At 38.3% G+C, this 222,175-nt stretch overlaps 2 protein-coding genes and 1 pseudogene across 4 annotated transcripts; 1 reads left to right on the forward strand and 2 right to left on the reverse strand.

The window, feature by feature from the left end:
* Positions 1-47,373: 47,373 nt before the first annotated feature.
* Positions 47,374-47,794, reverse strand: LOC140712097 (NADH dehydrogenase [ubiquinone] iron-sulfur protein 5-like; annotated as a pseudogene).
* A 19,268-nt stretch (positions 47,795-67,062) lies between these two features.
* On the forward strand, positions 67,063-93,439 carry METTL14 (methyltransferase 14, N6-adenosine-methyltransferase non-catalytic subunit). Its single transcript, XM_007999653.3, has 11 exons — positions 67,063-67,289; positions 69,554-69,642; positions 71,024-71,111; positions 73,162-73,242; positions 73,602-73,689; positions 76,295-76,385; positions 78,939-79,080; positions 82,295-82,387; positions 85,675-85,791; positions 87,335-87,545; positions 91,745-93,439. The coding sequence occupies exons 1-11, from the start codon at positions 67,224-67,226 to the stop codon at positions 92,047-92,049; spliced, it is 1,371 nt and encodes a 456-aa protein (XP_007997844.1). The 5' UTR covers positions 67,063-67,223; the 3' UTR covers positions 92,050-93,439.
* An 11,854-nt stretch (positions 93,440-105,293) lies between these two features.
* On the reverse strand, positions 105,294-215,560 carry SEC24D (SEC24 homolog D, COPII coat complex component). 3 transcript variants are annotated; one of them, XM_007999656.3, is made up of 23 exons: positions 215,436-215,560; positions 212,957-213,115; positions 204,663-204,792; positions 197,428-197,576; positions 195,611-195,886; positions 195,189-195,319; positions 185,554-185,665; positions 177,322-177,449; positions 151,061-151,199; positions 147,704-147,819; positions 140,629-140,753; positions 135,605-135,796; positions 134,930-135,023; positions 127,679-127,795; positions 126,386-126,556; positions 123,363-123,459; positions 123,088-123,233; positions 121,568-121,706; positions 120,683-120,801; positions 115,064-115,243; positions 113,635-113,826; positions 110,875-110,964; positions 105,294-106,130 (listed from the first exon to the last, which is right to left on the reverse strand). In XM_007999656.3, exons 2-23 carry the CDS (start codon positions 213,072-213,074, stop codon positions 105,990-105,992), a joined length of 3,102 nt encoding a protein of 1,033 aa, XP_007997847.3. In that variant the 5' UTR covers positions 213,075-213,115; positions 215,436-215,560; the 3' UTR covers positions 105,294-105,989. The 3 variants fall into 3 exon arrangements, with proteins under 3 accessions (XP_007997847.3, XP_007997845.3, XP_007997848.3); XM_007999654.3 differs by having other exon boundaries at positions 215,321-215,556; XM_007999657.3 differs by having other exon boundaries at positions 195,189-195,316; positions 215,321-215,555.
* Positions 215,561-222,175: the final 6,615 nt, after the last annotated feature.

Consider the following 222,175-nt stretch of genomic DNA (forward strand, 5'->3'; position numbering starts at 1 on the left):
AGCCCGGCGTTGGCGGCTCCCAAGTCTGGCACCGGCCCCTGCCGTCATCTCTCCTCCAACCTCGTCGCCCCGTATCTTGTTTCCTCTGTTGTGAAATCTTTACCAAAGTGTGGATGGATTTAGATGCAGCTCTCCCCTGACGACTCCCAGCATAAAAGTTATCAAAGCCCACGAGGAATGTTAAAGCCGTGTCACTGAACTATAAGCTCTTCAAGGACGAGAACACGTTTTATTCAGCTTGATATCCCCGTGCCTAACACTGTGCCCCAGTAAACATTGGCTGAAATTAAATTCCTGAACCGACTCAGGGAAAGGAGCTTGAGCCTTTCTGCTTCCTGCCTCCCACTTTCCAGCCGGCGCCCTGGACAACACCAGTTGTTTGGTTATTATTGGGATTCAGTGAGGCTCTCTTAATACCAAATTTCCTCTCTAACCAGGGAAGACTTCATCCGTCCCGGTTTCCATCCTATCCAAAAATCCATCCCCCTAGCACCTGCCTCTTTTTTTTTTTTTTTTTTTTTTTTTGCAGGGCAAAGGACTTCAGTTAAGCCTATTCATTTGCTTCTCCAGAATAGACTCTGCCTGCTGACAATTTTGAGGCTTCACTGTTGGCTCGACCTCAACTAAGTAGGGCCCTTTCAACACTCCCCGCCTCCCTCCCGCAGGCTCCAAAAAACTGTTGGCTTACAGTTAAAAAAAAAAAATTCACTGGACCTGGATGTTTTAGTATTTTGCCTTTCAGTTGTTTCTGACTATGCCATCAAAGTTTAACAAGGAAAAGGAAGCCCGTAAAGAAGGCAACATTTTATTTTCTGGCATGGTCATGTTTCATTGTGAGAGAGCAATGCTGTCTCATGATACAATATACCCTGAAGAAAACTTGAACAAAATGCAAATGTTTATTGTTAAAACCTAGGGTTCAATTAGGAACTGAATTAATTCACTACTAGCTTTAAATAAGCCATCTTTAGCCAGGCGAGGTGGCTCACACCTATAATCCCAGCAGTTTGGGAGGCCGAGGCAGGCGGATCACATGAGACCAGGAGTTCGAGAACAGCGTCGCCAACACGGTGAAACCCTGCCTTTACTAAAAATACCGAATGCGGGGGGAGTGTTAGCGCGCGCCTGTCATTCCAGCTACTTGGAAGGCTGAACCAGGAGAAAAGCTTGAACCTGGGAGAGGTTGCAGTGAGAGGAGATCATGCCACTGCACTCCAGCCTGGGCGACAGAGGGGAGACCTTGTCTCAAAAAAAAAAAAAAAAAAAAAAAATTGTGAGTCATTTTATTGTTTTTTGTTTCACTCTTATTAATGAAATATTTGATTTTGCTTCAGAGCGAACTGGGTAAAAGAAATGATATTAAGAGTCCAGGGATGTATTTGTCAAATCTTTATTCAAGATGTTTTCATTCCAGTTGTTTTTACCCATTATTTTTTTACTAATACTTTTCTAGCTCCAAAAGCATAGTTAAAACTATACTTGTGGAAGACAATGAACGATAAAAGATATATCTGGAGTAGTCTATTTGTTGATTTTAGTGAGGGTTGGCAGAGCTCACCAATCACAGATTTTTGAAATAATAGGCAACAGTTCTATCAGGGGTCAGCCCTCTTTCTTTCTGACTGTCTCTTCTTCCTCAGGCTACACACCTGATGGCCCAGGGAAGGCTCATTTTAGGACTGTGGGGAGACTGCTTGAATCCTGCTCCCGTCCCTTCCCACATGACCCCTGCAATCATTGCTTCCATGCTTCCTGGGGGTCCAGAAGCAGACCCAATTTCCATGCATCTACATACCTTGCAGACAGGAAAATAATGAGAGAGAAGTGAATAAAACAGAAGACTGTTAGATCTGAGCTCCAGAGAGGAGCATAGCCTCGGGCAGTCTGGCCTCGCCTCCACTTCCCTGTACTCTGAGGCCTCTTAACATTTAACAGACTATAAAGTTGACATACACAAAATGGAGTTACCTACAGAAAATTCCACATCCAGATTTCATCATTTAAGTTTTAAAACATACTTTTCTTAGAAAATATAAGGGTATTTATGTAATTATGATTTGAGGGCCTCAGCTTGGGTTTTGCCTTCTATTTGACAGGAAAAGTGTGTCTTAATAGCTCTCTTCTTGACATATTAGTCCCCTCCTCTGCTAATATTTTCTCTTCCTCTCTTCTTTCATTTCTCCTTGCTGCTACCAACATACAGATGTTTAAAATTTCCAATTCCCAATTCAGTCCCTGAAATGCATTTCTCCCTCTTCTACCTGTCACAACACAGCATGTCTGGAGTTTGGGGGAATTAAGAGTACAGGGGTTTGCAGGAAGAAATTCTTTCCTTCTACCTCTATTAAGGCACTACTTAGTCAAAGTTCCCTCCCAGGATTCTCATCACCCTCTATTATGGATAACAATGCCAAAGGAGAGGGGAGGTAATTCCATCTTGCTACAACTGTAAGAATCCTTGTCATGTGCAGTGACTTAAGCCTATAATCCCAGCACCTTGGGAGACTGAGGTGGGAGGACTGCTTGAGCCCAGTAGTTCAGTACCAACACGGGAAACATAGCGGGACTCCGTCTCTCCAAAAATTTTTTTTTTAACTACAAGGAGGTTGAGGCAGAAGAATTGCTTGAGCTCAGGAGATTGAGGTTGCACTGAGATGTGACCACGCCACCGCACTCCAGCTTGGATAACAGAGTGAGAGACTCTTCCAAAAAAAAAAAAGAAAGAAAGAAAAAACTCCTGCAGCTGATCCTCTGCTTTCCCTTCCTTTCAGCAGCAACAAAGCAGCAAGGAAAAGGACAAAAAGAAACAAATGACATCTTGCTGGCTCTCCTCATCGCAACACTTGGAAGTCCCAGGGAGGCCCCCATAATGGGACTCTGTCACCTCTGATTTCATCAATCCTCTGTCATTGATTTGGGACCCAAGAATTCAACTCTCCTTTGCCACACAGCCTATTCTGGTAGGGCTTAGATCCGGAACCACAGCTGGAAACCTAGGGAAGTGAAGGGAAGAGTCTCCCTGCACACACAACGGCAGGGAGGGTGGGCAGTCTTGGGGGTGAGGGTGCGGTACACATACGTCTGCACATCTGTACTTTCCCACAGCAACTATGTTACACATGAACATTTGGTTTCGTGGTAGTTTAGGGGATCATCTTACTTCACATAAGTGATGGGCTGAACAGCTCTTGTGTAGTTTGATTTGGAAACATAGCCGAAATGTATATTGTTTTTACAGAGTTCCAAAAACCAATATACGAAATAACTTTTGGAAAAGGCCCATTTACAATTTAGATAATGCCTGTATTTGGAAAAGCTAAGAACTTTTAAACAGATGGCATAAGAACAGTATTTACTTTGACAATTCCGATGGCAAAAAAAATTGTCAAAAGAACACTAAGCATTGCTCTTTCACATCAAAGGAAAAAAAAGCCAAATAATATGAGGGACTGTCGAGGGACTCTAGGAGACTCAAAATTATAGAACATTGTCCAGCCTATAGAGGGGTGAAAAGACAATTAGATGACAATATAATATTTTATGTAAAATTCAAAAAAATAAGAGAAACATCCAGAAAATAAATGATGAATTGCCAAATGAATGGCACAATGCTTTGGGGTCAGAAGTCCCTGTTAGCAGGTGGTCTCTAGCAATACAGGGAAAGTCTCTACCTATGCCTTGTATTAGTCACACTCTTCTCTGCCTGCCCCAAACCGTGAAGACATCTGAGGGCCAATGATTGCAACAGTAGTACCATAGGAGTCATTTGATCTTGATTTTTCTCATGGTTTAAGGTCAAATTTCATAAATGGAACAAAATGTTTTTGAAGTTTGGATTGATTTTTAAAATTCACCTAAACTTGATATAATTCTTGTACAGATATTAGTTCTACAGACTTATTTTCGGGGTTACCCAAAATATATATACTAATAGGTAAGGAGTGTGTGTGTGTGTGTGTGTGTGTGTGTGTGTGTGTATGCCTCACACTCTAGATATATAGTTCCTAAACTTGGTTACTTTGGCCTTGGCATCAAACCTGTGCTTGATCTGCACACTAATCAGTAGGGAAATTCAGACGCGTTTCCTTACCTCCTAAGCCCAAGGCTCCTCATCTGCAAAAAGGGGAGAGGGACAGTACTTGCATGCTAGATCTCTGTGAGGGGTAATTGAGATAATGCATGTTGAACAGAGTACTCCATATTGTACAGTGGAATAGCATCAGTAACTGCCATTGAATTCTTAACCCCTCAAACTAAGTCACCCAGTGAAAATCTACATCAGTGATGCAGGAAATTTGTTCAGATTTTTCCTCCCCATCATGCTCTGCCTGTTACTGCACCTCAGCAATTTCCGCTTTAAGATTGATGGCAGTCATGAGGCTGCTGTAGTTCTGCTCACTTGAGCACTTGTTCTCTTTGTGTGTTCTCTCTCTTCCTCTCCACAAGTTTTGTCCCTGAAAGCCAATGAAATACTAAGTATCTCAAGTTAAAACACTTTTCCAGAGTTTGCCTAAGTATAATGAGTGGTTTTCAAATCCCTCAGCCTTCTAGTTGTAAGTGGGCTGTGATCACATAGGAAAAGAGTAAACAGATTGAAGGAAACACAGCACCAGAACTGCTTGCCAATGATCTGGGAATCACAGAATCTTAGTGTAGAAAAGGGCTTAAAGCTCCAACTTTCTGTCAAATGCGGGAATCCTTCCAAAACTTTCTGACAAATGGACGTCCATCTATTTCTTTCTTTCTTTTTTCTTTCTTTTTGAAATGGAGTCTTACTCTGTCACCCAGGCTAGAGTGCAGTGACACAATCTCAGCTCACTGCAACCTCTGCCTCCCAGGTTCAAGTGATTCTCCTGCCTCAGCCCCTGAGTAGCTGAGATTACAGGCATGCACCACCATGCCTGGCTAATTTTTTGTATTTTTAGTAGAGACAGGGTTTCACCATGTTGGCCAGACTGGTCTCAAACTCCTGACCTCAACTAATTCGCCTGTCTTGGCCTCCCAAAGTGCTAGGAGTACAGCCATAAGCCACCATGCTGGGCCCCATCTATTTCTTTAAAACTAATCATTGGAGAAATTCCTAGTTGGGAGCCAGCATACTCCATCTCTAGAAAATCCAAATTGTTCAGAAAATCTTCCCTTCAACAAAGCCAGAAGTTCCCTACAGGTAGAAACCTACTTTATCTAGCTGTAAATCTGTTTCTATCCTCCTCCTGATTTGGGGCAATAGAGGTTATTTGAGTGGGCAGTAACAGTTGTGGAATCCACCCCACCTGGGTTCAAATCCCTGTTAAATTATGTATTAGCTTCTTGGCCTCCAGGGGATCCTAAAGACTCTTTTCTTCCCCATTTCTCTCTATCCTCAAGAAAGAGGAGATGTGTTGACTTGGAGGGTGCAGATCCAAGACCAGTAATTAGTCCACATTACTAGGGTCCATTAGTAGTATTATCATGTGAGGTATAAATAAGTCTGTATATGACTGGGAGCAGTAGCTCATTCCTATAATCCCAGTATTTTGGGAGGCCAAGGTAGGGGGATTGCTTGTGCCCAGGAATTCAAGACCAGCCTGGGCAACATAACAAGACCCTGTCTCTATAAAAAATAAAAATAAATAAGTCTGCATAAGCATAAGTAATCCATTTCCTATTTTCTCTCCTTTTGCTTATTGTATTTTTCTTTACTTCATCATTGGAATCGTAAGAACCATAAAGCTGAGGTTTGGGTAACAGTTGTAGCAAAAGGTAGGGAAAGGCGCCGTTTAGCTATTTGGTGTAGCTACTAGTAAACTACTTTGGGGGTTGGGGGCAAAACTCCAGTTAATTTTAAAAGCTTGCATTTGCCTGAGCTTGTCCTCTACATATAAATGTCTCCTGGGGAATTCACTGGCAGTGGGGAGGCATGAAGATCATGTCAGAAGTGTTCAAACCAGAGCAACTCCACCTTGAATAGGGGCTGGTTTCTTGGAGAAGGAGTGTATTCCCTAGAGGTTAGGCATTCTTAGTCACAGGATGAGATAGGAGGTCAGCAGGACTGGCTCCACAAGATATAGGTCACACAGACCCAGCTGATGAAACAAGATGTGGTAAAGAAGTCATTGACAATCCACCAAAAGCAAGATGGCAATGAAAGCAACCTCTGGTCATCCTGGCTGCTCATTATACGCCAATTATAATGCATTAGCATGCTAAAAGATACTCCCACCAGTGCCATGATAGTTTGCAAATGTTATGGCAACGTCCAAAAGTTACCCTATGTAGTTTAAAAAGGGGAGAAATGCTCAGTTTCAGGAACTCCCACCCCCTTTCCCAGAAAACATGTGAATAACTCACCTTTTGTTTAGCATATAATCAAGGAATACCCATAAGTATACTTAAGCAGCCCATGCTGCTACTCTACCTGTGGAATAGCCATCCTGTTATTCCTTTACTTTTCTTAATAAACTTGCTTTTACTTTACTCTGTTGGCTCACTCTTGAATTCCTTCCTACATGAAGCAAAGAACTCACATGGCCTCCCAATTTCGGGGTTCACCCTGTGACAACATGATTTCAGGATCCTAGCTTCCCAGTAATCCATCCATTACTGATAACCTCTCAAAATGTATTTTGCCTGTCCATAACATGGAGGTAACAATTCTACTCTACAGGATTAAAAATATTATGTTGGACACTAGGCAAATGACTATCATTTAAGTATGTGAAAACAATTATCAGGGCTTTTCTGCTTTTTCTAGACTAAATGTACTATTTTTCCTTCTCCCACTTCTTATTTTGATTCTTTATGCTGGAACCCCTTCTCTGGTTAAACCCAATTACAGCAATATCCTCATTAAACTGTAGCTCATAAGATTAAAAAAATACTTTAGATATTATTTGACCAGTGCAGATTTCAATGGAATAAAAATGTTGCCCTTGTTTCAAATATCATACTATGATTACATTAACTTGTTTACAGCCACATAACATTTGGTTCTTATACAATAAGCCCAAAGTTACTTAAATTCTTGTCAGCCTGAAAATTGTCAACAGCCCTGTTCAAACTGTGAAATCTTCCCTAACCAAATTCTGCTCTCAAAATATGTGTTAGCCTGGCATGCTGTACACACACAATTTCACAATCATAGTAACATTAATCCAGAGCTGTCTTCATTGTAAGCTCTTTAACGTAAAGAATTATGCACTCCACAGTGATTGGTCCTTAACTGGCGGCCAATGAACAGTCATTGAACAAATGAGGTTTTTAAGTAAAGTGCAAATGAGCCTTTTCCTTTCTTTCTTTTTTTTTTTTTTTTTAATAATATCGTAGTGTAGTGTCTACAAAAGACATCACAAACCAGAAGCCAGCAAAATGCATATGCCATCCAGATATGTTTTATGTGCTAACAACTCATTTTTTTTTATTATTATTTTTATTTTTTGAGACCAAGTTTCACTCTTGTTGTCCAGGCACAAGTACAATGGCATATCTTGGCTCCCTGCAACCTTCGCCTCCTGGCTTCAAGCGATTCTCCTGCCTCAGCCTCCCGAGTAGCTGGGATTACAGGTGCCTGCCACCACGCCTGGCTAATTTTGTATTTTTAGTAGTGATGGGTTTCACCATGTTGGCCAGGCTTGTCTTGAGCTCCTAACCTCAGATGATCCACCCACCTCAACCTCCCAAAGTGCTGGGATTACAGACGTAAGCCACAGTGCCCAGCCCCAACTCATTTTAAAAATTAAATTTCATTAATAATTTTAAGATCAGTAGCTCACACATAAAATTATTGATTTCCAGCTTCTCTTATGTAACTGTTAGAACACTTTTGGCTACAAGTAAAATAAACCTCAAGTTGCCTTACAATAAGGTTTTTAAAGGACCATATAGGTCTCATAAAATAGGAAGCATCAAGCTCCCCAGGGTTAATTCCTTCAATGTCTAACTAACTATGCTCTTGAGGTCCTAGGCTCCTTGTCTTTTTCTGCCTGCCCATCTTACTGTTAGCTTCACCTCCATAGTTCCAGCAAATGGCAAGACACCATATTCAGATAGAGCCTGTGTTCAGGGGAAGAAGAGAGACTTGTTATTTCTGTACCTCTTTTTTAGGAGCAAAGCAATCTTCCCCAGAAGCCTTCTTGGAGATTTTTCCTCTAATGTTGTTGACCAGAATTGGGTCACATACTTGTTCAATAAACATTCTCTGGCAGAGAGGATAAACTTCCTAGGATCAGCTTGGACTAATTATCTGGGGTATAATGGATGCTTGGGAAGACACCAATCCAACCTATGTGTACTACCTTGAAAAAATCAAAAGATCTGGCAACATTGCAATCCAAATCCCCACATAGCAACGAACGTCTAGAGCTATTTCCATCCTTACAGAGACCTAGAAAATGGTCCTCAGTTCCCTACGGTCCCCACTTGCCTAGCCTTTGTAACCATTTGGGTTTTACCACACCTAGTTTATACTTCTTTAGTTGGCAGGAATTTCATGCTAAGTTTTAATGGTTCATGGGTATTTCAGCCTATGGATTTTTCACAGTAAATGACGTGTAGGTAATTGTGTGAGTTATCTATAGCATAAAGTAAATCGTTCCACAACTTAGTGTCTTAAAACAACAAGCATTTATTATCTCACAGAGTCCTGAGGATCAGAGATCTGGGAGTGGCTAATCTGCGGCTCAAGGTCATGAAGTTGCAGTAAAAATGTTATTGGGACTGCAGTCATCTGAAGGCTTGATTGAGGTAGAGGAACTGTTTCCCAGATCAGTTATGTGGCTGTTGGCTGGAGGCCTCAGTTCCTTACCGCATGGACTTCTCCATGGTGGAGCTTAAAACATAACATTGGCTTCCCCATTGCAAATGATCCAAAAGAACAAGCAAGACAGAAGACACAAATACTTTTATAACTTAATCTCAGAAATGGCATATCATCACTTCTGTCATATTCTATTACTCACACAGTAAATTAGCCCCGGTACAGGGCAGGAGAAGACTATGCAATGATGTGAATTCTAGGAGATAGGGATTGTTGGGGGCCATCTTTGAGGCTGGTTAACAGTTATATTCTGCAAAATTGCTCTAAAACAGAATTTAAAAATACTGTGTTTATAATGTGGCCATATGTATTTTCTAAATGCTAAATAAGTAAGTCCATTTTCAATTAGACAAGCATTTTAATCAAAACATAGGGTCAGTTCCAAGCAAAAGTGTTTTAACTTCCCTACAATTGCATCTCCCACCATACTTTATGAACAGGCTCATTCTTGGTCTGTTATTTTTCTGGTTACAAGAAAGCAAAAGATTTTATCCATGAATTTAGGTATCCAGACTCATAGTAGGACTCCAGAGTATACCAGATGCCCGATAAGACTTAAAATGTCAACCAACCTTGAGTTGTTAATATTTTAATAGGGACAAAAGAATGCAAGAAATTGACAAGGGAACTATAGGATTTCAGGCACCCTCTGAACTGAGTCCCGAGGAGCAGAAATTTGGGTAAGAAGGATGCTTCCTGAAAAGTTATCACTTGTAAGGCCTCCCATATTAGAATGCTTTTGCTAAAGACAAAGAATTGTAAAACAAAACCAAAACGGCCATGGTTTAATTTGACAAAAAGATTACCAAAGTTTTTCAGTTAAATTATATTAGCTATCTGCAAAACAAACAACTCTAAGTATTTTGTAATGCATCAGAATTTCCTGTCCAATAAATTAAGCTACACACATTTCTATTGCCTCCCAATATACTCAGCCAAACAAAAAACCCCAAAGCATCAAAAAGCTTATATACATAATGCAGCTATAACAACTAGAAACAAAGTTTGCTGGTACAGCTAAATCAGAAAGAATTTCTTTTTAACCCCCTTTCATAAAACAGCTACATTGTGAAGGACGTATGCCCTCATTTTGGTGCTGAAAGATTGACACAGTTTTGAAACAGAGACTCATTGGCAGTATTAACAGCTGAGCTGTGTAATAAAACCAACTCAGGGCATTAAAAATATGACGCTACCCTAGACTAGTCTTTTTTTAGAAGGCTTAGAAATCTCTACCCAGTGTAGAAAGGCTTTTGCATATGACTTAATGTTCTTTGCTATCGAATGGTCATTTAAAAGATGAAATATGGTCAGTAAACAAGACAGTACTTGGCACATAGCATTAGTTATGTTGCAGCCCACAGCTGAGGCTGAGCAGACAACTTTATATAAGTTGCTAGGTTCCATCAGGATTCTAAAATAAGAAATGGTAACTGGTTAAGCTTTGTTCTGTGAAACAATGGCTATGAATGCAATGCATATGTCTTATGGAATGTTTGTCTTCAGAAATATTTTAAGTAAGTTATTTCAGAGAATCAACAATAACTTTGGATAACATTAACCTTTGGACCTTAATTAGCTCAAGGCATATAATGATTAAAGCAGAAGGAGACAACCTGTTAAAAAATAGGTCTCTAGAAGGGAGGAATTTAAAATGCTTAAACATTGAAAACACACAAAAACCAGATAAAGAACATGAGTTTAAGAAGACAAATAACGTCATGATTTTCATTTTTGATTGTGATACACAGTGTCTTTGGAAGCTATGATTTTAGACTTTATAATTTTCTATATTGTTTTATTTTGTAAATATGTTTGATAAAGATCTTTAAAGAGAGAGTACAAACAGAGTAAAAATATCTTTAATGTACACCCATCTAGTAGCATCCATTTGATTACTTAAAGATATACTGACTTATTCATAATGAAGAAGAATTTTTCTCAAGTGGTTGGATGAATTTGTGTTGACTGTAAGTAAGCTTTTGAGGGAGATATCGGATCTTATTCATTTCTGGATCTTCATTTAGTGAAAATTGCTCAAAAAATATTTTTCACGGATTCTATCTCCAGTCTCTTACTTAGTTATCTTTATGGTCAGTGGATTAGATTACCTTTGTGAGATGGTTGGCTGGAGGTAAATGCGTAAAATACAGTGAATACAGGGTTACAGAGCTGTTGTTATTGTTTCCTGCAAATTTAACCTATTTTATGGGAAATGTTAATAAAATCTTGCTTTGTTTAGAATATTTTGCTAAAAATATACATTTTTCACTACATTTTCTTTCTAATTCTCTCAGAAAATGGACTGGATTATCCATTCTAGAGGCTTTGAACTAGATGGATTGTAACCCACACAATTTGTAAAAGCATCTGGATATGAATTTGAAGCAACAATAATTTGAAAAGTGCTTTAAGTGTCAGACAAATGCTAAATCAATCAGGGAACACACAACCACCTACATTTCTCTTTTGCAAATACAGAACACTGGGATTTTAGTGTTTTTCATATAGCTTCACTCTAGCCCATGGGGCTCATGAAGGTGCAGTATATTAAACAGTCTAAAAACATTTCTGCATGCAATATAAATTACTGTATTTAAATTGGCAAAAAATAAAGCATACGCTAGAATCAGGAAATATAAATGAAGAGATCAGGTATTTTGGAAAGTTAAAAAACTGATAGAAGAGATGTAATTAATCATACTGTTTTATTTCAAACAGAAATTCTCATTATCTACACTTGATTATTCATAAGCCTAACTTACTCTGAGGGGGTTGAGAATATTTACCTTTGCTTGCTTTTTATTTGCAAGGATTAAAGCCAGATTATTTTCTCTTTTTGTACACCTAAGTATCTAGCATGGTTTGTTCCAAACTACACTAGGTTGTTAATGCCAAATCAAATTTTAGGTGAAATAAAAAGGGACAAACTATAAAGAAGAATTATAAACAGTAAATCTAATAAATAAACATTAAATTTTATTTTATTTTTTTAATTTTTTGAGATGGAGTTTTGCTCTTGTTGCCCAGGCTAGAGTGCAATGGTGCAATCTTGGCTCAAGCGATTCTCCTGCCTCAGCCTCCCAAGTAGCTGGGATTACAGGCATGCACCACCATGCCCAGCTAATTTTGTATCTTTAGTAGAGACAGGGTTTCTCCATGTTGGTTAGGTTGGTCTCAAACTCCTGACCTCAGGTGATCCGTCTGCCTCGGCCTCCCAAAGTTCTGGGATTACAGGCCTAAGCCACCACGCCCGGCCATAAACATTAAATTTTAAAATCTGTCATTATTCTTTTTTTTTTTTTTTTTTTGAGACGGAGTCTCGCTCTGTCACCCAGGCTGGAGTGCAGTGGCCGGATCTCAGCTCACTGCAAGCTCCGCCTCCCGGGTTCACGCCATTCTCCTGCCTCAGCCTCCCGAGTAGCTGGGACTACAGGCGCCCACCACCTCGCCCAGCTAGTTTTTTGTATTTTTTAGTAGAGACGGGGTTTCACCATGTTAACCAGGATGGTCTCGATCTCCTGACCTCGTGATCCGCCCGTCTCGGCCTCCCAAAGTGCTGGGATTACAGGTCATTATTCTTTCAGATTTGTCTGCTTGTTGAACTCTAGCTCATGTTCAAAGCTTGCTTTAACAGCATATGAACTATAGACAGGGGAAGAGTCAAAGTGAATGTCTTGACAATTTAGGTAAAATAGTAAGAGTTGGCATTAATTGAACACTTACTCTGTTCAAGACCCCACAATAAGCATATCGTCAATCATATCAATCATTCATTTTATGTATGTTCATTAATTCTTCCCAAAGCCTATAATATAGGCAGACAGGCATTATCCAATGGGAATAAAATAATAATAAAAGAAAAGAAAACTGAAGCTCAGAGAGTTTAATCAACTTGCCTAAATCTATACAGGTAGTAAGTAATTAAGATGAGATACGCAGGCAGGACCATAACCACTTCATTGTAGAACAGAAAATAAGCTTTTTTTTTCTTTTTTTCTTTTTTTTGAAACAGAGTTTTGGTCTATTGCCCAGGCTGGAGTACAGTGGCATGATCTTGGCTCACTGCAACCTCCGCCTCCTGGGTTCAAGTGATTCTCCTGCCTCAGCCTCCCGAGTAGCTGGGACTACAGGTGCCCACCACCACACCCAGCTAATTTTTGTATTTTTAGTAGAAACGGGGTTTCACCATGTTGACCAGGCTGATCTCGAACTCCTGACCTCAGGTGATCCACCTGCCTCGGCCTCCCAAAGTTCTGGGATTACAGGTAAGCCACTGTGCCTGGCCAATAAGCTTTATTTGCAACTAAATTATCCTAATTGTTATCTTCGACTGTAAAATTCAGTACAGATGCTCAATTCATCATTTCTCAAAAGCAAAGATGAAGATCCTAGTAGACTTCATTAATCTACAAAGTTATATTAGACTGAAGTCTTACATCGGGTTTTAGGAATTGTAGCCATGCAGCCATCCAATTTAGAAAAGCAGATTTAAAGAACTTAAAATCTTCAGGTCTCTGGTGACTGAGTTTACTAGGCAAGTTTTTACACTTGAGCACTAGCTGAATATAAAGATGGACTTTGAAAAGCTGAAAAACCAAATGGGAATATTTAGCTAATGAGGGGCCACCACTTGCCACTGAGCTGAATGCCTGACCTGGTTATGATTTTGTCACATAGGTGAGTTTCTGTGGCATAATTTGGCTGTTACCAACCCAAGTTATGGGTTCACATAGTTTGGGTTGAAATTCCTCTCAGCTGCTTATTATCAATTTGAGCATTTTGGCAAGTTACATAACCTCATTAAGCCTTTTAAAATGGTTATAAGAATTAAGTGGGATAATTTGTGTATATTTTGGTAAAGGACTTATTTTAGGTCTGACTTTTTTTGTTTGTTTGTTTTTTAAGATGAAGTTTTGCTCTTGTTGCCCAGGCTGGAGTGCAGTAGTGCCATCTCAGCTCACTGCAACCTCCGCCTCCTGGGTTCAAGCGATTCTCCTGTCTCAGCCTCCTGAGAAGCTGGGATTACAGGTGTGTGCCACCACACCTGGCTACATTTTTGCATTTTTAGTAGAGACAGGGTTTCACCATGTTGGTCAGGCTGGTCTCGAACTGCTAACCTCAAGTGATCCACCCACCTCGGCCTCCCAAAGTGCTGGGATTACAGGTGTGAGCCACCATGCCTGGCCAGGTCTGACTTTTCAAACAAAAAAAATATATACAAAAGTACTAATTTAAGGAGAAAGTGAGAAGTATTTAGTTTATAAACTGCTGTTATTGAAAATAATAGGTTGGACATAGTGGCTTACGTCTGTAATCCCAGCACTTCGGGAGGCTGAGGCAGAATGATCATTTGAGGCCAGGAGTTGGAGACCATCCTGGGCAACAAAAGCAAGATCTCATCCCTACAAAAAAAATTTTTTTTAATTAGCTGGGGTTGATGCCCACGCCTGTAGTCCCAACTACTCAGGATACTAAGGCAGAAAGATTTCTTGCACGCAGGAGTTCAAGACTGCAGTGAGCTGTGATTGTGCCACTGTACTCCAGCCTGGATGACAGAATGAGACCATATCTCTTGAAAGAAAGAAAGAAAATAACAAAAGTAGTTATTTGAAAACTACTGGCCACTAACACACAATTTCAAAGAAATTTTGTACCTGTTATGTTATATTATGTAATGTAGCAAGTAAGGACTGGAGTTCAAGAGGAATCAGAAAATGTTTGTGTTCAAAATTTAACTCTGCTTCTTACTTAACTCGGATGACATCAGGCAAGTTGCTTAACTTCCTTTAGCTCGGTTTACTTGTCTATAAAATAAGGATAAGTCTAATACTTCAGCAGTAATTTTTTTAAAATTTTAGGTTTTTTGTACAGACAAGGTCTCCCTGTGTTGCCCAGGCTGGTCTCAAACTCCTGGTCTCAAATGATTCTCCCACCTTGGCCTCTCAACGTGCTGGGATTACAGGTGTGAGCAGCTGTACCCAGCTGATAATAATTATTTGATGAATAAATAATGCAACAACAGCATGGTACCTGGCATATAATACACTTTAGGTAAATGTCTGTTAATAATGTTAATAAAATTATTATTGTTAAAGTGTAAGTACAAAATAAGAAATCTAAAGCTCAAGTAAAGGGAAGTGGAAAGAACTTTGGCTTTTTCTCCCTATTGCTTGCAATTCAATTTGGCCACACACTGGGCCACTAGACTGTCTTCCGAGAAAACAGGTAGGAGAGGGAAATGTTAGACATGGTTTAATGAAGTCACATGTTCAATGACAGTTAAGACTCAGCCTGCCCAGGAGCTGGGTAAACATTAGTCTCTCTGGCCTCAAGTGGTTGGTGCTTAAGAGCAGGCATAACAATCTTCTGCCAAGGGAAAATATTGATCAATAAACATAAACGTTACCTGAAAGAGTTCTTAACATTTCAGTGATTATTTTGTTAAGAAAGAAAAAACAAAGATTGTTTGTTTCAGAAATTTTTAAAGTGCCCAGCCTAGGCTTCTGTGTGAATTCCTGAATAATAACAGGCCAAAAGAATTCAATCCAGGCTGGGTGTGATGGCTCATACCTGTAATCCCAACACCTTGGGAAGCCAGGGTGGGAGGATGGCTCGAGGCCAGCTGTTGGAGACCATCCTGGGCAACATGGTGAGATTCCTCATCTACAAAAATTTTTTAAAAATTAGCCAGGTGTGGTGGTGCACCTCTGTAGTCCTAGCTAGTTGGGAGGCTGAGGTAGGAGGATTACTTGAGCCCAGGAAGCCAAGGCTGCAGTTAGCTATCATCATGCCACTGTACTCCAGCCTGGACAACAGAATGAAACCCTGTCTCTTAAAAAAAAAAAAAAAAAAAAAAAAATTAGAATTAAAAAAAAAAATTCAAGAAAATTCCTCTTCCTCAATCACAGATGGATAATGCTTCTAGGGCTTCCATGCAGGCCATAGTTAGCCGCAAATGATTTTGTTTTTCCTTCTTTCCCCAGGCCTCCAACATCACAAACTCTCTTTGAAATATAACCTTGATCTTTGGCAGGTTTCTAACCATTAACTTTCTATCAGAAGAAGGGAATATTACAATAAAGGTGATCATTCAAAACATGGATTTACTTATTTTTTCTTAACATTAAATTATTCTTTATATTCATTGTTATATTTAAATAAAGAGACACTATGTTGCCTAGTGGAGAGCACATAGATTGGCCACCAATGGACGTTACGTCAAATTCTACTTGGCTATTTTATACCTCAGACTTGCTATTTTTGATTGAGTTGCATCTGTAGATGACAATGTCATCTCATAGTAATGTTTTGCAGAATGTTGTAAAAAAATGCTGTTTGTTGGTTCATATGCACTCAACAGATGGTATGTTTTTTGTTCCTTTTTTTTTTTTGTATAAGAGGCAGGAGAATCGCTTGAAGCCGGGAGGCAGAGGCTGCGGTGAGCTGAGTTTTTGCCACTGCACTCCAGCCTGGGCAACGGAGCGAGATTCCGTCTTGAAAAAAAGAAAAAAAGATCAACGTTCATTCAATATTATCAGAGGATTAAATGTTTGTTCCTTTCCAAAGCATGTGTCAAGAAGCAGTTTCACAATCCAGACTGAAATGGAACTAGTCAGGAAAAGTTGTTATAAACCCTTGAGAACATGCTAACCTTTAGAAAAAAACTCACCCAGTGTTTATTTGGGACCCTGAAGTCCAGTAAATAATGTGTACTTAATTAAAATCTCAGCTTCTTTGGGAAGGAAGTGAATTTCCTTTGTCGTTCAAATTGGTAGGCAAAGGAATTTATACCAAATTAAAGTATCGTTAAGCCTTCAAAATACAAAACAAACAAAATAATACTTCTAAGGACTAAATTATATGCTGATTATTTTTGTCTTCCCACACTGAAGTTTTAACTCTTTTACTGTATTAAAAATATAAACCAGCCAGGCGCAGTGAGTCACGCCTATAATCCCAGCACTTGGTGAAGCCAAGGCAGGCGGATTGCCTGAGCTCAGGAGTTTCGAGACCATGCTGGGCAAGACAGTGAAATCCCATCTCTACTAAAATACAAAAAAATTAGCTAGGTGTGGTTGCATGCGCCTGTAGTCCCAGCTACCCAGGAGGCTGAGGCAGGAGAATTGCTTGAACCCACGAGATGGAGGTTGCAGTGAGCTGAGATTGCGCCACTGCACTCCAGCCTGGGTGACAGAGCGAGACATGTCTCCAGGAAAAAGAAAAAGAAAAAATATAAAGCATTTAGGCCATTGAACTTTATCTGTGATGCAGTTTCATAAATATTTCTTGAAGGAATAAATAAATGAATCAATGATTTTCTTTACTCCGTTCTCCACCTATCTAAATCTTATTAATCAAGGTCCATTTTCTCCCCTATAAATGTCCTTCCAGAGGATTCCAGCCCAAAATGTAGAGTAAAACCAGTGCCCTCATTTCAAAAGTACTAGACTACCTTTTAGAATTCACTACCACTCTGCCCTAAGTTTCAATTGCTAGTCAACTCTGACCCAAATGATCACCTCTGAGTTTAGGTTAGACCCAATCAATTATGTTCTCATAATCAATTCTCAGAGACTATTCAACGAGTATGTAATTTCAGGGCATTAGTCCCAAAATTGAGCTCAGGACTCTTAAGGGTGCCGCCATGCTATTCCAGACAGCCAATTTTAGGAGGAAGAACAGTGTAATCCCTGACTTTTCATGCCAGTCTGCTCAAGACACTGAGGAACCCCATCCAGGCCCATTCCAGTCCTGGATGCCAACAGGCATCAAACCAAAATAAGTCCTATGTAAAACAGATATTTTTAAAAAGTGGCCAGGGGCAGTGGCTCATGCCTGTAATCCCAGCACTTTGGGAGGCTGAGGCGGATGGATCACCTGATGTCAGGAGTTCGAGATCATCCTGACCAACATAGTAAAACCCCACCTCTACTAAAAATACAAAATTAGCTGAGCATGGTGGCGCATGCCTGTAGTCCCAGCTACTTGGGAGGCTGAGGCAGGAGAATCGTTTGAATCTGGGAGGCAGAGGTTGCAGTGAGCTGAGATGGTGCCATTGCACCCCAGCTTGGGCAACAAGAGCAAAACTCCATCTGAAAAAAAAAGAAAACCTGTACTTCTTGCTTTTCCGTAGTCTTCACTTCGGTTACTCTTGCCTTCCCTAAGAGTGTGCTTCCTGAATCAGATCCCAAGGCCTACCTTCCTAGGTGTGGTGCTTTCTAGAGACTCCTACTTAGAAGGCAGCCTTAGGAGTAAAATCATTGAGTTACAATCTTTCCTCTTTCTGTAATTCCCTCAGTGCAAACACTTTGTTGTGGACCATATCAGGCTCTTGGTGTTTTCAAATAGTACCAGTGAATCTGAAAAATTCCATTGTGCTACACTAAAATAAACTTCAGGGTCTCTTCCCTATTTCAAAAAGTCTTAATGATGGTTTTTTAATGATACTTTGGTATGCCACCCAAAGGAATAAGAGAAGAGGTTAAAATTCTAGACCAGGTGAGAGGTGAAGGTGAACGGGTTGAGACAGATACTTTTTATGAATAGCTTGCTGAGGAGCTTAAGATTCTTCTGAATATGTGGTCAACAGCTTTTTCCCTGCTTTCCAGTGCCTGCTAAAGAATGAACTTGGCCCAGTGCGGTGGCTCACACCTGTAATCCCAGCACTTTGGGAAGCCGAGGTGGGCAGATCACGAGGTCAGGAGTTCAAGACCAGCCTGACCAACATGGTGAAACCCTGTCTCTCCTAAAAATACAAAAATTAGCTGGGTGTGGTGGTGTGTGCCTATAATCCTCACTACTCAGGAGGCTGAGGCAGGAGAATCACTTGAACCCGGGAGGCAGAGGTTGCAGTGAGCCGAGATCATGCCATTGCACTCCAGCCTGGGCATCAGACGTCTCAAAAAAAAAAAAACCAGAACGAAGTTGAGCAAGTCATTTGGGGAAAATGAAAGTTTTCTATTCAATGTTTTTTATTTTCTATGGTGATTTCTAAACATCTCCATTCCCTATTGTCTTCCCTCATTTTCTCAGCCATTTTTCCTCCTGAATGCTCTTTGTCTCTTCCCACACCCATTTCAGTGGTATTTTTTCTGCACAGCTTACTAAGTCTGAAGCTCTCCCACTTCCCGTGTTTCTATTTTCCTATTCCACATACATGTTCTATCATTCTTTAAGATTCTTCTCTTTTTTTGAGATGGAGTCTCGTTTTATCGCCCAGGCTGGATGGAGTGTGCAGTGGCACCATCTCAGCTTATTATAAACTCCGCCGCTCGGGTTTGAGCAATTCTCCTACCTCAGCCTTCCGAGTAGCTAGGATTACAGGTGTGCACCACTATGTCTAGCTAATTTTTTGTTGGCCAGGCTGTTCTTGAACTACTGACCTCAAGTGATCCGCTTGCCTCGGCCTCCCAAAGTGCTAGGATTACAGGCATGAGCCACCACACCCTGCTTCAAAATTCTTCTTTTGAAATCTCTTACTTGTATAATGGACATGCCATCTCTGAAATTTTCCTCTTGGGACTGGAATAAAGAGAAAAACAGGAGAAAAAAAGATAAAAGCAGCATTAGATCTGTTTCTCTCATCTTCGTCTGTGGGACTAAAGAGAGACAGAAACTAGGCTTACCCCCTCTATGAAAAACCCACAGACCTTGGAGGTTTCCTCATCTCCCTTGACAGATTGAAGCCTTAAATATCTGTCTAAAGTCATTAGACTGTTAAAATGTTTACTTTTTATTTATGCACTACTCTTTTCATTGCTATGATTGATTGTATTAAGAGAAACAATGCTATTGCCCATTTTCTTTGTTATTTAATCTTCTCAAATCTGGTATAATTTGTTGATATCATTAAAACAGAATGGTGTAAAATGTCAACATGTTAAAAGACTCATAAAATGATTATATATTTCAGTGAGGCATCCAATTGATATTTTAACATCTTAGACATAATAAAAGAGTTCCTATGACAATTATTTATCACAAGATAATTTTTGCCACAAACTCATAAGGAAATTCACAATATCAGCTTCCAGAGTGAAAAAAGTACCTTGAAATTTAAATGATAAAATATGTGAGTTGTGACTGTGAGATTTTATCTCAGTTTTTCTAGATAGCATGCAAAAATGAAGCATTTTTACCACTATGACATTATAGTCACCTGTCTGCTGAAATTACAATGAAGAAGAAGTCTTTTGTCTTAATCTATAATGAGTTCTGTACAACGGCTGTATTTTTCTTCAAGCTGTTGAGGATCAGCTTGTTGCTAAAGAGATTTACATTACTATCTAGTGAGGTTTAGTTAGTGTGATAATGAGGGCACAAGGGAAATTTTCAAAAAATAGTTGAGTTTTAAATAGATAATGTGAATTTAGCTACAAAGAGGCATAGATCACAAATATCAAAAGATAAGAGCCACTACTGTGTCCTAACAGCACAGTGGTAAAAGGTGGTAGGAAATGAATTAACACAAACGTGAAATAATTCAACCTAGAATACCAAAATGGTACTCAAATTTCTCCACTGAAGATATCACATAGAGGGCCAGATGTAGTGGCTCATATCTGTAATTTCAGCACTTTGGGAGGCTGAGGAGGGCAGATCACTTGAGGTCAGAATTTCAGGACCAGCCTGGCTAACATGGTGAAAACCCGTTTCTACTAAAAATACAAAAAATCAGCTGGGCGTGGTGGCACGCACCTGTAATTCCAGCTACTTGGGAGGCTGAGGCAGGAGAATCACTTGAACCCGGGAGGTAGAGGTTGCAGTGAGCTGAGATTGTGCCATTGCACTCCAGTTTGGGCAACAAGAGCCAAACTCTGTCAAAAAAAAAAAAAAAAAAAAAGAAAAAAAGAAAGAAAATCACATAGAAGGTGATATGTTATCACTGAATTAAGGTATCACATAGAATGTTAGGGAATTGCTTATTTTAGAAAAGTACTGACTGACTATAAATACACAAATAAATAATTCTAGTGGAAAAATCATCAAGCATATCCTGAGCAATGGCTTAAAGTCTGCTTTTTGTTTTTGTGCTATTTGGATAGTAACAGTGGCCATTGCTTGATTAATTACTGGCAATGATAAATCAACTTAATATATGCTACCTCATTTAATCAACCCAGCAATCTATACAAGATAGACATTTTCATAGGAGCATCTGAGGTTTAGTGAGATTGAATAATGTGCTGCATCTTAAAAGGTGAAACCAGGACCAAAGCACTTGTCCTTCACCTCCAGGACACCTGTATGCAGGGAAACTTACAGGCAGTGAGATGGTCCCAAAAAACAGATGCATACAGTACTTTGTGAACTCACTAGTGAAAAGCTAATTGAAAGCAAAAACATGAGTGCACTGAGGTTTAAAATAAACCTAAACAAAGCCAATGGATTTCATAGTCTGAGCTTTGTCTAGCTTCCTGATTGGTGATGAAATATAATTGAATTTATGAGCCTCTCAGAAAAATGGAGACATTTGTGGGGGAAAATATGCAAAACATGATAATCCTTTGGACTGTTGTTCTTATAAAATATAGACATCTCTCTCAGACAGCAACAATATTAGCCATGACCTACACATTCTTTTTAAAATACATCACTGAGTCCATTTAAAGTTACAAAATGTGTTACTCAGTGCACAAATAGAATAACAGTTGTCCAAACCAAATTAAGGGCTCCCCTCAGATATCTCTTTTATTGACAGTATATTGGTACACAGGAACTACAGCCTTTAAATAAGTACTGTATTCTCAACCTAGAAGATTTGGTGGGAAATAACTTTGAAATTGATGTTGAACAAAACAAATGACTTTCTAGTTAATGTTTATAGATACTTTGGTTCTTCCTGAATGACTTGTGAATTTTATCACATTCCTGCAATTACTTGTATACATCTTTCTCTTTTACTAAACTGTGAACCACTGGAGTGTGGGCTCTGGGTGTGATTCCTCTTTGTATACCCAGATTATAAAAATAATTCATGAGTTTACAGTGATACTAAAAAAGAAAAAAAGGGAGAAAGTGAAGCCACTCTTCAGAGAAGAATGTCAGATAACAAACATAGAAAAGATGATAGAAATAGTAAATCACCATTTTCCAGACACCACCATGACACCATTCAGAAAAGTATCATTAATAGATGCTAAAACCATTGGGTGGTTAAAATATTGTTGAAGAACAAAATACTCACTGCCAAAGAATCAACCACACATTCATTATAAACTATTCAGGAATAAACATTTCCTTTACAATTGGAAAAAGATAGTAGACACCTAAACAAAGTGACAATAATTAATATTAACAATAACTGGAGAGATTTCTTCTTCCTCTTCTCCTTTGATGCGTTTTGGCTGTCCCTACCCAAATCTCATCTTGAGTTCTAGCTCCCACAATTCCGATGTGTCATGGGAAGGATCCGGTGGGTGTTAATTGAATCATGGTGGTGGGTCTTTCCTGTGCTGTTCTGGTGATAGTGAATAAGCTTCACAAGATCTGATGGTTTTATAAAGGGGAGTTCCCCTGCACAAGCTTTCTCTTGCCTGCCACAATATAAGACATCCCTTGCTCTTCTGCTATGATTGTGAGGCCTCTCCAGCCATGTGGAACTGCAAGTCAATTAGATGTCTTCCATTTTTAAATTACCCAGTTTCAGGTAAGTATTTATTAGCAGCATGAGAACAGACTAATACATCTTTTCTTGACAGAGCTTTCTTCATGTGCCAGGCTTGGTGTGCTTGAAGCCATGCTTTCTAAATGGACCTTTCTGCTGCTTCTTTCCTATGTTGTCCTCCTTTTTTTCTTCTTCTTCCTTCTTCATCAGGCTGAGATATTTCAAATAGGAAGGCCCAGGAATTTGGTTACATACAGAGAAAATTGAAAATAATTGGAGCAAAGGAAAAAGGAGTACTAGTATGGGAAAAGGAAACACTGGAATGAATCCTGTGCCATTGGATTGGAATTGGAGATATCTGTGTAAACTCATTGTTTCAAATAAATTGATAGCTTAAGGTATAGATAGATATGGATATAGAAATAGATACAGCAACAGAAACGAGGTCGGGCACTGTGGCTCACGCCTGTAATCCCAGCACTTCGGAGGCCAAAGCAGGCGGATTGGTTCAGTTCAAGAGTTTAAGACCAGCATGGGCACCATGGCAAGACCTTGTATCTACAAAATATTTGAAAATTAGCAGGGTGTGGTGATGCACACCTACAGTCCCAGCTACTCAGGAGGCTGAGGTGGAAGGATCGTTTGAGTCTGGGAGGATCGTTTAAGGCTGGGAGGTCGAGACTGCAGTGAGCTGTGATCACGCCACTGCACTCCAGCCTGGGTGACAGAGTGAGACCTTATCTTAAAAAACAAAAGCAACAGCAGCAACAAAAACAAAACAAAACAGCCAAAGGAAGCAACCAAAAAAATAGAAACAGGAATAAATGTATATATGTGTGGTTGTACATACTGCTGTATGTCCAAATATGCACACATATATTTCCTAACTCAATACCCTGAGAAGTACAAGAAGTAAAGAAATCACTTTAGCAACAAGCATACCTAGTGCCTAGATCTAGTTTTCTAGAAATAATTCTCCACTAGAAGGAACCTTGGAGATCTTCTCCAAGGGGGTCCTTGGAGAAATGGCTGATCCCAGGGATACAGCAGGCATGCCTTGTTGGGCTAGAGAATAAGGAAAGAGCAAAGAATAATGGGGACATATCAAAAGGACGCAGAAATCAGTTGGAAGGGGCTTCACTGGCCAAGGGTGAGACAATTCGAGCAGCAAAACAAAGGAGGTGAAATCTGACTTCAGTTTCCCTGAGTAGTTGGTGTATGATAGGGTAGGACAGACAACTCTAAAAGGACCATACCACAGCTGTCCTCCTCAAGCAGTTCTGGCAGAGCTTCAGCCTCTTAAGCACAGAGGCCTCATGCTGCTCTCCAACAGCTAAAATAGTGGAGACATACCCAAGACCAGGTAATTTATAAAGGAAAGAGGTTTAATTGACTCACAGTTCCACATGGCTGAGGAGGCCTTACAATCATGATGGAAAGCGAAGGAAGAGCAAAAGCATGTCTTACATGGTGGCAGGCAAAAGGCCACATGCAGGAGAACTCCCCTTTATAAAACCATCAGATCTCATGAGACTTATTCACTATCATGAGAACAGCACAGGAAAAACTGCCCCCATGGTTTAATTACCTCCCACCAGGTCCCTCCTGCAACACACAGGGATTATGGGAACTATAATTCAAGATGAGATTTGGGTGGGGACACAGCCAAACCATATCAGTGAAGTATTATGAGGAACAGGATATTCACATAGCCTCCGAGTGTTTTGTTAATTACTTATTAATTAATAATGACAACATATTTAACCAATTTTCAGGTAGAGAAAACTGGAAGACATCATCTTAACCAAGTTTTCAAAGTTAACATCATCAGATAAAGGACAAATTGATACCTTGTGGCAAAGTTAACATCATCAGATAAAGGACAAATTGATACCTTGTGGGTCTTGATATGATGCACTAAGGAGACCACATCATTTATGTGGCATTTCTGTCAAAAATGCACAAATCATGAGAAATCAGACAAACCAATTTGGGGAACTTTCTACAAAGTAACTCTTCAAAAGTAACAACAGCATGAAAGAGAAAGACAGGAAATGTTTCAGATTGGAGGAATCTAAAAAAGCATGTCAACTAAATGTGTCATGTGATCCTGGATTACATCTCGGACCTATGATGGACATCATTGGACTACTGGTAAAATTTAAATGGGGCCTATGGATTAGATGGTAATTTACAATTCTAATTTCCTGGTCCTAGTGTGATTTTGTAGTAGGGTGTCCTTGTACACATGAAACAAACACTGAAATATTAAGAGATAACATGGTATCACGTCTGCAACTTATTCTCAAATGGCTCAGAAACATTAACAGAGGATCTGGGTGATAAAAACAAAGGGGAAAATTTTGTTCAAGATGTCAAAACAGACATCTATATAATTTATGATTTCAAAAGGTAACCACAATGGAAGCTTATATTTAGGACTGAATGAAAATGAATTTACTTATGCACATTTGTAGAATATAGCTATGATGGTAGTCGGAAGGAATTATAGCACTTGAAATACTTATATTAGAAAAAATATATATGTCATTTGTGATAACATGGATGAACCTGGAGGACATAAGTTAGATGAAATAATTCAGAAAGATAAATGTTATATGATCTCATCTGTGAAATATGAAAAAGTGAAACTTCATTGGAACAAGGTGTAAAATGGTGATTACCAGACTTGGGAATAAGCGAACTGGGGAGATGTTGATCAAAGGACACAAAATTTCAGTTAGACAGGAGGAATAAATTCAAGAGATCTCTAAAAAATAGCATATCATGGTGACTGCAGTTAATAACAATATATTGTATATTTGAAATATGCTGCTGGGAGTGGTGGCTCACACCTGTAATCCCAGCCCTTTGGGAGGCCAAGGTAGGCGGCAGATCATTTGAGGTCAAGAGTTTGAGACCAGCCTGGCCAACATGGTGAAACCCCTCTCTACTAAAAACACAAAAATTAGCTGGGCATGGTGGTGCATGCCTGTAATCCCAGCTGCTTGGGATTACTTGAGGCAGGAGAATTGCTTGAATCCAGGAGGTGGAGGTTGCAGTGAGCTGAGATCGCACCACTGCACTCCAGCCTGGGCAACAGAGCAAGATGCCATCTCAAAAATAAATAAATAAATAAATAAATAAATAAACAAACAAACAATAAATAAATAATGTGCTAAGGGAGTAAATTTTGTGTTCTCACCACAAGAAAATAAGTATGTGAGGTAATTCATATGCTAAATAGCTTGATTTCATCATTTCACAATGTATGCATATACCAAAACATCATGTTGTATACCATAACCACACAATTTTTATTTCTTGAATAAAATAAATAAATAAAGTTTTTAAAAGAAAATAAGAATATAAATAGGTCAAAATGACATTATGTACTTCCCAATGTAATTCATTTGAGAAAGACATTATATCATCATTGTAATATTTTTATCAAAAATATTTCAACTGATTCTAATCATGAGGAAACGATCAGATGAATTGAAACCGTGGGATATCCTACAGAACACCTGGCCCAAATGCTTCAAAAAAATGTCCGTCTCGGCCGGGCGCGGTGGCTCAAGCCTGTAATCCCAGCACTTTGGGAGGCCGAGACGGGCGGATCATGAGGTCAGGAGATCGAGACCATCCTGGCTAACACGGTGAAACCCCGTCTCTACTAAAAAAATACAAAAAACTAGCCGGGCGAGGTGGCAGGCGCCTGTAGTCCCAGCTACTCGGGAGGCTGAGGCAGGAGAATGGTGTAAACCCGGGAGGCGGAGCTTGCAGTGAGCTGAGATCCGGTCACTGTGCTCCAGCCTGGGCGACAGAGCGAGACTCCGTCTCAAAAAAAAAAAAAAAAAAAAAAGTCCGTCTCATGGAAGTCAAAGAAAAATAACAAAAACAAAAACAGAACACTCCTAGAATAAAAGCTAGAGAAATTCATCATCTAAATGCAATGCCTGTCTGGTCCTTGTTTTGCCCTGGATTTTTTTAAAAAGCTATAAATGTTAATGCTGCTATTTAGACAACTGGAGACATTTGAACATAACATAATAGCACTACAAAGTATTAAATGTGTAGCTTGTGATAATATTATATTTATGTAGAACAGTATTTTTGTTCTGGAGAGGTGATGTGTCATGACATCAGCAATGATAGATAGATAATAAATCTGACAAATTGTTAATACTTGGAAAATCTAGGGGATGAGTACTCTGATAGTCGGATGTTCATTGTATTGTGAGGTTATTTTCAATGTTTCTTGAGGTTTTACATTTAAGAAACATTTTTTAAGCACTATGTGCTGGAAATACAAATAAACAAGACTCCCTTCCCCAAGGAAATCCCAGTTTTATGGAAGATGTGCCATGATCAAATTGCTGAAGTATATGCTGATAGGTGCATGAATACAGATGTAAAAAGAAATGCACATTGAATGGAGAGTAAATTTTGTTAATAAAAACATCAGAAATAAAGAAAACTTGGAAAATTAAAATTCTCATATGCCACAGTCCAGGGATAATTATTAACATTTATATATGTTCTTTCCTTCCTCTCCCTTCCTCTCCCTTCTCCTCATTTGTCTCTACCCCTGGGAGATGGGAGTACAAAATGGAAGTCATGTGGAATTTTCAGTTCTGTTCTCTTTTTCACTCATTATATCATTGCGGAGTATTTTCCTTGCCATTAACATTTCTTTGAAACTTCCATTTTGGCTGCACAATATTTAATTATACTGCCTCACTGTTGAAGATTTTGACCATTTCCAAATATTCTGTATTATAAATGATTATAATAAGGAAATTATTCACAAAAAAGGGGTTTGGATAGCAAGAGAAAATGCTGGTGATAGTATGAAAGTAAGTAAAATTTTAACATATTCCTTTTGATATATTCCTTTCACTCATTTTATAACAGGAGATGCTACCCCTTATCTAATTTTCCAGTTAGTTCATACAATTATTTTGCTGAATTAGTTCATAGTGGAATTTTATATTGAAGTAACAATACAACAATATCAGGTTATATGTTAATATTAAATATTTGTAATGTGAAATTGTAATTATTCATTTGATTTTTCTACTTGTGAAAGAAGTTTTAATATAAAATGCAATTTAAAGGAAATACTTTATTATATTAAAAATAATTTTCCTTATTTAATATCCCTCTCCCTTAACCTTATGCCTTAAACTTCTCTGTGGATTTTATTATCTCTTGAAATGAAAATGCCTTTGGGCATTTATATATCTGAAAGATAAAATGCCTAACACACTAACAGTTAAAGATAATTTTTCACCTACCCTGTGGAGGAAAAAAATTCAGTGTTGGGTTTTTTTGTTTTTGTTTTTGAGACAAAGTCTTGTTCTGTTGTCCAGGCTGGAGTGCAGTACGGTGATCATGGTTCACTGCAGCCTCAGCCTCTTGGGCTCAAAGAATCCTCCCACCTCAGCCTCTCAAGCAGCTGGGACCACAAGCACACACCATCACATTCAGCTACTTCTTCTTCTTCTTCTTCTTTTTTTTTTTTTTTTTTTTTTTTTTTTTAATACACTGGTCTTCCTATGTTGCCCAGACTGGTCTGAAACTCCTGGCCTCCCAAAGTGTTGCGACTGCAGGCGCGAGCCATTGCACTGGGCTACAGTATTGTTTGGAGAAGTTTAAAAGGGAAAGGCACTCTCACATACCATTTATGGGAGTGCAGTTTGATATAACTTTTTTGTGGGATAATATATTTAAAATGCTAATATGCACAACCATGTTCTTATCCTTATTTTAAGGTTTTAAAAACATACACAGCTTTTAATTGTCCTTGGGAGAGAGAGACTAATATATAGATTAATATAGCTAACGGAAACATTAAAGTCCACTGACAGTGACTTTACACAGGAAATTCAGTCCCCTTTTTCATCAAAGACTGTATTAAATCCTTTAATAAATAGCAAAATGATGGACAACATGATTCCCTGCTTTCCTCTATCTCCAAACTACTCTTGGCAGATATATTAGTGATTAGTGAAATAGCTAAATAGCCACAGTGAGACAAAGTAAAGGCCAAGTGCTTGTATAATGCCCAAACAGGACAGGTAGCCACTGAGTAATTAAGGTTTGACTATGCAGTAGATATAAATTATGCCTAACAAATCCCTTCTGCTCAGCCCTTTCATTATATAGTACAAAATGGATTGTATAGAGTAAGTTTTTCCACAAATGGTTCATAGCAGAGGATGTGTTGCAGTTTCAATGAAGGTTCTAAATGAGTTAAATGGTCTAAGTATAGAGGGGAGTAAAAGGGTAATTAGAAACATGCTAAATGGTTGGCCAGTACTAAAGTCTCTAATACCTCTTTGGAGACTCCCTTTATGTTATCTCTATTCCTATAAAGCAATGGTAACAAATCAAATAGATTCCATCCACAGAAGGTATTTTACAACCGTACAAGTGTCCCTAAATGGCAACTTAACTGGAAATAAAAACTTTACCTTATACAGTTATAACCCACATTTTTCTTAATGAGAAGAGCTACCTATTGGGTTTTTATAGCTAGTCTTTACCACTTTCAGTCTCTGAAAACATGAAATATTCTTTTCGTTATACCCCAGAAGCTTTTTTTACTCTAAATGTACCAAAAATATTTTTATTTATGTGTGTGTGCACACATGTGTATCTCAACACATATGTGACAGGTCCTCCAATGATGGGTCAGGAAGCTTGGAAAGTAAAGTTGCCTTACCTGCTAAGATCTATTTCTTCCAATGTATGACAGTTGTTTACATTTAAGATCTTAAAAGGCTAAGTGAAGCATCAGTATTGTCCTCTCGATGTTAGTCATTATATTTAGATTAATGTCTTTTATATGGAAATGCAATTGCCACTTATTTTATCAATATCATAGAGTCTGAAAATACTTCTTTTTCTCCTTAACGTATTATTTTATTATTTTAGTTGTTATATGAAAATGCAACTCCTTGATTTAGTGTTATTTATGCACTTTTGTAATGTAATCAATTACATCCAATCTATAAGTAGCAGTAGGATTACTGACAACATTCAGCACAAGCAATGAGGTTGATTTTTAGATTGTAGACACCTGGTGGGCTGCTAAATAAAGCAGTTTTGGCCAGGTGTGGTGGCTCACACCTATAATCCCAGCACTTTGGGAGGCTGAGGTGGGAGTGTGAGACCAGCATGAGGTCAGGAGTTTGAGACCAGCCTGGCCAACATGAAGAAAACCCGTCTCTACTAAATATACAAAAATTAGCCAGGTTGGGTGACATGCGCCTGTAATCCCAGCTACTCCGGAGGCTGAGCAGGAAAATGGCTTGAACCTGGGATGCGGAGGTTGCAGTGAACCTAGATTGTGCCACAGCACTCCAGTCTGGTCTACAAAGTGATATTCTGTCAAAAAATAAATAAAAATTTTTTAAAAATCAGTTTTAAATTACCAAGTTAATGATTTACCCTTTTAATTCATTTCCTTTTATTTCACTAGGTCTAGTTTTTTTATTTTTAAAAAGTAATAAATAAATAAATAAATTTTTTAAAAATAGAGAAAGGGGTCTCATTGCCCAGTCTGGTCTCAAACTCCTAGAGTCAACAGATCCTCCCACCTTGGCCTCTCAAAGTGCTGGGATTACAGGTGTGAGCCACCATGCCTGGCCTAGGTCCAGTTTTATTTATTTATTTTTTCTTAAAAATTGGTCATGCTATATTATCTTTGCTCTCCTGTTGGTTGACTCAAGATAAAAATGCAACAAACATTTAATGAGAGTCAACTACTCATCTTGCCTAGGGTAGGAAAAACTTCATGAAGCTCTGTTCTGGAAATGCCATTATAAAGTGGAAATGTGTGAAGCAGACTGTGTTACAATTGGTAGATACAATACTATAAGTGAATTATTAATGACTCATCAAAGAACTTGGCATTTAAAAATATAGAAATGTATTATGAATAACAATTTAAAAATTTATCTCAAACCCATAAAATTGAGCTGTAAGTTATGAAATTATAGATTAGATTGCTAGAAGGAACTTGTCAACTAATCTAATATCTTCATTTTATAAATGAGGAAACCAAGGTACAGATAAGTTAAATAAATTTTTTTTTTGAGACAGAGTCACACTCTGTCACCCAGACTGGAGTGCAGTGGCATGATCTTAGCTCACTGCAACCACTGCCTCCTGGGTTCAAGCAATTCTCCTGCCTCAGTCTCCCAAGTAGCTGGGATTACAAGTGCGTGCCACCACACCCAGCTAGTTTTTTTGTATTTTTTAGTATAGATAGGGTTTCGCCATGATGGCCAGGCTGGTCTCGAACTTCTGACCTCAAGTGATCCGCCCACCTCAGCCTCCCAAAGTGCTGGGATTATAGGCATGAGCCACTGCGCCTGGCCCAAGTTAAATAATTATAATCAAAATCATACAATTATATTGTAGCAAAGATGAGACTACAAACTAACATATCAAACTCTGTTTGATGCTCATTTTAGTGCGACATACTGACCTCCTTTATATGACTAGAGTATATTTGTAGTCCAAAATCCATTAGCCTCAAAAATGAATGGAAAAATCTATAAATAAGTAGATGCTGACTATAAAGATGCCCTATAACACAGTAATTATTATATTGCTAAAGCATATTAGTAATAATTTTGATTACTAACATCTTACAATTTCTTTTCTCTTTCTTTCTCTCTCCTTTCCTTTCTTCCTTCCCTTCCCCTTCCTTCCTTCCTTCCTTCCTTCCTTCCTTCTTTCTTTCTTTCTTTCTTTCCTTTCTTTCTTTCTTTCTTTCTTTCTTTCTTTCTTTCTTTCTTTCTTTCTTTCTTTCTTTCTTTCTTTCTTTCTTTCTTTCTCTCTCTCTCTCTCTCTCTCTCTTTCTTTCTTTCCTTCTTTCCTTCTTTCCTTTCTTTCCTTCATAACCTTCAACTCCTGGGCTCAATTGATCATCTCGGCTCAGCCTCCCATGTAGCTAGGACTACAGGTACACACCACCACACCAAGCTACATTAAAAAAAAAAAAAAAAAAAATTGTAGAGATAAGATTTCACTATGTTGCCCAGACTGGTCTTCAATTCCTGGCCTCAGGGATCCTCCCACCTCAGCCTCCCAAAGTGCTTGAATCAAAGGCATAAGATACTGCATCTAGCCTCATCTTAAAATCTAAAACTACTTCTTTCTCAGTAATCTCCTTGGAGCAAGGAGTGATACATTTTTCAGCCAATCATTCCTTTTTCACAATAATAGCCTTTGCAACATCTTAGAGGAATCAAAAAATATTTATTGAGCATCTTTTATTTTTGAATCAGGGACTATTCTAGGCAGTTGGGATGCAGTGGTTGAACCAGACAGAGAAGGTTCCTGTTATTACAGAGCTTATATTCTAATATGTGTGCATGCACATGTTTGTGTGTGTGTACATGCATGTAGTAGTCACAGGGAGCAAATGAAATGAAATAAGAAAATATCACTGACATTGTTTCGATGCTTGTCCCACTGACACTGTTTCAATGCTTGTCTCCTCCAAATGTCATGGTGAAATGTGTTCCCCAATGTTGGAGCTGGAGCCTAGTGGAAGGTGTTTGGGTCACAAGGGGGGAGCTCTTATGAATGGCTTGGTGCCCTCCCCATGGGAACTAGTGAGTTCACACTCTATTAGTTCACACAAGAGCTGGTTGTTTAAAAGAGCTGGCATCTCCTCCTCTCTTGCTCCCTCTCCTGCCATGTGATACACTGGCTCCCTGTTTGCCTTCTGCCATGATTGTAAGCTTCCTGAAGCTTCGCCAGAAGCTGAGCACATGCTGGTGCCATGCTTGTACAGCCTGCAGAACTGTGAGCCAAACAAACTTCTTTTTGTAAATTACCCAGTCTAAGGTATTCCTTTATAGCAATGCAAAATGGGCTAATGGAATCACGAAGTAATAAAGGCTCTGAGGAATAAAGTGTGATTAGGCTACTCTAGTGTAGAAAATAAAGGTTTCCTAAGAAATTGAATACTAAAGGAAAGAATGACTATAATCCCAGCACTTTAAGAGGCTGGGGTGAGTGGATCACTTGAGGCCAGGAATTCAAGACCAGCTGGATAATATAGTGAGACCCCTGTCTCTACAAAAAATAAAAAAAATAAAAAATTGGGCTGGACGTGGTGGCTCACACCTGTAATCCCAGCAATTTGGGAGGCCAAGGTGGGCGGATCACCTGAGGTTGGGATTTCAAGACCAGCCTGACCAACACGGAGAAACCCCGTCTCTACTAAAAATACAAAATCAGCTGGGCATGGTGGTGCATGCCTGTAATCCCAGCTACTAGAGAGGCTGAGGCAGGAGAATCACTTGAACCCAGGAGGCAGAGATTGTGGTGAGCTATGATCATGCCATTGCACTCCAGCCTGGGCAACAAGAGTGAAACGCTGTCTCAATAAATAAATAAATAAATAAATAAGCAAGCTGGGCATGGTGGTGCAAACCTGTAGTCCTAGCTACTCGGGAGGCTGAGGTAGGAGGATAACTTGTGCCCAGGAGTTTAAAGTTAAAGTAAGCTATGATCATGCTACTGCACTCCAGTCTGGGTAACAGAGTGAGACATTGTTGAAGAAAGAGAGAGAGAGAGAAAGAGAGAGAGAGAGAGAGAGAGAGAGAGAGAGAGAAAGGAAGGAACAAGCCAACTAGAAAATAGCTTTTAAAGAACACCCCAAGCAAAGGTGAAAGCTAATGTAAAAGATTTAAGAGGGGATAAGGTAGGCTCACTCAAGAAACAGTAAAAGAAAGAAATAATATTGATTAAAACAGAGATAAATAAAATAGAATAGGCCAGGAATGGTGGGTCATGCTTAATCCCAAAACTTTGGGAGGCCAAGGTGGGAGGATTGCTTGAACCCAGGAGTTTGAGACCAGCCTGGGCAACACAGACCCCTGTCTCTATAAAGAAATAAGTAAATAAAAATTAGCTGGGTGTGAGGTGTGGTGGCACATACTTGTCATCCCAGCTACTTGGGAGGCTAAGCTGGGAGGATTGGTTGAACCCAAAAGGTCGAGGCTGCAGTGAGCCATGATCATGCCACTGCACTCTAGCCTGGGTGACAGAGCAAGACCCTGTCTCAAACAAACAAACAAACAAACAAACATAAATAAAATAAGAATATAGAAAGACAATAGAGAAAATAAATAAAACTCAAAGTTGTTTCTTCAAAAAGATTAACAAAATGACAAACCATTAGAGTGACAAAGAAAAAAACAGAGAAGACTCAAATTACTAAAATCAGAAATGAAAATGGAGGCATACCAATTTTACAGAAATAAAGAGATTGTAAGAGAATGAAACATGAAGACTGAAACACAAAGAAACAGAAAATCTGAATAGACTCATCACTAGTAAAAAGATTGAATTAGTAATGAAAAACCTCCCAACAACAAAAAAAAGCCCTGAACCTGAAGTTTGCCACCTCCACTGGCAAGTTCTATCAAACATTTAAAGAAGAACCAACAACAATCCTTCTTCAGCTCTTCCAAAAAAACTAAAGAAACATCTTCTAACTCATTATATGAGGCCAACAATGCCCTAATATCAAAGTCAGACAAAAACTACAAGTAAAGTACAGATCAATATCCCTTATGAACACCAATGCAAAAATTCTCAACAAAATACTAGCAAACAGAATTCAACAGCATAGTAAAAGGATTATACACCATGACCAAGTAGAATTTATTCCTAGAATGCAAGGATGGTTCAACATATGAGAATTAATTAACATAATATACCACATTAACAGAATGAAGGAGAAAACCCACATGATCATCTTAATTGATGAAGAAAAAAACTTTTACAAAAGTTAATACCCTTTCACAATAAAAATGTACAACCAACTAGAAATAGAAAAATAAAACGCCTCTATGTAAAAACTATATATGAAAAACCCACAGCTAACATAATACTCAGTTTGCCTTTTCATGGAAGTAGTCTTGAATGAAGTTTTAAAGCAAGTAAGATTTTTCCCAATATTGTTCTGTTCTGCTTGCATTCTGATGGTCAAAGCTCATCAAACATACAACCCTGATCCAAAGGGAGGGAGCTGAAAATTTACATGGCAAGGGATGTGGATACAGGAGTATAAAAACTTGTGGGGATTTGGCAATATATCACAGCCATCTTCATGTTTGTAATGGGTATTTTTTTTTTTTCAGACTACACACCATATATCCAGCCTATTTTCACCAATTGTATTCCAATTTCTTTTTGGTGAAATATTTCTTCCCCAATGTATGTACTCTTGGTAAATTAAGCTATTTTGTGGTCCTATGTAATATAAGCTAGGGGTGGTAGAGCAGGACCAGAACTAGGTTAAGGCAACTGCTAATTGTGCCAAGCAGGACCAGAACTAGGTTAAGGCAAGTGAAGTTCTTAGGGTGCAAAATTTAAGGTGTACATGCATTTATATAATACTGAGTGTATTAGTCCATTTTCTTTTTTTTCTTTTTGAGACAGAGTCTCACTCTGTCACCCAGGCTGGAGGGCAGTGGCACGATCTTGGCTCAATGCAACCTCCACCTCCTGAGTTCAAGCCATTTTCCTGCCTCAGCCTCCCAAGTAGCTGGGATTACAGGTGTGCGACACCGTGATTGGCTAATTTTTGTATTTTTAGTAGAGATGGGGCTTCACTATGTTGTCCAGGCTGGTCTCAAACTCCTGACCCCAAATGATCTGCCCACCTCAGCCTCCCAAAGTGCTGGGTTAACAGGCGTGAGCCACAGCACCCGGCCAGTATTAGTCTATATTCACACTGCTATAAAGAAATGCCCAAGACTGGGTAATTTATAAAGGAAAGAGATTTAATTGAGTCAGAGTTCTGCATGGCTGGGGAGGCCTCAGGAAACTTACAATCATGGCAGAAGGCGTAAGGAAAGCAAAGCATGTCTTACACGGCAGTAGGAGAGAAGACAGCAGGAGGAAACTGCCAAACACTTTTTAAAACCACCAGATATCATGAGAACTCATTCACTATCACAAGCGCAGCATGGGGTAAACTGCCCCCATAATCCAATCACCTCCCACCAGGTCCCTCCCTTGACACATGGGGATTATAATTCAAGATGAAATTTGGGTGAGGACACAGAAACAAACCTTATCTCTGCGAGTGTCTCCTTAAATTTTGCACCTTACGCAATATACTTGCTACATCCTAGTCTTTGCTCTGGTACCCAGCATTCATCCTCCTCTTCTATTTTTGAGCAGTAGAACATGTCCAAGTTTTAGTTTGGAGACCACATTTCTAACTTTACTTCCAGATCTGTGTATGTGTGTCTAGCATTCAGGTAATGGGAAATGAACAGAAATACTATATTCAACTTCTAGGTGACAGCATCTTTTGAAAGAATTAAGCTGCTTATCCACTAAACTCTATCCCCCTTTCATGTGAGCCATCTATGGTTATCTGGCTAGAGTCGACAGTCCCTAAGGGATGACAGCACAATGAAACAGAAGGAACTATGTGGTCTTTGAATGACATTGTGGGACAGATTATCTGCCTTGAACTATAATCTGGAGTGTTACATGACAGAGAAATAAATTTATATTTATTTTTGATCCACTGTATTTTAGAGTGTTCATTGCTTTAAAACACAAAGCCGATCAGTCTTCTGGGCTTTTTAATCTTAAGCACAGTGAAACCAAGACAGAAAAAGCAGTTGTAGCTAATTCTAGTAGCAGGATATTGACAAGAGATTTTAGGGAGTTCTATATCCTGGACGATCTACACTAGAGCTATATTTTAACTCCTGTTCAATCCTGAACCTGTTTTAGAAATGTTTCATTAATTTTGTGACTTATCTGTTATCTTTTCTACAAATACAATTTGCTGAATTTTGCCAGAATTAATTGTGTTACTTGTAACAATAATCACATTCATACTTTCCCATATTTTGGAATATTTTCTAATGATAGATTTGCTAGCATTAGGATTATTGAGTCAACATTCTTGACAGATTTTCCTAGACTTTGATATAAATACCTGTCTATGTGATTCCAGAGGCCAAACTAAATTAAAAAAATTATTCCTTTTACTTGCAGGAGATGACAAAAGTAATTGCTTTCTTTACAAGGTAGGTATTTTAGAAAAAGAAAAGGGAATAACTTTTTTCCATATGATCTTCTGTGGTAATGTGCGGCTATTGCTGTAATTGTGCTAATGAGATAATTATGCCTAGGTCCTTTAATAAAGACAACATGCTAACATTAAACTTTAGGCATACAAATAGCCTTATACCAAAGACATAGCTTTCTATGTGTATAGTATGTAGCTTGACTGTGTTGTGCGAGGAAGGAAGAGGTCTGAAATGGAAAGGCTAGAGTGAAAAAGACACGTGGAGAAAAGAGATATAATAAAAATGTGCAGGGCATTGGTATATTAACTTGTTCACCTCCTAGTGAATGAGAAAGCAAAGGCTTTGGTTGTAAGGATGACTAATGTTAATGATTCTTTGCCTATCGTTTCCAATCTAACTCGTAGTTCCTTTCATAAATGAAAAAAAAAAAATCTGTTGTATATTCAGTTACGCTGCTTTGGAGATCCAGTTACCAAAAATGAACACAGTTGTGGGTTTTAATAAACATTTGTTTAGAATCCATCCCATTCCTGGCTGGGCATTGTGGCTCATGCCTGTAATCCCAAAGTGCTGGGATTACAGGGGTAAGCCACCGTGCCTGGCCCTCATTATTTCTTTGTAGACTTGCCCCTCTAAAAAAGAAACTGAACAGTTTATCTTTGAAATGTTGAGAATTCTTACTTTTCAAAAATTTAGATTACACATTATTCACTATCCAAGGGTGATTTTTATGATGTGGGAGGTTTAATTTACTTATTAAAAATTTAGCATATGTAGTCTGTGTTAAATGAAAAATAGGTTTCTGACTTTCCATGAAGGTTAGGGCAACCACATTTTGAAATCATTAGCAATGCTACTTGGTTGAGAGGGTTAGTTTATCGCACATTTTTAAGGCAAAACTCTTTAATTTACTTGGAAAGAAAAAAGACATCTTTTCCCTGAGGTTCATATTTCTTTCCTGCACACATTTAGCCAAAGAATTGACACATTAAAATTTTAAAAGGATAATAAAAACATGACAGTTAAAAGTTTTCAAAACTTGACTTATTTACAAATTTTTCAATATTTTGTTATACGTTATTTCTGTTCTATTAAATCTGAAAACAAAGATCCTTCACTGTTTATTCAAATAATATTCACTCATTCAAATAAGACACATTTTTAATTTTTAAAATTTTGTTTGTTTGTTTTTTGAGACGGAGTCTCACTCTGTCACCCAGACTGGAGTTCAGTGTCGCAATCTCAGCTCCCTGCAACCTCTGCCTCCTGGGTTCAAACAATTCTCCTGCCTCAGCATCCCGAGTAGCTGGGACTGCATGTGTGCGGCACCACGCCCGGCTAATTTTTATATTTTTAGTAGAGATGGGGTTTCACCATGTTGGTCAGGCTGGTCTCAAACTCCTGACCTCAGTTGATCTGCCTGCCTCAGCCTCCCAAAATGCTGGGATTGCAGGTGTGAGCTACTGCACCTGGTCAAATAAGACACATTTATTGAGCACCTTCTATGTACCAGGCAGTGAATAAAGCAGAGAATGAAAGAAATGTCCTGCTCTCAGGGAGCTTATATGCATACAATAAATATGAAAACATATAAATATAAGCCAGGTGGTGATAAATGTTATGAAGAAAAATAAAGCAGGGCAAAAGGACAGCAAGCAACAGAGGTGACTGCTATTTTATATAGCTTGTCCTGGATCTTCACTCTTACAATTTATAATCTCATTTTGGAGATCAACATAATTTCAGGGTCATCCTAATAACTCCAATGCCCAGGTCCTACAAAGATTCTACCATATCTAATACATAACACATGCACACACACAAATCTTTTAGAAAAGAAAATATTCATCCAGGTGTGGTGGTATGTGCCTATAATTCCAGCTACACGGGAGGCTGAGGCAGGAGGATCACTTGAGCCCAGGAATTCCACGTTGTAGTGAGCTATGACTACACCATTGTACTCTAGCCTGGATAACAGAGTGAGACCCTATCTCCCTATCTCAAAAAAAGCAAAAAGAGGGTTGGGTACAGTGACTCAATGCCTGTAATCCCAGCACTTTGAGAGGTCAAGGCTAGAGGACTGCTTGAACCCAGTAGTTCAAGACCAGCTTGGGCAACATAGCAAGACCCCATCTGTACAAAAAATAAAAAATAAAAAAAAATAGCTGGGCATGGTAGCACATACATGTGCTTCCAGCTACTTAGAAGGGTAAGGTTGGATGATTGCTTGATCCCAGGAGGTTGAGGCTGCAGTGAGCCATGTTCGCACCACTGCACTCCAGCCTAGGTGACAGAGTTAGACTGTCTCCAAAAAAAAAGCTAAAACAAAAGAAAATATTAATATTTGACCTGATGATTAATTATATATCTAGGCACAGTTTATTTAGCAATATAAGAATTATGAAATATGAGGCTAAGTAAATATGGTTTAATTTTTGAGATACTGAAAATCCTTTATTTATAAACAAATTGTGTCTTTCAAAGTTCATTTGTAAATACGTATTTGAATCTGTGAACACATTTTCCCATAGAAACAATATTAAATATAAGACTGTATCCAAGATTATTATTTACCTGAAATGCAGTTAATTACAATTGAAGAAATAGTAGAAAATAATATTGTTTCCGATTACAGTCTTTAAACAAGTGGAATATCTATACAAAAGAATCAGATTTTTTTCCTAAGGGATAATACTGAAAAAGATTGGGGTCATTTAGAGGAAAACAGAGAGAGAAAAAAAAATAGAGAGACTGTTGAGGGGACTTAGGGACATTTCAAGGTCTTTAGACGTTGCTGGTATTATTTGTTATGTCTAATTGCTTTTTATATTACATATCCCTTTATTTTTGAGAAATCATGCTATTTAACACCACTCATATTAAACCATGATTGAAGCAGATTTTTTCTCTTCTCACAAATCTAATTAAGAAGAGAGGCAAAAAGAGAGTATGCTGTTTTTTGTTTGTTTGTTTTTTGTTTTGGCTTGGAAATAATCAAAAAGGAAAAATAAAGTTATTTATAAAGAATATTACAGGCTGGGGACCAGGCGCGGTATCTCACACCTGTAATCCCAGCACTTTGGGAGGCTGAGGCGGGCAGATCACCTGAGGTCGAGAGTTTGAGCAGCCTGACTAACATGGAGAAACCCTGTCTCTACTAAAAATACAAAATTAGCCAGGCATAGTGGCACATGCCTGTAATCCCGGCTACTCAGGAGGCTGAGACAGGAGAATTGCTTGAACCCAGGAGGTGGAGGTTGCGGTGAGCAGAGGTCGCGCCATTGCACTCCAGTCTGGGCAACAAGAGCAAAACTCCAACTCAAAAAATAAAAATAAAAAAAGAATATTACAGGCTGGGCACAGTGGCTCACACCTGTAGTCCCAGTGAGAGGTGAAGCCAGCTGAACTTTCTGGGTCGAGTGGGTACTTGGAGAACTTTTCTGTCTAGCTAAAGGATTGTAAATGCACCAATCAGCACTCTGTAAAAATGCACGGATCAGCACTCTGTGTCTAGCTAGAGGATTGTAAATGCACCAATCAGCACTCCGTAAAAATGCGCCAATCAGCACTCTGTGTCTAGCTAAAGGATTGTAAACGCACCAATCAGCACTCTGTAAAATGGACCAATGAGCACTCTGTAAAACAGACCAATCAGTGCTCTGTAAAATGGACCAATCAGCAGAACATGGGCAGGCCCAAATAAGGGACTAAAAGCTGGCCACCCCAGCCAGCAGCGGCAACCCACTCGAGTCCCCTCCACGCTGCGGAAGCTTTGTTCTTTCTCACTTCACAATAAATCTTGCTGCTGCTCACTCTTTGGGCCTGCACTACCTTTACGAGCTGCAACACTCACTGCAAAGATCTGTGGCTTCACTCCTGAAGTCAGAGAGACCACGATCCCACCAGAAGGAAGAAACTATGGACACATCTGAACATCTGAAGGAACAAACTCTGGACACATCGTCTTTAAGAGCTGTAACACTCACTGCGAGGGTCCGCGGCTTCATTCTTGAAGTCAGCAAGGCCAAGAACCCACAAGAAGGAATAAATTCTGCACACACCAGCACTTTGGGAGGCTGAACTGGGTGAATCATTTGAGCCTAGGAGTTCAAGATTAGTCTTGCCAACATGGCAAAACCCCGCCTCTACAAAAAATACAAAAATTTAGCTAGGTATGGTGGTGTGCTCCTGTAGTTCCAGCTACTCAGAAGGCTGAGGTGGGAGGTTGAGGCTACAGTGAGCTGTGAGGTTGCTTAAGCCTAGGAGGTCAAGGCTACAGTAAGCTGTGACTGTGTCACAGCACTCCAGCCTAGGTGTAACTCAAATCCTGCTTCAATTGTGCAATACTGAAGCACGATCTGAAATAATGAAGAGTTGAAAAGAAACTTAATGTACACTAGTAGGAAAATAATAAAGAAATTTAGACTTAGAATATATTGAAAAAGCCACTAAAGAGAATGCTTCTGAAGAATATGTAATGAAGAAGGAGGAAAACAAAGTATGTTTACTGCAAAAAGAAAAGGAAGAAAATCTAGTGATAAGAATATCTGATTCCATACAGATTTTTCTAGAAGCTTTTAAACCAAAAAATTTCAAGTGCTATTTCTACGTGATAAAATAACTGGTAGTTCAAAGCTTTTTCTCTATATTTTTTAGATTTCTAAAATGAACATTATTGATTTTATAATTTTAAACATACTTTTCTGAGTAATAATAATAAATGCAACCCATACTTTTCTGAGTATGAGTTGCATAGGAAAAGTAAATAAGAAAAGGATTTAGAGTAACTATTCTAAAACTATATATATAAATACATAAACTACATTTTAATGAATCTATATGAAGTATAAAATTTCTAAGAAGAAAGCAATTGAAAAGAAAATTTTCATTTACCTCATTCTTTTTTAAATGAAAGAAACAGCCTGGGGGTAAAGATACTGTTGACACAAAATCATGCTTGCCCCAGATTTCAGGACCTTTGTAACAGGTCTCTATACTAAATTACCTCTATTGAATTACCTTGTGAGGGCTCTATTTTTCTGACTGGATGCTGATTAACAGTAGTATTTTTCTTCTAAGTAGCACTCCTGAATAACAAAAATTAGATGTGCAAAATCATTCTACATATTGCATACCAAGCACTTTTCTGTCTCTGTCTTCTGTGTGTCTGAGCATAGTCAGCACACTCCTTTGTGCAACGTGTGCCCCTCTCATCTTCCACCAGCTATCCTCACCCAGGAACCAGTGGCTCTGGCCATGAGTAAAATCTGGATTGGGATCAAAAAAGGGGTTTAAATCCTTTTTTGGATTAGCAGAATCCAAAGATTATGGAAGCAGAATCCTTGCTTAAAACATTGTTTTAAAAATTCAAAAAACGAGTAGTATGTTCCAGAACATAGCGCTGTTCCTACATGCTATTTATTGCCAGTGTAATAGATCATCAGGACCATCTAATCTAGGGTCTGTGTTTCCTCCAGGCAGCAAATTTTCTTTACTGGTGTTCTGACCTTAAATGAATCTGACATATTGCAGGAATCATTAGATAATTCTCACGAATGTCCTTGTATTTTAAAGTTTTTAAAAATGAGCCTTAAGAAGCAGCAGGCCAGGCATGGTGGCTCTCTCCTGTAAACCCAGTGTTTTGGGAGGTGGAGGCAGGAGAGTTGCTTGAGCTCAGTAGTTTGAAATCACAATGACCTGTGACTGTGTGTCTGTGCCACTGCACTCCAGTTTAGACAACAGAGTAAGACCCTGTCTATATTTAAAAAAAAAAAAAAAAATGCAGCAAAGCAGCAGCAAACTTTTTTTCCCCTGTGGGTGAGTTTTCTAAAAAATGTCAAAGACTCAGTAATTGTTTTGTTCAAAATATTAAAACTGAAACATAGTTTCCCTGTAACTATTTAACTTATTATCCTTTTAAATTGAAAAGAAAGGCAATACAATAGTAAGAAATTGTTATAGTAAAGATAAAAGTTTTAAGACACCCTCCTTCATTCTGTTCCACAAGTACATAAAGGACTAAATGTTTCACTTCGTGGACCAGTATAAGAGAGCTAGGATTCAAAGCCACTCATGCATCTAAAAAAATTGCTGCTTCGAGGTTATTAGATATTTCCTTTTATGCCTTGGGTGGTAAAATTTCAACAATTACAAGAATGTTAAAGTGATGTAGAACAAGATACAATAATTTCTAAAACTGAAACAAAAAAGAGGCATGCTTAGTGACCTTGCATCTTTGAACTAAAGTGGAACAATAATGGGCCTTGTCTCAGCAAAGGCAAGCAGGGGAACCGCCTCCACCACCATAGAATGTTGATCTATGTAAAACGCAGACAGAGGTTTGAAAGAGGCAGGCTGGAGACTCACTGTCTCATCAGAGCTGCTGTGGATTATTTTAGAATTTTCACATTTTACAGTTTCCCTCCGGGTTTCCCTAATTTTAATGCACTAAAGTTTAAGCTGATTGTATCAGTGGCAAAACATTGCTTTATTTGTATAATTAAGTTACCAAATTGGGAGATTTTCAAAGAGCTATTGTCTTCATGCAGTCACATCTTTAGTTGAGGCTTCCAGAAAACAGTATTTTCCTATTTTAAATTCCTGTGAGGTAGGCATATTACTATTCTAATTTTATGGAAGAGGCTTAGAGTGGGTCAGTGACTTGTCTAAGGTTCCATGGTAGGTGACAGAGACAGGATCTGACCCAGAACTGACTCTAAAACCCTTGGTGTCTTTACACCTAGGACTTGCTGCCTCACTTTGGATGCTTACACTTTTTCGCCACTATAATCCAAGTTACAATCAAAATATTTTTAGTAACATGTTTGATTATTTATCCTTAGAAGATATTCCTAGAAACAGAAGTATCATTCAGAAGGCCCTCACCTCTTACTACACCGAAAGAGATCAGAGCCCGGTTCAAATCTTGGCCTCCAAAGTTAAGCTGCCTGTACTTAGAGCTTCACTAGCTGTACATCCTTGGATTAGTTAATTCATCTGAGTTCCCCATCTATATGATAGAGTTAATATTAATACTTAACTCAGGACTATTGAGAAAATCAAATGAGTCAAGACATTTAAAGTCTGGCACATAGTTGGTTATAACTATGTCACCAAATTACCCTTGAGACAGTTGATACGCATTTGCATTCCCTAATAGCAAGTGTTTTTATTATGTTAAGCCACAAAAATTTTGCATTTGAATTTACTCCTCTGGCTCATATGATCTCAGTTGTGCATGCCCAATTTCTGACCTGTTTCTGGTTCTTAGGTTCCTAACTCTTGTCCCCAAAAGCCTCCTTCTTTTAATGTTCTCAGAGCTAAACTCTCTACCATTCTAAAACTAACACCTTCTGCCCATATCCTTCCATCACAGTTGTACAGATTGTCTGCAATAAGACCTTGAATGATATTCAGGCTTTTGATCAGTTTCTACCCTCTGAAGACCTTAGAGCAGTCTGCAGGATGTCTCTGGTTTTAGCCTTGTCACAGACTTCACTGGTTTCCCCAAATCAGCAATGATTTCCAAAGCTTCCATTTGTAACGAGGTGTACTAGGCTTCATTCTGCATTTATCTGGCATTTATTTAGCATGTGTTTACTGAGTATCTCTTACGTGCTAGCACTGTGCTAAGTGTTGGCAATAGAGAATGAGGTAAGCACAGTTCCAGTCTTCCAGGAGCTTGCAATGTAGTCTAATCATGTCCCCGCCTTTGTCTCTAACATGTCAATTAGCTGTAATTCTAGGGAAGGAAGCAATCTTTGGAGCACACAGACAATGCACCAGGATATAATGTTGCTCCATGAGGCTCCAAAAGGAAACTGAATTCCATAAAGCCATTCCAGGCTAGAGGTGGAATGCTAGGTTCACAATAGCATTCCTCTGTCCTCAACTTGTTTCAAAGCCTCAGACATTTCCTCACATTTCCAGAGGCCTTCTCTTATGTTCTCATGACCTCAGACATCTCACTGATCATATTTTGCCCTCTCCTTCTCCTCTGGGTTAGTGCCCTGAGGAAGCTAGCCCTAAGCCCTTAAAGGAGAAGTCCTACTTTAGTTCTGCTGAAGTTGTAGAAATCACTCTTCCCTCACTTTAGTGATAAACTCTGATATCTGGATTTCAAACAGTAATGAAATTAAGTTTTCATTTGCTGATTGGTTGGTGGGAAGAGTTTTTCATATCCATTCACTGTCCTCTCTTCCCAGAACTCATATGTGGGGCTGTGTGGCTGGCATGAATCCCAACTGGGAGCCCCACCCCACCTCAAAATTCTCTTCCCTGGCAGGCCTCAGCAAGACCTTGAGATATGCCCAGACATGTCTGAGTTCTAGCGTGAGCCTAGTTTATTCTGAAGGTAGGAACTTCGCTCTACATGTTTAAAATGACTGTACATTAAAAACTGTATAGGAATAATTATACCAAACTTCTTAAAGGAATTGTGTTGGGTGTGGTGGTATTACGTGTGAAATTTGTCCTTATTTTCTACATTTTCTAATGTTGTGTCATGTAATTTGGCTTTTATCATGCAAAAAAAAAAAAAGTATAGCCATACTGAAGAAAGGCATTGTGCTTCTGGAAAATCATGCCCTCTCTGGCAAGGCTTCAGCTATTCTGGGCAGACATGAGTCTGTATTCCAGGGCTGGAGCAGTGTCGGTGATCCAGCCCATCTGTTACAGGCTGAGGTTTTGGATAGAACTCCGGTTGTTCTAGTCAGGAAAAGGAGTGCTAGACAGGGAAACAGAGGCAGAAAACCAATTTTACACGTTCTGGGAACATATCTCTGATGAAGGAAACCAAAATATTCTCTCTAAAATACTGGGGATTGTTAAGATAAAATTAAGGTTGCAATGCAGTAGTACACTGTGACCCTCCCCTCTGCCTTTCCCACCTGAAGATGGGCTCCTTTGTTTATCAGCTCAGAAACAGGACTCAGAGGTGCCAGAGGATCTAGGAGCAGACTTTCCTTTCCCCATAAATTTACCTTCCTACATTTTTTTGCCTTATGGAAACCTGAACATACTCTTTTCTATTACATCATGCTTAGCCTAAAGCTGCCTCCTTACATATTTTAAGTTCAGTCTAAAGGTTTCTCTGTACATAGTGAACTATAACTTAAATGGAGGTGTACACAGACTAAAGCCTATGCTTGTGCAGTCACTGAGTTTTAGCCAAAGGGGGCCAACTGTTGAAACCATGTTCAATAAGGTAAATGCCAAGCTGTAACCAACCCAGCTGCTTCCTATTGCACTTCCGTTTTCTGTATGTCACTTTCCTTTTCCGTCTGTAAATCTTCTTCCACCACATGGTTGCACTGGAGTCTCCCTGGCTCAGGAGGCTGCCTGATTTGCGAATGGTTCTTTGATCAATTAAACTCTGTTAAATTTAATTTGGCTAAGATTTTTCTTTTAACCTTTCTTTGTCTTGTCACTACATAGGATTTATGGACCATTGTTAAAATACCATTTCAGCAAGGCCTCTAAAACACTACCTTGAAAGAGAAATATGTTTGCTCTGAGGCCTCTCCCACATAATAGGCACAAATGTTAGCAAAACTCTGCTTATTTTTCTTTTGTTAATCTGACTTCAGGAGAGTATCTCAACCAAGAACCTAAGAAAAAGAAAAGAAATTCTATTTTCTCCCCTACGATAGCATGCTAAAAGAACTAATTCCAACTCTCATCAGTCAGTGGGATGTATTTCTTGACTGGTTAAGAGTGGCTTGGGACTTGCCGGTGGTAACCTTTAGAGACTCTAGCCTGTGGGAAGAGTCTCATTTTCACTCTTGAATAAGAAGCCCTAGTTATTTCCTGATCCCTTTACAACTTAATCTTATACACAGAGATAAAAGCGCTGGGAAGCACAGTGTTTGCTGAGTTTCTCTGTCTTCTGAACATGTTTTAAGCCTTCCTTCAACGGTTTCTTTGTCAGAAAAAGTAATTCTTATTTATTATTTTTTTGAAACAGGATTTTGCTTTGTCACCCAGGCTGGAGTGCAGTGGCACAATCATGGCTCACTGCAGCGTCACTCTCCCAGGTTCAAGCAATCCTCCCACCTCAGCCTCCTGAGTAACTGGGACTACAGGCACGCACCATCATGCCCAACTGATTTTTTTTTTTTCTTTTTGTAGAAATGGTGCCTTGCCATGTTGCCCAGGCTGGTCTCAAACTCCTGGGCTCAAGTGATCCTCCTGCCTCGGCCCCTCAAAGTGCTGGGATCAGGTATGAGCCATTGTGCCCAGCCCAGAAAAAAATTCTTATTTACTACAGTCTAATTTTTTTCATTTTAATGCCCCCTCTATTTAACTGTACTAGAACTTCAGACAAGAAATAAGGATACTATTAGCAGCCTGTGCTAAATGTGGTAGTAGGATGACTTGATAATTTTACTATATTTTAGAATGATCCACAGTTACAGTGTTTTTAATATGTCTATTATCTCATTTATGTTGGAATAGGAATGACTACATAAAACTTCTTAAAGGGACTGTTGGGAGTAGTGGTATTATGTGTGAAATTTATCCTTCTTTTTTAAATTTTCTAATTTTATTAATTATTATCTAATTTATGTATTAAGCCTTTATCATTTATATCAATTTTTTTTCTTTTTATGAAGAGTAGCTGTATATGTTAATTTCATATGAGTCATTTATTTCTTTTCTGTTTGTAACTTTCCCGGTCTATGCAGATTGTTTTGAAATTCTGAAAAATTTATATATTTATTACAAAGCAAAACCTAATTATTGCAGAAAAGTTAATAAATGCAGAACAACATTAACAATTTAAATAATCCACAATTCTACCACAATGGCAAATCATTTATATATGTGTGCATCATTCAGTTTAGTGTTTTTTTTTTTCCTTTAGGATGGAGCAATCCTTTATTTTTACACACTTTGACAAGGAGGTTTTCTGTAAACAACCTTTCCAGTGGAGAACAGAGAACATGAAATCAGCGCCCAGACATCAGCAGCTGCTCTGCTCAGGGCTGAGGCTCCCCCTTGCCCACGTGGTGAGGTGGCGGGGTGCACTTCCCTTCCTTTATCAGCTTATCCTGCTGCTTCCTGATGGGATTCATGTCTCATCGTTTTCTGCAGAAGCATACGCTCTATGAAATCATTATATTCTACCTTGCACTCTTTCTCTGCCCAGATACTACCGATTCCATGTGCACATTCTATCCATTCTTTTTCAAAACCATGACATCGACCAGGAATCTTGTAGGGCTGTTCAGCACTTTGGACTGTCAACCATCGATCTATGTTAAGGCCAAACCTTTTCTGCACATCCAAGAAAGCCATGGCAATCTGATGCTCATGCCCCTATCTCTTCTCTAGTTTAGTGGTTTTTAAAAATCACAATATAATTACTGGATTTACTGGCTAAGCAAGGCTCAGCATGCTCGCCATGCTCATAACATTCTTCTAAGTGATTTCTTTCACCTAAATTACTCTCCTGCTACTGTATGGCCTGCTCGTTAGCTAGATTTTTTTGGTCAGAATAGCCACTGCCCTCAAAAGCAAGGGGGTAGGCATAGTAATGGTCACTTCAAAGATCTCCACATCTGAATCCCTGGAAACTGTTAATATGTTATGTTGCATGCAAAGGGGAATTAAGATTGCAGACAGAATTAAGGTTGCTGATCAGTTGACAGATTATCCTGGCTTATCCAGGTCAATTCAATGTATCCACAAGGTTCCTTAAAAGTGGAAGGGAGAGGTCAAAAATGAGAGTCAGAAAGAGACAGGATGCTGAAAGTAGGGTCAGAGAGATGCTATGTTGCTGGCTTTGGCGTCGGAGAAGGGGAGCCATGAGTCAAGGGACGCAGGTGACCTCTAGCAGTTGAAAAGGCAAAGGAACAGATTTTCTCCTATGGCCTCCAGAAGGGAATGCTGCCCTATTCACACCTCAATTTTAGCAGAGAGAGCCCCCATGTGAGACTTCTGAACTACAGAATTGTGGTTGTTTTAAACCACTAAGTTTGTGGTAATTTGTTACGGCAGTAATAGGAAACTGAATTCCTTCTTTCCTTCTCCTCTCTCAAAAAGTAAGGGCTCCTCAGTGCTGGGCACTGTATTAGATGCTGGGGCATGATGCTAGATGCAAGAAACAGCAGTGAAGGAACTAACAGAAGGAAACAGAGCAGAGAAAAAAAGAATTAATGCCACCCATAATTCCACAGTTTAGCAATCTATTGGAATAGCTGCAGCCTCTCTGCCTCTTGCTTTACTGTAAGGAGAGAGTTCTCTACATAGCTCACATTTCTTTACACCTTTCGAGAAGCACCTGACTGCCTTTGTTCAAGACTATCTTCTCAAGGATGTTTGTAGGGTAGACATCAGAATAAACAGAATAACAAGTAAAATATAGGCCAGAAAAAAATGACGTTGATATAATGGCAAAAAAAATTAATTTCACAATGGAATCGTTCATTTTATATGTATAAAAGCAAGTTAGGTGGGGCGCGGTAATCCTAGGACTTTGGGAGGCCGAGGTGGATGGATCACTTGAGGTCAGGAGCTTGAGACCAGTCTGGTCAACATGGTGAAATCCTGTCATTACTGAAAATACAAAAATTAGCCAGGCATGGTGGCGCATGCTTGTAATCCCAGCTACTTGGGAAGCTGAAGTGTGAGGCTTGCTTAAATCCAGGAAGCGTAGGTTGCAGTGAGCTGAGATTGCGCCACTGCACTCCAGGCAGGGCGACAGAGCAAGACTCCATCTCAAAATAAATAAATAAATAAATAAAATAAACAAATAAAAGCAAGTTAGATGAATTTAAAATCTTGATTATAAAATGTGAGTATAAGTTTAGCAAAGATAAAAATAGGAAAAACTAGAAACGTTAACTAAGCTATTGTATTAGTCTATTCTCATGCTGCTAATAAAAACATACCTGAGACTGGGCAATTTATAAAGGAAAGAGGTTTAATTGACTCACAGTTCAGCATGGCTGGGGAGGCCTCAGGAAATTTACAATCATGGCGGAAGGCCAAGGGAAAGCAAGGCACCTTCTTTACAAGGCAGCAGGAAGGAGAAATCCAAGCAGGGGAAACAGCAGACACTTATAAAACCACCACGTCTGTGAGACTCACTCATTATTATGAGAGCAGCATGGGGAACCTCTCCCATGATTCAGTTACCTCCACCAGGTTCTGCCCTTGACATGTGGGTATTACGGGGATTATAATTCAAGGTGAGATTTGGGTGGAGACACAGAGTCAAATCATATTAGAAAGTCGAGGAATTATCTGGTTTTTGGAGTTTGCTCTGAAAATATTTTCTGGTTGGAAAACCAAGTAGAATGCAAGCTTATATGTTGTGATTATATTTCTATTTAATATTTCTTCAGAGCTGAAACAGTGGCGTTGAAATGGTGGGATCAAAACTGAAGAAGTATGTGCCTTACAACAACAAGAAAAATACCTAACTAAAATACTTGGGTAAAACTTTTGCAATGTCTTACCGAAATTATGACTTCTCATGTATTTGATAAATTACTTTTAAACAAAGTAATTCCTGAAGCACTGAAAGAAGCAATGCCTTTGGTGTTTGACTTATGTTTATTTATCTACTTTCAGATGTAATATCTGTAAGCTTTCAGAAAAATAATCATTGAAAGATATCAAGCAATAAACATCTACCAAATAAAGCAGAAAAGAATTTTAGAGTGCTTTTTGTTTCTTTACATTGATTCCACAAGTGTGACGTTCATCTGATTTCCTTTTAAGTGTTCCTACATCAGTAAGTGAAATAAAACAGAACATTTACTCCGGTTTATTTAAACAAAAGATTTGCAAATATAAAGTTAAGCTTAAAAGGCATTTTTCCTTTTTTATCCAGGAAAGTTATGCATTCTTAAAATTTCCCTCATGATCATCATAGGAAATAAAAGAAATAAAAAACCACATGAAGTTCCACCATCCCAAGATAAACACTGTTATATTTTGCACTATTTCCTTCTAGTTTTTTGGGATCATATATTTTATATGGCATCATATAGCAAAATATAATACACAGCCTGATTTTTCACTGTAAAAGTAGTATATTCTATTGTAGAAAATTTAGAAAAATTATAACATAGATAAAAATTATTAAAATACATAATTGGGTTAATGACAAATCAAATTTACTATCAACTATGAAAAGTTCACCAAGTAAATTAATCAGTTTCACTAATTTATAATTCTCTACATTTTCCTAACTTATTAGAAAAAATATTAAATAAGTAACATTGGAAGGCTATAAAAGCCACATGTAATTTTCCATCAACTTTTTCCAAGAGTGGGAAAAAATCCTAACTACTAGAAAGATTGATTGGATTGTCAAAAATGTACAAAACTCAGCTATATAAACTGAGAAACTTAGTCACAAATAGATTTGTATTAATAGTGTTCATTTTCAAAATATTGAAACAAGATAGAAAATAAGTAAAAGTAAACAAAGAAAAAACACTTCCACTGAACTAGTGTAAGGACAGATTGCTACTACCAAACAGTTTTAGGCTTCAAACTTGGCATATATCTTTCCTAATAGTATACCTTAAGGCAGTAAGGTAGATCTGCTCTTATCTTAGGAAAAACCATTGTATCCTCATAGAAATTAGGTGTTTTGAGAAAAAATAAAGTGTATATGGCCAAACATGTTTAAGAAAAGTTTTCTATTTTTGTTTTCTCCTAGAAACACAAAGAATGATAGCATATTAAAGACTGAAACATTAAGTATCAAGTGTAATTTTATTTCAGAATTTCTCAGATTTATTTGATAAAGGGATTCATTTTTTCCCCCCCTCTAAAGATAATGATCTTACAAAGATAAAGTCCTGGATAATCCAGTTTGGGAAATTCACACAGCCCAATAGATACCTACTCAGGGTCTCATCCTTTAAAGATTGTCTGAGTAGTTTGTGATTCATTGCTCTGGAATAATCTCTTGTTTGATCTCTAATTTAATGTCTTATAGGTGACTCCATAGTTACTTCCAAGTATTCTCTTCTACTTACCTGTCACCTTTCTATGTCTGCCTGACTCCTGGTATGCTTTAAGTACTAATAAATCCAGACAGACATTTCAGAATTCCAAATATAAATCACATTTACTAATAATAACAGTAATGATATAATAATAATAATAATATAATAATAATGTCATAAGAAAATCTCCAGAGATCTTCCCTGAGTCTTCCCTGCTTTTTGAAGAGCCATACCACTTTATCTTCTTTTATTCCTTCTAAATGCTTCATAAAAGAGGAAGCCTCATTATGTTCTAGAACTAATTTCACCTTTAGAGGCTGGAAAAGTTCTTTCTTTTGAAAAATTACAAAGCATTAATTCAGAGTTTTTCAATCATGCTTTTGAGGCACACATAGTTGTTAAGCGTGTTGGAAACAGCATCTTCCTCATCCCTTAGCCGGGTCGTACAAGACCTATAAGCAGGGCACTTGCCTCTGGCTACAGGCAACTTCACTGGATTTTCTCAGGATGCCTCAGAAATATCTTACGATGTTGCCAGGGTATGAGAAATGGTGGAAAGACATACATTAGTATGCTCAAAACATTTGTATACTGACCCACTTTCCCTTAAGCTGGAAAAGGACTAGAATTCATTGAATAAAGAAATCACAAAATTCATAAACAAGAAACATATTATATATATTTAAATAATAGGAACAATTTTTATTGGCTCTCATTTTAATATAGCTATTGAACTATGACTTAAAGGACATTGTTTAAAATATTGGTAATGAAAATCATATTGTTCCTAAAATATAAAAACACCATAGAAGGCCGGGCGCGGTGGCTCAAGCCTATAATCCTAGCACTTTGGGAGGCCGAGACGGGCGGATCACGAGGTCAGGAGATCGAGACTATCCTGGCTAATCCGGTGAAACCCTGTCTCTACTAAAAAATACAAAAAAATACCAAAAAAAACAAAATACAAAAAAACTAGCTGGGCGAGGTGGCGGGCGCCTGTAGTCCCAGCTACTCGGGAAGCTGAGGCAGGAGAATGGCGTAAACCCAGGAGGCGGAGCTTGCAGTGAGCTGAGATCCGGCCACTGCACTCCAGCCTGGGCGACAAAGCGAGACTCCGTCTCAACAACAACAACAAAACAAACAAACAAACAAAAACCATAGAAAAAGGTAGTTATAGAGAATCCTTCTTTTTAAACCAAGAGAAAAATCCATGAAAACTATATGAAACTGGATATAAAATAGTGTCATTTGAATATTGTAGTCCACAGGATTCAACCTTCATTTAATTGTACAGCCAAACTGCTATGATTTATTAAGTACAATATGTCCATATATGACATAATATCTAAAAGACTTATTTTTAAAGAGCCTAAGATTAATACCAAGAACACAAAACAGTCAAATAACGCAGTATGTTAAGCACGGCAGAGCAGCATTTAATAGCTATGCAGTAATTTGTCGTATATCGCTTGCATAACAATTAATCACAGGGAACATTTTATTGATAAATAAAAGGTTTTGTCAGTGAGTACATGGAATGAAATAATACGAAAACAAAAAAACCTGATAGTTTTTAAACTACTGCCTGACAGATTACATGAAACTAAATAAAAAACAAGCTTTTGTCAGGATATTTGTGTTTTCCAGATTTACAGAGCCATTCTCTTTGAATATTAAATAATCATACTTTTAAATCTCTACTCCTCTCCTAGACTGATTACTGGAGGCAAATTAATTTCAGATTAATTTTTAACACTTTTGATGGAGGAAAATACCTAAAGCAAGAATTTGTATTAATCACATATCCATCTATCTTCTACACAAGGCCATTCAAATTCTCCCAGAATCTGTTTTAAAACCAGTACTTCCTTTTGCTGAGAACATTACCTAAACATTCCTCCCCAAATTAGGGCACACATGCATTATCTGTGAGTCATACAGCTCTCAAATACACAGATTTCAGATTCCATCATCATTATGAGTCCGTACAATGCCCCTCGTTTTATTTCATTATTTTTTCCCCTTTGTCCTATTCATTCTCATATACATGCTCTTTCCGGTCAGAGATATTCACATTAACATATCCAATATATTTCCTTAGGCATCTGAAAATATAGCCCTGAGATATAATACATGGTTGTTTTCTGTGCATTTGTATATTTTGAATAGAATTCATTCCATATTTCCAAGATCCATCTACATTCCTATATATAAAAATGGTTAACTACTTCTTCCTGTATTTTATCCCATTGTGTGTACATGCTATGCATTCTGATTAGCCATTTCCCTAGGGATGGACATTAAATTGCCTCTAACTTCTTGCTAACAGAAATAATGCTAGGATACCACGCTCCAAAATATCCCCTTAAAGATTTGTACACAATATAAACCCAGGTGAGGGAATGATATAAATACAGAATTATATGAATAATTAATTTCACTAGGTATTGTGAGTTACACTTCCACCAACAGAGATTTCTGATTTCTCGACATCCAAGCCAGCACTTAGTATTAGCTGACTTTGTAACTTTTAGCAATTCTTTGTTGACTTAATTTGAATTTCTATGATTACAAGTGAAGTTGATTACAAGTGAAGTTGAATATCTCTTCATATACATTTTGGCTATTTAGAATTCCCCTCCCATGAATTGTCTATTTTAGTCCTTGTTCAATTTTTGAGTTTCCTTGTAGATTTTAGTAGTTCCTTAAATGGTCTACATGTTAATCACTTTTTAGTGTTACACTTTAAAAACATCTCCTGCTAATGTGTGTGCAACCAGTCTGTTGAGTTTGTCTATAATATCTTCTTTGTATGGAAATACTCAGTTTAAATATGATCATATCCATCAATTTCCACCACCTACCTTTAAGGTACTTTTTGGGTCTTGTTTAAAAATCCTTTCCCATCCCAAGTTCACAAAGAAAGCTTCAGGTATTTTACTAACTTCATAGTGTTGCCTTTTATAGTTAGGTTTTTAATCCATTCAAAATTTATTTTTGTATTTGGAGTGTGGTAAGATACTCGGGAGGCTGAGGCAGGAGAATGGCGTGAACCCGGGAGGCGGAGCTTGCAGTGAGCCGAGATCCGGTCACTGCACTCCAGCCCGGGCGACAGAGCAAGACTCCGTCTCAAAAAAAAAAAAAAAAAAAAAAGAATCTAAGTTTATTTTTTCCTGTGTTGAGCCACTAAATAATCTGTCTTTCCCCTATGAGTTATGATGCTAATTTCTATTATATTCCACATTCTCATATATAACATAGGCTTGTTTACTGGTTTTCTGTTCTGTTACATCAATTTTTTTGTCCATTCCTATACTGGTAGCATACTATTTTTATTGCTATGGTTTTATAATATGTCTTAATATATTCAACAAGACAAGTTCCCTCTGTTTGCTCTTCTTTTTAAAAAATTCATCTTATTTATTTGTGGTCTACTATTATTCTATGTACATTTTATAAGCTAATTAATTGTCTAGTTTGTCACAAAATCCTGATGAAATTTTCATTAAAATTGCATTGAATTTATAGATTAATTCAGGGAGAATAATATTTTTACAATATTAATTTATCCCATTTGCAAACGTGGTACTTTTCTCTTTTTACCTGTCTCTTGTTTTATGTCCTTTAATAGAGCTTGAAAAACTCTCTGTGAAGGATGGGTTCATTCATTAGTTTATATCCTATGTACTTTGTAGTTGTTATTGCTATCGTGAATGAAATTGCATTTTATACTAATTTCCAGTTGGTCACTGCTGATACAGAAGAATGTCACTGATTTTTACATGGAATTTTATACTAATTTCCAGTTGGTCACTGCTGATACAGAAGAATGTCACTGATTTTTATATGGAATTTAAATGAATTAATATACATAAAATATTTATAAAATTTCTTATATACTAATTAAGTAAATGCTATATGTGTTCACTACTGTTTTGTTGCCTGTCATCAATGTTGCATCTCCACAGCCTTTCTGAGCTCTCCTATTAGTTCTAATAGTTTGTCTATTGATTCAATTGAGTCCTCTGGTATAAGATCTAATAATCTGCAAACAGTGAAAGGGTTGGGTTGTCCATTCTATCCAATCCTTATACTTCCTATTTTTTTTTTGGAAGGAAAAAATACTGTGTTGACTGAGAACCCCTCACCATACTCAATGGAAGCCAAGATAACAAGACTCTTTCTTGTCCCTAAAGATGATATGTCACAATTTTTTTCCCGAAGTTTGCTAATAGATATTTATTAAAAGCTTTTGTTAAGGCCAGGAGCAGTGATCCCAGCACTTTGGGAAGCCGAGGCGGGCAGATCACCTGAGGTCGGGAGTTCGAGACCAGCCTGACCAATGTGGTGAAACCCTGTCTCTACTAAAAATACAAAAATTAGCCAGGTGTGGTGGTGGGCGTCTTTAGTTCCAGCTACTCTGGAGGCTGGTGCAGGAGAATCGCTTGAACTCGGGAGGTGGTGGTTGCAGTGAGCCAAGATCATGCCACTGTGCTCTAGCCTGGGTGACAGAGTGAGACTCCATCTCAAAAAAAAAAAAAAAAAAAAGTTTTTGTCAAATTAAAAAATTATCTTTTATTCATATTTTTCTAACACTTTAAACTATCTCATAATTAGATGTTAAACATTATCAAATGGTCTTTCTGTATATGTTGAGTCATTTTTCCCTCTTTAGTCTACTAATTTGATAAATTATATTATTATCTTTTCTGGTGATGAACCTCCTTACATTTCTGGAATAAATTTTACATTGCCGTATTTTATTAAAACATGGTTGAAATAAGCTAATATTTATTTAGAATTTCACATTTTTGCTCATAAGTGAGCTAATAACTCACTTATGGCTAACAAGTAGCTAATAACTTTCTTTTTTTGTACTGTCCTAATCCAGTGGTTGTCTGAAGATTATAATTAACTTCTTAAAATGAGTTGAGAGTTGAAGATTTAAAACGAGTTGTGCAGCTGTCCTTCATTTTCTTTTTTTCTGGAACACTTTGTATAAACTAGACTTATCTTTTCTGGGAAAGTTTTGAAGAACCCATCTTTAAAACAATCTGATCATGTAGATTATTTTTATAATCTGCTTTATAACATATAGAGGCTGAAAGTAAAATCTACATGCTTTAGATTCTCTAGCAGTTAGGATTCTGAATGTAATTTAGGTTCTGTTAATAATATTCACTTGAGGGAGATTTTGATTCAAGATTGAATTATGAGGAAACAGGGTACAGTACATTTGGTTTTATCGTATAGATTGTGGCAGTGGCAGTGTGATACTAAAACCAGTACTGCTGGTGGCAAATTCCTGATCATAATAGTGGCTGCAGTTCTCTTAGTTGTCCATTTCTGCTGGGTTTTGGAGATCATTCTTGGAAACTCAGTCAGAGTCTGTTACTTAAGTCTTTCTAGTACTTCTGTGATGTATCTACATTTCCTTTCTAAATTTTCTTTATTTATTTTCTTTTGAGACAGGGTCTCACTCTGTCGCCCAGCAGCGTTGATCACAGCTCACTGTCACCTCCACTCCACGGGCTCAAGCCATCCTCCCACCTCACCCCCCCCCACCCCCCCCCCAGCAGCTGGGACTACAGGCACACACCACCCCGCCCACCTAATGTTTTTGTGTGCATTTGTTGTAGAGATGGGGTTTTGCCATGTTGCCCAGGCAGGTTTCAAACTCTTGAGCTCAAATAATCTGCCTTCCTAGGCCTCCCAAAGTGCTGGAATTACAGTTATGAGCCACCACGCTGGGCCTCATATATTTCTTAATGAAATATTTTCAGATTATAATAGCTAGAGTGTATTTGTTTAACTAGAATAAAGAACTTTGACCATAACAAACATTACCTGCACTGGAGGCCTGATGGGTGATTAGAAATCAATTTCATAGCTAACAGGCAATTCAAGGTTTCCACTTCTTCTCAGGCAAATTATTCCTGGAAATTTATTTATTTTTTCATTTACGTTTTTCAATATTATTGCTATATAGTTCATTATTTTTGAAATCACTACTATTTCTATAGGTGATTCTCTTTTGGGGGTTGAATTTTAATTTTTTAGTCCTTTTATTCTTTGTATTAACCAGGATATGAGAGAGAGAGAGAAAGAGAGAGTTTTTTGTTTTATCTAGGCCCCAAGCTGATTGGATGGTGCCTGTCCGCATTGAGGCCAGACCTTTCTCGCTCAGTCCCTGACTCACATGCCAGTATCCTCTGGCAACATCTGTGAGGAGACACACCAGAGGTAATGCTTTACCAGCATTTTAAGTATTCCTTAATTCAGTCAAGCTGACACCTAAAATTAACCATCACAATTTGCTTGATCAACTTTGTCAGATATGTGTACATTTTAAAAATTTCTTCAAAGAAATTAAATTGTTAAATTATCTCTAATTTTTTCTTTACCATTTTATTTATTTTCTCTTACTTGTATAATCTCGTCTCATCTTGTTTCTATATATTTATTCTTTTGTTTCCTTTTCTAGCTCTTTGAGCTTTATAGTTGCTTTATTTTTCTCAATCTTTCTTGTGTTTTGATAAATGTATTCATTCAGACTAAAGATTTTTTGAATTTCCCCTTTTTAATCCAAAGGATATTAATCACTTTCAATTCCTAGAGTTATGAGATTTAAAAAATCCACAGTTTTTGTGTTTATTCTTTTCTTTTTTTGCGACAGAGTTTCGCTCTTGTCGCCCAGGCTGGAGTGCAATGGCACGATATTGGCTCTCTGCAACCTCTGCCTCCTGGGTTCAAGCGATTCTCCTACCTCAACCTCCTGAGTAGCTGGTATTACAGGCATGCAACACCACGCCCGGCTAATTTTTGTATTTTTAGTAGAAACGAGGTTTCACCATGTTGGCCAGGCTGGTCTCAAACTCCTGACCTCAAGTGATCCACTCTCCTCGGCCTCCCAAAGTCCTGGGATTACAGGCATGAGCCACCGTGCCTGGCTTTAGTGTTTATTCTTAATTAAATCATATAATGATGAAAGAACATAATCTCCATTATATGAATTCTTTGAAATATATGAAGTTTTCTTTATGACTTCATTCATGGTGATTTTTGTGGATGTTCCATATGTGTTTTAAAAAATATGTATTCTCTGTTAAGATTCTATATCTTCCTTTATGAATTTTAGTTTATTAATGAGATAATGTTATATAGTTTTGATTATATTTTCTGGTAGGCTTGTTCCTTCAGTATTTAAGAGGGGTGGGTTAAAATCATTAACTTTAATTGACTTGTTGGTTTCTTCCCATAGTTCTGTCCACTACCTCCTATCACTCAGCAGTGGTATACTGAAGGATGGCATAATCTCTATTAGTCTCTTCAAGCCATTCCCAACATATTATCCTTTGATATGGATATTTTTTTCAATCTTAATATAAAAAATTTATTGCTATGTTTCAGATTTCACAAAGCAACTAGGCTTTAAGACATTACTACATGTGAAATTTCCATGTAGTATTAAAAAGAAACCAGGGGCCGGGCGCAGTGTCTCACGCCTGTAATCCTAGCACTTTGGGAAGCCGAGTCAGGTGGATCACCTGACATCAGAAGTTTGAGACCAGTCTGACCAACATGGTAAAAACCCGTCTCTACTAAAAATACAAAATTAACTGGGCGTGGTGGCACATGCCTGTAATTCCAGCTACTCGGTAGGCTGAGGCAGAAGAATTGCTCAGACTTGGGAGGCAGAGGTTGCAGGAGCCAAGATTGCGCCACTGCACTCTAGCCTGGGCAATAAGAGCAAAACTCCACCTTAACAACAACAAAAAAAAAAAAAAAAGAAAAAAAAAGAAAAGAAAGAAAAAAGAAACCAGGCACTCCCTAGACAAGCATTACTGAGCTGAGTAAGACCTCTTATTCTAAAAGCAGCAGCCCAAGATGCTATTAACTACCCTTTTGCCCATCTTCCTTTTGATGATATAAGCATATTAGCAACAAACAATTATCTGAAATGAATATTAAAGTTTTAAAGGTATAAATCCCTTTCCAAATATATATTCTGTTTGAGACCAAATTTTCTTCATATACTTCTACCAAAACAACACGAATAAATGCAAAATGCAAAACAACATAAATAAATGCAAAATGAAAATGCAAAAAAAATCAATAAATGCACAGCAGAATGAATGCAGAAAAAGATATATGAATCCAGCCACCTTTTAATAAGCTAGACATTAAATAGGTTTGAAAAAATGTAAAACAATGTCACTCTTCTTAAAAAAAAAAAAAGTTCTACCTTTGGAAAATATAGTTTTTTATAAAATATACTGCTTATGCTAACATGTAATAGAATATTTATTTTTAAATGAATTAACACAAAAGTATCTCAGTTTTTATCTTAATAATCATTTTAATTTCTAATATGGTAAATAATGATTGCTATAATCCACATAAACATAAATTAAGCTCTTTGAGGTCCTCAGTTTTCAAGAGGGTAAAGTTGTCCTTGACCCAAATGTTTGAGAATTACTGAATTATTTCATTTCCTTTGAATTGCAATTGAGGAATCTCTGATACAGTGTGGTTAGATGACTTGATTTAAGTCAGAAAGCTAATTCATTTTGATGACTTCAGAATTTTAAAAGCCTATTTTATATTTGTAAACAAACATTTTAATTTTATAAATTAAATGATTGATTTTGCTGAATTATTTTGCAGCATTATGGCTACTTATAGTAAAGAAATTACAAGGTTCTTTGGACATTTTAAAATCTTTGAAAAAACTCTACATAATGCATCCTATCAAACTATATTTATTGCAAGTCCCAGTTTCTTTGAGAAAGATGGATAATATCCATTCAGAATCAGAACTGTGTCTTAGATAAGCTAGCAATCCTTTCTCAGCTCTATTGTTTTGTTGAGTTCCACAGGGTCTTAAGTAAATGAATGCTAATATCAGAAAGTTTTTTCATTTCAAAATAAGGAATGTGTCTGCAATGCTCTATTTATATAATACATAAAACACATAAACTTTATAACTTTATAAGCTTGTAAGGCATATTTCCCTGATTTTCTACTAAAGGTTTGAGGCTATCCTGAGATATTTAAGTGTCATATTCTAAAAACACAATTTAAAATGATTTGAGATAATTCTTCAGCCTAAACTCCAAATTGGTCTTTAGATGTAACTGCAGCACAATCTCCAAAATTAATTAGACATATGCACTATAATCCCTCCAGTAGCTCCAAGAATTTGGCATCCTTCGTGGCACAAAATCTTTTGATGCCATCATGTAATGAGTGTGTTGTTCCACACCAATAGACACAAAAATCATACAGTACTTGGAATAAATAGAAACTGTTTTACATAGCATCTTGGTGAGGTAAGCTTGTATTAAATCCCTTTAACAAAACAAGAAACTAAGCTGTAGAGACCTGTTCAGGCTTGCCTAGGGTAAGTCACAGAATTACTGCTGAAGCTGAGGACACAAATTTACATAGTTTTTGCAGTTTGTGACTACACAATAATGGTATCCTCTCTTGCAGTTAGAATCAAGATATACTTGAGATATATTTTACTCTACATTATATTTGTGTAACTCAGGTAACATGAGTAAAGGACGTGACTTAGTAGCAGGGGTTGAATTTATCCAGAAACTAGAATTCTCTTACACTTTTTCCTCTAATTAATTAGTGTGATTACAAATAGTTTATTTTGAGGACATGTTTAATCTACCAGTAGCTGAATATTCAAAAGGAAATTTGCTTTTTGAGAAAGAAAGAAGTGTTCCATATTTAATAAATATTAACTGAGTGACTGCCATGTGCTGGGAGTTTGAGATGTAGGGCTGAACATGACAGGCAAGGTCACTGCTCTGATAGCTTACATTTGAGTAGGGGTATGCAGAGTAAACAAATAACTTCAGCTAATAAACTGCTATATAAAAATAAAAGAATCATAATACAAAAGTGATAAGAGAAAGATAAGCTACTTTACATATGGTGAAGAGTGAAGGCTTCTTGACATTTGACATTTGAACTGAGTCCTGAATGAGGAGAGCTAGTCCTGCAAATATTGGGGAGGGGCCTGCATAGGCAAGGACTGGAAGTGAGAGGGAGCCGGTTGTGTTTGAGTTGGGTGAGAATACAAACAAACAGAAAGGAGTGTAGCTGTAGTTTAGTGCACCACAGTGAGATGGAGGGAGGTGGGAGTTAGTGCACCAGGGTAAGTCCAGATGGGGCTTACAAGTCTACAAGAACCTTGTAGACCAACTGAGTGAGAGATGATGGTGGTTTGAAGCTTGGTTAGAATGGCAATCATTAAAAAGTCAGGAAACAACAGGTGCTGGAGAGGATGTGGAAAAATAGGAACACTTTTACACTGTTGGTGGGACTGTAAACTAGTTCAACCATTGTGGAAGACAGTGTGGGAATTCCTCAAGGATCTAGAACCAGAAATACCATTTGACCCAGCCATCCCATTACTGGGCATATACTCGAAGGATTATAAATCACGCTGCTATAAAGACACATGCACATGTATGTTTATTGTGGCACTATTCACAATAGCAAAGACTTGGAATCAACCCAAATGTCCATCAATGACAGACTGGATTAAGAAAATATGACACATATACACCATGGAATACTATGCAGTCATAAAAAAGGATGAGTTCATGTCCTTTGTAGGGACATGGATACAGCTGGAAACCATCATTCTCAGCAAACCATCGCAAGAACAGAAAACCAAACACCGCATGTTCTCACTCATAGGTGGGAGTTGAACAATGAGAACACTTGGACACAGGAAGGGGAACATCACACACCAGGGCCTTTTGTGGGGTGGGAGGAGCGGGGAGGGAGAGCATTAGGAGATATAACTAATGTAAATGATGAGTTAATGGGTGCAGCACACCAACATGGCACATGTATACATAGGTAACAAACCTGCATGTTGTACACATGTACCCTAGAACTTAAAGTATAATAAAAAATTTATTAAAAAATGGAGAAAGGTACACACATTTAGGTTATATTTTGGAGATGGTACTGACAGGACCTGCCAATGGATTGGACATGGGAGGAGAGGGAATGAGAGAATGTACATATTTCCACACATAAAATGTTAACTATTATGTCATACCAAATGCATGATCCAAAAAGTAAAACCTAAACTTCATCAAAATTAAAACTCATTCTGTGAGGCTGGGCGCGGTGGCTCCTCCGTGTAATCCCAGCACTTCAGGAGGCCGAGATGGGCAGATCTCCTGAGGTCAGGAGTTTGAGACTAGCCTGGCCAACATGGTGAAACCCTGTCTCTACTAAAAATACAAAAATTAGCCAGGCGTGGTGGTGGGTGCCTGTAATCCCAGCTACTCGGGAGGCTGAAGCAGGAGAATCACTTGAACCCGGGAAGCAGAGGTTGCAGGGAGCCAAGATCACACCACTGCACTCTAACTTGGGTGACAGCGTGAGACTCTGTTTCAAAAAAAAAAAAACTCATTCTGTGAAAGACTCTGTTAAGAGGACAAAAAGGCAAGCTACAGAGTGGGAGAAAATACTTGAAAACCACATATCCAACAAAGGACTAGTACATGGAATATATAAAAAAAATGTCAAAACTCAACAGTATGAGAAAATCCAATAAGAACGTGGATAAAAGACACAAAGATATATTTCATGCACACAGTAACACAGATGGCAAATAAACACATGAAATGATGCTCAATATCATTATTCAATGGGGAAATGCAAATTAAAACCACAAGCTATCAGTTTGGTAATGAATTCCTACAATTTTATATTGCTTTGACATCCACTTTAAATATAAGCTGGGCTTTCTCACACCAGAGGCAGGACTCCGTCACCTTGGACACAGTTTTCAGTTTGATGCTCCCTTCCCCCAGTTTCTCAATGCAGTGGATCCAGGTATCTGTCTTATACAACTGCTCTCTGGTGACCACTTCCCTAGGTGGTGGCTAGATGCAGGCTGCTTGACTGGCCTTGCTGATCCTCACACATGGAACGAACTATGCAGACATGCCACAGTGACTACCTCTCATTCACAGCATGACCCCCTGCTTGCTTTAAATCCACCAATTAAGCTCCCTGCTAGAAACCTATTTCGATAACTCTCTGGACCTAATAAGGGTACTGGCCCACAGGTCCCTTCCTCTCCCTGACCTCTGTGTATGGCCGCCAGGAGTATCATGCGCCCTCAACCTGTAAGTAATATAATCTTTATTTCCATCTTGTGTCTCTCCTAATCATTGAAAGTGTGCTCTCTTTCTTAAAAATCCTAAATTGAAACAAACTTACCTCTATTAAAATGAGTAAAATAGGCCAGGCACACGCCTGTAATCTAAGGACTTTGGGAGGCTGAGGCGGCAGGATGACTTGAGCCCAGGAGTTTGAGACTAGCTTCTCCAACACAGTAAAAACCCATCTCTGCAAAAAGAAAAAAAAGAAAAAGAAAAAGAAAAAGAAAAATCAGCCAGGCATGGTGGCAGATGCCTATAGTCCTGCTACTGATGGCTGGTGCCCCACCCTACTTCCAGCACTGAAGTGGGCAGTTTACTTGAGCCGGGAGGTCAGGCTTCAGTGAACCTTGATTATGCTACTGAATTCCAGCCTGGGCAACAAAGAAAGACCCTGTGTCAAAACAAACAAGCAAGCAAACAAACAAAGTAAAATAAAAAAATAAAGACAATTAAGGCTGGAAAGGATGTAGAAAAACTAGGTCATTGATATGTTGCTGGTGAGAATATAAAATGATACAGATGCTCTGAAAAACGGTTTGGCAGTTTCTTTAAAAAAGAAATATGCAACTACCATGTAACCCAGTAATTGAACTTCAGTCATCTATTCCAAAGAAATGAAGACTTGCATTAATACAAAAACCGGTACATGAATGTTTATAGTAGCTTTATTCATAACAGCAAAAACTGGAAACAAACTATTAATATATGTGCTTTATTGAGCAAATAGTTAAACAAACTATGGTACATACATACAATGGAATACAGCTCAGTAGTGAAAAAGGAATGAACTAGTGATACATGCAACAACTTGGATGAATCTCCAGAGAATCATGCCAAGTGTAAAAAGATAAGCCCTAAAGATTACATACTGTATTATTCCATTTCTATAGTATTTTTGAAATGACAAAATTACAAAAAGGAGAACAGATAAGTGGTTGTTATGGGTAAAGGAGAGGGTGGCAGCAGGAGGGAAATGACTGTGGCTATAAAAGGGCAACATGAGGAACACTTGTGGTGATGGAAGTGATGTATCAATGTCAGCATCTTGGTTATGATATTGGACTACAGTTTTGCAAGATGTTGTCACTGGGGAAACTGGATAAAGGCTACATGGGATCTTTCTGTGTTATTTCTTACAAGTGTACGTATGAGAATCTATAATTATATCAAAACAAAAAATTTTCCTTTTTAAAAAAGTTAACCATTTGACATAGTTCTAATATATATCTCTATCTATCTATCTATCTATCTATCTATCTATCTATCTATCTATAAAATAACACCTTTCACTTAAATGCACCATAGAATTTGTTGTGGAAGTTTTAGCTAGGGCATGAGGTGAGTAAATGCAATTTTTGCAAGTGAGGATTGAGACCACCTGGTTGTAGGACTTGTAGAAGAAGTAGAGCATAACTGGCTATAAGGCTTTAAATTACATTACCCACTTTGAAAGTCTACACTGGTTGAGAATTAGAGGCTGGAGGAGAAAATTTTTGCAAATTATTGTTGGGCTGCGATACCACCCCTCTCCTCAAGGAAGTCCCTTTTCACCCTAATTCAAGAGAGGAAGCTTAAAGAGACCACTAGAAGAACTTAAGGTCTTGGGGAGATCGATGTGTTGACCTCTCATTTGGAAAATCCAAAGAGCTAGAGCTGGCTAGTTCCTCAGAGGGCAGAGACACGAAGGGGTAATGTGAATGTTTGGAGGAGCCGTTTGATTTCCTGCCTGTGCCTCCTGTGGGCAGAGTCTCACAGGAAACCATCTAACAAGGAAGGCTGGGAAATGTAGTTTCTGGACTCCCTGCCTAGCCATCATCTCGAAGCAGAGGGTAGGTGAGTATGGGGTTCAAAGATTACAGGCAAGTAACCTGCATAGCACCTTTTCAGGAAAAAAAAAAAAAAAAAAATCCTCCATTAGATAGTAAACTCCATAAAGAAAAACTGACTTCTTTGGTTTTTAATCTTTGATGGACTTTATAGACTCTAGGGCCTATCACAGTGCTTGCCATATAAAATGCTCAATCAATATCAACAGATATTTAAGTGAATAAATGCCTATTCTTACCATTGGTAAAATTTAAATCAGTATTCAACTTAAATGATTGCCAGGTAATACAACCGATTTTTAAAGAAATTAACGCATATGGACATAAATGTTTTACAGTATCCAAATAGTGCTGACATTACTCAAGGAATTGTTTAGGACTACTTGTTCAAAATTGTCTTTCAGACCTAGTTCTTGAGAAATACATTATAATTATTTCTATAAAAGTGGGCATGACTAGTAGAATCTAGTCTTGCCCACTTTTGGCCCAGCCTGACTCAACTGGTTTTGATCTGGATGACTTAATATTATTTCTGAAAATTAAATCCACTCTCAAAGAACAGACTTGTTACTAATTTTAGTAAGTACTTACCACGATTTCCAATTAAACTTGAGGCAACATGATGTCTTAGTCCACTTCTGCCTTTGTAAGTTTGAAATAAGATGGCAAATGTGATGAATAATAATGGTAATAACTCAAATACGACTTTGGCTTTTGCTGCCTTCCTATGACGACAGAATCACCATCCCCCAGCCCTCACCCCTCACCCCAGCAATCCGAGTAATTTCAGGAAGCTATTTGTTTCCTTATCCTTAGGTTATTTTCAGTTAAGACAAATGTACAAGCACAAAAAGGAGTGCCTTAGCTTCTGACTCCTAGGGCATAAACCAAGACACACTTTACTATCACACACTCATTTCTCTAAAGGAAAGAAGCCATAAAATGCCTACTATAGTAAAATAGGAACCATTTCAAGGGACAGTAATGTGTCGGGAAGAATGGGCAGATGTTGTGGCTGTTACCTGCGTGAAGGTAAATAAAATATTAACAATAATAAGCACTTCTACAGCGCTATGTGCCAGGTGCTGTTTATGCTTTCAATCACAGCTCTGTGAGGTAGACACTTATGACTCCCATTTTACGAATGAGAAAAATTGAGGCTCACGAAGGTGTTTAACTAGCCAAGGCCACTTGACTAAGAAGTGAGAGGCCAAGGTTCAATGCTAGGCAATCTGGCTTAAGTTCCTGTTCTGTTAAAAAATAATAATAATAATTAAAGGTATCTGGCAATTTTTTTAAACGTTAGGACTGTCATCTGTGGAATCAACTGAAAAGGGAATCAATACTTCAGAAACTGTGATACACCAACGGAACCTGCTATCCTGGGGAAGAGAGATAAAGGAGAAGTCAGCTGACTACTCCTTCAGACTAGCTCAGACCACCCCAGCCCGCGACGGCCCTGGAGACCCCTGTAACGCAACAGATCCCTTACTGGGTCCCTTCCAAATGGCGTCACATCGCAAGCGTCCAGAAGGAGGCGGGACTTCCGGGCCAAGCAAGCCATATCGGCCGCGCCGGAAGTCCCTACTGAGGAAAGCTCTAAGGATACTCTGTTCATAAGCTTACGGTGAATATAGTGTTCCACAGACTCGGAAGAAAGGTTGGACAAGGGTTCACTGGCGATTGACAAGTACTCGGGGTAGTGAAAAGCAGGAGTTGGAACATGGATAGCCGCTTGCAGGAGATCCGGGAGCGGCAGAAGTTACGGCGACAGCTCCTCGCGCAGCAGGTCCGCGGCCCTGGTGGCCCCTGTGGGAGGGATCGAGAATGCGAGTGCGCGGCCGCCTCCTCCCTCCACACCCCGCCTTTTTCTGTCCCCTCTCTACCTGCCACTGTTAAGGCCTTTCTGGTCCTTCGATCCTGATCCCTGGTTCTCCCTTTGTAGTTCTCAATTTTCGTGGTGCCCCGAATGTTTTTCAAGTTCCTTCCGCGGTCTTTGTGGTGCTAAACCGAATGCCACGATTAGCCTTTAACCTTTGTGGAACGCCCACCGAGTGTCTGGCATGTTCACGCCAGGATGAGTGTCTTGTTATCCCCTACATTTCTCTTCACTATTTAACTGGTCATCTGTTTCTTACTTTTCCTCGTCGTCAGTCCCAAATTCTTGAAATTGTGGTTTCATTATGAAATATTTTTACAGTTTACAGTATTTTCTTTGACATCTTTCTGAAGACTACACTGGAAGTAGTCTGAGTGTAAATTTTATATTCTGCGTCTTATGTACAATATCCTTGCCACATCCACAGTTAATATTTGAAATCTTACTCTGTGTTAGTCACAATAATCTCCTGAAACAGGTAGTATTACCTTCACTTATCAAGTAATGAAATAGGCTCCATAGGTTAAGGAATTTTACTCCTGGTCGCTCACTTCTCGGCTGGGAAATAGAACCTAGGTTGTCTCCCCAAAGCTTATCTTCTAAACCATTGTCCTTCACTTCTTTCTTGTGCATGAGTAAGTTAACATTTGCTGATTAGTAGGGTACACTTGCAGAAAATACAGCTTGTGCACAGTTCTACTTAAAATCGAGGCTGTATTTTCAATTCTATTCATATCAGTAAAAGTGGTAGGAGAAATGCTCATAGTCATCTTGCTGTTATTTTTCAGTAAACTTGGTTTTAGTAAATGGACTTCTGAAATCTGATGAACACATTTGTGGTATACTGCTGAAACTGTGGGAACTTGGAATCAGATTTGTTCCTTATCCCGCTGGCATTACGATCTTGGACAAATCAAGTATCCTTTCTAAGTCTTCTTTTTCCTAACTTCTTTTATCGTATTATCTTCAAAAATGTTCAGTAGCTCTTTGTTGCTACCACAGATGTTTTACTCCTTAATACGGAATTCAGATTTCTATTTCACTCAAGATACATTCATAGGACAATTATTTGTTGAGTGTAAAACAAATTTTACCAGGGGCTCCAGCTTTTAAAGTTTTTTATGAATTGGTTGCACTCTACTTAGCCTTATAAGCATTATTTGTTTGCATTGGTTTGTATTTTGCAAAATTTTCCCAACTGCCAAACAAAATTTATGTTGCCGTTTTAAGGTAGTGAAGTTCAGCATTGTGTCCATAAATAGTAAGACTTAGCTTGAGTAAAACTGGATCAATTTTTATTAGAGCATAGCATAAATAAGTTACATTATATAAGCTGATGCCTACAAAATGTTTAATATGGTACCCACAACCCTGTGCAAACACTGTCTTACCTGCTTTTTTTGGTTATTGCTACTGCAGGTTGAATATCTCTTAATCTGAAATGCTTGGGCCAGAAGTGTTTTGGATTTCAGACTTTTTTCAGGATGTGGAATATTTGCATATTACTGGTTGAACATGCCAAATATCAAAAGTTTTCAAAATATGAATGCTTCAGTGACCATTTGCTTTGAATGTCATGTCAGTACTCAAAAAGTTCCAGATTCTGGAGCATTTTGGATTTTCGATTTTCGGATTTGGAATGCTCAATCTATATTAATTCGTGTATATTACTTTACAGGAATTTGGCTAAAGTGTCTTATTTTCATATACAGATGGTTCCAGACTTACTATGATTTGACTTAACAATCAACTTTATGATGGTTTGAAAGTGATAGGCATCCAGGCTGCTCAATGACTTATGATGGAATTATGTCCTGATAAGCCCATCATAAGTGGAAAATACTATAAGTTGAAAACGCACTTACCACGTTTATTTTGAAACAGATTTACTTTCAGCTTACAATGGGTTTATTAGGACATAACCTCATAAATCAAGGAGCATCTGTATAGCTGAAAGCATAAAATGTTTGCCAGCTGTCAAACTCATTCTTAATTAATGCAATTTTTTTCCAGGGTTTTTCCAGTTTGTCTTGCAGGCTGATTATCATTGTTATTGTGTGTATGTGAATTAAGGTGTTTTTGTTTAAGTATTTAATATATTACATGCTGCTACAAATGTCTAGAAAGGCTGTCCAATGTGTTGTAATCTAATTTCTGATTTTGCCTTTTCTCAGCTGGGAGCTGAAAGTGCCGACAGCATTGGTGCCGTGTTAAATAGCAAAGATGAGCAGAGAGAAATTGCCGAAACAAGAGAGACTTGCAGGTCAGTCAAATAATTCTTTTTTTTTTTTTTTTTGTGAGACAGGGTTTCACTCTGTTACCTAGGCTGGATAGTATGGAGTGCAGTAGCGTGATCATGGCTCTCTGCAGCCTTGACTTCCTGAGCTCAAGTGGTACTCCTGCCTTGGCCTCCCAACGTGCTGAGATTATAGGTGTGAGCCACTGTGCCAAGGCAGGTGGATCATTTGAGCCCAGGAAGTCAGGAGTTCAAGGCCAGTCTGGTTAACATGGTGAAACCCCATCTCTACTAAAAATACAAAAATTAGCCAAACGTGGTGGCGGGCGCCTGTAATCCCAGCTACTCGGGAGGTTGAGGCAGGAGAATTGCTTGAAACCAGCAGGCGGAGGCTATAGTGAGCTAAACCAAGATTGTGCCACTGCACTCCAGCCTGGGAGACAAGAGTGAGACTCCGTCTCAAAAAGAAAAAAAAACTGTGAAAGGATTACTGTTTTAATAAAGAGATACCCCTAGGTAGGTGTGCAGTGTATTGAGAAAAGCATCAAAATAATGATTTTAGACACAATGGTTTTTATTGTCAGTTCATTAATTATGAAATATTTATTTTCTGAGGATAGTAAGTTCCCATTTGTAAAGTACTTAGAAAATGGAATGTTAGACTAAAAATTAGCATATATACTATAAATAAATAAGTATATTTAAAAGTTTTTTTTTTTTTTTTTTTTGGAGATGTAGTCTCTCTCTGTCACCAGGCTTGAGTGCAGTGATGCGATCTTGGCTTACTGCAACCTCTGCCTCCAGGGTTGAAGTGATTCTCTTGCCGCAGCCTCCCAAGTAGCTGGGACTACAGGTGCGCGCCACCACTTCCAGCTAATTTTTGTATTTTTAGTAAACATGGGATTTCATCATGTTGGCTAGGCTGGTCTCGATCTCTTGACTTTGTGATCCGCCTGTCTCGGCCTCCCAAAGTGCTGGGATTGCAGGCATGAGCCACCATGCCCAGCGTAGAAATTTTTATAAAAGGAAATATACTTTACCCTAAAAGTGGTATTTATTTGGTAGTTCAGAAAGCATTTCAAAATTTTTTCGTTATTCTAGTTTTCAATTTGGACATCTGTTTTGCTCAAAACAGATTAAAATAATACATACTATATAAGTTTCTTTTCAATATATCACTTATAGCAGCTTATTTTCTCATTTGGTTGCTTTCTCATGAAAATGAAGCACAGAATTATCAATCAAATTATTTGACTTTTTGGATGACTTATAAACTGGGTAAATAGATACTCTTTAATTAGGAAAACTTTGTCTTGTTCTTTTTTATAATCTGTTTATTATTATTATTAATAGATACTTTTATGCATCTTGTATATGTTTGTGAGTAATATTTCTGTTTATTTTTCAGGGCTTCCTATGATACCTCTGCTCCAAATACGAAACGTAAGTATCTGGATGAAGGAGAGACAGATGAAGACAAAATAGAAGAATATAAGGCAAGTAGAGAGTGAAATAAGTTTATGGTCAAAGAAAACATAAATTCAAATGATAGATTCATACTTAGGAAAACAAATTTGATAGAAAGCCTCATTTTAAGATGTGCTAAAATAATTATCAGTGGCGTATGTTATCACTGGTTACATTAAGACCATTGTATCAGTTTTCTTATCTTTTTCTTTTTCTTTTTTTTTTTTTGAGATGGAGTCTTGCTTTGTCGCCAGGCTGGAGTGCAATGGCACAATCTTGGCTCACTGCAACCTCCGCCTCCTGGGTTCTAAGGGTTTATTCTGCCTCAGCCTCCCAAGTACCTGGGACTACAGGTGTGCACCACCATGCTCAGCTATTTTTTGTATTTTTAGTAGAGACGGGGTTTCACATGTTGACCAGGATGGTCTCAATCTCTTGACCTCATGATCCACCTGCCTTGGCCTCCCAAAGTGCTGGGATTACAGCTGTGAACCACTATGCCCAGCCAATTTTCTTTTCTTAATGCAAGAGTTATGTGGATTAGATTAGATTATGTATATGAAGCACTTAGCATAATATCTGGTAAGAACTAGGTAATTATATATATATATATATTTTTTTTTTTTTTTGAGATGGAGTCTCACTCTTGTCGCCCAGGCTGGAGTGCAGTGGCGTGATCTCAACCCATTGCAACCTCTGCCTCCTGGTTTCAAGCTATTCTTCTGCCTCAGCCTCCCGAGTAACTGGGACTACAGGCACGCACCGCCACGCCTGGCTAATTTTTGTATTTTTAGTAGAGATGGGGTTTTACCATATTGACCAGGCTTGTCTCGAACTCCTGACCTCATGATCCACCTGCCTTGACTTCCCAAAGTGCTGGGATTGTAGGCATGAGCCATCGTGGCTGACCAGCACTAGGCAATAATATTCTTAAAGACGACTGAGGATGTAAGTATATCATAAACTTTGAGCCCGGTGTTGTGCCTCACGCTTGTAATCCAAGCACTTTGGGAGGCCAAGACGTGCAGATCACGTAAGGTTAGGAGTTCAAGACACTCCTGGCTAATGTGATGAAACCCTGTCTCTACTAAAAATACAAAAAATCAGCTGGGCATGGTGGCACATGCCTGTAATCCCAGCTACTCAGGTGGCTGAGGCAGGAGAATTGCTTGAACCTGGGAGGCAGAGGTTGCAGTGAGCCGAGACCATGCCACTGCACTCCAGCCTGGGCAACAGAGTGACTCTGTCTCAAAAAAAAAAAAAAAAAACCACGAAACTTTGAGTAATTGATTGGATCAGATTTTGAGAAGCTGCAGTAGTCTTTTTTGAGGGGTTGTTATTCCATGTTGACAATATTGGATAGTACAATCAAGATATTTTTAGGATTTATGGTCTAGACTACACTGTAGAAATATTTCTGAAAGAGCCTCAAGGAAAACCCAACTTCTGACTTGTAGTTGCGATATTTAGTTGAAATAGTTGAAAGTATTATGGTTCAAAAAACTTGTTTTTTTCAAGTTAATTGTATATAATAGAGATAAGAATGTATAGTTTCAATAAAATCTCTAGAAAGTTCAGTGAAATAATACCTAATCTCGCGAATAATGTCTTATATATTGCAGTTCTGATAATACGTAACTTAAATGCTTGTGATTATTTTAGGTGGAACCTTATACAGTTGCTGATATTCTAACCTTTTTGACCTATAAGCATAGCAGTTTCGTATAGTTTAATCTAATGGAAATAAAATGGCAACATTGGTGGTCATATCTTTCATGACTCAAACTAGACTCTAATATTTATAGTATTGTATATGAGATAAATAGTTTTAGACAAATCAACAAAATAGTAGTTATAGTAATTATTATTTATGATAGGAAATTTTTTTATGAAAGGAATCAACTAGCTAGATCTAATGATGGGAAAGCAAAGACTTCAATGTTTGACTTCAATGCTAATTTAAAACATTTATTAAATCTTAAGGAAATAAAGTATTTATGTTGAGTTTTAATCAAGATGTGATAATTAGAGAAATAGCCCCTATTTGAAAAACATTTACTTAATCTTATGTTTTTCAAGGATGAACTAGAAATGCAACAGGAGGAAGAAAATTTGCCATATGAAGAAGAGATTTACAAAGATTCTAGTACTTTTCTTAAGGTAAAATAAATAATTTTTGTAACTCATCACATTTAAGCTCTATACCTGAAAAGATTTTAAATACCTATTTGTCTTCAAGATATTTTTTGATTATTTAAGGATCATTGTTATGAAATAAAGATTATTTAAAATTGCTCATGAAATAGTCTTCTGATATTTGGCTAGTGTGAGATAAAGGTATATTAATATCAATAGCTACTGAAAAGTAATAATTTTAGTTGTATTTTCAAATATTACTATTTTTTAAATCTATCAATTGACTGCATTTTGTATGACCTTGTAGTAGAAAACAAAGTAGAGATAATTTATCTGCCATTACAGTGCATACTACAGATTTAATTTTGTTTTTTTTAATTTAGGGAACACAGAGCTTAAATCCCCATAATGATTACTGCCAACATTTTGTAGACACTGGACATAGACCTCAGAATTTCATCAGGGATGTAGGTATGTCAGATTTGTTTGGAATACGCTATTGCTGACTCTCAATTACATGCATGTAATTTATCCAATTTGTGGATATTTCTAACAAAATTATCCTTCCCAGTTTGACATCTTTTTTTTGTTCTCAGTGCTCCTGATATACCTTCTTTTTCTTTTCTCTCTCTCTCTCTTTCTTTCTTTCTTTCTTTCTTTCTCTCTTTCTCTCTTTCTCTCTTTCTCTCTTTCTTTCTCTCTCTTTCTCTCTCTCTCTCTCTCTCTCTCTTTCTTTCTCTTTCTCTCTCTCTCTTTCTCTCTCTCTTTCTCTCTTTCTTTCTCTCTTGCTTGCTTGCTTGCTTGCTTGCTTTCTTGCTTTCTTGCTTTCTTTCTTTCTTTCTTTCTCTCTTTCTCTCTTTCTCTCTTTCTCTCTTTCTCTCTTTCTTTCTTTCGACAGAGCCTTGCTCTGTTGCCCAGGCTAGAGTGCAGTCGGGAGATCTTGGCTCACTGTAACCTCTGCCTCCCGGATTCAAGCGATTCTCCTGCCTCAGCCTCTTTAGTAACTGGGATTACAGGCACCTGCCACCGCGCCTGGATAATTTTTATATTTTTAGTAGAGACAAGGTTTCACCATGTTGGCCAGGTTGGTCTCAAACACCTGACCTTAGGTGATCTGCCTGCCTCGGCCTCCCAAAGTGCTGAGATTACAGGCGTAAGCTATTGCGCCGGGCCCGGTATACCTTCTTTTTCTGTCAATCAATATTACTATTTTTTTGTTTGTTTCTTTTTGGCTCCAGTTTGGTACTATGCCTATTCTTGCATTTTAGACAGATTTATTGAGATAATACTTATATACTGTACAATTCACTCAAAGAGTATAATTCAGTGTTTTTCTTTAATGTATCCACAGGGTTGTGCAACTATTACCACAATCTATATTAGAACATTTGCATCTCCCCTAAGGAAGCCCTGTACCCATTAGCAGTCAGTCCCCATTTCCTCTTTCTCATCTACCCCTTCTCAGCCTTAAGTATCTACTGATCTACTTTGTATTTCTATACATTTACCTATTTTGGACATTTCATATAAATGAAATTATACTATGTGTGGTGGTTTGTCATGGCTTCTTTCACTTAGCTTATTTTTAAGGGTCATTGATGTTGAAGCATGTGCCTGTACTTCGTGTTTTTAAATTGCCAAGTAATATGCCATTATATATGTTTACCTTTCTAACAACTAAAGTGTTTTTCCAAGCAGCTGCACCATTTTACATTTTTACTAACAATGTATGATGGTTCCAGTTTCTTCACATCTTGGGCACTTATTATTATCTGTTTTTTATGGTAGCCATCCTAGTAAGTGTGAAGTGGTATTTTATTGTAGTTTTGATTTTCATTTGCGTAGTGGCTAATGATACTGAGCATCTTTTTATATGCTTATTGGCCATTTAAATATCTTTTTTGGAGAGATATCATAATACTTTGTGTATTTTTAAATTGTTTCACTGTCTTTTTACTATTGAATAACAACAGTCTTATATATTCTCTTTGTGTGTGGGTGTGGGTGTGTATTTTTTACATATTCTGAGTACAAGTCTCTTACCTGATGAATAATTTGCAAATATTTTCTTGCATTCTGTGGGTCACTTTCTTGATAGTATATTTTGTAGCACAAACCTTCCATTTTTGATATAATCAAATTTAGTTTTTCCTTTGTTACTTGTAAGCAACATTACTCTTGAAGTAGAGAAACCATTTTTAATGTTTTTGTAAGCAAAATGTAGATGTAGCATAAAAATTTGTGGTTAAATTGTATAACCAGATTTAGGTATAAACTGCGCTGCTCTTAGGATACCTGCCTCCCCAAGGCAAAGAAAACATACTTAGAAAACTGTTACAGATTGAGGAAAAGTTGTACCTTCTGTTTTGTAGATGATTAGAAGCTGACTCTGCTGTCTTGAAACTTGACTGTAATAAAATCTTCAAATTCATTTTATTTGAAATGTGATCTGCAACCACTAATTGAGGAAGCTTGATAAACTCTTTTTCTTTTTTTCTTTGATGTTAAAGTTACTAATATTTGTATTTTTGGTTTTTAAATTAGGAAGTTCATATAATTTATTGTTGTTATAAATATGCTTCCTGTTTGGGAAGAAACACTTATTTTCTTTGCTTTGAATAACTATCCAAGAAATTAAGTACAAATCTTAATCAAGGTCTTTAAGAGAAGGTTTTTTGTTTTTTTTTTTTGTTTGTTTGTTTGTTTGTTTGTTTTTTTAGCTAAGAGGAAGGGGGGAAAAATCACACAAGAAAGGTAGTTTTTTTATTTTTATTTTTTTCCCCTGAATGTTAAACTGGATGCTAGGGGTGATTGTTTAACTTAATAAATATGTGATATTAAGTGGCTTATTGACTTGGACTGGGTTTTAAGAACATCTGGATTTTTACTTGCATGTCATTAGTTATGAAATCTGCATACATATTGTTTAAAATTATTAGAAATTAAGCTTTCTTAAAAGATATGAGTCAAGTGGTGTATGTATTGTTTTGTTTTCTTGAAAGGGCTCATAACTTTTGAATTACTGATATTAACTTCAGTTGAGTTGAATTTAGAATTTACTATTTTTTCTGCTCAGGTTTAGCTGACAGATTTGAAGAATATCCTAAACTGAGGGAGCTCATCAGGCTAAAGGATGAGTTAATAGCTAAATCTAACACTCCTCCTATGTAAGTGTTTTTATTCAGTTACTGTTTATTCCCAACTCAGGCTTAAAATATCAATTTGTTTATCCTGTGACCTTTTTTCTTTTTCCTAAATTCAGCACTCATGTTAACATGCTTTATTATTCTGTTTCTTCTCTCTGCTTTTTTGTTTTTTAAAGACTGGGTCTCATTATGTTGCCCAGGCTTGTGTCCATCTCCTGGGCTCAAGCAATCCTCCCACCTCGGCTGGACTACAGGCATTTCACTCCTGGCTCTATTTTTCTTTTTTGAGATGGATTCTCGCTCTGTTACCCAGACTGCGGCGTGGAGAGCAGTCGCGTGATCTCGGCTCACTGTAACCTCCGCCTCCTGGGTTCAAGCGATTCTCATGCCTCAGCATTCTGAAGAGCTGGGATTACAGGCATGTACAACCATGCCTGGCTAATTTTTGGCACACACCACCATGCCTGGCTAATTTTTGTATTTTTGGTAGAGACGGGGTTTCACCATGTTGCCCAGGCTGGTCTCAAACTCCTGACCTCGGGTGATTTGCCCCCGCTCAGCCTCAAAGTGCTGGGATTACAGGCATGAGCCACCTCACCGAGCCCTATTTCTTCATTATAGCAAAAATGTTGATTTGAAACTCTGGTGCTGACTTCACAGTGGGCTCTCAGTTTTTTTTTCAGCTTTTCAGATAATTTGCTTGAAGTGCCTCTAAATATTTTTTCTTCTTAAAAGTCATCCAAGCTGGGCACGGTGACTCACGCCTCTAATCCCAGCACTTTGGGAGGCTGAGGCAGGTGGATCACCTGAGGTCACGAGTTTGAGACCAGCCTGGCCAACATGCTGAAACCTCATCTCTACTAAAAATGCAAAAATTAGCCGGGCATGGTGGAACGTGCCTGTAATCCCAGCTACTCAGGAGGCTGAGGCAGGAGAATCATTTGAAGCTGGGAGGCAGAGGTTGCAGTGAGCTGAGATCGCTTGATTGCACTTTAGCCTGGGTGACAGAATGAGACTCCATATTCTTGATAACTTACTTAAAATGCCTTTAAATGATATCTTGTCAAGTAATTTGTTTGTTAAAGGAAGCTTAGAAAATGTAGATTCAGGAAAAGAAGAAAACAAATACTAACAGCTTAGCATTCTGAGATACTATTCTTAACAATTTGGAATATGATAATTCTTTTTAACCTTGCTAAACAGAATAATATTTTCCTCAGAAATGTATATGAGATCTTTGAAATTGGAGAATTTAGCTTTAAATGTTTTGTACATTTAACGATATGATGAAATGTGTTTTGGGCTAAGTACGGTGGCTCATACCTGTAATCCCAGCACTTTGGGAGGCCGAGGTGGGCGGATCACGAGAGCAGCAGATCGAGACTGTCCTGGCCAATATAGTGAAACCCTGTCTCTACTAAAAATATGAAAATTAGCTGGGTGTGGTAGCGCATGCCTGTAGGGAGGCAGAGCTTGCAGTGAGCCGAGATTGTGCCACTGCACTCTAGCCTGGTGACAGAGTGAGACACTTTCTCAAAAAAAAAAAAAAAAAAGTATTCTGTAAGTCATTAGAAACACCACAGAATGTCTTAGTATGTGGAGAGGAAGTCTAAGTATACTCTAATATTCATCGTATTTTAAAATACACCTTTACTTGCTTGTTTATTTATTTATTTATTTACATAGAGACAGGGTCTCACTGTGTTGCCCAGGCTGGTCTCAAATTACTGGGGTCAATCAATCCTCCCACCTTGGCCTCCCAAAGTGTTGGTATTATAGGCATGAGCCACCATGCATGGCCTAAAATATACCTTTAATGAGATGTTGAGGTGGGAAGATCACTTGAGCCCAGGAGTTTGAGGTTGTAGTCAGGCCTGTGAATAGCCACTGCATTCATCCTGAGCAATATAGTGAGACCTTGTCCCAAAAAAAAAAAAAAAAAAAAAACACGAAAACCCATTTACATTTAAAGCATTTTAAATTTAAAATATTTTCATGCTATGTGAAAATATCTTTTCAGTAAAGGCCAGTACTAACTTATATTAGGTAGCATGAAAAGACTCTTAATAGAAACATTTTTACTAATGAAAAAACTAATAAAAGAAAATTATATGAAAACTGTGTTTTAGGGGGAAGCATGTAAAGCTTACAGAGAAATGGATTTTCTAACTAACTAAACAATTGAGAATAAAACAATGTGATATTCCTTAGAAAATTCAGATGAGAATGGAAAGGGGTTCAGAGACGCATCTGAGTATGGATTTTTAATATTGAGAGAAGAATATATTCTGGGTGTACATGGGGAATAATAGGACTTTTACTATGTAGTTTAATTATGTTCATGACTTAAGAAAGATCACTGGTAGATGGTTTAAGTCTATACTGAAGAAAAAAAGACTCTCAATAAAAAGGCCTTTAATAATTAACTTACTGATTACTTTGTAAATAGTGTTTAGTAATAATGTTTAGTGATATCTAAGACATTTCTTTCATTACCATCTGTTAAGGTACTTGAAAATCTTATTTAAAAAGCTTTTTTAAAAAAATCTCATTTTTTATGATTTAATCAAATAGGTACTTACAAGCTGATATAGAAGCCTTTGACATCAGAGAACTAACACCCAAATTTGATGTGATTCTTCTGGAACCCCCTTTAGAAGAATATTACAGAGAAACTGGCATCACTGCTAATGAAAAGTGCTGGACTTGGGATGATGTACGATGAAACTTTCTACATTGTAATGAATTATTTATTTTCAAATGAATATGTTTATTTGGTCAGAAAGTGAGATAATAAATATCATCCCTACTTTTGTGGGGATTATAAATATAGATTTATAGTGTAAATTATAGCTGAAGGTCCAAGGTACATTGACCAATATTACATTATCTTTAATTTGATTCTTCTTCTCAAGGCAAAAATTGAACCTTGAGCAGATAATAAGCAGATAGGCTGTAGAAGACTTACAATCTTGGTCTTAGAGTCCTTGGCTATATAGCTATATAGCTAGAAAAGTTTAAAAACAGACGGAATGATTCATAATTCATTCTGCATTTGATTAGTTTCAGTAAACATCAGAGTTTGTTTATATATATAAAAACATGATTTCTACTCTTTAAACCATTTACAGTGTAGTAAAGTATGGATAAATAGCCTTTATGGACACATAGTCACAATTTTGTTGATTAAATGATGGAGTCCTGCATAAGATGACATGAGAACAACAAGCCTGGGTAGATGGGACATATGAACACAGAGTAGGTGACACCTGAACAATATAAATAGATTAGTTGGAATTAGTCAAGAAAGATGTGGGACGGGGCTTACAAGCACAAGGAACAACAAGAACCGAAGGGATGGAGGCAAATGACTTATCTGGTTGTGGGGTGGAGGTCCTGTATGTAGGTTGGTATTGTTGGAACACAGATTGGGACTATCTTGAGGTGATGTGTCGGGAGTTTGGACTTTTATTCTGAAAACATTAGTAAGTCTTTGACGAGTTTTAACCAGTTTCGTAAAAAGGTCAGATTGGTGTTTAGAAGCTGGGGTAGAGTCTGGGAAAGAATTCTGGAAAAATGGCTGGGCATGGTGGCTCATGCCTGTAATCCCAGCACTTTGGGAGGCGAGGCGGGTGGATCACGAGGTCTGGAGTTTGAGAGCAGCCTGATCAACATGGTGAAACCCCATCTCTACTAAAAATATAAAAATTAGCTGGGCGTGGTGGCACGCACCTGTTATCCCAGCTACTTGGGAGGCTGAGGCAGGAGAATCGCTTGAACCCGGGAGGCAGAGGTTGCAGTGAGTTGAGATTGCGCCATTGTACTCCAGCCTGGGCGACAGAGCAAGACTCCGTCTCAAAAAACAAAAGGAATTCTGGAAAAAGGAGAGCAATTAGAAGACTCTTCCTTAGAGTAATGTAATGCTGAGATGAAGGGACCCTCAATTAGGGTAATAGTAGGCATGGAAAGAAGGTGATAACTTCAGTAATGTTTAGGAGGTAGATTTGGTAAGATTGAGTGATTGGGATGAGGGGAAGAGTTAAGGATAACTCATGGTCTCTATCTTGGGATAGGTGGATTGAATTATCACCAACTGAGTGAGTTTCAGAAGACAAGCGGGATTGGAGAGGTTAAATGATATTGAATAAGTTGATTTCTAGGTATATGTGAGACATTCAAATGGAAGAGGTCATAGGAATAGAGTATGAAACTCTAAGGACAGGCAGATCTGGTTTCAAAATACATATTTTAGAGGATTATCACATAAAATCCATGCAAATAGATGAATTTATCCTGGGATTGTGTCTCAGTATAAAAATGTGGACTGACAGTGAAACCTGGGAAAACATTTACAATTAAATACTACGTATAAAATAAATTTAAAAACGAGTCGTTCAGTGATGAATGAAGAGAACCAGGAGAGTATGAATGTAATGGAAACCAAGGGAACAGAGAGTTTCAAGGAGAGTGTAACCAGGAGCATCCTGCGCTTCTAGAAAAGATGTGGGGCAAGGAACGGACTGAAACTGGAAGACATGTTTCTTAGAAAACAGATGGGAATCCTTGCATGTCCCTTTCTGAGTTAATAGTAGTTACTACTCTTAATCATATCTATTTTTCCAAGATTTACCTCTAATTCTTCCTCTTCCTTGAAGCTTTTCCTATTAGCTTTAATACTCCTAGCACTTTTATTTACATTTATATGGCTCCTATAATGTAAAAGTTTTTCCCCTTCCCTGTTTAAAGTGTTATCTGTATTTATTGTTGAAAAATCAGAAAAGTGCACAGAATGTAGTATTTCTAAGATGTAGGATTAAAGACTTAATGCTCTTGATATTTATTGCAGATAAGTTTTCCAGATAGGTATACATTTACATTCCTTTCAGTAGTGTTTAAGAATGTCTAGTTAACCATATCCTCATTAAAGTTGAATATTAATATTAAAAACCATTTTTGTCAGTTTGATCAAAAGAAAAAATTTAAGCAATCTGATTATGTCCTTTATTAATAACTAGGCAGAACTTTGTTTTTTCTAACCAATCCGTGAGGTTTCAGCAGTGAGGTACAAGAGCTTCAATTATATATAATAAACTAATACAGTTTTTAAAATAAATTCTATTTTATATGCAGATTCTTGATTTCAGTTTAATTTCACTGTACTTCGGCTCTGGCTGGCATATTGCAAAATTCTGTCTGGCCCCAGAGCCCTAAGCTCTTTAACTTTTATGAGATCCTAAAGAAAGTGCCAGTAGTTAATGTAATAACAAAATGTAAATAAGAAAAGTGTTTGGGTTTCACAGGTATTCTTTTTCATGGTGGAGAGTCAGTAGTGGTCATTGTGTTTTACTTAAGAACACAAGCATTTAATGAAAATACCGACACTTAACTCTTAGAATTAGTGTCAAAAGAGAATAATTTTTTTTTTTTTTTAGCATTTCAGACTTTAAGTAGTAATTGTAGGAAAATATGTATATTGATTTATTGAGAAGTTCTTCTGTAGATACTGGATATCACAGTCCTCCCAAAATATTTATTGCTATATTTTATTTTTATTTTGTCCCTAACTCTGGTCTCAGTTAAGTGCTTATTCTTTTTCAGTAAATGATAAAACATTGCTGGAGAATCTCTCTCAAGCTCTATCTTAAAAGATTCCATAATCCTATAGCTATTGTTTCCTATAAGCTCTTTCCATATAAAAACAAGTGTATATATGTATATGTGAGCACACATGTGTATGTTGTTTGTATATAAAGTAACAAAACAATAGAACAAGTAATTTTAAGGATAATGTTTATTTTCTATTATAGTTCCTAATGGAAACTAATACACTTAAAGAACACATCTATCCTAATCTTAATTGTTGTTCTTTTGGATTTAGGATGAATGGGAAACAAAATACTTTTATGCAATATTGTTTTGATTTCTTACAGATTATGAAGTTAGAAATTGATGAGATTGCAGCACCTCGATCATTTATTTTTCTCTGGTGTGGTTCTGGGGAGGGGCTGGACCTTGGAAGAGTGGTAAGATGGTGCTTTTATAAAGTGGATTTTTAAATTAATAAGAAAAAAATACAATAGTATGTTGCATAGGATGTTTGAAAGTGGATGTTATTTTGTCCTTTGTTTCTTAAATAATTCTAAAATATTGAGAAAAAAAATTTCTAGAAAAGAACTTAAGAAAGGCAATACTTGTAAGTTAGTTAACCAGCACTAGGGATAAAGTGTAGCTTTTTCAAGACGCTTCATTACAAGTACAGGAAGAGAACAGCTTAAAGATTTGAAACTCCAAATTATACCTCAAAAATGAGCTGCTTGGTGTCATTTACAATTCTTTATGAGTAGCTAAAAAGTATTCTATGAGTAGCTGAAAGTATTCAGGAGCATTGGCTCCTGAAATCCAAATGGAAGTCAAATAAAATTGGAAAAGTAACACAGCATATGGAAGACATGAGTGAATGAGAAAGAAGTTATAATACCTGAACTTATTTTAAGTATCTAATATTTAATTGTATTTCAGAGCTTTTTTTATTTATTTTTTTTTTGTATTGGAGGTTTTTTTTTTTTTTTTGAGACGAGGTACCAACTCTATTGCCCAGGCTACAGTGCAGTGGCACAGTCGTGGCTTACTGCAGCCTCGACCTCCTGGACTCAAGCAGTTTTCCCACCTCAGCCTCCTAATAGCTGGGACCACAGGCACAACGCTACCCCTGGCTAATTTTTTTTAGTATTTGCAGAGATTAGGTCTTTTTATGTTGCCCAGGCTGGCCTCAAACTCCTGGGCTCAAGGGATCCTCCCACCTCAGCCTCCCAAAGTGTTGGGATTACAGGCATGAGCCACCATTCCTGGGCCTGATTGGCCCTGGCCAAAAGGAACAAAATAATGTATATGCTGTTTTAAACAAGAATAACAACAGTATTATGACTAGGTATCAGGAGTTTTAATTTTGCTTTTAATTCGTCTGCTATGCAACAGTAAGACTTTGGGCAAAAAGATACTCTTAAGGGTCTCAGTTTCGTCACATTTTATTGGTTGACACTTTTCATTTTTATGACATATTACTTACTATACACCAAACTATCTTGTTTAATCATTCCAATTTGGGGAGGTATCCATTTGACAGTTGAAAAATTTAAGTAGGATTATATGAGATAACAAGTATGATTATATGGAAATAAGATTGTGCGCAAATTCTGAAATTCTACAATTACTTTATATTCTTTATATAAATAGTAAGGCTGTTGGGTAACATCACTGCTTCTATTATTTATTAACTCCAAGGTAGACTATAACTGTATTTCAGTTGATTATCTCCATTTTTTTGATGGTGGCTCTTCAAGATGCTATAGAAAAGTAAGAGCGAAACATATGTTTTTATAGGTATATTGATATTTACTTTAACTTTAATATCTGACTTTGATCTTTCCTCTCATCTCTCATTCCCCAAGGTAGATTGAAAATGATTAGGAGATTTTTATCTTTTTTTTTTTTTTTCCTTTTGAGACAGAGCCTTGCTTTGTCGCCCATGCTGGAGTGCAGTGGTGCTATTTTGGCTCACTGTAAAGCCCTGCCTCCCAGTTGAAGCGATTCTCCTGCTTCAGCCTCCTGAGTAGCCATCCAGGAGGTTTTTATCTTATTTGCTTATGCAGCAGTTTATCATACTGGTGAGAGTTTGGCGAAAAATGATTTAAGATTTAAAAAAAAAATTCAGCATGAGAAATACTCATGAGCTTTTGATAAATTAGTGGATTAAGGCATGTAGAATTTAGGTCATAGTGATGTTAATGACATCTGGTGCAAAATAAATATTTAGTAACAGGAACAAATATTGATCTTGATTTCAGAGATTTTAAAATAAAACTCTGCTGGGTGCAGTCACTCATATCTGTCATCCCAGCACTTAGAGACAGAGGCGGGCAGATCACTTGAGGCCAGGAGTTCAAGACCAGCCTGGCCAACATGGTGAAACCCCATCTCTACTAAAAATACAAAAATTAGCATGGCATGGTGGCACGTGCTCGTGGTCCCAGCCACTTGGGAAGCTGAGGCATGAGAATCACTTGAACCTGGGAAGCGGAGGTTGCAGCGAGCAAAGATTACACCCCTGAACTCCTGCCTGGGTGAGACTCTGTCTCTAAATAAATAAATTAATTAATAAAATCAAATAAAATTCTAAGTTTCATTTTGAGGTGTTATCTTACATTACCCAATAAGCATTCCTGAAAAGTGTATGTTTTATACTCTACTATATCCCTTTTTTTTTTTTTGGTTCAAGGGGAACTCCCAACAGGATTTCCTGTGATGGAGAGGAAGCTTGTTGGAAAGTTTTTTGTTTTTTTTTTTTAAATTATACTTTAAGTTCTGGGATACATGTGCAGAAGAACATGCAGGTTTGTTACGTAGGTATACACGTGCTATGGTGGTTTGCTGCACCCATCAACCTGTAATCTACATTAGGGATTTCTCCTAATGCTATCCCTCCCCTAGTCCCCAACCCCCCTCTACTATATCTTTATATGTACTTAATCATCATACCAGCAATACTGTACTTATTTATTTATTTTTCCCTCCTTTATTCTTAAGTTAATGGGGATAGGGACTGTGTCTTATTCATGTTTTTATTCCCAGCAGCTACGCAGCACTAGCATATGGTAGACTTTCAGATGTCACTGTGAGCAATCATTTAGCTGGTATTTGTTTTATGTTAATGTATAACAGCTTCTACGTCATTAAGGTTCACATCTCTATTTTCTAGGTTATGTAGAGATGAAAGTACCATTTTACCCAACAAAGAGATACATGTAGCAATTTTAAGTTTGAACATTTTTACAGTTGTATTAAATATAGAAATAAAGTTTTATAAGACTCTCATTTGAAGTTAGCATTTAGAAAATTTTCAACAGTGTATAGCTTTGTGAGAGAATAGAATATTGAGGTGGTGGGAATCAAATTGTGTTTTGGATTATTTTGTGATTACAGAAGGTCTGAGCGCTTACAATTTAAAACCCCGTGTCCATTGATGACACTAGAATGTAGAATTGGGAGATGATGTAATCCTTTCTATGTTTTGATAGTTAATTATATATGTGACGTTGGTATCCAAAAGGTATATATGTATTCCATATTATGGCTATATATTTAAAGACTGGCATTTCTTTTTATATTCTACACTGAAACAAAATTACCTTGAAACCTTGGAATATAGTGTCTGAAGCCTCTAGAAAGTTTTTTTTTAATGCTAGTTGGTTATTGTAAGTATTGTTTATTTCTTTAAGTTAAGGATTTCTGTTTAAAATTCTTTTGTTTCTAGTGTTTACGAAAATGGGGCTACAGAAGATGTGAAGATATTTGTTGGATTAAAACCAATAAAAACAATCCTGGGAAGACTAAAACTTTAGATCCAAAGGCTGTCTTTCAGAGAACAAAGGTATTGCCTTTACTGATTTGTTTTTTTAAATTTTCATGGTTTTCTCTCAAGCTTTTCCAAATCATTATATACTGTTTAATTAACTTTAGTAAAAAGGTCCTTTTCTTAGACTTCTAAAGATAGCATTGAGCATTACAGGAATACATCCAAATTAGTTTTAAAATGTTTTATTCATTATCTTAGATAACCCTACCATGCTAAAAAGGGGAGTATATATTCCTCTATGTCCTAAATGCCATATTTCTATTAGATAAAGGCTTTTGATCACACTGACCCGCAGAATTTTTCTAGGCTCAGAAAGAAGAGAGAGCCGCAAAACTCTAGCTGGCCAGCTTAGAGACGTATTTCCCTCTTCTTTCCTTCTTTTTCCTTTACAAGAACCCCTGAGAACTTCTGTTTCTTATGACTCTACCTTGCTAGTATCAGGTTTTAATAGGTTTTGTTCTTTACTTTTTAGGGAGCCACTGGTGGGAGGGTCTTTCTTATTAAGTCTTTTTTGGACTGGAATCATGCCTAGGTAATGAAGCCTCCGTAAAAATTCCAAGACAGGGGTTGGAGAGCTTCTGGGTTGGTGAACCTGTGGAGTTTCTGGGACTGTGGTCCATTTGGAGAGGGCACAGCAGCTCCATGCCCCATGCCCGATACTTTTCATTATGTATCTCTTCCATCTGGCTGTTTTGAGTTGTATCCTTTTATAATAAATAGATCATAGTAAGTAAAGAGCTTTCCTGAATTCCTTGAGCTGTTCTAGCAAATGATCTAACTCGAGGAAGAGGTAATGGGAACCTCTGACTTATAGCCAGTTGGTCAGAAGCACAGGTGACAATCTGGACTTGTGATTGGTATCTGAAGGTGGGGCAATCATGTGGTTCTCAGCCCTTGACCTGTGGGGTCTGCACTAACTGGGTAGATAGTGTCAGAATTGAATTGAATGTGTTGATGAAGAAATGAAGAATTGCTTGGTATGGGAAAAATCCACACATCTGGGATCAGAAATGAAGTATTCTGAAAATACTGAGTGTTGTAAGTGAGAGTGTAGAAAAGAGTTTTTCTTATTTACATAGCAGTCTTTCCTCATCCAGAGATCCAGGTTTTCCTGTTGTTTTGTTGCCCATAGAGCTGTATCTCACCAGAAATGGTGACTCACTTCTATAATCCCTGCACTTTGGGAGGCCGAGGTAGGTAGATCACCTAAGCCCAGGAATTTGAGACCAGCCTGAGCAACATGGCGAGACCCTGTCTTTACAAAAAATTTAAAAATTAGCCAGGTGTGGTGGCGTGTTCCTGTGGTCCCAGCTACTTGGGAGGCTGAGGCAGGGGGATCACTTGAGCCCAGGAGATCAAGGCTGCAGTGAGCTGAGATCGTGCCACTGTACTCCAACCTGGGTGACAGAGTGAGACCCAGTGTCAAAAAAAGGAGAAATAACTGTATCCCAAAGATTTGGAGAAATGAGGATTGTTTTAGAATTGAGGACATCAATGTAAAAGGTTTTGGAATGACTGTTGATTAAAAGAGATTAATTGGTCTGCTCTTGTTATTTAGGAACACTGCCTCATGGGGATCAAAGGAACTGTGAAGCGTAGCACAGATGGGGACTTCATTCATGCTAATGTTGACATTGACTTAATTATCACAGAAGAACCTGAAATTGGCAATATAGAAAAACCTGTAGAAATTTTTCATATAATTGAGCATTTTTGTCTTGGTAGAAGACGCCTTCATCTGTTTGGAAGAGATAGTACAATTCGACCAGGTAGGACCTCAGTTAAAACAACAACAACTTTATGATTCTTTGGGTTATGCATGTCAAGAAATAGGACACAGTGCTGTGTAAAATAAAGTTCTTATGCATTTGATTCCTTTTCTTGCTGTACTTCAAATATGAACAGTTTCAGGTCCACAGCAAAACTGAGAGGAAGGCACAGAGACTTTCCATATACCTTCTGCCCCCACACATGCATAACCTTCCCAATTATCAGTATCTCCCACCAGAGTGGTACATTTGTTACAAATGATGAACCTACATTGACAAGTCATAATCACTCAAAGTCCACAGTTTACATTAGGATTCACTCTTGGTGTAGTAATTCTGTGAGTTTGGACAAATGTGTAATGACATCTATCCACCATTATAGGATCATACTCAATAGTTTCACTGCCCTAAAAATCCTCCATACTTCACTTATTCATCCCTACCCACAACCCTTGACAACCACTTATCTTTTTATTGTCTCCATAATTTGCCTTTGTCAGAATGTTATATAGTTGGAATTGTATAGTATGTGGCTTTTTTAGATTGGCTTCTTTCATTTGGTAATTGGCATTTAAGATTTCTCCATTCCTTTTCATGGTTTGATAGGTCATTTCTTTTTAGTGCCGAATAATATTCCATTGGATGTACCAAGTTTATGTATCTATTTACCTACTGAAGGACATCTTCCAAGTTTTGGCAGTTATGAATGAGCTACAGTGGAAGTCTGTGTACAGGTTTTTGTGTGGTCATAAGTTTTCAGCTCCTTTGGGTAAATGCCAGGGAGCACAAATGCTGGATTGTATGGTAAGAATGTGTTTAATTTTGTAAGAAACTGCCACGACTGTCTTCTGAAGTGCCTGTACCATTTTCCATTTCCACCAGCAGTGAGAGTTCCTGTTGCTCCGCATCCTCACCAGCATTTGGTGTTGTCAGTGTTCAGGATTTTGGCAATTTTAGTGTGTGTGTAGTGGTATCACATTGTTGTTTTAATTTGCATTTTTCTGATAGCGTATGATGTAGAACATCTTTTCATATGCTTATTTGCTATCTGTATGCTTTTTTGGTGAGATGTCTTTTAAGGTCTTTGGCCCGTTTTTTATTTGGCTGTTTGTTTTCTTATTGTTGACGTTTAAGAGTTCCTTGTATATTTTGGAGAATAGTACTTTATCAGATTTGTTTTTTGCAAATATTTTCTCTTATTCGGTGACTGTCTTCTCATTGCCTTGTTACATGTTTATTTTTATTTAATTAATTTCTGCTTTTTTATTTTCTTTCTACTTTCTTTGGATTTACTTGCTGTCTTTCTATCTGAAGTATTTTTAGATTGATATTCAGGTTAGGGGTAAGGTTTAATTTTGTACTTGTAAACTACTAGTATAAAAAGAAAGAAATTGAATAGGCAAGAGTTTCAAGAAAGAAACGCTTGCAAAAATTTAGTATTAGCTACATTAAAATACGGAAGAGCAATCTGATTGATCGAAGTATAGGTGTTTGGGAGTTAGCCATATAAATAATAGTATGTGCAATTGAGAGTCTGTTCAAGAGACCTTAATTTATGGCCAGGCACTCTGGCTTACGCCTATAATCCCAGCACTTTGGGAGGCTGGGGTGGGCAGATCACTTGAGGTCAGGAGTTTGAGACCAGCCTGGGCAACATGGTAAAATCCTATCTCTACTAAAAATACAAAAATTAGCTGGATGTGGTGGTGTGTGCCTGTAATCCCAGCTACTTGGGAGGCTGAGGCAGAAGAATTGCTTGAGCCTGGGAGGCGGAGGTTGCAGTAAGCCGAGATTGTGCCACTGTACTCCAGCCAGGGTGACAGAGTAAGACTATGTCTCAAAAAAAGAAAAAAAAGACCTTAGTTTATTAAGTTGCTTCTCAAATACACTTCTTCCTCAAGGAAATAGCCTAAGGTATTTCACATATACCTTAGGAATACCATTTACCATTGCGTTAAAATAAAGGTTTACAGATAACTATGTGAGTCAAATACACTCCGAAGCCAGACAATTTTTTTTTTTTTTTTTTTTGATACAAGGTCTCACTCTGTGCTCCAGGCTGGAGTGCAGTGGCACGATCTTGGTTCACTGCAACCCCCGCCTCCTGGGTTCAAGTGATTCAGCCTCCTGAGTAGCTGGGACTACAGGTGTGTGCCACCATGCCTGGCTAATTTTTTGTATTTTTATTAGAGACGAAGTTTCACCATGTTGGCCAAGCTGGTCTCAAACTCCTGACCCCAAGTGATCGCCCGCCTCGGCCTTCCAAGTGCTGGGATTACAAGTGTGAGCCACCACACCCAAGCCAGACTATTTTAAACTTACTCTGTTCTTAGTAATACTTTTCAAATTTCTAGTAAAACACAATGTTGCAGTGCAGAATTTGGAAGAGAGGGGAGTCCCTTGGACTTCTACAGCCAGTTTACTCTGCAAAGATTTCCATGTTTTATGTAAGAGACAATATAGCAAAGGAGACAGTATTAGTTATTTTTGTTATATCTTTAAATTTTCTGTTTCTTATTGTTTGTGGTGTTGTGTTCCACATATACTGAATATCATGTTCCATAATACCACAAACGTGCCAAAAAACAAACTAGAAGGCAGCAAATAAAAATCTCATGGATTTAATAGTCAGTGAGAGCCCACAGGTGTGGAATGTGCTTCTTGATCATGGTATCTGTCAGGTCATACATAAAAGGCACAGTATAATTGACCTTTTTTTCTTCAACTATTATAAATCTTATTGTATTCCTGCACTGTTAGAAACTAAAAATGTTTTGAAAAACAATGAACTAAGTATTGTACAGAAATGGCTACTGTATTTTAGAATGTGATCCTAGTGAAATATTTTTCATTTTATAGCTTTTTATGATGCATCTACTTTTCTAAGAAATAACCTAAGGATGATGGGGCAGATATATTATAACCCTAATTTTGCCGATAAATAACCTAATTCTTAGGGATAATTGAACCTGTCCCAAATAATACTGTGTCTCTTGTAATACTCCAGAGGCATATTTTCAGGGACCCTTGCAAAGGACATGTCTATAAGAGTCACCACACCCAGAGAACCCCAAAGCATGGTGTCTGTATTGGGTATTTATAGTTAATTTTGTAGTTCCTTCTATTCTAGAGATAGTTTAATTAATCAGAAAATATCCTTATTAGAAGCAGAGCTGTCTAGCAATATAATTGACAAAATAGCTTTTTACCTACAGAAGTATAATGTGCAGTGGAGATTCTGAGAAAGAAGAAATAATTTTCATTTTATGTAAGAAATATATTTGAGTTGGATGTTGAAGGGTGGGATTTTTAACAGGTTGACAGGTTAGAAAAGAAAATAATATGGGCACAAAAATAGGGGTTAGTATAGAAGAAGTTACTATAGTAGTTCGTTGTTTTACTTAGAGGTTCATGAAAAGCATTAATGAGAAGTGTTATTGGAAAGTTCATTCAGCCATCATTGTAAAAGATCTTATATTTCATATTTATGAATTTGGGCTTTGTGGAAACAGTTGGAAGGTTTTTGAGCAGAGAAGTGACATGTTTTAAGCTTTGCTTTAGGTTTTCCACTTCTAGAGGGAGGAGAAGCTATAGGTTATGAGATCATTACAGTATATATGTATGTCTGTGACATGTGTTATATGGTAGGGTACTGACTTTGTTAAAAAAAACGGGGGGGGGGGCTTAAATTTGAGTGTAGCAGTAGAAATGGAACGATAGGAATGAGTAGGAGTAACATGATAGTGGTTAAATTTCTCAGACCTATCAACTGAGAATATTTTCTAGTTAGCAAGTGTAGAGCAAAAGTTGGCTCCAAGATTTTAATCAGAAAATGGCACCATTTACATAAATAGGAAGATTATATATAATTTATTACAGTTTCACTAAACCCAAACTCAGTGTAATGTATAGGATTTTTTTTCTCTAAGTTCTATTCTCACAAAAGATGGTACATGGATGGGGACAATGAAGAGGATATATTACAAAAGTTACAGTCTAGAAGGAAAAACAGATATATACCTGTTAAATCTTTAAAACATGACCACAGTTAAGTGCTATTCTGTAAAAGATATCAATATGGGATGAATGATGGGGACATCTTTAAGAATGCATTGGGGATTTGAACTAGCTTCTAAAGAATTAATAATAGAAGAGAGAATTGCAAATAAAAAGTATAATCTTTGTTTCCTCCATTGCAGGCTGGCTCACAGTTGGACCAACACTTACAAATAGCAACTACAATGCGGAAACATATGCATCCTATTTCAGTGCTCCTAATTCCTACTTGACTGGTTGTACAGAAGAAATTGAGAGACTTCGACCAAAATCACCTCCTCCCAAATCTAAATCTGACCGAGGAGGTGGAGCTCCCAGAGGTGGAGGAAGAGGTGGAACTTCTGCTGGCCGTGGACGAGAAAGAAATCGATCTAACTTCCGAGGAGAAAGAGGTGGCTTTAGAGGGGGCCGTGGAGGAGCACACAGAGGTGGCTTTCCACCCCGATAATTGTTGAAGACATTGAACCTATCCATCCTCCTCTAACCTTCTTTATTGTAATTAAATTTCAAGTGGGAGACTTAACTTTAGAACTCACTTCCAGCTTGCACTTTGCTTTAATTTCTCTGAGCTCCAGGAATGTCTTAGCCAGCCTCGCTTGTGGTTGTCACACACACTGTCTCATTTTTTTTCAGGATGAATGAATAATCCTGCCTTTTGTTATGTGCATGAACAGAATGGAACAATTCAAGTAGCTTCATCTTCAGAGACTGAATTTATTCTGATAGACTTCAATTAATTACAAAGGATTTTGCTAATTTTGGGGAATAAATAATGGAAAAAGATCCAGTCTGTGGTATCATGCTAGTGCTGACGGGAGTTGGTAATGCACATCCTGTCACTGCTGCTATAGCAAATGGGGAGCTGTTTGGGGCCTTGATAGAGTAGGGTTGGAACAGATGGTAAGCTTCTGTCAAGGTTTTAACATTTTCTTGATGAAACAATAAAAAGAGGTGAGCTTTTTCATCTTTTTTTTAAGTTTTAAATAAACTCAGATATAATTTGAATACTGAAGAAATTAAGAGACTTTGAACAAAATCACCTCTTCCCAAATCTAAAATCTGATAAGAGAGGTGGAAATTCCAGGGATGGGTGAAAGAAGAGATGGAACTTAGTAGGCAGACTTTAAAAAAAAAAAAAAAAGGTCATCATCGTAATCTCAATTTTGTGGCTATGACTCCTAATCATGCTTCCTAAGAAGCAAAGGAGGATGAATATTCATGTGCTAGATAGCACTCTGGTGTGAACTTGAACTGGGATTGACCTTAAATTTTATATTCCTCAAATAAAAGAGAGGCAACAACAAGGCACCTCATTATCAGATGCTTGGTTTAAACATTTTGGGACTAAAATACTTGGTGATGAAACGACATACACCTTTAAACTTCTTATGGAGATAGTTTAATGTAAAACCAACTATAGAAAACCCTTAACTTCAGGATACAGCTTGGAAATTGGAACTGCTATTGCCTTTTATTAAAACCATATGGTGTGATGTTTGTTTTTAAAATTATATAAGACTTTATGCTGTCACTTCTCTTGCTATACTGTAATTCATGTTTTAAATGAATTTGATAATGAAATTATACTATTATTCTTGATGAATACTTTTCTTATTTTTATGATTTTTCTAATGAAACTTTAAACTTTTGAGATTTGAGTCTGTTTTCTATAAGTAGAATTACTGTTGTTACCAGTTGAAAAAGGACTGACCTAAAATCAATCTCTTTTTTTGTCTGATGGATTTTAATGACCATTCTGTGCTCACATTATACCTAAGATGAGATTATAGTACATCCACCAAAGACTCAGTTTGAAGATAAGGACTGAATGATAGAAGAAATAAGGCTGAGATCCTTAAAAACCTAGTACTATTTAGTACAAGAGAGCATTTTTTTGCTGAAATTATGGTATATTTTCAACTTCACTAATTACAAATTATCTAGATTTAGAACTCTGTATGTCAACATTGATCTGGGAATGAAGTCAGGATGGAGAAATTCCACTTGCCTGTGATGGGTCCTTAGAAGTAGCAGCTAAAAAGTGACCATGTCCTATACACAGGGCTCTCTATTACGTTCCATACCCTGGGCCTACCCAAGGTGACATTCCTGGAGGAGGTAACATTCCTGCTGTTTACATGGCATAGGCACCTGTGAGATCGGTGTCACAATTTCATCTTACAAAGAGGTAGGTATGGCTGCTTTGTCGGTTGAAAGTTAAGGGGAGCCATGATCTACCATATTTAGGGAAAAGTTATTTTAAAAAGAGTATATGGTGGAAAAAGAACGTAAGACCTAGAATTTATCCCTTTGACGATGAATCTGGTCTTTTTAATACCAAGATGGAATTGATTCACTAGGTTTTGCTAACTTTCACTTTCAGTAAAGATTGAGGTATTGTTTTTGCAATAGACTAGGTATTCACTGAGGAAAGGTTTCCAATGAAACTTCATTACTCTGACCTCTTCTAAATTTTGATCTTCTTTTTATTTACATGTCTTACATTCCACAAAATTATGTAGAAATGCTGGGCATGGTGGCTCATGCCTGTAATCCCAGCTCTTTGGGAGGTCGATGCGGGTGGATCACTTGAGGTCAGGAGTTTGAGACCAGCTTGACCAACATGGAGAACATGGAGAAACCCCATCTCTACTAAAAATACAAAATGAGCCGGGCGTGGTGGTGCACACCTATAATCCCAGCTACTTGGGAGGCTGTGGCAGGAGAATTGCCTGACTCCAGGAGGTGGAGGTTGCAGTGAGCCGAGATTGCACCACTACACTCCAGCCTGGACGACAGAGTGAGACTCTGTCTCAAAAAAAAAAAAAAAATTATGTAGAAATAAATTTTTAGTTGCTTTATGCACTAATTCCTTACTGGGGATAGAAGCTAATTATTGTGAAATAACCCAGTTTAGAAGTTAGAAGATCAGCATGTCTGAGTTTTTACAGAATTATAATTCATGGTATTCCAAACCAGCTGTTGGTATTTATTTCCAGTGAGAACCATTTTCCCACTGACCTTCCTCCTTTCATAGGACGGGGATTATGAGGCCCAAAGTACTGATTGAGTAGGAATACTTTTTTACTCTTCTTCACTGTGGAGAAATAAGAGGGCAGGTAGTTGATGATGTCAGGTAGAACAGATTTTATGGTGTGGAATACCATACCCAAACACAACTGAATCAGATTAGACTACAGAATTGTGGTGATGGCAGTCAGAATGTAATATGGTCATCATGAAACAGTACAGTGTGAGAGGTCAAGGTGTCAACCTGGGAAATGAGAATCAAGCAGGAGTGTGGCATGGCAACCAGCTCACAGATCCAGAGTTGAGAGGGATCACTACTGCAGCAGCTCTGCTCTGATACTCTGGTAAGTAGTAGAGCCACTTTATGAGCCCTTATTTCCTATCTCCCTTATTCTGAGGCCAGGTCAATGATATGCTATAGTTTCATTTAAGTTAATAGAGTATAAAGGTGGAATACTTGGGAGCTACATTGTGCATCAGTGTGTCACGGCTGCTACTAGGAGTTACTCCTTTTCATGTCTTTTAAAATACTTTCTACCCATCTTAATTGCTAAATTATCTTTTAGTTACAGCAGCTTATTTTAAAACCTGTACTGTTTTCATCCTGAATTTAGAACATAAGATTTAGCCTTTGAAGTATAGTTTCAGACTTTACTAATTTGTTTAATATAATCCTTATTAACTTGACAAAATGAAAGCCCAGTTGGGGACTTAGTCTAAACAGTAGTCTTTGATCTGAAAGTGTCTCATATTTTGTGATCAATTAAAAACATAAACCTTTGCTTATGCGAAAGGTCTTTCTTAGAACAATCCTGTAATAAGGAATCGGTCTTAGGGTTCATTTGTGACTTTAGCATTATCCTCTCTTTGATGTTTGGTAATAGGGGCTGAACTTTTGCTTGGATCTCATGTATATATAGTCAGTTTTGAGGCTATAAATCTAGGACTTTTCAAAAGATTAGAACATTTATCCAGCAAACTGACTCCATTGAAGACTTCATTTCTGGAAATACCACATTGCTTCCGCTGTCAATAACTCTATCATTTACTCATATAAATATTGTTAGCTATAATGCACAGAGAAAAACTATCTCGTTCAATCTACATAATTGGGACATCCTTTTCCAGTAAACCCTTTTTCTGCTATTGGACAAAATATTAAAATGATCAGTTTGAGTATATGTTAGAGTTCATGTTTCCGTAACTAAAGATGCTAATAAACTGAAATCAGATAAGGTAGGTTTTTCCAAAAATACTTCTAAATAATTGAGAACCTAGAAGTCAACAATGTAAAATGCATATGGGACTCTAGTATATTAATAAATCAGAGAAGCAGGCCAAGAACTTTTTAATGGGATAATTGTCTTTTTAGGCACATTATTTTCATATTAACGACATGGAAATATTTTCACTCATTTACTTTCATCCATTTATCTGTGCTTTTTCTCACTTTGATGAGTTCTCTCAACTTCTAAGAAAAGCAGAGCAGAGCAGCATAGAATGCCTTAGTAAATGGCCACTGACTCTTGGTCTCAGGCCATAGCGACTATAGAGAGAAGAGTGGGGCTGGAGACCTCATATCCTGGGTAAAGTGGACATCACTTGTCATCTCCAGTTAATTGTCACCACAAAGAGAAGAGGGTAAGTCTGAGATGTTCATGTGGCATTTCCCTACATTTTAGAGGTTGACAAAATAGTTTGTGATTTTTGCTTACATTTGCATTCATAGAACTAAAAAAATTCTAAATTAATTTGGCTAGCAAAATACCACATGCATATTTTATTTTATTTTTTTATTTTTTGAGACAGTCTTGCTCTGTTACCCAGGCTGGAGGGCAGAGGTTGGCCTCTGCCTCCAGGGTTGAAGTGATTCTCCTGCCTCAGCCTCCCGAGTAGCTGGAATTACAGGTGCCCGCCACCACACCCAGTTAATTTTAGTATTCTTAGTAGAGACAGGGTTTCACCATGTTGGCCAGGCTGGTCTCAAACTCCCTACCTCAAGTGACCCGCCTACCCTGGCCTCCCAAAGTGTCAGGATTACAGGTGTGAGCCTCTGCGACTGGCCAACATCCATATTTAAATTATGCATGCATTATAGCTTTATACTGTGTGACCACATTTACTAAAAAAAGAGGAAAAAAGATTACTTGCTTGAGACGGGAAACTATCACCTTTGAAAGCATATTAAGTAGTTGGCTTACTTTGGAACACACAGTAGATTTAAAATGTGAACTAATACTTTAAAATTGCCATATAATGATGTCACTGCAAGCCATTCATCTGTCCGAAGGGAGAAAATGTAGAGGTCTAGGCTTATGTTGTCACAAAATACACCTTTTAGATAATCCTATACCTGTACAGATTTTTATAACTGTTGCTATCATAAGAGAATGGCTACATCATTATCCTGCCTTTTCTGTGTATGTGTTTATTTTGTTGTTGCTTTTGAAAGCAATGGACAAAACCTCAAAACACAATTTTGTTCAGATATATCCAGTTTAGTAGTTTATGCTGGTTAAATGATCAAAGTAATTGCTTAAATGTCTTGTGGAATTATCTGTCACTTTATAGGTTTATGTATTTTGGTGGGTGCCTTAATAATAAAAAGATATTTAATGTAATAATATTGCTCATAATTCATGTAAGCTACACAGGTAGTTGAGTTATTGTTTTGTCTAAGAAGCTAGGTTTATAGCATGGTAAATAAAAATCAAGATTATGCTTTCTTTTCTACTATTGAGCTCAATTAAAGGATAATGCATGATTAAAAATATATTTATAAAAATAATTCCAAAGCAAAATTTAGAAAAATGTAAACACAAATGTAAGCCTGTCAGCCAACTAGCTTCTTGAATCTTAACTCCATACTCCTTCCTCAGATGGTGCTGACAAGATGGTGGATCAGGATGGCATCAGTACCTCTTTGGGGACCTTTCCCAGTTCTGATTGCTTTCCTTTATCCTGATTCAAACAGAAAGCTTGCCTTTTCATCTGATACCTGCATTTGTCTACTTACCTAGTCCTGAGCTTTTACTCTGCTGCTTGGGCTCTTATGACTTAATTTTTATCATTTGCTTTATAAGGGCAGTAGTATGCTTTCTCAGTGTATGGCATATAATAAGTGCTCCAAAAATAGTCCCTTACTGCTTGCTTAATAATTGGAAATAACTTCCAGGAGATTTTTCATCACCTTCCCTTGTCAGTTCTTTTCCCTTCTGCTGATGCTTTCTTGCTGTATAACATAAGAGGACTGTGTTTTTCTAACAAAGACTTTTTCTCTGTCTCAAATAAAAGAACATTATCTTTGGGGATAAAGAAAACAAAGCAATTTCCACTGAATTAACATTTATCAGAGGTATTGAACAGAACTAACTTCCCCTGGTCTGACTTTAAAGGAATCTGATTGCTTCCTTAGAATGTAAATTTTTAATTACTTCTCTGCCAAGGGCAACATGTTAAAATAAGGAGAATGATTTAACTACACCCGTGTCACCTTGTTTAATTATAGCCTAAGTGGAAAAAGTAGATTATATTTCTCCTGTGAATAACAGAGACAGTAGATTGCCTGGGAGTGAGGGGGGCGGACAGGATGGTGGAGGATGGGTATGGGGTGGCACCCAGGAGTCTTAGGAAACTGCTGCTGGTCAGCAACAATGGCCCAAGGAGAGAACCTCATGGGGAAAGAGCTCAGTGGCACGGAGCTTCACCGGGAAAGTAGCTCAGCCCAGACCACACATTCATTTTCCCCAAGCATGGTGTGGAAGCAGAGAGCCCTGGACTTCAGGAAGCCATGGGGTGTTTTGACACTAGTCATCAGTGTGGATGAAAGAGAGTAAAGATTCCCTTTCAGTCCTGTGGGATAGAGATTCAGATTCAGTTAGGTTGATTTTAAAAACATGACTTTTGGCCGGGCGCGATGGCTCAAGCCTGTAATCCCAGCACTTTGGGAGGCCGAGACGGGCGGATCACGAGGTCAGGAGATCGAGACCATCCTGGCTAACACGGTGAAACCCCGTCTCTACTAAAAAGTACAAAAAACTAGCCGGGCGAGGTGGCAGGCGCCTGTAGTCCCAGCTACTCCGGAGGCTGAGGCAGGAGAATGGCGTAAACCCGGGAGGAGGAGCTTGCGGTGAGCAGAGATCCGGCCACTGCACTCCAGCCTGGGTGACAGAGCCAGACACCGTCTCAAAAAAAAAAAAAAAAAAAAAAAAAAAAACATGACTTTTTTGCACACCAGAGTTTACAGCTGCAATTCATATCTGCTTGAAACTTCCCTAATTCATAAAGGTAATAACCTTTTTGCCACATAGGCATATGAGGTGGGGTCCCTAAACATTGATTGGGTAACATTAAACCCCATTGGGTATCCTAAAATTGTATTCTTCAAACATGAATCATGTGTATTTAAACAGTTTTTCATGCACCCAAGGAATACCTCAGCTTGAAAAATACCGACTAAAGAACTAGAGTCTCGTTCTTCAGAAGGTCTTTAAACTGCAAATCTCATTGCAAAAGAGTTGTTTTTATAACTGGTAAGAGAATTTTTTCAACTTTTATTTTAAATTCAGGGGATACATGTGCAGATGTGTTACCTGGGCATATTGTGTGATGCTGAGGTTTGGGGTACGAATGATCATCACTCAGGTACTGAACATAGTACCCAAGTTTTTCTTTTCTTTCTTTTTTTTTTTTTTTTGGTGGAGCAATCAGAACACACACAACATTTATTGATTAGGGTTGCCATCTTATATGGGTGCAGTTTGTGGCACCCCCAAAACAATTATGATAGTAGCATCAAAGATCACTGATCACACATCACCATAACAGACATAATAATAAACAGGTTTGAAATATTGTGATAATTACCAAAAGGTGACACAGAAACACAAAGTGAGCACACACTGTTGGGTCAACAGTTTTTGAATCCTTGCCCTACTCCCTTCCTCCCGCCTCAATAGGCCCGTGTCTGTTATTGCCATTTTTATGAGTAGCCAATGTTTAGCTCCCACTTATGAGAACATGTGGTATTTGGTTTTCTGTTCCTTTGTTAATTTGCTTAGGATAATGGCCTCCAGCTGCATCTATGTTGTTGCAAAGAACATGCTTTCATTCTTTCATATGACTGTGAAGTATTCCATGGTGTATATGTACCACATTTTCTTTATCCAGTCCACCATCAATGGGTACTACCCTAGGTTGATTCCATGTCTTTGCTATTGTGAATAGTGCTGCTATGAACATGGGAGTGCATGTGTCTTTTTGGTAGAATGATTTATTTTATTTTTGGCATATACTCAGACATAGGTTGAATGGTAGTTCTGTAATATAATTTTTAAAAAATTATCAAACCCAGGCATGATGGCCTGTAATCCTAGCTATGTGGGAGGCTGAGATGGAAGGATTACTTGAAAGTGGAAGCTGGAGACCAGCCTGGATGACATAGTGAGGCTTCATCTCAAATAATTAAAAAGTGGAAAAATAAAATCTAAAAGCATTCCCTAAAAATTCTTACACAACTCGGCCGGGCGCGGTGGCTCATTCCTATAATCCTAGCACTTTGGGAGGCCAAGGCGGGCAGATTGCCTGAACTCAGGAATTCAAGACCAGCCTGGGCAACAATGGTGAAACCCCGTCTCTACTAAAATACAAAAAATCAGCCGGGCATGGCGGCGTGCGCCTGTTGTCCCAGCTACTTGGGAGGCTGAGGCAGAAGAATCGTTTGAATCTGGGAGGCGGAGGTTGCAGTGAGCCGAGATGGCGCCACTGCACTCCAGACTGGGCAACAGAGCGAGACTCCATCTCCAAAAAATAATAATAATAATTCTTACACAACTCATGTATTCTTGAGACTGCATCTGTAATCCACTTAAAGTTTCCTTAATGAAACACGAGTAATTTGTCTCCCCAATTGACTTTGTTCTTTATGTGATTTAAAACTAAATTGTCATGTATTAAGTTTGGATAACAGTGGCTCTGGAAATGTTTATGAGGGGACATTTTGGAAATTGAGGGAGTTTAACCTACACAAGAAACATTAGGAATATGTCTTTGAACTGTCTGAAAACTGCTGTTCATTGGAGGAGGAATTCACCTTGGGAGGCTGAGGCGGAGGGATTGCTTGAGCCCAGGAGTTTGTGACCACCGTGGGAAACGTGGTGAAACCACATTTCTACAAAAAATTAGCCAGGCACATGCCTATAGTCCCAGATACTCCGGAGGCCAAGGCAGGAGGATCACTTGAACCCAGGAGGTTGAGGCTGCAGTGAGTCATGATCTTGCCACTGCACTCCAGCCTCGCAACAAAGCGAGACCCTGTCTCAAAAAACAACAGAAAAAGTGATGAGAAGATTACTTTCCCAAACAACCATTTATGAACAGTTCTGTTAGAAAATTATATTTGGGGCCGGGCGTGGTGGCTCAAGCCTGTAATCCCAGCACTTTGGAAGGCTGAGACGGGCGGATCACGAGGTCAGGAGATGGAGACCAGCCTGGCTAACACGGTGAAACCCCGTTTCTACTAAAAAAATACAAAAAACTAGCCAGGCGAGGTGGCGGGTGCCTGTAATCCCAGCTACTGGGGAGGCTGAGGCAGGAGAATGGCGTAAAACCTGGGAGGCAGAGCTTGCAGTAAGCTGAGATCCGACCACTGCACTCCAGCCTGGGCGACAGAGTGAGACTCCGTCTCAAAAAAAAAAAAAAAAAAAAGAAAGAAAATTATATTTGGTGGACTTTCCCTAAAACTTCTCATTTTGGTACAAGTACTCTCTTGTCTTTTGAGGCCAAAGGTAGATTAAGATCATATCTGCTTTCATTCCACACTAGTGATTCATAATGGCAAACTCCCTAAGTTCTTTTTCTAACATGTGTTGTTTCCAAGAACGATCTCCTGCATATGCATTTGTTTTTTTGGACACAAGTCTAGATGTTTCTTAATTATTCTCAGTCTACTACCATTATGTTAGACTTTTAAAAGTGAACCTTCTAGGAAAGTTGCCATTTGGTAACCTCAAAGATGTGCCTTCAAAAAGTGAGTGAACTCATTTCTTTTTTAAAATAATGATTCCTTAACATTTGAAATACAAGTTCTTGTCTTTGGTTTATATATTATTGAGGTTTTGGTTTTTAGCATTTAAAGTAGTTGAAGCTGCAAGTTTCTCATATGGCAAATTTATTCTAATCTCTGAAACCATCTGTTAATTGGAATTTCTATAGCATTTAAAGATAGCTTGATTTGGAGGATGTCAATTATGATACCGGTGGCATAGCAGCAAATCCAATTAGGAGTCAGATTAGTCCTAGTTTTTATGATCCTTAGCAAGTTTAGTAAAAAACCTAATAAAACAATAACAGCAATGAACACTTAAATAGCAGCACTATGTGTCCGGTGCTGTTCAAGGCCCTTTATAAACTTTAATTCTTGAAAAAACTGGAGGAAACAGACACAGAAAAGTTTCTAACTTGCCCTGGATCACACAGCTAGTGGTGGAACTAGTATAGAAACCCATGTTGATGGGTCCAGAGCCTGTGCTATGAGCCATTGTGCTCCGCCGCCTCTTCCAGTGTGGGGAGGGGGAGCACCGTTTCAGAGCAGCACTTAGACCATTTTTGGCAAGTGGTCATTCAGGACTCACTGGAGCATTTCCATTACATATTGGGTTTCTTCTACCATGAAAGCCAACCTCACCATTTATATTATATTCCCTCTGTTTTCCAAGGGTCTTGTTCTTTTGAATATTTTTTCTCTGTCTTCAATCTTCAACATTCTTTGTAGTACAGTATTGTTTCTATCTGTATTTTTTCAACGTAATTCAATAAACACAACATAATGCTGGTGGCTTCTTTCCACCAGCATTTAAATGGCAAATCCCTTAAAATTTAAAATTTTAAAAATCTTAAAATTTAAAAAATCCTCCCCTCTTCCTGTTACCCACCCACTCATCCCCTCTTGAGTTGCCTCCATTCTGCCCCCACTTCTTCAACCTGTTCTAATCTAGACTTTAGTCTCACTAATTTAGAGAAACTGCTCTTCACCAAAGTCACCCATGACCTTTTTACTAATCCCAACAAACATTTTCATCTTTGTCTTTTGGAAGCCTGTAACTTGGCTGCCCACACTCTTCATGTACCCCCTTTTTTACCTTGAGCTTTGTGACATCTAGCCAAGTTCACTTCTTACCTCTCTGGCCCTTTCCAGTCTCCTTTAAGGTTTCTGGTGACTGTCTGCCCTAGGGATTTGCTTCCTTCCCACTCTACAAAGTCAGCCTAAGTTTTTTCAGCCACTTGTTTGGCTTCGTTTTCTTGATATACATGTAGATGGATTGCAAATCTTTAGCTCACAGCTTTCTCCTGAGATTCACACCCATATTTTTAGGTGCTATAGTTTATCTCACTTGGATAGTTTGCAAGCTACCTTAAATATGTACAATCTGAACTATACCCTTCACATACACACTGACATACACAGCTGTTTTTATTTCTGTTTCAGAGAATCATCTGTGTACCCAGTTGTTCAAAACAAATCATTTTCTGACACTTTCTCTTTCCTTACATCACCTCTCCCCCAATTCCACCCCCAACTAAAACCATTATTTTATTTCAGGCCACCGTGAACTCAAATTAACTATTCTGATAGCCTCATAAATGGTCTGTCTGCTGCAAGTTACATCACCTTACAACCCCAAAGTGATCTTTCTAGAGTGATCCTGCTGCTCCTGTTTAAATTATTTTGAATGTCTTCACTTTGCCATTAGGATTAAGTCCAAACTCGTCCTTGGCTAAGTCTCACTCTACTTGCTTCTCCAACTTTATCTTTTACAACTTTGTCTCTCCTTGATAGTTCCTGCCAAGTTTAAGTTCTTTAGTTTACTGAAAGGGTGATGTATGCCCTCTCCACTCTGAGCCTTCATGCTTATTTTCTCCTCTGCTGGCATATTTACCAATACTGCCAATTACCTGGCAAGTGATTACAATTTTTTCAGGTCTAATCTTCAATGTAACTTCCTCTGGAAAATTTTTACTGACTACACTTTGCCCCCCAGCTAGACCAGGTCAGATATCCCTGCTAGGTCCTTACTGTAGCATTTCATGGCATTTCTGAAACTTTCCTGTAATTGTAGAGATGGTTGGGACTTTGCTTGTGCTGCTGTTTTCTCCCCTAGTGTTTGGCATCTAGAAAATGTGCAATCAGTATTTGTTAAATGAGAAGATACTACTTCCAATGGCATACTCTTTGAGCACCTAATTATTTAGAAGTTTCTTGTGTTAAGCAGCACTTTGTCACTTTTTTTTTTTGAGTCTCGCTCTGTCTTTCAGGCTGGAGTGCAATGGTGCGATCTCAGCTCACTGCAACCTCTGCTTCCCGGGTTCAAGCAATTCTCCTGCCTCAGCCTCCCAAGTAGCTGGGATTACAGGTGCCTGCCATCAGGCCCAGCTAATTTTTTGTATTTTTAGTAGAGACGGGGTTTCACCATGTTGGCCAGGCTGGTCTGGAACTCCTGACCTCAAGTGATCCACCCACCTCGGCCTCCCAAAGTGCTGGGATTACAGACGTGAGCCACTGCGCCCGGCCTGTCTCTTCTATTTAATGGTTCTGGTTCTATACCCTAAAGAACACAAAGAACAAATCATTAGACAGCCTTCAAATAAATAAAGGAATGTGCTCTGTGCTTCTATTCCACATAGGGTATGGTGCCTAGAATTGAACAATCACCTAGGTGTGGTCTGACCTCAGAGTAGAGTGGGACCATCACTATGCTCATTTGACAGCCTATCCTTGTAACAAGGTAGATTGAGATCATATCTGCTTTCATTCCACTACTGATTCATAATGGCAAACTCCCTAAGTTCTTTTTCTAACGTGTTGTTTCTAAGAACGATCTCCTGCATATGCATTTGTTTTTTGGACACAAGTCTAGGAACTTACGTTTCTTCTTGTTAAACTCATCCAAGTTGATGCTGTTAAACTCATCCAAGTTAATGATGTTAAACTCATCCAAGCTGATGATGTTAAACTCATCCAAGTTGATGCTGAAGCAACATGCCAGTTGACTAACATGGGGGGATTTTAGTCCTGTCACTGTATTTGTTTTTCTACCTACTTCATGACATCTAATTTATAAATAAACCTTACTAGCCATATAATCAGAGACAAGGTACTTAAGTCAAGCCTGTTTCTTCATGTGTAAATGGGGTTGATAACAGGATAAGGGTTGCTGTGAAGAATACATGTGCATATGTTCACAAAAAACAGTGCAGTTCTTGGGACATGATGTGTACTCAATATATTTTATCTATTACTATTCATATAATTGATAACAAAGTTGAATAGGGCAGGTAGAGGCAGATGCCTTTGTGACATCACTCAAAATCGTTCTCCTAGGTTTAGTCATATTCATTAATAATGGTTTCACGTAGCCTATTTCTATTTATTTTGCCCACAAAAACATATTAGAGAACTTTGAAATGCCTTTCTCAAGCACACTATGATGTTCCTTAGATTTATTGCCTAGTACTCATTAACCCTCAACAAAAAAGGAAAATTTTGTTTTCCTGATTTGTTCTTAGTGAGCTACCCAAACAACCTTTTGCCAAGACATTTTGAATACTACCCTTATTTCTTAAGACCTAAAAATACATAATAAATAAATAAATAAAACTACCTACTAAGAGTATATGAAGTGATTTATTGATATTGTTTAGATCCATTATATACAGGTAGAAACTTTCCAAATTGTACAAAGAACCATTAAGCATATTGATAAAGACAGTTTTATAGACAAAACAACTGGAAAATAGTTTTAACATACACAATATATAATTATGAAAAAAAAAAAGTAGAACACATATTGTTCTACCAGATAAATCCCAAGGTTATTAAAAGTCTGTTATGCAAACCTTAAGTTGAAAAATGTGTTCAATGGAGTTACATGGTTTTAAAAAATTAGGTATAATGTAAAAATTAAGCTTTTTTTTTTTTCTCATTGCAATTGGGAGAGGAACTGAGACAACTTTTTACCCCAAATCTATACAGTTTGAGAAATAATTTATATGTCTAGCACAAAGAAAATTGAGAATGTTTATGGTTCTGTAAACTTTGCCTTTTATGAAATGCAAACCACATCAGTTTTAAAAATTAGAAACTGTGCAATCAGAAACAGACTGTTCCCTTTATGGTACCATTGTACCTTAATTGGCTTTATACCTGAGCACCAAAGCTGAAGTTCTAAATGCCATCTCTTCCTGGAAAGTTATTCTGAAAATGAGCAAGAAATCAAAACTAGCCTATTATCATCTAGAAAATTAGGCACCAAGAAGGAGGTTATCTCCTTAGAAATGCAACATCAGTGACAGAAGTTTCAATTAATTAAGCAGCTGACAGATCTCCTTGTGAACACAACAAAGGAAATCCACATAAGAAGAGCCTCCATAAAGTCCTTTGTCTTCTACCAGGAACTGTCGGAAAACCATTTCTGGCTGTTCTCGCTGTTTTACAATTGTGAGCTAGGAAAAAAACCAAACAGTAACAGCACCTGGTTATAAACATTATTTAAAAATGGCTCAATTTTGTCTATTTCAATTTTGGCAAACATTATTGAATGTCTATTATGTGTGAGGCTATGGAGGATTATGGGAAAGTGCCTAATATCTAGAGTGGAAAGAGGCATGGACCCCGAAACCCCAAAACCCAAGACATACAATTTTAAGTGGCAAAAATGAAACCTAAGCAGAGTGTTATGGGAAAGGCTTCACAATGATAGTAACTGTCACCTGAGCTTTAAAGGATAGGGGTAGGGCTAGAGAGTATTCCATACTGGAATACATGTACCATGTACCAGAGATACAATTATGGCTGGCATGTAAATTATCACAGGCTTCTAAAAGGGACAAATTATCCTAATAATGAGTTTGGGCTTCTGTAGGAAATGTGATCCAGTGAAGGTGCAGAAGAATGAAATGAGACAATTAAGTGGCAGCAGTATGTACAATATATTCGTGAGACAGGGACACTAGATAGGAAGTGGTTTGAAGTGTCTGGGTGGGAGATGATCAGGTTCTGAATTAGAGCAGTGGAGGTGGAAAGGGGGTGGATTGGAGAGTTGCTAGAGAGGTTAACATGCAGGGAAAATTGGGAGAACTTGTGTCCTTTACTCATCATGATTCTCTAGACCTGTGCTGTCCAGTACAACAGCCAGCCACACATACTATTGAGCACTTAAAAGTGGCTCATCCAAATTGAGATGTACTGTAAATATAAGACACACAATGGACTTCTAGACTCAGTATGAAAAATAAAATGTAAAAATATCTCAATAATTGACACAGATTACATTAGAAATTATATTTTGGATATACTGGGTTAAATTAATTATTTAAATGAATTTTTTCTTGTTTAAATGTGGTCATCAGAAAACATAGAATTGCATATGCATTTGCATTACTGGAGGGTGCCGCTCTAGAAGAAGCCCACAGGGAAGAAGCCCAGAAGAGAGCCAGTTTTCTCATGAACACTTTGAGCCCTTCTTTCTACACCTGTATTCCTATTTGAGGAAGTCAAGGTAGATGATCTGAATGGTCAGAATTTCATATTTATTGCGCCACAAGTGGGGTTAACTGATCTATACATGCACAACAGTGCCTCTCCACCTGCCTCCTATATAATTAAGAGGAGCCAGGGTACTTCTCACTTCTTCCTCTCAGGAGGTAAACTCACCAGAAAGGCCTGCAATACGGAAGCACATGCAGTTAGCCCCTTCACCAGCTGCAGCTGGGAAGGTATGTGCAATTTTGGCTAGGAGGGCAGGGCCCTCCCTACTTTTGCATTCTATGCTTTTTAGTTATCAAGTAGAATAATTCTGTCACCACCACTTGCTTTTTTCTTTTATAACATTTTGGCCTGGATCCAAGTCTGTTAAGTTTTAAATTGCCCCTGACCTAGTAAAAATAATAATACATAAGAACAACTGCTGCTGCCGCAACTCAGCTAATTCTATGTGGATGCAGATATGTGTGATGCCTTGGCTTTTGGATGTCAGCTCTAGGTACTGGGAGTTGGCACTGGAATAGCTGTGTGCATAGGCAGATTCCACTCCTACACGCTCCAAAGTTTAAGATTTGCCTCCTGATGAACCTGAAGTCAGGATTCTTTTCATTTTATGTTTTATCCACCCTCTCCCACGTGCCACCACAACTTTACTATTGTCCATGATTGGTAGGGGCAGTGTGGGTCTAGCCTCTGACACAACTCGGGCTGAGACTGGGCAGGATAAGACACTGAAGGAGGAAAGACTTGAAGTTCCAATTTCTTTAGAATTTACTTTCTTTATGGAAATTAATAGAAATAAGTTCAGGTTGCTCATCTGAGGTATTTTCTATTGCTGCCATTCACTTGGGTTTGTTTTTGTTTTTGTGTGGTGCTCATTGTACAATTTCCTCTGACAAAGTGTCTGGCTATGAGCTGAGGTGGTAAGTAGAACAGGGACTGGATTTCAGCCTTGGGAGAAACTTAACTTTAAACTACAGTGATTAATATCCTACCCCACCATTTGACTATCTACAGGTGTCTGGATGACACAGAAAGTATAGTGGAAGGTCTCAGGGGAGTGGAGTCATGGAAGTGGTGTTGGCCTGTCTTGACACAGTGATGGTCTCTTCAAGGGGCACACCCACACCAATAAAAGGAAAGCATACTGGTATGGATTGGTAGATCTGTCTTTATGTCCCTGCTTTACATTTCTGAAGGGGGGGAAGGCCCTATAGAGTAGGAGGAGAACATTAAAATAATCACTGCTTGTCACCTCCTTGCTTCTTGTTTGCCCTCTCCAAGGGAAGATTGGCTAACTCTGAATGTGACATTCTCTGGGTCACCTTACCAGAGGTCTTAAAGAATTAATGTGCTTCAAAAGCCAATCTCATCTTTCATTGGCTGACTCACAGGGAATTGCTAAAGCATGGCAGTGATTAGGAAGGCCCAGGTAGAACATGTTCAGCGAGAAAAGAGCCATGGTACAACCTTCGGGGAATACCAACTCTTAAGTGGCAGATGAATGAAGAGAAGCCAATGAAAAAGAGTCACTGAGAAAGAAGAATCAGGAGCAGGAGATGTTTTAAAAGCTGACAGGAGAGCATTTGAGGAAATAGTCAACCTTGTACAAGCTGTAAAAGGATTGAGAATCAATTGTCTTTAGCAAGTTGGCAGTTTACAGAGAACTGGAGAGATGGGAAGGAAAGAGCAGTTAATAGAGACTTTTTCAAGGAGTTTGGTTGTAGAATGTTTGGGATGTTGCCAGTGTTCAATAAATACTTGTAGAATGAATGAGGAAAGGGAAGCAGAATCTCGGAGAAGTGGCAGCTTCTATGAAGGTAGATTTGAACAGCTTGTAAACTGTGGAAAAGGGCTAATGGTAAAGGAATACTCTAGGCAATACAAGTGAAAGGAGAGAGAATAAAAAACATTTGCAGAGAACCGTGCAGGGCAGGACTAGAATTTATCAGGAAGGCACTTGGTTTCGGTCATCTGTAGACATACTGTGGTAGAAATCTTTTTTTTTTTTTTTTTGTTCCCCCACATGTATGAGAATAATCAGACAATAAGGTCTAAGAGGACTGAGTTTTTGGAAAAGTAATTAGCATAATCTGGAAGGTAGCAGTTCCTTCTAGATTTGATTTTATTATTCTTGATCCTTCCATACCAACTCTTTTCTCCTACTTAATCTTAACCCTTTAAAAGTATGTTTTAATTTCCTTTGTTGAGTCAGTTTTCAAGTGTCAGGGAAAAGGTGGAATGCTAAGCGCCCTGGGACCAAGCAGCTAGTACAAGCCCTGTATCTGCTATGATCCAGCTGTGAGACCCTGACCAAGCTAGTCAGCTCCTTTGAGCCTCACTTTCATGTCTGTGATGTGCAGGTAGGTATAGGAAGCCAGGTAATCTCCCAGATTCCTTTCAACTCTGACGTCTGTGGATTGTAAGTATTTCAAATTCTTTATAGAGATAGCACTCTATGAACAGATGGATACATTTGCAGGTAGTACATAAGAAAATCTGATTCTTTAAGTATTCAAGCTAAAATTGTTTTATCACACAGGTGTTTAATATTTTATTCACATGTTAATATTTGAAGCTCACCCCCAGATGGTTTTATAACCAAAGCTCACATAACTTTGGTAAGAGGTTGGAACAGGTGGGAGAAAGCAGAGTAAAGTTTAATGTTTTTCCCTGAAGAAGGAACTACTGAGCACAAGGATGATCTCCATGCTCAGTCCTGCCTCTTCTCTGCAAATGGCCAGTTGGAGGGATGCAGTTGCTACAGCTGGGATGAAGGTGAATCATTATTGCTGTGCATTCTAAATACCAGTGGCTTTCAATTTGCATTTCACTGGACTCAAGATCTGGTTACATGTTTCTAGGCTTAAACTGAACCCACATAGGTGCTGTGTGGTGTGAAAACTGTTCTAGAAAAGTTGTATATTCATCCAGATTTACCTAAGTTCAATTTACCTAAGCTCTACCTAAAGTTGATGTTTGCATCCATGAGTTACTTTCACAGTTACGAATGTTGGTTTAGATTGACATCACATTTACATTTCAGGAGACAATTGGCCCCATAAATACCCTGGCACTTGTAGACATGTGCCTCCAGGTGAGTGTCTTATAGCTCTTCAGTAAGCAGTGTTACACAGCACATCATCATCTATACATTCTAGATCCCAGGAGACTGTAATATTGAGCTTGGGAAGGAAAACAAGTAAGTATCTGGAAGGTGGCAACAAGATATAATTTTCTTGGGTTCTAGACATACTAAATTTTTTTACTCAAACTCAGAAAAGGCTAGAAGGGCTTGGAAGGACAAGAATAACAAAACTTTTCAGAGATCATAAATTAAACATTGTAAGAAATCAAATTTTACAAATGTTCTAAATGATACTTCTATACTTAATTTTAGGCACCAGAAGAAAAGTCATTTCCAAGTCTGTTAAGGATACCAATTGCTATTAAATCATGAAGTTAATACTGACTAAGATACCCCATAGTTAACCCATGGTAAGAGCTGTTTATGTTTGTGACTGATAAGTAGATAGATACACTTAGAGGTTAATGTGAGGGTTTTTTTAACTTTTATTTTAGATTTGTGATGGTGTGAGTTTTTAAAATCAAAGATCACTTCATAAAAACATGAGGTGTGCATTTTACATCTTTAATGAAATTTTTAACACTTGAATAAAGGGAAAAATAAAATCGCTTTCTTACCTTCATTGAATATGGCCTCTTTTGTTGGATAATACCCATTATCATTCTGAGTTGTTGAGAGTATGGGTTTCCCACTTCAGGCAGCAATGTCTTAAATTTAAGAAAATCAAAGTTTTAGTACAGTTTATAACATTTAGATAGAAGTAGCAATATGAGATTATCATGTTACAAACATCCTTCTAAAACCATGTACTTGAATATTGGTGTGGTTCATTACCAGAAAACCAAAACTGTGGGGAAAATGCAGTAAAAATTATTATTGGCACCCATTACCATAAATGACAGAAGACAATTATTTCTGTCTTTTGAAAAAAACTCTTCCTCTGGAATTTGACACATGCACATCACTGAAGTGACACAGCACAGACGTAGTCAGCCCTCTGTATCCATGGGTTCTGTATCCATGGGTTCTGCATCCATGGATTCAACCAACCACAGACAAAAATAGTATTTGTAAAAAATGCATCTGTACTGAAAAGGCATGGATATTGGGTTTTTTTTTGTCATTATGCTGTAAACAATATAGTTCAACAAGTATTTACATAGCATTTTACATTGTATTAGGTGTTACAAGTAATCTTTTTTTTTTTTTAATAGAGGGTCTCACTATGTTGCCTAGGCTGGTCTCGAACGCCTGAGCTCGAGCAATCCTCCCTCATCAGCCTCCCAAAGTGCTGGGATTATAGGCGTGAGCCACTGTGCCCAGCTGGTGTTATAAGTAATGTAGAGATGATTTAAAATATATGGGGGTATATGCACAAGTTATATGCAAATACCATGCCATTTTATATCAGGAACTTCAGCATCTGTGGATTTTGGTATCTATAGAGAGTTCTGGAACCAATTCCCCATGGATACCAAGAGATAATAGTATATGTTTTATGCAAACAACTTCCTGTGAAAGTTTGATCCCTTTTAAAGATTCAAGGCTATGTTGTGAGAGAAAAGAATGTACTTTATTCCTTCAGTGGATGGAAAATTCCATCCAAGTACTACTGTTCCAGCGTTAAAACAAACTACCAAATGTTGATTTCTCAAAGGGAATGCAGCCTCTTAGATATCCCGGAAATCTGGTTAGTGGTCTACAGGCCAATCCAGCTGCACATGGCATCCAGGAGATATGAAGGATTTTGACTTACATTTCTTCCATTAAGACAGAGTAAAATGCTAATGTTTGCTTCTCAGCAAGAAGATGCCAAGAGCCAATGCATCATTGTGAGTTAGCCAGAGAACATGTGAGTTAGAATGTTTCACCATAAACCTCAAGTGTCAGGAAAAGTTTATGGTCAATATTTTTCACAGGAGTAAGGAAAACAAAAAATTCATTATTTATATTCACACTCCCATCCCCTATATGCATTATGTGGCATAGTATGGTAGATCTATTTATTCAACAAACAACATAAGTATTCTTCATGTATATGTTTTAAAGTACCAACTACCTCTAAAAAGAAAGTAGTTTACATTTGGTTTTTAACTTTGTTTCATTTTGTTGATGAAAGTCAAGGAAATACCCGTATGCTGATATAAGCACAGACCTACCAATCTGCTGCCTTGTGATAGAGACACTGGCTATTTCCTGTGGATGTTCAGTTCAGCAACTATGCATTCAGCATTTACTATGTCAATATATTACAAGAGAAAGCTTCCTTAACTTTTATATAAAAATTCTTCATAGTTCTTTGCCTACTGAACTTTTTTAAAATTGCATTTATAATCATTTCTTAATTTCAAATATATGCAGATATCAATTTCCAAATCTTCATCTTAAAACCAATCTCTAACTGGAATATGGATACCCTTGCATTCTCTTAAAAATATACTTTTGACATTCCTAATTTTTAATATGCAGCTCTCTAAAGTGATCACCTGTCATGGCCTTGAATTTTAATCCTGCCTCTTTCTGCAAGATGCTATATGTATTGATAAACCGTACTTCATACAGTCGGGTTCAACAACTAGACTTAAGCCATCTTGCCACAACGTAAGTGAGGCTTCAGGAAACTATCTGCTGAACTCTACTGGAATCCACTATCAGAGTCAGACAACAGCCATCTGGCAGTGATCCTCACGCAACAATGGTCTACAAATAACGTTTGCAATAAATGTTGACTCTTGTACAAATTATAAGCTGGGTTTTCCTAAGATACTTTAAAATGGTCATTTGTATTAATTTAACATCAAACTCACAATTTCTTTTGTTATTGCAACAAAGGGGTGTATAGTCTGTTTTTATGGAATTATTATTTGTTAACTCAGTAATCTGATTTAGTCTGTAGCCAAACACCTATGAAAGATTTCTGCATTCTTTTGAGTATGCAGTTCAGCACCAGGGGTGAGTCCAGAGCATAAGAACGGAATTCAGTTCCCACCTCTGCCATTTTATTACCTGAAGGAACTTGTCTCCATGCCTCAACTGATTCCTCTGTAAAATGCTGAGATCATATCCATCTCACTAATTTGTTACGACAATTAACTGAAATGGTATATTTAAGTATTTAGAGTACAGAGACTGGCACATAGTTAATGATCTGGAAGTATTAGCATTTTCTATTAAAGTCACATATTTTAGTTGCTTGAAAGTATACAAATAACCTTATACAAGCTAATTGATATTGATCTCAAAACATGAAATTCTTTCATATACAGAAATATATGCCTTATTATATTTCTTTCTATAATACTTCACTGCACATAAAAACACTTGTGGTAATACGAAAAATATCCATTTTTCACAAAAGCAATGAAAAAAATACTTACCATATCTGTGTTGATATGTGCAAAAGATGGCACATTAAATATTCCTTGGATCAGTTCTGGTGGGCTGCTTACTCCCAACCATAGGAACATGTGTAGGCCATTAGCCAGTAAGAATATTCCTTCTTCTGAAAGACGGGACTCAGAGCAACGAACAGCAGCAGGTAACACTGTACTCTTGACATCTAACGTGTGCTGGGCAGGCACAGACAAGAGAGTTAGAAACTCCTTTCTTCCCCTTCCTTTCCCTCCTTCCTATCTCTTTTCCTTTCCTTTTTTCTCCCCCCACTCCCTCAGTGCATATTTAGTGAGTACCTATTATGTGCTAGACTTTATTCCAGTCATTAGACAATAATCCCCACCTTGTGCAGCAAATGGTTTTGTGCAGGAAGAGACAACACATAAAATAAGTAAAATATACAGAATATAGATGGTGTTAAGAGTTATGAAGAAAAGATGCAGGAAAGTGGGATGGGGTGCGTCGCTGGTAAAGGTGGGGATAATTTTAACTAGGGTAGTCCAGGGAGCCCAAGAACTTTTAAGAAGGTAACCTGAGGAGGTAAGAGAAGGAGCCATGGGGACAACTAGAGAAGACCATTTCAGATGGAAGGAAAAGCTAGTGCACAGGTCCTAAAGCAAGGGCCCGACTGGAGTGCTTGAGGATCAGCACGAAGCCCAGTGTGGCTGAAGTGGGATGGAGAAAGGGAGAGTAATAGAAGATTTCTAGAAGGGAGGGGAGGGGAGGACACACAGCACTGGGCCAGGATGGTAGGAACTTTGGCTTTTACTGAGATGAGAAATCCTGGAGTGTTTTGAGCAGAGGAGTGATACGAGCTGACAATTTTTTTTTTTTTTTTTTTTTGAGACGGAGTCTTGCTGTGTCGCCCAGGCTGGAGGCACTATCTTAGCTCACTGCAACCTCTACCACCCTGGTTCAAGCAATTCCCCTGCTCAGCCCCCACGAGTAGCTAGGATTACAGGCGCATGGCACCATGCCTGGCTAATTTTTTTGTATTTTTAGTACAGATAGGGTTTCACCATGTTGGCCAGAATGGTCTCAAACTCCTGACCTCAGGCAATCTGCCCGCCTCGGCCTCCCAAAGTGCTGGGATTACAGACGTGAGCCACTGCACCCAACCAGAGCTGATAATTATTTTAACAGGATGCCCTAACTTCTGTGCTGAAAACAGACTGAAGGAGATGCAGAACTCCTCAGATTCCCTCCCCTCACCATAATGAGCACATACTGATGCACATAAGCAACTTGCAGAAAGAGCCCCTGCTCGAAATCCCACACCATGTATTTTGAAGGCATTTGTGACTTTAACTTTCCTCTTAAGAACAACATGTTTCAGATATAACATATGGGAGAGCACAAAATATGATTCCCTTCCAGCCTCCTCTAGGAAATGTACCACCCCAGCATGCTTACTATGGGCAGAAGTTGTGGGTAGAAGAAAAGCTGAGAGTCAGCCACACCCATGGTCATGACCAGCTGTCTCTGGTATGCTCGTTCATCGGTTGAGATCTCTGGTCTGCTGAGTAGCACACAGTTTTTCAACAAGCAATTCATGTACACTGGCAATACTTTCATGGAATCTGGTAGAATAAGCTGAAAAAGACAATTTTTTGTTTCATATGCTTGATCTTTACTGAGAATAATCCCCTGAGCTTCATCTGTAAGACTGAAACATCATTTGCTTTTGAACTTGTAAGGATGTAAGGATTAACTGGTAAACCATGTAAAGCGCCTAGAGCACACAGTAACTGGCAGAGAGTGGGCATTCAAAGAGCAGCAGTTTTTATTTTATCTAGTGCTGCAGCAGCCTGGTGTAGGTGTTATCAGCACTACCTGCTCGCTGCTTAGGATGCAGTCCCAGCTCTGTCTTTTAGCAGGTGTGAGACCCTGGGCAAATTACTTTCCCTGTCTTTTTCTCAGATTTTTTTGTTTTTTTTTTTTTAGCTGAATATGGAATAGTATATCCACTTCATGATAATTGAGTTATGCGAATTAAATGATCTGTAAAGCACAATAGTGCCTAGCACATAGGATGTACCATATATATGTATGTTTAGATGTATACATATGTTTAATAAATTTTTTTAAAAAGTTATTTCCTAACCTATGTTTCCACTTCAAGAATAGCATTTCTAACTGCCCACAGGATATCTCTTCCTTTATGCTTTTCATGCATCTTAAACTCATCAAACAAATATTAAATGCCATTGTGTCACAGGTTCTGTGCAAAACGTCAAGGATATAAAAAGGAATAAGGCATAGTCCATGTTGTAAGATGCTTGAAGTTCGCTGGGGATAGACATATAAATACATAAAACATAATAAAGAGATTGCAGTATTATAGATTAAAAAAGGAAGTGCTTCATGCATTTAGATATGCATTTAGATATGTCACTACCGAATGATAACCTGCAAAATCAAACTCCTACAATTCCACATACATGTTCTTCCTCCCGTGTTTCCTATTCAGTGTAGAACTTCCAGATGAACCCTAATTCATGTATTTCTTTACCCTCAATTAATAAACAAATCCTTTTAATTCCACCTTCATAATCTACCTGTACCTTCTCTCCATCCTCACTTTGGCTCACATGACCTCATTCTAACTGCCCCAAAGTATATGCCCTTGTGAGATACTACAACCTAACACAATGCAGCAATTCTAGGAATACAACCTGATGATTTAAGAAATTATAGATAATGTCCTGATAATGTCCTATATTGTTTAACTTTCTCCTTAATCAATATTGTAAGAATAGCTAATAATCAAGTTTGATCTGAGTGTCACTTCCTTCCACTTAATAGCACAAGTCAGTGAACAAGGACATATCCAAAAGAAAAATACATACGAGATAATAATAACTTGCAAACAGATAAATGAAATATCTGATCTATAACCAAATGGTTTCTTTTTAGCTTTCTCTTTTTTTTTCTATTTTTATTTTTTGAGATGGAGTCTCGCTCTGTCACCCAGGCTGAAGTGCAGCGGCACAATCTTGGCTCACTGCAACCTCGCCTCCTAAGTTCAAGTGATTCTCCTGCCTCAGCCTCCTGAGTAGTTGGGATTACAGGCATGCACCACCACCCCTGGCTAACTTTTGTTTATTTAGTAGAGATGGGGTTTCGCCATGTTAGCCAGGCTGGTCTCAAACTCCTGCTCTCAAGCAATCCGCCCGCCTCAGCCTCCCAAACTGCTGGGATTACAGGCATGAGCCACCATCCCTGGCTTAGCTTTCTATCTTAATGATTAAAATGGATATACAGTTATCAGAATCCACACTGAAAAGAAAATGTCCCTGAGGGCTCTGTGAGAATTTATTCTGCAACTTAAATTTATATCATAAGTCTCTTCTCACGATGTACTAAGTAAGGAATGTGTGGGATAGAACTTTCTAACTGGCTCAGGTAGACATATTTCAGAATGATTCTACTTTGCAGTTTGTTTCCCCTATCGACTTCTAATCTCCTTTCAAAGAACCAAGGACAGTTAAATATATGTTTATTCTTAAAAGTAGAACACTCTCTTCTTCTAATTTTTTCTCTAGCATAATATATCTTCACTTAACAACATTTGGTACTGGATTACTTTCTCAGCCAAGGAAAACTATGATAAAAAGATGTAGGAACCAGATCATGGTCATATTCCAGAGCCATGTGGCCCCGATGCTATTTCTGATCTAGTTACTAGTTAGGCATTTTACATGTTATAAAGATCAAGGATCAAGAATGTTCTTAGATTCCTGTATAAAGCATGTCTGTTTGGTTTTAAAATATCAGATTGAAATGTCACTGGTTGCTTCTAATTAATGAGGTCATATTAAACGAGTTCAGAAATCTGTGATCCTAAATACCACAAAGGGGTGAGGTTGGCCCACAATGACACTATCATGACTAAAAAGTCTAATCAGAGGAGGTTGGACTGTAGGAGGCAGAGGGAAGAAAAACAGGTGGTAAATGAGAAGGAAAATCTAATCATGAAAACAAACAAAAAATGGAGTTAAAGAATGAAAGAAAACAAGAAGACAGTCTTATTCAATGTTTTTGAGGTGAGGAAGAAAATGTGGCCACGGAGTACCACTAAAAAACCTCCCTACCCCTCCAACCCCCTCCATAAATAACTAAATTATTCTTTGGGAGTAAGGTATGAGTGAGGTGGGAGCAGTAATTCATGTAAGTTAAGCTTGCTTGAATTTGGAAAATTCTTTTCAAAGTTCTTTAGGTTTTGAAGTGACAGAAGTGGTAATGAAGTTTTTTGGGTTTTTTTTGTTTGTTTTTTTTTTGTTTTTGAAAAGCTTATTTTGCAGTTAAGGTCATTTGACTTGCCTTTTGAAATCAATGCACTCCCATATGATATTAATATATTTAAGCTCAGAACAGTGAGCTATTAGATTTACTAAAAAGAATCTACATTGCTTATGTAAGCCTTATAAGCCTTAAAGTTTGCTTTTTGTTTGTTTGTTTTTTAAAGATACAGGGTCTCACTTTGTCATCCAGGCTAGAGTATGGTGGCACAATCATACCTTGCTGCATCCTCGAGCTCCTGGGCTCCAGGGATCCTCTTGCCTCAGCCTCCTGAGTGGCTGGGATCATAGGCATGTACCACTACACCTAGATAAGTTTTTATTTTTAGTAGAGGTGGAGGTTTTGATATGTTGCCCAGGCTGGCCTTCAAATGCTGGCCTCACCAATCCTCCTGTCTTGGCCTCCCAAAGTGCTGGGATTACAGGTGTAAGCCACTGCACCCAGCCTAATTTATCTTGTTTCTAGTTTCTAGTTATATGTCTTTTTTTTTTTTTTTTTTTTTTTTTTTTGCCCAGACTGGAGTGGAGTGGCATGATCTCGGCTCACTGCAATGTCCACCTCCTGGGTTCAAGCTGTTCTCCTGCCACAGCCTCCTGAGTAGCTGGGATTAGAGGTCTGTGCCACCATGCCCAGCTAATTTTTTGTAGCTTTAGCAGATGCGGGGTTTCACCATGTTGCCCAGGCGGATCTTGAACTCCTGACCTCAAGTGATCCACCTGCCTTGGCCTCTCAAAGGGTTGGGATTACAGGCATCAGCCACCATGCCCAGCCATATGTCTTAACCCAGCATCTATCATATGATCCTCAGAGTGACAGTTTCCTTAGATTTTGTACCCTAATTGCCTTCTCTTGCTGCAGCCTAGTTTTGGCTCCAGCAAATCAGTAAAAGTAGTTCTACTGAGGTCCAATATCACATAATCCAAATAGCTCCTTGATGGTCTTGCTTGGGTCAAGGAAACTTTGGGCGCTATGGTAAAATACTGGAATTCCTTTAGGAATCTCTCCATCTTCATAGATACTATTTTTCACAAGTGAACTGTAGGAAAGTACCAAGTTTACAGTTAGATTTTCTGAACAGAACATTAAGTCCAACTATTCTATGTTTCCAGACAATACTGTTTTAGAATCTCCACATTTTCTAGACTCCATGATGGTTAATCGTAAGGTACTTAAGTTACATTATTTTTTTAAAACATACCATTGGTTGAAAGGCACACTTGAAAAGTGCTACTGGTAACACCTTATTATAAGAACAGGAATAATCTCTATCAACTTATTCAGAGAAAATTTAACATCATAATATTTTTACTCCAGAAATAATTTAATTTTGCAAACAGGTTATCCAGTGGTAGAGACAATGCTTTTAACTTTTAAACCAGAATAAAATGACAGGTTTTATTTTCTTCCATAAATAGGCAATAAGTTTGTTGTTAACTTAAGGTTGTTGAATCTAGTTGTTTCAAAGTTAACAAATGAATGTCCAGAGAGGACACTAACTGTATCTGCACTGCTTCAACTAATGCTCCTGAAGTGTGAGATACTCCAGAAACAGAATCATGTTTCCGTAGCTCTAAGACAAACAGTAAAATGAGGTCAATGTTTACAGTGCTCATGACTGGACTACCTTCTGGCTAGGCTCCGGGTGTACCTGGTGGGTTTTGTGTAACTTGAACAAGCATGCTATGAAATAGTACTGATATCTGAGTTGACTAAAATGGCAAATCTTCGGAATAATAAAGAAGACTGAATACTCATATAGATTCAGGAGTTGCTTATATGATTATCAACACAGGAGATAAAAGAATGGATGACTAATTTAATCACTTTGGACAGCATGGAAAGGAACTTTTATGAAAAGTCCATCTGGTAAATGTGTTTGTTTTGTTTTCCTTCTTTGCCCAGATTGCACATTTGGGCCCAAAATTTATCTGTATTCTTTTCTGCTGAGGATTTACTTTTAGGTGGGGCTTCCGATGTCCTCTCAGCACTCACTTTTGACAATGAATTAACTAGAAAATTTTCCCATCTGTTGCTGTTTTAGTTGAAAGTCTATATTCACATATTTGATACACAGCTATAAAAATGCCATCTAACTTTTATTGACATAGAGAAGAATGTGAATGAGAGAGCAAATGCAAAAATAAATGTGGACTTGAGGTTCTGCTTTTCCTTTTATAGGAGAGAGACTAAATGAGGTTTATTCAAAGAATCTTCTAAAATTTCAAATTACTAAATGATGGAGTCAATTCTTTGAAAACTCTTCACACCTATTAGTAACTTTCAAATGTAAAGAATTCCAGTATTTATATTTATAAATTATATTTGTTTATAAAATATGTTATTACTGCCATGAGCTCATGTCAACTTTGTCAATATGCCTAAAATACATTTAAGCATACACATTTCATAACAAAATACCCATCTCTGGATACAAAAGAGAATCCTGTTTATATTAGGACACTTCTTACATATAACATTCTTTTGTTTATACATACCGTAGTGACTGTCAACTAAATATGTACATCCATTTTTTCTGTTCAAATTTTTAAATGTTGGCTATAAAAAAAAAAAACCACAGCCCCCCAAATTGCATTCTTAATCTTCTCAGCTACACGGCTTACTATAACAGCATCGAAGTGCCTGCAACATCATAAGCCTTCAACAGCTACGTGCTGAAGAAATGAGTAGTCGTTTGTAACACTTTAACATCTATGTACAATAGGTGCTCACCTGGCTTGCTGCAGAAGGACTCGCACAGTTCTTCCGGTAACATGCCAACATATGGGCAGTCTGATTAACTAGAATTTCCCGGATGACCTTCAAAGGCTGGTGGAGAACTGCTTTAAAAGCTATGTGCACAAAACAATGAAAAGGACACGAGTTTTAGCTCAGACACTGATCTCTTCAAATAATCAAATAAAAAAGAACAAGTTGCTATTATCTTCAGACCACCCAGCAAGAATAATAGCATTTAAATCTGTTCAAGTCATTTGCTAATGGTCTCCTCTTGACTAAATATGATGATCTAACCAATGGAGAACACTGGTCTACCTACAGCAAAAGGTTATATTGGCCAGATTTATCTTCAGAATATTAGAATTGTACACACAGAAAAAAAAAGGCCAATTAGTCATTTTTTGACGTCCTGACTTCTTACAGGCTGGATTGCTATGTTTTCCAAACCTTAGTGTAGAATTTCTCAAGGAAAGCCAAAGAAAATTCCACCTTGGGCCCATTCTATTTCATAGTTATCATGGTACGGATAAGCAAGTTGAGTCTAACATTAGAGATGGTCTCCATCCATTAACCCAATGTGTCAGACGGCATGATCACATACCATAATAAGGGTCTAAGCATAATATTCCTAAATTTCAATTCAGACTGCCACTCTACAAGTTAACTTTAAGTAAGTCTGTATAGCCTGGCCCTGAACTGAGTTATCTCACTTATTAACTTAGAGTTAGGAATGCTGACTATTCTCTCTCAACCTTTGCTTTTATTAGTTCTGAATTTACCCATCAAAAGGTTGCAAAACTACAGTGCTTTTCAGCTACTGACATATCTTGACTGAATTACTAAGCAAGGTTTACTGAACCTCAGGATTGGCAGTGTTACCTGACTTGGCAAAGAAGTTGATAAGAGCATCTGTCTCACAGCTCTTATAAAGATCAGCTAGCTGGGAGCTGCAGTTTAAGCCAAGATTGTGAATCCGAAGTCTTCTTTGACCACTGATTGTTGTGTAAAGCACAGCACACTGTAGAAGCAACATTGAAGTCACATGTTTTTCTGATTAACATATCCACCAAAGCTAGCTTGATCTTATTTGCATTTACAAAACACTGTGTACAGATAGATAAAAGACCTCTAACTATTTTTCCACAGTTTTTTTTTTTCTATTATTGTTAAAGAATGAACTACAGGAAGTATGGGAGAATAATGACCCATCCATTTGCTGGATTTCAATGTAGCACTTCACTGGTTTAAATTGTTGAGTGATTCACATGTAAATATCTATTCACATTTCTACAACTAGTCTGCATTTTTCATAGCTCATGTTTTATTACCAGGGATCGAGGTCTCAAACAATACCTCCAGGTGTTCAGAGCCCTACTCAAGGCTCACTGTCTTAAAAACATACAACTAGCTTTCACAATGGACTTAGATCTTATGCTGATGATATACATTTGAAGAATGCATAGATAGAAGCACTTCCCCAAATATCTGTGATTAAAAAATACTTTAATTAAAAGTTCTTCCTCAACCTAATGCCAGCCTCTCTTCATCCTTTAAAGATGATGCTAATGTTTGAAAACTATGACCATGTATATCTCGTGGTCATAGTTTTTCTTGTTTTAATTCAAAGTCTCCATGGCTTCTAGTTAGTTTCACTTTAAACAAAGCCAAATCCTATTCCACTTGCTTATAATATGACAATGTGCTTAACATGGTATTATGGGCTGAACTATGGCTCCTCAAATGTCCTAACCCCCTAGTATCTAAGTATTCGGAGATGAGGTCTTTAAAGTAGCAAATTAATTATAACAAGTTCATTAGAGTGCACCCTAATTCATTATGACTGGTGTCCTCAAAGAGGAAAAACTTTGGATATAGACATGTAACAGAGGGAAGATGATGTGAAGACACAGGGAGAAGAAAACCATCTACAAACCAAGGACAGGGGCCTGGAACAGATCCTTCCCTCTAGGCCCTCAGAAACCTTGATCTTGGAATTCCAGCCTCCAGAACTGTGAGAAAATAAATCTCTGTTGTTTAAGCTGCTCACTCTATAGAAGCTCTAGCAAATTAATATACATATGGTAGACGTAAATAGGTGCTGAAGGCTAACAGAAATGAATCCTGTTGGAAGTCAGTTTGCTAATGCCTGTGATACTTACCACAAGTTTGCTGGACTTGCATGCAATGACACATAATTGTCACTTCATGTAAGTAGCAAATATGAATGAGTACGGAGAATCCTCACAACTGAGTGCTTTAATCCACTGACTTTTGACTTTGGAGAAAGACAGCTGAGTTTTTATGAAGAGACTAACACATTTGATGGTATTTCAGTCTCCCCACTGATCACTGTCGGCAACAAACAAAAAAACAAAAGATGGGAATAAACTCTCAGTCACCTGGATTAAGGCTCCAGTGTCTTCACTGAGTTTGTCATCGTGCTTGAACTCCACAGTCACTGCCTTGTCACAATCGATGGCAGCCATTTCTACATCGGTGGTGTTGTTCATCAATATTCCACCAAAGAAATCAGTGGCTCTGAAACCTAAAACGGGAAAGAGGGAAATTTTGTTTCTCTTTATTTTACTGTTATTTTCTTTGTTGGCCTGTTATTAATTTGAAAAAGAAACAATTATACAAGAGAGACTTGAAGAATTGTATAAATGATAATTACCTGTGCTGGTACGAACCCTCATAATAGCATCAAAGCCTATTTTCTTTTCAATATCATTTCTGAGGTCGTTCAAAAATTGTTGTCTATCCAAGTGCATCTAAAAAATAAAGTCTGATCAATGTCCACCAGATGGCAGTAAAATACTTAAAATAACAGTTCTCATTTTAATCCTGAGGTATTTTTTAAATCCTGATTTGGCATATTTTTGTATATATCTTATGCTTCTTTGGTTAAAGAAAATATAGCATCTTTGGAGACTGTTTCTTAACTTTTGAAACTACAATCTCATCTATTATTTTCTTTCATTTTAAAATTTGGATGAGAAAATCGATTATTAATTGGAAATGGGAAAATTAAGAGAGCATAAGTGATCCACTCAGTGGCTTAGGGTTAGAGACAAGGTTAAGACCCAATGTATAACACCCGTTTAATGAGGCTGGGGAAGGCCTTGCAATTGGGGCTTTTAAAAACTCTGACCACATTCAGAGCTTTGTGAAGCTACGTCAGGAAAAGTAGAAACCCTTTCTCCTAGCCCTGTTAACTACTCTACAATCACCATATTTCTGAAAACTGTCCACATTCCACAACTAAGCAACATTTATATAATATGCACATGTGCACAGTACTGAGCTCAGAGGTCACCCAAGAGAGTAAACAAATTAGCTGAGCTTCTAAAGCTTCTCATCTGACCTTGTCAGTGAAGCTCTTTAGGAAATTCTCACTACTATTTGACACTGACACATGCATCTCATCCTTTCCCCCTAGTCCCAAACACGAAGGGAATGAAGGAGGAAAGGAAAGATGGAGATTACAGACACAATCTTTATAATAATTCCTGTAGTTGCTTACATACAACTGGGTGCTGCCTGCACAGTTCTTGATCATCATTTTTATCTTATAATGTTATTGAATGAAAAAGACTATTAAAGTTTGTGTTGTTGAAGATGAGAAAGAAATGCTATGGTAGGATTCAGTTTTGCAACAATTGGAGTAAATACAAACAACTGAATAGCAGCATAGGCAACATTAACACTCTTTTATTTTAAAATATTTTACTGCCTGTTTACATCTTATAGGCTTTTCCTCTGCTGGATTATAACATTTCTTTTTTAGTAAGATTGAAGGAATCAGTAATAATTATGAATACATTGAGGTACAAGTAAATATTCCTTGTTATATCAGAAAGTACATGGAGTTGGCACGTAACTCAAAAACGTAAAGAAATAGAAAAAAAAAAAAGTAATAAGCCTGGATGATTATACTGCAGAGCACCCCCTGCCTACACATCACTTGGTAGGCTGCTCTTTGAAGCCAAGTCACTACCAGGTAGATGATCACACCAGTACATAGCAAATGACCTAGCAAGAACCCCAGTACAATTCACATATGCCAGGAATGGAAGATGATCAAGTCCTTTTTGGAAAAGTGGAAAGAAAAAGTTTCTATGAAATGTATCCCCCTAGCTGGAAAAGGAGCTAAAATTGATCAGCACGATAGGCTTCATGTACCTCAATACCCAGAATGTGGGTAGAATGAGTAAGGGTTAGAATTCTGTATGATTATTAAGAGTTTATTTTGTAGAGTGTGCCTGAAAAAACATACTTTTATCCAGAAGTCTTAGAAAGAGTTGTTAAAGCTTTTCCAATTTCATTTCATTTACAATCTTTGGTCTTATCAAGTCCCTTAGTTTATAATATAAATATGTAACTGGTCTCTATTAATAATTTTATTGATGATTAATAAAAATAGATGATGACTAATATTTGTCATTTATGTTGGAGAACACACCTTCCCAGTCCATGCCTCCATGTCTGCTCAGCCACACACATTAGAGGCACACCCCGACCCCTTCTCCTTAGGTGAGGGGGAGTGACTCATCTGATTAATAAGTTTGGGAAAAGGAACAGAGTGGGCACAGCTCAGCCTCCTCTGGGTCCTCTTCATAGGAAGGCAGTTTGCCTGCAGGAGGCACATATTTTCTGTCCCTCAATACACTATGTTTTCAAGGCACACGGATCCACAGGAGAAACTCAAATTGTGCCCACTGTGTGCCTGGGTGTGTAAGTTTGTCAAATTCAGGGGGGAATCAGCACGCCCACCTGCCTGCAGACTCAGGTCCATTACAGTGCTGACATTTTGATTGTCTCTTGAATCTCTCTCAATTCAGGCTTGGAAAAGAGAAGTGTAATGAATTGATCCCTAAAATCCCAATAATTTAAAACAAATATGCAGTCACTTTTTAAAATATTATCTTAAGTATATTTTCCATAAAATATATTTTCCCCATTATGAAAGCTCGTATTGATATTTAACTCTGAGGATGAATGAGCTCATTCTATCACCAAACACTTAGGAAGTATGGAATTGCTGAACCATAAATATATATGGTTCATACACACACACACACATGCACAGTCGTCTCTCGTTATCTGTGGGGGACTGGTTCCAGAACCTCCCACAGATACCAAAATCTACCAGATGCTTAAGTCCCTGACATAAAATGGCATATTTGCATATAACCTACACACATTTTACATATCTCTTAAATCACCTCTAGATTAGTTATTTTTAAAGTTTTTGTAGAGACAGGGTCTTGCTATATATATAGCCCAAGCTGATTTTGAACTCCTGGCCTCACGTGATCTTCCCACCTCAACCTCTCAAAGCACTGGGATTACAGGCATTGGGCCACTGCGCTCAGCTTACATTACTTATAATACCCAATACAATACGAATGTTATGTAAATAATTGTTATACTACAGGGGATAATGACAAGAAAAAAGTCTGTACATATGCCGTATAATGCAATATTTTGTTCTCAGTGTTTTTGATCCGAGGTTGGTTGAAGCCAAGACACAGAACTCTCCTGACAAGAAGGACCAACAGTATACCTTGTTTTCCATCAGCTCTTGAATTTATATGTGTCATCTACCAGGGAACACAGCTTTTTAAATCCATAATCTAAACAACTAAAATTAAAATGGGAGTACAAGACCAAGGTGAACAAATTGCTGGCATTTACCTGGAAATTGTTATATTTATAAAGGGTTCCTCCAGTGAGCTGAGGAACCAGCCCTAGCGAGGCCACATCCACATACTGACTAGGAAAGAGGAAGAGTGTCACAGAGCAGCCGTGAGCCACGCAGTCCTTGGCCAATGAGTCATAGACATTTGTTTGGGGCTGGAAAAGTATCTGGAAAAAAGATGCAAAAAAAAAAAAAAAAAAACATAAAAATTACAAAATGTTTTTGTTTTAAATTTTAAATTTCTATTGAATTCTTATTGAATTTTCAAAATGGAGAAATAGACATTTTCCCATTAAGTGAACTGGGCTGAAGAAACACACTGTGCTCATCATCAGTGCAGTGGCCACCTGCTGAGCACCCAGTCTGTGCCAGGTCCATGCTGTGTGAAATAATTGTGTGTTCAATTTTATTTGATACTCCATCAATCCTAATGGAGCTGATACTGCAGCCCTTACTTTACAGACTTACATGAGGCAACTTGTGTGTTGTCGTGTAAGCACTAGCTGGGTCCCTAGATCCATAGCCTTATCCTTCCCACAGACGTTCCCCTACACTGTCAGAGGTTTTAGGTGAAGGCATATTTTGAGATCCCCACACCTATGCTTCATGCCTCAGGCCTCTGCCTCCAAAGGGTATTGTCAGATGGTACAGTCTAGATTATTCTTCCACCCTTTATCTTCAATCTGCTGTTTCCCCCACTTCCTCCATTTCTATAATAGTCTCATCATTCAGTCTCTCTTACGCTGATTATCCATGAAAAAGTTTGGGACCCTTTATTTTTTTAGATGGAGTCTCACTCTGTCACCCAGGCTAGGAGTGCAGTGGCATGATCTTGGCTCACTGCAACCTCCACTTCACGGGTTCAAGGAATTCTCCAGCCTCAGCCTCCCAAGTAGCTGGGATTACAGGCACTTGCCACCATGCCAGGCTAATTTTTGTATTTTTAGTAGAGACGGGATTTCACCATGTTGGCCAGGATTGTCTCGAACTCCTGACCTCATAATCCACTCGCCTTGGCCTCCCAAAGTGCTGGGATTACAGGCATGAGCCACTGTGCCCGGCCTGGGGCATTATTTTAATTTACATATTTCAGACATTGGTTTTTCTAGGAATATAAAATATTTTAAGTTGTTTGTAATCCAAAGTATTCCTGTAATATACAATGCCCTGGACTTAATTTATGAGATTTAGTTTCTCCCCTTTTTTCTTACATGAAGAACACATTGCCTCTTTAACTCCTCTTCATAACTGACATATGCATACTTAAAGAGTAACTGTTTACAAAGTACCTTCTCTTTGTCTGTATTAACCAGTTTTTTGTCATCTCTGTTTTTGAGCTTCCCTGGTGCTTCAGCAGTTGGCAAGGAAGAATGGAAGATGAACAGCTTCCCAGGACAGTCTGCTGCCTAAGAAAAACCCCAAAAACCCACAGAAAATGGCTTGAGTAGGAACATTTTAAGAGAATCAGAAAATAAAATATAAGTTATTTCTATGAGCTAAGCACTGTATTCATTTAATTTAACCCTCATAATAACCTTTGTGTCCTTGGGCAGGTACTATTCTATTTTATAGATTAGAAAACTGAAGCTGAGAGAGGACAAGCCAAAAGTCATAAAATTTGTAAATGAAAGAGAGCCAACATTTAAAGATAGGTCTGTGTATCATGACGCTTTAAGAAAACTATTAAAATGATGTGTTACAATGAAATACTTTCTTATTTAGCCTACAGTACAGTCTTTCAGGACCAGGTAAATCCCATAATGTAAAGTAGATGGTAGAAATCCCAGGATGATGATGCAAGAGAAGCTCTTATTTCAAATCTTCAGTAAACACGGATTAAAGCTACAGTGGTATTTTGAGGAAGAATGCATAAGAACGTAGTGGTGGTGTGGCAACAGTAGACACCAGGAACCAGCTATGAGGCAGGATGCCAAAAGGAAAAGTGTGGGATCAAGATTATATACCTGCAGGCTCTAGGAAGCAACAAAAAGAAGAGTCAAGCTCCATGACAGTCGAGTCAGCATTAAGAATCAAGATTTAAAATCTCATTTAAGGAGCTAAGAAGTAACCTACTAAGCAACATTTCCTGGAATTAAGTATGATTCAATATATTGTCCTTCCAACCCCTGCCTTTCACCAAACCACACTGCACACTGCTCCAGAGCACTGCCTCTGAAGTGGAGACAATGGCTCTGATCAGATATGTGGCTTTTATCCTTGTGAATCCTGAAGAGCTGAGCAAAGTAGCTCATGCTTGTAATCCCAACACCTTGGGAGGTCAATGCTGAAGGACTCCATGAACCCAGGAGTTTGAGACCAGCCCAGGCAACATAGTGAGACTCTGGTCTCTACAAAAATAAAAAGATTAGCTGAGCATGGTGGTGCATTCTTGTAGTCTCAGCTACTCAGGAGGCTGAGGTGAGAAGATTGCTTAAGCCTAGGAGTTTGAGGCTGCAGTAAGCTATGATCGTGCCACTGCACTCCAGCCTAGGTGACAGAGCAAGATCCTGTCTCAAACAAAGGAAGGAAAGAAGGAAAGAAGGAAGGAAGGGAGGGAGGGAGGGAGGGAGGGAGGGGAAAGGAAAGGGGAAGAGGAAGGGGAAGGGGGAAAGGAATCCTGAAGGCTTTCTAGTACAGGATAATGTCCACAGTCCTTTATCTGGGTGGGAGCAGGAAGGGTGAGAAACAGTGAGATGAGCTGCTACCAACATTTACTGCATGCAGCTCTGTGCCAGGCTCTTCACACGTATTTTCTTTAACACCCACAACCTTGTTCAGCAGGTACTATTGTTTGCATTTTAAGAATAGGAAAACTGAGACTCATCCAATTTGCCCCAGGTCACACAACCAGTATATGATAGCTTTAAAGGCCCTTTGAAGTTGAGTCTGAATCTATCTTTCCAGTCTTATTTCCAACATGTCCTTACCCCTGACATCTGCTTGCACTGGAAGTTTTAGCCACACAAGCTTCTTGCTTTCCTGGGATACACCACATGCTTTACACACCTCCATATCTGTGCACATTCTGTTCCCTTGGCCTGGAATCCATTTCTCCAGCTCTCTGCCTGCAGCTGTTATTTGCAAAGGCACAGTTGCAAGATGTGCAGTAAGTGCTACTAATAATAAGGTACTTAGGTTTGTGAATAGCTCTCTTAAAAACAAAGAGCGAGAATTCAAGGTCAGAATTCAAGGTCAGAATCCCAGTGTCTCTCTCAGTGAGTGACATTCTAAGCTCTGTGGAGTGGGTCAGAGAGGTGAAGACCCAGCTGACACACTGAGAAGGGGTGTAACCTGGGGCCTGCTGTCTTGTCTCTGCTATGGCCAGTAGTGAGCAAAAATGTGTGTGCTTTGATCTTATTGTTGCATGTATCTTTTACTGAAAATTACTGATAGATGCAGCATTAATAAGAACATACGGAGAAATGAAGAAGCACATGTATGAATCTACAGGTATATATACTGTATAGGACAAAGAGACTAGCAAGCTTTTGGCCAGTAAAGACACATTAGCTCCAATGACCAAATCAGAGTAAAATTTACAATAATATTGATTATAAAATGTTAAGCACGTTGAAAACTCTGAAATTCTATGACTGTGAATTTATCATTTCTGTAGCTTTTGTGTGTTTGTTTGAGATGAAGTTTCACTCTTGTTGCCCAGGCTGGAATGCAATGGTGTGATCTTGGCTCACCACAACCTCTGCCTCCTGGGTTCAAGTGATTCTTCTGCCTCAGCCTCCCGAAAAACTGGGATTACAGACAAGTGCCACCATGCCTGGCTAATTTTGTATTTTTAGTAGAGATGGGGTTTCTCTATGTTGGTCAGGTTGGTCTTGAACTCCCAACCTCAGGTGATCTGCCCACCTCGGCCTCCCAGAGGGCTGGGATTACAGGCATGAGCCACCATGCCCAGGCCTGCAGCTTTTATTATTATAAAAATACTTTTTAAAAAAATTGAAATATCAAAGAGGGTATAAAGCTTTAAACAAATCTACCTTCTCCTCAACTTTTCTTGCCTGGCCTACCCAATTCCTGTAAGGCATTCACTGTCAAAAATAATATTCATTTAGATATTCTCTACTCATATTAATATTGCCATTTTATACTACAGCAGTAAAGAACATGGGTCCCACCTGCCACGATCAGAATCAGCTATTTTGTTATCTGAATGACATTGGACAAATTACTTAACTTCTCTAATTCTCAGTTATCCCACGACACAGGCAATACATTAAACTATACAAAATACTGTTGGGATAATTCTATCATCCAGTACACGGTATTAATCATAATTAAACATACTTGATTATCTTGTTAATATTACCCACAGTAGGCTGGGCATGGTGGCTCACATCTGTAATCCCAGCACTTTGGGAGGCCCAGGCTGGCAGATCACGAGGTCAGGAGATCGAGACCATCCTGGCTAACACAGTGAAACCCCGTCTCTACTAAAAATACAAAAAATTAGCCGGGCGTGGGGCGGACATCTGTAGTCCCAGCTACTTGGGAGGCTGAGGCAGGAGAATCGCTTGAACCTGGGAGGCGGAGGTTGCAGTGAGCTGAGATCACGCCACTGCACTTCAGCCTGAGTGACAGAAAGAGACTCTGTCTCCAAAAAAAAAAAAAAAAAATTACCTATAGTAAAACTCTGAGGGAAAAAAAAAATCAGGGCCCACTAGGAAAAAAGCTCTATATTGTTTAAAAAAGTCATATTTATTTTTTCCTTATAAAATGGTTAATTTTAGATCCATAATTTCATAAACACACCACTATATAGTCTTTTATAAGTAGCAAATTAATAAAAGATAAAGCTCCTATGTGTTAAATGTTTTATTCCCTACAAAAATTTGTTTTTACCAAAGCCTGACTCTGCCTATAGGAGCGACTCATACAGAATTAATGAATGCCACATATCATTCTTACCATGGCAGAAAATAGGTTGAGAGAAGCTGGCTTGGAGAACTCATAGTTTGAAATTCAGCTCTGACACCCTTTCCTCTAAGAGACATGTTATTAACACCCTCGACAGAGCTTATTATCTCCATCTGCTCTTCTTTATAGAAAAGACTATTCTAGAATTAATTAAAGGCATTTGTATCACAACTTTAAGTATTCTACTGTCTTCTCTTGTAGATCAAGGGCTCCCTGAAAAGGAAGGACCTTGATTTTGTGTTTCTCCAACCCCCATTGAGACTACCACTTTCCATTCTATGGTGCTGCATAAACCATTGTGCAAGGAGCATTGTTTGTGATGCATTCCCCTGCAATCACATTTAGTATGTATTGTGGAGAATTTAAAGATAAATTCCCCCCAACTCGTCATGTATTTTAAGCATAACCACTAAAGGTCATTTTCCTTCCATTTTTTTCTTCTTCTTTTTTTCTTTGTGGGGGGGGCCAAATCTTACCCCCAACATTATGGTGGAAATAATAGCTAACTCAGAAAACGGCTCTTTGGCCAAGTGAAACGACAATGCCAGCAATTCATGTATAGTTGAGTTATGAAGGTCAGATTTTGAAATAAATGCAGATTTTGAAAGACTATGTGGGGGAAAAAAGTGCTATGAGTACAAGATGCTGTGGATATGGAAGCATTTACAACGGAAAAGAGTACACTGAAGCCTTCAGCTGGATATTTCAAGGACTTTTTGAAAAGACACATAAGAACTTTCCAAACAGTTGCTGTTTATCTTCATGACAAATTAGCAGTTTTTGTCTACTCTGTTTGCTTCAAGAAGTTTACTACTCCTGATTATATATAGATTTTACTTGGCATCTAGCTGATAGAAAATAAAGCTATAATTCAAATAGGGGAGTACAGTTCTGAGATGTTTTCACTTGAATACACAATAAGAAAGCTTTCACTTTATGTTCTTTCTATTTCTACTCCCTGTGCACAGGGGATGAGACTCTCATCTCTGGTATTCCGGGCAAAATATCCTGAGGTAATTGGCTGACTAGCCACAGTCCTGGGCTTTCCAAAGTTACTCTTTGCCCTTCTCCCACCCCCATTAAAAAAAATATAACCAACGAACATTACGTTTTGTATTACAGAGTTACATCTCTCCCAGCACACTGTGAGCAGCCTCGGGGCAGGAACAGCAGTGGAGCATCACGCAGCCTCTGCATGAAACTGGCACTGGAGAGAACAATGTTTACTTTGCCAGCACGGACGGTAGTAACTGCCATTGACATTACGTCCAACAGCGTCACTTTGTAAAGGTAGTTCCTTAACACGGTGAAACCCCGTCTCTACTAAATATTACAAAAAACTAGCCGGGCGAGGTGGCGGGTGCCTGTAGTCCCAGCTACTCGGGAGGCTGAGGCAGGAGAATGGCATGAACCCGAGAGGCGGAGCTTGCAGTGAGCCGAGATCTGGCCACTGCACTCCAGCCTGGGCGACAGAGCAAGACTCCGTCTCAAAAAAAAAAAAAAAAAAAAAAAAAAAAAGAGTTACGTACCTTTTATAAAGATAGTTCATTCTACTTTGTAAGAACACTATTATACTACTCATTAACTTTGTATTTATGAAGTTATCATGAGTTGTTATATATTCAGATATGTTTCTTCTCATTTTTAAATGTCAAGGTAAAAATATACATTACTATAACAATAAAATTGCAGATATGACAAAAAATAAGATGCAAAAGATATGAAGAAACATCACATCGGCTGAAAAGAGCTGGACTCTAGTAAACTGGCTGATAGCTGACTATACTGATTGCTGCAGTTGTTGGACTGCAAGAGCAACCTTGGAGAACATGGCTATTAAGAACATAGTGCTTTTCATAATGTATCATAATTAGTATCAAATTTCAGATACATAGAATGCATGTACACAATTTGCTTTATATATTTTTCCTTGTAAGCTGTCAAGCAGCCTCTAGACCTCTTGTGGACTGCCAGTGTGAAAACCATTGTTGTAAGACAGCATTGCTCCCTTTTAGAAATTAAATATGGGGTTGAGCTGGGACTCTACATTCAGATCCTCTGGCAGCCTGGGCTGTACAATTCTACTTTACTATGCTCTCTTAATTGGTGAAATAGTAGCTAATGAATATCTACTCATCCTTCCTTTCACACACAAATCCACGAACGTAATATTATTTCCAGTCCTAACTTCTCAGAGTAGAAAGACTTGTATGGTGATGTATGACTTATTGTGTACAGGAACATTTACATATGCATTTCTAGATAACTTACTGGAGGAGAGAACAACAAAAAAAACAACCCTTTCAAACTGAAACAGAAGATACTTGTTTGTAGTAATGTGGAAAAAAACAAATTCCCTTCTTTCTGAAGACCAACCAATTATTTGTTTGCTTCTGTTAGGTGAGCCCTAATATCTTCAAGTTACTTTATGATATAATATTTGTTATTAATTTTATGTCAAATTAACATATATTCTGAGACTTTTTGAGTGATACCCACAATAGCCTTTGATCCCATAAATGAATACTCTTGCAGATTAAAAAAACCCAAAAGAATCACTGTCTTAGAACCAAGTTATGCATTTAGATAAAAAATTATGTGGGAAGTGTTTCATAAACTCAGTTCTGTAATACAGTCGTTGCTGTTATTGTTGTTATTACTAAGCAGTTTATTTTAAAAGTTAATTTAAATTTAGCTTTAACAACAACATTTTAAAATTAATTTTAGAAACTAGCTGTCATGGCCAAAGTGGTTTGACTCTTGTGTTAAGGTAATAATGATGATTTAGAGTGAGGGTTTTTTTTTTTTGAGATGGAGTTTCGCTCTTGTTGCCCAGGGTGGAGTACAGTGGCACAATCTCGGTTCACCACAACCTCCGCCTCCCGGGTTCAAGTGATTCTCCCACCTCAGCCTCCCAAGTAGCTGGGATTACAGGCATGTGCCACCACACATGACTAATTTTGTATTTGTAGTAGAGATGGGGTTTCTCCATGTTGTCAGGCTGGTCTTGAACTCTCAACCTCAGGGATCCACCTACCTCGGCCTCCCAAAGTACTGGGATTACAGGCGCGAGAGTGAGTGCTTTTTAATCATTATGCCTTCTTCAGTTTACTGTCTTCATTACTATGAGAATGATAAGAGTCATTTTGGGCTCAGCTTCCCAACTGAAGACATGGCCAACCTCTCATCTACTTATGGCAATCAGCATTCACATCTCTGTCACTGACTGTCACAAGACCTTGGCCTGGCATGTTTGAAAATTCCATGGCTGTGGAGGGTGATATGGTAATCTGGTAGATCTGATATTGTTGGACTAATTTTAAAATAGACCATATAAAGTTCATATAAAAGCCAGAGGGAGGAGCTAAACTGGAAATCCTGGCAAAATTAGTTGCTCAGATGCTAACAGTGCTGGAATGGACACGCTGGGGGCAATCTGTGGTTTTGGCCGTTTCCTCCTGAGATTTGAGTGGAAGTTTGGAATAGCCTCTAGTGACCCACGTGTTTTAATGAAGACTGTATTTTCTTTCATAAATGAAACTTTCTTTCTTTTTGTCTCTCTGTTTTTAAAATTTATTTACTAGCAATCGGAAGTGGCTTCCTCTCACCTTTAGTGCTTCCATGCCAGCCTGGATGACAGGAGCGAAGACAGTCTCATTTTCATTAGAGTCTGCAAACATGTCTGGAATCTGGTCCAACAAACTATAAGACATGAGTAAGCAAAAGGTTTGAAATGTTTAGCATATTTTAATACACTTCAAGCATTAAATCACTGACATTTCAAGCCTAAACACATATGGTATTTATTTGACACCAACACCTATAGGTAATTTTCCTTAGGAAATGATATCTTAGCATGGCTTGGCACCAAAATCTATGATTTGAATGGAACATTTACAAAATCACTCTTTGTAGATATTTTTTCTATTCACTGCATTACTGATCTCTTAGACCATAAATTCTTGGAACAGTGGCTATATCTTCAGTTATGACCACCATCATTAATACATTCATCCACATACAGGAAATAGCTCCCTTGCAATACCTTTCCAGAAAAAGAGGAAGAACCAATAGGGTTGAATGTGAGTATTTAAAAAATTCTTTCTCTTAGATACTGGTCTACATTTTAAAAAGACGGACTTAACATAAATGATAGAGTTCAATAATCCATGTCTTAAAACCCCCTTGCTAATGATAAAACAATGTATGATTGAATCAAAACACGCTGCAATTAAAGACCAACACCTGATTCACTTTTAAATTATAATACACTTGATATTTACTTATGAATCACAGATTGAGATTCTTGATAGTTGACAAGGAAACCATCCAACAAAGGAACAAAGACTTCTCCAACATCAGTCACCACCATCATCTGAGGCTGGGCCAGATTACTCTTCACATTAAAGAAATGGAGAACTTTGTTATACGTGATAAAACCCACTCGAATTGCAGACATCTCTTCTTGCTCTTCCCTATAAGGAAAAAAAAAAAGTTTTTGAGATGCTTTATAAATTTAGATGAAAAGGAGGTTTCTATCTGAAATTCAGTAAGTGTGTCTTCTATAAAATACATAAAGACATGTTTAAAGTTTTTGTCTTACTTTCTGTTACCAGGTGTAAACAATACTAGTCATGGCAATAGGGGATAGGAGTTATTACAAAAACAAACTGATAAGGAAAAAAATCCTCAAAATTCTAGGTAAAAATCAAGTAAACACTTGTTCATATTTCTATAACATATTTATTTTCAATCTATAGAAAACAATAATGCTTTTTTCATGAATAAGCTAGGCTTATTACATTCCTAATAAACAAGGCTCTCTCAAAAGTCACCAGAAGGTCAGAAGAACAAATGGAATATTTGAAGCAAGGGATGAGGAAGCCACACTCATATTACTAAGAGGACAGCTGCTTTTACTGAGAAAACACTTGCTCCTCTTCTGATTCTTTTCTTACACATCAGAGAATCTTAACAAAAAACAGGCTAGATTTGGGGAACTATATACCTTATAAACACGTAGTATAAATATATAAAGTAAGTTACATTTATAAAATGACAGTGTAATTGTTATTAGGTGACCATTTATGATGGTCATGGCAAAGCACTTTTAAAAAGCTCCAAAGCTCCAAAACTTTAACAAAAAGTAGATTTTCTTTTTTAAGGAATTCCAAAATGAGGCCTTAGTATTCTAAGTGTAAAGGCATGAATGCTGTCATTCCAGTCTATAGTCTATAGTAAGTACATTCAGAATTTCATGGTCTGAACTTCAGTTTCGTGCTTGCTGAGTGCATTGTACAGTCTATTTTTCTCTCCTCTAAAAGAAAACACCTAGATACTATTGATGCCCTTACTAATTTTCAGTGGAGAATATTATACAGTGCTCAATGGTTAAGGGAAAGACACAAAACATACATGCCACTTTCTTTGACCGTTAGATGTCAGCATAATTTATTTTGATTAAAGGACAACTTTCTTGAAAAGGAACCTGGTTTGCCCAGCTTTTAAATTTTCTACATGGCCTAAAGAGTTACTCGAGTACAAGGGAGAGGAAAATGGAAGTATCTAGATGGAAGTATCTCAAGTTCAAATTGCTGATTCTGCTGCAGACTTACCAATTTCTTTGATATGTCAACAGAATACAGGCTGATAAGGTACTGGCTCTGAACTGTTTTCTTCTCTATTTCCTTCACTAACTGAGGGTATTTGTTCTTCACTGGGCAGTTTAAATAGATTCTCATAATCCCTTCCAAAAGCACTTGGAAACTGTTTATATTCTGGACACTTGCAAAGCTTTCAGAAATGAGAATCCCTATTCTTTCTAACTACACATACAGAGACACTCACACACACCTCAATATCCTAAATGGTGCAACTTTATGCAACTAACCACTATGCTATACTGCATCCATGCTTGCCCCAACCCCCACCCGATTCATTTGAATCTTACTCTTCAAAACCAAGTGCAAATTCTTCCTCCTCTGTGAAATCTCCCCTGATGCTACCAATTAGAAGTCATTTCCTCTTCTAAACACCTATAAATCATTCTCATTGGGATCTTACCATAAGGTACCTTTTAGTAAACATTTCATGAATCCCTGACTACACGCTAATAAAGGGCAGGACCCAAAGCTTATGTTTTCTGTCCCCTGAGGGTCGAGTACAATGTGGGGAATTCGATATTTTATTGAGGATGATTATAATGATGGTGAAAAACTGGACTTGGGATGGCAAGTTAGAGCCCCAACTGATAACCCAATAGTATACATTTTTTCCCAACTCCAGTTTAGTGATGTCACCCTGATAGTTTAGAACCAGCCTGGCTAGAAGCACTGACACCATGGATTGAGCTAACACTACAAATCAAGGCTTTATTTATTTATTTTTTTTTGAGAGCTTTTTTTTTTTTTTTACCAGCACTCCACTAGTTAAGCTCCCATTTCCCAGTAAAACTTTTTATGACATTAGGTGAAAAATATCCCAGCAAATCACAAAGGGCTTTTATTCTCTTTTAATAGTTAATTTAGAATCAACTAAGGTAAAAGACACAAAAGAAAATCTACAGAGGAAAATCTAGATTACTATTTCCCATTGGATTTGGACATTTTCAAGTGACGGGAAAGGAGTATCCTGGGATTCACAGGGTTCACTTAAGATCGAAATTAATGTTTTTTAAAAGCATCTAATCAGAACATCCTACATTATTGCAAAATATTAGTCCTGGTCTCCATGGGAATTTTTTTTTTTAATTTGTTTGAGAAACAGAACTGTCCTAAAATTTTCTTCAACAGTATCACTGCCTTATTAAATCATATCCAGAAGAAAACTAATTTTCAGCCTCTCCTTTATATTAATTCTAGACAAGTTTTGTGAAGTTATATAAGAGATTTCATAAAGACTAATATGTTGATGTTCTTTTTTTCAATGATTACTTCTCTCAATGCTTACCCCATCATGGAATGAACCTGACAGAGTAATACGGAAGACATTAGTAACTAGATGAACCAGAAAATTTTAAGATCTAGCACTGGGAACATTTTAGTTACAGCAGCATTAAAAACAGACAGACAAGACAAAAAAAAAAGCCAAATTAACTAAAGAGTTTGAGCTGAATAACAGATGAAACATTTCAAATCTTTTCTTTCCTGTTCCAGAGAAGTCAGAAAAGTCTGGCGACCTTGAGAGGCCAAAGGTATAAATTGAAAGTTAAATAGTAAAGAATGAGGCCTTCCTTTTTCAAAAGATCACCTAATAGATTAACACACCCTAAAATGTTAATCAAGACTTCTGACTGTGCTTTTCAAAAAGCTGTTTGGCAAGTAGATCAAATTGATGACAATCTCACCATTAAAAAAACAAAGTTACACATATGCACAACCCAAAATAAATTTCAGGGGATAAGAAACAACCAGATTTGTTTTAAAAGATAAAGGAGAAAAAGGTAATTGGCTTGAATAAAATCTTTTAAAAGAGAGATCAGAATAGTGGCAGAGAATAACCAACAGTATCCTTTTATTTTTTTCTCCTATCTTTACAAAGTCACACATCTCCGCTCCAGTGGGACATAAAGTTATAATGACACCAAAGGAAAGAGTGTGATTTCATAACTTATATCAAAGGCTATTAGCTTCATATCACCAGCGTTGATAAGGAAGAAGGGACTGGTGAAGTAACTGTCTAGGATAATGGATTCATTTGAGAGAAGGAAAAGAGAGAAAGACCATTTCCAGAAATTAGAGTAGTTTTCTTTCATGCTAATCAAGTTCAAAATTCAGATTAAGCCAGCCCCATGAGAGAGTTCTGTAATAAAATATATCATATTCAGTAGAAAATCCATACTTCTCAAGTTTCCTTAAGAATAGGGTAAGGGAAACTACAGTCGCAAACACATCTGCAGGCATCAGATGCCTTTCTTATGCCACCATCTTCAACTTGCTCCCAGCTCATTCTTCATTTTATAATTTAGTTTGAAATTAACTCAGTGTTTTTTAAACATCCCCACTGCTTTTCCAAACCATCTTTGAAAATATTATGACTTCAGCTTCACAGATACAAACAAAACTACTCCTGGGAGGTCCAGAGTTCGTTTATCTGAGCCTCACATCTCCCAAAGCACCAGTCATACGTGCAAAGAATATAGAGGGGTGGGGACCCAAAGATTCATGGAGCTCTAAGGGCTGAAGCCAACATCCCACCCTCCAGAAAAACATCCTTTTCCAGAACAAAGATTGCTGATGTTCAGGGAGGGGACGGGACACGTAGGGACTAAGTTACAGACAACATTTCCCAGCCTGTTCATATTTCCTCGCATGAGGGATGGCATTCTCCCTGCTCATGAATCTCCTTACTAGATGTTATTCCTCATCCTAAACAACTAGCTTTTATAATAAGATAATTTTAAAATAGCCATGTTTGATATTAGTTTTAGGAGAGGCAATAAGACAGAAAAATAAAAGGATAGTGCTAGTTATTCCCTGCTAGTTTCTAAATATCTCTCTTAAAAGCTTTTATTCAAGCCAAGATACATTTTTTCCTCTTTATCTTTCAAAACAAATCTGGTTGTTTTTTCTCCCCTGAAATTTGTTTTGGGCTGTGCATGTGTGTAACTCTGTATTTCTTATGGTAAGATTGTCATCAGTTTAATTTACTTCTTCGTATTAAAGCAGGTAATATGCCAAACCGCCTTTTTAAAACACGGTCTGAAGTCTTGACTAAGGTCGAGGGTATGTTCATCTGTTAGCTATTAGAATTAGTTTCCCACCTTTCCTTGCTGCCCTCTTGCAATGGCAAGGAATGTGGTGCATCTCAGGCTGTTAAGTTACAGGACACAAAGGCAGTAAAGCTGCAAATGGGTTGGACAGCTTATCATAAGGGCAAAAGGAAACTGCTTAAAAATCTACCATCTCTGCCATAAGACAACAGTTCAGTTTCCTGTCATCCCTTCGAACTCTGCCATGCTCAGCAACTACTAGTTTCCACTGGAAAATCAATGCTTTGAAAAGTGAGTAACACCTCCAAAGTCTTTTCCATCACACTGTTGGGATTCTTCTCATAATTTATAATGTACTTTGAATGTTTTTTACCATAGCATTTTTTTTTTTTTTACCAGTTTGTTTCCTTTGCTTTGTACAAAAGATCACTCTAACTTTCTAAGGACTCAAAACAATGGTGCTGTTTGATTTATGACTAATTACCCAATGTCCTCATTAGCAAAAAATATCAATTGGTCATTCAGGACTTATCTTCTGGCCAATAAATTAATGAGGCAATAATGTATAAGTTGTAAAAAGAATGACAGTTCCCTTACTTTGGAAGTTTTTCCAGCATGGTCTTCAGTTCTTCACATATGAGTTTGACAAGTCCATTCTTTATGTTACTATATGAAACATCAATCATGAAGATAAAGGCTGGTGGACTGGGAGGCTTATTCTTCTATAGGAAAGCAAACACATCACATAAATAGATATAAAGTAAATACATTGCATAATCAAATGTCAATACACATCAGAAATTCTTGAAAGTTATCAGATGTTTCATTTAATATTTAGGATATAGCATCTATGGAATTAAATCATTTTTCCAGAATATCTAGAGCATCTGGTTTCAGATGCTATTAAAAAGATAAAAGAAGTTGTTTATTTTTCAGGGTATGACTTGGGTCAGTATTGAATTAGACACTATTATGACATCTAGCACAGAAGGTTCACTTTTGCAAAGCTTTATTATTACAGTTGCTGAAGGGAAAGTACAGAATTATGGCCAGACTTGCTTGTAACTCTCTGCCTTACAGGTCGAAATATGTTTGGCACACTAACAAATTATGCTAAAAAAGAGTACACATAATAGTGTTTGTTTTTGAAACTGTAATAAAACTTCATTAACTTGGATGTCACTATTTTAGACTCTCTTCTTCTATCAGCTCTTTCCATTTTAAAGATATGAAATTGTTTAGGAAAATATAACTGTATACTTTTAAAAACTGTACTATATTTTTAAGCACTGACCTAGTTTTTTACATATTTGTGGTAACATAGAATGTTAGGCCTTTTATCTGTTTAAAACAATCACTGTGACATAAAGCAGTTGCTATGAAAATGTTTTTTAGTTGCTGGTCCCTTTACTGGCTGGTGTTCAAACAGCTTTTAGGAAGTGATCCTTCAGTTGCATCTTACAAAATATTTAGAAAAGAGAGCCACAGGCAAACAACTCTAGTGACCTACACTACAGAATAAGGAATTTAGACCAACTTAATTTTTAACTTTATAATAAATAAACAAAAATGTTCTAAAATTGTATTGTAATTATTTTAAAATTAGACAACAATGTCTGTAAATTATCTTACTGATTCATTCTATATCCACTACAAGGTTAGGTATAACTTTTTAAAACAAAATCCTTCATTTTAAATAAAAACAAATTATAGGACTTAAAAATCATCATCCTGAAAACTTTTACCAAAATCAGACCAACAAAGAAATGAAGGAACTCTGCTGTCTATGTGAATAATTTTTATTGCAAATCATTCCTGATTCACACCTACTTTAATTCACAGCATAGACTTATGCTGATTTATATCAGAATATATAATGGATGAAAATAACAGCCATTTCCATTAGTTAAACCAAAACCTCTTTGTGACAAACCCAAGTGTGCTGTACCATTCTTGTAATCCCTTCTATCAGCATTACCAATTCCTCATGGAATATTTTCCATATCTCCAATTGGCACATTTCTACAGAAATGCTTCACTATAACTGGTTTTTGAAATATTCAAAATTAGTTCATCATTCCTCTAAATCACATTCTCTTCCCATTTCTCAATATGGGAATAACATCACTACATGCCAACTTAAGGCTTGAAAGTGTGAAATTAGATTTGGCTGTTCCTTTTCCTTCAATAACTGAGTCCCATTGTTTTCAGTTTCAGAATGATTCTTTAACGATGTTTTGGCCCATCCATACTCATAACCATCTGAAAGCTTGTCATCTTGTACCTAGGTAACTGTCAGGGTTTTATCATTAGCTTTCTTAATCTATTACCCTAACCATTCAATCCAGCTGGCTTTGTCCAGCCAAGCTTAACATGTATATACTCTATAAAATGCTGGTTTTCCATGCCCAGCTTACTAAAACTGCTCTCTTTAAGGTCACTGAACCATCCAGACTGCAAACTACAGTGACTTGAAATAAAAATCCAGCTCTCATCCTAGATCTCTTCTATCTCTTTGCAACTTTAGGCACACCAGACCACTTTGGCTCTCTTAGCTGCCAGGACACTGGAACATCATTTCCTCTCCCAGTTCTCTGACTGTTGCTTCTGCTTTTCATTTTCTCAACTCTATCCAACTTCTCTCCTCCCACCCACGTCCATCACAGAAATCTTGTTCATTTGCTCAGTTTTAACCAGCACCTCTATATAGGCAACTCTTCAAATTCTCTCTCATCGTGATTCCTTTTGAGCTCAAGACCAGCATTCCAATTAACTACACATCCATATAAAAGTTCTGCCAGCACTGTAGACTCAAAATTTTAGAGATTATGACAACATTTCTCCCACTATACTGGTCTTTCCTACAAGAAACTTATAAAAAACACAATAAGCTAAAATAACCTGGGCTTGAAATCTCTGTCTCCATGGACTTGTCCACCTCATTTAGCATCCACAGCCAGTTAATTGTGAAGGCCCATGTGGCTCTTTTAGTTCCAGTAGCCAAATTTAGATCCTCAATTTCTCTCTTTTTCTATTATTTTTAATTGTGGCAAAGAAAACATAAAAATTGCCACCTTAACCATTTCAAGTGTACAGTTCAGTGGCATTAAGTGCACTCACATTGCTGTGCAACCATTACCACCATCCATCACAGAATGCTTTTCAGCTTGCAAAACTGAAACTGTACCCATTAAACAACCACTGTTTCCTCTCTCCAGCACCTGGCAATCACCATCCCATGTTCTGTCTCTAGGAATTTGACTACTCTACATACCTCATATAGAATCATTCCATATTTATCCTTCTTGTGCCTGGCTTATTTTACTTAGTATAACATCCTCAACATTCATCCATGTTGTAGCATGGGTCAGACTTTCCTTCCTTTTTGAGGCTGAATAATATTCCATTATACATATATACCACATTTTGCTTATGCATTCTTCTGTCGATAGATACCTGGTTGCTTCCTCCTTTTTGGCTATTGTGAATACTGCTACTATGAACACGGATATACAAATATCTTTTTGAGACTCTGCTTTCAATTATTTTGGGTATATACCCAGAAGTGAAACTGCTAGGTCATATGGTAATTCAATTTTTTTTTTTTTTCCCCCAGATGGAGTCTCACACTGTCACCCGCGCTGGAGTGCAGTGGTGTGATCTCGGCTCACTGCAACCTCCACCTCCCAGGTTCAAGCGATTCTCCTGCCTCAGCATCCCAAGTAGCTGGGATTACAGGTGCCCATCACTATGCCCAGGTAATTTTTGTGTGTGTATGTGTGTATTTTTAGTAGAGATGGGGTTTCACTATGTTGGCCAGGCTGGTCTCAAACTCCTGACCTCGTGATCTTCCCGTCTTAGCCTCCCAAAATGCTGGGATTACAGGCATGAGCCACTGTGCCTGGCCAGTAATTCTATTTTTAATTTTTTGGGGAATTATCATACTACCCTCATTTTCTCTTAGTTGGACAACTACATTAATTTCTAATGCACCCTTGCCTCTAATATCTCCTTTCATTATACAGACTGCTGTCAGAATAAACTGTCTGATGCTCAATACTGATCACAATGCTACCTTCTCTGAGAACAGGAAGTTTACTGAGTCCTCAGAGCCTAGCACAGAGCATGGCACCACAAAGAGTGCTCATTAACTGTTGACTGAGTTAATGAATGAATGAATGGAAGAACTCCACCTTCACCTTTAATTGTTCTCATGGCCTACTGAATTAATGTAAGTTCTTCAATGGCCTGACATTCAAGACCTACCATGACACTCATTTAACAAACATGTATAAAAACCTAAGAAATCAAAGATACGATGCTGGACCCAGGGGAAAATAAAAAGATAGACTGTGTGTCTCAAAACAATGTCCCAGCTTTACTTCCCATTATTCCCAATACGCGTTCTCCCAACAATTTAAGTGGCTGACATTTCCAAAATATCCCCTGTCCAGAAGTCACAGACTAGTGGGCTTAAGCCAAGAATTTGGCTGGAAAGTATTTTGCTTGGCATAGTGTTTCAAAATATATTTGAATTTGAATGTGTTTTGAGGGAAGGGGGAATATACTCTGTAATTATCCTGGTCCATGTCACTTCATCTACAATGTCTGCCTAGCCCCTAAAGAAATCTGAGTAAATTGTCAATATGTTTGTGAAACTGTTTCTGCTCACTGTTCTAGTTACCGTGTCCAGGCTCATAGTTTAATCAGCTCAAATGTCACTTCCTCTATGAAGCCTTCCTAATCCTGTTTTCTTATGGCACTACGATTATTCTATTCTTACAACATTTATCATATTTCAGTTTATATCAAAATTATATACATCTCTAATCAGGTCTATACATTGTAAGTACCTTGAGAGCAGGTTTATCATCCTGCTAATTTTGTTATGCCTTACAGCACACAGACAAGTACCTTAGACATGTTAGGCATCTGGTAATGTCAAAGTGAATTAAGTGAAGAAACTACATTTTTGTTCAGGGGAAAAAAAAAAAGCTGACTTGGAAGGAGACTTCACATTTCAAGTACACTTTCCATGTAGATATATTCCATAAACTTATTAATGACGAACTCTCAGTTATATGACAAAGCTGAGGCCTTTTTTTTTCCAAGGCAACTCCAGGATGATTGTGTTAATACTTGCTCACGTATACACAATGAACTGATTAGAAAATAGGGCTTCTGTGGTCACACAGATACGGTTTTCAGTCTGGCTCCACTACTTTCTGGATGTATGGCCTGAAGCTGGCACTTACGCAGTCTCTAAGCCTACGTTTCCTCAAATAATGATGGTACCCATCACATGGGTTCACCGTGAGGACTAAATGATACGATACATAGAAGGAATTTAGCCTACAGCTTGACACATGGTAAATGTTCAATAAATGTTAATTTTACTATCTAAAATCAACATTAAGACGAGCCAAGATGAATAGGAAAATGTGATTTTGTAATTCCTCTTTCCAAGTGCATGGTGTAAAAAATACACGTACAAATTAAAGAAGCTTTTTCATTGTCTGAATAGCTAAGCAAACTCATCATTATACTTCATTTACATTTTAAATTATAATTAAATTTGAAGATGTTTACAGCATATTTATTATGAACTCTACTTGGAATAATAAAAGGAAGATTATGCTTACAAAAAGTTCTTCAAAATGTACAATTTTTATTTGGTTCCTTGCCTGGCTGGGCGAGATTTCCCATCAATTAGACTTCTGGAATATTTCCAGATAACAGAATTTGAAGATACTAAGACTTTTGTTCCCAGAAACAGATTTGACTCTCTGCCTAAGTTTCTACTAAAAAAGCATATAATCAAGATCATGTCGCTTTTTTGGCAGAGAACTAGAAACTGAGAGCAGGGTTAGATTTATACTATGGTTGCAAAGATCAGTGAATAAATTTTCCATCATTAGTTACAATGGCTTTCTTACATTTAATTAAAACATTAAATGTTTCTGTGTTGCCCAATGATTCTCCTTCAGTTAACAGCAATTAGGAACACATAAACTGTCCAAAAGTCACTATATTTTAGGACATGCTTCTTGCCTAAAATAAAGCATCTGTAGCAAAAATATTCCTAAATTTCCCCAAGTATGTTCAGATGTTGCAACATCTTAAGCTAATAATGCATTACATTTTAACAACTAGTTCTGTGTAATATATTGCAAAATAATCATATGAAGCAGTAAAATCAATGCAATAAGTTATGTTAAAGGAAAAAAGTTTAAGGCCCAGTCAATTGAAAAAAATTCTAGTTAGGAAAAATGTTCATTATCATCTATACTCAATACATGACTGCTCCCCTTGCAAACATCTGTGAAAGAAATCTGTGGGTCAGAAGCTGTTTTCTGGGAATTGGGCATTAGTAGGCACTCATTTTTAGAAGAGAAAATAAGAAAATAAGTTAGAATGACCCTGTTTCTTCAGGTCCACACATGGTGCTTCAGATATGTGCTGAAATCCGAACGATACCCAAGAAGATGTGATTTTCAAATCAGTGAAGAATTTTAAAGCCCTGCAAGGTACCCATAATGGTGTCATTGTGATACTGGACAAGGGAAATGGCTAGTCCTGGGAATAGTAATACCCGCAAATTCATTCTTTTATTCATTCCACATACACTGATCAACTCCTATCCTGTGGCAGATAGTGTGGTAAATGTCATAAAGATGACTAGGATATCAGAATCTATGAAGATGGTAGACATGTAAGAAGATTTAAATTCCATGGGGATAAATGCTAAAACAGAGATATAGACCAAATTCCGTGAAAAAACAGAAGCTATAGTAAATAATTACCATGATAAAGACAGAGAAAGTTGCATATGCATACACACAATAAAATTTCAGCCAGGCATTACAGAAAAGGGAGGGGTTTGCCAGTTGGGGTATGCATAGATGTGACAGGAGAATGGAAAGATATTCTGGTCAAATGAACATCTGGTATAGGCATGGAATTGTCAAAGGGGCTGAGTTCAGAGTACATTGTGAAAAGTTTTATATAACTGAAGATACAGCCGAGGTGATAGTTTGGGGGGCAATGCTTAACGGCCTTATAAAAAAAGCTAAATCTTTTTAAATTTAATTTTTTAGAAAAGAAATAACCAATAGAGGTTTATGGGAGGTAGTGAGTGTGGGGGCGTGTCTTATGGTCACATTATAGAGCAGAAAAAATCAAAGGCGAGGATCTCAGCCTGCTGAGATAGACAGTGTAAGGGGGATTCTGAGAGCCCAAACCATTGTGGTAGCAACAGGAGTGAAGGGAGGTACAGAAACACGTCAATAGTCCTACTAACAAGTTTGGTTGAGCTCTTCTCTTGGATGGGAAGTTTTCTGAGACTCTACAGAATAAGGGAGGCAGAGGCACCGTATGGAACTATTGCATTAAGAACCAGCTGTATTCTGTCTGGCAGGGAACAGAAATTATTATTTTCTATTTCTGACACCAACATTTCAGTTTTTAAAAATAATCCCTCCAGTAGATGGTTTGGCAGTTGAATCATGTTAACAACCTAGAAGATGGGATCTGTGTCTTATGCATTTCTACCACTCCACGGTACCACCAAAATGCTTTGTTTGCGAATCAAGAGTCAGTTCTTTACATGTGAAAGTTATTCACTTGAATTTAACATCAATGTATAAACACTTGAAGTTCTGGGAACACTTACTCTGCAATAATCCAAAGTGGCAACATATTCATAAGATCCTAGAGATAACTCTGGTTTCTCATAGTGGTCCAGTCTTCTTCCAATGTGGTCCAGATGTTGGAAATAGAATGGTGGAACTAATAAAAACAAAATAGGAAAGAAAATATTTTGTTTTCATAAACAGACAATTTAGTAAGTTCTCAAAATTTATTATGGGAGGAAAGGAGTTAGCATCAGGAAAAATGTATTTTAAAGCTGGAATGTAGCATATCGTAAATACCTACTATTTTAAAAATATGTCTTGGAAAAGAGGAGGGTTCCTCTTCTATAAGTTATTGATGACAAAGAACATTTATGATTTAGACCATCCTAGAGAAACAGGGTATAAAAGTATTGGTGTTTCTAAGTTGTCACAACCCAAATTCAATTGTCCCCATTTTGTTACCTCTTTTAAAAAGAATTCTGACTTTTCTATTTGAATTTTTAATATACCTAATAGAAATAAACATTCGTTATTTGAACTATACTATGAACTACAATATTTATTATGCTTTAATTAAGAGATGTCTTCACCCATGTGGAGTTTGCATGGTAATCTTTTAATGTTTGGGCTTAAGAGTGGAGAGGATTACTGTATTAGGGAAAGACTACACCACTAAGATCTCAGCTAAGGAACTTTAATTTGATTCAAATGTCTAAGAAGGTTAGTTCTGGCAAAGATCTGGAAGTCATCCAATAGCACAGGAACACTTATGAGTCACACACTGAACACTTGGACAAATATGGCCTGGTATCTCTGTAAAAACGAACTCCTGTTGCCTTGAGATTAATAGGGCTGGCTACTAAACCACTGCCAATAAAAGTATTCAGAAAAACTACCAATGCTCTGATTTTAAGCTTTTTGTAAAGAACAACATTACCGTTGTAAAAACCGTACAAACAATGCATCTCGTTTTTAAACCAACAATTCGGCATTATTTATTTTTAGCTGTGAAACTGACATAAGAATAACAAGACTGTTTTCTGAGGCTGTTCTTTTTAAAAAAAAAAAAAAAACCCACTGAAGCTTGATTTTTCTACGTTGTTACTGTATCATGGCCATTTCTTTTAAAGTAAGTTTTATGAGGTTCTTATGCACATATGGATCTCTGAATTTGGAAGATTCAACTTCTTGAAAAGATTACAGAAGTAGAAACTGACAGGCTCAGTTGAGTTAAGTAAGCTTTGAGGGTCTTCAGTTGCTATTTTGCTACATTTAGATGAGATGGAGGATGCTGCCTTGGCTATCTTAGAATGCATAGTACAGTAGTTTCCACATAGTATAACATACAATTCATTCTCATCTACACACAGAAATGTAATATGCGAAATGGTTTCCTTTTTAATTTTATTTTATATTCATTAGCATTTAATATAGTCTATCATCTTTTATAAGCCAACTTTCAAGTCATACCATAAATCATGCACTACCCTTTGGCCCCTGTCTTCCTGCATGTCTCTGACCACACATACTCCCCACTGGGCAATCTCTAGACACTTTGCAAGGAAATAAGAGTGGAACCACGAAAGCAAGCCTGCTGGGTCCTTTCTAACTCCAACAAACCTCTGTCTTTGTTAAACCTAAATGAAGAAGATAGGTGTCAGCATACATCTATGGGAGTCCGGCTTCCTTACAGGGACAAATATTTAAGCCTAGTATGAATAATTCTATTGGAAAATAAACATGGCAGCTTCCTAGGAATGGATACCTGAGGGAACATAATCTGCTGTGTTGAGACACAAGAATTCTGAGTTGTTTTTCTCTTCCTGGAAGTGGCTGGGCCTTTTAAGGCCCTGAGCCGACACTTTGGGTAGGAGGCCAAAGAGTCACAGCAAACTGAAGATCCTTGCTGCTCTTCATGGTGGGTATGATTTTGGTCACCTTTCTAAGAAAGCTGGGGGCTTGGGTGAAGACATCTGAGGAGCTGGTGGGCTCGCTGGAGGACTCTGTCCAAATGCTTTGGGAGAAGCCTCTGTCCCTTCTCAGGATTTTTTCCTCTAAAACTAAAGCACAGAGAAATGAATTGTCACAGGGTTCCTGAAATCCAGGTCCCAAGGCTGAATGATAGCCATGAATTTGGATGCAGATTTCATCCAGGTTGAGAGAGGAAACACGATCTTCCTTAGAAAGAGAAGTAAGGGTAGAGAACTAACAGAATCTGGTCTCAATGGGATATCCAATTTGCACTGAGTGGAAGCCACAGTTAATGCAAGGAGAGAGACGTACCAAGAGGCTTAGGCCATGGTCTGGGATGAGTCTAGAAGCCAATGATTCAACTCCACAGCAACGTGAATTTAAGAACTGACCAAAGGTCTGCATGAGAAGCACTTGCAAAGCCAGTCTCTGGCACCCTAAGTTGGGTAAAGTCGTGGACTGTGTGTGTGCGAGATAAGAGGGCAGGGAAACAAGAAGGCAAGCAGCGCTCTCCCACCAGAGAATGCTCACAGCCAAGACGCCATGAATGCAATGATGTAGGAGGAATACTGTCCCCAGCTCAGTTGGCATTAGGGAGTAGCCAGCACCCATGGGTAGAACCATGTGTTCACGGGCAGACAGTGCTATATGTTCTTCAGATCTAATTACCTGCAGGGAAGCCTGTCTACAAAGATAAGAAAGAGAGAAGCAAACTCATAATAATCATCACATGGTTCAAAAAATGTCAATGAATATAAGAATGTTCTCAGCCTCAGTATGTACCTCATTTAACAACAAATAATGAAAAATTCAAAGATATGTTATAAATGTAATAAATGTGAGAACACTTTCAGCAATGCTGCAGTTTTCTTCAACATCAGTAAATTCGTACTGGAATAAAACAAAATATAATGAATATGGGAAAGCCCTACGTTCCTTCCTTCTTAAACAATCCAACATTTACATCAGCGTGAAAAAAAAAAAATCTACATAAGTGTTAAAGCCCTTGGTTATACCTAAGCTTTTCCTAAGTATCAATGAGCTCATATTCAAGAATAACCTTGAGGAGTGAAAAAAGAGGAGACGTCTCCCAAGTTTATCATCTGTAATCACAAGAGGTAAAAATCTTATTTTCTTTCCCACTGAGGCTTTGTGGAAGGGTATTAAGAAATAAAAATTTTCCCCCTACAGTTAGTTTTCTAAGAAATATTTCAACTTCCATGTGGGGCTCATGTAATTACCTAAGGTTCAAAGGGGTTTAAATTTCCCAAACAGAGCCTGTCATAGTTGGTTTCCTTCTAGAGAAATTATAAAGAAGGTACTGCTATATAGAAAAAAGAATGTATGCTTTTCCTAAACTAAGAAGTACAACACATTTGACTTAATAAAGAATTTCACAAAGAGCTTTTAACAGCACTGCTTACCATCATTCACACAGTTGCAAAATCCACACTGATATCTCCTTCCTCCTTCGATGAACTGCATAAATGGGCACATGTAGGCCTTGCACCTGTTGCATCTGACTGGTCCACTCTCACCGTGATTTACCAAGTAAAGGGGACTCTATGGAGAAACAAGAAAAATTAAATGAACAGATGAGTGTAGGATTTCTAGGTATTATAATTTGGAAAGTCTTTTAATGGCAGTTTTTTTTTTTTTTCTTTTCTTTTTTTTTTTTTTTTGAGACGGAGTCTCGATCTGTCGCCCAAGCTGGAGTGCAATGGCATGATCTTTGCTCACTGCAATCTCCGCCTCCAGGGTTCAAGCGAGTAGCCTCAGTCTCCCAAGTGGCTGTGATTACAGATGCCCATCACCACAGCTGGCTAATTTTTGTAGTTTTAGTAGAGACGAGGTTTCACCATGTTGGTCAGGCTGGTCTCGAACTCCTGACCGCAGCTGATCCACCCACCTTGGCCTCCCAAAGTGCTGGGATTACAGGCGTGAACCACTGCACCTGGCCTAGTGGCAATTTTTAAGGAACTCAACTCTTAGCTTTTGCCCCAAGACGGTAAAAATGTCTTTATTGATAACACATGAATTCAAAGCCATAAGATGTTGTCCAGAATATTCAAACAAAAGTTAATTTAAGTTTATCTCATTTATAAGGATATATCAATATATGTATATTTATGTCTATGTGTGTATGCATATTTGCCAATATGTGTGTGGAGACAAACATACAGTGATGGTAATAATACCTAATTATTCTTACGTTAAAAACATTCTAGACAACTTGTGTCACACATTTTGCTAAGTTTCTTCATAGATTATAAATAAAGAGAGTTAGGTCTGATTTTAGATATTCTAGTTTGCATAGCAGTATGCTGCCTACATAGTTCCCCCAAAGCACATCAATTATTTCTTCAAAAATGCAACTATTTGAAGAAATATGCAATAATGTTCATTTATTTAGGCAAGGAGGCTGATTCTACCTTTTCTGTTACTTTATTAGAAAGAAATGTTTCACAGAATACTCACAGTGTGGCTGGCCCTGCTTTGCCAGAACTGAAAAAATAAATCATTCAATTGCTTCTTCCTCATAAACATACATAGAAAGCATGATACATCTTTTATAGTTTAAAAGTAAAAAAGTTCAGCATTAAGTCTGCTTTCCCAACACTTATGGCTTTCAGGAGAAAACCACAGAGATCCTTTTTTTTGTAAATCTCCTTAAAGATAACATTTAAAGAAAAACTTGAGAATTGCAGGCTTTGGCATGTCAATTTAATTTTTCTTTACTGAAAAAGATATAAATAAAGCCGACTGCTTTTGAATGGAGGCCTGAAGAGCAGGAGGTCAGTGGGGTAGGGGTATCAGGCTGTTTTCTGCTCCAGTCTTAGAAAACCAAGATCCCCATTGTCCCTGCCCAGATGTTCAACGTGAAAGCTGAGGTTTCAGAAATCAGTTGGGAGGTCTCAGAGCAGAAAAAAACAGGTTTAACACAATACTCAAAAGAATCAGGGGAAGGATTTAAATTTTTTCCTTAATCATTCCCCTCTATTTCTGCACTGCCCTCTTCCTCACTTCTTGCCCCAAGAAAGCCAGAAGACAGATTGGATTTTCTTGTTTATGGTCGCTTCTGATCCACAGCACGGGCCTGACTCTGGTACCCCATGGGTAGGGGTTGTGACAAGGATTAGGTGAGTAATACATGTGCAGTTCACAGCATTGTGCCTGGCAAAAAGTAATTGGAAAATTTTTATCCGGAACAGTCTTTCCTCTCTCAAAACCACTCAGCTCAGGACAGAGTCATCTTTGACAGTAGGATAAGTATGAGATAGGCTTCAGGTCCTGAAGGCTACCTGGTCAGTTACTGTAAAACATTATTGTAAAAATGATCTAGAAGACAAATAAACTTTCAGGAGATTCTGATACACTCCAATGGTTAAAAGTTGAGAGGCAGAATGCATTTTTAAAACACCCTAGGAATTTTATTTAAATACATAGTCACACATACAAATTCAAATATCTGATGTATACACCACTCTTTCAGACAAACTTTTTGTTAGAAAGGCATATAGTGACAAATATTTGTTCTCTTCAGCTGGTAATAGGAAGAAATTATTTGAGGAGGCAATAGAGAAGCAAAAACATGCAAGTACAAAAAAAGATTCTTAGAACAATAAATGGAGAGCCAGAAGAATAATAAGTGGGAGAATAAGAACCTGCTGTTCAGGTAGCTTCCACTGGATTAAAAGTGCAATTACCAATCATGACTCCAGTTACTGCTCTGTTCCACAACTCCAACCTCCGAGATCAGGAGATGCTTTCAGAAGTTAAAATTGGGAGAAATTCTGCAGTTTCCATTCACTCAGCCAAGTTTACTTTTCTCATCCTTTTATTTTCAAAAAGTTCAAAGGCTGTAACAAATCCCCTGATTTTAGAAACCAAATATGATCTAATTATTTGCTAGACAAGCCAAAAGTAATGGAAGGAAATTTGACCTTATTATCACTGATATGATTTGCTCAAAGCCAGGCCCAGCCCAAAGTTACTGTGAAATTGTCGGCAACGAACACCTATGCATTCCAGTCCTGGCAGATTCAAACTTGCAGGACTGAAAATGAATGTCTAACAAGAAACTGGAGTCAAGTCATGACTGTGTCTAGGCTATTAAATACACTTAGTTTTTTCAATTTTCACTTTTTTAGAAACCAGATGATGGATAGGTAAGTAAGGTCTTCAGACAACTGAGGTGACAGTAAAGAATGTTAAAAGCTTTTTAACTGTTTACATTTTATTTTCAGGCAACAGGGCAAGGGCTTCTAAATTACACTGGCTTGTTTCATCTCTCTCAGGCCATGTTGAAAACCATCAGAGATTTCCCTTTGCACTCTCCAGATGTCGGCTTATCTGCACCACAGTAGTGTGCATGAGCTCATAAATAGCTAACCTTACTTTTCTTTTGAGTTCAATCTTGGTGTGTATGGCTTTTAAAAAAAATCAAATTACTTTTCAAAACATTGCCTAAGTTATCTTTTTTCCTTACCAAGGGAATTATATTTACCTCAGAAATATTTTCCGATTTTAAAAATTTTTGTTTACAAATGTACTTTAATATTTAGCTCTTAGTATATCCTTATATGCCCTTTCTTTTCTGTTTTTCTCTTAAGTGGAAAAGGGAAAGGATAGAAAGACTGGCTATAAAAACCTTACCTGGCTATTGTTTGGTTCTGGCCCTGTGTGGCATGAGTTTACACAACATGAAAGTGATAGGGAGGCTGAGGAAAAATGTGAATCTTTTCCTCATATTTTTGGATTAACAGGGGTGTGCCAAATACTATGCTGATACTAATTTTACAAAAAGTGCTTTAATTGAATAAAATGCATCTCTTGTGTATGTATATAACACTGGTTGATTTTGGACCACAAGTGAGAATATCATTCTAACAAATGAGGCTTAGTACTAAAATGATATCCAACAATTAAGAAACAAAACAAAACAACTTTTGATTATTTTTCCATATAAAAGTAGTAGACATCAAGATGTATCTACCAATACCTTCTTAATACCTCTAGTAAAATTTTAAGTCTTCTTATTTGAATACATTACCAGTTTTCCAAGTATTCCTGCCATTCTCTTGGGTAACTTTAACATTTGTACCACAGGTACCTTTGAGGGACTTACAGTGTAGCGGAGTAGAAAGACAGTAAACAAAAAAGTACACACAAATGCAATGAAAAAAAACAGGATATGAGGAGAAACAATACTTGGGAGAACATCATAAACAAGAGCTCTTTTTAAGGCTCTTTTCAGCTTAGAAAGGCAATGTTAAACTGTTCACAGATTGTATTTCCAAAACAAACACAGATGCTCAAAGAAAATAAAGTACAGCGTAGAAAGACCCATCATGAAAAATCTGTATCAAGTTTGTAGGCTGTGTGTATTTTTGTTTTGGCATCTATATTATTAAGAAAAATCTGAATACCCAAGCCTGGCTACAGTATTTCTGTTTTAGGAAAATAATGAATTGCAGTGAGGAACTAAAGAAAACAGCTAAATACCAAAGTGTTTTTATCCCATAGATCCAATAGGTGGCACTGTGCAACTAAAAATCAAATCTGTATACACCTTATCAGTAGGCAAGAAAACAACCAAGATAATCAAGTTACATTTATTACATGTAACTCTAATAACTTTTAACTGAACTTGCTTTTCTTGAAGAAACTTTTGATAATGGTTTAAAAATATTCTGGGCCAAACAAAATACAAATAAACATGGAATACAAGACTATTTTATGCATACATTGTATAGAAACTACAGAATGTGCCAAATTTATTAATAGCCAAGAAAAATTTATTTTTAAATTCCTAATCCTCTGCCGACTTTCCTTGAGTATGTGTAGGGAAACAGAGGTGCGGTTGGGATAGGGAGCCACAGGGTGGAGCAGGCAACCTACTGACGGCCTGGGAAGCAGAGAGAACAAGGACACGAATGCCCTGCTGCCAGCGTCCATGCCCACTCCCCACATTAGCCATCATGGTGCAAAATAACAAAGCAACAGTGATATCTGGTGCGTCCTGGCACTCGGCAGTACACTGCGATGAAGAAAAATGATTTTCTAAAGCAAATGCCAGCTTCCTGTTGGAACATCCTATCACAGGCATGGCGCTGGTAAAGGGCAGAGACAGAGTAGCCAAAGCCCAGTTTTCGGGAATACTCTGAATGACTAATGTCATACGTGCCCACACCCAGGACACTGCTGGGTGAAACTGGGCCCATCTCTCCTTTCTTCTCTCATTTGCCCACAACCCACTCTCCTTATCTTTCAGCACCAGAGTTCATGTAAGTTCTAACATACACACACAAACTCTTCAACCACCTACTTTCCCCTCTAACACTTACTTATTCACTAATTTTTTTAAAAAAAATTATTTTACATTTTCAATGTATACTTCTTCCTCCCCTTCTTTTTTTTTCTTTTTTTCTCTCTTTATTTCCTTCATTAGAAGTCTTCAGGAAAGTAATCAGCATCCTGGGACTCTACAGTTGTCCCCACAGCACCAATATTCTACTTTACAAAGTGCCTGAAGGAAATACCTTGGCTAAGCAGTTACTGATCATGGGAAAGAAATTTTTACCTACGATGAGACCTAAATAAGATGAGAAGATTTAAAATAAGACCTGTCAAAATGTTACACCGTTTTCCAGCCTGATTAAGGATCATATTCAGCATCAACTTGTATTTCCCAGGAAATCACTGTAAATGTATCTCTCTGGCAGCAGTGATTTCCGATCGGCAATGTAACTTTGGCAAGCAGCTACTTCTTGGAATTGGAGTGCTGCTTCTGTTTTGGAGCCGTCTCAAGAAGAGGTCAGTTGGTAATTTGGATTAATTGGGGGATATAAGTAGAAGCATGGAAATGGTATGTGAAAAGATAATCCAGAACCTGTGATGAACAACTACCCTTTAAAAATGTTAAACATTCAGACTATTAGGCACGCTGGAAGATGAGCAGAGTCAGTCAGATTCCCAAAGGATTATGCCCAGAGGCTAAAAGGAAAAGAGTCTGTATCAACTGCATTTATTAAAGACATTTCCATGTGAAAGAGATATGAGAAGCAGCTTATATGTGCTTTCTACTTTTAGCTTTACCATATATGACATTCACTAGGCCTACATGGACAAAAAAGGTACAGTTCAATAGGCTATTTACTATACAAGTGCTTTTGAGAGAGCAGTACTATTCTAGTTAGACTTTTAAAAATAAGTGTGAAATGAAAGAATATTTTCTGAATTAAAAAATAAAATCCTATCATGTGTCTTCTAAAAACAAACAGAGCTTGAGGATAATACACTTAATACATTGTATTAGTTCTAAGAATATATTTATATTTTTAAAAATAATGTTTACTAAAAAAATTTAATGTTTTTAATTGGCTCTTCTTAACCTAAACCTTTGCTTTTTTGCACTGTCAGAAGATTATAGTTTTGTTAGCTTGTTAGTGACACTTGGGAGATTGTTTTCCCTTTTTCCTTTGAACAATACTATTAGAGAGTCTATTTGTTCTAAGTGTACCTACAGCTTGTATTAGATTTGGATACCTCTTTAATTTGGAAGTTAGTTTTTTATTTTTGGGTTTCTTTTCATTGAAAAATACTGAAAATTTTTACTGAATCAGACTTTTCATAATAAATGTAAGAGCATAACTATTATCTTTATGGTCTTATGGTCATTTGTAGTTTAAAATGCTCTCATTTATTGAGAGCATTTAAAATGCTCTCAATCTCAATTTGATATTGAGGAGCTAACAACCCAGGGAGTGGCGAATTCCCATCCACATTGTTCAGAGGAATGCAAGGTCAGCGAGTGATAGGAAGTGACTTGTGCAACAAACTGCAGCACTATAGCTTGAATTCTGATTTATTCCAACTATTTATGTCTTCTATGCTATATGTGCAAGAAACAGCTTGCAGACTGGATGTGCAGAAAAGCATAGAGTTTCAGAGAAAGGTACCATTCTCACTGGTCTGTGACGTGAATGAAGCCCTTAAACCATGCTCCCTGGTAAGCATTCTAATTGTCTCTGGTCATTTCTCTCTCCCATTCTCTATAGGAGCTGCCATATACCTTTGCATCCTTATTAAGCTCCTCCCCATAAGCTCCTTCTCCACCTCCCTTGCAGGAGGTGTAAATGTAAATTTACATTCTTCTTCACAAAGAAAATAGAAAACCTCAGGTAAGAACTCTCTTGCCTTTCCCCACTAATTTACCAGCATCTCTCCAACATTTTCCTTTCTCTCCTCCTGTTACAATGGAAGCGGTATCCTCTCTCTTCTGACTTCTCAGAGGCTTTGTCAAATCCTGTACCATGTCTAAATCTGGCCCCTCAAGATCCTTTCATCCACAAGGGAGAATTATATTTTATTGTCTAATTCCAGGCCACTTGCAGGTGACATATTTAATTGCTGTATGTTCCCATATAACCTTGTGCCAAAAGCACTCATAACACTATTTTACTTTTCAAAACCACTACTACATTCTCAAATCCATGACTCACAGGTCCAGCCTGTTTACTGTTATATCTCCTGTAGCACAATACCTGAGTCAGTCAATGGTTTCTGAATGAACAAACACAATATCTCAGGTACCCACAAATACAGGCTCAGGATAACTTGTGATAGGTATTAAAGCAAAAGGTCAATAAAAAAAAAAAAAAAAAAAAAAAAAAAAAAAAAAAAACCGAAGAAATCTTCAGAGGGGTCAGGAAAGCCTTCATTCAAGGAAGATATGGGCACTTGTGAGGAGCTATTTGTTCACTGAAAGAGAGAAGGTAAGAATTTCAACCAGTGAGAACAGTTTAACACAGGAAGAAAAACCCAGGGTTTGTTGGTGACCAGCAGGCAGGTAGCCTCGAACAGCTGGGCTGAAGGGAGATAAAGAGAAAGGCTGGAGTGATTTTGAGGAGAGCCTTCAAAGCCAGGTAGGGTAGCAGTACACTGACCCAGCAGGTTTCAGACAGACAGACGCACACACACCCCTACCTAAAATCGGTTGTTACTACATGGTAGGAATTCTGATAGACGTTAGTAAGATATTTCACCATTCATTAAAATGATATTCTTGGAAAAATAGTACATTTGGTATAAATTTTGAAACCTGCTTATAAATTAGCAAATTCTATCACATGTTTTAACATTATCATGAAGGGTTTTAAGAATTTTTGTTTGTTTCATCATCTCATATTTCACTCAATTCATTAAATTCTTGGGTTGATTTTTTAAATAAACTCAAAATATATTTGAATACTATGAACAATTTTTAAATTAAATTTCTAACTAAAAAACTTCACCCCTTAACAGTAGTATGTTAGCTTCACCTTCACCACTGATCCCAAGGGCCTACATTACAGAGTAAATTCTCAATAAATATTTGACTGGATGACGAGAGAGATAGGAAAGGAGTGAGGGAGGGGAAAACTGAAGGAAGGGAAGCGGAGGAGAGGGGAGGGGAGGGGAAGGGGAGGGAGACAGAGAAGTTTCCTTTGGAATTGAGGATACCTGCCAGCTCTTTTATCACAGAAGATCTGGGTGTAATGAACCCTAACGTGCTTTCATCCCAAAATATGCACTGATAACTACACTAGGAGATTCATCTCTTGGAATGGCCAAAAGTGCTTTAAAGCAAGCACAGCTGTGACCTTTCTACCCAGGCCTCTATCGCCAGGAGGGCTTTTTGGTGGGAAGGTCACGTTAAACTGTACACTGAAGTCTATGAAAGGGCAGCTCCTGGTGAGAGGGCATCCTTAGTTTCAGAAGGGAAAATAAATACCAATGCAGTTAAGAGAGCACCCTAATCGGGTTTCCTGTCCTAGTTCATAACTAAACTATCAATGGTAGGTAACGATTCTTAAGCAAAAAATGGTCTGTTTGGATCGGGTTATGCTGACATAGTGTTGCAAGTTATGGGCATATTTGCAAAGATCAGCATTATTTCTCTTGCTAGAACAGATGTTTAAAACTTCCAAGTAAGATACTGTCTCACCAGAATTTTACACTTGAGCAACATTTTGCCACATTTCTTACAATCGCTGACCTATTATAATTTATCTTTTATCTCTATGGGAAAATTATATGTTGTCTAGTTATAGGCCACTAGCAGAAAACATACTTCATTGTTTCAACAATGCACAATGTTCTACAGAAGATTAATATATCTTAAACTAGAAACCCTTCTGTATCTAGTGTTTTTTCTTCTATGACAGAACAATTGGCAGCTTTCTGCTCCTCAAAGGAAAGTTGTGAAATACTCTAAAGATAAAAATGTTAAAAATAATAAGCCCAGAGGCAAACTATCTTTGTCTCTCTGGCAGAATTATAAATTAGTCAAAGTATTCCCTCCATTAGTCTTACTTCTTTATAAGGCCATAAAAAGAGATTTCCCTCTATGTGAGGGTCTGAATTTATTTATTCATTTATTTTTTACTATACTTTAAGATCTAGGGTACATGTGCACAACGTGCAGGTTTGTTACATAGGTATACATGTGCCATGCTGGTTTGCTGCACCCATTAACTCGTTATTTACACTAGGTATTTCTCCTAATGCTATCCCTCCCCCAGCCCTCCACCCTCAACAGGCCCCGGTGTGTGATGTTCCCCAACCTGTGTGCAAGTGTTCTCATTATTCAATTCCCACTTATGAGTGAGAACATGCAGTGTTTGGTTTTCTGTCCTTGTGATAGTTTGCTCAGAAGGATGGTTTCCAGCTTCATCCATGTCTCTGCAAAGGACATAAACTCATCCTTTTTTATAACTGCATAGTATTCCATGGTGTATATGTGTCATATTTTCTTAATCCAGTCTACCATTGATGAACATTTGGGTTGGTTCCAAGTCTTTGCTATTGTGAATAGTGCCGCAATAAACATGTGTGCATGTCTCTTTATAGTACCATGATTTATAATCCTTTGAGTAGATACCCAGTAATGGGATGGCTGGGTCAAATGGTATTTCTAGTTCTAGATCCTTGAGGAATCACCACACTGTCTTCCACAATGGTTGAACTAGTTTACACTCCCACCAACAGTGTAAAAGCATTCCTATTTCTCCCCATCCTCTCCAGCACCTGTTGTTTCCTGAATTTTTAATGATCACCATTCTAACTGGTGTGAGATGGTATCTCATTATGGTTTTGATTTGCATTTCTCTGATGGCCAGTGATTATGAGCATTTTTTCATGTATCTGTTGGTTGCATAAATGTCTTCTTTTGAGAAGTGTCTGTTCATATCCTTTGCCCACTTTTTGATGGGGTTGCTTTTTTCTTGTAAATTTGTTCAAGTTCTTTGCAGATTCTGGATATTAGCCCTTTGTCAGATGAGTAGATTGCAAAAATTTTCTCACATTCTATAGGTTGCCTGTTCACTCTGATGGTAGTTTCTTTTGCTGTGCATAAGCTCTTTAGTTTAACTAGTTCCCATTTGTCTATTTTGGCTTTCATTGCCACTGCTTTTGGTGTTTTAGACATGAAACCCTTGCCCATGCCTGTGTCCTGAATGATATTGCCTAGGTTTTCTTCTAGGGTTTTTACGGTTTTAGGTCTAACGTTTAAGTCTCTAATCCATCTTGAATTAATTTTTGTATAAGGTGTAAGGAAGGGATCCAGTTTCAGCTTTCTACATATGGCTAGCCAGTTTTTCTAGCACCATTTGTTAATTAGGGAATCCTTTCCCGATTTCTTGCTTTTGTCAGGTTTGTCAAAGATCAGATAGTTGTAGATGTATGGTATTATTTCTGAGGGCTCTGTTCTGTTCCATTGGTCTATATCTCTGTTTTGGTACCAGTACCATGATGTTTTGGTTACTGTAGCCTTGTAGTATAGTTTGAAGTCAGGTAGCGTGATGCCTCCAGCTTTGTTCTTTTGGCTTAGGATTGTCTTGGCAATGTGGGCTCTTTTTTGGTTCCATATGAACTTTAAAGTAGTTTTTTCCAATTCTGTGAAGAAAGTCATTGGTAGCTTGTTGGGGATGGCATTGAATCTATAAATTACCTTGGGCAGTATTGTCATTTTCATAATATTGATTCTTCTATCCATGAGCATGGAATGTTTTTCCATTTGTTTGTGTCCTCTTTTATTTCGTTGAGCAGTGGTCTGTAGTTCTCCTTGAAGAGGTCCTTCACATCCCCTGTAAGTTGGATTCCTAGGTATTTTATTCTCTTTGTAGCAATTGTGAATGGGAGTTCACTCATGATTTGGCTCTCTGCTTGTCTGTTATTGGTGTACAGGGATGCTTGTGATTGCTGCACATTGATTTTGTATCCTGAGACTTTGCTGAAGTTGCTTATCAGCTTAAGGAGATTTGGGGCTGAGATGATGGGGTTTTCTAAATATACAATCATGTTATCTGCAAACAAGGACAGTTTGACCTCCTCTTTTCCTAATTGAATACTCTTTATTTCTTTCTCTTTCCTGATTGCCTTGGCCAGAACTTCCAACACTATGTTGAATAGGAGTGGTGAGAGAGGGCATCCCTGTTAGCTTTTGAATATGTTTGCTCTTACTTCTCTAGTTCTTTTAATTGTGATGTTAAGGTGTCGATTTTAGATCTTTCCTCCTTTCTCTTGTGGGCATTTAGTGCTATAAATTTCCCTCAACATACGGCTTTAAATGTGTCCCAGAGATTATGGTACATTGTGTTTTTGTTCTCATTGGTTTCAATGAACATCTTTTTGTCTGCCTTCATTTTGTTATTTACCCAGTAATCATTCAGGAGCAGGATCTTCAGTTTCCATGTAGTTGTGTGGTTTTTGAGTGAGTTTCTTAATCCTGAGTTCTAATTTGATTGCATGTGGTCTGAGAGATAGTTTGTTGTGACTTCTGTTCTTTTACATTTGCTGAGGAGTGCTTTACTTCCAAATATGTGATCAATTTTAGAATAAGTGCGATGTGGTGCTGAGAAGAATTTATATTCTGTTGATTTGGGGTAGAGAGTTCTGTAGATGTCTATTAGATCTGCTTAGTGCAGAGCTGAGTTCAACTCCTAGATATTGTTGTTAACCTTCTGTCTCATTGATCTGTCTAATATTGACAGTGGGGTGTTAGGGGGTCTCCCATTATTATTGTGTGGGAGTCTAAGTCTCTTTGTAGGTCTCTAAGGACTTGCTTTATGAATCTGGGTGCTCCTGTATTGGGTGCATATATATTTACAATAGTTAGCTCTTCTTGTTGAATTGATCCCTTTACCATTATGTAATGGCCTTCTTTGTCTCTTTTGATCTTTGTTGGTTTAAAGTCTGTTTTATCAGAGAGTAGGATGGCAACCCTTGCTTTTTTTTGCTTTCCATTTACTTGGTAGATCTTCCTCCATCCCTTTATTTTGAGCCTATGTTTGTCTTTGTATGTGAGATGGGTCTCCTGAATATAGCACACTGATGGGTCTTGACTCTTTATTCAACTTGCCAGTCTCTTTTAATTGGGGGCATTTAGTCCATTTACATTTAAGGTTAATATTGTTATTTGTGAATTTCATCCTGACATTATGATGTTAGCTGGTTATTTTGCCCATTAGTTGATGCAGTTTCTTCCTAGCATTGATGATCTTTACAATTTGGCATGTTTTTGCAGTGGCTGGTACCGGTTGTTCCTTTCCATGTTTAGTGCTTCTTTCAGGAGCTCATGTAAGGCAGGCTGGGTGGTGACAAAATCACTCAGCATTTGCTTGTCTATAAAGGATTTTATTTCTCCTTTACTTATGAAGCTCAGTTTGGCTGGATACGAAATTCTAGGTTGAAAATTTTCTTTAAAAGTGTTGAATATTGGCCCCCACTCTCTTCCGGCTTGTAGAGTTTCTGCTGAGAGATCCGCTTTTAGTCTGATGGGCCTCCCTTTGTGGGTAACACGACCTTTCCCTCTGGCTGCCCTTAACATTTTTTCCTTCATTTCAGCCTTGGTGAATCTGACAATTATGTGTCTTGGAGTTGCTCTTCTCGAGGAGTATCTTTGTGGTGTTCTCTGTATTTCCTGAATTTGAATGTTGGCCTGTCTTGCTAGGTTGGGGAAGTTCTCCTGGATAATATCTTGAAGAGTGCTTTCCAACTTGGTTCCATTCTCCCTGTCATTTTCAGGTACACCAATCAGATGCAGATTTGGTCTTTTCACCTAATGAAAAGAGGGGGCTTTGTTCGTTTCTTTTTACTCTTTTTTCTCTAAACTTCTCTTCTTGCTTTATTTCATTAATTTGATCTTCAGTTACTGATACCCTTTCTCCAGAAGTGGAGAAAACAGAGGCAGGAGGCCTTGCTGAGCTGTGGGGGGCTCTGCCCAATGCAAGTTTCCCTGACTGCTTTGTTTACCTACTCATGCCTCAGCAATGGTGTATGCCCCTCCCCTTGCCAGGCTGCTGCCTCGCAGGTCGATCTCAGACTGCTGCACTAGCAGTGACCAAGGCTCCTTGGGCGTGAGACCCGCCAAGCCAGGCATGGGATATATCTCTTGGTGTGCCGTTTGCTAAGACTGTTGGAAAAGCGCAGTATTTTGGTGGGAATGTCTCATTTTTTCCAGGTACAGTCTGTCACGGCTTCCCTTGGCTAGGAAAGGGAAATCCTCCAACCCCTTGCACTTCCCAGGTGAGACGATGCCCTACCCGGCTTCGGCTCACCCTCCATGGGCTGCACCCACTGTCCAACCAGTCCCAGTGAGATGAACTGGGTACCTCCGTTGGAAATGCAGAAATCACCCGTCTTCTGCATTGATCACGCTGGGAGCTGCAGACCAGAGCTGTTCCTATTCGGCCATCTTGGAACGGATCCCTGAGGGTCTGAATTTAAATGACACCTTCTCAATAAGGCCTGCCCTGAACACCCTATTTAATCTACAAATCCCACACTCCACCTCCTCCCAGGCAGATGTCATCCCCCAAGTCTGCTCTACTTTTTCCTTCCTCCATAGTCTCAGATAACCTTACCAGTTTCACTGTCTAGTCTCCATTAGAATGTAAGCTCCATGAGGGCAGAGATCTTTGTCCACTCTGTTCACCGACATAACTCAAGTGCCAAGAACAGTATCCAGCACATACAGGGAGAAGAATAAGTATTCACTGAATTGAATTGGTTATTCTTAAATTCTTTTTGAAATGAGGTGACATAAAGTATTTCATAAAAATGGTCATAGTTTATAAACTATCATATCAAATAACCATGGATTATTGTCTAGATTAAGGTATATGAGGTGACTGAAAACATCACTAAAATCCCAGGAATGATTATACAAGTGACATAAACAAAGTCTTTCATAAAAATGGTCACGCTTTATAAACTATCATATCAAATAACAATGCATTGTTGTCCAGATTATGGTATATGAGATGACTGAAAACATCATTAAAATCCCAGGAGTGATTATACAATTATAAATACAAGTATAAAACTGTTTCCGTAAAGAAGCTTAACAGAACTCAAATCAAATGATCAACTGCCTTTAGAGTAGACACCTATGGAAGCTATGCATTTGTCCAAATATGTCTAAAACTTTCTCTACAAATTCCTTTCAAAGTGGAAAAAAATATAGGACTCTAAGGGTCACGCAGTTCAATCTGTTATCGATGTAAACACTGGAGACTGGCCAGGCATAGTAGTTCATGCCTATAATCCCAGCAATTTGGGAGGCTGAGGCGGGCAGATCACTTGAGCTCAGGAGATCAAGACCAGTCTGGCCAACATGGCGAAACCTCATCTCTGTTTAAACAGAAGAAAACATTGGTGACTAATCATCCTCCGTGCTCTGGCTGGGCTACTTCCAGTAATACAGCAAATCATCTTTGGTGAGTTAATTTGATTTGGGCATACAGCCAAAAATCATTTGAAGGACAGCATTTTTGAAAACAGGGTTAAAAAAAAGTTGAGAAAAAATTTTAATTTAAAAAACAGATGACCAATTCAAAAGCATTTTGAGAAATAAATACATTTATATATTTATTCCATATCAAAAAACTGAAATAAGAGGAAAGATGACTTCTTATCAGAAATAAAAGTTGATAAATAAGAAACATTTTCTATTCTTTTCTGTAAGAAAGAAGAAATATTGACAAAATTATGTTTGAACTACTTAAAGAATTTTTCAAAACTTTCCAAACCATAGAGGACAAGGGAGTATGGGATGTAGTAAACCAAAAAAACTTAAATCTCATTCCATGTTAGACTACAATGTACTTTAATTTACAGTTCAGGATAAAGGAAAGTAGTCTCTGTGGTAGGTGAACTCCAGGATATCTACAGACACTAGATTTGATAATTACAGTTCTTCTCTTTCATCTGCATTTTACAGAAATATTTTTCAAGAAAGTAAATGATGGTTGTATTTTTCCAAACAACAAATAACATTTTAATGATTTTTAAATGCTCTTTTTTGTTACACATACTGCTCGTAACATCCTTCCCTGACTCCGCCCCGCCCACCAAATACACACAAACACACACTCACAAATACTATATACCTTCCTTTGTGAGATGATATTGACAGAAACACTGCAGTGGAGGGGAATAAAAGTGAAACCTAAGCTAAACTTTATGGAGAATTTTACTGTCCTGCAAATTCCTTATGCAACTGTTATTCTAGTCAGCGCAGCTGTTTTTATCTGCTGGCAATACTAAAGCAATAATCATTTGTAGTGGGTCCCCAAAAGGGCTGTTTTTTATAAGAACATATGTGTGGGAAATAAAATATTTTCATTGCTATAGACCACGGAAACTGAACTCAAGCAGACAGCTGGATAAAGAGATGACTCCTAAATACAAGATCCTGGCCTTAGTTTGGCATGTAAATTGTCAATTCCTTTCTTACCTACTTTGTAACACTTTTAGTACCAAATATGGCATTTGTATACAACAAGCTCAATAAATGTTTGAGCACAGGCAGATCTCTATGGTAAAAATATCACCAAATTACTTGGCATCAAAATTCTGTACTTTTATATATAAATGATATTGTATGACTAAAATATCATAGTTAAATATTATTTACCTAAAAATGTTCCATATACTGTTTTAGGTCCTAGAAATGTAATAGTGAGAAAAATCAGATGTGGTCCCTACCCCTGTGAACCCAGCAGGAAAAAGATGTTAGTCAAATCTACATCTCAAAATTGCAAACTGGGATTCATGGTATTAGTTGAGCTACAGGGGAGAATAGGGCTGGAGAAGTATCCCAAAAGCTCTCCTTAGGAAGTGACTAAAAGGACAGAATACTGTGAGGGAGTTGAGGAAAAATCATTCCAGCAAATGCTCGTGAAACACCTTATGAAAAAATAAAGTTTATGTAAATGTTTATGTTATGGTGATGCTTATCATTCGAATAATAAGAAACAGAGAAAATAGTGATCTAATATCAAATGACAGATACCATGCAACATTCCTTTAAAATCAGAGTAATTAAGCCTCTTTCCCATTTACATATGAATATAAATTGTGGAGCCTAACTCAGTTTAGACTTATATAATAATATGTAGCTAGAACCACTGAAGGGGTTTGATAACATCCCTCTTAAATGTATACACTTTAAGTCAATATCAATTGCTTGAAGTTTTCATACTTCTCTTTCTTGTATATAGCAAACACCCAAAATCAAAATTATAAAACTAAAATAAAATTTTCCATGGGGAAATTTAATATTGCACAGCAAATAATCATAATACTGATGAAGACTGGTTTATTTTTAAACAACTACATGTTAATGGGTATTACTGTAATTTTACTTACGAAATAAATAAGGCCCAAAAAAGTAAATGTTTCAAGGTCATTCTGCTAAAATAGAGTCAAGTTATGCACCTAACTCCAACTAACTCCCAAATTCCTGCCCTAGCCACGACCACATTCATGATAATGCTGTATTCCTGACAAAAAAAATCACTTCAAAAATAATCTGTGCTTTCAAACACTTCAAGATACAATGTCAAATTAAAAGTTTAGACAGAATTTTCTTTTCCTACATTTTTCTTTCTTCTTTCTTTTATTATTATTATTTTTTTTGAGACAGAGTCTGGCTCTGTCGCCCAGGTTGGAGTGCAGTGGCCGGATCTCAGCTCATTGCAAGCTCCGCCTCCCGGGTTTACGCCATTCTCCTGCCTCAGCCTCCCGAGTAGCTGGGACTACAGGCGCCCGCCACCTCGCCCAGCTAGTTTTTTGTATTTTTTAGTAGAGACGGGGTTTCACCATGTTAGCCAGGATGGTCTCGATCTCCTGACCTCGTGATCCGCCCGTCTCGGCCTCCCAAAGTGCAGGGATTACAGGCTTGAGCCACCGCGCCCAGCCTCTTCTTTCTTAAAAGTATAATTTTGTTTATTAATTTTTTTAGCCTTTTATTCAATGGGAACTTGATTCCTATGAAGCTTTTTAATACAAACATTAAAATATTTGACTTTCTTGTAGTTGATCAGCAAAGACGCACAGCTGCACACATTGTAGATCCTGGTATTCTTGAATTATCTAAATATCCACAAAATTTGACAGAAGTTAGAAGCATGAAGCAAGGTATAGATAGTATATTTCATTGATTCTAAAATCCCTTCAATTCTAAGAGACACCAAACCTTCCAGGTCAACATGACACATTGCTAAGAAGCCTTTGTTAATAAGGCATATTTCTATTTTTAAAATGTTAAAATATGAGAAAATATGAGTCTTAGAATTGACAGAAATAGCAGCAAAAAGGCTCTAACTCAGTTCCTCGTCTGTGGTGGCTTCTCAATTCTCCCCACTGTTTCACAGCCAGGAAGGCTGATTTGGGTCCTCAACCACTAGGGCACGGAAGGTCGTCAAACCCACACTTACATTCACTGAAAACTAAACCATGACACAATGTTTTCTTTGTATTGTTTCTCCCAAAGTTGTTCCCCATTTAATAAAAGAATAAAGATTTACAGGAATCATTCTGTGATTAAGAAAACAAGCTTCGTGCATTTAGCTTCTAAAATGTAACTTAAAAAGAATTCAAATGACCTTTGCCCGGACAAATGTGACTCTCCCTACACATGTGCTATAAGGCTAGAACGCTGTTCTAAAAGGGGATGATATTCTGTTCTTCAGCTGCCAAACTTTTTCATAGTACTTTTTCGTAGCACTGTATAAACAGTGACCAAAAATCTTAAGAGATGAGATTCAGTTTCAAAAGTAACTTTATAAAACAGAGGTATTTTAAATGTTATATTCAGCATTTTATTTCTAAATATATGCATTTTATATTTCCAAGTTTTTATGTTGATACTTTAAAAATACTTCATTAAAGCAGACAAGATTATGATACACAACTTAAAAAATAAATTCTGGTTTTTGAAGTTTTCATTTAAAAACAAATAAGTTAAGTCTTCTTTTAGTTCTTTACAGGCCATGATATACAGTAATCAGTTTAATTTCAGAGCATACTTATCACTAAACTAGCTAAATTTAGGCTATATGTGAAAATGTATAGTCTCCCAGCCTTCATGTGTTCTTTTTATTTTTAAAGTTGAGGCTGGATGTGGTGACTCAAGCCTGTAATCCCAGCACTTTGAGAGACCGAGGCAGGTGGTTTGCTTGAGCTAGGAGTTTGAGATCAGCCTGGGCAATATAGCGAGACCCTGTCTTTATAAAAAAAATACAAAAATTAGCTAGGCGTGGTGCATGTGGCTATGGTCCCTATTTGGGAGGCTGAGGTGTGAGGATCACTTGACCCTGGGAGGCGTAGGTTGCAGTGAACAGAGGTTGCACACGGTACTCCAGCCTGGGTCACAGAGTGAAACTCTGTCTGTTTATAAAGAAATAAATAATGAAATAAAAAAATTAAACTTGAGGTCTCACTCTGTCACCAGGCTAGAGTGACACTATCACAGCTCACTGCAGTCTCATACTCCTGAGCTCAAGTGATTCTCCTGCCTCAGCCTCCTGAGTAGCTGGGACTATAGGCATGCATCACTGCACCTGGCTACTTAAAAACATTTTTTTTTGGGGGGGGTAGATATCGGGTCTCACTTTGTTGCCCAGGCTGGTCACAATCTCCTGGCCTCAAGTGATTATCTGACCTCAGCCTCCCAAGGAGCTGGGATTACAAGTGTCAGTCACCATGCCTAGCCATTTGTTTCTTTTTAAATGAATAATATAATACACTCCAAACTTACACTGAAAGTGCTATACATATGAAATCACTTTGGGTTGGGCTGTGAAATTTGTTCACATTAATTTCTAATAATATACAGGACTTCATAAATGGCATCCATGGTGAATGTCCAATAAAACTGGAAAAGTAAGACAGACACTATCAGCTTTCCGGATTTATGAGATAACAGAACCAGACTTCTCCCTCTTAGAAATGGAGCCCCAAGGTCACAATACAAGGCACAGTGGAGACCTGAAATCATTTCCTGGCTCCTAATCCAGTGTTCCACCATTTGGCTACTGTGCTTTGGAAAAAGTAGCCAGTTTTTATTGGTTCCTAAAATATCTTGGTCCAAAATTCATCCAATTGTTTTACTGTTCTGCCCTTTATAATGAAACAGAACCTTTCTCATGAATATGCGATAGAAGAAACTGAGTTAATTCTCCCACAGTGTTGAGGAACTTATAAAAAACACGTTGTCTTTCAAATGATTTTTTTTACCCACCGAGTTTGTTAGAGAGGTGAACAGGGTTATAAACGAAATCTGTAGTCATTTAAAAGTAAGACATGAAATATCCAAAGTAGGATGAAAAAAACGTTTATTTCATTAGCAACATGTTTATCAGTAGACCCAACTGCTACCAAGGAACAACTAAGATTCACTGTGCTAAAAAAAATTAGAGGCCTAAAATACCTACAAATCAACCACCATTCTGTGATACGGTTTATTTTTTGTCTTTTCAATGTCTCTACAACCCTGAGGAGAGTGCACTTATTCAACTAAGACCTCTATGCCCAGCCCACTGCTGAACTCTGAAGAGTCTTTGCCTTCAAGGAGTACTAAGCAGAGGCTTAAAGTCAAAAAGACTTTAAGAACTTAAAATGGTTATTTCAAGATAACTCGTAAGCTTCTAGGAAGAGCAAGAGGCTCATTGCTAAAACTTTAGCCAGCAAGAAAAATAAATACTTTTTTTAATTGAAATTTGGAATTGCAGCAGTATCACTTACCAGCGAGTAACTTTAATAGCCCCAGAACCTGTGGAGCTTCATCATCTATAAAAGTGGGATTACACCTACCACACAAGCTGCTATCTTCCTAAAAGAAGGAGACATAGTCATCGTGAATAAACTACTACAGTGAGGCACTATAAATTCTGCTAAAACTATGTCAACCCATGCAAGCAAGATTAGCTGAAAAGTCAAATGTATAACCAGCAATTCGTTTTGCAGGTGACAGATGTAAAGACCATCATTGACATAATGCACTGGTGTTGGGCTTATTCTCTAACAGAATTTTCCTTTCTTGTTAATTCCATTAATTAGTTCCTTGACATCCATTCCTTTTTCCCCCACAATGGTACCTTCTTTAGACCTACAGAATCAATATATAAACAATCATTAACAAGAAAGATTTAAACAGCATGTATTTATTTATTTATTTATTTATTGAGATGGAGTCTTACTCTGTTGCCCAGGCTGGAGTGCAGTGGCTCAAACTCACTCACTGCAACCTCCCACTCCCGAGTTCAAGTGATTCTCCTGCCTCAGCCTCCCGAGTAGCTGGGACTACTGGCACGTGCCACCATGCCCACCTAATTTTTTTGTATTTTTAGTAGAGATGGGGTTTCACGTGTTTGCCAGGATGGTCTTGATCTCCTGACCTCGAGATCCACCCGCCTCAGCCTCCCAAAGTGCTGAGATTACAGGCGTGAGCCACCGCACGCGGCCTAAACAGCATTTATTAATAGGACAAAGTCCTTATTTATTTGTTAAGTCATAATTCAGGTAAAACTTTCCCTAAAACTAAGCTCCATATAACAATGAAGCTATCCCCATCAGAGCCTTTTTCACATTGTACGAAAGCTAGCTGCATACGGGAAAATTTTTTATAAGTCCTAGGCAAGAGTAACCGGTCTTGTTTTTCTTGTTTTCCAAATCCCTAAAGTTCAGCAGAGTTCCTAGCACAGAGTAAGTAGGGGATTAAAACTCAACTGAAATGTTGAGTCTTGGATGACAGTTTATCCTTGCTAATTCAATAAGCAAGGAAATTACTTTGACTATTATATCCATTTATAACCAAAAACTACACACAGATATTCCTGAATCTAGTCACAGATGGAGTACAAGCTTCTACCATCTGTTATATAGGTGAAATTACTTAATTGCATGTATAATTAGACTATGCACTTGTCCAAAAGATAAACATTTCCTATTTTAGAGAAAAAAATGCAAAATTAAATTAGTTATAATCTTCAATCCTTTTGCACTGAACTTCTATACCATACTACCTCAGTTCCTAAAATACAGCATCAAAAATTAAAACACAGTTTACTAAACAAAAGAGTTTACAGCATAACCAATTACTTTTGCTAAAAATATATACCTTACAGTTAATTATACTGACTGTAGGGATGGGTTTCACTTAAAAGACATAAAAAATTAAAACATATGGTAAGGAATACGAAATTTAAACAGTGACAGCACAGATATGCCCCTGGAAATAGCAAACATCTCCAAAGCAAATGTTCATAAGGAGCATCCTCTCGTCCAAACTGCTTGGGTTAGGTTTATTTTTATAGGCTGTTGCTAACACAATAGCACACTTATAAATGTTGGAACCTGTCAAACAATGGAACCAACTTTAAAAAACACTGTACTAAATAAATACTTTGGTAGATGCCAAAGCAGATTATCTCTAAAGAAAGATTTTAAAATTGCAGTAATGATGGCAATACTGGATAAGCAAACATATCCTAAAATTTTACTAACCCCAAAATAAATCATTTATAGTAGAGGAAAATAATTAAGGATGATTTTATATGTAGAATAACAGTGTTCATGTAATACATTTGCTTAGAAAAGATACCTTTAAACTGTTATTTCCCTGGTTGTGGATTATAAATATCTAAAATCAGCATATCCCTCATTTTCTATTATTACTTAACTGTAACTGTTTAGTTTTTGATATTTGCCTCACACAATTAAACGATAGTGCCACTTACTGATATGTGGAAAAATAAACAGGTTTGGGGTGCAGAGATCAGAAAATCATTTTTGGACATGTTAAGTTTGAGGTTTCTATGAGGCATCCAAGGAGAGATTTCAGAGAGGCGTTTGGATATGTGAGTATGGGACTGAAAATGTAAAAACGAATGAATGAAAGTAACAGCGCAGTGCTTTAGAGTACTTTAGACACCAGAGTCTGTGTGGGTTTGCATCCTAGCTCTGCTATTTAGCAGCTGTTGACCTTAAGTTTGTTATCTAACTCTGTGCCTCAGTTTACTTATATGTAAAATGGGGATAATAAGTAGGTTAATGTGAGAATTAAGTAAATAAACAAATATTTTTAAAACTTATAATTTTGCTTGTTATAAATTTTGACTGTTATTATGCCCATCAGTAGCAGCAGCAGCTGTTACAGATATTTAGTCTTTGGAGGGGACAGGGTATCTAAGGAGAGCAGAAAGAAGATCCCAAGTTCAAGCCTTGATGAACTCCCAAATTAGAGATCAGGAAAACAATAAAGGGAACTTAAATGTTCCCTGCCTGTGACGTAGGAAAAATTACACCAAGATGGTATCATGGAAGCCAAAAGAGGAAAGAATCTGTCAAGAAGGCCAAACACTTGGTAGCATACAGACTTGTATCTAGCTAGCTGGTGTAGTAGGGCAGCAGTAATTCCCTTATGTTGGTAGCTCTCCAAGTTTAGGTCCAGCTACATGCCCAAAAAGCAAGACATTTTTGAGCACATGCCCCTGAGGAACTTTCTGGTGTGGCAGTATCCCTTTCACAGTCCTTATTTTTTGACTTCTAAGTCTATTTCGACAAATAAATATAAAAGTACTCCTTTAAATAGAGAGTGTCTTCATTCAAACCAGGAAGCACTGCTATATAAGGGAAAGTAATTCTTAAATATATTCAGAGTAATTCTATTCTTGAATGTCTAGGGGAAAAGAAAGGGCTTTGTGTAGAGAGAGCCTGAGTGGAGAAAACAGTACTGTCAAATACATTTACATGGTCAGTATTCAGAGTCTCCAACAATGTTAAAGGAATAGAGTGTGTTATTTTCACAAGTAGAGCTTCTCCCTAAGTCAGATTCCAGAAATAAGCTACCACTCTAACCTCTTCTGTTTAATACTTTCGAAAGCACAGAGATGAAAATGCAGCACAAGTCCTTACTAAAAAAAGATCTTATGTTGGTGGGTAGGTAGTATTTGGTTAAAACAAACAATAGAAACCATGCCCACTCAGTTTATGTTTAAAATGCATATACGCATTTTTGAGGAAGCTTAAACTAATGTTTGAAAGATGTTTTTCAACAGCAACAAAAACATGAAATGCCAGGCTTTATTTTCCAGAAGATATTAGTGAATAATTTTATTGTTAATACTAAGTGACAATAACAAGAAGAAGGTTCCAAACTCTGAGTTTTTTTCTGTTTCATGCATATTTGACCCAGGTCAGCTTTATCACGAGGAAGGGGCAGGGAGGGGGGTTTTGCTAGTAGATAACTGAAAACCATGCAAACTTATTGCCACTAATGAGGTGCAGCCAAAACTGACACTATTCATGGTCAGAAATCCCATGTATCCACAATACAGATATACAACAGAATTGCTTCCTATGATATTTTGCTATTTAGATATGCTGCAGGTTTCTGTCAAGGTAGCAATATTATCTTCTGTTTATGAAAATAAAAGATGTTTTTGATAAGGTTCAGATAGCAAAGGAATAAATAACTCAGAGGCTGCACATGTGTAGCAATCCCATCCCCCTGAGAGAAGCTGTGGGGATGGCTCTTCTGGGCACACTGATGGCAATACATTTCCTCAATTTTAGGATTCATAATGGTTTCACATTTTTGACATCTGTATGCATCTCAAAATTGATTTTGTATGTATAGTTATAATAATGTTTCTCATATTAATGTATTACCCAGCTGTTTTAAAAGAGGTAGCTCTGTAGGCAATAATATGAAATCAGTGCCAGAGATATTAACTTTAAAAAGTACAGAACAATATGTGTACCATTCTATCATTTACATTTACATACTTTTTTTAAAAAAAGGATAGATACTTTTATGTTGTTATATGCATATTTTATTTCTAGAGGAATCACAAAGAACAGGTAAGGGTTATATGAAAGGGGAGGAGGCAGAGGTAGGCAGAGGCCTATTTTTCATTGTATACCCTTTTCATCTTTTGATGTTTTACTTATTTAAAAGTACAGTATTTGACTCTTTCAAAAGAAAAGACCAATGCCACATACTGTTATGGATACCTGCACATGAAGTCAGCCTATAAAAACTCTTTTTTAATTTTGAGACAGAGTCTCCCTCTGTCACCAGTCTTGTGAGCCAAGATTGTCGCGTAATCTTGGTCAGGCTGGTCTCAAACTCCTGACCTCAGGTGATCCACCCTCCTTCGCCTTCCAAAGTGCTGGGATTACAGGTGCGAGCCACCGCACCCAGCCTAAGACCTCTTAAAGGAGGCCAGGGTGTAACAGTATATTCACACAATGAATTACTATTCAGCAATAAAAAAGAAACAGACTATTGATAAGTGCAACATCATAATGGCTCTTAAAACATTATGTTGAGTCAGAGAACCTTCGTACAATAGTGCATACGTTATGATTCTATTTACATGAAGTGCTAGAATAGGCTAAACAAATCTATCACAGAAAACAATCATAATTGTGGCTGCCAGGGAAGGAAGGTTACATGAAGGGGTGGGGGTTGCCTAGGAAATGGCATGAGATAACTTTCTGGGGTGGCAATTATGTTCTATGTTTTGATAAGTGTCTGGGCTACATAGGTATATACAGTTGTCAAAACTCAATAAATGTTCACTTAAGACGTACATTTTTATTGTAAATGAATTTTGCCTCAAATGAGAAAATAATCTGTAAGCAAATTTTGAACACTAGTTAATGATGTGCATTCTGGAGTATTTAGAGTGAAGTGTCTAAATGTCTGTAATTTAAAATGCATCAGAAGAAAAAAGATGGGTTGATGGACAGATGAACATCATGATATGTGACAAAACAAGTATAGTTACATGCTAATGGTAATATCTAGGTGGCAGGGATGTAGGTGTTCACTATGAAATCCTTTTAGATTTTCTGTATGTTTGAAAATTTTCAAAACAAAATGTTGAAAATAGCTTTGAAAATATTTCTAGTTGTTATTCTTTAAAATGCATTCACTGTACATAGTGGCATTTCTTTGTCAATACATATTGGTCTACCACATTCATACTAAGCATAGTGAGTTTAATGAGGTATTTATGAATATTATACTAAATTTCTAGAACCATCATGGAAGAGATTATGGTTAAAATATGTAAAGGAAATACTGAATGCACATCTTGATTTACAAATATGAAACCATACCATATGTAAGTTTGGCTTCTAAAAACAGTTCAATGCCTCTCCCATGACCTACTCCAAGCCACTTCACTCTACTCCCAAAAAGAAGTGTCAGCAGGACTACACTACATTCATAAAGACAGTGAGTGAAGATCCCAAAGGGTATGAAAGCCACTGCACACATCACACATCTCTCTTTTCTCTCTTCTTTCCCTCACAGGATATAAAGTAAGCCCCACTCACCACAGCTTCCTCTTCCCCTTCCCCACACTGCTTTACTCTCCATAGAAGCTGGTGTGGTGAGCCCAAGAAAAGGAATGAATCTGTTTTCTCTTGCAGATGCTCTGCCTCTTGCTCAGATGCTGCTAGGTGTGCATTAGATCAGCCTACTTCATTAGATCCAAGACTGAGGTTTATGCTGGGAGGGAATACTGGGGCTCCAGCCTTTAGTGCAGCAAGAGGAATCTGTGGTTTGCCCTAGCTTACTGGGATACTGCAATGGGTAATGGTCACAGCTCCAGCTGGAAGTCAAGCTTTTCTTCCCCTGTGTGACTTGCTCTGCTACAGTGCCTGTGTTTCTGTGTGCATGTGGGCATCCACCATTCAGGGGCATCAAAAGAAGGAATGGCAGCAGTGTAGGTTGGAACTGGGTTATTTCTGGAAGCCTAGATCAAATACCCACTGGCAACAAAACTGCAGATTTTCAATGTAAACCACTTATCTTTTTTTCCCACTCAACTATATGTTGCACACATATTTTCAAACCAATATATACAGATTTATCTACCCTATGCTTTCTAACGTTTAAGTAGGAGTTGATGAGTATCCTGGCCCAGTGATAATTAAAGCAGATGTAGTAAGATTTGCTCTAATAGATCAAGGACTATAGGATCTATGATCTTCCCTCAACAGAACACTCACAATGTAAGGGATCTAAACTAGGGTATCAGGGCCTCATGACAAGTCATGATACTTTTACTGTGGGACACTCTATATTTTCTGTATATATGTGCATTACCACAATAAGCCAAAAACTGACTTAGTCCATCTGTATTTGGTGTACAGGAGGCCAAAAACCATGGCTTTTTGGGCTATTTGTTTTCCTGATGAATTCAATCACTAGATGTTTTACATTATAAAAATATATTCCAGTTTCCTGATTATATGATGGAATAACATACAAGAAAACTGTAAGAAAAGAGTAATTTTCGAATTGATAAATTGTTGAATTGCTATTATATATCATTCTTACCTCATTTGAAGGAATGGTGGCAAAGGGTTTGATGACAGCGGCTAATGGAATCTGAGCTTGCTTAGCCATATCTGACGTGCATGGAAAACAGTATGTTGTACAACGGATGAATCGAGGACTGGCATTTCCTGAAACATTCAAAAGGATACAGTTAAAATTTGTTTAGAAAAAAACTTTCCCTAAGATATTCAAATATTTATAAAGGTACTTCTAGATAACGCATTGCATTATTTCTTATTTGCAAAACTCTCTTCAAGATTTGTTTTTTTAAAAAGTAGTATTGTGCAATTCTACAATCTACATTCTAGGTACACTGTAATTTCTTACAAAATAAAAATACTCTGAATCCTGCAAAGATATAAGTATCTTAGTTATTATTATTTTCTATAAGCAGTCTTAATATAGTATTACTATAGATTTGAGAGGTATTTAGATCCAATGGAAAAAATTAAACAAAGAGACACACAAATATGAAAGAACAAAATTTTTGAATCACAGTCATTTCTTCTTCATCCTCTTCTATCTGCTTATGGGAAAGGTAAGCATTTCTATACCATTTCATACTAGCAAGTGATACTTTGTCAAATATGATTCCATTTGACTATTTTTTTCTAAATTTGGAAATTGAATTTAGAAATGAAAATTCTACTTGTAATAGAAGTATTATTTTCAAAAACACCCTAATATATTTTTAATAGATGTTAGGCTTCTTGACCAAATATCTTTACTTCGTGGCATATCCGAGTGTTAAAACAATATCTATGACATAAATAATATTTTTATCACTAGAATAACTTGCCTAAAATAAATTTTGAAATAAAATATTATGACTTAAAAAATGTAATCATCAATCAAACGTTCACTGAGTGTCTACGACATTTCAGGCCCTGTCCTAGGTGCTTGCAGAGTTTATGTTCTTGCAGAGGACACAGATAATGAATATTACGCCTAATAAAAGTAAATTATATAGGACATTAGAAGGTGATAAATGCTGTGAAAAAAGCATATCTAGTGAAGGGGTACCAGCAAGTGGGAGGCAGATTGCAATTTTAAATACTTACAAGGTAGACCTTATTTAAAAGGTAACATCCAAGCAAAGAGTCGCAGGAGGCAGGCGATTTACCCAAGCGGGTATCTGGGGAAGGACACGCCCGGAGTAGAGGGACAGCAGGAAGCCCATGGAGCTGGAATGGAGCCACTGTGGTAGGCACCAATGGGTGTGGAGTTCAGCGAAGCAACAGGTCAGATGAGGTAGACTCTTGAGACCATTTTAAGCCCTCTGGCTTTTCTCCCAAAGAAATGAGGAGCCACTGATGGTTTTAGAGCAGAGGAGTGTCATGCTATAATGTAGGTTCCTCTGCCTGCATTTTCAGAATGGATTGCAGTGGGAAAGAGTAGAACCACGGAGACCATGTGGAGGCTGCTGCAGTACTAGCCCGACAGCAGTAGAAGTGTTGAGATGTGGCTAACTTCTGGATATATTTCGAAGGTACAGGGACTTATTTGTTAAACGGCATATAAGGTGTGAAGGTGTGAGGTGTGAGAGAGCGTGATGGTCAAGAATGACTAAGGTTGCTGGCCTGAGAAACCAGAAGCATAAAATTGCCATCAACTGACAAAGCAAAGGCTGCAGGAAGGGAAGGGATGTTTTAACAGGTGTGTGGGTGGAGATAAGGAATCTAGTCTGGGACATGTCCAATATGGGAAATCTATTACACAGTCGAACAGCAATGCTGAATAGACAATTAGATATGTACATCTAGAGACTGGGCTGAAGTCTGGGCTGGAGATACACATTTGGGAATTCTTAGCATATAGAGATGGTATCTGAAACCATGAAACCAGGTTAAAACTACCACAGGAATAATTATGGCCAAAGAAGAAAAGATGACCAAGTACTGAACTCTGGGGTCCTCCAAGATAAGGAGGTCAGAGAAGGAGGAGAAAGCAGCCAAAGGACTGAGAAGGATGAAACGAGGAGCCTAGCGTCCTGAAGTGAAGTGTAGGATGTATTTCATGCGGAGGCACAATCATCTGTGCCAGATGGTGCTGCTGGAGATCCGAAAGAGGCAGTTTTGGTGGAATGCTGGGGGAAAATCTGCTCAGAGTGAGTTTAAGAGATAACAGAAGGAGAAGAATTGGCAATAGTCCTTTTAAGTTTTGCTGTAGAGGGGTGGAAAGAAAAGAGTGCTAGCTGGTAAGGGAAGTGGACCAAGAAAACATTTTTATATTTTAAGATTTAAAAAAAAGATGGGAATCATTCTGTAGAAAGAAAAACACTGATGATTTAAGAGGAAGAGGGGAGACTTACTGTGGAAATGTATACTTGAGTAGTGCACAGGGAGAGAGACTGGCTTTCGGCTGGAGCACAGATTGCTCACCGAGGGCCAAATGCAGGCGGGCACAGTGGGAGGATGCATTGAGATTGGGGGTCCATGTGGTGGTGGGGTGCACAGAATTTCCTTTCTGAAAGGAGGATGTAAAGTAGCTAAAAGAAAGATGCGAGAGAAGGTAATGCAGGTTTGAAAAAGTGTGAAATAGTCACTAAGGAGACTGGAAAAGTGAAAAGACTTGGGAAATAGAGTGTGTTGGGAAGTTTATGGTCCTGAGTTTAAATAGAGGTTGCGGCGGGGTTGTGAGCCTTTCTCTGGCCATGTTTTGCTGCACAGACGTAGGCCTGAAATGAATGGAAGGTTGGACTTAAGAAAACTTTTATTCTGCTCATTTCCAAGCTACTAGTGCCAGATTTCACAGTTTTTAGGACAAACTGGAAATCTGGATTTTTATATAATGTATTCTGATTTTTAAATAATGACAATTAATTCAAATAGGAACAAAAGAAATTACTGTGTAGGACAAATTAACATGACTGCAGGCTGAATCCAGTCCTTGGGCTGGACTGTAGAGCATCTGAGAGAAGGGGAAGATATAGTACTAACAACAAGGATAATAATAATAATAGCAGCCAATGTGCTAGACATCATTCTAAGACTGTTACATGTAAACTCATTTAGCCCCACAATAACTCTATGGATTAATATATTTATAATCCACTTTACTGTGGAGGAAACTGAGACACCGGGAGGTTATGTGACTTTCCAAAAGTCAGAGTTAGTAAGTGGCAAAAATGGGATTAGAACAAATTATAATTTTCTACAACATCCCAGAAAAATTAAGTCCAGGTCACCAAGGCCTGGAATGCTGGATGAGGAGTTGAGACCAACCCTGTCTGCCCATGGGTAACAGTGACATTTTTTTAGCAAGGGAGGAAAAAAAAAAAACAACCACCACCACCAACCAACCAACCAACCAGAACTTTCTTTTTTGGCAAGGGTAAAATGATCAAATAAGTAATTGAAGAAAATCAATCTGCCCAAAGTTAGACAGCTTCTAGGAACAGAAAAAGAATAGAGACAGGTAAATTGGTCCATTGCTTTAAGAGCCCAGGTTAGCAGTAATAGAGGAGGAAACCAGATTTTTGGCAGCAGGAATATAAGTAAAGGAACTCTTAGGTAATATTAATAAATGTAAATACACTTGAACGCTTAATAGTGTTTGTTTCATATTTAAATAAAACTTTCCTTATTATCATCATTACACAATATTATAGAGATGATGAACTAAGAGTTTTTAAAGTATTTTAAAGTTTATTTTAATTTTCCATTGCACTCAATTATATTCCTTAAAATTACCAATAAAATATTGAAGCTGGATATTTGTTACCCTTAAAGGGTTTATTTTTTGACAGTGAAATATGCATAAATGAATGAGCTCTGAAGGTGACTAAACAAATGCTTCGTTCAGGAAGATAATGTACATAAAGAATAAAATTTGAAAAAGCAATTGAGAATTTGTTTTTATAAACAGGTATATGACAGTGGGGCATAAAAAGTCTGGCTACCGTGGATAATTTAGCAACCTCAGGAACTACGATTTGAAACTTTTTGAGATGCTTAATAAAGAGCATTATAGGATAATTTTACTGAAAACATTCAACAAATTCATTCCACAAACATTTACTAAGCTAAACTCCAGGCAAGGGCTTAGAAACAGAATAGAGTCAAGTCTCTGGCTTCGCAATCTAGTTGGAAAGAGTGACAGTAAAAATAGATCATTGCAACATAGCATGGTAAGTATCACAGAAGAGCAAACAGATTAAGAAATAGAAGAAGGGAGACAATGACTCTGTCACTTAGACCAGAACTGACTTCACAAAGGATGAGGTCATTGAACAGGGTCTTAAAGGATGGGAACCAAAGGACAAGTGGAATCTTAAAATAAGATTTTATTTTAAGGCATTATTTAAAGGCAAAGGAGTAAGGCCTCATATTTAAAGGCAAAGGAGTAATATTTTAAAGTTTAAGAATATTTTAAACTTTTCTTTATTGGCTCTGATCCTAACCAGCTGTATGGCCTTGGGCAAGCCACTTAACCTCCCTGGCCCTTACCCTTACATCTGTAAAGTGAGAGAGCTGAGCAAAGAAAGTCCAAGGTTCCTTCCAACTCTATGTTCTACTTACATCTGTGAATGTCTGTACATGTCTGAAAATCTTGAGCTATATCCTAAAAAGCTTATTACTATCGGCAAATAAGCCAGGTCAGACAAAGGGGCCTCACAGCAAAAGGGTATGACTGGGCCAATTTTGGGGCTCCATACCAGGGCAGCTCTCTCCTCTTGCCAAGGGTTAGACTGCAGGCTAAGGAGAGAGGACAATGACTGAGACCCTGTCACCTTACTAGTCCTGCCTGCTCACCCACTCCTTCCCTCGTACTCTTTCCATACTGTATGATCCAGCAATTTCACTTCTAGGTACAGTATCTACTCCAAAGAAATGAAAGCAGGGGCTCGCATAGATACTTGTACATAAATATTCACGGCAGCATTACTCACAATAGCCAAAAGGTGGAAATAACCCAAATGTCCTTCCACAGATGAATGGAAAACAAAATGTGGTATGTATAAAAAATGGAATGTTACATAGCCTTAAAAAGGAATGAAATTCTGATATACGCTACAAGGTAGATGAACCCTGAAAATATTATGTTAAGTAAAATAAACCAGACAGAAAAGGACAAATACTGTATGATTCACTCAAATGACATGCCTAGAGTAGGCAAACTCATAGACACAAAACGTAGAATAGAGTCTGCCAGGGATGGGTAGGGTGGAAGAATGGGGAGTTATTGTTTAAGGGTACAGAGTTTCAGGGTGGGATGATTTGTTTTTAAAGTTCTAGAAACAAGTAATAAGAATGGTTTGGTTGCACATTGTGAATGCAATTAAGGCCACTAAATTGTACACTTAAAAATGGTTAAAATAATAAATTTTATGTTATATATATAGATTTGACCACAATTTTAAAACTACCCACAAGTCCCTCAAAAAACAAAAACCTATGCACATGCTGTTACTTGACATGTACTATGCTCTCTCCCACTACGATACTTTAGCACATTCACCTCCTCTGCCTGGCAACCCTCCCCTCCCCCACCTCCCTAGTCTTGTGGGTTACACTTGCTTGCTGAGGACACAGTTTGGGTGCCCCCGCCTCGAGCAAGACAGGCTGGGTCAGTTATCTGGTTAGTGACTTCACATTTAAGTTCCCATGGCAACATGTTGTTTATCTTTCTATCATAACATTTATCTCACTGAATTAATATTTAGTTATTTCTTTTTCCTTGCCAGATTGTTCACTCATTTAAAAAAAGAGCCGTGTCTTGCCGGGCGCGGTGGCTCAAGCCTGTAATTCCAGCACTTTGGGAGGCCGAGACGGGCAGATCACGAGGTCAGGAGATCGAGACCATCCTGGCGAAAACGGTGAAACCCCGTCTCTACTAAAAAATACAAAAAACTAGCCGGGCGAAGTGGCGGGCGCCTGTAGTCCCAGCTACTCGGGAGGCTGAGGCAGGAGAATGGCGTGAACCCGGGAGGCGGAGCTTGCAATGAGCTGAGATTCGGCCACTGCACTCCCGCCTGGGCGACAGAGCTAGACTCCGTCTCAAAAAAAAAAAAAAAGAGCCGTGTCTTTTATTTCTGAATAGAGGCGCTGAAGTTAAGAACATAGGCACTTGCATCAGAAAGCTTGAGTTCAAATTCTAGCTTTGCCTCCTGCTAGCTACATTTATTAGGTAAATTACCTAAGCATTCTGTGCCTCAGTTTTCCACTCTGTAACACGAGAATGATATTAATGCCTATCTCATAACATTACAGGGGGATTAAATGAATTATTCCATATAAAGTGGTTAGAAAATTGTCTTGATACATACTAAGTACCTGCAATTATTAGCTATAATAATGTTAATTTGTATATTTTGATTATATTATTAACCTCAGGTTTAGCATAGAGGCCTGGCACATAATAGGTACTGAACAAACATTTTCTGGATGTACGCATGAATGAGTGAAGTTCTGAACAAGTGGAATTCTGATCCCAGATCGCTCAAAGATTTGTGGGAGAGACTTATCTAAACCACAATAAAATTTAATGTGATAGGGTGAAATATATATGAAGTATTACGGGAAAAGACACTGGAGAAGACTTCAAAAAGAAAATTTAAATTGAGTTTGGAAGTTTGGAAGAACTAAATGTTTCCCAAATAAAGGGGTAAAAGTCATATATTCCAAGTACATGGGTCCAATAAATATTTATTGGTCAACTAGTATGTTCTAGATACCAGACGAATTTCTAAGGATACAGTGGTAAACAAAAAACCATCCTCAGGCTGCTGCACAGAAAACAGTACAATGTGAAAATCAGAGGCATGAGGAGAAAGAGGATGAGTTTGCTATATGAAGGCAGTTGTAAAGAAAGAAATAGGTGGGAGATGAGACTGGTCAGGAAAATTCTTTAGGTTACAAAAAGCCCCAAATAATGTTTTATATTTATTTTAAATATTAAATAAAATAAATAGATATTAAAACACTTATATAACACTTATCATTAGGTTGAAATGAAATTGCCACTTTTATAGGTCACAGTGATAGAAAAAAAATCAACAATTTCATACAGCTCAACCTGTTATCTACCAAGCCCTAAATGCTTTACAAGTATAAACTCATCTAACTAGTTGGAATGGGTTCTGTAAGTAATGAGGAAGAAACAAATTATTTTTACACTTGATCTTAGCCAAAAGGCCGAGAAGGACAAATTATTTTTAGAATAATAAATGAAGTCATCTGAATTGTTTTCATATTACTATCTACAACACCTATAATTTACATGAAACCCTTCTGTGTATTGAGCCCTCTATACACATATAAGCATACTTATGTGTGTGCGTGCATACACACACACACACACACACACACACACACACAAAGACTCATGCACACAGTCACCTCTAATTCTCACATTGGCTCTGCAGGGCCAGTCTGCGTCTCCACATGTTACTGAGGGTGATGCTGTGGTTGAGAGAGAGGTGAAATGGACAAAGCTCACTTGGGCAGTAAGAAGTGGAGTCTGAACTCTCCAATCAAAGCTCTTTCTACCTTACTGTACTATCCGCTCTATAAGGTTACCTCCGAAGGCGGCACAGAGGATAGAGAGAGGATCCCCAACTAGAGCTTGGCTAGCTCAACAACTCTGGGATGAAACAAAATACTTGTTTGTATACTGATGTTACGCTTCTAGGATTGAGTACACGATTCATTAAAATGGTATATTCAGAATCTCAGACATCAGATTTCATCGAGTTATATTTTTAACTTGTCATGAACAATACGGTAATATATTCTTGAGCTGAGAGGTATGGAACAGTAGAGATGCAGCTCAGCTTCTCCTCTTCCCAGTTTACATGTGGGAAAACAGAACCCAAAATGTTAAAAAGATCTACTTAGAAAATGTTGTTGGGGCTAGAACCAGGTCTGCTGACATCTCAGAGAGTCTAATTCCTTACTTCTCTGCTTCTGCCAGCTTTCCAACATAGTGAATAAATTAAACCAAAGTAGGGTATAAACTAATTAAACCCATAAATTAAAATAAATAATTGTTTTAAGCAGATATATTGCTCTGTACCTCACTGGAAACTCTCCAGACTTCTATACGCAGAGAATAAAATTCAGTTGATAGCACCCTCTTAGTACTTGAGGGATTAATGGAGAACTGGTTCATTATCAGCTATAATGGGGTTTTCCATTATTAAGAGCATTATTGAAGGGTGTCAGTGTATTTGCTTTAAAAACGGTGAGAAGCTTTAAAACCTTAATAAACAGCATAATTAAAAACAAATACCTTGGTCTTGTATTATACAATCTGTAGTGACCAGCGGAGGGATCTGGCCTCTGGTGTTGGTGGCATAAACTTGTCCTCCTCTGCTGGCTCTATCATTCTCGATCACCTGGATCTGATAAATAAGACATCAAGAGCTCGTTAAAGTAGGTTCAGGTCCTTCTCAACATTCCATTTAGAGAGTACCCTTGCTCTCTCCTCCCTCCTTTTCCCCTCCCTCTCAATATTCACACACACAGACACACACATACACACAGTCTCACACACTCACACAAACTGGCATTTTCTAAATCCTTTCTGTTCATTTCAGATCAAATTGTCATGGAAAAACCTACCGTGTCTTCAGTCAAAATGGTTACAATTTTAGAATAGTAATTTCCAATTATATTCTGTAACTCTTTAGCTTCAAATCTGACAACGTGACCCTTCAGAGAACTTTATTTTTATCTAATTTGTTTGTTAGGAACATAGGTAAGCATTTTCTTTCTGGAATGCTGTGGCACAATCATGGCTCACTGCAGCCTTCACCTCCCTGACTCAAGCCATTCTGAGTAGCTGGGACCACAGGTGGGTGCCACCACACCTAGCTAATTTTCTTTTTCTTCATCTTTTTGCAGAGAAAGGGTCTCCTCTCCCTATGTTGCCCTGGTCTCAAACTCCTGGGCTTAAGCAATCCTCCTGCCTTGGCCTCTCAAAGTGTTGGTGTTACAGGTGTGAGCCGCTGCACCTGGTAAGCATTTTCTTTAAAAAAAAAAAAAAAAAATCTGGTAACAAAAGAAATTGAAAACAACTCTTTAAAGGAAATACTGGCCTGGTACAATGGCTCATGTCTGTAATCCCAGCACTTTGGGAGGCCAAAGTGGGAGGACCACTTGAGCTCAGGAGTTCGAGAACAGCCTGGGCAACAGAGTGAGGCCTCATCTTTACTAAAAAGGTTTTAAAAATTAGCCAGGCATGGTGGCATCTGCCTATAGTCCCAGTTACTCTGGAGGCTGAAGTAGGAGGATTGCTTAAACTCAGGAGTTCAAGGCTGCAATAAGCTATGATCGTGCCACTGCATTCCAGCCTGGGTAACAGAGCAAGATCCTATCTCAAAATAAATAAACAAAGGAAATACTTTTTCAAATAAAAGAAACTTCCAAAAGGCTAAAAATTACCTCAGAAGAAATGATTTATAATATACAACCTATAAAAAACCTTAACGTTCTCCTCAAACGTCTTTTGATCTTCAATTTGCTTTTCAAGTTTCCCCAACTGCATCACTGGCTCCTTGAGATGTAAGACACAAACGGTATAAAGCAATCCCATGTGGTTTTTGCCCACTGTAGAGAAGTCAACAGGAGCAAAAGTCTCTAAGTTCTGTCACCTAATGTGGAAGCATCTGATATTTCTCTGTTAAAAACAATTGTTATTGATGAAGATTATAAGAGATACAAAATGTCTTTCTGTTCTAATTGTTTAGGAGTGAAAATTATGAGCAAAATCTAGTAGTATGCAGTTAAAAAGAGAACAAGAAAGAATCCCAATAATTATGTTCCTCTTTATCTTCTCCCTTCCCTCACTTCTTTCTTCATAGGAGAAACAAGGAGGAATAAAAGGAAGAAAAAATGGAGAGGGTGTAAGAAGAGGAAGAAAAAAAATGGAGAAACAGGAAGTGTGTCCAGACTGGAATAGTGTGTCCAAAATGGTTTTAATATTCCTAAAACCATTAACAATATGAAAACTGTCTTCTGCAAACTCTGAAATGTTGCTTTCTCTACTCTTCCCTCCCAATCCATCCAATCCAGTCCCCAGCTGGTACTGACAACATTGGTTTTATGAAATGTTGATGACAGATTCAGCCTGCCTTTAAGTCTACAGGTCTTCCCTCCTAATTTCATAGGATGTGAATTGTTATTAGATTAAAACATAAAACGGCTCCAAACGTAACTGCTGTCAGACACAGAAAAGACTAAAGCTACCACGAGCAGAGACAAGAAGCAGAGAAACTGAAACACTGTAATTATATTCTGTATTTTGACCACAAGGTTAATCGAATTCATTAAAAATAGAGTTGATTTTTTTTTTTTTTTTTTGAGACAGGGTCTTGCTCTGATGCTCAGGCTGAAGTACAGTGGCATGAAGAGGGCTCACTGCAGCCTCAATCTCCTGGGCTCAAGCCATTCTCTTGCCTCAGCCTGCCAAGTAACTGGGGCTACAGGTGTGCACAGTTTTCCTCCTACCTTAGCCACCAAAAGTGCTGGGATTATAGGCATGAGCCACTGTACCTGGCTTAGAGTCATTTTTATATTATCAATATTTATTGCAATCATTTCAACCAACAAAGAGTCCAATATGAAAGTGAAGTAAAAACCATGATAATGTATTAGTGTGCATAATATACAGAACATATTGAATATAGTCTTCAATAGACTATGTTTCCAAAAAGTTTATTTTTAAATTATCCATTTGCAATTTACAAAGCCCTGCCTCCAAAGAAACAATGTTATCAGTAGTAATTACATTTCTAAATTAATTCATATCTTGGATGGAATACCACAAAGAAAAAAGGGGGAGATATTAAAGTAGTTCTGATAATTGCTAAAAAAAACTATGCCTTTTTTTATTTACCTCAAATGCATGTTCTTGAAAAACAGGCTTAGAGATAAAGAAGCATCAACAGCAATTTTGACTGTGACTCGGTACTTGAAGGGTTTAGATTTAATGACAGTGACTCTTGATAATTCCAAAACTACTTCAAAAGGTATAGACTTATTTTTCCTTCAGAAGATGTGCTGCTAGAATTACGATTATATTTATCTGCTATGAGTGGAGCATTCTGAGTTCATAAAACAGAATTGGAAAAGAGAAAAAAAGAAAGTGATTATCTTGAGATAAGTGAACAAGGATAAGGGAAAAACAGGAAGATGTGTGTGCCACGCAAGAAAGGCTGCTTAGCAGGATCATGTGAATTTTGGAGTGATAAGATAAAGGGAGTAGAAAGCACCCAACTACTGAATAATCCTCTTATGGACACAGAAAAGGAGGGAGGAAGAGTTTTGATGACGATATATTTCCTTACTTTCAAAATTTATTTAAAACCACCACCCAAAAGAGTTGTAATAAGCACCTAAGCACCTAGCTCGGGACTGGAGTATAGCAGAAGCTCAGTAAATGTGACTTTACATCTTTCTTTCCAGAAGGAAAAATTTATTTTGTTAGCAAAAGCATATTCCTTTGGTAATAGGAACACAAACAGGCTCCATCTGACCATCACGATTTCATTAGTTTTAAGATAAAAATAAATACTGGACTGATTTGTCTGTATGTATTATAAGGGTCCTGGATGAGTCACAGCATCTACTCCTTCTTGCTTTTGTTGCCTATTTATTAATTAATTAATTCATTCAAGGAATATGTGGACATATACTATGTGTCAGGCTCTAAGTGTTAGAGACACAGCAGTGAACAAAACCAAACCCTTGCCCTCATGGAGTGGACATTCTTGTGCGGAAGAAAGGCAGTAAGTAAACAAATGTACAAGTAATACACCCGACATCAGGCAGTAATCAGTGCTGTGGATATGGAGTGATATGGATGGGGTGCCAGGGAGACTAAGGATGAGCAATGAGGACATGAGTCATGCCCTGCATACATCTAGGGGAAGAGTATCTAAGCAGAATAAAGGCAAAGGCCTTGAGTTAGGGCCATGCTTGGCCTGCCAAGGAACAATAAGGAGGCTGGTGTTGTTGGTCAAAGCAGGTGGAGAAGAGTGGTAAGAGACAAGGTCAGGGGTAGGAGGGGTGTGTGTGTGTGTGTGTGCGCGCGCACGCGTGTGTGGAGGGGGTGAGGGGAGCCAGGGGTGGCAAATAATGTAGGGTCCTGTAGACTACTGTAAGAACTTTGGTTTTTAACTAGAGTATTGGTTTCCTTAGCCATGACATGATCTGACTTAGAATTTGAATGGATGACTCTGGCTGCTCTGTGCAGACTGAAAGGGCAGGGAGACCAATTAGGAGACTCTTATAAAAACCTAGGTAGGTAGATAGTAGAGGCTTGGAACAGGATGAATAAACAAGGTAGGACCAAGAGAATTAGCTAAAGAACTAAATGTGACATGTGCAAGAAAGGAAGAATCAGAGATGATTCCCAGGTTTTTGGCCTGAGGAGGTAGAAGAATGGAACTGGATCTGGATTTCAGGGAAAACGTCTTTACTAGGAATATCTGCACTCATTCGAAGCCACGAAAATAGAAGGAATTATCTAGAGTGGTGCTTTGCACACTTTGGTGTGCCTAGGAATCATCTGAAGAGCTTGTTGAAACACAGATTCCAGGGCCTTACCCTTAGAGATTCTGATTCCATGGGTTTGTGCTGAGGCCTGAGAACATGAATGTTTAATAAGCTCCTAGATGATGCTGATGGTGCTGTCCTGGGAGCACATTTTGAGAAGTGTTATCCAGAGAGTAAATGTCAATGGAGAAAGGGACAGCTCCAAAGACTAAGCCTTAGGACACTTCTAACACTAGGTGGTCAGAGAGATTGGGAGACATCAACAAAGGAGACAGAGCCTCCAGTGGGGTAGACAGAGATGTAAGCAAATGGGTGGAATCCCAGAAGGCAAATGTAAAAGTTTCATTTCCAGGAGAACGGAGTAAACAGATGTGTCAAATTGCTGCTGATGTCAAGTCACATGAAAGCTGAGAATTGACCATTAGATTTGGCAACAGGAAGTCATCAGTAATTGGACTAGCACAGTATTGTGGGGTTGTGGTGATGAAATCTAAACTGGAATAGGATCAGGAGAGAGTGGGAGGAGATGAACTGAAAACAGCAGATATAGGCAACTCTTTGGGAGATTTCTGGCTATAAAAGAAAGCCAAGAGATGGGAGGAAACTGAATCCAGGTTTGGGGAGAGGCCAAGGAAAGCTTCTTTTATTAATGATGGGAGGCATCATAGGATATTTATATTCTGACGAGAATGAACTAGACAGAGAAAAACTTAAGTTCATTTTCAAAGAAGTATAGATGACGCAAGAGAAAGGGGATGTGATGGTTAATTTTATGTGTCAACTTGGCTAGGCCATTTTTGGGACAAATACCAGTCGAAGTCTAGATGGTGCTGTGAAGGTATTTTTAAAGTATTTTTTAAGATCGAATTAACATTTAAACAGGCAGGCTTTGAGTAAAGCAGATTACTTTCCATAATATGGGTGGGCTTCATCTAATCAGCGGACCACCTTAGGAGAAACAGGTTTCCTGAGAAAGAGGAAAATTCTGCCTCCAGATGCCTTTAGACTCGAGCTGCAATATCAACTCTTCCCTAGGTCTCCAGCCTACTGTCCTAACTTCCAACTCAGTCCCCATAATGAAGTAAAACCATTACTTAAAATAAATCTCCCTCCTTCTTCCTTTTAAGCCATAAAAGTAATGGCTGGGAATATGATTATCAATAAGGGCACTAAGAATTGTCAAAACTTAATTTCTAACATGTTATAGCAGTAGACAGTATTACAAATCTTCAACTTTAAATTCAAATAAATATAGAATAAGTAACAGATTACAAAAACAGTCAAAATTATCTGCGCTTCCCTATATCAATGCTCTTTTCAACGTTGCCTTGCCCCTCCTCCCATCAAGAGGCAAAGTCCATTTTTGAATCTGAGGCAGTCTTGTGACTTGCTTTGGCCAAGAGAATGTAGCAGATGTAGCGATGTGCCCGTTCCAAGCCTAAGCCTCAAAAGGCCATGCACACTCCTACCTTCCCTCTTGGATGTCTGCCACCCCATGAACAAACCCAGTGTACCCTGCTTGACAACGTGGCCTGGTCATCCCCCATCAACAGATGGGTACCAAACCCAAGACACACAAATGACACCATCTATCATGGGAAGAGCAGTGCCCCTCAGAAAGATACGTCCATGTCCTAATCTCTGAAATCTGTGAATATTACTGATACAGGAGGGGGGCAGGGAAGTGCTGGGTAGAGAAAGGTGGGTCCCCGGGTAGGGCTCTACTCCCACGGACGTAGGTGAGGACAGGCACTCCTGCTTCCATGCCCAGATGTTGCATTTTCCAAGACCACCCTGGCCCGCCATGCCCCCATCCTGGGCCTATAAAAACCCAAGTCCCTAGCGGGCAGACACACAGGCAGCCAGATGTGGAAAGGTGCACATCAGCAGATAAAGATACAAGCGGCTGGACGGCGAGAGGACGTGGAGGGAGAACACCGGAGGAAGAGCACACTGACAGACACGGGCAGATGCGGAGTTTGGCCGGGACAGTCGGAGGAGGCCCGGGCCACTGAGTGGTAGGACTCCAGGTTCCCTCTGGTTCCCCCAACTGCTGAGAGCTACTTCTACTCAATAAAACCTTGCACTCATTCTCCAAGCCCACGTGTGATCCAGTACACCAAGGCAAAAACCTGGGATACAGAAATCCCTCTGTCCTTGTGATAAGGAAGGGGCCTAACTGAGCTGGTTAATACAAGTCGCCTATAGACGGCAAACTAAAAGAGCACCCTGTAACACATGTTCACTGCGGCTTCAACTGTAAACATTCACTCCTAGACACTGCCGTGGGAGTTGGAGCCCCACAGCCTGCCCATCTGTATGCTCCCCTAGAGATTTCAGCATTGGGGCACTGAAGAAGCGAGCCACATCCCCATTGCATGTCCTGCGAAAAGGACAAGGGAACCTTTTCCATTTCATTACCTCATATGGCAAAAGAATTTTATTAAGGATCTTGAGAGGAGGAGCTTATCCTGGCCCTGAATGGAATCAGATGTATAAGAAAGAGATAAAGGAATTTTGAGACAGACACCCAGAGAAGAAGACACAAAGAAAAGGAGGACTCAATGTGACCACAAAAGCAGAGCTTGGAGTCATATGGTCACAAGCCAAGGAAGACCTGAGGCCACCAGAAGCTGAAAGAGCCTAGGAATAGATTCTCCTCTATAGCCTTCAGAGGCAGCACAGCCCTGCTTAGAATAAATTTCTATCGTTTTAAGTCACCTGATTTGTGGTAATTTGTTACAAATTTGTTACAGCAGCCACAGGAAACTAATACATTATCCTCAACCATCCATACCCTAGCCAAGCCTCCAGCTGACCCCAGATGCGTGAGCAAGCCCAGCCAAATCAGGTGAGCCTGGCCCAGATTAGCAAAGCTGCCCAAGGAACCCACTGGGTCATGAGTATTAATAAATAGTAGTGCTAAGGCTACAGTAACCAAAACAGCATGGTACTGGTACCAAAACAGAGATATAGACCAATGGAACAGAACAGAGCCCTCAGAAATAATACCACACATCTACAACCATCTGATCTTTGACAAACCTGACAAAAACAAGATATGGGGAAAGGATTCCCTATTTAATAAATGGTGCTGGGAAAACTGGCTAGCCACATGTAGAAAGCTGAAACTGGATCCCTTCCTTACACCTTATACAAAAATTAATTCAAGGTGGATTAGAGACTTAAATGCTAGACCTAAAACCATAAAAACCCTAGAAGTAAAGATAGGCAATATCATTCAGGACACAGGCATGGGCAAGGACTTCATGTCTAAAACACCAAAAGCAATGGCAACAAAAGCCAAAATTGACAAATGGGATCTAATTAAACTAAAGAGCTTCTGCACAGCAAAAGAAACTACCATCAGAGTGAACAGACAACCTATAGAATGGGAGAAAATTTTTGCAATCTACTCATCTGACAAAGGGCTAATATCCAGAACCTACAAAGAACTCAAATTTACAAGAAAAAAACAAACAACCCCATCAGAAAGTGGGCAAAGGATATGAACAGACACTTCTCAAAAGAAGGTATTTATGCAGCCAACAGACACATGAAAAAATGCTCATCACCACTCGCCATCAGAGAAATGCAAATCAAAACCACAATGAGATACCATCTCACACCAGTTAGAATGGCAATCATGAAAAAGTCAGGAAACACCAGGTGCTGGAGAGGATGTGGAGAAATAGGAATGCTTTTACATTGTTGGTGGGACTATAAACTAGTTCAACCATTGTGGAAGACAGTGTGGCGATTCCTCAAGGATCTAGAACTAGAAATACCATTTGACCCAGCCATTCCATTACTGGGTATATACCCAAAGGACTATAAATCATGCTGCTGTAAAGACACATGCACATGTATGCTTAATGCGGCACTATTCACAATAGCAAATACTTAGAACCAACCCAAATGTCCATCAATGACAGACTGGATTAAGAAAATGTGGCACATATACACCATGGGATACTATGCAGCCATAAAAAAGGATGAGTTCATGTCCTTTGTAGGGACATGGATACAGCTGGAAACCATCATTCTCAGCAAACTATTGCAAGAACAGAAAACCAAACACCGCATGTTCTCACTCATAGGTGGGAACTGAACAATGAGAACACTTGGACACAGGAAGGGGAACATCACACATCAGGGCCTGTTGTGGGGTTGGGGGAGGGAAGAGGGATAGCATTATGACAAGTTAATGGGTGCAGCACCCCAACATGGCACATGTATACATATGTAACAAACCTGCACGTTGTACATATGTACCCTAGAACTTAAAGTATAATAACAAATTAATTAATTAAATAGTAGCGCTAAGCTACTGTTTTGTAGCAGTTTGTTACACAGCAAAGTTAGCTAATATGGTAGCTTTATGTGCTCCTCAGTTTATTTCTAACTTCTTCTACTTATGTTTATAGAACCTATTCAAAGACACAAAACTAACTAGCCGATTTCATTATTATTCCAAAAGGCTTTTACATCCCAATGCCATAAAATTGGCAGCTTCCCTGCCCCATTGACATTGGGCTTTGTTTTATGACTTGCTTCAGCCAAGGGCACATGAGTGGTTATAACACATGCCACACATGAGTGGAAGCTTTAAGAGCTGTTGCACATTTTGGCCAGCTGTTTCCTCCCTCTGTCACAAAATAGCATGTCCTCAGTAGTGGATGCCTCTTCACTCTGGATTCTGGAATGATAAGGACGGATGAAGCAGAGCCTAAAGCCAATCTGCAGTTGCTGCAGCCTACATGTAAGCTGAGTGAATAATACATCTTTGCAGTTATAAGCAAAGTTGGGGATTGTTTGCTATGCAGAATAGCCTTGTAAAGCTTGACTGATAAAATTATTAAAGAGTAACCCTACAAAAAAATCACTTGAGTGAAGAGTTTAGTTCTAACTTTACATAAACAAATTTTGTTTTTTTAATGTGCAAGATGTAAAATATACTTTCAGTCTCTATGGGTTTCTCTTATTGAAAAGGATCCTTTAGTTATCTAAAATAGCATGTTTCTATAGGATATAGTCTATTAATTACTCATTACGTAGCAATAGATACTGCCAAAATATGTCAATGTAAACATTATAGACACTGCCCAGTTTATACGACACCAAAAAAAAAAAAAAAAAAAAAAGTCAACATAGGCTGCTCTTTCATGGAGACCTTTAGTATGCCCATAACCCTAGCATACCTCCCGCTCTACACACATATAAGGAAGGAAGCCTTCTCTCTATGTGATGAGTATCTCCTAACTTCTATGATAATGAACAGGATAAATGCTAACAAACTGACGAGTTGCTGAGAAAAATGAATGCTTCCTTTGTGAGTGAGACTCTGAGAGTGAGTAGAGCACTTACTGGGCTAGGGATAGAATCAGGATCCAGCTTCTTCTGGGGCTGTGGCGGACCAGCCAGCTGTGCAGGACCTCCGGGGAAGCCTCCTGGGTAAGAGAGTTGTGCGCCTGCCATCTGGGGGCCAGAGTTGGCTGCTTGGAAAAAATTTAAAGAGAAATGACTATCATCCCAAATCCAGCATGTAAGACTTGTGACGATATTATGCTGTTCAGTCAAGCATGTTGTATTTTTCATCTTATTAAAAAAGGCAAGGAGTCAAGTGTGAATGTGGTTCCCCATTTCTTTGCTCTTGCCAAAACTCTTCAAACACTACTATTTCTTAAAAGTAAGTGATAAATACCTAGTAACATAGGAACAAAGCTGATTTTCAGTTAAGGGTTCCCCCGGGTAACCCAAAGCATTTCCCTGCACCCTGTCTACCTTACCCTGCTGTGGAGGATATCCAGCACCCAGGGTCTGGCCTGGAAGAGGTGGGGGCTGGTACTGAGAATTTGGAGGAGGAGGCCCAGAGAGCCCGTCTGGCCTGTACACTGGTGGAAGCAAAGGTGAGGCACCAGGACCATTGAGTGTGGTGGGTGGTGGTGGAAGAACTTGAGATCCAGGCTGCAAAATGGACGGCTGTGGAGGTTGTGGAGGAGTCTGCAATGATGTGGCTGACAGAGGGCCAGGGGGTCCCTGGCTTGGAGGAGCCATGCCTGAACCTGCATGAGAAAGAAGACCAGCCCACTTAAATACCACATTTCTCAACTCTCTGACTTCTACAAAGTACTTGACAGAGATGCTTGTTTTCCTGATATAAAGCAAGAGGACACCCTTAGAAATATATGTTTGGGTTTTTTTTTTTGCCACAAATTGAAATATTCATTCAGAAGACAGAACAAATACTATTTTACACAACTGGGATTTTTTTTTAGGACAGGGTCTTGCTCTGTCACTGAGGCTGCAATGCAATGGCAAGACAATGGATGACTGTAGCCTCAACATCCAGGGCTCCAGTGATCCTCCCACCTCAGCCTCCCAAGTAGCTGAGACTACAGGCACACACCACCATGCCAAGTTCATTTTCTTTTTTCTTTTTTTTTTTTTTTTTTGTGGAGATGGGGTCTCATGATGTTGCTCAGGCTGGTCTCAAACTCCTGGGCTCAAGCAGTACTTCCTCCTTGGCCTCCCAAAGTGCTGGGATTATAGGTGTGAGCCACCACGCCTGGTCTGGAAAATTTTTAAAAGGTAAAAGCAACATTTATAATTTAAGTGAGGGAATTCATAGGATAAATTTCAACTCAGTTGTGTAAGTATATGATATATGCATTAATTAAAGAATTTGTATCTGGTACAAAAATTTAGAAAATCATATAAAAATTCTATTACATAACAAGCATTACTCAGGTAAATTGCATATTCAATAAATTACTTGCATCCTGTGCATGACTTGACCAAACAAATTTCAGAATTAGGTAGAAATAACCAGAGAGAAGAGAAGGGCCACCAACATGCTCTCCAATCATATAGGAAACAGCTGTAAAACCAGATTATGTTTCCTTTCTCTGATTATGGGAAACTGGGTTGCTTCTTTGGAGACTTACCCATTTTGAAATGAGTAAAAGACAGAAAATAGAGGGGTTTTAATCGCACTTCAGAAAACTAATTTTAAGTAACATGGAAATATTCTTCATCTAGATAAATGGCCTGCTGTCATTACAGTGGAGCTTTCCATGACTCATAGGATATACGGCATTTTTGTTGATGTAAATCTCAGTACTGTGACTCTTTCCTCTCTTATTCTTCTCTTTTCTGCCTCACAACATCTGAGCTTCCATTCTTTCCATGATCTAAACACATAATTAAAATGTACTGAGAAACAATGAGTACTATATTTCTGATTTGGGGGCCCCATCATAAACAATACAAGGTTTAAATTATCCTTATTTTATTTCTTAAAATAATTTCACTGTTCTAAGGCTTATTTGTTAAGTCAGAATTTTTTGTCTTTTTTTATTGTTCAATCATTGAATGGAAGGTATTCTGAGGGTCCTTCAATTACCTTGAAATAAGTGGCAATATGATCAAGAAAACAATTAACTATAGCCCTACATAAGATAGATGCTTTATTATTAAAATGTCCAAACACTACTTCAACACAGTATGCCCTAGTTACAGCTATTTTAAAAATGAAGAAAACCTCTCTCATTAAAAATAACCAGAACACAAGGCAGTCAATAAACACTAACAATAAAACTATTACCATAGCTGTTGATCTGCATAGCACTGAGCTGGCTGCCCAGCTGGGTGACAGATGAAGTGGACATAGGACTTGGGTAAGATGATTGCGCAGAGGGTTGGTATGGTGCATATGAGGATGCCACATTGTTGACAGGTGGAGGGCCTGGAAATCTAAGCGAGGAAAACAGGATGTTAAACAATATCACAGCATCTCAAGCAAATGACATACAACAATGTAATTAAATAAGCCTGTCTAGTGGGCCTAGGAAAATGACTGATACTATACACTAAATCTTTAATTAAGCTTGACGTGAGCTCAATATGATCATGTAGCATCATCTTATATTTATGCTCACATGCTGAACATGCCAAGACAGAAAAAAAAAAATCCTACTGTGAGCATAAAACCAGTTCTGGAAATCAGTTTGGGAAACTGAGCCCACCAGAGCCTTATCTATACTAAAGTTAATCATCAGTAGAACGAAAATCAAGAAAACAATACAGCCAGAAGCAGTGGCTCATGCCTATAATCCTAGCACTTTGGGAGGCTGAGGTGGGAGGACAACTTGAGCCCAGGAATTCAAGACCAGCCTGGGCAACATAGTGAGACCCTGTCTCTACAAAAAATAAAACAAAATAAAATAAAAAATTAACCAGGAGTGGTGGCACTACTTGGACAGTTGAAGTAAGAGGATCACTTGAGCCCAGGAGGTCAAGGCTATAGTGAGCTGAGACTGCGCCACTGCACTCTAGCCTGGCAACAGAGCCAGACCCTGTCCCAAAGAGAAAAAAAAAAAAAAATCTAAAAAGTACATCCTGCTTTACCTTTGATTTAGCTTGAACTTATTAGACATTTATTTTTTTCCTGTTCTGCATTAAACAATGGCCACTATCTGGACAGTGTACCTAGCATGGTTAATCTGCCAAATGAGATTAAAGCCTGCCTGAGAGTCACATTATAAATTCTTATGAATTTTAAATAAAATTGAATTTTCCCAAATGGTATATACTCTGCTTTTGATTTCTCTGTAAACTGGAAACTATTTCCCCATGGCCCATGTCTTGCCTTCTGCTTCCTACTGTCATTGAGAGGTTAGGAGCAGAGCCTGAGGGAAGCCACTGCTTGCCTAAAGTCCCACAATTTATTTGTGACAACACTAGGACCAGCTTTTTTCCAGGTCTTCAGTGAGTGCACTTTTCAAAGCATCACACTAATTTTATGTTGTCATTTTTCTCCATATGTTTAAATTGATTATTACAAACAAAACAGAAAATTAACCTTCCAACCATTACTCTGAGTGAATGACATTTAGCATATTTGCAGAATAATATCTCACACTTTGAGATAAAGAGGTGAGTGATGAAAACGCTCTTTTCCACTTATACCTCTGAACAGCTTATTTCTGCAGAGTCTATGTTTTATTGGAAGCTGGAACTGACTTTGTAATTTAGGAGTCTTCTGTAATGATGCAGAAAAGCCTGCCTAATAAAATACATGTTGCAAGAAAAAAAAAGAAAGAAAATGCTCCTTCCATTGTACCCACAAGTACAAGCTATCCTATAGCAGAAAATTGTCTAGAAATGATTGAATGAATAACATTGTAACCCAAAAATATTGTTAAACAAAACTATCCAATTTCTCTCCTGTAAAATTTTCCATAAAGCCCAACACAGTTAGACTAAGCACCGTTTGACTTAAATACTTTTTGGAAGAAAATGAATAAAAGATAGAAAATACAAACATTAACTTTTCACAGTAAAAGTTTTCTTTATATCTCTAATCAATTAATGACACTGGTGAAACACAAGCACAAAAAATCTAATTCTAGTCCACAGGACACATTTAAAATATGTTGTGATCACTAAAAAAATGATTTCAAGAATTATATTAAAGGTCTGTTTTGTAAATCCATTGTTTCCTAAGATTAAAACATTTCTTCTTTTTAAGAAATACTTTGTCATCTTTTAAAAAAACTTTGTCCGCCAGGCGCGGTGGCTCAAGCCTGTAATCCCAGCACTTTGGGAGGCTGAGGCGGGCGGATCACGAGGTCAGGAGATCAAGATCATCCTGGCTAACACGGTGAAACCCCATCTCTACTAAAAATACAAAAAATTAGCCGGGCGTGGTGGCTGGCGCCTGTAACCCCAGCTGCTTGGGAGGCTGAGGCAGGAGAATGGCGTGAACCCGGGAGGTGGAGCTTGCAGTGAGCCGAGATCACACCACTGCACTCCAGCCTGGGCGATATAGCGAGACTCCATCTCAAAACAAACCAACAGCAAAAAAACTTTGTCATAGGGAATAAATGAAGTAATTACACACAGGCAGAATACACATGTACTACAGAATATATTCATGGATGCAGTGAGGTACGGTTACACACTTTGGATTTGATAAGCAGAAACTGGGGATGCTGCATTTATATGGAGAAAAAAGCCCCCCAAAACAATGTCAAAGGTGTTTCATAAAAGTTAATACTTTTAAATACACAATTCTGTGAATCATTTTTTGTTTTTACAATACAGGTAGGACAAAATATATTTCAAACAGGAGGTATAACACAAGCAGCTTCAAGTATTTTTTTTTAACTTAACAAAAGTTAAGGATTTAAGGATTTAAAATAGAGAATGAGAGACTGTATAACCATCAGTTATTACTTTCAACCCATAAATGCCTACTTATCATTCAGTGCCTAACATATAGCCCAGGAGTTAGGTTTCAGAAATTCACAAATAAATTATTTCTTTCTGACCAACTTAAATATGGTAAGTTTTAAATAGATTTGGTTTTTAAAAGCAATTATTATCAATTTTAAAATAAACAGAATAGTATTAAATGGCTAACAAAACCCTCACATAAATGAGGAAAGAGATGAAAGAACATCTTAAATATACAAATTTGTTTAATTTAATTTTTTTCTTTTTTTTTTTGAGATGGAGTTTCATTCTTGTCGCCCAGGCTGGAGTGCAATGGCAAGAGCTCAGCTGCAACCTCTGCCTCCCAGGTTCAAGTGATTCTCCTACCTCAGCCTTCCGAGTAGCTGGAATTACAGGCACACACCACCACGCTCAGCTAATTTTTGTACTTTTAGTAGAGACAGGGGAGACAGGGTTTCACCATGTTGGCCAGGATGGTCTCAATCTCTGGACCTCGTGATCCGCCCACCTCAGCCTCCCAAAATGCTGGGATTATAGGCATGAGCCACAGCGCCTCGCCCATATTTTTTAACTTCATTACTTTATTCAAAGTCACATAGCATGTCGTACAAAGCAGAGGTGGGAATCTAGGTCCTCCTGCCATAGCATAGAAACCTGGTGTATAACTATAGGTAAACCACTTAATCTCTGTAGCTCTAAGCTTTCAAATTCTGAAAAAGAGCAAGTAAAATGGAATGATCCCTTTTTTTTTTTTTTTTTTTGCTATAATGTTAAAATGAAGAACCATACAGAGTTAAATAAATGTTTCTCATGTTGACTGCCTTTATTTAACATGGCTCTGGACTGAAAAACATTCAATTATATATTTTAATTTATGGTTTCATTGAATGTCAAGTATATATTTTAATTTACTGTTTCACTGAATGTCAGAGAAGGGCAGATTCACCATCAGAAAGAGTTCAATAAAGAATTACTACCAGATGATTAATAAAACCTGAAAATTTAGCCTCGATTTAATCCTAATCCTCTGTAGAGTTGACTCCATTTTCTGTGGCCTGTTCAACTTCAAACATTTCCCATTTTCAAGTTTGCAACAAATTGCTCAAGAAATGAGATGCATGCTGAAGTTTGTATGCGGAATTAAGATGCCAAATTTTTCAAAATCTGATTGAAACAAAATCAGAACTTTGAATACCTAGCCCATAGAGTAGAAAAAATGAAAGTTCCATCACATCCTAGCATCGTTTTCCACATTAAATAAAATTGAAGAAAAAACAACTACTTCTCATATTTTTATTGCTCCTTCCTTCATCTTTTGTTGCAATCAATTTCTTAGTAGATTCACACATATCAGCTTCAATTTGGAAAGATGGGTCCCCTGTTCCTTCAAATTCACTGTTTCTTCATCAGAATACATCACTTACAATTGATTGACTGAATTTTTATCTTATAATTTAAAACACTGATTTTTAGGTTGCAGATTTTATTTAAAATCCTACCCAGTAGTAACTCTATGTAGATAACTTTAGCACTGCTTGCAAGTTTAAGACATTTATTCTTCCTCAGTCAAATCAAAAAGACAAATAACTAGGTACGACTTTTAAATTTTATAAAACATTATATTTAAAATAGTAGTATTTTAAACATAAAAATTTTACATGTTAAACTCAAATCAACGTAGTAACTTTTTTATATCTTGTTTAAATATTTCTTTGGTATACTAAGTACAAATGACACAGATAAAATGCTAGAATCCCCATTGAAAAGTCATATGCCATCTATGCCCTTTGACAGCCTCTGTCATCAGACTGGTGTGATTCACCTGCACAATCACGGTGCACTTTACCCTTGCATTGCGCTACATTCACAGAAGCGTGTCCCATGAGGGCAAGGCAGCAGGAAGGCTCACCCTGAAATACTACACTTTTCCCTGACTTTTTCACTTTTTAACCCCAATTCTAACCTTCAATCCGGTATGCAAGTTGTAGCAAGTGAACAGTAGAAGACAGGGAGTAAAATCTGTCAGTACTTCCCTAGGAATCACCATAAAAGCAGCTTCCCTAAGCTGTCAAGAGATTCCTGAGCTGTCTTGAGTAACTACATTGAGCTCTAAGGATGGACATGCTATAAACAGTGGACTTTTCAGATTCAATGGAAATGATACTGACAAATGCTAAGGTGTTGAGTCCATGGGCACTGTGCACTGGGAAAGGTACTCTGCATGTGTTAATCATTAAAATCCTCAAAACCATGTATTATTGTTAAAATCGTCATGAGCAAACTGAGGCACATAGAGGTTAGGTAACTTATCTAGCTAGTAACCGTCTAGGCCAAGATGAGCAAACATGTTCTGACTCTAGAGTCCTCCGCTCTTCACTGGGCCAGACCCTGTGCTGGACTCACAATCACAAAGTTGGGGCCTGCTTGATGGCAAAGTCCATGGTTTACTCACTCCTAAGCAACCTACTCAAGTGAAATAAATGGCAATAAACAAAACAAAACAAAACAAAATCAATTCCAGGCTAATACCAGTGACCAAAACATTTTTCTAAACTTGAAACCAGCTGTTCAATCTTTGCATTAAAAAAAAAAAAAAAAAAAAAAAAAAAAAAAAAAATCTGAGATGCCTGGAAGTTCACAACAATATTTTTTTTTTTTTTTCATTCCTTCAGACAGGGTCTCCCTCTGTCGCCCAGGCTGGAGTATAATAGCATGAACACAGTTCACTTCAGCCCTGACCTCCTGGCCTCAAGCTATCCTCTCACCTCAGCCTCTGAAGTAGCTGCGACCACAGGTGCATGCCACCATGCTTGGCTAATTTTTTAAATTTTTTGTAGTGATGGGGTCTCATCATGTTGCCCAGGCTGTCTCGAACTCCTGGGCTCAGGTGATCCTCTCGTGTCAGCCTCCCAAAGTGTTGGGATTACAGACGTGAACCACCACACCCAGCAATGATGAATTTTTCTAGGTCTTCTCCCCTTTACTTCTGGACTGAGAATTCTATATTCTCATTTTACAAGTGAGGAAAATGAGGACGGGCATGGCCAAGGAACTTCACCAGTGTCCACAGGTGGTAAACTGCTTGAACCAGAAGAGGCATCTTGCTTCTCCGTCTTTTTGCTCTTCCTCTCTTGCCTTTCTATCACTCTTCTGAGACTCAGGGCAGTAGGGTCAAGTCCCAAGTAAGGCCCTTTGACTTCCTGCTCCAAGTTTAAACTACTATCACACTTAATGACCTACCCTCTGCATCCCATAGCTACCATTTCAACCGGCAAATGTTATCATGACAAACAAGAGCCAGCAAGTGCCAAACTCACAAATGCCCTGTAGGAGAATTAACCCGATGACTTAAAAAAATCCCGGAGGGAGTTTTCCTATTATGGAGGACTATAGGCTTCATGAAAGACCATGACTAAAAGGCTTCACCATTAGGAGGGTCTAGAGTCACATTTAGGGGTTACTGCTCACCCCTCCCCACCCCCAAACCTTGCTACCTGGGAAGGAATCTGAGAAATGAAGCCTCTGGGTAATCCTTGGAGAAATTCCAAAGCAAACACTGCCTGTGGCTTGGCACTGGCGTGGCACAGGTTCTCGGCAGCTACACCTCACCGGATAAACAATAATGGGATTTCTAACAAGGAAGGTTTGATGCTGGCTTCTTTCCCAGGGACTAGTCCCTAGTGGGCTGCAGGCTCTAAATATTTCATACATCTTGGCTTCTCCAGGCCTGCTTCCAACTTTTCTCTCCCTCAATTTATTATAAACACAAACACAAGATTTATTTCCTGTGTTGTTTTTACTACAGCTCTGCCTTTTGAGAATCCCTCACTGGCATCTGTGTGCCTTCCACATCAAGCTCCTAGACTTTACCATTGGCAACAATCTGATTTAATTTTAAAATATTTATTAAGCACCCATTGGCACTAAGCTCAGTTCTGTGAAGGATCCAAGAAAATAGAATGATTTAAAATTTTATTCAAGAATATAGGCCATGGGCATCTAAAGGAATTAGAAATTGACATGAAATTCTAAAACAAACTGAACATAACTCAAAACTAAAATGTATGGTATTGACACAAGTACTTTTTGATACATTTTAAAATACCTACTAATATTGTCTTTTTCCTTCATAACTTTTCTTGTTTTTTTTTTTGAGACAGGGTCTCACTGTGTTGCCCAGGCTGAAGTGCAATGGCACAGTCATAGCTCACTGCAGCCTTGACTTCCCGGGCTTACAGGATCCTCCCATCTCAACCTCTCCAGTAGCTAGGACTACAAGCATGCGCCACCAGGCCGGCTAATTTTTTCTATTTTTGTAGACACGGCGTCTCACTATGTTGCCTAGGCTGGTCTCAAACTCCTGGGCTCAAGCCATCTGCCCAACTCAACCCTTCAAAGTGCTGGGATTACAGGCGTGAACCACCATGCCCAGTCATAACTTTTCTTACTGCTTTGTTTCCTAGGGCAGTTATCTAATAGATCCTTTCAGGGATGTAGACATTTTAGTCAAACTTTCAACCAATAAACATATAAGCTTAGAAGGTATTTCTGAAATCATATTAGTTGAATATACAAACGAAGGCTGGAATCTACCTAGCTCACCTTTGTTGAGGGTGACCAGCAGCATGAGCTCCATTCTGACCAAACTGATGGGGCCCAGGAGGTGGAGGACCCGGAGGCAACATTCCCCCAGTGGCAGTGACCCCCAAAGGCCCTGCTGGCTTCATCATACCTGCAAGAGAGGGGCATGAATTTAGAAGTGTATTAAAGTACAAAGCGAGATGAAGCAAAGTCATTAGGTTAAAAATGAAAACTAGGTGGAGGAGGAGGGAAATAAATGGATTAGAACAAAATCTCTTTCAAGCTTAACCATCACCTACAGACCTGTCAATACCAGGCTCTGGCATGAGTATTTGACTATCATAATGATGAAAGAGCAGAAAAGAAGGGAACCATTTTATCACTAAACAGAAACTAAAACAGAAAAAAATAAATTTGCATATGACAGAGGCATTTGATAAAGCACATTATAACGCAAAGAATATTAGAACGTGCAATGAAAAACGGCAGTTAGATAACAGAAATAAACCTGGAAAAAGCAGGAAGGGTCATGGTAGAGCATTCTAACTGTAACTAAATGGGGCATGGGGGAGAACACTAGAAATGCCTTTGACTTACAGCACAACAAAAGCAGATGGGGAGTAGGGTCTATCTTTCTAAAAATCCTGAGCACTTCCTTCAGAGCTTAATAATTTTTCCAGGATCCTAAATAGTTGGATGATAAACAGCTGGGGGACTGCTCACTGAGAGTCAAACTTATCATGCTTGCTCAGACAAAATATGGGACCACATGCAATTAGTGAATGCTTCTGGGAATGACTCTTTTCATTTATTAGCAGCTCTTCTCAAATAGAGACCTTTAAAGACTTCTCTTTGGAACTGTCTTCAGACATTTCTCTCTTTTCTTCTCGAGAAATTGCAATAGAGGAGAGAAATCACTAGGCTTGGGTTAGAGCAGTTCAAGGCCCCACATGGTTACTTATTAGTTGTATGACCCTGGGCAAGAAGCTTATCTTTAAGGACCTCAGTTTTCTTCCTGCAAAATGAAAGTCTTAGACTAGATTACCTGAGACCTCTTCTAGTTTCTAGAAAGAAAAAAAAGAGAAAAACTTCAATTCTTCTATCTGCTCTCTCCACTTGCTTGTTTTCACTTATTCAATTTACTTTTGACCATACCCTGCTCTCTGGCAAGGTCTTCGATGACCACCTAGCTGCCTGCTGTGCACTCCCCGCTTTCACTTCGTCGTGGTATTTCATATTAACGTTTCCTTTATTCCCTCAGATAGAAAGTTTATTCCCTTGGATAGAAAGGAATTGACTGATGATGTGCAGTCACCCAGGAAGAGTTTCTTATATTGTCATAATTGCTTTCGAGAGAATGTTTTCAGATGTTTGCATAATCTAAAATGACAGGTATCCACAGAAGTGCCAGTCTTCATGAATATTACTGAAACTTTTACAAGGTTTCTTCTCTTAAAATAGGATTCCTTAAACTAAGGACATTTTTATATTAATTCTACATAGTTTTACTTAGCAAATTCATATACCACTATTTTCAATAAATATTATCCTTATAACACTACATTTTAATACAAAGTTCTAAACCCCCAAACCCAGCAAAGTTAGAAAAACATGAGACTTGCAGTCACAGACAAGTTTGGATTTATGACTCTGATAAGATATTTTATTTTTCAGAGCTTCAACTTGTAATCCCATGTCATGGCAATAATATTCCCTAGCTCCAAGGATTGTTCTGAGAATTAAATGAAGCAATGGATATGACAGTTTTCAAAACAGCTGTTTCATCTTCCCTGGCCATAGCCTCTGCTCTCTTTTCTTAAGCATTTTTATTCTAAGAAAGCATATGCACCATAATTACAAACACATTTATATTTTCATTTTAAAAACATTATTTTGGACAAATGTAGACAATTCACAACAGTAGCATTAATATATTTTCAACTTCGGTCTTCTTTTTTTTTTTTTCTTTCTTTTTTCTTATGTGCCTCCCGGCTCTCCAAAAATATTTCCCCCTTTTAAAACATAAGTAGGATAATAGCAATTTTCACGAAAACCCCTATAAACATGTCTAGAGAATTAAAAAAAAAAAAAAAAAACAGCTCTGATAGATGCAAGCAGAATTTATACATCAATCTTACTGTGCTCTCTCTTTTGTTTGGGAATCAACTCTATGGCAATGATTCAAATCATTCTGTGGCATTCTCAAGTCATTCTCATTATTATTCAACATACACTTAAGGTGCCTTTGAGCCATTTGAGAGAAGAGACAACCATGTAAACAAATCATTACAATGTCTTGTGATGACTGTTACAATATGCAGATAGACTACCTAACTCTTCCTGGGGGAATTGAGAAGAGTTCAAAGAAGGACTGCTTGAGCTGAATCTTGAAGGAGAAGCAGTTTTCTTCATATAGAAGATAGGATAAGGGATTCCAGTTAGAAGGCAAAGCTTGAGCAAAGACATGAGAGAGATGGCACAATCAGGACAGGGGAAAGGCTTGGTGTGGAGAGGCTGGGAGGGAAAGTAGCCAGAGTGGAGGCTGTCCAGGTTGGCTGGGGTCAGACTGCAAAGTCCTATGTGTCACTTGCACTCCACCCCCAGGGCAAAGGGAAGTCAGTATCATTGATATCTGCAAAGTCATAGTCTTCCCCCAGCCATGTTATTGGCATTTTCAAAAGTACTCAAACACAAAGAGAATCAGGTTCTTTATAGAGCAGTATGAGAATTTTAATAGGAAAGGAACACCATGCAATGAGAATGAGCTGTTCTTAGACAAACTCCACCAAAAAAAAAAATCTAAGATCACAAGTTGGTCTCTAATACAGTGGCAGATACTATAGACCAGTAAACTCAACAATTCCAATCCCCTTCTTACTTGCTTTTCTATTAATATTAATATACGGTCTTGAGGTGGAAAAGTGAAAATTCCTAGACTGCCTTACAATTTGTTTTGCCATGTGCTCTAAATTCAGCAAAGCAGCACACCTCTGGGAGACTCTGGTCAGCCTGGTGGCAGAGATGATTCTCCTGGGGGAGAAAGGTGGTGACTTCTGGTGGAATGGTCCTGCACAGGGAATGTTCACCTTCATGGACCACATACTCCCAAGTCTGGTTCTCTGCCTTTTTCTGATGTTTTGTTTCCTTCCTGATACCCTTTAACAAATCTCTTTCCACTAGAGAGTACTGTTATCAGCAAAGGAATACTGACCAAACCACATCACAGAAAAGTATGCCTTGAATTTGGTCCTGGACCTGACAAACTAAAACCAAAAGTAAAAGCCATTTGTTGGGGGGCAAAAATGTTTATCTAAAATAAACAAAGATAAGCTCTCTATTATATGGGTAGAATTGTAATGGCTATGGTCCCTAAAGCACCATGCTGGATGGTGCACCTATATAAGCTCACTATTAGGAGCCCTATCACCACCCCACAGCCCCTGTTCTAGTTATAGGACATTAATAATTCTTAACTCTCCATCTCCAGACCAGTGTCCTCAACCAAGGGCGATTTTGTCCCTAAAACAGGACATCTGGCAATGTCTGGGACATTTTTGGTTGCCACAACTCCCAGAAGGTTGGGGGAGGTACTACTGGCATCCAGTGGATAGAGACCAAGGATGCTACCAAATATCCCACAAGGCACAGGATGACACCCTGCTACCCTCCCCGAACAAACAATTCGTTGGCCCCAAATGTCAATAGTGCTGAAGTTGAAAAACCCTGCTGCAGAGAGCAGTACGCCCAGCTGTAACTACTTCTCCACACTTACTAATGTGCTATGTAGCTTTCTAAAATGTACGTAGATTGGATTGTGACCCTTCCCAGATTAAATCACTTCAGTGGTACTCTACTGCCCTTACAATAAAGTCTAATTCCTTAAAATGATCCCACATTTCCCCACCAGTGGCATCTCTCACGGTTCCCATGCTACTCCCCAACCATGCCAAATGTCTTGCAGGTCCTGAAAAGTACTGCCTTCCAATCCCAGCAAACTGCTTCCTGACCTGGCCAATTCTCACTCATGTTTCAAGGTATTCCCTCCAGGAAGGAGCCCTTCCACCCTAAGTCTTGTTTAGGCGCCCCTGCCGCGTGCTTCCATACCACCCTCTACTTCCTTTACAATAGTACTTCCCCCCAAAATTGTCATTGTTAATTTATTTAGTGCATTTCTTGCTAAGTAAACACTATGAGGACTGAGATTAGGCTTATTTTATTCAATGTCATATTACCACAATTATTTTGTTCATCAAATAAATCTGTTAAATTTGTGGCTGGGTACAGTGGCTCATATCTGTAATTTCAGCACTTTGGGAGGCCAAGGCAGGAGGATGGCTTGAGGCCAGGAGATCGAGACAGCACTGGGCAACATAGTGAGACCCCATCTCTACAAAAAACATTTAAAATTAGCTGGGCATGGTGGAGCACACCTATAGTACTAGCCACTTGGGAATCTGGGACAGGAGGATCATTTGAGCCCGGGAGTTCAAGGCTGCAGTGAGCTATAATCTCATCACTGCAATCCAGCCTGAGCAACAAAGCAAGACACTGTCCCTTAAAAAAAAAAAAAGAAGTGTTAGTATACAGCACTAGCTTTACAAAAACACAATGAATAGGCATAAATGGAGATATGATAATGTGAGCAACACAAAGCAAGAGTTAGCACTGGCCAGACCTACAGTGGAACAGATACGTCAAGGAATCACAACAAGTTTGCTTGTGTCTGTCAGGAGACCAATAAAAGGATCACTAAAAGGTTAGACAAGACACATGAAGACTGAAGATTAAGGTATCTAAGGTTATTCAGCAGAATATAATCAGAGATATAAGAGGTGGGGTAATTTAGTGAAAGTCTTAAATAATTAAACCAAAACACCATAATATGCATAGAAAGGTATATTTGCAGAGAATATAATAGCCTGGTTATTCACTTGATATTTAATATCCATTAAGTAAGGAGAAATCAGTTTAAATTAAAGTGTGAAGGATTTAATCCAACAAAGACAGCTTTTAAAAACACTGGTAAGGCCAGGTGCCGAGGCTAACTCCTATAATATCAGCACTTTGCGAGGCCAAGGCGAGAGGATCACTTGAGCTGAGGAGATCAAGACCAGCCTGAGAAACACAGGGAGACCTCATCTCTATCAGCTACTTAGAAGCTAGGCAACAGAGCAAAACCCTGTCTCAAATAAATAAATTAATTTAATTTAATTAAATATTGGTAAATACCAGAGTGTTTTGCTAATGAATGCTACAGTTTGTCATTCACTTCATTGAATAAACATTCATAATTAGCTCAATTTAACCATTCCACTGTATACATATTTCAAAACCATATGTTGTACATAATATGTATGTATATATAGTTTTTTATTTGCCAATTAAAAAAATTTTTTTTAAAGCAGTCATGAGTGCCTTCTCTGCTCCAGGAACATCTACTATAGGAACATCTATTATAACACAGTATGGCAAATAGTATAGAGGCCTACGAAAGTATTAGAACACAAAAGTAGAATTCAAATTAGATTTGCATGGTATAAAAAATCCCTCTGGCTCAGGAGTTGATGGTTTGGAAAAAGGCAGTATTGGAGACAGGGATAATAGTTACAAGATCATTTTAGTAATCCATGTGAGAGATGGATGGATTGAACAAAAAGAGTGACAGGAGAATGGAAAGGAGAAAGCAGGTAGCAAACAGAAACCTGTTTACAATCACTCCAAAAAGATTTGGGAGACCAATTGCATTGAAGGAGGTAAAAACGAGGGAGAGGTGTTTTTGTGTGTTTGTTTGTTTGAAAGAGTCTCATTCTGTTCCCCAGGCTAGAGTGCAGTGGCATGATCTTGGCTTACTGCAACCTCCATCTCCCTGGTTCAAGAGATTCTCATGCCTTAGCCTCCCAAATAGCTGCGATTACAAGCATGTGCCACTACGCCTAGCAAATTTTTTTTTTCTATTTTTTTAGTAGAGACTGGGATTCACCATGTTGGCCAGGTCAGTCTCAAACTCCAGGCCTTAACTGATCCACTTGTCTTGGTCTCCCAAAGTGCTAGGATTATAGGCGTGAGCCACCACACCCCACCAAGTTTGTTTTTGTTTTTGTTTTTGTTTAAATAAAGTTTCTGGTGTGGATCACCAAATAAATGATGATAATGAGTGAGATCTGAAATGCCAGAAAACATAGGCTTCCATGATGAATATGGAATTGTTTTGGGTATGGTGATTGTGACATGCCTCAACAAAGGTGGACAACTGGAAATATGGGTCTAGAGCAAGCTCTTCCAACCCATGGCCCACATGTGGCCCAGGACAGTTTTGAATGTGGCCCAATACAAATTTGAAAACTTTCTTAAACCATTATGAGATCTTTTTGATTTATTTTTTTTTTTTAGCTCATCAGCTATTGTTAGTGTACTTTATGTGTGGTCCATGACAATTCTTCTCCCAGTGTGGCCCAGGAAAGCCAAAAGACTGGATACCCCTGGCCTAGAGCTTAGGAGAGGCATCTGGGCTGGAGAAATAGATCTGAGAGACAAGCACTTTCTGTGAATGATCCAGCTTAGGGAAAAATCTACAGAGTGGGAGAACAGTGGTGAAGATGGAACATGGAGGGAGAACCAGCAACATTTAAGGGTCATGTAGAACCCCTTCCAAAGAAATGTCTAGAAAGCAATAAAAAAAAACGGGCACAATGGTTTACACCTATAATCCCGGCACTTTGGGAGGCGGAGGCAGGTGGATCACTTGAGGTCAGGAGTTCAAGACAAGCCTGGCCAACATGGTGAAACCCCATCTCGACTAAAAATACAAAAATTACCCAGGCATGGTGGTGGGCGCCTGTAATCCCAGCTACTCAGGAAGCTGAGGCAGGATAATCACTAGAACCTAGGAGGCGGAGGTTGCAGTGAACTGAGATCGCACCACTGTACCCCAGCCTGGTGGACAAAGGGAGACTCCACCTCAAAAAACAACAAAAGGATAGTGTCATTGAAACCAAAGGAGAAAAGAGTTTCATAAAAATGAGAGTGGTAAACAGTGTCAAATACAAAAGAGGACAGACAGCACAATGTCTTCTGCTTGAGAAATAGGACACCGATAGTCCTAGTGAGGGAAGTGGAAGTGTGGATGAGGTGACAAACTATGGAGTGTAAACTATGCTGAGCCATGGAGGGAAGGAGAGGTAAAGGTGGAGATCACCAAGCATAGTGAGTACTTTCTCAAGAAGATGCCTGTGAAGAGGGAAGGGTGAACAATACAAAGCGTTATACTTAGGTGTGTATGCAGTTTGTTTTTTGTCTTCTTGAGAGATCTGGGTATGAATCCTGGTGCTACTACTTGCTATCTGTGACCTTAGACAAGTCACATGATACCACGACACTAGACATTCAGTTTTTTTACCTGCAAAAATAACTTACTGCATAGCACTGTATGAGGATTAAATAAGACAGTACAGGGAAAGTTTTTAGGGCCAGACTTCGACACATCATAAAAAAAGAATAATTTATAATTATCTTCATAAATAAATGCTGAGGAGAAATGAACCACCAGATAGAAAGTGGAGGGGTTAATGGTTTCTACAGGATCCAGTAAGGCAAGATTATAAACATTCTGGAGAGGATTGTCCTGAACAAGAAGAGGGAGGCTTCATCTGGACATCTTTAAAATCTGGGGAGGAATAAATCATAAGAGTGACTTTCCACAGGTAATTCACAATCTCAGAGCATCTTCTGCAGCATACTCTGTGTGGCTGCTAACATCAAGTTCCGCTACAGGGAGTCCTTACCCCTTGCTGACTTTGCACTATATACATTCTACCTAGCACAGCCTGGATCCCAGATATCTGAGCTAGTTCCAGTGAGTCCTGAGAATTACTCATTGATTTATACAAGGTCCATTTGTATAAAGAATTGTACAAAGAATTATCCTCACATATAACTGATGGACAGATTAATCTAGGGCCAATCCTAGATAAGGATACGTAAATTTAATTCATTTATAAATTTAATTCTTTTTTTATTCAATGTTTACAATAACCTTACACCACTAATTAACAGCAAGAACAAGACCCACAGTAAAAATAAAACAGGAAGTGTTTGTTTTAGTCTATATTTAAAAACCAAACTTGTATTTCATGCAATAACCAAACTAGTGATGTAGAGTTCTGCTATGAGAGCCTTTTCCAAATGATCCTGTAATCTCAAGCCATTTCATTATATAATGATCATTCAATGCTTTCAAATCTCCTCTTTCAGAATATCTTACATCTCTGAGCCTGAGAACTAAATAATCACATACAAGTCAAAATAACACACTTTACCTGTTGGAGATGCTGTGTGTGACGGATCCCCATAGTGCCCATAATGAGGTGGAGAAAGGCCTATTCCAGGCTGAGGCTGAGAATATGGGGGTGTAGCCACGTAACCTTGTTGACTCATTATGAAAATATCATTCCAAAGGATAAATCTACAAAAGAACTCTGCAACAGAGAAACAAGAAACATGTTACCAAGAGAGTTTTAGTCACTTAAAGCTATTAAAAATATAAACACTGTTAATACATATTTATGATGGTTTGAAGAAAAGTACAACTATCAGGTACATGAGAAACCTTTGTATTATACAATGCATCATTATCCCCTAAAAAGAGTCTAACCATAGCTCTCTGAAATTCAGTAAATCACTTCAATAATTCTGGGCAAATTCTCAAGCATGAGACCTGAATAACAGCTTCCAACCACTTTTTTAAGGGAAGCCTGAAGCATTTCGCAGATAGTCTCTCATAAGTGTTCCTATGATTTTGTGCTTTTGGTTTCCATGGTCACATTTCAGCACAGAGCACACCATGCCATTCAATTGACTGACCACCATAACTGCCAGTAGTCTGCAATTAGATGTTTTATGACTTATGTCTTTTTAGTGCTCCTCTAATTAGTTATTTTAATCTAGTCATTAGGACAAACAGAAATCATAGTCCAACAAACATAGCAACAGATAAAGTTGATAAAAGGCTTATTTTATGAGTCATAATTAGACCAAGCCAGGTGGTCACTATAACCACTTGAGTATTGTCAGTGGTTTTTCAAAGGCGACAGAATTTCTTTCTAATTTAAATGATATCACATCTCTAAGAACATATGCACCTATATTTAAGGGACTAAGGAAAAAAAGTGTAATTTTGTAAGTGTGTAGGCACACACATCACAAATATAACAGACTCATCTTCTTTTTTTTAATCTTGATTCTAATCAGAACCCAATTTTGCTTTAAATTTTCCATTTTTTCCAGGTTTTAACAAAAAAATAGATATTTCATAGGACTGATGATTAAAAAAAAAAAATTTAAATATGGCAGAAAATGCTTTGAATGCGGGCAAGAGAAGTGGGTTTTCATTCTATATCTGCCATACTTAACTGTGTGACATGGAATGAGCTGAAGAACCTCTCTAAGCCTCAGTTCCTTCTTTTAGGAAATGAAGCCTTTTCAGATTTCCACTGATTCTACAATTTATCTCCAGCTTATTTGCCCCATACAGGTATATTCTTCCTTTTGTTCTTTTATTTGCTACAATTGAAGGTAAGAGATCGGTGGTACCTGCTAAGACTTAGAATCTGTCTATACTCAAGAAATAACATCTCAAATTTAAAATGTGAAGCCTAAAATTTGTGATTTGATTTTGTTTCCATATTAAACTACAAGTTTCCAAAATAAAAGCAACCACGTAAAAATACTGTGAGATCACTTCCTTCTGGGAAGAGAGAACTGAAAAAGAGGAGAGAGGCAGGCAAAGGCCTTCTGGTCCACTTTGTTCCTGACAACCCTTTTTTCCTCCTCCCACTTAGCAGAGAGAGACGTGGCAGCCTGAGCTTTGGTCAAGCTCATCCAACCAAGAGCACTTAGGAAGTCGGCACGAACACACCTAAGTAGCAGCCTGTTGCTGAGTGACAGAAAAGAGAGGCTGAGATGGTCACTCCAAAGAACAGGAAGCAGCCAGGTCCCTCTGAACTGGTACTGAGAGGAATCAGCTTCCTCACGCTACCCAGTTTGCCACGTCAAACTTCCTCACACAGAGCACCAAGTTAAAGAAACCTGACTCAGCTTCAAGCGGCGACATGGCAGAAAGCCACTTGGCATGAGCAGGCCTAGGATCAAAATCTGGGGAGCCCCAATCCCAGAACGGCCCCCTGGCTCACTGTCACCCAGCAACTCTAGCCAAGGTGCACTTCTAACCCTGGAACAAGTTCGTATTTGGCCAGATCGGTTTCACTATTCGGATGTCCCGAAGCTTCAAGATATAGTTGCCATTTTCACCATGAATACATCCAACATTCCCTTCCTTCAAAAAAGGAAATAAAGTTGATAAGGAGACGAGAAAACCGCTGGCAATGACATTCGAATGGTGGTCACTGAGGATCCTAACTAGGCAGTTCCTGCATCCCAAGGCAAAAGGTGGGGGCGGGTAAAAAATGCCCACGCCCACCTCCTTCTCCCCCATCCCGCCCGCCCCACTATTAAACTGCACTAAAAGGCTAAAGGAAAAAAGAATGAGGTCTTCTCCCGCCGCCCCTGCCTCAGGTGAGCACCCGGTCTCCCGCCTTGTCCCCGGGCCGGGCGCGGCAACCCGCTCCGCTGTGCCTGGGCAGGGGCTGTCCCGCCAGAGCGCGTCCGCGGTTGCGAGGGTTTACCTGCTCCCGCTCCCGCACCCCGCGGGCTTCGGAGCGCCGGCGGCTCTGCGTCTTCTGCCGGCAGCCCTCGGTGGCCCGGCTCCCGCTGCGGCCGCTTCTCTCCCGAGCCTCTTACCCGGCCGGCGTCCCCTCAGCCTGGTCTCACGCTCGGAGTTGCAGCTGGGCTGGGAACTGCCACGTCAAACCCTCTCCCGGCTGCGCGCCCCCAGCGCCGGGCTTGGACCCGCCGCCGCGCTCCCGCCTGCGCACGCGCACAGCTACCGGCCGCCGCGGGGCGGGGCCACCGGACTGGGCCAGCGAGAGGCCGAGCGACCTCCCCCTTTTCGCTTTTTGCCTTTTTCCGGTTTTTTTGTTTTTTGGTTTTCTTTTTTCCGTCTTTTCTTTCCCCTCCCCCTACAGGTCAAAGCCTTTAACGTCGTGGCTAAATCAGAACCGTATTTTCTCCGCGCAGCCGGGTAGGAAGGAGGGGAGCGCGTTCATTCATTCTTCCATCAACAGGTTGCAGTTTTTTAAGCTCTTCATTCATTACGTGTTACTTAAATAACTAATAGTTCAGGTACTGCACTACCGTTACATACAGGAAAGTACACGATCTGGACCTAGAGGACATTACCGTTTAAAGGCGAATCTGGCACGTGTACACGCACATTTGATGACGTATCCGTGCAATGCACTACAGAGGAAGGAACGCTCAAAGCAGCCTGGCAACGTGTAACACGGGAGGAGTGGGGGATGGGGGAGATGTCCCAAAGGAAAAGTTTTGGGAAGTGGGGTTTCCATTGATATTGGGGTTGTTAGCGTTCTGTATACTCCTTCGTCCGCATATTCCTTGTTTGTGAAGTAGGATGGCTGATCCCAGCCCCAAACAGGAATCTCTGCCTGTAAAAGCACCCAGCGTTTAGCTCACCGTCCTGAGAGAACCCGCTCAGAAATAAAGGCAACCTATATGAGATCTGGAGCTTACCTCTCTATTTCACCCTAAAATCAGGACCATCTGGCTGGTTTCCCATCATCTTTCACTGCTAAATAGAAAGACATTCAGCCACCCCCGGGTTTGGTATAGCTACCACTTTGCTCAAACTTACAAAGTAAAAACCAGCCCGGTGTTGTTGTTTTTAACATGTACTTTCTTCTGGGCTACAAGAAAGCTATTTGACAAATACCTTTACTGATGAACTGCCTAGGTAAAAGCGTACGTGGGGATGTTGCTACTCCTGAAATGCTACTTGAATTGTGCAGGAATTTTAAGTCATTCTAGCCGTAAAAATTTATGGTCCCTTTTTCACACTCTTATAAGTTTTTAAGGCATGTGGCAAGGCACAGGGGCTCACACCTGTCATCCGAGCACTTTGGGTGGCCAAGCAGGGAGGATTGCTTGAGGCCAGAAAGCAGTGAGCTATGATCACACCACTGCATTCCAGCCTGGGCAACAGAGTGAGACCCTGTCTCAAGAAAAAGAAAAAAAGGTGTTAAGGTGAGATATCCTGCCTACATCCAGCTTCAGCACTGATCAGGTTTGAAAAACCACACTGAAAATTTTGTTTCAAATTGTTTCTTGTATTCTCAATGTGATGAAAATGTTTGGTGGAAGTTTAGGAAGTTTTGGCCAGTGTTGAAGCAGTACAGCTTGTAAAAGCAGTGAAAGAAGTTGTCATATAACAGCTACATTACAAGGAGCGAGTGAAGCTATGATACAAAGATAGGAGAGAGTAAAGTCAGAAACAGGCACACCATGTGATGACCTGCCTGACTTGTTACTCCTATAAAACCACTACGTTTGAATTGTAAATACTTCCTTACCTCCTGCTCAGGTACCAAACTTGTCTGAAACCAGGACAATTTGTGGTTTCAATTCTAAAACAGTTTTTAATTCCTCAATGTTAAAGCTGGAAGGGACTTTAGAGATATGAGTATTCAACTCAATATTCAGTGAGAACTGAATTAAATTTAATCATCTAATAGATTAATAGACAGGTTTATTGAGAAAATTTAAATGACTTACTAGTCATTTATAGCTAGTTGGAAGTCATCCCTTCTAATTCCAAAGCTCTTTTCACCTCCCTATGCTTTTTTTTTTTTTGAGATGGAGTCTCGCTCTGTCACCAGACTGGAGTGCAGTGGCGCAATCTTGGCTCACTGCAACCTCCACCTCCTGGGTTCAAATGATTCTCCTGCCTCAGCCTCCTGAGTAGCTGGGATTACAGGCATGCACCACCACACCCGGCTAATTTTTTGTATTTTTAAATACAGACAGGGTTTCACCATGTTGGTTAGGCTGATCTTGAACTCCTGACCTCGTGATCTGCCCACCTCGGCCTCCCAAAGTGCTGGGGTTACAGGCATGAGCCACCGTGCCTGGCCTCACCTCCCTATGCTTTTTACCTTCTGATATTCTGATTTGCTGTTCTCTTTTAACTGGTTCTGCCTTTTTCTCCTGTGACTGCCTTATATTCAAGTTCTCAAATAACTATTAACTGACCTCATAGTTCCACTAACAGTTGGAGTTACTTGTCACAAATCTCTTTTTTAAATGAAATGGGCTTCTGGTTTGCATCCTGCTTCCCTTGTCCTGTCCCCAAGTGCCCATGCCTTAGGTGATGAACTCCTAACCTCTTCCTGTGATTGGGTCCCTGGCCTTCACCAGCCCTGAGGGTTGGCACGGAGTCTCAGTCTTCCTTGATCTGACCCATCCTGTTGCCACCTGAGCTTAACCTCTGATGTTCCATATGTAATTAACTTAGTTTCCCAGGTAACCATATCCTGTTTGAAAGATGAGGTCACAAGGACCTCACAATGCCCATGTACTGGAGTTCTATGTTCTATGTTCCAACTTTTAAAGGGAAAAAAAGAAGAGAGTCAACTATGCATAAGACTATATATAGAGAGAAGGAATTTCCTGACAATGCTTAAGATTTCTTCTAATTGGCAGTCTTTTGAAGGTTATGATGCTCTAAGCATTTATGTAATTTACAAAGTTTGGAGGTTTCTGCTTCTAAAGCTGAAAACCGTTGGATGAAGCTTTATTTAAAAAAAAAAAAAAATTTAAGTGGCCGAATCCTGGACTATTTTAAATACCTGGAAATGGAGTAAATAAGGTCAAGTTACATGGGAGTGATGGAAAGGGCACATGGTAAGGTAGGCTGAGTAGCAGCTAATAACAGTAATGAAAGAGTTCAAGTAATACCCAAGGTGCTTCTAGAATTACTTTTTTGATATCTCAAATATTATGCTCTAAGTATGCTACGTCACATACAGCTTCAATCACAAAATAGACAGTGAGACATCACACTGCTAACTCAAATTGACTCAGGTTTAAATCCTGACACTATCACTTACTACTAGCTGTGCAAGTTTTACTTATTCAACAAATGTTTATTAAGCACCTACTATAAACTGGATACTATACTAAGAACTGTGAATACAGAGTCAGATGAGACACTGCCCTGGCTGTGAGAAGCTCATGGAATAGTGCAACGATCAGCCAGTGGCAGCCTATACACTATATTTGGCCCACCCACCTGTTTTTGTACAGCCTTCAAGCTAAGAATGGCATTTTTAGTTTTGCATAGTTGAAGTTTTTTTAATATTTTGTGACACATGAAAATTATGTGAAATTCAAATTTCAGTGGCCATAAATGAGTTCTCTTGGAACACAGCCATGCTTTTCTATTATCATATATTCTGTGGTTGTTTTTGTACTGTAAATGTTAAATTAGTTATGACAGAGACCACAAGGCCTGCAAAACCTAAAATACATACTATCTGGCCATTTACAGAAATAATTTTGCTGCCCCCTGGTCTGGCAGGATGTACAATTACAATATAGTTCATTTTCATTCTATGAGGAGACACAGGTTGCCATGAGAACATGTAAGAAGGGACACTTAACCCAGATTTGGAAAATAAGTGACACCTCCCTGGTGGAGGTGGCACCTGAGCTGAGGACCCGAGGACAGTAATAAGGCCAAAAAAAGGGTGAAGAGCAGCAGGGAATAGCATGAGTGAGTTGAGGAAGATGAGGAACATAGGGCATTCAGAGGTGTTAAAATTCCCGTACAACTTGGATGTGGGTTTCTAAAGGAAATGAGATTAGGCAGGTAGGCTAGGGAAGCTCGTGGATCCCTCAAAGGCACTGAAAAGGGAATGAAACAATTTAAGCATGGGAATGACACAGTGGATTATTATTTTTTTTCTTTCCAGAAATATCAGTCTGGAGTTAGCGAAAGAGTGGAAGAGAGGAAAAGGCAAGACTGGTGGGGTAAAGAAGAATTAGGACACCGTCAGCAATAATCCAGATGAGAATATGGTGGCCTAAACAAAGGCAGTGGAGATGTGGCTGGAGAGGACAGACAGGTGGGAAAGAGGTTTATAAGGTACATCAGTGGAACTGGATACAGAAATAGGGAAATTGAAGCAGAATATGGACAAACACTCAGATTTTTGATCTGGGAGAATTAGTGGATGAATGGTAGAGCTGTATAAGTGATTAGGGAAACAAAAACAAGAGAGATATGGGGAGGGGATGGATTCAGTTTTGGAGAAATTCATTTCGAGCTCTCTGTGGTACATCTACGTGGAGGTGTCCAGTCACCTGTCAGATACGTGTGTCTGCGGCTAGGAGATAAATCTGAACTAGAGGCAATAGAAGTCAGCCAGCAATGAAAATTTGAAAATCAATCTGGCAGGCAAGAGATCAGTCAGGCTCTGCAGTCAGACCAAATCACAACTTCTGGTTCTGTCCCTTATAAGCTGTGTGTACCCTCCCTAAACCTTAGTATCTTTATCTTTAAAAAATTGAAGGAATAATAATAATAATCTCAAAGTCGTTGTGGGGATTAAATGAGATAATACAAGTAAATCACTCAGTACAATGTTTGGCACATAGCAACTGATCAATAATGTTACCATTGTGGCATCATCATCCCAATCATTATTAATAACATGTAAGTGACAATTGAAGCCACATGAGTAAAGTCAAAGGATGAAATCCCTGGGAACCCTAGAATAGATGCATGTTCTAAGTTTACTTAACCTTGGTTTACTCATTGTAAATTAGGAATGTTACATTTCTCTCATTGTCATGGAGTAAAACAAGTAAAAGTAGACCCCGGGTAAAAAGCACTGGGAATGCTGAGCTGGTGATCAGTAGTGTTATACGGCGTAGGTAGGCAGGGCTCTTGGGGCCAGGAAGTAGTGCCACTCAGCTCTCCTTTCAGTATAACCTGCTCTGAGGAATGTAAGTGACTGACAACCTTCAGCTGCTACCCCTTTGGAGCTGCTAAGGCACTTAGCCCAAAGCCACTCTCTCAGCAGCCCCTAGCCAATGACTGCACTTGGTGGAGTTAATGAAGTCAGCATTTTTGCCTAACAGGGGACACCTCTAGAGGGAAATCTTTTCTCTGGGGTTCCCTTTGTCCTTCCTGGCCATGCTTTCTCAGAGCTGCACTGCAATCTGAGATTCATCCTACCTCGTCCTCCTTCCTGCCCTCTCTTTGTCTCGGGTGTCAGATCTGCATGCACCAGAAGGCTTTCTCTCTTCCTCTTACTCCCTAACTCATCTGTTCTTGTAGGTGTTTCTCCCAATAAATCTCTTACATATCTCGTTCCACGTTGTTGTATGCTTTTCATCTGACCTGGCCTGACAGCCTCATCGAGAAGGTGAGATTTGAACAAAGCACTGGAGGAGGTAAAGGAGTTAGCAACACAGATCATCTGGCGTGGGGAAGGGAATTCAGGCAGAAGAGAGAGCCCCTAAAAATTCCTATGTCAGGAAGTAGGTGCTTGGCGTGTTTCAGGAGTAGAAGGATGCCACACAGACTGGAGCAGAGGAAATGAGGGGAAGGTTGTAGGAGAGGAGGGCCTAGAGGTAAGGGGGTAGGCAGATAGTATAGGATCCTTAGGCTATTTTAAAGTTTGGTCTTTAATTTGAATGAAAAAGGAGTCCTTACAGGTTTTGAACTGAGGAATGACGTGATTTGACTCACTTTCCAATATTTTTTTTACTGATATGGGAGGCAGGTGTTCAGAACAATATTTATTTTTATAGTCTCAGTGAGATTTCAGGCCTCAGAAATGTATTCTCTAATCATTTGGTTTCACACAGGTTTTCTTGGTCATGGCCAAGATTTGAGAAGAACAGGAAGTGTTTTGGAGCCTACTGCACTATGAAAGCAGGTGGTAAACTGAATTCTGACTGCTACACGACCACAGTTCTATATTCCTAGCTCACCCCTCACTCCCACCACATTCCTGGTGATTTGAAAGATTTTCCAGTTGATGAAGTGAGTAAGATGTGATTCAATGTTTTCATTGCACTGATTTTCTTGAGTGATCTAAGGAGACCTCAGGCAAGCTAGTAGTATTCAACTGAGAAATTAAAAGCCCCTAAGTCACCATAATAATAGGAAGAGGTAAAAATGGTACTAACGATTTAATTGAAGTCAGTGCCTGAATATGTGATCATTAGTAGGAAGAAATGATGTTCCTTCGATTTTTTCCTCAAATCTACTTATGTGATTACCTAGAAAAATAATGCAATACTATATTGTTGCATAAATAGGAAATATCAGAAATTTGGATTTTGGAATATTGTATATGTGGCAGAGACTGGACATTTTTCTGGAACATCCATTATTCTGAGTGTGTGGCTGGTGTGTGGTTGCCGGGCCTCCACTGTAGCTGGTTGTAGCTTTATGGCTCACAGAGTACAGTGGACATAATATGTGCAACTTCTTTGTCTTATCTTTAAAGGTCACTTCCTGAGTCTTTCATTTTCTGCAAGCTAGAATGGAGACATAGTAGCAGTAAAGCCAAATTAACCCTCCAGGTGAGGATAATCCTCTAGGGTTGATGGCA

Source organism: Chlorocebus sabaeus, chromosome 7, assembly GCF_047675955.1.
Source record: "Chlorocebus sabaeus isolate Y175 chromosome 7, mChlSab1.0.hap1, whole genome shotgun sequence".
NCBI classification, from domain to species: Eukaryota; Metazoa; Chordata; class Mammalia; order Primates; family Cercopithecidae; genus Chlorocebus; species Chlorocebus sabaeus.

Excerpts from the sequence above, each read along its gene's own strand:
- METTL14 (XM_007999653.3), top strand. The coding sequence starts at position 67,224 with ATGGATAGCCGCTTGCAGGAGATCCGGGAGCGGCAGAAGTTACGGCGA. Across the intron at positions 67,290-69,553 it reads GACAGCTCCTCGCGCAGCAG|CTGGGAGCTGAAAGTGCCGA; the intron begins GTCCGCGGCCCT and ends GCCTTTTCTCAG. Across the intron at positions 76,386-78,938 it reads AAATCTAACACTCCTCCTAT|GTACTTACAAGCTGATATAG; the intron begins GTAAGTGTTTTT and ends TTAATCAAATAG.
- SEC24D (XM_007999656.3), bottom strand. The coding sequence starts at position 213,074 with ATGAGTCAACAAGGTTACGTGGCTACACCCCCATATTCTCAGCCTCAG. Across the intron at positions 113,827-115,063 it reads ACCCACAACTTCTGCCCATA|CACACGTTAGATGTCAAGAG; the intron begins GTAAGCATGCTG and ends GTGCCTGCCCAG. Across the intron at positions 110,965-113,634 it reads CACATATCAACACAGATATG|ACATTGCTGCCTGAAGTGGG; the intron begins GTAAGTATTTTT and ends CTTAAATTTAAG.